Source organism: Gasterosteus aculeatus, chromosome 18 (genome assembly GCF_964276395.1).
Source record: "Gasterosteus aculeatus chromosome 18, fGasAcu3.hap1.1, whole genome shotgun sequence".
Lineage (NCBI taxonomy): Eukaryota > Metazoa > Chordata > Actinopteri > Perciformes > Gasterosteidae > Gasterosteus > Gasterosteus aculeatus.
This window is the reverse complement of record NC_135706.1, coordinates 6,864,965-7,147,538: the sequence shown is the minus strand read 5'-3', so window position 1 is coordinate 7,147,538 and position 282,574 is coordinate 6,864,965. Positions and strand designations below refer to the sequence as shown.

The 282,574-nt window shown below is 41.5% G+C and overlaps 18 protein-coding genes and 4 long non-coding RNA genes across 35 annotated transcripts; 12 read left to right on the top strand and 10 right to left on the bottom strand.

Annotated features, from left to right (window-relative positions):
- Nucleotides 1-7,739: 7,739 nt before the first annotated feature.
- On the top strand, nucleotides 7,740-9,443 carry LOC120807713 (uncharacterized). Its single transcript, XR_005709867.2, has 2 exons — nucleotides 7,740-8,000; nucleotides 9,179-9,443. It is a non-coding gene; the product is annotated as an uncharacterized LOC120807713 (long non-coding RNA).
- A 15,575-nt stretch (nucleotides 9,444-25,018) lies between these two features.
- LOC144389359 (uncharacterized) lies at nucleotides 25,019-27,732 on the top strand. Its single transcript, XR_013453350.1, has 2 exons — nucleotides 25,019-25,279; nucleotides 26,458-27,732. It is a non-coding gene; the product is annotated as an uncharacterized LOC144389359 (long non-coding RNA).
- An 8,602-nt stretch (nucleotides 27,733-36,334) lies between these two features.
- LOC144389358 (uncharacterized) lies at nucleotides 36,335-38,681 on the top strand. The gene is made up of 2 exons (XR_013453349.1): nucleotides 36,335-36,469; nucleotides 36,661-38,681. It is a non-coding gene; the product is annotated as an uncharacterized LOC144389358 (long non-coding RNA).
- Nucleotides 38,682-41,662: 2,981 nt separating this feature from the next.
- Nucleotides 41,663-55,358, top strand: fmn1 (formin 1). 2 transcript variants are annotated; one of them, XM_040160014.2, is made up of 17 exons: nucleotides 41,663-43,909; nucleotides 44,028-44,133; nucleotides 45,346-45,407; nucleotides 45,697-46,385; nucleotides 46,810-46,948; nucleotides 47,219-47,306; nucleotides 47,846-47,907; nucleotides 48,011-48,099; nucleotides 48,264-48,393; nucleotides 48,615-48,761; nucleotides 48,962-49,021; nucleotides 49,124-49,244; nucleotides 52,301-52,393; nucleotides 53,799-53,850; nucleotides 54,298-54,447; nucleotides 54,757-54,838; nucleotides 55,065-55,358. In XM_040160014.2, the coding sequence occupies exons 1-17, from the start codon at nucleotides 42,467-42,469 to the stop codon at nucleotides 55,107-55,109; spliced, it is 3,558 nt and encodes a 1,185-aa protein (XP_040015948.2). In that variant the 5' UTR covers nucleotides 41,663-42,466; the 3' UTR covers nucleotides 55,110-55,358. The 2 variants fall into 2 exon arrangements, 1 of the variants encoding a protein (XP_040015948.2); XR_013453348.1 differs by having other exon boundaries at nucleotides 41,753-43,909; nucleotides 54,746-54,838.
- On the bottom strand, nucleotides 54,677-56,717 carry grem1a (gremlin 1a, DAN family BMP antagonist). Of its 2 annotated transcripts, none has more exons than XM_040160018.2 (2): nucleotides 56,581-56,717; nucleotides 54,677-56,453 (listed from the first exon to the last, which is right to left on the bottom strand). In XM_040160018.2, exon 2 carries the CDS (start codon nucleotides 56,443-56,445, stop codon nucleotides 55,912-55,914), a length of 534 nt encoding a protein of 177 aa, XP_040015952.1. In that variant the 5' UTR covers nucleotides 56,446-56,453; nucleotides 56,581-56,717; the 3' UTR covers nucleotides 54,677-55,911. The 2 variants fall into 2 exon arrangements, with proteins under 2 accessions (XP_040015952.1, XP_077949183.1); XM_078093057.1 differs by having other exon boundaries at nucleotides 56,626-56,690.
- Nucleotides 56,718-56,769: 52 nt separating this feature from the next.
- scg5 (secretogranin V) lies at nucleotides 56,770-59,918 on the bottom strand. The gene is made up of 6 exons (XM_040160019.2): nucleotides 59,609-59,918; nucleotides 58,999-59,224; nucleotides 58,234-58,383; nucleotides 58,014-58,126; nucleotides 57,688-57,741; nucleotides 56,770-57,581 (listed from the first exon to the last, which is right to left on the bottom strand). The coding sequence occupies exons 2-6, from the start codon at nucleotides 59,222-59,224 to the stop codon at nucleotides 57,441-57,443; spliced, it is 684 nt and encodes a 227-aa protein (XP_040015953.1). The 5' UTR covers nucleotides 59,609-59,918; the 3' UTR covers nucleotides 56,770-57,440.
- Nucleotides 59,919-60,190: 272 nt separating this feature from the next.
- On the bottom strand, nucleotides 60,191-62,753 carry LOC120807705 (rho GTPase-activating protein 11A). 2 transcript variants are annotated; one of them, XM_040160016.2, is made up of 8 exons: nucleotides 62,418-62,753; nucleotides 62,236-62,332; nucleotides 61,828-62,084; nucleotides 61,329-61,480; nucleotides 61,143-61,244; nucleotides 60,889-61,059; nucleotides 60,679-60,766; nucleotides 60,191-60,522 (listed from the first exon to the last, which is right to left on the bottom strand). In XM_040160016.2, the coding sequence occupies exons 1-8, from the start codon at nucleotides 62,591-62,593 to the stop codon at nucleotides 60,402-60,404; spliced, it is 1,164 nt and encodes a 387-aa protein (XP_040015950.1). In that variant the 5' UTR covers nucleotides 62,594-62,753; the 3' UTR covers nucleotides 60,191-60,401. The 2 variants fall into 2 exon arrangements, with proteins under 2 accessions (XP_040015950.1, XP_040015951.1); XM_040160017.2 differs by having other exon boundaries at nucleotides 60,679-60,745; nucleotides 62,418-62,698.
- A 796-nt stretch (nucleotides 62,754-63,549) lies between these two features.
- On the bottom strand, nucleotides 63,550-67,719 carry actc1a (actin alpha cardiac muscle 1a). Its single transcript, XM_040160937.2, has 8 exons — nucleotides 67,479-67,719; nucleotides 65,882-66,035; nucleotides 65,642-65,770; nucleotides 65,344-65,539; nucleotides 65,080-65,241; nucleotides 64,492-64,683; nucleotides 63,915-64,096; nucleotides 63,550-63,826 (listed from the first exon to the last, which is right to left on the bottom strand). Exons 2-8 carry the CDS (start codon nucleotides 66,008-66,010, stop codon nucleotides 63,683-63,685), a joined length of 1,134 nt encoding a protein of 377 aa, XP_040016871.1. The 5' UTR covers nucleotides 66,011-66,035; nucleotides 67,479-67,719; the 3' UTR covers nucleotides 63,550-63,682.
- Nucleotides 67,720-72,075: 4,356 nt separating this feature from the next.
- On the top strand, nucleotides 72,076-78,464 carry LOC120808225 (adenylate kinase 7). Of its 5 annotated transcripts, none has more exons than XM_078093053.1 (19): nucleotides 72,076-72,314; nucleotides 72,415-72,573; nucleotides 73,038-73,152; nucleotides 73,241-73,335; nucleotides 73,414-73,524; nucleotides 73,660-73,743; nucleotides 73,854-73,942; nucleotides 74,034-74,124; nucleotides 74,262-74,339; nucleotides 74,423-74,572; nucleotides 74,747-74,875; nucleotides 75,032-75,137; nucleotides 75,408-75,536; nucleotides 75,634-75,699; nucleotides 75,788-75,985; nucleotides 76,586-76,803; nucleotides 76,938-77,093; nucleotides 77,190-77,255; nucleotides 78,356-78,464. In XM_078093053.1, the coding sequence occupies exons 1-18, from the start codon at nucleotides 72,231-72,233 to the stop codon at nucleotides 77,223-77,225; spliced, it is 2,094 nt and encodes a 697-aa protein (XP_077949179.1). In that variant the 5' UTR covers nucleotides 72,076-72,230; the 3' UTR covers nucleotides 77,226-77,255; nucleotides 78,356-78,464. The 5 variants fall into 5 exon arrangements, with proteins under 5 accessions (XP_077949179.1, XP_077949178.1, XP_040016868.2 ...); XM_078093052.1 differs by having other exon boundaries at nucleotides 76,935-77,093; XM_040160934.2 differs by lacking the exon at nucleotides 78,356-78,464 and having other exon boundaries at nucleotides 77,190-77,365.
- A 10,751-nt stretch (nucleotides 78,465-89,215) lies between these two features.
- scara3 (scavenger receptor class A, member 3) lies at nucleotides 89,216-103,806 on the bottom strand. The gene is made up of 12 exons (XM_040160911.2): nucleotides 103,372-103,806; nucleotides 97,983-98,018; nucleotides 97,505-97,546; nucleotides 96,211-96,330; nucleotides 94,430-94,510; nucleotides 93,845-93,963; nucleotides 93,454-93,698; nucleotides 92,934-93,153; nucleotides 92,550-92,638; nucleotides 92,253-92,445; nucleotides 91,211-91,388; nucleotides 89,216-91,136 (listed from the first exon to the last, which is right to left on the bottom strand). Exons 1-12 carry the CDS (start codon nucleotides 103,376-103,378, stop codon nucleotides 90,646-90,648), a joined length of 1,821 nt encoding a protein of 606 aa, XP_040016845.2. The 5' UTR covers nucleotides 103,379-103,806; the 3' UTR covers nucleotides 89,216-90,645.
- Nucleotides 103,807-107,010: 3,204 nt separating this feature from the next.
- clu (clusterin) lies at nucleotides 107,011-201,916 on the top strand. Its single transcript, XM_040160227.2, has 10 exons — nucleotides 107,011-107,142; nucleotides 196,207-196,368; nucleotides 196,701-196,849; nucleotides 197,062-197,232; nucleotides 198,789-198,959; nucleotides 199,213-199,414; nucleotides 199,641-199,781; nucleotides 200,195-200,415; nucleotides 200,899-201,074; nucleotides 201,398-201,916. The coding sequence occupies exons 2-10, from the start codon at nucleotides 196,254-196,256 to the stop codon at nucleotides 201,408-201,410; spliced, it is 1,359 nt and encodes a 452-aa protein (XP_040016161.1). The 5' UTR covers nucleotides 107,011-107,142; nucleotides 196,207-196,253; the 3' UTR covers nucleotides 201,411-201,916.
- LOC120812465 (uncharacterized) lies at nucleotides 168,025-170,100 on the bottom strand. Its single transcript, XR_013453347.1, has 4 exons — nucleotides 169,691-170,100; nucleotides 169,390-169,538; nucleotides 169,206-169,311; nucleotides 168,025-169,071 (listed from the first exon to the last, which is right to left on the bottom strand). It is a non-coding gene; the product is annotated as an uncharacterized LOC120812465 (long non-coding RNA).
- On the bottom strand, nucleotides 170,420-183,114 carry LOC120818062 (uncharacterized). The gene is made up of 4 exons (XM_078093050.1): nucleotides 182,031-183,114; nucleotides 181,282-181,337; nucleotides 181,082-181,116; nucleotides 170,420-180,363 (listed from the first exon to the last, which is right to left on the bottom strand). Exon 4 carries the CDS (start codon nucleotides 178,685-178,687, stop codon nucleotides 171,164-171,166), a length of 7,524 nt encoding a protein of 2,507 aa, XP_077949176.1. The 5' UTR covers nucleotides 178,688-180,363; nucleotides 181,082-181,116; nucleotides 181,282-181,337; nucleotides 182,031-183,114; the 3' UTR covers nucleotides 170,420-171,163.
- Nucleotides 183,942-185,910, top strand: LOC144389357 (uncharacterized). The gene is made up of 4 exons (XM_078093056.1): nucleotides 183,942-184,539; nucleotides 184,644-184,712; nucleotides 185,155-185,301; nucleotides 185,546-185,910. The coding sequence occupies exons 1-4, from the start codon at nucleotides 184,081-184,083 to the stop codon at nucleotides 185,759-185,761; spliced, it is 891 nt and encodes a 296-aa protein (XP_077949182.1). The 5' UTR covers nucleotides 183,942-184,080; the 3' UTR covers nucleotides 185,762-185,910.
- A 497-nt stretch (nucleotides 201,917-202,413) lies between the features above and the next one.
- On the bottom strand, nucleotides 202,414-218,062 carry reps1 (RALBP1 associated Eps domain containing 1). Of its 2 annotated transcripts, XM_040160225.2 has the most exons (19): nucleotides 216,896-218,062; nucleotides 215,278-215,401; nucleotides 213,868-214,097; nucleotides 213,068-213,230; nucleotides 212,343-212,467; nucleotides 211,366-211,528; nucleotides 211,223-211,286; nucleotides 210,731-210,885; nucleotides 210,130-210,251; nucleotides 209,651-209,731; nucleotides 208,502-208,589; nucleotides 208,069-208,170; nucleotides 207,450-207,510; nucleotides 207,026-207,224; nucleotides 206,703-206,921; nucleotides 206,268-206,357; nucleotides 205,651-205,808; nucleotides 205,446-205,551; nucleotides 202,414-205,363 (listed from the first exon to the last, which is right to left on the bottom strand). In XM_040160225.2, exons 1-19 carry the CDS (start codon nucleotides 217,046-217,048, stop codon nucleotides 205,295-205,297), a joined length of 2,472 nt encoding a protein of 823 aa, XP_040016159.2. In that variant the 5' UTR covers nucleotides 217,049-218,062; the 3' UTR covers nucleotides 202,414-205,294. The 2 variants fall into 2 exon arrangements, with proteins under 2 accessions (XP_040016159.2, XP_040016160.2); XM_040160226.2 differs by lacking the exon at nucleotides 209,651-209,731 and having other exon boundaries at nucleotides 216,896-217,686.
- A 1,557-nt stretch (nucleotides 218,063-219,619) lies between these two features.
- On the top strand, nucleotides 219,620-223,814 carry abracl (ABRA C-terminal like). The gene is made up of 3 exons (XM_040160302.2): nucleotides 219,620-219,743; nucleotides 220,732-220,797; nucleotides 221,372-223,814. The coding sequence occupies exons 2-3, from the start codon at nucleotides 220,737-220,739 to the stop codon at nucleotides 221,554-221,556; spliced, it is 246 nt and encodes an 81-aa protein (XP_040016236.1). The 5' UTR covers nucleotides 219,620-219,743; nucleotides 220,732-220,736; the 3' UTR covers nucleotides 221,557-223,814.
- Nucleotides 223,815-223,951: 137 nt separating this feature from the next.
- Nucleotides 223,952-230,972, top strand: heca (hdc homolog, cell cycle regulator). Its single transcript, XM_040160299.2, has 5 exons — nucleotides 223,952-225,077; nucleotides 226,468-227,494; nucleotides 228,293-228,459; nucleotides 230,030-230,184; nucleotides 230,438-230,972. Exons 1-5 carry the CDS (start codon nucleotides 224,930-224,932, stop codon nucleotides 230,600-230,602), a joined length of 1,662 nt encoding a protein of 553 aa, XP_040016233.2. The 5' UTR covers nucleotides 223,952-224,929; the 3' UTR covers nucleotides 230,603-230,972.
- mtif3 (mitochondrial translational initiation factor 3) lies at nucleotides 230,892-233,778 on the bottom strand. 3 transcript variants are annotated; one of them, XM_040160301.2, is made up of 5 exons: nucleotides 233,524-233,720; nucleotides 233,338-233,368; nucleotides 232,755-233,230; nucleotides 232,213-232,364; nucleotides 230,892-232,013 (listed from the first exon to the last, which is right to left on the bottom strand). In XM_040160301.2, the coding sequence occupies exons 3-5, from the start codon at nucleotides 233,212-233,214 to the stop codon at nucleotides 231,732-231,734; spliced, it is 894 nt and encodes a 297-aa protein (XP_040016235.2). In that variant the 5' UTR covers nucleotides 233,215-233,230; nucleotides 233,338-233,368; nucleotides 233,524-233,720; the 3' UTR covers nucleotides 230,892-231,731. The 3 variants fall into 3 exon arrangements, with proteins under 3 accessions (XP_040016235.2, XP_040016234.2, XP_077949181.1); XM_040160300.2 differs by lacking the exon at nucleotides 233,338-233,368 and having other exon boundaries at nucleotides 233,693-233,778; XM_078093055.1 differs by having other exon boundaries at nucleotides 233,338-233,721.
- A 2,300-nt stretch (nucleotides 233,779-236,078) lies between these two features.
- On the top strand, nucleotides 236,079-243,937 carry LOC120808066 (adhesion G protein-coupled receptor G3-like). 3 transcript variants are annotated; one of them, XM_040160664.2, is made up of 18 exons: nucleotides 236,079-236,235; nucleotides 236,323-236,423; nucleotides 236,572-236,676; nucleotides 236,901-236,972; nucleotides 237,071-237,208; nucleotides 237,335-237,382; nucleotides 237,607-237,687; nucleotides 237,868-238,012; nucleotides 238,530-238,692; nucleotides 238,952-239,086; nucleotides 239,176-239,286; nucleotides 239,427-239,463; nucleotides 239,732-239,832; nucleotides 240,042-240,163; nucleotides 241,327-241,595; nucleotides 241,683-241,776; nucleotides 241,868-242,157; nucleotides 242,790-243,937. In XM_040160664.2, exons 2-18 carry the CDS (start codon nucleotides 236,354-236,356, stop codon nucleotides 243,005-243,007), a joined length of 2,199 nt encoding a protein of 732 aa, XP_040016598.2. In that variant the 5' UTR covers nucleotides 236,079-236,235; nucleotides 236,323-236,353; the 3' UTR covers nucleotides 243,008-243,937. The 3 variants fall into 3 exon arrangements, with proteins under 3 accessions (XP_040016598.2, XP_040016597.2, XP_040016599.2); XM_040160663.2 differs by having other exon boundaries at nucleotides 236,569-236,676; XM_040160665.2 differs by lacking the exon at nucleotides 237,607-237,687 and having other exon boundaries at nucleotides 236,569-236,676.
- On the bottom strand, nucleotides 243,274-246,018 carry knstrn (kinetochore localized astrin (SPAG5) binding protein). Its single transcript, XM_040160666.2, has 9 exons — nucleotides 245,268-246,018; nucleotides 244,885-244,958; nucleotides 244,657-244,786; nucleotides 244,533-244,562; nucleotides 244,342-244,441; nucleotides 244,088-244,202; nucleotides 243,933-243,994; nucleotides 243,588-243,662; nucleotides 243,274-243,502 (listed from the first exon to the last, which is right to left on the bottom strand). The coding sequence occupies exons 2-9, from the start codon at nucleotides 244,904-244,906 to the stop codon at nucleotides 243,374-243,376; spliced, it is 663 nt and encodes a 220-aa protein (XP_040016600.2). The 5' UTR covers nucleotides 244,907-244,958; nucleotides 245,268-246,018; the 3' UTR covers nucleotides 243,274-243,373.
- On the top strand, nucleotides 245,420-257,722 carry knl1 (kinetochore scaffold 1). Of its 2 annotated transcripts, none has more exons than XM_040160659.2 (31): nucleotides 245,420-245,753; nucleotides 246,377-246,411; nucleotides 246,574-246,610; nucleotides 246,710-246,769; nucleotides 246,947-247,029; nucleotides 247,114-247,169; nucleotides 247,256-247,277; nucleotides 247,424-247,467; nucleotides 247,563-247,615; nucleotides 247,790-248,531; nucleotides 248,701-248,753; nucleotides 248,993-249,296; nucleotides 249,399-249,448; nucleotides 249,923-250,798; nucleotides 251,206-252,747; nucleotides 252,866-252,977; nucleotides 253,068-253,126; nucleotides 253,217-253,315; nucleotides 253,405-253,520; nucleotides 253,772-253,862; nucleotides 253,977-254,093; nucleotides 254,184-254,271; nucleotides 254,396-254,458; nucleotides 254,543-254,582; nucleotides 254,663-254,767; nucleotides 254,913-255,013; nucleotides 255,337-255,402; nucleotides 255,691-255,800; nucleotides 256,092-256,213; nucleotides 256,312-256,437; nucleotides 256,886-257,722. In XM_040160659.2, exons 2-31 carry the CDS (start codon nucleotides 246,383-246,385, stop codon nucleotides 256,980-256,982), a joined length of 5,463 nt encoding a protein of 1,820 aa, XP_040016593.2. In that variant the 5' UTR covers nucleotides 245,420-245,753; nucleotides 246,377-246,382; the 3' UTR covers nucleotides 256,983-257,722. The 2 variants fall into 2 exon arrangements, with proteins under 2 accessions (XP_040016593.2, XP_040016594.2); XM_040160660.2 differs by having other exon boundaries at nucleotides 245,421-245,753; nucleotides 248,996-249,296.
- An 8,812-nt stretch (nucleotides 257,723-266,534) lies between these two features.
- Nucleotides 266,535-280,905, top strand: nudt14 (nudix (nucleoside diphosphate linked moiety X)-type motif 14). Its single transcript, XM_040160596.2, has 5 exons — nucleotides 266,535-266,725; nucleotides 273,909-273,952; nucleotides 276,723-276,787; nucleotides 277,420-277,729; nucleotides 278,622-280,905. Exons 1-5 carry the CDS (start codon nucleotides 266,645-266,647, stop codon nucleotides 278,869-278,871), a joined length of 750 nt encoding a protein of 249 aa, XP_040016530.1. The 5' UTR covers nucleotides 266,535-266,644; the 3' UTR covers nucleotides 278,872-280,905.
- Nucleotides 280,906-282,574: the final 1,669 nt, after the last annotated feature.

Below are 282,574 nucleotides of genomic sequence, written 5' to 3'. Positions count from 1 at the left end.
AAAACATGTGTTTTATTACTCACGTAATAACCTTACAATAATCAATAAAATGACTGTTCTCCATCCTCTTGTCATATTCGATGTAAAAGCGAATTGTAAAATCAGGCATCGATGAGAATTACATTCGTGAACATGTGACATTTGAAAATAACAGAACAATCTATTGGCTCGTATTTCCCCTTCAACGACACAAAACACGTCAGTGACATAGACGAGGTCAGGTCAGGTCAGGTGAACTCTGAATGACCTTATTCTCCTGACGCCACGTCACAGTGACGTTTGGTGAGGTCAGTAAGTGATATCTCGCCGCTAGTTATAGGGAACACGTCATTACCCGTCATTACCCACAATGCAATGGGGGCAGCGTTTGGCCCCTTTCAGACCCAATAACGTGAAAAATAAAGTATTTAATGCCATTAAAACGTTGGAAAATAATGTATTGGACGTTACCGAGCCATGGACATCAAAAAAAAAAGAAAAGAAAACGAGCCAGAAAAAGGGCAAACCGTGCAAACCGTGAGTGAAATCACTAGTACCGGTATAGTACCCCCTGGACAATTTCCAGGAATAGTGAAGCTGCTTGCAGTTTGGCTTAACCGGCTGGGTGGCCGGGGCAGGCTGTGACTCCTAGATGACTTGATCGCAAGGTGGTGGGCGGGAAGTTGACTTGTCAAATAGGGGTCCTAGACAGCGGCTTGCTCTGGCCGCCCGGACGGGTCATTGGCGGTCGGGTGGGACCAAACATTTTAAAAAAAACTGTTAAAAAAAAAGAAAGAATCCCACATATACGCTAACACGTATATGTTGGGGCTCTAATAGTTGAGTCTGAGAGGTTAACATAAACTCACAGACGCATTGACTCCGAAAGGTTAGTATAAACTTTCTCCATAAATTAATTCTGCGAGACTAACATAAGCTCGCGGACACAGACATTTTCTCTGAAAGGTCAGCATAAACTTTCAGAACATTGCTGTCTGTCTGCTCCGGTAAAATACATTCCAACCGGTTGACTGCTGTTAAATGGAAGGTGCATTGGATGTGGAGGACGGCGGCTGGGAGACAGCGCCGGGGTATCGATGGAAAATAATAAATGACCAACTGAGGCTGTTGTGATTTGCTAGATTAGGACACCTAATCATAATGATGATCATAAACTTTTATTTCCAGGGGTAAGGCGAATAAATCAGACAATATCAAAATCCTACGAAAATAAAATGGAATTAAATATACTGTGTCAGTGGACCTTGTTCTTTATGATATGATTTCATCATTATTTTATTATAAACTAAACTTAACCCCTTTCGGCCGCTCAGTCGACTGGCCTCTCTTCACTTGCAACGTAAACAAATACAAAAGGTGCAAAGCAAGAACTTGAAGATGGAGAAATGACGGCTGCACAAATTCGCGGAGAGACAGGAAATAATGATCAAATGTGTGTGTTTGTGTGATCTGTGTGTGTCTTCTGAGTAAAAACGCACATATGATTTCGATTCGATTTGTTTTGGTCTGTTTGTTTAAGTGCCTCACACTATAAGAGAACACTTTATGTGTTTATAGCGCCAACTCACAGACGCATTGACTCCGAAAGGTTAGTATAAACTTTCTCCATAAATTAATTCTGCGAGACTAACATAAGCTCGCGGACACAGACATTTTCTCTGAAAGGTCAGCATAAACTTTCAGAACATTGCTGTCTGTCTGCTCCGGTAAAATACATTCCAACCGGTTGACTGCTGTTAAATGGAAGGTGCATTGGATGTGGAGGACGGCGGCTGGGAGACAGCGCCGGGGTATCGATGGAAAATAATAAATGACCAACTGAGGCTGTTGTGATTTGCTAGATTAGGACACCTAATCATAATGATGATCATAAACTTTTATTTCCAGGGGTAAGGCGAATAAATCAGACAATATCAAAATCCTACGAAAATAAAATGGAATTAAATATACTGTGTCAGTGGACCTTGTTCTTTATGATATGATTTCATCATTATTTTATTATAAACTAAACTTAACCCCTTTCGGCCGCTCAGTCGACTGGCCTCTCTTCACTTGCAACGTAAACAAATACAAAAGGTGCAAAGCAAGAACTTGAAGATGGAGAAATGACGGCTGCACAAATTCGCGGAGAGACAGGAAATAATGATCAAATGTGTGTGTTTGTGTGATCTGTGTGTGTCTTCTGAGTAAAAACGCACATATGATTTCGATTCGATTTGTTTTGGTCTGTTTGTTTAAGTGCCTCACACTATAAGAGAACACTTTATGTGTTTATAGCGCCAATGATCAGTCACTCACAGGGTTACGGCGAAAATCACATCTCGGCTGTGCCTTTGCAAGTTACACAAGTAATCATCTGCGTTACGTTTCACATGGACCAATTAAAATCGAGATATCGCTGGACATTTGCGCGGTGACGTCACTACGCCAGCCACGTTGTAAGGCTAAACCCCGCGAAATTCAAAGTCAATATGACGGCGGTGTTCAACGATATCACCGATCTGAGACGAGTTTACACCGCTGCGATCGACGTCTTCACGAGGAAACAGCGGCGGGTGGATTTTACGTACAAATAATCGACTGATCGGTGAGTCAGAAACTAAACTTCGGGGTTAATATTGAAGTGTGGTGCTGACGGTCCGACCGGCGACCGGTACCCGGCGAGGGGGCGGCGCTGACGGTCTGGCTGGATGCATGTCACAGCCGCCTGGTGGTGCTGGACAGCGAGGTGCAGGATCATCCGGATCAAGCCCACCTACTGATGGACCAACTCAACCGACCGCTGCAGCTGTATCAAAACGCAGCGTAAATGGTGGTCCTACTACAAGCTGTAAGAATCTTGAGATCTAGTTCTAAACATCACCGCCCCCACCCCATTGCATTGTGGGTAATGACGTGTCCACTATAATTAGCGGCGATATGACACTTACTGACCTCACCAAACGTCACTGGGACGTTTAGTTATAGGCCCCGAGTCCAAACATAAGGCATGTGGAAGTCGGCTGACCAGCTCGCGGCCAGCCTCCTGGCCCTGCAGCCAGGAGGCTGTCGCGAGCTGGTCTGGCCGCAAAGATTTGGTCCCAAATTGAAGATTCGGTGTGTGAGTGCCAAAATTCAAAATTGGGTTGCCAAATTTCTGAGATTTGGGTGAGAGCCAAATTTCGGTGGGTGGTGGGAGGGCAAATATGTTTAATGAAATAATCAATCCCAAATTCCACTAGTGAACACGTTCATTTCTTATTCTCATATGAATAGGATTACACTTTTGTTCATTTTCGTCATTACCCACAATGCAATGGGGGCAAACCGTGACTGAAACCAAAAATCTTCAAATCAAAAGAAAACCTTTTGTACTATATCAATTACTTAAAACCTTGTACATGTAGTTATGACAATTCTCAAAAATGTCATGGCAGTGTTCCCTGGCAATGGCATGAATAGTGAACAGGTGATTCACTCTAAGGGTCACGTGAAATATTACATGGAGGCAATGGAGAAAAGAGAATCAATTAATTTCTTAATTGTTCTTGCCTAGTGAGAAACATGTCAAATATTCTACAGTCAAAATGTCTGAATGCCATGAAGCCATACAAGTCATTTTCCTTATACCGCAGCATTTGACCAACATTATTTCTTATCATCAGGGCCCTTTGACCTCTTGGGCCTAACCGTTCCATTTTGGATGGAAGTGTGACAAATAAACCACAATTAATGAAAACAAACGTCTGTATTCATAAACTCTCATTACGTACTGCTTAATAAACACGTGTTCCCTCTTCCCTAAAATAAATATAACAAGATTATGCAACAATGGTTGCAAATGAACCATAAAAATCACATAAAATGAACTGCATTAAATACATCTGTACTAACCTGGCTAAATAAAATAAACAGTTTAATATAATTAAATAAATGGTTAAAATACACGTATTCTGCCACCAAATGTTGGAGACTTTTGAGAAAAATCAAATTGGATTTACAATTTGGTACAACTCGTAATGTTGTGTTTAACTCAGCTCTGGACTGATCTCTCTAAGTTCACATGACCGTATAGTACCTGTTTATTCAACTTAGCAATGTAAGTTTGCTGGCTTGGCCGCCTAGCTGACCGACTGGCAAGGTGGTGGGTCGGGCGCCGGCCGGTCAGCTAGGTGGCTGGGTGAAGCCAAATATGTTCAATGAAATGACCAATCCCCAAACCTTGTACGTTGTACACGCATTTAGGAGATCGTCAACGCGTGACCATTGAAAAATAACACAGCAATCTAGTGGCTCGTATTTCCCGTCAATAACACAAAACACATAAACAGTGAACAGGTAATTTTACTACATCCACAATATATACAAAAAGTGCAATATTAAATGAAATTACATTGATGCAATAGAAATAGAAATATATGCAGACAAAAGCATTCTGCGTCTTTCTTTGAACCGACACAACGAATCGATAATGAAATTCGTTGCCAACGCTTTCAATAATCAAATTTTAGCAATTTCAGCGATTCTTGTTCTCTTTAAGGATTGTGTGTTGTCAGATATTAAAACAACCGTTGTAATTGTCCAGTTATTAAAATGTCTGCTTTTTCAAGTACACGTTGTGGAATTACTCAACAGGTATTTATTATTACTATTACCTTAAATTGGCCGGATAAAAGTATTTGTAGATGTGACTTGAAATGAATAAAATTTTAGACAATTATACAAGTCTCTTTTACTGAAATATTCAGTGTAGGAAATATTCCATCATATACGTGCTCACTAATGTAATCTGGGATTGATTATTTCATTGAACATATTTGGGCCCCCCCACCATTGTGCCACCATCCTGAGCGCGTAATTTTAAATTTTGAGCACGGAGAACTATATTTTAGCAAAGAAAAACATATTCCGTGCGCGCAGTTTACTCAGGTGCCCTCTCCACAAACTGGTTTTCTGCGCGCAGGCAGCCGTTGCTGCGCTCTCTCCACCTCTTCGCTCTGCGCTCGCTCGACTTGCAGCAGCGTTACATTTGTGCCACAAAACCAACCAATCAGAGAACTAAAGAAGGTCCATTGTGATTGGCTGTTGGTCTTCAATCACAACGCTAGTAGGACTACCTACAGCATCGCGGAAGCTCAGCGAGTTGTTGAAGTTTGCAGCATTTGTGCTAAATGCTAATGGCCTGGATTAAAACACTTGCTGTTCTCATCATTTGCTTGGGTCATGTCTGATGGTGGCTAGCCGGACTTCTAATATCACTTTTTTCCGTCTTCTTTAGGAAGCGTTGTGAACTGCGCGCACGGAATATGTTTTTCTTTGCTAAAATATAGTTCTCTGTGCTCAAAACTTAAAGTTACACGCTCAGGATGGTGGCACAAATATAACGGCATAAGGGCAGAGCAGAACACGTGGGTGCCCTGAAAGTGTGTCGATGGCATTGTGCGTAATCACCTGTTAATGTGTTTTGTGTTGTTGAAGGGAAATATTATACGAGCCAATAGATTGTTCTGTTCTTTTTCAAATGTCACGTGTTCATGAATGTAATTCAAGAAAAACTCCCCAAACAATGAACAAGTATTCGATGGGGAGAATAAAGGAAAGGAAGGAAGAAACCTTTAGAGAGACACAGGACGATCCTCCCTGGGACGGACAGACTGTGATGGACGTACAGAATGAACAACGTAAAATATCTATAATACGTTCAAATCATCCGACAGAAATGATTCAAATTCACATATTATCTCCTCATATGCGTTCATGATCATGAAAGCATTCTAAATATATGCAGACAATATTATTTATCGGGTAAGTAAAGACATTTTGCAGCTTGCAATATCATCTACGTAAGAATATCGAGGAGTTTTTCTCGGCATGGCGGTGGAAGGTGTACGATCTCCGGCTCCAGGCTCAGGTACCCCTCATTCAGGCCATGGAGGACGCCTGTGACCAAATTGACGCTGTGGCAGTACAGGGATGGATTCGGCATTCCAGACGGTTCTTCCCACGCTGTCTGGCCAATGAGGATATTGCCTGTGATGTGGATGAGTTTCTCTGGCCGGATCCAGCTAGGCGGAGAGATGATGCATAGTACAGTATTTTCGGGGGGGGTTTAGATCTTTTTTTTGGTACTGGATATGATGTTATGTTTGTCCGATAGCTTACAGTGTTATGCAGTTATGAAAACTGGGACAAGTTTAGTTGTTTTTGTTGTGATTCTCCATGTTTGACTGGTTTGTGTATATGGAGAGAATTAAATAATATTTTCATCAGTCTGCAGCATTGGTCTTGTGTAGTGTTTGGCGAATTTATTGAATATTTGCACTTTCTCTGTGTACTTCACTTACACTACTCTAATCACTGAGAAATAGATTTGCTAAAAGTGTTTTAGGTTTATAACAGCAGTGTGTAAGTGGTACAAACAGAATTCCGTGTGTGGTTGCGCTAATTGTGTGAGTGAAATGAAAAACAAAACAAAGCAGTCAAAATTGTGTTTAAGCAATCGAGAAAAACTGTAAATAAGGCTCACATTTCTTATTTTTTGTTTTTGGTTCTAATTGCACGTGCAATTACTCCATTTAAGGGAATGAAAGGATTCTAAATATATGCAGACAATATTATTTCATTTTTTTTGTTCAATTATCGGGTAAGTAAATACATTTTGCAGCTTGCAATATCATCGACGTAAGACCGCACAAGATATTCAACTTCCCTGTTGCAAAATGATGAGCTTTTTCATGTTATCTGTGTCTATAAAAATATATAGCACAAAGAGTTTAAAAACTGCTCATTGCATTGTACATACCAGGTTTTTCAAAACGTTTTGGTAGAACTATGAAAAGTGCACAGTGATATTCTGGTCTGAAATGCCCTCCCCCTCCCCTCTTTGAAGATATTTACTTGGTGGTCCTTTTCTTGCCGTTTTGTCAGAGTCCACTAAGGTTCCCCATCCACGTCTTACTTAAAAGGGGACAATTGAGGGTTTTGCATGCAAGTTCACGCTTCTTTCCTTTGTTTTATTGCAGCTTCAATGAAGCGAATCGTTAACTGGCCATGCAAGAATAGCATTTGACCAGAGTTGTCTGTTTGAGACCCAAACAGAATCCCTATCACTAAAAAACATTTGGCTACAATTTTTTAAAATTATTTATTACTAAATGCTATTCAAATCAGTTGTGGTCTGTGCACAGTGTAGAATGATAATATGTTGTACTGAACGATGTGCTGGACTAAGCTCGAAGTTCACTATGACCTGTGTTTTCAGGAATTCGTATCCTTTCTTTTAGACTACTTCAACTTGTATTTGTGGAAATATATTACATGCAACATGTGAATCTTGGAGGAAAGATGTCTGATGTATCTGAGTAAATACTTGCACATATGATTTCGATTCAATTTTTTTTGGTCTGTTTGTTTAAGTGCCTCACACTATAAGAGAACACTTTATGTGTTTATAGCGCCAATTATTAGTCACTCACAGGGTTACGGCGAAAATTACAACTCTGCTGTGCCTTTGCAAGTTATACAAGTAATCATCTGCGTTACGTTTCACATGGACCAATTAAAATCGAGATATTGCTGGACATTTGCGCGGTGACGTCACTACGCCAGCCACGTTGTAAGGCTAATCCCCGCGAAATTCAATATGACGGCGGTGTTCAACGATATCACCGATCTGAGACGAGTTTACACCGCTGCGATCGACGTCTTCACGAGGAAACAGCGGCGGGTGGATTTTACGTACAAATAATCGACTGATCGGTGAGTCAGAAACTAAACTTCGGGGTTAATATTGAAGTGTGGTGCTGACGGTCCGACCGGCGACCGGTACCCGGCGAGGGGGCGGCGCTGACGGTCCGGCGGCGCTAGTCGGACACCTGCGGCGGGCAGGATGCGGCCGCGAGACTGAGACACCTGCCCTCACCAGCGCTGTTGTGGTTTTCATTCAACAGATTCTGTACAACCCGTCATCCAACTGTTCGTCTAACTAACATCTAACAAGGCATCTGGCCTGGATAGTACAGGTAAATACAAATGATTACACTATTACTAATACGGTAGAACGAATCATCATCAACACCAGCTGAAACTGTAACACTCGTTTGAATACCATTTTCGGAGCGGCCCGAGACGCAATAATGCGTCCGTGCGTCGGACATTTCATTGAACATGTTTAGTTGTGGGGTGGGGTGGGGCCCCCCACCTCCAGGCTGACCAATAGGCCTGCCGCCAGTGGCACAGTCAGACATCAGAACAGGCCGCTGTCTAGGACCCCTAGCTGACAAGAGGCGTCCCACCCACCACCTTGCCTACAGGCCAACTAGGAGCCACAGCCCGCGCCGACGTCCAATGTACCACACTGCCGTCATGGCAGGCGCCCTAGGTCCAAGGAACGCTTGGCTACTGCTGTTTGGAATTTCTCGAGCTAGACACCTATATCTCGACCAGGAGTTTCACTCATGGTTGGCACGGTTTGCCGATTTTTATGGCTCGGGTTCTTTTTTTTTTTTTGATGTCCATGGCTTGGTAACGTCCCATACATTGTTTTCCAACGTTTTTAGTCGTATTAAATTGTTTATTTTTCACGTTATTGGGTCTGAAATGGACCAAACGCTGCCCACATTGCATTGTGGGTAATGACGTGTTCCCTATAACTAGCGGCGATATGTCACTTACTGACCTCACCAAACGTCACTGGAACGCGGAACGTGGTGTCAGGAGAATAAGGTCATTCAGAGTTCACCTGACCTGACCTGACCTCCCCGAACGTTACTGACGTGTTTTGTGTTGTTGAAGGGGAAATACGAGCCAATAGATTGTTCTGTTAATTTTGAAATGTCACGTGTTCACGAATGTAATTCTCATCGATGCCTGATTGTACAATTCGCTTTTACATCGAATATGACAAGAGGATGGAGAACAGTCATTTTATTGATTATTGTAAGGTTATTACGTGAGTAATAAAACACATGTTTTATATTGGAGAATTGGAATCAGAAGTAATAACAATGTCAAATTTTTATTATTCAGACTCGATCTGTAAATTATGCAATTTTTTTTTTAATAAATGTTGTAATGCCCAGTCGGAATCGACCTCACAACCCTTGTGTCAGTGTTTCCAACCTGCGTTTTGAAGCATTACCTTGACTGAAGACTAAAAAAACAAGATGTCTTTCAACCTGTGTCTGTGTCTCCCTCGAAGACTTTCACGCGATTGGCTGAACAGGTGCTGGCAGCTAATAAAAAGGACCTGGATCTTCTCCGGATGTCTGTCAATGACGAGATTAATCTTGCCGCTCTGGAGGAAGAGGAAGGACTCTGTGACAGCGAGGCGGCCGACCGAGGAAAAGGCTGCTGGTGTTAGAGAGACAATTCAGATCTGATCGTCTGTTACCACTGGACACTTCGCACACTAGGCAAAACGTTTCTTTTTGTCGTTAGTTGAAATAAAGTGAAAACATTGAGCTGCAGCCACCGCCTTTTCTATTGGTCAATGCGTTAGATGTAGTGTGAGAACTCGGCCACAAGAGGGTGCTACGTGCATTGTGAAAAGAGCTCACACACTGGAGCGTCGTTCTGTTAAAAAATGCTCACGTTTCTTATTTTTGTTTTTTTTTGTTCTAATTGCACGTTCAATTACTCCATTTAAGGAAATGAAAGGATTCTAAATATATCCAGACAATATTATTTATCGGGTAAGTAAATACATTTTGCAGCTTGCAATATCATCTACGTAAGACCGCACAAGATATTCAACTTTCCTGTTGCAAGATGATGAGCTTTTTCATGTTATCTGTGTCTATGAAAATATATAGCACAACGAGTTTAAAAACTGCTCATTGCATTGTACATACCAGGTTTTTCAAAACATTATATGTTTGTAGAACTATGAAGGTATTGGGTATTCATTTAATGTACTATAGGGTGGTATCTAAAAAAAAGTGCACAGTGATATTCTGGTCTGAAATGCCCTCCTTTCCCTTTGAAGACATTTACTTGGTGGTCCTTTTCTTGCCGTTTTGTCAGAGTCCAGTAAGGTTCCCCATCCACCTCTTACTTAAAAGGGGACAATTGAGGGTTTTGCATGCAAGTTCACGCTTCTTTCCTTTGTTTTATTGCAGCTTCAATGAAGCGAATCGTTAACTGACCATACAAGAATAGCATTTGACCAGAGTTGTCTGTTTGAGACCTAAACAGAATCCCTATCACTAAAAAACATTTGGCTACAATTTTTTAAAATTATTTATTACTAAATGCTATTCAAATCAGTTGTGGTCTGTGCACAGTGTAGAATGATAATATGTTGTACTGAACGATGTGCTGGACTAAGCTCGAAGTTCACTATGACCTGTGTTTTCAGGAATTCGTATCCTTTCCTTTAGACTACTTCAACTTGTATTTGTGGAAATATATTACATGCAACATGTGAATCTTGGAGGAAAGATGTCTGATGTATCTGAGTAAATACTTGCACATATGACTCGTCGTCATGCTTATACAGAGACCCGGTATTCCCGGTACTTATTTCCTTGTGTAACACAAAGGCACTGAGTGTTTTAACATCGCGGTGAACTCAAACCCGATGGTGTTTCATCATATAGTTGAATATAATATGGTGGATAGATGCAGATTCTCAAAACTTGTATTACTTCCTCATTGGCCGACTGGATTCGATTTTTTTTTTTCTGTTTGTTTAAGTGCCTCACACTATAAGAGAACACTTTATGTGTTTATAGCGCCAATTATTAGTCACTCATAGGGTTACGGCGAAAATTACAACTCTGCTGTACCTTTGCAAGTTATACAAGTAAGCATCTGCGTTACGTTTCACATGGACCAATTAAAATCGAGATATTGCTGGACATTTGCGCGGTGACGTCACTACGCCAGCCGCGTTGTAAGGCTAATCCCCGCGAAATTCAAAGTCAATATGACGGCGGTGTTCAACGATATCACCGATCTGAGACGAGTTTACACCGCTGCGATCGACGTCTTCACGAGGAAACAGCGGCGGGTGGATTTTACGTACAAATAATCGACTGATCGGTGAGTCAGAAACTAAACTTCGGGGTTAATATTGAAGTGTGGTGCTGACGGTCCGACCGGCGACCGGTACCCGGCGAGGGGGCGGCGCTGACGGTCTGGCTGGATGCATGTCACAGCCGCCTGGTGGTGCTGGACAGCGAGGTGCAGGATCATCCGGATCAAGCCCACCTACTGATGGACCAACTCAACCGACCGCTGCAGCTGTATCAAAACGCAGCGTAAATGGTGGTCCTACTACAAGCTGTAAGAATCTTGAGATCTAGTTCTAAACATCACCGCCCCCACCCCATTGCATTGTGGGTAATGACGTGTCCACTATAATTAGCGGCGATATGACACTTACTGACCTCACCAAACGTCACTGGGACGTTTAGTTATAGGCCCCGAGTCCAAACATAAGGCATGTGGAAGTCGGCTCGCGACAGCCTCCTGGCCCTGCAGCCAGGAGGCTGTCGCGAGCTGGTCTGGCCGCAAAGATTCGGTCCCAAATTGAAGATTCGGTGTGTGAGTGCCAAAATTCAAAATTGGGTTGCCAAATTTCTGAGATTTGGGTGAGAGCCAAATTTCGGTGGGTGGTGGGAGGGCAAATATGTTTAATGAAATAATCAATCCCAAATTCCACTAGTGAACACGTTCATTTCTTATTCTCATATGAATAGGATTACACTTTTGTTCATTTTCGTCATTACCCACAATGCAATGGGGGCAAACCGTGACTGAAACCAAAAATCTTCAAATCAAAAGAAAACCTTTTGTACTATATCAATTACTTAAAACCTTGTACATGTAGTTATGACAATTCTCAAAAATGTCATGGCAGTGTTCCCTGGCAATCGCATGAATAGTGAACAGGTGATTCACTCTAAGGGTCACGTGAAATATTACATGGAGGCAATGGAGAAAAGAGAATCAATTAATTTCTTAATTGTTCTTGCCTAGTGAGAAACATGTCAAATATTCTACAGTCAAAATGTCTGAATGCCATGAAGCCATACAAGTCATTTTCCTTATACCGCAGCATTTGACCAACATTATTTCTTATCATCAGGGCCCTTTGACCTCTTGGGCCTAACCGTTCCATTTTGGATGGAAGTGTGACAAATAAACCACAATTAATGAAAACAAACGTCTGTATTCATAAACTCTCATTACGTACTGCTTAATAAACACGTGTTCCCTCTTCCCTAAAATAAATATAACAAGATTATGCAACAATGGTTGCAAATGAACCATAAAAATCACATAAAATGAACTGCATTAAATACATCTGTACTAACCTGGCTAAATAAAATAAACAGTTTAATATAATTAAATAAATGGTTAAAATACACGTATTCTGCCACCAAATGTTGGAGACTTTTGAGAAAAATCAAATTGGATTTACAATTTGGTACAACTCGTAATGTTGTGTTTAACTCAGCTCTGGACTGATCTCTCTAAGTTCACATGACCGTATAGTACCTGTTTATTCAACTTAGCAATGTAAGTTTGCTGGCTTGGCCGCCTAGCTGACCGACTGGCAAGGTGGTGGGTCGGGCGCCGGCCGGTCAGCTAGGTGGCTGGGTGAAGCCAAATATGTTCAATGAAATGACCAATCCCCAAACCTTGTACGTTGTACACGCATTTAGGAGATCGTCAACGCGTGACCATTGAAAAATAACACAGCAATCTAGTGGCTCGTATTTCCCGTCAATAACACAAAACACATAAACAGTGAACAGGTAATTTTACTACATCCACAATATATACAAAAAGTGCAATATTAAATGAAATTACATTGATGCAATAGAAATAGAAATATATGCAGACAAAAGCATTCTGCGTCTTTCTTTGAACCGACACAACGAATCGATAATGAAATTCGTTGCCAACGCTTTCAATAATCAAATTTTAGCAATTTCAGCGATTCTTGTTCTCTTTAAGGATTGTGTGTTGTCAGATATTAAAACAACCGTTGTAATTGTCCAGTTATTAAAATGTCTGCTTTTTCAAGTACACGTTGTGGAATTACTCAACAGGTATTTATTATTACTATTACCTTAAATTGGCCGGATAAAAGTATTTGTAGATGTGACTTGAAATGAATAAAATTTTAGACAATTATACAAGTCTCTTTTACTGAAATATTCAGTGTAGGAAATATTCCATCATATACGTGCTCACTAATGTAATCTGGGATTGATTATTTCATTGAACATATTTGGGCCCCCCCACCATTGTGCCACCATCCTGAGCGCGTAATTTTAAATTTTGAGCACGGAGAACTATATTTTAGCAAAGAAAAACATATTCCGTGCGCGCAGTTTACTCAGGTGCCCTCTCCACAAACTGGTTTTCTGCGCGCAGGCAGCCGTTGCTGCGCTCTCTCCACCTCTTCGCTCTGCGCTCGCTCGACTTGCAGCAGCGTTACATTTGTGCCAAAAAACCAACCAATCAGAGAACTAAAGAAGGTCCATTGTGATTGGCTGTTGGTCTTCAATCACAACGCTAGTAGGACTACCTACAGCATCGCGGAAGCTCAGCGAGTTGTTGAAGTTTGCAGCATTTGTGCTAAATGCTAATGGCCTGGATTAAAACACTTGCTGTTCTCATCATTTGCTTGGGTCATGTCTGATGGTGGCTAGCCGGACTTCTAATATCACTTTTTTCCGTCTTCTTTAGGAAGCGTTGTGAACTGCGCGCACGGAATATGTTTTTCTTTGCTAAAATATAGTTCTCTGTGCTCAAAACTTAAAGTTACACGCTCAGGATGGTGGCACAAATATAACGGCATAAGGGCAGAGCAGAACACGTGGGTGCCCTGAAAGTGTGTCGATGGCATTGTGCGTAATCACCTGTTAATGTGTTTTGTGTTGTTGAAGGGAAATATTATACGAGCCAATAGATTGTTCTGTTCTTTTTCAAATGTCACGTGTTCATGAATGTAATTCAAGAAAAACTCCCCAAACAATGAACAAGTATTCGATGGGGAGAATAAAGGAAAGGAAGGAAGAAACCTTTAGAGAGACACAGGACGATCCTCCCTGGGACGGACAGACTGTGATGGACGTACAGAATGAACAACGTAAAATATCTATAATACGTTCAAATCATCCGACAGAAATGATTCAAATTCACATATTATCTCCTCATATGCGTTCATGATCATGAAAGCATTCTAAATATATGCAGACAATATTATTTATCGGGTAAGTAAAGACATTTTGCAGCTTGCAATATCATCTACGTAAGAATATCGAGGAGTTTTTCTCGGCATGGCGGTGGAAGGTGTACGATCTCCGGCTCCAGGCTCAGGTACCCCTCATTCAGGCCATGGAGGACGCCTGTGACCAAATTGACGCTGTGGCAGTACAGGGATGGATTCGGCATTCCCGACGGTTCTTCCCACGCTGTCTGGCCAATGAGGATATTGCCTGTGATGTGGATGAGTTTCTCTGGCCGGATCCAGCTAGGCGGAGAGATGATGCATAGTACAGTATTTTCGGGGGGGGGGTTAGATCTTTTTTTTGGTACTGGATATGATGTTATGTTTGTCCGATAGCTTACAGTGTTATGCAGTTATGAAAACTGGGACAAGTTTAGTTGTTTTTGTTGTGATTCTCCATGTTTGACTGGTTTGTGTATATGGAGAGAATTAAATAATATTTTCATCAGTCTGCAGCATTGGTCTTGTGTAGTGTTTGGCGAATTTATTGAATATTTGCACTTTCTCTGTGTACTTCACTTACACTACTCTAATCACTGAGAAATAGATTTGCTAAAAGTGTTTTAGGTTTATAACAGCAGTGTGTAAGTGGTACAAACAGAATTCCGTCATATGCAACGTGTGTGTTTCATATGGTAACAAAAGATGGTTTTGTTAAATTAGTGTATAGTTTTTACAAGAGTGTTTCATTTTGCAATGGATCTGAGGTGTTTTGCTCATTGGGTGTGTGGTTGCGCTAATTGTGTGAGTGAAATGAAAAACAAAACAAAGCAGTCAAAATTGTGTTTAAGCAATCGAGAAAAACTGTAAATAAGGCTCACATTTCTTATTTTTTGTTTTTGGTTCTAATTGCACGTGCAATTACTCCATTTAAGGGAATGAAAGGATTCTAAATATATGCAGACAATATTATTTCATTTTTTTTGTTCAATTATCGGGTAAGTAAATACATTTTGCAGCTTGCAATATCATCGACGTAAGACCGCACAAGATATTCAACTTCCCTGTTGCAAAATGATGAGCTTTTTCATGTTATCTGTGTCTATAAAAATATATAGCACAAAGAGCATTGCATTGTACATACCAGGTTTTTCAAAACGTTTTGGTAGAACTATGAAAAGTGCACAGTGATATTCTGGTCTGAAATGCCCTCCCCCTCCCCTCTTTGAAGATATTTACTTGGTGGTCCTTTTCTTGCCGTTTTGTCAGAGTCCACTAAGGTTCCCCATCCACGTCTTACTTAAAAGGGGACAATTGAGGGTTTTGCATGCAAGTTCACGCTTCTTTCCTTTGTTTTATTGCAGCTTCAATGAAGCGAATCGTTAACTGGCCATGCAAGAATAGCATTTGACCAGAGTTGTCTGTTTGAGACCCAAACAGAATCCCTATCACTAAAAAACATTTGGCTACAATTTTTTAAAATTATTTATTACTAAATGCTATTCAAATCAGTTGTGGTCTGTGCACAGTGTAGAATGATAATATGTTGTACTGAACGATGTGCTGGACTAAGCTCGAAGTTCACTATGACCTGTGTTTTCAGGAATTCGTATCCTTTCTTTTAGACTACTTCAACTTGTATTTGTGGAAATATATTACATGCAACATGTGAATCTTGGAGGAAAGATGTCTGATGTATCTGAGTAAATACTTGCACATATGATTTCGATTCAATTTTTTTTGGTCTGTTTGTTTAAGTGCCTCACACTATAAGAGAACACTTTATGTGTTTATAGCGCCAATTATTAGTCACTCATAGGGTTACGGCAAAAATTACAACTCTGCTGTACCTTTGCAAGTTATACAAGTAAGCATCTGCGTTACGTTTCACATGGACCAATTAAAATCGAGATATTGCTGGACATTTGCGCGGTGACGTCACTACGCCAGCCGCGTTGTAAGGCTAATCCCCGCGAAATTCAAAGTCAATATGACGGCGGTGTTCAACGATATCACCGATCTGAGACGAGTTTACACCGCTGCGATCGACGTCTTCACGAGGAAACAGCGGCGGGTGGATTTTACGTACAAATAATCGACTGATCGGTGAGTCAGAAACTAAACTTCGGGGTTAATATTGAAGTGTGGTGCTGACGGTCCGACCGGCGACCGGTACCCGGCGAGGGGGCGGCGCTGACGGTCCGGCGGCGCTCGTCGGACACCTGCGGCGGGCAGGATGCGGCCGCGAGACTGAGACACCTGCCCTCACCAGCGCTGTTGTGGTTTTCATTCAACAGATTCTGTACAACCCGTCATCCAACTGTTCGTCTAACTAACGTACGGCTCCCAGCCTCGGACACTCCTGCACAAGTCGACAAAATAGTCTTTCCCAGGTGGGAGATGACCGTGCAGCTTGAGAATTCATCGTGCCAGCCTTGAAATTAAATACCTGCAATTAAATACTGTGACTTTGTCAGTGGACCTTGTTTTTTATGATATGATTTCATAATTATTCTATTGAATATATTTCCATTATTTGAATAATAATTCTTTGCATAGAATTCTTTGCATAGAAAGAAAATGACCAAATAAAGCAGTATCCCAGATCTGTTTGCTATCTGAACGTATTTGGTTGGTTTACTGTGACTGATTAACCTAAATGATATTAGATTGTAAATAAACAGATCCATCAAAGTGTATGCTAATTCTAGCAGGCTATACACTTTTCCAGCATATTGTTTGTCTGGCTTCTAAATGTGTGCATGCGTACAAAAATGATACGTTACTGCCTTTCTGTTTAGAAAGGTTTACTTTGTTAAGTGACTTGTATTGCTTTCTGAGGCAAAACTGGCTTATTGTAACATAATATACAGTCAATAAAAGACTGGCTCAGTGCCCCGTGCTCCTTCCCCCACAGCCAGGGGCCTCCAGAATCACGCAAACTCCCTGCAGGCCGGTGACACAAAGTGACTAGCAAAATAACGCAGGAAACCTTGGTGGGTTTTTTCTGCAAGCTCAAAATTATCTTTATCCAATGAAACAACATTAACAGATCGAGGCCGAATAATAAACATTTGACATTGTTATTACTTCTGATTCCAATTCTCCAATATAAAACATGTGTTTTATTACTCACGTAATAACCTTACAATAATCAATAAAATGACTGTTCTCCATCCTCTTGTCATATTCGATGTAAAAGCGAATTGTAAAATCAGGCATCGATGAGAATTACATTCGTGAACATGTGACATTTGAAAATAACAGAACAATCTATTGGCTCGTATTTCCCCTTCAACGACACAAAACACGTCAGTGACATAGACGAGGTCAGGTCAGGTCAGGTGAACTCTGAATGACCTTATTCTCCTGACGCCACGTCACAGTGACGTTTGGTGAGGTCAGTAAGTGATATCTCGCCGCTAGTTATAGGGAACACGTCATTACCCGTCATTACCCACAATGCAATGGGGGCAGCGTTTGGCCCCTTTCAGACCCAATAACGTGAAAAATAAAGTATTTAATGCCATTAAAACGTTGGAAAATAATGTATTGGACGTTACCGAGCCATGGACATCAAAAAAAAAAGAAAAGAAAACGAGCCAGAAAAAGGGCAAACCGTGCAAACCGTGAGTGAAATCACTAGTACCGGTATAGTACCCCCTGGACAATTTCCAGGAATAGTGAAGCTGCTTGCAGTTTGGCTTAACCGGCTGGGTGGCCGGGGCAGGCTGTGACTCCTAGATGACTTGATCGCAAGGTGGTGGGCGGGAAGTTGACTTGTCAAATAGGGGTCCTAGACAGCGGCTTGCTCTGGCCGCCCGGACGGGTCATTGGCGGTCGGGTGGGACCAAACATTTTTTAAAAAACTGTTAAAAAAAAAGAAAGAATCCCACATATACGCTAACACGTATATGTTGGGGCTCTAATAGTTGAGTCTGAGAGGTTAACATAAACTCACAGACGCATTGACTCCGAAAGGTTAGTATAAACTTTCTCCATAAATTAATTCTGCGAGACTAACATAAGCTCGCGGACACAGACATTTTCTCTGAAAGGTCAGCATAAACTTTCAGAACATTGCTGTCTGTCTGCTCCGGTAAAATACATTCCAACCGGTTGACTGCTGTTAAATGGAAGGTGCATTGGATGTGGAGGACGGCGGCTGGGAGACAGCGCCGGGGTATCGATGGAAAATAATAAATGACCAACTGAGGCTGTTGTGATTTGCTAGATTAGGACACCTAATCATAATGATGATCATAAACTTTTATTTCCAGGGGTAAGGCGAATAAATCAGACAATATCAAAATCCTACGAAAATAAAATGGAATTAAATATACTGTGTCAGTGGACCTTGTTCTTTATGATATGATTTCATCATTATTTTATTATAAACTAAACTTAACCCCTTTCGGCCGCTCAGTCGACTGGCCTCTCTTCACTTGCAACGTAAACAAATACAAAAGGTGCAAAGCAAGAACTTGAAGATGGAGAAATGACGGCTGCACAAATTCGCGGAGAGACAGGAAATAATGATCAAATGTGTGTGTTTGTGTGATCTGTGTGTGTCTTCTGAGTAAAAACGCACATATGATTTCGATTCGATTTGTTTTGGTCTGTTTGTTTAAGTGCCTCACACTATAAGAGAACACTTTATGTGTTTATAGCGCCAACTCACAGACGCATTGACTCCGAAAGGTTAGTATAAACTTTCTCCATAAATTAATTCTGCGAGACTAACATAAGCTCGCGGACACAGACATTTTCTCTGAAAGGTCAGCATAAACTTTCAGAACATTGCTGTCTGTCTGCTCCGGTAAAATACATTCCAACCGGTTGACTGCTGTTAAATGGAAGGTGCATTGGATGTGGAGGACGGCGGCTGGGAGACAGCGCCGGGGTATCGATGGAAAATAATAAATGACCAACTGAGGCTGTTGTGATTTGCTAGATTAGGACACCTAATCATAATGATGATCATAAACTTTTATTTCCAGGGGTAAGGCGAATAAATCAGACAATATCAAAATCCTACGAAAATAAAATGGAATTAAATATACTGTGTCAGTGGACCTTGTTCTTTATGATATGATTTCATCATTATTTTATTATAAACTAAACTTAACCCCTTTCGGCCGCTCAGTCGACTGGCCTCTCTTCACTTGCAACGTAAACAAATACAAAAGGTGCAAAGCAAGAACTTGAAGATGGAGAAATGACGGCTGCACAAATTCGCGGAGAGACAGGAAATAATGATCAAATGTGTGTGTTTGTGTGATCTGTGTGTGTCTTCTGAGTAAAAACGCACATATGATTTCGATTCGATTTGTTTTGGTCTGTTTGTTTAAGTGCCTCACACTATAAGAGAACACTTTATGTGTTTATAGCGCCAATGATCAGTCACTCACAGGGTTACGGCGAAAATCACATCTCGGCTGTGCCTTTGCAAGTTACACAAGTAATCATCTGCGTTACGTTTCACATGGACCAATTAAAATCGAGATATCGCTGGACATTTGCGCGGTGACGTCACTACGCCAGCCACGTTGTAAGGCTAAACCCCGCGAAATTCAAAGTCAATATGACGGCGGTGTTCAACGATATCACCGATCTGAGACGAGTTTACACCGCTGCGATCGACGTCTTCACGAGGAAACAGCGGCGGGTGGATTTTACGTACAAATACTCGACTGATCGGTGAGTCAGAAACTAAACTTCGGGGTTAATATTGAAGTGTGGTGCTGACGGTCCGACCGGCGACCGGTACCCGGCGAGGGGGCGGCGCTGACGGTCTGGCTGGATGCATGTCACAGCCGCCTGGTGGTGCTGGACAGCGAGGTGCAGGATCATCCGGATCAAGCCCACCTACTGATGGACCAACTCAACCGACCGCTGCAGCTGTATCAAAACGCAGCGTAAATGGTGGTCCTACTACAAGCTGTAAGAATCTTGAGATCTAGTTCTAAACATCACCGCCCCCACCCCATTGCATTGTGGGTAATGACGTGTCCACTATAATTAGCGGCGATATGACACTTACTGACCTCACCAAACGTCACTGGGACGTTTAGTTATAGGCCCCGAGTCCAAACATAAGGCATGTGGAAGTCGGCTGACCAGCTCGCGGCAGCCTCCTGGCCCTGCAGCCAGGAGGCTGTCGCGAGCTGGTCTGGCCGCAAAGATTTGGTCCCAAATTGAAGATTCGGTGTGTGAGTGCCAAAATTCAAAATTGGGTTGCCAAATTTCTGAGATTTGGGTGAGAGCCAAATTTCGGTGGGTGGTGGGAGGGCAAATATGTTTAATGAAATAATCAATCCCAAATTCCACTAGTGAACACGTTCATTTCTTATTCTCATATGAATAGGATTACACTTTTGTTCATTTTCGTCATTACCCACAATGCAATGGGGGCAAACCGTGACTGAAACCAAAAATCTTCAAATCAAAAGAAAACCTTTTGTACTATATCAATTACTTAAAACCTTGTACATGTAGTTATGACAATTCTCAAAAATGTCATGGCAGTGTTCCCTGGCAATGGCATGAATAGTGAACAGGTGATTCACTCTAAGGGTCACGTGAAATATTACATGGAGGCAATGGAGAAAAGAGAATCAATTAATTTCTTAATTGTTCTTGCCTAGTGAGAAACATGTCAAATATTCTACAGTCAAAATGTCTGAATGCCATGAAGCCATACAAGTCATTTTCCTTATACCGCAGCATTTGACCAACATTATTTCTTATCATCAGGGCCCTTTGACCTCTTGGGCCTAACCGTTCCATTTTGGATGGAAGTGTGACAAATAAACCACAATTAATGAAAACAAACGTCTGTATTCATAAACTCTCATTACGTACTGCTTAATAAACACGTGTTCCCTCTTCCCTAAAATAAATATAACAAGATTATGCAACAATGGTTGCAAATGAACCATAAAAATCACATAAAATGAACTGCATTAAATACATCTGTACTAACCTGGCTAAATAAAATAAACAGTTTAATATAATTAAATAAATGGTTAAAATACACGTATTCTGCCACCAAATGTTGGAGACTTTTGAGAAAAATCAAATTGGATTTACAATTTGGTACAACTCGTAATGTTGTGTTTAACTCAGCTCTGGACTGATCTCTCTAAGTTCACATGACCGTATAGTACCTGTTTATTCAACTTAGCAATGTAAGTTTGCTGGCTTGGCCGCCTAGCTGACCGACTGGCAAGGTGGTGGGTCGGGCGCCGGCCGGTCAGCTAGGTGGCTGGGTGAAGCCAAATATGTTCAATGAAATGACCAATCCCCAAACCTTGTACGTTGTACACGCATTTAGGAGATCGTCAACGCGTGACCATTGAAAAATAACACAGCAATCTAGTGGCTCGTATTTCCCGTCAATAACACAAAACACATAAACAGTGAACAGGTAATTTTACTACATCCACAATATATACAAAAAGTGCAATATTAAATGAAATTACATTGATGCAATAGAAATAGAAATATATGCAGACAAAAGCATTCTGCGTCTTTCTTTGAACCGACACAACGAATCGATAATGAAATTCGTTGCCAACGCTTTCAATAATCAAATTTTAGCAATTTCAGCGATTCTTGTTCTCTTTAAGGATTGTGTGTTGTCAGATATTAAAACAACCGTTGTAATTGTCCAGTTATTAAAATGTCTGCTTTTTCAAGTACACGTTGTGGAATTACTCAACAGGTATTTATTATTACTATTACCTTAAATTGGCCGGATAAAAGTATTTGTAGATGTGACTTGAAATGAATAAAATTTTAGACAATTATACAAGTCTCTTTTACTGAAATATTCAGTGTAGGAAATATTCCATCATATACGTGCTCACTAATGTAATCTGGGATTGATTATTTCATTGAACATATTTGGGCCCCCCCACCATTGTGCCACCATCCTGAGCGCGTAATTTTAAATTTTGAGCACGGAGAACTATATTTTAGCAAAGAAAAACATATTCCGTGCGCGCAGTTTACTCAGGTGCCCTCTCCACAAACTGGTTTTCTGCGCGCAGGCAGCCGTTGCTGCGCTCTCTCCACCTCTTCGCTCTGCGCTCGCTCGACTTGCAGCAGCGTTACATTTGTGCCACAAAACCAACCAATCAGAGAACTAAAGAAGGTCCATTGTGATTGGCTGTTGGTCTTCAATCACAACGCTAGTAGGACTACCTACAGCATCGCGGAAGCTCAGCGAGTTGTTGAAGTTTGCAGCATTTGTGCTAAATGCTAATGGCCTGGATTAAAACACTTGCTGTTCTCATCATTTGCTTGGGTCATGTCTGATGGTGGCTAGCCGGACTTCTAATATCACTTTTTTCCGTCTTCTTTAGGAAGCGTTGTGAACTGCGCGCACGGAATATGTTTTTCTTTGCTAAAATATAGTTCTCTGTGCTCAAAACTTAAAGTTACACGCTCAGGATGGTGGCACAAATATAACGGCATAAGGGCAGAGCAGAACACGTGGGTGCCCTGAAAGTGTGTCGATGGCATTGTGCGTAATCACCTGTTAATGTGTTTTGTGTTGTTGAAGGGAAATATTATACGAGCCAATAGATTGTTCTGTTCTTTTTCAAATGTCACGTGTTCATGAATGTAATTCAAGAAAAACTCCCCAAACAATGAACAAGTATTCGATGGGGAGAATAAAGGAAAGGAAGGAAGAAACCTTTAGAGAGACACAGGACGATCCTCCCTGGGACGGACAGACTGTGATGGACGTACAGAATGAACAACGTAAAATATCTATAATACGTTCAAATCATCCGACAGAAATGATTCAAATTCACATATTATCTCCTCATATGCGTTCATGATCATGAAAGCATTCTAAATATATGCAGACAATATTATTTATCGGGTAAGTAAAGACATTTTGCAGCTTGCAATATCATCTACGTAAGAATATCGAGGAGTTTTTCTCGGCATGGCGGTGGAAGGTGTACGATCTCCGGCTCCAGGCTCAGGTACCCCTCATTCAGGCCATGGAGGACGCCTGTGACCAAATTGACGCTGTGGCAGTACAGGGATGGATTCGGCATTCCAGACGGTTCTTCCCACGCTGTCTGGCCAATGAGGATATTGCCTGTGATGTGGATGAGTTTCTCTGGCCGGATCCAGCTAGGCGGAGAGATGATGCATAGTACAGTATTTTCGGGGGGGGTTTAGATCTTTTTTTTGGTACTGGATATGATGTTATGTTTGTCCGATAGCTTACAGTGTTATGCAGTTATGAAAACTGGGACAAGTTTAGTTGTTTTTGTTGTGATTCTCCATGTTTGACTGGTTTGTGTATATGGAGAGAATTAAATAATATTTTCATCAGTCTGCAGCATTGGTCTTGTGTAGTGTTTGGCGAATTTATTGAATATTTGCACTTTCTCTGTGTACTTCACTTACACTACTCTAATCACTGAGAAATAGATTTGCTAAAAGTGTTTTAGGTTTATAACAGCAGTGTGTAAGTGGTACAAACAGAATTCCGTGTGTGGTTGCGCTAATTGTGTGAGTGAAATGAAAAACAAAACAAAGCAGTCAAAATTGTGTTTAAGCAATCGAGAAAAACTGTAAATAAGGCTCACATTTCTTATTTTTTGTTTTTGGTTCTAATTGCACGTGCAATTACTCCATTTAAGGGAATGAAAGGATTCTAAATATATGCAGACAATATTATTTCATTTTTTTTGTTCAATTATCGGGTAAGTAAATACATTTTGCAGCTTGCAATATCATCGACGTAAGACCGCACAAGATATTCAACTTCCCTGTTGCAAAATGATGAGCTTTTTCATGTTATCTGTGTCTATAAAAATATATAGCACAAAGAGTTTAAAAACTGCTCATTGCATTGTACATACCAGGTTTTTCAAAACGTTTTGGTAGAACTATGAAAAGTGCACAGTGATATTCTGGTCTGAAATGCCCTCCCCCTCCCCTCTTTGAAGATATTTACTTGGTGGTCCTTTTCTTGCCGTTTTGTCAGAGTCCACTAAGGTTCCCCATCCACGTCTTACTTAAAAGGGGACAATTGAGGGTTTTGCATGCAAGTTCACGCTTCTTTCCTTTGTTTTATTGCAGCTTCAATGAAGCGAATCGTTAACTGGCCATGCAAGAATAGCATTTGACCAGAGTTGTCTGTTTGAGACCCAAACAGAATCCCTATCACTAAAAAACATTTGGCTACAATTTTTTAAAATTATTTATTACTAAATGCTATTCAAATCAGTTGTGGTCTGTGCACAGTGTAGAATGATAATATGTTGTACTGAACGATGTGCTGGACTAAGCTCGAAGTTCACTATGACCTGTGTTTTCAGGAATTCGTATCCTTTCTTTTAGACTACTTCAACTTGTATTTGTGGAAATATATTACATGCAACATGTGAATCTTGGAGGAAAGATGTCTGATGTATCTGAGTAAATACTTGCACATATGATTTCGATTCAATTTTTTTTGGTCTGTTTGTTTAAGTGCCTCACACTATAAGAGAACACTTTATGTGTTTATAGCGCCAATTATTAGTCACTCACAGGGTTACGGCGAAAATTACAACTCTGCTGTGCCTTTGCAAGTTATACAAGTAATCATCTGCGTTACGTTTCACATGGACCAATTAAAATCGAGATATTGCTGGACATTTGCGCGGTGACGTCACTACGCCAGCCACGTTGTAAGGCTAATCCCCGCGAAATTCAATATGACGGCGGTGTTCAACGATATCACCGATCTGAGACGAGTTTACACCGCTGCGATCGACGTCTTCACGAGGAAACAGCGGCGGGTGGATTTTACGTACAAATAATCGACTGATCGGTGAGTCAGAAACTAAACTTCGGGGTTAATATTGAAGTGTGGTGCTGACGGTCCGACCGGCGACCGGTACCCGGCGAGGGGGCGGCGCTGACGGTCCGGCGGCGCTAGTCGGACACCTGCGGCGGGCAGGATGCGGCCGCGAGACTGAGACACCTGCCCTCACCAGCGCTGTTGTGGTTTTCATTCAACAGATTCTGTACAACCCGTCATCCAACTGTTCGTCTAACTAACATCTAACAAGGCATCTGGCCTGGATAGTACAGGTAAATACAAATGATTACACTATTACTAATACGGTAGAACGAATCATCATCAACACCAGCTGAAACTGTAACACTCGTTTGAATACCATTTTCGGAGCGGCCCGAGACGCAATAATGCGTCCGTGCGTCGGACATTTCATTGAACATGTTTAGTTGTGGGGTGGGGTGGGGCCCCCCACCTCCAGGCTGACCAATAGGCCTGCCGCCAGTGGCACAGTCAGACATCAGAACAGGCCGCTGTCTAGGACCCCTAGCTGACAAGAGGCGTCCCACCCACCACCTTGCCTACAGGCCAACTAGGAGCCACAGCCCGCGCCGACGTCCAATGTACCACACTGCCGTCATGGCAGGCGCCCTAGGTCCAAGGAACGCTTGGCTACTGCTGTTTGGAATTTCTCGAGCTAGACACCTATATCTCGACCAGGAGTTTCACTCATGGTTGGCACGGTTTGCCGATTTTTATGGCTCGGGTTCTTTTTTTTTTTTTGATGTCCATGGCTTGGTAACGTCCCATACATTGTTTTCCAACGTTTTTAGTCGTATTAAATTGTTTATTTTTCACGTTATTGGGTCTGAAATGGACCAAACGCTGCCCACATTGCATTGTGGGTAATGACGTGTTCCCTATAACTAGCGGCGATATGTCACTTACTGACCTCACCAAACGTCACTGGAACGCGGAACGTGGTGTCAGGAGAATAAGGTCATTCAGAGTTCACCTGACCTGACCTGACCTCCCCGAACGTTACTGACGTGTTTTGTGTTGTTGAAGGGGAAATACGAGCCAATAGATTGTTCTGTTAATTTTGAAATGTCACGTGTTCACGAATGTAATTCTCATCGATGCCTGATTGTACAATTCGCTTTTACATCGAATATGACAAGAGGATGGAGAACAGTCATTTTATTGATTATTGTAAGGTTATTACGTGAGTAATAAAACACATGTTTTATATTGGAGAATTGGAATCAGTAGTAATAACAATGTCAAATTTTTATTATTCAGACTCGATCTGTAAATTATGCAATTTTTTTTTTAATAAATGTTGTAATGCCCAGTCGGAATCGACCTCACAACCCTTGTGTCAGTGTTTCCAACCTGCGTTTTGAAGCATTACCTTGACTGAAGACTAAAAAAACAAGATGTCTTTCAACCTGTGTCTGTGTCTCCCTCGAAGACTTTCACGCGATTGGCTGAACAGGTGCTGGCAGCTAATAAAAAGGACCTGGATCTTCTCCGGATGTCTGTCAATGACGAGATTAATCTTGCCGCTCTGGAGGAAGAGGAAGGACTCTGTGACAGCGAGGCGGCCGACCGAGGAAAAGGCTGCTGGTGTTAGAGAGACAATTCAGATCTGATCGTCTGTTACCACTGGACACTTCGCACACTAGGCAAAACGTTTCTTTTTGTCGTTAGTTGAAATAAAGTGAAAACATTGAGCTGCAGCCACCGCCTTTTCTATTGGTCAATGCGTTAGATGTAGTGTGAGAACTCGGCCACAAGAGGGTGCTACGTGCATTGTGAAAAGAGCTCACACACTGGAGCGTCGTTCTGTTAAAAAATGCTCACGTTTCTTATTTTTGTTTTTTTTTGTTCTAATTGCACGTTCAATTACTCCATTTAAGGAAATGAAAGGATTCTAAATATATCCAGACAATATTATTTATCGGGTAAGTAAATACATTTTGCAGCTTGCAATATCATCTACGTAAGACCGCACAAGATATTCAACTTTCCTGTTGCAAGATGATGAGCTTTTTCATGTTATCTGTGTCTATGAAAATATATAGCACAACGAGTTTAAAAACTGCTCATTGCATTGTACATACCAGGTTTTTCAAAACATTATATGTTTGTAGAACTATGAAGGTATTGGGTATTCATTTAATGTACTATAGGGTGGTATCTAAAAAAAAGTGCACAGTGATATTCTGGTCTGAAATGCCCTCCTTTCCCTTTGAAGACATTTACTTGGTGGTCCTTTTCTTGCCGTTTTGTCAGAGTCCAGTAAGGTTCCCCATCCACCTCTTACTTAAAAGGGGACAATTGAGGGTTTTGCATGCAAGTTCACGCTTCTTTCCTTTGTTTTATTGCAGCTTCAATGAAGCGAATCGTTAACTGACCATACAAGAATAGCATTTGACCAGAGTTGTCTGTTTGAGACCTAAACAGAATCCCTATCACTAAAAAACATTTGGCTACAATTTTTTAAAATTATTTATTACTAAATGCTATTCAAATCAGTTGTGGTCTGTGCACAGTGTAGAATGATAATATGTTGTACTGAACGATGTGCTGGACTAAGCTCGAAGTTCACTATGACCTGTGTTTTCAGGAATTCGTATCCTTTCCTTTAGACTACTTCAACTTGTATTTGTGGAAATATATTACATGCAACATGTGAATCTTGGAGGAAAGATGTCTGATGTATCTGAGTAAATACTTGCACATATGACTCGTCGTCATGCTTATACAGAGACCCGGTATTCCCGGTACTTATTTCCTTGTGTAACACAAAGGCACTGAGTGTTTTAACATCGCGGTGAACTCAAACCCGATGGTGTTTCATCATATAGTTGAATATAATATGGTGGATAGATGCAGATTCTCAAAACTTGTATTACTTCCTCATTGGCCGACTGGATTCGATTTTTTTTTTTCTGTTTGTTTAAGTGCCTCACACTATAAGAGAACACTTTATGTGTTTATAGCGCCAATTATTAGTCACTCATAGGGTTACGGCGAAAATTACAACTCTGCTGTACCTTTGCAAGTTATACAAGTAAGCATCTGCGTTACGTTTCACATGGACCAATTAAAATCGAGATATTGCTGGACATTTGCGCGGTGACGTCACTACGCCAGCCGCGTTGTAAGGCATTAGCCTTACAACGCGCGAAACGCGCGAAATTCAAAGTCAATATGACGGCGGTGTTCAACGATATCACCGATCTGAGACGAGTTTACACCTCTGCGATCGACGTCTTCACGAGGAAACAGCGGCGGGTGGATTTTACGTACAAATTATCGACTGATCGGTGAGTCAGAAACTAAACTTCGGGGTTAATATTGAAGTGTGGTGCTGACGGTCCGACCGGCGACCGGTACCCGGCGAGGGGGCGGCGCTGACGGTCTGGCTGGATGCATGTCACAGCCGCCTGGTGGTGCTGGACAGCGAGGTGCAGGATCATCCGGATCAAGCCCACCTACTGATGGACCAACTCAACCGACCGCTGCAGCTGTATCAAAACGCAGCGTAAATGGTGGTCCTACTACAAGCTGTAAGAATCTTGAGATCTAGTTCTAAACATCACCGCCCCCACCCCATTGCATTGTGGGTAATGACGTGTCCACTATAATTAGCGGCGATATGACACTTACTGACCTCACCAAACGTCACTGGGACGTTTAGTTATAGGCCCCGAGTCCAAACATAAGGCATGTGGAAGTCGGCTGACCAGCTCGCGGCCAGCCTCCTGGCCCTGCAGCCAGGAGGCTGTCGCGAGCTGGTCTGGCCGCAAAGATTTGGTCCCAAATTGAAGATTCGGTGTGTGAGTGCCAAAATTCAAAATTGGGTTGCCAAATTTCTGAGATTTGGGTGAGAGCCAAATTTCGGTGGGTGGTGGGAGGGCAAATATGTTTAATGAAATAATCAATCCCAAATTCCACTAGTGAACACGTTCATTTCTTATTCTCATATGAATAGGATTACACTTTTGTTCATTTTCGTCATTACCCACAATGCAATGGGGGCAAACCGTGACTGAAACCAAAAATCTTCAAATCAAAAGAAAACCTTTTGTACTATATCAATTACTTAAAACCTTGTACATGTAGTTATGACAATTCTCAAAAATGTCATGGCAGTGTTCCCTGGCAATCGCATGAATAGTGAACAGGTGATTCACTCTAAGGGTCACGTGAAATATTACATGGAGGCAATGGAGAAAAGAGAATCAATTAATTTCTTAATTGTTCTTGCCTAGTGAGAAACATGTCAAATATTCTACAGTCAAAATGTCTGAATGCCATGAAGCCATACAAGTCATTTTCCTTATACCGCAGCATTTGACCAACATTATTTCTTATCATCAGGGCCCTTTGACCTCTTGGGCCTAACCGTTCCATTTTGGATGGAAGTGTGACAAATAAACCACAATTAATGAAAACAAACGTCTGTATTCATAAACTCTCATTACGTACTGCTTAATAAACACGTGTTCCCTCTTCCCTAAAATAAATATAACAAGATTATGCAACAATGGTTGCAAATGAACCATAAAAATCACATGAAATGAACTGCATTAAATACATCTGTACTAACCTGGCTAAATAAAATAAACAGTTTAATATAATTAAATAAATGGTTAAAATACACGTATTCTGCCACCAAATGTTGGAGACTTTTGAGAAAAATCAAATTGGATTTACAATTTGGTACAACTCGTAATGTTGTGTTTAACTCAGCTCTGGACTGATCTCTCTAAGTTCACATGACCGTATAGTACCTGTTTATTCAACTTAGCAATGTAAGTTTGCTGGCTTGGCCGCCTAGCTGACCGACTGGCAAGGTGGTGGGTCGGGCGCCGGCCGGTCAGCTAGGTGGCTGGGTGAAGCCAAATATGTTCAATGAAATGACCAATCCCCAAACCTTGTACGTTGTACACGCATTTAGGAGATCGTCAACGCGTGACCATTGAAAAATAACACAGCAATCTAGTGGCTCGTATTTCCCGTCAATAACACAAAACACATAAACAGTGAACAGGTAATTTTACTACATCCACAATATATACAAAAAGTGCAATATTAAATGAAATTACATTGATGCAATAGAAATAGAAATATATGCAGACAAAAGCATTCTGCGTCTTTCTTTGAACCGACACAACGAATCGATAATGAAATTCGTTGCCAACGCTTTCAATAATCAAATTTTAGCAATTTCAGCGATTCTTGTTCTCTTTAAGGATTGTGTGTTGTCAGATATTAAAACAACCGTTGTAATTGTCCAGTTATTAAAATGTCTGCTTTTTCAAGTACACGTTGTGGAATTACTCAACAGGTATTTATTATTACTATTACCTTAAATTGGCCGGATAAAAGTATTTGTAGATGTGACTTGAAATGAATAAAATTTTAGACAATTATACAAGTCTCTTTTACTGAAATATTCAGTGTAGGAAATATTCCATCATATACGTGCTCACTAATGTAATCTGGGATTGATTATTTCATTGAACATATTTGGGCCCCCCCACCATTGTGCCACCATCCTGAGCGCGTAATTTTAAATTTTGAGCACGGAGAACTATATTTTAGCAAAGAAAAACATATTCCGTGCGCGCAGTTTACTCAGGTGCCCTCTCCACAAACTGGTTTTCTGCGCGCAGGCAGCCGTTGCTGCGCTCTCTCCACCTCTTCGCTCTGCGCTCGCTCGACTTGCAGCAGCGTTACATTTGTGCCACAAAACCAACCAATCAGAGAACTAAAGAAGGTCCATTGTGATTGGCTGTTGGTCTTCAATCACAACGCTAGTAGGACTACCTACAGCATCGCGGAAGCTCAGCGAGTTGTTGAAGTTTGCAGCATTTGTGCTAAATGCTAATGGCCTGGATTAAAACACTTGCTGTTCTCATCATTTGCTTGGGTCATGTCTGATGGTGGCTAGCCGGACTTCTAATATCACTTTTTTCCGTCTTCTTTAGGAAGCGTTGTGAACTGCGCGCACGGAATATGTTTTTCTTTGCTAAAATATAGTTCTCTGTGCTCAAAACTTAAAGTTACACGCTCAGGATGGTGGCACAAATATAACGGCATAAGGGCAGAGCAGAACACGTGGGTGCCCTGAAAGTGTGTCGATGGCATTGTGCGTAATCACCTGTTAATGTGTTTTGTGTTGTTGAAGGGAAATATTATACGAGCCAATAGATTGTTCTGTTCTTTTTCAAATGTCACGTGTTCATGAATGTAATTCAAGAAAAACTCCCCAAACAATGAACAAGTATTCGATGGGGAGAATAAAGGAAAGGAAGGAAGAAACCTTTAGAGAGACACAGGACGATCCTCCCTGGGACGGACAGACTGTGATGGACGTACAGAATGAACAACGTAAAATATCTATAATACGTTCAAATCATCCGACAGAAATGATTCAAATTCACATATTATCTCCTCATATGCGTTCATGATCATGAAAGCATTCTAAATATATGCAGACAATATTATTTATCGGGTAAGTAAAGACATTTTGCAGCTTGCAATATCATCTACGTAAGAATATCGAGGAGTTTTTCTCGGCATGGCGGTGGAAGGTGTACGATCTCCGGCTCCAGGCTCAGGTACCCCTCATTCAGGCCATGGAGGACGCCTGTGACCAAATTGACGCTGTGGCAGTACAGGGATGGATTCGGCATTCCCGACGGTTCTTCCCACGCTGTCTGGCCAATGAGGATATTGCCTGTGATGTGGATGAGTTTCTCTGGCCGGATCCAGCTAGGCGGAGAGATGATGCATAGTACAGTATTTTCGGGGGGGGTTTAGATCTTTTTTTTGGTACTGGATATGATGTTATGTTTGTCCGATAGCTTACAGTGTTATGCAGTTATGAAAACTGGGACAAGTTTAGTTGTTTTTGTTGTGATTCTCCATGTTTGACTGGTTTGTGTATATGGAGAGAATTAAATAATATTTTCATCAGTCTGCAGCATTGGTCTTGTGTAGTGTTTGGCGAATTTATTGAATATTTGCACTTTCTCTGTGTACTTCACTTACACTACTCTAATCACTGAGAAATAGATTTGCTAAAAGTGTTTTAGGTTTATAACAGCAGTGTGTAAGTGGTACAAACAGAATTCCGTCATATGCAACGTGTGTGTTTCATATGGTAACAAAAGATGGTTTTGTTAAATTAGTGTATAGTTTTTACAAGAGTGTTTCATTTTGCAATGGATCTGAGGTGTTTTGCTCATTGGGTGTGTGGTTGCGCTAATTGTGTGAGTGAAATGAAAAACAAAACAAAGCAGTCAAAATTGTGTTTAAGCAATCGAGAAAAACTGTAAATAAGGCTCACATTTCTTATTTTTTGTTTTTGGTTCTAATTGCACGTGCAATTACTCCATTTAAGGGAATGAAAGGATTCTAAATATATGCAGACAATATTATTTCATTTTTTTTGTTCAATTATCGGGTAAGTAAATACATTTTGCAGCTTGCAATATCATCGACGTAAGACCGCACAAGATATTCAACTTCCCTGTTGCAAAATGATGAGCTTTTTCATGTTATCTGTGTCTATAAAAATATATAGCACAAAGAGTTTAAAAACTGCTCATTGCATTGTACATACCAGGTTTTTCAAAACGTTTTGGTAGAACTATGAAAAGTGCACAGTGATATTCTGGTCTGAAATGCCCTCCCCCTCCCCTCTTTGAAGATATTTACTTGGTGGTCCTTTTCTTGCCGTTTTGTCAGAGTCCACTAAGGTTCCCCATCCACGTCTTACTTAAAAGGGGACAATTGAGGGTTTTGCATGCAAGTTCACGCTTCTTTCCTTTGTTTTATTGCAGCTTCAATGAAGCGAATCGTTAACTGGCCATGCAAGAATAGCATTTGACCAGAGTTGTCTGTTTGAGACCCAAACAGAATCCCTATCACTAAAAAACATTTGGCTACAATTTTTTAAAATTATTTATTACTAAATGCTATTCAAATCAGTTGTGGTCTGTGCACAGTGTAGAATGATAATATGTTGTACTGAACGATGTGCTGTTTTCAAGAATTCGTATCCTTTCCTTTAGACTACTTCAACTTGTATTTGTGGAAATATATTACATGCAACATGTGAATCTTGGAGGAAAGATGTCTGATGTATCTGAGTAAATACTTGCACATATGACTCGTCGTCATGCTTATACAGAGACCCGGTATTCCCGGTACTTATTTCCTTGTGTAACACAAAGGCACTGAGTGTTTTAACATCGCGGTGAACTCAAACCCGATGGTGTTTCATCATATAGTTGAATATAATATGGTGGATAGATGCAGATTCTCAAAACTTGTATTACTTCCTCATTGGCCGACTGGATTCGATTTTTTTTTCTGTTTGTTTAAGTGCCTCACACTATAAGAGAACACTTTATGTGTTTATAGCGCCAATTATTAGTCACTCATAGGGTTACGGCGAAAATTACAACTCTGCTGTACCTTTGCAAGTTATACAAGTAAGCATCTGCGTTACGTTTCACATGGACCAATTAAAATCGAGATATTGCTGGACATTTGCGCGGTGACGTCACTACGCCAGCCACGTTGTAAGGCATTAGCCTTACAACGCGCGAAACGCGCGAAATTCAAAGTCAATATGACGGCGGTGTTCAACGATATCACCGATCTGAGACGAGTTTACACCGCTGCGATCGACGTCTTCACGAGGAAACAGCGGCGGGTGGATTTTACGTACAAATAATCGACTGATCGGTGAGTCAGAAACTAAACTTCGGGGTTAATATTGAAGTGTGGTGCTGACGGTCCGACCGGCGACCGGTACCCGGCGAGGGGGCGGCGCTGACGGTCTGGCTGGATGCATGTCACAGCCGCCTGGTGGTGCTGGACAGCGAGGTGCAGGATCATCCGGATCAAGCCCACCTACTGATGGACCAACTCAACCGACCGCTGCAGCTGTATCAAAACGCAGCGTAAATGGTGGTCCTACTACAAGCTGTAAGAATCTTGAGATCTAGTTCTAAACATCACCGCCCCCACCCCATTGCATTGTGGGTAATGACGTGTCCACTATAATTAGCGGCGATATGACACTTACTGACCTCACCAAACGTCACTGGGACGTTTAGTTATAGGCCCCGAGTCCAAACATAAGGCATGTGGAAGTCGGCTGACCAGCTCGCGGCCAGCCTCCTGGCCCTGCAGCCAGGAGGCTGTCGCGAGCTGGTCTGGCCGCAAAGATTCGGTCCCAAATTGAAGATTCGGTGTGTGAGTGCCAAAATTCAAAATTGGGTTGCCAAATTTCTGAGATTTGGGTGAGAGCCAAATTTCGGTGGGTGGTGGGAGGGCAAATATGTTTAATGAAATAATCAATCCCAAATTCCACTAGTGAACACGTTCATTTCTTATTCTCATATGAATAGGATTACACTTTTGTTCATTTTCGTCATTACCCACAATGCAATGGGGGCAAACCGTGACTGAAACCAAAAATCTTCAAATCAAAAGAAAACCTTTTGTACCATATCAATTACTTAAAACCTTGTACATGTAGTTATGACAATTCGCAAAAATGTCATGGCAGTGTTCCCTGGCAATCGCATGAATAGTGAACAGGTGATTCACTCTGAGGGTCACGTGAAATATTACATGAAGGCAATGGAGAAAAGAGAATCAATTAATTTCTTAATTGTTCTTGCCTAGTGAGAAACATGTCAAATATTCTACAGTCAAAATGTCTGAATGCCATGAAGCCATACAAGTCATTTTCCTTATACCGCAGCATTTGACCAACATTATTTCTTATCATCAGGGCCCTTTGACCTCTTGGGCCTGACCGTTCCATTTTGGATGGAAGTGTGACAAATAAACCACAATTAATGAAAACAAACGTCTGTATTCATAAACTCTCATTACGTACTGCTTAATAAACACGTGTTCCCTCTTCCCTAAAATAAATATAACAAGATTATGCAACAATGGTTGCAAATGAACCATAAAAATCACATAAAATGAACTGCATTAAATACATCTGTACTAACCTGGCTAAATAAAATAAACAGTTTAATATAATTAAATAAATGGTTAAAATACACGTATTCTGCCACCAAATGTTGGAGACTTTTGAGAAAAATCAAATTGGATTTACAATTTGGTACAACTCGTAATGTTGTGTTTAACTCAGCTCTGGACTGATCTCTCTAAGTTCACATGACCGTATAGTACCTGTTTATTCAACTTAGCAATGTAAGTTTGCTGGCTTGGCCGCTTAGCTGACCGACTGGCAAGGTGGTGGGTCGGGCGCCGGCCGGTCAGCTAGGTGGCTGGGTGAAGCCAAATATGTTCAATGAAATGACCAATCCCCAAACCTTGTACGTTGTACACGCATTTAGGAGATCGTCAACGCGTGACCATTGAAAAATAACACAGCAATCTAGTGGCTCGTATTTCCCGTCAATAACACAAAACACATAAACAGTGAACAGGTAATTTTACTACATCCACAATATATACAAAAAGTGCAATATTAAATGAAATTACATTGATGCAATAGAAATAGAAATATATGCAGACAAAAGCATTCTGCGTCTTTCTTTGAACCGACACAACGAATCGATAATGAAATTCGTTGCCAACGCTTTCAATAATCAAATTTTAGCAATTTCAGCGATTCTTGTTCTCTTTAAGGATTGTGTGCATGTTCACGCTTCTTTCCTTTGTTTTATTGCAGCTTCAATGAAGCGAATCGTTAACTGACCATGCAAGAATAGCATTTGACCAGAGTTGTCTGTTTGAGACCCAAACAGAATCCCTATCACTAAAAAACATTTGGCTACAATTTTTAAAAATTATTTATTACTAAATGCTATTCAAATCAGTTGTGGTCTGTGCACAGTGTAGAATGATAATATGTTGTACTGAACGATGTGCTGGACTAAGCTCGAAGTTCACTATGACCTGTGTTTTCAGGAATTCGTATCCTTTCTTTTAGACTACTTCAACTTGTATTTGTGGAAATATATTACATGCAACATGTGAATCTTGGAGGAAAGATGTCTGATGTATCTGAGTAAATACTTGCACATATGATTTCGATTCAATTTTTTTTGGTCTGTTTGTTTAAGTGCCTCACACTATAAGAGAACACTTTATGTGTTTATAGCGCCAATTATTAGTCACTCACAGGGTTACGGCGAAAATTACAACTCTGCTGTGCCTTTGCAAGTTATACAAGTAATCATCTGCGTTACGTTTCACATGGACCAATTAAAATCGAGATATTGCTGGACATTTGCGCGGTGACGTCACTACGCCAGCCACGTTGTAAGGCTAATCCCCGCGAAATTCAATATGACGGCGGTGTTCAACGATATCACCGATCTGAGACGAGTTTACACCGCTGCGATCGACGTCTTCACGAGGAAACAGCGGCGGGTGGATTTTACGTACAAATAATCGACTGATCGGTGAGTCAGAAACTAAACTTCGGGGTTAATATTGAAGTGTGGTGCTGACGGTCCGACCGGCGACCGGTACCCGGCGAGGGGGCGGCGCTGACGGTCCGGCGGCGCTAGTCGGACACCTGCGGCGGGCAGGATGCGGCCGCGAGACTGAGACACCTGCCCTCACCAGCGCTGTTGTGGTTTTCATTCAACAGATTCTGTACAACCCGTCATCCAACTGTTCGTCTAACTAACGTACGGCTCCCAGCCTCGGACACTCCTGCACAAGTCGACAAAATAGTCTTTCCCAGGTGGGAGATGACCGTGCAGCTTGAGAATTCATCGTGCCAGCCTTGAAATTAAATACCTGCAATTAAATACTGTGACTTTGTCAGTGGACCTTGTTTTTTATGATATGATTTCATAATTATTTTATTGAATATATTTCCTATATTTGAAATCGATTCATGGCAATCTGCCTTTGTAAAAAGTCTGCTGTCGTATTTTACTACTGCTTTAGTAATGATACATCACTCACTCGGAGTAAAAACCCTTGGCTCCATGGGTGACTGCAACCTAAACTAAATAAAGCAGTGTCCCAGATCTGTTTGCTATCAGAGACTTTTATAGCCGCCGTTGGAAAACACGAGGGACAAATTGCAAATGACAGCCAGGTCAATGCTGAAAAAGTGACTAGCAAAATAACGGAGAAAACCTTGGTAGGTTTTTTCTGCAAGCTCATGTCTTTATCCAATGAAACGTCACTAATTGGGCCCTCTTGGTTATTCATTTTAACAGTAAATAGATTTTCATGAATTTAAGTTTTGAAAGGGCAACTTTTGAACCCGCCCCTATTTTCCATTTTTTTTGTTTCTATGTGAATGATGCGTACTCTAGAGAGAAGAATGGCTGCAGGTGTATTTATTCACTGCTGAGCTCGAACGGCCATCAAAATATTAACACCTTTCATAATATATTCATATGTGTGTGTTTGTGTGTGTTAATAATAATACCTTTGTTTAGCTGAAGTCCAAAATGTGAGGCAATTGGATGTTTTTACTTATGCTTATTATTTGCTGTGTTCACATAGTAAATGAGCTGTGGGGGAAGAGCTCGGGGCGGGGGTCTAGAAGTTTTATTGGCTTAACGTACTGTATGTAGGTATCAAAAGTATTTGTTTAGCCAGTTAGATGTGACTTGAAATGAATTGAATTTGAGATATTTATACCATTATACCACTCTTTTCTAATGAACTATTTCATGAAGGAAATGTTCCACCATTTACGTGTTCACTAATGTAATGTGGGATTGGTTATTTCATTAAACATATTTGAGGGGGTGAGGGGGTCCCCCCCCCCCAGTGGCCCGGCCAGGCGTCCAGAACAGGCTGCTGTCTCGGACCTCTAGCTGACAAGCCGGCGTCCCACCCGCCACCTTGCCGGCAGGCCAACTAGAAGTCACAGCCTGCGCCGGCCACCCAGCCGTACCACACTGCCATCAACAGCAGTACATACTTACCTTACCTAATGTTGCCTAATGCTTACTTTGGATTACCGCCGTATAGAATTTCTCGAAGTAGAGGCCTATACCGCGACTAAAGATATCAGTCACGGTTTGCACGGTTTGCACTTTTTCTGGCTCGGTGTTTCTTTTTTTTTTTTTTGATGTCCATGGCTTGGTAACGTCCAATAAGATATTTCCAACGTTTTTAGTCGCATTAAATACTTTATTTTTCACGTTATTGGGTCTGAAAGGGGCCAAACGATGCCCCCATTGCATTGTGGGTAATGACGTGTTCCCTATAACTAGCGGCGATATGTCCCTTACTGACCTCACCAAACGTCACTGGAACGCGGAACGTGGTGTCAGGAGAATAAGGTCATTCTGAGTTCACCTGACCTGACCTGACCTCCTCTATGTCACTGACGTGTTTTGTGTTGTTGAAGGGGAAATACGAGCCAATAGATTGTTCTGTTATTTTCAAATGTCACATGTTCACGAATGTAATTCTCATTGGTGCCTGATTTTACAATTCGCTTTTACATCGAATATGACAAGAGGATGAAGAACAGTCATTTTATTGATTATTGTAAGGTTATTACGTGAGTAATAAAACACATGTTTTATATTGGAGAATTGGAATCAGAAGTAATAACAATGTCAAATGTTTATTATTCAGACTCGATTTGTAAATTATGCATTTTTTTTTTTAAATAAATGTTGTAATGCAGCTGAATGAGTGTTCTTTTAAAGTATATTGTTGTGGTGTCTTTACCTTTATTAGGTAACAATAAAGTAATTAGTTTGTTTAATTTAAGTGAACTTAAAAAATGAGTGAGCAGTAAGTTGTAGGTATTTAGTAAAAGCAAAACGTTTCTTTTTGTCGTTAGTTGAAATAAAGTGAAAACATTGAGCTGCAGCCACCGCCTTTTCTATTGGTCAATGCGTTAGATGTAGTGTGAGAACTCGGCCACAAGAGGGTGCTACGTGCATTGTGAAAAGAGCTCACACACTGGAGCGTCGTTCTGTTAAAAAATGCTCACGTTTCTTATTTTTGTTTTTTTTTGTTCTAATTGCACGTTCAATTACTCCATTTAAGGAAATGAAAGGATTCTAAATATATCCAGACAATATTATTTATCGGGTAAGTAAATACATTTTGCAGCTTGTGATATCATCTACGTAAGACCGCACAAGATATTCAACTTTCCTGTTGCAAGATGATGAGCTTTTTCATGTTATCTGTGTCTATGAAAATATATAGCACAACGAGTTTAAAAACTGCTCATTGCATTGTACATACCAGGTTTTTCAAAACATTATATGTTTGTAGAACTATGAAGGTATTGGGTATTCATTTAATGTACTATAGGGTGGTATCTAAAAAAAAGTGCACAGTGATATTCTGGTCTGAAATGCCCTCCTTTCCCTTTGAAGACATTTACTTGGTGGTCCTTTTCTTGCCGTTTTGTCAGAGTCCAGTAAGGTTCCCCATCCACCTCTTACTTAAAAGGGGACAATTGAGGGTTTTGCATGCAAGTTCACGCTTCTTTCCTTTGTTTTATTGCAGCTTCAATGAAGCGAATCGTTAACTGACCATACAAGAATAGCATTTGACCAGAGTTGTCTGTTTGAGACCTAAACAGAATCCCTATCACTAAAAAACATTTGGCTACAATTTTTTTAAATTATTTATTACTAAATGCTATTCAAATCAGTTGTGGTCTGTGCACAGTGTAGAATGATAATATGTTGTACTGAACGATGTGCTGTTTTCAAGAATTCGTATCCTTTCCTTTAGACTACTTCAACTTGTATTTGTGGAAATATATTACATGCAACATGTGAATCTTGGAGGAAAGATGTCTGATGTATCTGAGTAAATACTTGCACATATGACTCGTCGTCATGCTTATACAGAGACCCGGTATTCCCGGTACTTATTTCCTTGTGTAACACAAAGGCACTGAGTGTTTTAACATCGCGGTGAACTCAAACCCGAAGGTGTTTCATCATATAGTTGAATATAATATGGTGGATAGATGCAGATTCTCAAAACTTATATTACTTCCTCATTGGCCGACTGGATTCGATTTTTTTTGAATATGAAAACATTTACATAAAAAAATATATTAAAGGAAAGATCGGCACAACCTGGATTTGAACCCGGTGGATCAAAACATAAAAATATCAACCTGGTGGCTGCTCTTAGCAGTGCTCCACGGAGACTGTTGGAGTATGAGACAATGTGTGACACATGAGATAGTATGTAAGACAGTATGAACCGAACCTCTGTTACACGTTGATATGGAAATCTTACAGATCCTTAAGACTTAAAAATACGTGAGGATAGCATTCAAAGAAATATACGATTGTGTGGTTGATTGTGGGCCCTTTCACTTGCAGTATGACAAACTAACGATTCTGCTCAGATGATGACAGGACCCCTTTCCCCCCAGACGAGGCTTTGCCGAGACAGGAAACAATCTGGCAGAAGAAGGTCGAAGAGTTTGAAACTCTTAAGCGCCACCTCTTTTCTCGGTAGGCACGATGTGTGTGTAGCGGACAGTTGAGACAAATTGTATATATTTTAACCACTGTGAACATTCTTCATGCTAAATTAACACAGCAGATAAGCAATATAAATAATATTAATAATAATAGTTACACTTGTGATAGTCATAATAATAATCATAGTAATAATATATTTAATATTATCCATGCAAATTTCTAATATTTATATACACATGCATAAAATGAATAAAACATTAAACACCAGTTCATTGAACAGAGAAAGAAGATAGGAGTCTGAAGCAACCAAGAACAAACACGCTTCACTTAAACTTGTCAAAATCAACAACATCAGCAACATATTATTTATTAAATTTATATTATTTACATCTGTAAAAGAGAAATTCATGACAATATGTGTGCTGCTTCATGCTGGATTCAGTGCAGTGTATTTGCTCAGGAGTGTTTCCTTGTTTGTTTTCTGATTCTAATGCTCTTTCATGGGATTAACTGTATGTATTCCTATTACATAAACACCGCTCCCATAATAAAGGCTGCAGTGTTCCTCCCAAGGGAATGCAAAAAACACTTTTAGTGTTCATAACAGCAGATTAAGACGCTGCTACAGAATTCCATGCATGTCGCTAAGTTGAGTAATTGTTATCGGAAACAAACATGTCACTTACCTGCTGCCGGGTGTGATAATGTAACGTAACAGCAAATAAGGGTGTAACCTCTGAACAAAGAAAAACTCAGGAATCCATAAAAAAAACTTAAGAAAAGGAGTTGGAAATGTGTGCCACACTCATCTCTTAGGTGCACGTAGTGTGCATGTTGGTAAAGTATTTTCACATCGTTAATGAGGCATTTTTAGTATTGATCGATATAAACCGCCTTGACTTTTGTCTATATTTTTAGCGTCAACTTTTTATTCTTTGCTTTCTTTATGGCCTCCTTTGTGTTGATCCGTGTCAGCAACTTGAAATAATTTGTAACCTCATTTTAAAAACCCCATTTTGTTTAGAAAACCAACATTTATTTACAACCAATGCTCTGGCAGCGCTTCTCTGTCTCTCCACAGTGAACGCTAGATTTAACGTGAGCTGATAAGAGTACAGTGCAGGTGGGGCCCAAGACGCCCCGAATAGCTGCTCAGCACCTGCAGGGGAGCTGAGAGACCTCCCTGTGAATGTGGATTAACAGGCCATAACGTTTAGCAAGTGATCCCTGGCAGTCATGTTTACCCTCCTTCAGCTCTGGGTGTGGTGGCCCTTCCATCTGTTCTGGGTGGCTTTCGTCGCCGGATGGCCTCGCGGACCTGTCAGGGTGTTGTTGCAAACAGTGGCTTAAGTCACCATCTGCTTCCATTTACACAGCGACGATATGCAGGATGGCGTCCAAAACGCTGCTCTGTATAGTAAAGAAGCTGTAGATGAGCCTGCGGGAAAAGGAAGGCACAACTTGGAAAACAGGACTTGGATCTAAATTTTAATTGTAGTTGAGTCACTCTACCCGGCAGAGCAATGGCGTTGTGGCTTGGAAAGCTTCCCTCTTCCATTACTGTGTGGATTTTTCCCCGGTCGTTGGAGGCTCCAAGTGACTAACTCCCGTTTTGAGCTTTGGAAAGTTAGTTCTCCTGTAAGACACGACGGTGCTGTTGCAGCGCTGAAAAGAGCTTTTGCTTTTCAACAAACTGGAGCGGAAACAAGATGGATTTTCACACGTGGTGATATGACTTTATTGACATTGCTTGTTCATTATATTTCATTATATTTCTGAAAATGGATTTTGCATGATCCTGGAATCAGCTAGAGAAAATAGTACATGCGTTAAACCTTCTGCGATTAGATTTTTCTAATGTAAGCTCAATGTTGCAGTTGTCAATCTAGACGTACATCTACATCTACATGACATGTACTGTAGACGTAGCATATTGACATTGTGAGAAAAGCTTTTCAAGAACTTCCTGCTCCCTCCACTCAGGATCACGTCACCACTTTCTTATGAGCAATGGAGGAGCAAAAAGCGAAGTTTTTCAGGACCCTCTCAGAAGAGGACAATGATGGTATAATGCAAAGAGGCAATGGGCTGAGTGTTAATGTGAGGAAATACGGGGATATGGTTTCTGAGGATGCCGATGAGAACAGTAAACACTATTTATCAGGCATCCCATTGCCTCCTGTAGGGGAGGAGATAACCTCTATATCAGAAGATAACATAAGTGGGAGAGAACCGGGAAATGACTCAAACATAACGAAAGAGGAGAGGAAAAATGGCAACCTAACAGAGCAGCGCAGCGTGGCTGCAAACAAGAACTCACCGGACGAACATTCCTCGGAGGAATCTCTGCAACCAAAATGCCGACCGGTTTCAGCTGACTGCACAAATACAGGTTGCGAATTTGTTGCAGCAGTCAGCGTGAAGCAGGATGATGCAGAAGAACCTAATCAGAGAGGAGGAGGAGGCCACAAAAATGATCACGGTGGGGAAGAATTTGTCACAAGTACATTCACTTCGGATGTGGGTTTTGACCCAGAGGGACTTGTGAAAAGTGAATCCTCTAAAACCAAACGTGTAGTCATAATGGTCACTCGGACAGGACCTGTAGTTGAGGAAGAGGTTGAACCCACTGTAGTACCGTCTTTGGAGCAAACCGGAGGCACGTCCTGCTTTAATAAGACTGCAGAAGAGGAGAGCGCAGGGGCAGAGGAGGACAGCCAAGAAGAACAGCAAGAGAAAAGAGATGCTTTTCCAGATTTTTCCTTCTTTTCTTTTCCAGAACTTCACCATCCTCCCAACATAGAAAATACCTCATCAAATATTTCCATAACATCTGCAGACAATAACCCTCCAACTGGATCCACCTGCACCACAGCCACCTTCTCCCCAGGTTCCCCCACTGACATGCAGGTCCAGATGCCGGCGCTCTTTAGCGGCCTGAGGGTCCTCAGGAAGGGGATAGTCGGGCTTGAGCGCGACACCGTGGCCCAGATCAAACCTCCCTCTCGTGGAACAAGAGGGGACACTTCCGCTGAGGAGGAGGGGGAAGCTAAAGTTCAGGGGAGCGTGCTGAACCAGATCTCCCAATTCCTGAACAGGGAAAAGAGAGGGGACGACAAAGAGGAAATGAAGGAAATGCAGGGTGAGGGAGATCAGGAGGAGAAGGAGGAGAACCATGTTCAAGAAAGTCAAGAGGGGGAGAAGAAGCTTAAAACAGGGGAGGGTGCCGGGGTTTCATTGGAGTCTACGAAACCCTCCGTTTACAGTGCAGAAGCTGCATTTGATGCCTTCAAAGCTTTCTTTACCCCAAAGCCTTTGAAGAAAGAACCAACTCAGAAGGTGGACCTGGATGCAGTGAGGAAGAAGATAAGAGCAGACAAAGATATGCTAAGAGCACTTTTTGAGAAAACCTCCAACAAGACTTCCGAAAAGAAAGAACCACCTGATGGCAAAGTAGGGGTTGTGTATAATTAAAGCATCATTGGCTTTACCTGGTCCTTGGCGTGAAGAAGCTCTATTTGTAATTGATTGTTGTAAAGCTGTTGTCAAACTCCTTTTCCCATCCTCCTAGTCAGAAGCATTTACGCCAGAGGGAGAGGAAAGAACTCCTGGTCGCCTACAAGCCGTCTGGCCGCCACTTAAAGAGGAGAAAGTTGGGCTGAAATACACAGAAGCAGGTACTCACAGATAATACAAATTGGCTTTTGAGCTTGTTTGGGAACACATACTTCCTCATGAAAATGTGGCTCCAAATACAATTGTTCTTTTCCTCTGTCCTCGTTTATTGTGTGCAAGGCCCCTAAGTAGGAGGTAATCTCAGATTTTTTGTGATATGTCATGAAGTACCAAGGTGATAAAACAGTGTTAAGTTTGTCTTTGTATCTGTTGAATAGGGTCTGGGATCATCACAATGGTTAACAAATAGCAGAAATCTGAATGCATAAAATGATCACATCACCAGCATGTAAAATTAAAATCCACAACGATTAGAATTATGTTAAACTGAATATTCATGTCACAGCTGAGGATACCGAGGACAGAGAACGAGCTGTGGAGGGAGTGGGAATGTTTGCTTTGTCGTGTCATGAGATGGATGTGATATCAAGCACCACTGCTTTAGTAAACACAACTCCACCCTGTGAGCCTCCAGTACGTGTGTGAAAGGGTTACATGGACTGCACACAAGGTGTCACACAGAGTTTTAAAGCAAATCAAATCAAGACTTTTTCCAAACAAATTAATTACTTCACAACTTTGTAAGAAAACCATGATGGAAACATGACTCCTTAATCTTTTCACAAGTCTCTTTGCATTTTTAAAAATGGTTGGATTTTCATCACACTAATCTGACGGTAAAATGAAGTCTGGCCTTACAATAGTCTGAAATATATGTAACTGTAATAAGAACCCTTTACTACAAATAAGTTGTCATTCATAAAACACTGCTAATAGACCTTTTTAAAACAATGTCACTCACAGTATTTAAGTAGCCCTGCTTCCTTTTCATGAGTTCTAAATTAGGATAATCTCACCTCACTGGATACATGTGCACCTAATTTATCAGAAAAATTATTAGTGGTTGTTTGAGCGCGGATAAAACTGTTTGCTTCATGCGTACACACCCGCCACCCTGCAAAGTGTGCTCAAGGTGTCAGTACGCCGTGTGTCTTATGGTCTCTTTACCTGCAAAGCTCTACTGCCATCATCGGGTCAAGTTCTGTACGGCTGTTTCATCCTCAAATACGGCCCTCAGCCTCCTGCAGTGTTAAAAATGACTTTGATTGGTCATCCAGAGTTTTTCACTGTTGTTGTCATTTGTTTGTCCTCAGCTTTCCCCCATCGACACATCACAAACCATTGTTAAATGTTCTCGTGTTGTTTCCTCTCAGAGCACCAGTCTTCTCTCCTGCACCTGAAGAGAGAATGCAAAGAGGAGCTGGAGAAGCTACAGGTCAGTAACGAGTTGAACCACGTTGTGCTGCTGAAATGTTTGACACGTTCACTTATTTGCTTCTTGTTGAAACTTGCACTTTAACTCAGCAATCGTTTTGTAAAATTGTTGAACAGTTCCTTAAAGAAAAACAGGATTGTTATCATCACCGCCAAATTATTTAGAGTCTAACCGGCCCCAGTTTGCAACTCTCATGCATTTATTATCATTACATTAGAGTGTTGCAGATAGAGTCTGTTAATATATTCACATTATTGTGTTATTTATGAAATTATTATATCGTTTGCAGGAGGACTTGGGTCTGCAACTCTCCAGACTGAGGGTGGAGAACGAGGACAATGTCGCCCGTCTGGCTGAGCTGCAGGCCCAACTCTCCCAGGTTGCCACACGTCGCCGTGGGGAACTCAAAGACGTCGCAGTGTCCACGGCAGACAACCTTATACACAAATCCTTCCGCACGGTGTGCATCCAGACCGACCGAGAGACATTTGTTAAGACTCACGGGGATGGAGACGACTCAGGGAGGGTCTCCATCGGCCCTCAGCAGCAGAAGCTGACCCCCAAAAAGCTGGACCTGGCTTCTATCAGCCTCAGCCTAGCAGGTCAGAGGGAAGAAACCTCCTCCTCAACACATGAAGCTCCATCCCAAACTCTTCCTCCACCTGCAGTCACGCCGCCGCCTTTAGAACAACTTCCTGCTCCTTCTCAGGCAACCAAAACAGACAATCTGCCTCCTCCCCCTCCTCCACCTCCTCTTCTGTCATGTTTGTCTCCACCCTTAAACCACATACAGCTGTCAAATGGCCCTCCACCACCACCACCACCGCCTCCTCCATCCATGCCAGGCTTTGCTCCCCCGCCACCTCCTCCTCTGGTTGGGGGTCTTATTGTTGAAAAACCTCCCAGGAAACCGACAGTGGAGCCTTCCCAACCCATGAAGCCTCTTTACTGGAACAGAATCCAGATCCAAGACACCAAGTAGGTTCACCGTGGATAAGAAAATACACAAGATGATCATGATCCAAACATTGAGTCATGTCAAATGATCTTACATTCCAGTAAAACATATTGCCTGTGACAGTAGTAATCAATCGTATGAACACTAAATGTCAACATTTCTTAAAGGGCCTAAAATGTCATATAGTCACACTTCTCCTGAATGGTTTTAAGTAAATAAATAAGACAAATGAAATCATTTTAAGTAAAACCACTGAGAATAAAGTAGAACACATGTATTTATATGCTCTATTCAATTAATATATAAATACATAAGGGATTATGAAATCAACTATTAAATTAAACAATACAGTAAAAATCTTTTGTGATCTATAAACACTCCTTTGAAAAAGGACACTTTGCCTTGAAACCGAGGATGATTCAACAACATGCCTCTCTCACTCAGGAACAAGACAATGTGGAATATGTTAGAGGAACCGAACATAAACACCAGCGAGTTTGAGAATCTCTTCGCCAAAACCAGCTCACAGACCAAGAAGAAGCCGCTGTCAGAGGCTTACCAGAAGAAGGCCAAAGACCGGAAGGTAACTTTTCAAATTAGCCGGAACATCAAAAGAAAGCACAGTTTAACTTGTTGTATTATTTGCTTTATGTTGCATGTCCACTAGAGGGTGCCATCCAGTCTTCAGATGCCGGCTCATTAAAAAAGTGCATTATAAATATAGATCAAGGAACAACTATTACACTTGTAGAGAACAAAGACACAAAAGAATCCACCAATGTTTGCCACCTTTTCTTACAATAAACTCACTAATGGTTTCCATAGTGGTCATGGTAACCGTGTGTGTACTCAGATCATCAAGCTGCTGGACAGTAAGCGCTCTCAGGCCGTGGCCATACTCATATCGAGCCTGCACCTGGAGATGAAAGACATTCAACAAGGTGAGTGATGGAGACATTGCGTTTGTCAGGAGCGTAACTAGGAAACAGTTTGGGTCAAAGTTGGTTTCTTGTCGACAGCTGATATAAAAAAAAAATGCATATGAAATAAATATGAACATAAAAAAATGTAAAGATTACTAGAATCCAATAAGAGTTGGATTTTAGATGAAGTTAAAAAAAGTGCTGCCACTTTTATTATAATTTCCTAAATTATATTCTATACTGTATATTCTATAGGATATAATAAACTCTATTCTATATCCGTTTGTGACATTTGCCACATTAGCCATATTAATTTATCAACAATACTAAAACTTTCTTCCGAAGTATCTCTAGTATTATACATAAATATATGTAAACAAGGCTTGTGTTCAAATAGTTTTCCTACCTCTACATTTCCTTGTACTTTTAACTCTTTTTTTTAGATAGTTTACTGTAAATTACTGCCTAACATAAACCTCACACTCTTCACAATGTCGGCATGATAAACCCCTGTAACAAACAACAGCCGTAATGCATAGTAACATTCCCCCTTGTAGCGGTATTGGCAGTGGACCACTCTGTGGTGGACCTGGAGACTGTTGAAGCGTTGTATGAAAATGTAAGTGTCACCACAGCACACTATAAAAACAACACTGCACAGTTTGCAAGTGCAATGTGCGATTTTGAACCCATTGATGGGTATTTTATGGTTGATCCGTCAGCGAGCGCAGCCAGAGGAACTGGAGAGAATCAAGAAACATTACGAGACATCAGAAGAAGAGGAAGTTAAACTGCTCGACAAACCTGAACAGTAAGTATTCCACCTGCTATCAGAAACGTTTAGGGGCTGCACAATTGTTTTGTCTTGGTGTCCGTGTAAGCTGACCAGACAAATATACCACATGGCCCCTCTGTACACAGTTCTGAGAGGGATGGACAATGTCATCTCATTCTGTTGGTGTGATCGTGCTGCAGGTTCCTGTATGAGCTGTCTCAGATCCCAGACTTTGAGGGCAGAGCTCACTGCATCATCTTCAGGTCAGCCTTCCTCGATGGGATTGCGCTGATCCAAACAAAGCTCAACACAGTCTCCTCTGTTTGCAAGGTAGGAAGAAAAGCACCTACTGCACGTGATCTATCTTCTTGTGAAAGGAAACAGCTGATTCCCCATGCAGATTAGTTTGGGTGATCGAGACCATGAGGATATACAGTTTGAAAGCATGCATGCAAATTACATCCACATAGCCTAACTCAAAAAGGTGTAGCACAAATTCAATGTGGTGATGCAGTTTGAAGTTGATCCTGTGATTGTTCTTCTGTGCTAAGGCTCTGCTGGAGAGCGACGGTGTGATGGATGTGATGGGGCTGGTGTTGGCTCTGGGGAACCACATGAACGGAGGCAACAGGACCAGAGGTCAGGCAGACGGCTTTGGTCTGGACATTCTGCCTAAACTGAAGGATGTCAAGAGCAGAGTAAGGCCTTGATAATGGCTGGAGAACTGTAGCAGCTTCTTGTGGAACACACTCATCTACTCAGAAAAACTACAGTTATTCTCTCTAACCTGTCTGAGTGATTAAAGAGTAAAACTGTTCATGCAGCCTGTAAATCATGCATTGACTCATCTTTCTAGAATACTTTTTTTTGTGACTCCTGTCCTGTTTTTCCTTCTCAGGACAATCGTATCAGCCTGGTGGACTATGTAGTGTCGTACTATCTGCACAACATGGACAAGGCATTAGCTCAAAAATAATGATTCCTATTTGTTTGTTGAGTCAGGAGAGAGGCTACATTTCTTAATTCTTATTGTTATTGCGCTTTTTTTGTCTTTAACCAGAACGCCGGCACAGACAACAGTATGTTCCCACTTCCTGAACCTCAGGATGTCTTCCTGGCTGCACAGGTCAAGTTTGATGACCTCAACAGAGACCTGAGACAGCTTGGACGCGATCTGACAAGTATGAGATTTCACTACTGCAACCTATGTTTATTCCAGCTCTATTTCTCTACAAAGGAGGACCGTGTTGGTTAAATAATATAAAGTCAATAATACTCCTTCAGCCTCCGCGTGACTGGGTGACCGGAATGATCTCACCCTGTGGTTATTTTGTTGTGTACTTCTTTTTGAAAACCGCAGTGAGGCTGTGTAACTTTATCACTCTGATTTTGAGAAGTTCCCACAGACTAAACCTCTTCCCTTGTCTGGCATCGCTTTTCTCAGAACCCCCCTCGACCCCCCCCCCAGCCCCCCACAACTCAACACCATGGTTTCAGATCACGGGCCCCAGCCATTGAGTAACTGTTTATAAATCAGGGCTGAAGGCCTGCTTCTTTTACCCAACTTGACGCCCAAGAACAAAAGATTTCCTCCCGTATTCCTTATCCTTCTCGCCTGTTCTCCTCTTTCTCTCTGCGTGTGCCCATATGACGCCACTCAGCAATGCCGGCCAGTCGCAGTCACATTGAGGACAATGCGCACGACTGCGAGCGAGTGCATTGTCGTATCCCCGTGTATGCATGTGTTTTTGCCTGCAGTTCACTGTGCGTGTATTCAGAGACTAGCAGGAGTCTTGCTGCTGATACAGGCCTGGCGCCTTTCAGATCCAGCTTCTAATCCTCCTGCCAATCAGATCTCCCATCGCTTTGCCTTTGTGCCACTGTCGCCAGAGCAGGGAGACCATAGCGTCCCCCTTATGTAATCTCCAGACCGCTAGTATCCGTAGCATCTACGCATGGGCCCCTGCCTGGGAGGCTAGCATCGGTTGCATCACCTGGGCTCTGGTGTGGCCCCCAGATGTCTTTCTTCAGCTCTCAACACAGCTTTGTCTTATCGGCCCGTCTGCCCAAACCACCGTGCAATCTGGATCGAAACCGTCGCGGGCTCCTTTTGTTCTGCCCGTTTGAAGCGTCTTCCTCCCTCGCTTCTGCCACTCTTCACTCTCTCTGTGTTTTCTGTTGTCTTGGTTTCAAATGTTTCCTAACAAAGTTACGGGAGAATTCGTTTCCATGAAGTCCCCCTCTGATCCTCGATGGAGAAAATGAAAACAAGCGTATTCACTGTAAACTGTTTAAAACGCACGCAAATTACTAGAGAAAGCACCTTTTCTCAGCGGCCTACAGGTGGACATGCAGATTTGGTTTCATTTGTAAAAAGGCACTGAGATATTGTCTTCCTACAGAAATTTAATGGTAGATTGTTGTTTGTGCTTTCCTAGTTTCAAAGTTTCAAATTGCATTCAAAGAATCTCCAGCATTGAAACTCTCCGGTGCTCGAGCTAAAAAACCTCGCCGTCAACAGGTTTTGGCAGACACAGAATTTAATCATGGGGATGTAAAGATCCTCTGCAAGATTCAGTTGTTACGGTCGCGGCATTACTGTGGACGGCAGCGTTGGCTTGTCCGTTGTTTTGGTACAACTTCTATCAGGAATTTTCATGAAATGTTGTGCAGACCTTCGTGGTCTCCATTGATCCTACAAACTTTGCTGATGCACTGACTTCTTCCTTTAGTGCTGACATGTGTTGTTGGTGCCACACGTACAAATTCCATCCGGGATGATTCGCTAACTTTTTGATCTCTTGAATTTTCCCAAAGCTTACAGCGTCAGGTCAACATTTTCATGTATTTTTGTTTTTAACTCAGCCTCAGTTGTTCTTCGTGATTAGAGCTGATTAGCAAATGTCACTATGAGTCTCTAAACCTTTCAGTTCTCCTCAATATGAATTAAAATGGCCGCTTCAGTCTCACGTGTGAAAGTACCACACAACTCGTCAGCAGACTCGGTTTACGTGGAGGTCTTTGACCCTCTTCGTTCTGAAATAAGCAAACTTCTGTTGAACACAAAAGGCAGACAAAAGAAAGAAAGGAGAGGGAGAGGGAAAGAGAGATACCCGCCTTCACAGTTTACATAAATTCCAAATGAAAACAGTATTCTTTTGTCATCTTATCTGGGAGATGTTGATCGAGCGTCAGGGAGCGGGGGAGAGGGGGAGAGGGGGGAGAGGGTGGGCAGAGGCTCGGCTCCCTTTGCAGCCTCTATTATGACTGGCTCTGCAGACTGGCTCCTCTGATCCACTGATTGGTCACAGATCAGCATGGAGAGGGAGGGAGAGGGAGAGAGAGAGGGAGAGAGAGAGTCGCCATCTCTGGGTGAATCTAAACAAGCGATATCTGCTGCAAAGAGGAAGCTGTGTTGATAACCTCATACCTCTTCACAGGTGGAGCCAGTTTACTGTTGCCGGGGTGACTGTGGGGGAGTGGGGAGCACGGTCGTCCTCCAATCAGAGAGTTGTCGGTTCGATCCCAGGCCCCGCTAACCTGCATGTCGATGTGTCCTTGGGCAAGACACTTAACCCAACGTTGCTCCTGTAGCTGCGACTACAGTGTGTGAATGTTAGTTACTGATGGCAGGTGTCACTGTGTATGGTTCTTCTGTCATCAGTGTGTGAATGCATGTGAATGGGTGAATGATGTCATGTAGTGTTAAAGCGCTTCGAGTGGTCAGGAGACTAAAAAAGCGCTATACAGTCCATTTACCATTTAAACCAGATCTCACTCTCTTTTCCCAAAAATAAAATGTGCAGTAGATAGTTTAAGTAGTCTTAGTAATAAACTTAAATTAGTCAAAATAAATGACTAAAGGTAATTTCACACCACGTCCATATACTTAAATCCTTTAGCTAAAAATGGCTACGCACAAAAACTTTGTTTACTGAGCTTGATGCATTTCATTAGATTAATTTGCAAAACAAGATAAAACAGAATTAATTACATGGATTCAATGGATAGCAGTCACAACAGGCTTGATGAATGAATCACAATAGCAAGGAACTTTACATCAAATTATATATATATATATATATATATATATATATATATATAGATATAGATACAGAATACTGCGTCGCTGTGTTCTTTACTTTGTTCACCGTGTGTTGTGAATCAGTTAATCAGATCAGTATCTATTTTAACCCTTTTTCTGATCTGTTCTCTTGTTTCTTTTTTTTACAATCAGGATGTGAGAAAGATGTGCGGAACGTTTGCTCTGTTTCCCTTGAAGAACACCTGCAGCCGTTTAAGGGGAAGATGGAGGCTTTCTGTCTCAGCGGTGAGGAATCACGTTCAGCTGTGATACTTTCAAAAATACAGACATGTCTATTACGTGCATATTTATAGACCGCCATACATTTTCTCTGTTCCTAGTAAAGAAGAATTCACATTTAATACTTCTGAAACCACTTTAATGCTCACATTTGATATTTTACAGTAGTGAAGAATCTTTCTATTATAATGTAAACTCCCCCCCAAAAATGAACATCTGGGAACCGGTCCCCTTCACTTTCTCTCCCTTGATGCATCATTTAAAGTATGCTATTGTCTTTAACAGTCGGTTGGATCATGTAAGTGCCTGTGTGCTTGTAAAGGGCAGATAGGATGGATGGAGGGTAAAGGCTAGACGCTCAGATAGGGATCAGACACATTTGGCAACAACTGAGAGACACACACCGGCACTGGGAAATATTTATCCAACCAACCGATGTCCTGCGTTAAAACGATTCCCAGTATTTGAAATGGCACAGATGTGTTGTAATGTTAAATGCATGTCTTCTTTTGACTATCACTACTTTTTCAGTCAAAGGACACAGAGACCGCTGGATTCATGCTGGATCTTTTGTTTCTAGAGTCGCGTGTGTTTCATTTGGTGTGCAGTGCTTTCAGAGAGCATTCAGGCCTTCACTCTTTTCAACGTTTTGTTATGTTGCAGACATAAAACTGTGTACTGTATTTCACCCCATATTAGTCTGACTGAACACTCAATATCCCATAATAACAAAGGGAAAACAGGACATGTGTTTTTTTCCGTGTTCTGGGCACTATGACTTTGTCTCTGAGCTCTGCAGGTAGTTGATTCCAACTCATGATTTGATCTTTTCTCTGCTTTGCCTCGTCAGCTTTCCAAATAATGTCCAATTAGTTTAATTTTCCATAGGTGGATTGCAATCAGGGTGTGGGCACCTGAGTTAAGTTTCGACTGAATGGATAATCATGTCAATTTGTCAACTTATGTCAGTGTTTTACTTTAATACATTTGTAAAATTCCTCATATAAACGTTATTATATTACTGGATTGTTTTAGCATACTGCTAAAAAATGTAAAAAGAGAAGGGTTACAAATATTTTCAGGGTACACTGTAAAACCATTTGAGTTCAATTGTGTGTGCATCTTTATGACATCATTTGTGCTATTTTCCCCGAGCCTTTAAAGCAGGTTTAAAACACATTTAGATGAAGATACATTGGTCTAAATTGCAGCAGAATAGTTGATGATCTCTTTTGCTTCCAAATCGAAGATGGTGGTCTGAACTCCACTTGACAGGTTCACCATGATGCTGGAGACTATTTATTGTATATCTAGTACCCATTATGAAGTATTTTTATCAATAAGGATTCAGATTTTTTAAAAGTAATTTTTGGGTCTGCCTATAACTATTTCCTCGTCTGTCTGTTTGCAGCACGAAAGGAACACGCAGAAGCTTTGCATCAGTTGATGACTGTTCAAAAAAGGTTGGCGGATTTGAATCGTATGGTGTTCAGTTGTGTGCATCATACGGGCCTTTATGAATTTGGTGATTTTCTTCAGTTTCAAACCAAGCAGCAGGAATTCACCAAAAGGTTCTGCAAATATTTGACATGACATTTAGGGAAGGTTTGGCTTTCGTGAATGTCAATTACAACCTCACGTCCTGGGAGCCTCCTTATCTGTTTGAGGTGTGTAATCCATGCCTGTAATATAATGATATAAGATACATTTAACAAATGTGTTTTTCAAATACGGCAAAGTGAAATTAAATTAAAGAAAGTTGTGTGACTGAATTTGAAAAAGGGGAAATATCTGTTTTCAAAAATAATTGTATTCGTGTAATTGGCCAACAAACTTCTGTAACACTCAAGTAACCACAATGAACACCTGCAATGTGGGTTTATTGTGCTTTTCATCCTTTCTCCTTCTAGTTTTCAGGACTTGGTTCTGTTCTTTGGACTGAAGCCCAAGACAGGGGAGCATGAGGTGACCACCGGCCATCTCTTCATGCTCTGGTTTGAGTTTTGTGCAGACTTCAAGACCAGGTGGAAGAGGGAGAACAAGAACATCTCAACAGAGAGGTATCAGATAGCTCTGGCTTTTTAAAATTGAATTCAGAAAAATGTTTTCACTTCTGAATTGAAAAAACAAGCAGTGTTGGGAAAAATCTGTGCTGATGGTTCTTCTAGGCTTTGTTTAATTAATGCTCTTGTGAAAACCAAAAGTCCTCTCGCGTTTTGAAAGAATTCTAGTCAGTAATGTAAAATATTGCACGTATCAGATTCAAAGACTACTTCATGTAACCATGACTGACTGATACATGATTTATTTATTTTCTGTAAACAACGTCAGTCTTAACAAACAATTAAACCAACGAAGTTGACTTGCAGATTAAAAGAGGCGCAGCTGTCAGTGAAGAGGATCACATCAGAGAAGAAGGTGGAGACCAGAAAGATCAACCCCAACAGCTTAGTAAGACGGATGCACCACAGAATCGACTGAGGACAGAAAAAAAATGTTACTCTTATAACACATATTTCCCAATTAAGACCTTCAAGGCAGATACATTTGCTTTATCACTTTACTCATATCATATGCTCTTATTTAATGAGACAGCACATATTACAATACACGTAATGCACTTCTGTCTTAATTGTGAATATGTTTTTGGACTGTAACTATGTTTTGCTCTCAACAGAAAGACCGACTGCGTCAGAAAGAAGCAAACATGTTCTCAACATAAGATACAAAATCATTGTTTCTTCTACCAGACAATAAAGAATTGTCATCATTTACAGATAGTTTTGTTTTATAATTTGCTCCCTAAAATGTGCTGAGATGTTAAAGACAAAAACAACAATAAATGTGTAATATTCAGAAATCACTATAAACACAAGTGATGTATTGTTTGGAAATCGTCTCGTATCGTCTTTTACGTAAATGATTAGCATTTATTTTTGTCAATCTTCTTAATAAAATCTGATCAGAAATGTGATTGCGTACTCATTTTATATACAAAAGATTAAACAATACATGACACATAATAAACACTCATAAAATGAAGTGACAGCAGTGCAGGTTGAAAAGAAAAAACATATTTGAATCAGCTTTACATCCCACACAGTGGAAATGATACAATCATTCAAGTCCTTTATATGTTCTTATATTGAGAGAAGACCTGCTTTAAGCTTAAACACTGTTTTGGGCCATCAATTCACTCCTTAAACCTTGAACTTTTACAAAGTCCCTGCACCTTTCTCAAAGACTTTTCAAATCCCCTTAATCTGCAAAAAGCTCACTGATGATAAGCAAGAATATTTGGTCTGTGTGTTGAATTATTAATTGAGGGAAACGACCTGAGCCAACTCACGCATTTTGTATTTTGGCATCATGATGATTAAAAAGAAGACTCCGGTAGCTCCTCGCCTACCCTTTGCACTTACTTCTCACGTGTCCTTTAAGAAAAATACACTTTCCATTTTTTATTATTGCAAAAAAAACATTTTTATTCCAGTAGGAAGCGAGAATGATCAACTAGTTTGTTTCTAATCCGTATCTATAGTTGTGCAGCGACACTGCTTGACCCGCTGGATCCGTTTCTTCCTCTTGCTGGGTGTCTGACCGGGGCAGAAGAGGGTGTACGTGACGGGGCTGAAGGTTTTGGGTTTGCAGGCAGAGCAGGACTGAAAGGCGTCCCCGTCCTGGTAATCGTGCCTCGGGATGTAGAAGGAGTTGCACTGTCCGTAGCAAAAGCGGTTGATGATGGTGCGGCTCAGGCAGCCCTCCTCCCGGATAGTCTGCTTGAGCGGCTGCGTCTTGCACCAGTCCAGCCGCAAGTACCGGCGCTCCGTGACGTGAAGCGCCTCCTGACTGGACTCGAGCACCTCGTCGGTAGAGGTTACAGGGCCCATCTCGCGGGAAACTGGTCCACTGATGGCGGGTTGATGGCATCGGTCCGATTCGTTTGGGTTGTATTTGGTCGGTTGTGGGAACGCGCTTTGATATATGGCAGCATCTGAGCTCCTTTGGAGCAGGAGCCCCAGAACTGCTGCGAACATCAGCACTGAGTGTGTCTTCATACCTGAAGCTGATGGAGAAAGAGTATTTTACGCACAACTTTTACGCGCGCATTACGCAGCGAATAAACGAGCAAATACACGTTCATTTAGGAGTTTAGTGAACAAACGAAGTCAGCAGATACTAAATTGAGTTACCTGATGACGAGTTAAGTCTCTCACAAGCAGAATTTGTCCACTCACAAAGTCTACAGCATGTGCTTCGTTGGCAAGTCCTTCCTCCTCGGTAGTGGATTTAGGAATGGCATGCTGTACTTTGGGAAACAGAGCTTTAGCAGAACACGTCCCCCCGCCCCGGAAAACAAACAAAAAAAACATTGAAAATCGTTTCCAATGCAGATAAATAGTTTATTTGACTTCACACAGCAAAACCAACACAAACATGTTTGGGTAAGATGAAACTCTAGGGTATTATAAGATAAGAGCTAATAATTGACATGCAACAGTGATATAGTTCACAAAGCTGCTACTGTTTAGAATTACCATAACCAAACAGGATTTGTATTAAACCGTTGATTCTGAAGACACAAATGTGATTATATCAAGACATACAAACACTTAACTTCCAAAACTTCAGTGAACAAATTTACTTCTGTATTGTCGGATAATGACGACTTTCTCTTTCAACATTCCTCCAAATCAAAATATCTTTATACGTGCTTTTATAATACAGTTGTAGATGTACTGACAGTCCTGACTTAAAGAGATTACACACACATTTTAGCATTTGGGGTTATAGATTTGAATCTCCTGCATGTGACCATTCCATAAAAAATGGGTAGGTATACGTGAACTGAGAAATGCTCTTCAGGCACATGCTGTCCCTAATTAATAAACAAGATATGGGCTAATTAATGAGACCATAATACCATAAAAAGTGCATATCTTTAATCTGCAATCTATTTCATATTTTATAGTACAAATCCATTGCCAAATTGCTTAAATATGTAACTTATCTGACAGTATGCTTTTAACATTAGAGTGAGTGGTGCAGGAGTTTAGGTTGTAGATTTGCTGACAGCAGAAGGTTGGTGGGCAGCAGTTGGTGGGTCTTCCTCTTGTTCCTCAGAGAAGTGAGGAACTGATTTTTTGGCGACCACATTTTCAAGCCTCTGGCCCATCAGATACGGGTTGACACTCTGCAGGGAGGCCAGAAAATACATTTCCAAGGATGAGATTTCAGTACCGGTGATGTTATCTTTTCAGACACAATCCTTTAAAGGAAGAAGACGACAAACACGGTACCCTTTTTCTTCTTCTCTGTCCTCCCTTCAGTTTTTGGTACAAAAGCTCTTTGTTCTGGAAGAAAACACAGATATTAAATTATGCATCCTTTGTTTTACAGCCAGTCATTTTGTTCCTAAATTACTGTCATCGAATTGTTGTTGAGATGTTCTCTTTATCTCTGCTTTATATATTTTATACAATTGCAGTTTGTGGCTGTTGTTTACACCAAACAAGCAATTATGGAAGTGGGCAGGAGTATTTTTCCCCCATTCAATTGATTTGTGATGAAAAAGGTAAATAAATAAAAGTTAGAAATAAGTGACACTCCACAGTAGAATTCTCACCCATTTCGCGAGTGCTGGGTAATCGTGCTCTGGGTCAAAAAGATGCTGATGTTTCTGAAACTCTCTGCTGAACTCGGCTGTGTCCGGAGCATTTTCCAAACACCCATCTGCTGCTGTGATGAGGTGCAAAAGAATACATTAAAAATCCAATAAAAAGCAGATGGCAACATTTATTCAATGTTATGTTGATACTCAAAGAGCTTTGCACAAGAGCGTCTACCTGTCATTCCCAGGGGACACGGGTTTGGAGGGTCGGGGTACCCGTGATCATCACTGACGTCTTTGGGGACGTTGTCGCCTGTCAGCTCGGCAACAATGTTGGGAATGTTGCCGAAAGGGCCGAGGTGCTGCAGCCCCTCGTGAGCACCGCCTTGTGGAGGAAGACGTGCATTACAACCAACACAAAAACAGCAGCAACCTCACCAGCACCTATATTTTTCAAATTCTATTTTGAGAATAGAATGATTGTCTCAGTCATTTTTAATCAGATTATGAATAAAAATTCTCTGGTTTGCCTTCATTAAATTTATAATTGTTGTTCATGAATAATCATGAGTAGAAAACTGAATATCTTTTGGCGGTGTATTCATAAAAACATAAATTTGACATTATATTTTGTTGTCTTTGTGATTACATAATACAACAGTATGTAACCAAAAAAGTAAATACAGAATGAAGGCAGATGATACATAGGGACAAATGCAGAGAATGGTTCCTTACAACCATCAAAACAGTTGGTGCTATTTTATTCATTTTAATCAGAATACGGAGGATTGCGTAACAGAAAAACACAATTTGTAAAGAATTAAGAAAAATTACATCTGACAACTAGAATATATAATAAAATGAAGTTACAGTTTATAAACTCACAAGTACTTGCACCCTCTCACCTGCCCACATTCAGCCTAACCTTGTCCCAGGTTTCACCTAGTTTGACTAAACATGCAAGATACTTTGGACTATTTACGATATGCAGCCAACATACCCTGGATGCTCTGAGGCCCGACTATGTTGGTGGCCTGATGTGCAGGATACTCCACCCTCGGCCGGGCAATGCCCAGCTGCTCCATGACCCCGTGCAGGAGTCGCTGGATGTCGGCCTCGGACACCTGGTCCGCCGTGCGGGGGCTGCGGGCTGGAGCCCGGCCCACCTGCAGGCACAGGAGGAAGCCGAGCAGCGATAACCGTGCCGCGGAGCCGAGAAGTGCCATCTGCCGAGGAAAAACACACAAGGCCAGCGCACAAAAGATGGACAGCAGCCGTGAGCAAACACGGCTGGATTTTGTCTGCAGGTCACATGACATCCCGTTCATATAACATTGCCTATTATATGGAAATGGTGCTTGTATTTTATTTATTCGTTGTGTCTGTTGTGGTTAATATAAACCATAAAAGGCTGTAACTTGCCAACAAATTGAATAAATACATGGTGCTACAGTGTAAACAGAACCAGGGCCGATGTAAATAGACTAATTAACATCCATAATATGTATATAATACAGGAAAATCTCTATTTAGATATAAGCTGCACCGGTTTATATACGTTATTGTTTATATAAAACATCAGAAAGGAATTCCGATCCATATGTTCTTACCGTGTCCTCGATGATGTCGGCACCTGCGTACTGCGCGAGACCGCTGTCAAGCTGGATAGAAAGACGTTTATTTCGGTTTCCAGAATAAGAGTTTGCGTCACAAAAAAGGATAGGTGGATTCCGGAATTGTCTTTGACATTTGTGAAGACGACCTTTTGAAATCAAGTTGATTCAGCATGAGTACAGAATGCGTTCTTGTTTGTCCAAGATACGGGGCCTAAACCTGTTACAGCGCACTATTTTTTGTGCTGCACTTTATTTTGAAGGAAAAGCACTCCTACCACACGGCCATCCTAAATGGCCATTATGCAACCTAGCAGGAGGATGCAATCCTCATTTCACGGTTCAGATGGAGTTGCTAAGAAACAAAAAAGCCTCTGTTCCCATTGGCTGAAACATTATGGCCATCATTTGCACGGGGTACACAAAGGCAATTGTTGCTTTAAACACTCCACTGATATGTACTTATATTGCATCTTCAATATAGATGTGACTTTTGGATATTTGGTTGGCATTAAAGACTAGTCACATCACCAATTAACAGCTGTAATAAAATGTATTGTATGCACACGTAAAAGAGAAAAGTTGTAAAAAACGTTTATTCCCTTGATATGAAATTGTAGCCAAAGGGCATCTGTGCAACAGTAAAAAAAACAAATGCATACATTTAATAAAATGTTAAAATAAATTAAAACACACTGAACAGTTCAGAGACACCAAATAAATAGAAACGGATCCAGCAGATGCAAGAAGCTAAAAAGCTGCAGTAATGTCAATTTCTTATTAAAAATAATTATAGTGAAATGCGTCTCCTCCAAGGTGTGAGCTGACGTTTTCCAACACCAGTGAACAGAGGAGAACCGCCTGCATTCTGTCCACTGGTGAACCTCAGGAAATTACCCAAACAGAGATCTCTGAAAACAATAAGGGAGACAAACGTAATAAAACATCAGATTCATGTTCATTGAAAATCATCAACGGTCTTATATTGTACAGTTACGCTCGATCTTACTAATTATGAGAAAGGACTTCCCTTGGTTTTTTATTTTATTTTATTTTTTTAAATGTACCTTGCTGGTCTTTGTGGGGTCTCGCATGCCTCTTCGCCAACCGGGTTGTGACTCTCCAACAAGGCTGCTGCAGGACGGAAACCTTCTTCTACAAACATTTTGGATATAAATCCCATTTGGTTCAAACGTTTAAAAAAAAAAAAAAAAAAAAAAAAAAAAAAAAAAAGGTACATGCATTGCAGCTGATTTCATTCTTCACACATGGTTTACCTGCACACGGCACGCAGGTTCTGAACAGCAGGACGTTGGGGAAAGTCTCCAGGCCGAGGCTTCTCCTGAGCGGTACTCTGTCTGCTGAGGTGGACTCTGGACTCCCCTCAGAGGCTGGAGGCCTGTCCTTTGTCCTTTGAACCCAGGGCATCGTCTTCGCAGACCACGCCACTGCGGGTATTTGAGCAAATGTGGTGTTCGGAAAAGGCTAATGACGTTCGCGTTCCATTTCTCATTAATGCCTAGCGTTATACCTTTCAAACCGTGTCTTTTTCTGTGACATCTTTTTGCATCTTTCAGAGGATGGAAGTTAATCAGAAAATCCATGCTGTCCATAACCGTTTTAGGAATGACACCTACAGAGTGAGAAGATCGGAAAAGTCTCTTCCAGCTCCCCCATTTAAAAGAATGCAGCAGGACTGAAAAATGATTTGATTTACCAAATAAATGAGGGCTTTCAATAAAGGTACGCAAGACGAGAACTCGGAGTTCAAGACGCATTTCAGACATCTCTGCCTTGTTGGGGGGCGGTAAAAGACACGGCGCGAACACTGTGGCTATATTGGAACTGGTCATTAAGTTTTCAGAGCATCTGAAACATACGTCAAGGGAATAAGAGGGAAAAACACATGTTATTCAAATCATCTGTAGATCACTTCCCCATTGTGGAATCCTGTCTGCGGAACAATATCAAGCAGTTTCAGATAATCCTGTCAACGGAACGAGGAGAAAAAGTATTAGGCCCATTATGTTAAGTGAATAAGTGTTTCATCACTACATAGCAGTGTGTGAGCGGTCCCAAAATCTATTTAACAGCTTCAACTAATTCCATTGGTGATAATGTAGCCCGGGTCCCTAATGTTGACTATAATTTACTTCACTGTGCCCCAAACACCGTCTATCCGGGCTCAACTTCCCAACAAGGGTTTTCTCTCAAACCTCTGGGAGACCTTGAAGAGGAAGTCCAACAGGTAATGCAGACAGGAGGCGTTTCTAGCAGGCAGCAAACATGACAGCAGCTGGAGGGCTGAGGTCCGGTCCTGTGGGCTGGGCAGCGCCTGGGCTTTGAGCAGAGCTGCGTGGAGCTCCGAGGGGAACAGGGGCTCCGGCAGCTCCCTGCAAAACTGTTTGATGAGCGTCGAGACGTCGGAGGGGAAGGGTGCGGTCAGACAACCCTCTCCTCTATTCAGCTTGGCCTGCAACACACAAGAGCAAAAACATTTAGTGAGACACAGTAAAGCCATAACCGATGGGAAACCGATCGGCGCCTGCTCAAACCACCGTTGGGGGACCATTTTCTGGAGCAGAATCTAACGTAAATACAAGTTCGAAAGGCTAAAATCTTACCCTAAGGGCCTTAATGCGAGGAAGGGAGCCTGGTTTTCTGAATAGGCCAACAGTCCCAGCACGCTCCAGTAGAAATGTACAAGCATTCACCAAAAAGCTGAGACAAAACAATAAAAACAAAATAATTAATCCAGGGAGCAGACTTCCCAGTTTTAGTTGCTTATTCTGCTACTTCTACTCACCAGGGCACCAGGCCAAACTCAGGAATGTATTGGCGATGTAAATTCTCCAGAGGAACACCAAAGACCTTTGTACCAGTGATTTGCAATCTCTCCTTTTTTTTCCCTAAGCCCTTTACATAAATCCCATATGTAACCTGGAGGTGAAACCGGATCACATTACTGTCTGTAACCTTCATGTTGAAATATCCAACAGCCTTTGGCTAAAACCTCTCAATCTCCTCTCACTTGGTAAAATCTCTGGTGAATGAAGGAGGTCGGCCTTATTATGCTCATCCATATCACCTGTGGGTCAGGTGACAAGGGAGGAAAGGCAAGGTGTTGTGTTCAGGACACATGGGGAAAGTGGTAGATGTGAGCTTTCATTTTCAGATTGACTTTCACTTCACCTTAAATTTGGCTGTGATTGTGATTTCATATATATTCTGATTATTCACATCACAATTTTTTTTGTGATCACGGTTTGGTCGAAATATATACAAATATAAACATTACGGCCCCCGCTGTCTTATGTGAACTCAAAAGTGAGATTATATCCATACCAAGATTAGGAAAAAAAGTATTAAAGGTTCTATTGAGACAACTTGATGTATGTGACAGGGTCGTCGTGGTGCAGGGGTTAGAGAAGGTGTGCTGGAAGCACAAGGTTGGTGGTTTGAGTCCAGGCTGCCCCATGTTCCATGACTAAGTGTACCTGAGCATGACACCTAACCCCTAATTGCTCCCCTGGCAAAAATGTAAAAAAGTCATGGATTTAAAGTGTAATGTAAGTCGCTTTGGATAAAAGCCTCTGCTAAATGACCTGTAATGTAATATGAAGGGGAAGATGTTTATTTATCATTTCAGCTGATTGAACTAAATCACCTGCGGCGATAATATTTTCCTTTATGCAGTATTTTAGATAGTAAAAGTAAGTTATTTAATTTAACCAAAAAAAAGAAAATACTATGGAAAGCAGATACAAATATAAGGCGTTTAAGAAGCAGTTATGCTCTGCCGATGAATCCATTTCGGAGTCGGGAAGAGTTAAAATGATCAAATAAAACCGGACATGCTTACTCGACAGACATATTGATCTTAATTGCTCATAGACCTGCTCGGTACCTGTATGTTAACATTACAACACACCACACTGTTACTGTTAAAAGCAACTATTTTTATTACAACAAAACATGTATATACAGCAAAAGGCAGAGTAGAAATACAAATATGGACGGAGAGCTGGAGTGGTCTGTGTGGGTTTTTTTCTTTCGGTGCTAGTTGGACATTTAGAAGCACTTCCTGTGCACAATGGAGGGGCCAGCCTCATCGTACTCCTGCTTGCTGATCCACATCTGCTGGAAGGTGGACAGGGAGGCCAAGATGGAGCCGCCAATCCAAACGGAGTATTTCCTCTCAGGGGGCGCGATGATCTGCGGGGAGGAGCAGAAGTAAAGGTTGGTACGATGCGCCATGTTAAACTTCCAGTCCTGAGGGTCATTACCGGTCGATGGGGCTCACCTTGATCTTCATGGTGCTGGGGGCCAGGGCGGTGATCTCCTTCTGCATACGGTCAGCGATACCAGGGTACATGGTGGTTCCACCAGACAGCACATTGTTGGCGTACAGGTCCTTACGGATGTCAATGTCACACTTCATGATGCTGTTGTATGCAGTCTCGTGGATACCAGCAGACTCCATGCCTGCACAGGGGAGAGCAGAGGGAAGAGGGTTCATATGGCAGACAGGATATGGGTGCCAAGACATAGACAGAAATAATATAAATTAATATTATTATTAAGAATGACAGTATACAGTACCTTTAAAAATATAGATATATATTCTATTACTTAGAAAAAAACTTTTTCACATAATTTAGAATTCATAAGCAATAGCATAATAAACATTTAGATTGAAAATGTTTACAGTGTGAAAATTCAGTTTCTTGTTTAAAAATATTCTGTTTTAACATCAAGCTGAAATAGTTGCCTATAATTATCGTGTCTTTCTGAGTCAGTAGACGCCCTTGACTGCACACACGTAATCACATACATGACGGTGTTCTCTGTGCGTGGGTGTTGGAGGGCAGCTGACTCACCGATGAAGGAGGGCTGGAACAGGGTCTCGGGGCAGCGGAAACGCTCGTTGCCGATGGTGATGACCTGACCGTCGGGCAGCTCGTAGCTCTTTTCCAGGGAGGAGGAGGAGGCGGCGGTGGCCATCTCGTTCTCAAAGTCCAGGGCAACGTAGCAGAGCTTCTCCTTGATGTCACGCACAATCTCACGCTCAGCTGGAGGGAGGATGTTCATCACAGTTTAGTCAGTTAACGTCACCTGTCAACATCATTAACCGACCGACTACGTGCACCAACACGGCGACATAAACCACAAACAGCTTTCAGTGTTTACTCCTCAAGCCAGGAGCTCAGTAAAATGGAAGAAGTCCGAAATCAGTGTTTTGCTTGGAAAATAAAAAGGCTGTTTTGCATCATTGTGTTCATGAGTTAGGTTTCCTTCTGATCATATCTCCAGTATCATGATCTCTTAGTTAGATTTGTGTAGGCTTATCTCATTTAATTGGATAGTGCAATTACTCACTACTATAATAACCGAATACACAAATCTAAATAAACCTCTAATAATTTCACACATATTTCGCTTCGAGTCGGTTGTTGTGTCCCTCTTACCAGTGGTGACGAAGGAGTAGCCACGTTCGGTCAGGATCTTCATCAGGTAGTCTGTCAGGTCGCGACCTGCCAGGTCTAGACGCATGATGGCGTGGGGCAGAGCATAACCTTCATAGATGGGCACGTTGTGGGTCACACCATCACCGGAGTCCAGCACAATACCTGTGTGACAGAAAAAGCAGCAGTTTGTCAAAAGAAAACACCTAAAGAGTGTGTTTGCAATGTTGCACAATCAAAGAGTGTCAGCCCGCGGCAGGGACTCACCGGTGGTACGTCCAGAGGCGTACAGCGACAGCACGGCCTGAATAGCCACATACATGGCCGGGACGTTGAAGGTCTCAAACATGATCTGGGTCATCTTCTCCCTGTTGGCCTTGGGGTTGAGGGGTGCCTCGGTCAGCAGGGTGGGATGCTCCTCAGGGGCCACACGGAGCTCGTTGTAGAAGGTGTGGTGCCAGATCTGTAAAAACAGGAACACGGGGGAATATGTCAGGGGTAGGATTGACTCCCGAGTAGGCTCCAATCAGCAATATACAGACACACGTTAAGGTATTTCCTTTACCTTCTCCATGTCGTCCCAGTTGGTGATGATGCCGTGCTCGATGGGATACTTCAAAGTCAGGATACCTCGCTTGCTCTGGGCCTCGTCTCCCACATAGCTGTCCTTCTGACCCATACCCACCATCACACCCTGGTAACGCAAGGCAAACATAACTCAGAAAAGCACACTTACAGACTCTCTGGAATTAACCTGTAGAAATGTTCATCCGTCACAATCCTGTTGGGCCTTGTGGATTCCTACCTGGTGACGCGGGCGTCCAACAATGGAAGGGAAGACGGCACGGGGAGCATCATCACCGGCAAACCCAGCCTTGACCAGGCCAGAGCCGTTGTCGCACACCAGGGCGGTGGTCTCGTCGTCGTCACACATGTTTGGTCTTTTTTGTTTTAGCCTTCTGCAAGAGACAGAGGATGGAAACACAGACTACAGCTTAGTTTGTGACATCGTCTCAATCAAGGTGCAAGGGCCCTAACGTAAATCAAGGGGGCTTCATTGAGGAAACAATACAATTTAAATGTGTAGCATGTCCATTCAAAAAAAAGAAAAGCAGGCAGTCCTGAGAAACAATGCAGCACTATGTCAAGTATCAAGACACGTCTGAGTGCTCTAATCTCCTGTCTGAGTCTCACAGCTGCCTGAATACCCATAACGGGACGTGGCCTCCTGCCCCCCCCAACACTCTCAGGTCTATTTTCAACCTCAGGACTCTTGTCACCCTCCTCTGCCCCCACAACCCGTCCCCTGTATCTCATCGTTAAGTAGGGGCCAGTTAACAGCTGAGGCAATGTGTCTTTTGACAAGAAGCAGGAGGAGGACAGAGTCTCAGCTGCCGCCACACAGGAGCCTTCTCTTTTGGAGCCGGACCATGTGCCCCGATCCCTCAAGGATCTCTGGACGCAGCCCGCATCCCCACTGCATCCCGCATCTGCCCTCCCCATACATGGCTTCCCTTATCCGAATCTACATCAGCACGCTCAATTTAAATAGCTGATATTACATTCTGTTGACAGTTTTGAAATCGGCGTCTGCACTGCGGATGATGCCTAGGAAAAAGTGAAAATACATGAAAAATCATACATTAACTGACTCTTAAATTCCTCCTCCAAAGGTGTTCAACAAAAAGTCAAATTAGTCATCCAATGTTGTTGAATGCTTTATAAACCGTTCCAAATCAAGGCCATTTATGGCAGATATGACTTTGGTTCTTCCTCCATGAGAGCTTAAGAAAAGCAATCTATCTCTGAATTTAAATCAACATCCTTTCACCATTATTACACAACTTGCAACTTGCAGGTCTTGTCATTCTAGTACAACATTCAAAAACGTGGATTTAATTGAGCAACATTATTTATAGAGCCATTGCTATTCTGTAATTTCCATAATGTGCCGTACTATGCATTTAAGTAGCTTTTATTAATGAGGGAAAAAAATACTTTGATATTATAGTATTATAGATTTTAACCTCAGAGGGTTTTTAAACCTGCAACAATTTATTTAGTAACAGAAAAGTGTTTCAAGATTGGTTGTATCTACGTTGAGTCAGAGCTCAATAGCCTCTGCACAGCAAGTATCCCATCACAGCCTCCTCAGAGACTTTCCTGGTTCCCTGTTCCATTACTCTGTAAACTGTTCACCACCAATTGTTTCTCTTTCTTTTCAATTATTTTTCAGTTCCTATGCTCCATCCCAACCTTTGACCACAGAATTCTTTTTTTTAAACAGTAAAAGAAAACGCTATGGTTTGGCAGTAAACAGATAAAGCTGCCGCAGCATCAACTCATCCTCTTTTGTTCTTATGGTGAAAAGAAAAATGCAACAAGACTGAAAAGGGACTCACCAAGTTATGACCACAAGGCTGGAGTTTCCACTGGGACAAAGAGCTGAGGGACTCAAAGTGGTCCTTAAATATGTCCCAGCGTCCTCAGGCTGGGGGGCCTGTGGGCGGGATCAGTAGTTCACACAAGCCCAAATTAAGTGATGCTTAGCAAAATGTGGGGAGATGTTGCCTTGGAGATGAAAGTCAGTGGACAGAAGGAAGAACTAGTACCAGTTACCAGACGATTTTTGCCTGGATGGACCTAGTAGACAAGCAAACGTATATGGTTTGCATGCTTAGTTTTAGTTTAGTTGTCAAATTATTTATGTTGATTCTCAGAATGAATTAATGCCCTTTAAATTGAATCTGCTGGGAGGTTTGGACACTGAATCCCCTGAATATGTGATATCAACAACGTGATCAGCGTATTACTCCCATTCATGCTTTGTCCAGCTTCCCCCCAGGTCTCCCAGGGAGTGTTTATATGACGCAGGCCAAGCGGGGCGCTGGGGATGTTAATCTGAGAGTTTGTCTGGGCACTCTGGTTGTGGAGCCGTTCAATGGGAACCTGCCAGGGACAGTTTGCCAGTGTCGGTTCATCGTGTTGGGTGGGGGGGCAGAAAAACATGCCAGACAGCTGAGAGGCAATATTGTAAGAGGGGGGGGGACTCCAGCGGGCGGCAGATCGCTAGGACGGCCTGTGCGCGGAGCGACGAGAGGTGATTCTGTCCTGTGATTGGCTCCAGTGTCTCCTTTTAGGGAAATGGAGTGTAACAGTTGGTGGTGGCTGCGTGTTGCCACAGACTGCGGCCAAAGCTCTAGCTCCTTATTAGTCACCTCGCACTGCCCCCACATTGCTCCCCCATGCTGGAGCCCTATCAGGCCACTGTGAGTGCATTAAGAATGTAAATACCCCCCCACTACCATCAGCAGGTTGAGCTATTCTGTCTGTCTCCATGTGCTGTAATGTAGCTCAGAGCGAAACGCTGATCACCTACTTGTCTATTTCTATTTCAAGCGTTTACCTACACGAAAGCTACTCTCACATTGTGTATCTTTGCCAACTGATAACTGCTCGTAAAGTTTTGGGTGGATTTCTTAATGAGTTTATTGTCAATTTATTGTCTTGTAAGGGTTCAAGGAAAAAAACGAACGGCCCAATGAATTGATGTTCAGATAATCAGTTTTTTTATAGATAAAGAAAAGCAGCACACTGTCCCAGTCGAGAAGTTGGAACTAGAGAACATTATCACAATACCTGCAAACTATAATAATATTCTGTTTATTGACTATCTATAAATCAACTAATCCTCTTAGCTCTACAATGGACTACGTCATTCGGAAATATAGAAGAGCAGAATTAAACAGTGAAACCAAAGAAATAAAGATATGATTGACCTGCTGTTAAAGTTAAGGCATTCCATGAATCAAGTGTTGTACCAGACTATAAAAGCACATTTAAAATTTGTTCCAAAACAAGAGTAAATCTGGAGTAGTAGCATCCTACCCATCACCTTCTGACGCCCGGCGTTGTTGCCCGGCGTTGAACTATGAAGCTCCTCTACGGTCGCAGTCAAACCGCAGCTTTCCTTGGATTCCCGAAGAATTATTAAAAAAACAAAGAAAACCATGAACAGAAAAGGGCAAGCTTAATTTGTTAGTGTGTGTTTATATGATTCTTAATATAGTTGATTGATTGAGTTTGTATTTACATACGCTACACAGAAAGTAAATTACACTTATTACTGGAATACATGGTTAAAGAAGTGTTTGTTTGGAGCCGACTCTCTTGTTCAGTGCACAAATGCTTCACATTGTTGGGCAAAATGTAGGAGTCAGAGACGTCCCGTTGGATGAAGCCAGTGCTGTGTTTTGTCAACAGCTCCCTTCAAGTCAAGGAAGCACTTTTTGGCAGAGTCCTGTCTGTGTCACCAGGTCTTTATCAGGATAAAGCAGATTGGTCCTAAATGGGTCGTGGTTTTGAGGGGCATTCGTCCTTATACGGGCATGTAGGAAGCACAGAGTTTGTCTGACAGCTGCCCCTTCTGCACTTCACCCCCCTGCCTCTTCCAACACACACATACACCTCAGCAGCTGTTAGCAACAACTGCTTTTTTAACAGTCAAGCCCTGCTGAACAGTTGTTGCTGTTAGTATTGAGGATGCACTGTTACGACGCACACTTTTATAGAAATGGATAAAGAAGATGAGCACAGTAAAACCACTCTGGTGATTTTTGTTTCACACATTCTGCAAAGATGACACCTGTTGCAATGGAAGTTTTTGAATGAAAAACAAATAATTTGACCACCAGGTCAGAATTGTAGAATCTGCTGAAAACAAGTTGATTACTTTCAGTTAACTTTCTGTTCTAATTTCAAGACTAGAAAAAAAAGGTCACTAAAAACGCATTTAAATTACCAATAATAGTAATCTTACTCTGTTTTGTACAGCTTTGTAACGCACAAGGAATCCTATTAACTTTGTCGCAGCAGGGTAATACGTTTCAGTAAACAGCCTCAGACAATAAACATGCACTCATCCTAATGTGTGACATGCCTGCAGTAAGCAGCTGCTGGCTCAGCGGTGTTTGACGAGCTGTTGACACGATAATCAGAGTGATCACATGAGCGGCTATTTTTTAACGGCAAATGACAGAACAGAATCATAAATATGAACTTTTTTAAAGTTAAAGAATATTGTGTGTGAGCCCTCAATTTATTTCAATGTTGCTCTATAAATCCGCAAATTGCAGCTGATCTGGAAAAACCCTGAAAATCTTGCAGTTAATGAAAAAGAAAAAATGACTCTTCAACCATAATGTGATGCATCTCTGATAGGGAAATGCTTATATATACCTTATATATACTTATGTGTATCTGTCCTTGTCTGCTCTGATGCAGGTTAAAGTAGGAAGGGTTTTTTAGAATTGACTCTAGCTAGGTTTTATATCATAAACACATATGCAGCAATACAGCAAACCAGTCTCAAAGGGCTTAAAGTTTCTGGCAGATAAATGAGGTGAAATGAGGTCTGCATCAAGCATGATCATAATGACCTATAGCAATTCCCCACCGCTCTTAAGATCTAAAGAAAGAGGGAAAATTCACAGGCCACAGGTGATCTGAACGAGCCTACAATCCACTCTTGGGAATTGTGACAATTAGTTCAAATGGTAGAGAAATTACAGCAAGTATCAAAAAAGGCTAAAACAAGCCTAAAAATATAGCATATAGTATAGCATAGTATAGTAAAGCCTTTAAATAACAAGGACCGACGTAATTTTCTATTCACTCAAAAACAACATCAAGTACTTCTAACAGTTTCTCCGTCAGTTCTATAAAAGTACGGTGTGCTTTTAAAGTTACCATATCAGCATGTCCTTGTCATGCTCAATGATATGATAAACATTCCCACAAGTGTGTGAGTATCTGGGCTTGAGTGGGCAGCTAAATGGGGAGATGCATGCGGTCTTTAAATAGTAAAATTAGAGGAATACCATCAGTCCAGAATGTAACTATGTATATTTACACAAGAGAAACTGTTGAGTATTTTCATGTTATGCTCTGTTAGGCTAATATGTTTCATTAGATTGCTTTAATTACTATACCTTGTAGAGTAGGCTATTCAACCAACCAATAGATTGTTGTGTATTGTATGTATTGGAAGTCTCAGCTATCTAGCAATATAAAAAGTAACTCTGTAACACAGCGTAAAAAGTGGTACAACACGGTTAATAACAGATATGTAATGTTTAGATCCACTGAGTCATATAGCTTCTCTTTAAAAACTGTGTTATCAACAGCTACACGGCGAGACAGTGATTCCTTCTGTGTCTTATCATTATATCAATGCAACAACGGCACGGTGAGACTAAAATTCACCATGGGGCATCAATGGACAACTATCTTACACATGTACAAAAATAAATGTTATGTTGTGAGAATTAGGTGAAAGTGGCACAGGGGTAGAGAGGGAGCGCTGGGAACCACAAGGTTGACGGTTTGAGCCCCGGCTGCTCCCTGTCCCATGACAAAGTCTCCTTGAGCAAGACACTTAATTGCTCCCCAGGCAAAAATGTAAATAGCTATGGGTTAAAAATGTAATGTAAGTCGCTGTAAAAGCGTCAGCTAAATGACCTGTAATGTAATGTAATCATTTGTAGTCATCATCATGATCAGAATTGAGATGATTTATCCGGTTTGTTTGGACCCACTATGTTATAATCAGTGACGTGCAGTCAGGGTAGGCAAGGCACTACCTACCCTTAAAACATAAAAATGTTCATTAAATAATTTTATTTAATAAACTTCTATATGCATTTTACTGTTTATTCTTATAATTATTTATGCAAATGTGTATGTTATTCCAATTGTCTGGACGTTACGCATAATTAAATACAAAGAAATGGTAGACTTAGCGGTGCTTTTACGTGAAAACCCCCATGCTGTTTTCATCAACACGTACGGCGAAAATCACAACTCTGTTGTGCGTTGCACGTAAATAGGTTACGCAAGAAATCGTCTACGACGTTTTCAGCTGGGCTGGAACGTGGAGTACGTGAGGTCACGTGTCAACATGTCAACATTACGCATTCTCAGCGCAGCATTTCATTGGACGACCCTTAGCAACGGAAGAGAGTCCATAGAAACGGAGCCCGGAGAGCAAAAGTCACAACTGATGTTAGCTGGTTAAACGATTTCGTTTATAGGAGCGTTAAGCCATTTTTGAGTAACAACGTCAAACCTCACCACACAAAGCATTACGCATTAAAATGGGGGATAAAAAGCGACATACTCTCCCCAAACGTATTTTTATCAACGACGTCGACAGATATTCTTCCATGCACATCGCTAAGGTAACGCTAGTGAAGCTAACGTTAGCTAGCGATAATCAAGTAGCTGCCCGCTTGTCATCCACTAGTTTTGTTACCGTGTGTATTCTGACCGTGTCAACAGTTTTTATCCACTTCACGCGCGGGTGGAGAAGACTCTGAAGAAGAGGAAGCCGACACCGTAGAAAGTTCGAGGCGAGGCGAAGCTGCTTTTCAAATAGTGGGAACTGTGTCTCCTTCCAGCAAAGAAGGCGATGGCGACTTTCTGCTTGAAAAGTACACGGTGAGTTATGATTGAAATGACAAGGAAGGTTAACAATCTTCACTGTGTCTCCAGCCATGTGGTGCACATTGCTGCCGGGCAGCAGGTTGCTCAAGAAGCATTATACATATTTGTAGGTACATGTAAATGATTTGGGATACTGTCATAATTGTTTGCCACAACAAAAGCACATGTTGTAGGCCACTTGTTAGCATCAACATCTACTCCACGGATGTCTTTAATGCAAAGCATATCATATTGTAGCCTGTAATGTGATCAATTGCTATAGATTAAACTACCACATAGTAAAAACTGGCTCCTTATATACTCTGAAGAAATGAACTGTCAACAAGGCTTTGATAATAATCATCTAATGTTATAAGATTATGTTTTGGAGTCCTATAATGACTATGTAAAGTATGTCTATTACTAGGCAATGTGAATGACAGACCATTTATAATTGGACATCTCATCTTTTTGGCTAGTCATCAACACGAGGCGAGCTTCTTGAGCGCCTGCTGGAGTGTGACGTGGTGGTGTACAACATCTCAGAGAGTGCAACACAACAACCGGTTGAAGAAGCAACATGGGCAATCACAGGTAATGGAAGAATTGGGCTTATTATCCAATGGGCTGACTTTGCTGTTTCCTTTTTCTTTCTTGTGCTCTTTTCTGTCTTTGACCACAGCCCTCAGTGCCGAGATGGAGAACTTCAAGTCTCGAAAAATGTTCATCTTAGTCTCAAGTGTGATGACCTGGGCCATGACCAAGGCACAGAATCCGGTGAGCTTGTAGGAAGACATTTCCAAACTTGCCCTATGAATACATCACAAACATTTAAACTATAATGTTTGTCTTCAGGAAGAATCGGGTGTTCTGCTTACAGAGGAACAGTTCAGAAGAAGAAGGCCACATCCCAATTTTAGAAAACACAATAACGTGGAGAAAGTTGTGCTGGAACTAGCTCGAGGTGTATGTACACGTTATAGATGAAAGGTTCAACAAAAATCATGTTAGCATTTTACTTTCTGAACCAGGAAATGTATTAAGCAATAGAAAAGAAAAATGAAAAAAAGAGTTGAATTCTGTGTGATGTTTATCTTTCAGAAAAAGTCCAAGCTTGTTGGATATGTTGTAGGTAGTGGACTTCAGTATGGAAAGGGAGAGAACCTCTTTAACTACTTTTTCAAGGTAGGTATGAATGTGTTATGTAATAACTCAGTATAGTGCATATCTTTGTATTTACTTATATCCAAATTTGCAATATGATCTTCTGGAAAAATGCTTTTGTGTTTTCGCAGGAGTCTTGGTTGATGCAGTTTCCAAAAGTTCCTCTCTTTGGAAAGGGCACAAATCATATCCCCACGATTCACGTCAATGATCTCGCAGGGTGATTTTTATTTCTCTACATCTACATATATACTGTGGCTATTCATCTTAATGTAGGAAAAACAAAAGGCTGAATTGTGTTTATTTTTCAGAGTGATCCAAAACATCGTTGAACTCAAGCCAAAGTCCAGGTACATCCTTGCTGTTGATGACTCCAAGAACACTTTAGAGGATATTGTAAAGGTAACCTTAATGATAACACCAATGCAGCAATACACCCCGGACCCAGTATTCATTAAATATTATGGTACCTAGTATAAGCTTAGTACTGCTTTGTCAACTGAAAATCGCAATAAATCTTATTCTCTTCAACCCATCAGGTCATAAGCGATACACTTGGGTCTGGAAAAATTAACAAATTACCTCAGCAGGATGCCATTGCCATGAAGGCTTTTACGGTAAAGTGTGAAATGTTTATTGTAATTTAAAAAGAATAAGAATCTAGTCTGGATTATGTCATCATGTTCAAATCCCATGTCAGCCAGGCGAATTGGAATACCTCAATATCAACCTCCGCCTGGATGCTTTCATTATCAAAGACTCCTTCAGTCTCCACTGGACGTCTGAAGCTGGGATGGTTGAAAACATGGCAAGCATTGTTGAGGAGTACAAAGACACCAGGCAGCTTCTTGTGAGTGTTATCTAGAGATAACATGATGACATACAGTGTGGCCAGATTCAATGTGTCAGTCTACTAATCCAAAATCTTACCATACTTACTTGATGGGGTATTTGGGTGTAAAAGCTATTTTAATCCTAGATAAAAGTTGCAATGATTTCCTCTTTTTCCATTTTATTGTCACAGCCAATCAGAATATGCCTGGCTGGACCTCCAGCGGTGGGTAAAAGCACTATTGCCGAGAAGCTGTGCAGTCATTACAAAATACACCACATCAAGATCAAAGAGGTCATTGAGGAAAATCTCACACAGCTGGTCAGTGGAATAAAAGCATTGCTTCTGTCTACCATGCAGATTACATGTTAATCTCACTGCTTTGAGGAAATATACTCCCTCTTCTGTGTCTCTTGTAGACTCTACTACCACAAATATATTTGTTCATTTTTTTGTGTTTCTTGTTCTATGCTGCAGAAGGAGATAGTGAATGGATCGGACCCTGATGTGTTCAGTGAAGAGGTAGCTACTGCTGCACAGAAACAACTGGAACAAATTAACAAAAGCATGGAAATAGATGAAGGTTAGTTGGAGAATCCCATCCCAAAATATGAGTGACATGGTTTGGTTTATGGATGTTAAAAGTTGAACAAAAGTTGTCTGGATGTCTGACAACTGCAGCTTTTGGATTAATTGAAACTTGTATGCTAAAACTGTTACTAAGCTTGAGATAGATACATGTAACGTAGAGGGTTGTGCTCATCTGGCTGAGACCTTTGCATTCGGGTTGTCGCCCGATAGAGAGTCTTTTAGTTGATCACTTTAGGTTTAAACAATTGTTTTGGTCCATTAGGTCGACTGTCTGACCATCTAGTTTTTGACATTTTGAAAGAAAAGCTGAATTCCCAGCCATGCAGGAACCAAGGATTTGTTCTTGATGGCTTTCCCAGGTCTTATGAGCAGGCAAGGCTGATTTTCTCCGGTATGTTTGATTCATTCATTCCTTTAATTACAATATTAATGTTTATAAATATTGATAACACTAATACAAATGCTGCTTTTTGTTATTTATTATGCAGATGAGGACACAGAGGACCAGGATTTGATTCCCAAAAAACCTGTGCACAACACGGAGATTACTCCAGGTTGTTGATGTACTCAATCAAACCCCAAACTTTCTTCACCAATATTACAAAGCATTCTTTTTCTAATTAAGTGTTTCCTGTTTTGCAGAGCATGTTTTTGTCCTCGATGCAACAGATGATTTTCTGACAAAGAGAGCTCTGGGACTTCCACAGAGTGTTGCAGATGAAATGCGTTACACCCAAGAGGAATTTGTCCCTCGCTTGACGAGATACAGGCAACTGAGTACAGCGGAGGAAACCCTGCCGGACTACTTTGATGAGCAGGAGATTCACCCACAACATATTGGTATACTCGCTTTAAAAGACACATACTTCCTATTATTCCATCAGGAGAATAATGACCTTAAATGTAAACAAATGTTGTTTTTTTCCCTTAAGATGCAACTGAAGGGGAACTTTTCAGTATTTTTATAGCTTGAGAATTTATTGAAATATAATGAATCACATCTCCTGTAAACACATTCGCTTAATTTCTCAAAGAACATTCTACTTCATGGTTAATGAAGAAACTGAGTTCATGCGTACAACATTTAGGGGAAATACATTTATTCTCGTTGTGGTACAGTTGGATTAGATGACTCTTATGTTTGTGCAGTTAAAAGATCTTTTGTAAACTCATTGTATATTTATTACTCATCTCATTCTCATCTCATCTCCCTCGTGTTAAGAAACAGAGTGACCAAACTGTGGATATTTCCTATAATCTTTCCCCCATTCCATCATCTGACATACTAAGAAAGAATTCTAATAAAATGTTGTGCGATGAATCAATCTAATTGTGTAACCTTGTGGTAAGAGACTTATTCTGCAGAGAGGCTTCTAGGTTACCAACTTACTTCCCAATGGTTCCGTTTCATTCCACTAAGTGTGTCTTGTCCCTCCCCAGAGGTCACCACAGACGATTCAGAATACACAGGTGTTATGCAGAAGATCATTGAGATTGTGGGGATTCCCAAAAACTATGGCCCGAGTGCAGAGGAGCTGGAAGAGGAGGACCGGAAGAGAGACGAGGAGAGGAAGCAGAAGGAGACCGAGGAGGCTGCCGACAGGAAACGTAGGAATGAAGCTGCAATGGCTGAGATGGCGGCTCAGTATAAGGAGTGGGTAAGTGTTGTATGAGGCATTCATAGATGGTAGGGATTGGTTACCAGGCCGCAATGGGCCCTGTGCAGTGTACCAGAACGTAATGACTTCTAAATAGCTTCAGCCGATTAAAGTATCTCATTCCTCATCAGCAGAGGAACTTGTCCGAGGTGGAGCGTCAGGAGCACGAGCTGCTGGAAGCTCACTCTCTTCCTCTGAGGAACTATCTGATGAAGTACGTGATGCCCCCGCTCTCTGAAGCCATGTTAGACTGCTCCAAGATCAAACCAGAGGAACCCGTCGAATTTCTGGTATTTACAGCGAAGTTGTCATATTGAGCGTCTTTTTCTTCTGTTAGATATTGAGTGGATTGATGCAGCAGCTGATAAGTCGTTTTGTTTTCGCAGGCTGAACATCTACTCAGAAACAACCAACAACCATAATTCATAAGGCATTGATCACAGCAGCAGTAGGTTGGTCTTTCCTTTTAAAATCATTAACAAATGCTTGTGTTTCTCACCTATCTATTCAATATCAATTCTGTGGTTTAAGAGTAGTGTTTTTCATTTTTCCTTTAAGCATTAAGCAGAAATTGTCATTTTAAATCAAATTAAAAGGTAGATAATTTAGTTGATGTTATTAGATAGATTTCTTGTAAAAGGTCAGAGGTCAAGTGCTCCATTGGAAGGCCCACGCCTATATATATATATATATATATATATATATATATATATATATATATATATATATATACAGTATATATACATACATATAGACATATTGATTTTTCTTAAATAAGATGTATATCAAGAAAGGATCTGGAAAGAAGCTGAAAAGTATTGTGTTCTTCACATTTGGGATATGAAAACTAAACAATGAATTACTTGACTATGAAATATGTGTGCATAACAGTCACTATTGCAGAACAAAATCCATTATAATCATCTGATAATACAAATTAGATTTAAAGTATGCTGATGTGTTGAACTAAAACTGTGATTCAACATTGTACACAAGCTCATAGAGTAATAAAATGCATTGCTCTCTGTTGATCTTTTGTGATATTGTATAAATATACGCATTCATAACACACTTCTAACACTAAAAAGGACAATTGCAATGTAAATTACACTAATGTTTCTCCTGGCTCAGTGCTTATTAAGAAGGTCTATTGCTAAGCCAGGTTTCCATCTGTCCTCCAGTCATTTTAAACAGCCTCCATCTGGTCTATGACTCAGCTCCCACTCCGACCAAGCGCTTACTGGAAGAAGCGTGCTGACTGGTTGTAATCCAGCAGACAAACCCAACACTTTTTGTGAAAAAATCTAAACATGTTAAACTAGTTCCTTAAAAATACATTAGATAAAAAGCATTGTCATTCTTGTAGTTCTTTCTCATTTACATTACTGCATGAAAACATGCTGACTCATGCTACGTATACTGTTAGCATTCTGCTTTTGCTCACGAAAAAGTCACAATTAACAAAACAACGCTCGCCTCCAATACGTTCTGTTCAGGCAATAATCAAAATGTATTTCTTGTTTGTTATGTAAATTATTAAACTTTCATTTAGGCTACAAGTCTGCGTTTTCAACACGAGGTGGCGCAGGAATGCTTTCTAAGGACTTCAGAGAGTCCCTCAAAGAGAGACAGTGCCTCTTTTCCAGTGTTTAAATCTCTGTGTAAGTCCTTCTGTTTCTCCCAATTTAACCTAAAGACGATGGAGTCTTAGGTTTTGGTGGTGGAAAGGGCCTTTGTTCTAAAATAAAAGGAGAACGTTTTGCTCTACTTGTTTTAGAGGTCAATCTGGAGTCTCTATTTGTGTTGTTGTTCCTTCACAGAGCCCATGGAATCCGGCAGCTAATTAGAAGACGTTTTTAAGCTCGATCATCTGGAAACTCAATCGTTAAAGAAGTCCTTTAACAAAAATGTAAATGGAAAGTATGGCATTTAAAGCTTTAAAAGCAAAACTATGTCATTGTTTTTGTACAGTAACTTTTCTGAACTTCAAAACTATAGTAGTAGCTAAAACTAAATTAAAACTAAATATGTAACCACTCATTTGCTGTGGCATAAGTGAGAGAAAACGTGTATGGTGTTTCATTTTGGTAATTGAAGTGTAAGAAAGGGTTATTTTGTCAATATCAAAACATGTATGGCCTTCTTCTTTTTACATTAACTTTTACAAAAACGATTTCATACTTAATTGAATGAGTTAATGGTTTTCCTCTGACAATATACACAACAACCACTGCACTTCTGAAATAGGCCATTTTTTGGAGGACTACTCTCTTTCTGATGCAAAGAAAATAAAAGACATACAAAAAGCTAAAAATGACTAGGGAGTAAAATACTAGAACAGAAGGTCGTTCAGCCAAAAAAAAGTGTTGCTGGTGACAGCAGCAGAGGCACACTGTCTCGCTTGATGAATTCAGGCCGACATCCCCTGCAGGAAGCAGGTCCAGCACTGTCACTAACATTTAATTTCCTATTTATGGGGAGAAATGACGATATGTTCTGCCAAACACCCACAGTTCCCATAATTCATGTCTTCAATGTGTCGTTCAGTTCACACATAGTCAGCCAGGCCGTTCCTTGTTTCAGTGCTTTACTGCTATGAAAAGTGCATATCATTCTCCCTAATTACTGTCATTTTTGATCTCGATGCACTCAAGCGAGTTAAGTCCCTTTGAAGTTTCATCCTCACGCTGTAAAATAGTTTGGAAGAAAATAAAAGAATTCATTGTAAATAGCTGAAGCTGTGTTTGCTCTCAGGTCCTTTTTGGAAAACATGAGTCATCATCCCAGATGGTCCAGCTGCCTCCTGTTGTAGTGAGACTTCTCACAGGCTGCAAAGCATGCTGGGAAAAGACACCGTGAAAAGGCTAAAAACTGAGTCGTGCTCCTTGTGTACCGGTTTCCTTATTGTTGCATTTACTAATAGGATAGTTAATAAAAAACACTCAAAGTTCAAACGCCCACAGTGGTCACTGTCCAATGGAAAACCTGCCGTAGTGAGTTAGTGAGGACGTTCACCTGAACCAGCAGAGATGAAAGGTCTCATTCTGTGGTGCAGGGCGTCGGCTCAATCAGCTCAAAAATGCATAAAATTCCTCATGGGTAGAGAGTCCTCCATCGTCTTTTGATGTTTTTCTGCAAAGATTCTGATGAATCTCAAGTACTGTCATCGGTGGGCGGGTGTATGCTTCTGTGTGTACCTGTGTGTACCTCATCCTCCACCTACAGCAGAGACGGTTTGAATGGGTTTGTTTAAATATGTTTTTAACATAAGCCCATGGTGCCAAAAGGTCTGTGTCTGTGTGTGTGTGTGTGTGTGTGTGTGTGTGTGTGTGTGTGTGTGTGTGTGTCCGTCTGGTAGGGTTTGTGCTTTTGTGTGAGATCATTACATGAGTGGTAGAGGTTATTGTGACCTAACCCTAAAACAACATGGCTTACTGAGACCACCTCAGACCTCCCTCTGACACACAAACACACACAGCAAAAAATGGAAATAGCATCTACCACCACCGTGGTGGTCAACCTAACATCTGCTAGTGCTTGAAAAGACTAGAAGAGGACCACACATACACCTACACACACAATATGCCATAGACGTATGTGGAAAGGGAAGTGTAGTGAACCATCTCACTGTTTCTATTGATGCACACACACACACACACACACACACACAGGATTGCAGAAGTGGTTCTGCATCTATTGTCATATAATAATTCATTCAGATCCCATGTGTTGGCCATATTGACCTGCTGTAATGTACCTCAAACCAGAGCACAGCCAAACGTTCATGCACACTTTTTACCAAGCTGCGTTTAACAGCAGTGTTTGCTTTTGCTGGTTAATAAAACAGCCTGAAGAAAGTCAGAGTGTGTGTGTGTGTGTGTGTGTGTGTGTGTGTGTGTGTATGTGTGTGTGTGTGTATATGGCTTTATATACATACATGTTTCACCATGTATGCAAGTCAGTCACCCACCTGCGTGCATACGGCCTGTCCGTAGTTGTTTCAAAGGACAACATGCTGTGTCCGAGCGTTGTTGTTAGGGAAGAGGCAGATTTTGCAGCATCAAGTGCATTAAAATGTGTCTTTGAACTTCATCTCATTCTCATCTCATCTACTTCAGTTCATTGAACTGCTCAGAGAAGGAAACTTTAAGATGCAAAACAAAAGCTGGGAATGAAAAGCTGGAGGTGTGGTTAGAAAAAGGGGAGCTTAGCTGACCTCTAGTTGTTGCTCGTCCCTGCTGCAGGTTAGCGGCTTGAAGCTACATTAGCTGCTACGCTCATGATACACTAGAATCTTTCAACGGTAACAATCTAGGATAAATACGTAGACTGAAATACACTGCTTTTTTTCATTCCCACAGCCAGAAAAGGACACAAGAACAAGACTAATAAGACTAATTCTTAATAAGAAGGCATACATACCACAGAATGTAGTTTGTATACCATCTACAGTATGTATCTCCTCTGATGATGATCTTATTGTTTGGATACAAATAAATTATAGATCATGGTTCCATTAAAATTTCATCAACAAAACGTCCTCTTAAACTTGTATTTTAAATTGTACTTCAGTGCATTAACTCTAGTGAGTCAGTGGTATCCTGCACATTTAGTTGAAATTATTTTTTCTCTCACGGTTATAATTAGACTTGTTGAGAACACACAACTAACACATACCAGGCTTTGTTCTGCAATGAAGTATTTTTCTACATTTGGCATATGTGCTCCAGCTGTTCAATCTGGCACTTTTGGGTCGGCGTGCGTCAGTATTGCGCTACATGCTAATGATTTTGTTATTATTTACCGTAAAAGTACCAGGGACCAAAGAGCTCTGACACCCTTTTACTTGACTCTGTTAAATAAAATGCAATGCATCAATGCGAGTATCATAAATGAATGACATCGAGGTGTTGTTGTTTATTTGCAAGCCAAGTTTTGTTGAAATAAACATGAATTTGATTTAATAAAGGCATAAAAATGTAATTCAGATGTTTCAGAAAACTATATTTAATGAACATTTTGTAAACAGAGCAGCACAAAACAACTGCATGCCCGTGCATATACATGACCTTTTTTTTGTGTGTTAGCCAGTTATGATTCTGCACTTCTAACATCAACATTTATTTGTATAGCACATCTAAAACACAAAATGATCCCAAAGATACACAACGGTCTAAAACGAGACTGGATCAGCACCAGTAACTAACACAGCGAGATGGAGCTTATGGCTGCGGCGGGTCAGACTGATTCTTCTCTAAGTAATCGGGAATTAAAAATAAAAGTCTCAAAAGTCAGCTTCACACGGAAAGCAATGGCAAGTTCTAGTTTCTGTTTTCAACAATTCAGAGTAACACACACATCTGCCAGTTACCGACCAGAGACCCTGTGGCACGCTCCTCCACGCAGCTGTGTTTGTCTCTGGTCTTTTAGGGAGAGAAAGAAGCTGACTTTGACTACGAACACAACTTGCAGGTCCAATAAAAAAGAAATGGAATTTACAGTGGGTTGCAACGGGGCCCGGACGCACTGAGGAATTGTCCGGTATGGCAACTGAAAGGCGAGAGGGATTAATTACCATGACCTCTGATCTACTCTATTCTCTATTCATTGAGGTATAGAACATTCAGCGGGAGCCAGCTTTTGACATCTACCGGGCAGCACATTAAAGAATTTATTGAGGTTGTTCTAGGTTCGAGGGGAATGTATATTTGAATGTGTTCAGCACGAAGGCGATAAGATCGTAGAAGCAGGTCGTATAGTGAGAACAGCAGTGGCCCCCAAATGGACCCCTGCAGTACACCACCGGTCAGGGGAGCCGATTGAGAGGAGCAGTTGTCCACGATCGGTCAGGTGGGGCTTAAAACGTTGTAGGGCAGCACCTCGGATGCCAACTTAGTGCTCAAGTGGGGAGTTTAAAATGTTGTCCTGTAGAGAGATCAAGAAAAAGCGAAATGGCGGCATCTCCAGCATAAGCATTGAGTTAAAGGTCAGATTCAGAGCTGTGAGACGTACTGAACCCTGTTGAAAAAAATCACAGACGCTTAAACATGTTGGGATCAGAGGGTTCATAAAGAGGTTAATGGTTTTAAGGAAAATAGTTGACCTGTGACAGTGATTGGCAATCAAGTCAGAGAAGTGACTATTTCTAGCTGAATAAACTGCAGAAACACTGAGAAATCAGTGGCATGTCGGAAAAGTGTTTCTAAACTGTTCTGCACTGCTGGAGCTGATAAAACCAGAGCAGCAACATCACTTAAATGACACTTAAAAAAAATGGCATTGGCCAATAATCCTCCTGGAACATCAGTTTGAGGAGCGGTTCGACTTCTCAGCAGGCTCCAGGGTAAACGGGCCCTCTTAATCAATCATTGATAGAAATATCTGAATGGTTTCCAAATGCTAATGGGACCCCGTTCCTCGGCGTAGAGGTTGCTGCGAGTCTGTGGGAGGAATGTTCTGACAGCGAGCAGATGCTTTTTGGACATATAAAGTGGGAAAACGTGATTTGTGATGCAAAACAGGCAGAATTATCAGCAGCAAAGGTCTTAAAATGTCAGTCTGAGCCTTTCTGTACGTGAAGCTTCTCACAGGAAATCCCCCTCGGTGCAGAATGAAGGGTGTTCTGGTTAGAAATACTTTGAGCCAGCTGACAAACAAACTGACCTGAGAACATTTAGGGGGACGTAATAAGAGGGATCCGTCTCAATCTTGGATCTGATTTTTTCTGTTTACATCAGTAAATTAGGGAAGAATGTGTCAAGTAGGTGGTTGGATGCGTGTGGGTACTTGTTTACACGTGTCTCAGGCAATGGCATTATAAGCATCCCATAATCATCTCTGATTGCCCCTGGTACCCTCTGACTCCTACAGCGGCCATCAAAATGTTAAAGGCACAGTTACATGTATTGCTTCGCTGGAATCCGCTTCCTGCGGAATTGATTATCGGTGCCGAAACGGACGTGTTTTCACAAAAAGACTTTTGTTTGTCATATTTGACTTTGTTTCACCCACTTCTACATTTACAATGTGCACTACATACTGTCCTGACACTGACACATAATAATGTTTCGCCCCATCTGGTTCCACTTTACACTATACAGTATATACTGTACTCTATATGCATGCTAGAGAAGCTACTTTGAAATGATGGCTTTGCAAGGTATCCATTACTTCACACTGGAAGAAACTGAAGTACAGTAAAGCGACCAAAGGAGGAAATCTGGTATGAAACTAAACCTACTGAGAAAACAGAGTTTAAACTACTTTGTAAAAGGTTTTTAATGTACATGTGATACATTATAAACAACAAGTGTACAACCAAACATAACACAAACAACGTTCCTTAATAAAAGTGTAGACTATAAATAAAGACCAGAAAAAGAATGTACTTTGTTGCACAATATGTGAGTCTGCTAGTGATTAGTGGGGGCAGTAAGGGCAGTGTTAAAGAGCCAGGGATGTATGGCAGGGTGAGAAGCCTGGTTACATAACACGGGGAGAAGGATATTTAAATTAGCAATGGCCAACATTCCTCCTCTGGCAGAGCTGCTGTGCTGAATGAATGAGGCTCGGCTTCACTGGAGATAAAACAGAGAGAGAAACAGCGCAGTCAAGTGAACTGAGCAGCTGCACGTCTGTTATTCCAAACACATGGGTGGAAATGAGGAGAGGATTTTGGTATTGCAGCTCCTTCCAAAAAAAAAAACAGGATGAGGGTTAACCGAGGGTCTGACTGTGTACAGGGTCGTGTGTTGGGTTCAGCGTTCAAAGAATCACGGCATGTTTTATTATTACCAACCTTCAAAAGACACAAAAATAGAACGTCGGTTTTAAAACCCAAACAATGAGCTGACAGATTCTAAAATGCTCCACAGAAAGGGGGTTGTCACTAAAGCAGACCTTTCGTTTCATACTGAGTGAAATATAAAATATTAGTTAATGCAGCCTGAAAGACAGAATCCATTTTTTTGGAAACTCACTACTCTTCTGCTAAATAAGTCTGTAGTGTTTGAAGCTTTGTTGAACTGATTACTACATGTAGTGTCCAATGGACTTGGAGACACAAGCTTGAAGACAAACATAATGAGCTATAGGAAAGAGTTGTATTGCTGAAATGTGGACTGGAATGTACAACTGTATAGTTTCTTTGACTCCGATGTGTGAAAAATGGCTTTTGGCCGTTAAGTGATGCACACCAGGCTTTGCAAACTGTCAGACGCATGTTGAGGCTGAAATGTGGAAGACTTATAGAGGATGGCAAACCAGATGTAAGATGTGTTTTTATTTCAACCTTTTTTTTTCCATGTTGAGAGAGTCACGGCTCGTCCACAGCTGTCTGCCATGTGGGCGCCGTGTGACTCGTACACACAGTTCCACTTAACGAGAAAAAACCCACAAACCCACAACAGGACCACCGTCATATTACTGCTCCATTTCACTCGCCATATTCAGGACCAGGAGGTTTTGGCCGTTACTTTCAGATTTATATTATGCAAAGACAAAGATTTTTTTAAAAAGGCATCGCAAATGGCTAACAACTAAAAGAAAAAAAACATCTTCAAAGTGTTTCGTGGAAATATTGATAACAGAACTGGACTGTTTTAGTGACAACTGGACTGGACTGAAAATCAAAAAAAAATGACAAAGTAAGTTCATTACCTTTCTGCATGTGATATTTCCATTGTTCAGACAGATATTTTGTATTTCGATAGGTTGGCCTCTTTGAACAGCTGTCGCGCTTTCTTTCTCCTCAGAGTTCTACAATATATTCCAGACGGTTTGGAAGAGAAAGTAAAGCAGACATTCAGCCCGTGAAATCTGGCCAAAGTAAACCGACCTGACCAAAGTTGTGCGGAGGGCGTCTGCAGGTCAGGAAGCACTGGTGCTTCTTACACTTGCTGTCGCACTTCCCAATCAAGTGAGACCGTTTTCCTTGGGTGGATCAAATAGCTGTCTTTTCAAAAAAAAGAACAGCTGAGTGTGAATATCTCAAAGAAGCATTTGAAAAGTGTAAAAGTCATAGATACATTTAAACCCACGATATTTAAATTGTATGAATGAATACATCTCACAAAGGATAAACCCATGGAGCCACTCGGGTGTCTGTCTGTATGGGAGTAAGCGTAAGTGATGGAACCAGTTACTTTTTGTCGGTGTCAAGGTCATTCTGAAAAACTCTCTTTAAGGGCCTCATTCGCCCATCGGATCGGTGGAGAGGAATCTTTATGGGCTTTCTGCAGGGTTTTGCTGGATATTTAGGGTCAAGGAGGGCCTCCGTTTTCTCAGAGTTTCACATTTTATCATTAGTGAGTCATGCAGTGTGGTACTCACACTGGTCTGGTCTTGTTCAGGCTAATTCCCCCCTTCCACTGATTTCATAAAGATCAGGCTCCTGCAGCTTTGAGGGAAAACCTGTGAAGTAAATCAGTGGGGGAAGAAGATGGTTGAGCCTGTTCGGTCTCATGAGTCCTGGACCTCCTCGTCTCCGCAAGCCCCTTTGGTTTCAAGCCGATATCGTGAAAGTGATGTATTCTATTTGCCGCCATTTGTTCATCCCACGAGGCACTAATAAATGATCCTCTTTTGGCCGTGTGGGATTTGACCTGGAGCGTGAACGTGACACATGAGCCCCAGCGCGGTAATTACAATATCTGCATTTTACAAATCACAAGCCCAGATGTTATTTATTTTCAGAACCACTTGCTGATTCACTGGACAAATTGCAGCAGGTGTGATCTCCCCCCCCCCACAACACACACACACACACACACACACACACACATACAGTATAGAATGGTGATTACCTGAGCAAGTGTGCTTTTACAGCTGTACATAATGAGCCCTTTGGGGGCCCGTCAAGTCACCGGTTAGCTAATGTCTCAATTTGAGTGTGTATGTGTGATTGTGTTTGTGTGTGTGTGTGTGTGTGTGTGTATGTGTGTGTGCTATTGCTGCTTAGGTAATGTCTCTCTGTGTGCCACCAACACACTGGCTGTGTTATGTCATCGTGACTGAAACTACACAACCTGATCAGGTAGTTAAAGTGAAAATATAAAGAAACACAAAGCGACTCTATTCTTTACTTTTCTCATGAGATCTCAATCATGAATATGTGAACCAAACTCAAACCCCGTACGCCTTGTGGAGGTGCTAGAGGAAGACGCAGAGGAACGAGTAGGATTCATCCTCTGGGGAACATGGATGAAATGTAATAATATTAGTTCAACTTTTTGCACACTCATCTTTTGGGGCATGACATCACATGAGTCAGCGGAAAGCGCTGGTCCTCTGCAGTTGCTCTGCATCACAGCTACTCCATCCACTTCTCAGCCAATCAGCTTCTAGGTGTTCATGTGGAAGGAGGGAGCGAGGTGTTACATCCCGATCATTAATGACTCGCAGAAAAATGAATTCCGAAGTTAGAGCTTTCAGCCTGTTGCTGAAGCCCCCGGGGGGAGAAAATCACCCCGTATACGAGGATGTGAAATATATTTACCTGGTTCCAAAAAGTACATCTGGCCTCGAGGTTTGCTGGCTCAGCCTGGCTGTTTGTCACGACAGCTAAAGCGCTTCTCACACACTTCCCTTCCTTTGACTCCCCTCCTCTCCGTTGTGTCAGTTCTCAGTTCTGAAGTTTCAATGTAATTATTGAACAACCCTCAAGTGGGTTCAAAAACTTTATTCTTTATAAAACCTGTGATTAAAACAGCGCTGCTTTTCTGCGTAACCCGAAAAAGACAAAACTACAGGGATTTGTATCGTTTTCTCCCCGTAGGAGTAGAGATGCTGAGCCATTATAAAAAGGAGGAAAACAATAATTAAACTCCTCCAAAAATCCCCCTTCAGCGACCACTGGTAATTTAAAAGTTCTTAAATATACCTTGTGAGTAAGCATGCGGCATACACAGCACACCTAAATTAACAAGTGATTCCTGCCAATCTAAACACTTGTTGGTTCCCAAGCCCCCTTTTCCCATATTATACAGGTCAACTCCAGTTTGATTGCGGCCCAACAATTTGAAACACAAGTCACTATTGCTGGATTTGAAAGGGTGTACAAATGCTACGTCTTATTTTATTCCTTCTCCCTGTTTAAGCTGCATTATATAATGTGTTGGTCACTTCTGCTAGCACTAGGAAAGCTGAAAATCCCCAAATCCCCTAGAAATGACTTCATGAGCAGTTAATGCATGTGTTTAACTGCCCTGTTTGCCTTTGACTGAGAAACTCTAATTACTAATCAGCTGCTCCTGCAGATGTTTTAGCCAATCCCTGTGGAGCACTTGTTCTGCTCAAGCTGTTATCTTCCCTGGTCGGCTCACTTCTATTAACACAAGTGAAGCTGGTGCAGGTTAATGAGTGTTTCTCACAGTCAGAGAGAGGCAGAGAGGATTAAAAATAAAAAGTACATGCCTGGTTAACAATGCACTCTACAACAAAACGTGCAATGAAAACACAGAAACGCTTTGAAATCCCTTTTGTACGTCCGGTTAACACATAACATTGTTATTGACAGTATAATAAGCAGGAGAGGCAACATGCCTCCATGGGGTTTGCATTACTTTAAAGTCCTCTCCTCCTCCTTCCATTGTGTCTTTGCTTTCTCAGTGTGTCTCTCTTGTGGCTGCATGTGGAAACCTTTGCAATAATGTGGCCTCCCCAATAATTCAGCAAACAGTCGTGATTCGTGGCGCCACATGTGGGAATCGTTTGTCTGCAGGAGGTCTCCCTCACCACATGCAAAACAACTGTGCTGGGCAGATGGCGAGATGTCACATCCATGAATAAAGCACTCAAATCAGGATCATTTAAATGTCAACCTGGACTTAATATCAATTACATTTTCATGCGTCATAGATCAGAAACAGCTGCAATTTTACGCCTTTGTATCACGTTTCTGAGGTGAAAATCGTGCAGGATTTCGAGAAAAGATTCCGTGCTCATAACTAACAGTTATGAGGACTGCACGAATATGGGATTTGGGAGGATTCTTGAAAGTTTTTGTTGGGGATCAAGTTTTTATAACATCACACAAGGCTTGTCATATTATAGCACCGAGTAAGAGAAAATATCCGTATGCACGAGATGAGTGACTGTTTGTTTTTCTCAAGCAACACGTGCACATGAGTCATATATAAAGTATTTGGACCAGGAGAAATGCTTCCTTTATCTTTTCTTTTTTGTTTGTAACCCACACCCTATTCAATTCTTATGCGAACTCCAACAAGAACAGATGTTAAAACGACAAAAGTGACTCTAGACAGTGGACAATCTTTTGACCTTGGTGGAAGAAAACCTGAAAAATGTTGGAGGGGTTTGACATGTGTTTTGAATTAATGGCTGCTTCGTTTCCCTTAAGGAGCAACAATAGCTCTCTGCTTTGGTACTAAAGTAGGAGCCTGACAAGAAGAAGTCTGTTAAAAAAAAAAAAGCTTTATTGAAGTTCGATGCAAACCAGTCGCATTTCATTACAACACACACAAATTGAACATTTCCCTTTTTGTAAAATGTTTTTTGTTTCTCTGCTATAGAAGGTTGTTTATGTTTGCATCATAAGACCCAAAACCCACTTATAAATCAATTAACAAAGTAGAAACTGAGGAAAAATTTTGTTTTTTTAAATTATATTACTTGTCATGTTTACAACCATTTTTAATAATGCATGTGTTGAATGAGTTTCATTAGCTTCTAACCTGCGTGCATCTTATAAGGTGAAAATATGCATATTTATTCATTTTCTTTCCATGAGTTAGATGAGAGGCGGGATATCACGTTTGAAAGGTATCTCTATATCTTTGGATTTTAACAGGTTTTATCCTTTTCACTTAAACGTGATTTTCCACAGTCATATGTTGTTTTTAGAGATTATCTCTTTCCCCCTGCTGCCATAATATATGCTTGTAGGCCAACCATCTCCTGGCTCCTTCTCCAAGCATTAAAGTAGTATCAATCCTCTCATCAAACTTTTAGAGAGAAAACAAATAAGTGAATTTTCCAAAATGTTTTCACATGTCAACAAGAGTTACAGTACTTTCTTCATTCATACAGCAACAATAAAAGCATCTTGCATCCAATGTAAAACAAAAGTCGTCAGCGCATAAATTCAGAAGCCATGAATTCTACAAATCTAAATGCTGCTCATGAAGGGGCAGCTTTACCCAGAAGATGAAAGATGTCTTTAGAGTACCTGCTCTGGCATGCTGAAGGAGAATCAAACTGCATACTATTTACACTTTGAGAACCAATAAAGTGACATTCATCAGAAAGGCATGTGAATAAGTGGACAACATCTGGAGTGCATAAGAAGATAGTTTGAGTTGTCTGAATGAGAAACACTACTACTTGTCTAAATTATGTGTTTATTTTGGATTGAGAACAATCTCAAATATGTCTTCTGCTTCCGATACATCCAACCGGACTAATGGATAACGGGTGCGTTTTTTGTTGACTCATTATCTAACACGTTTTTAACTCGTTTGTAATTTATAGGTGGATGAAGCTTGTTGTCTTTGAGGTGCAAGGCCATCCAACATTATACTGAGACACGTGTTGTATTAGCGTCAGCTAAATGACCTGTAATGTAATAATGTATGAAGGCAGTTTTCTCCAACATGCCACAATATGAACATTCTTCTTCTACAACGGCTCATTTCATGCGGCAGTGTCGTAAAAGCCCTTGAAATAGATTCGTCCCGTCTGTTCATGAAGTCCTCGATTTTCTTGCCTAATGGCGACAAAGTGGATTATTACTCATCTCCAGTCCCAATGGGTGATATTCCTTCAATTGTCAATAACTCTTCTTCTGCACTGTGCATACTCTCTTCCACGTCTTCGGCCATCTTTTTACTGTCTCTTGGACCCAGCAGCAGGTGTCACGGGCCGCTGCTGGATGCTGATTTGTGCATGGGGGAAAGCCACGCCCGGAGGCCCGGGAGTTCCTGCCGGTCCAGGTGGTCCTGCTGGTCCTGGTTTTCCCTTTGCTCCTGGGAGCCCAATCATACCCGGTAGTCCTGCCTGACCTTGGATTCCTGGAGGCCCCGCGGGTCCTGAGGTGCCCTCTCTACCGGAGATGCCAACGTCACCTTTCTGGCCCGTCTCACCGCGGGGTCCTGGCGGGCCAAGAGACCCTTTAGGACCCTTTATTCCCACGCCCCCTCTATGGCCAGTGGGTCCTGATTCACCTGTTGCTCCCTTTGGCCCAAGCGAACCCTTTTCCCCAGATGTCCCACGGACACCTATAGGGCCTCGGTCCCCTTTGCTCCCGCTCAGTCCCACAGGTCCCTTTGAGCCGGTCTCACCGCGGCTCCCTTTGGGCCCTGGTGGTCCAGGTAAACCTGTCGAGGGGAGAGAGTGAGGTTAAGTTAAAAATAAAAGTGTACAGTTCAATGTATGAAAACATCTACTTTACCTTTTAGAATAGTAAAGTTCTTTATGAGCTGGACATGGTGAACATCCACGAGCTTCATCTCCTCCATCACAATGGACAGGTTTCTGATGTCAAGATCCAATTTGGCATTTAACAGCAAGTTTTGATGTCTCTGTGTGTCAAACAAGTAGCGGAGTACCAAGACTGTGCTGTTAAGGTCCTGCGTAAAAGAGGAGGGACACAAGGATACATATATGAAGCCAAATCAGAACACAGAGAATAGAAATATGTCACGGTGGATGGATAACTCCGGTAAACTGTTGAACTGCTGAAAATAGTTGAGTTGAGCTATGTGATACATCATCGCTGTCAATAATATCAAGACTTTTTATCCAATAAACATTTCAAATATTTGTGCCTAACTTTTCATTATTTTGTCGTATAATGTAAGAACTCACGGGTCATCATACAAAATACATTTTAGGTAAATTTCATTCTGAAGGCTGGCGCATGCGTCTGCGTCTTTACGCACCGTTGTGTCGACGCACTCGGTTCTAAAAGTCTTGCGTGTGTTGCAGAGCAGTTCACCGCCAAATCAACAAGTGGAGTAACGTGTTTTTTCGAAGACGACCTACAGAGTCACGTCTTTGTGTGTGGAAGTCGTTGGTTTGTTTATTTATTCATCAGAGACTTTATCGCCCCGTGCAAAAGCTCTTCAATCTGATCCGTTGTCTCGTAAACATTCTTCATTTTAATAATGGCGGTATTGTGCTATGAATACGGAAATGTGAGACTCCGTAAAGGATGCAGTTAGCAGACCAATCGCAGCTTTGCGGGTTGCAGGAGGCTCGCGTAGCTTTTGACGCAAGCCTAGAAAAATGTGTCGACGCACGCAAGGAGGTGTGAAAAGGCACGCGAGGGACACGCAAGGGGCTCTTGCGTCTGCGTGTCCTTGCGTCTCTCTGAAAACGCAGAAGCATAAACTAGGCTTTAGAGGCGTGTTTAAAAGGGGATCTACTCAGACATTTGTTTGTGTGTGTTCGTTGACCTTTAGGCAAACACAAAGATATTCTGTGTTTACTACCTTTAGATCCTCAGTGTGTCTGCCCATGCGGCTCTGGCAGGAAGAGCTCTCGATATCAATGTACTTGTGCATGCTCTGGACGTGGATGACGGTGGCATTGATGCTGGAGGAGATTGTGTCAATCTCCATGGAGATGGAGTTCAGACGACCATCCAAAGCAGAGAAACGCTCACCTGTCCGGTTCTGATAGTACCTAAGAGTTGAGGATGGTTGCAGTGGATTTGTATTTTTCATGAATGAAAACTCAATTTTGTATCTGCATGTTAATTATATTGTGAAGTAGTGCATGTGTGTTACCTGGTATGGTAATGAAGGTCATGCATGTTCTCCTCGTGTTCGTCCATGAATGACGTCACATTGTCAAGCTGCATCTGAAGGTTCATCACCTGGAAGAAATACAGACACGTCGTATTTCTTAACCCGGGAGGACCTTCTTAAAAAGGTAGACTATGTTACATTTGTCGGTTTGTTAAAAACAGCATTCAAAGTTTGCCACTCAACAGGTCAGGATGGTGTAGTGAGCTATAAAGTGAATAGATTATATTATAAAGGATGGATAATGAAATAATTTGTTCTCTAACTTTAAGAAATGTTTTCTTTGAATCTGACTTGAAATGAAATTGCACAAGGGGCGTTTGCTCTGTGCTGCAGACACACACACACACACACACACACACACACCTGCTGGCTGAGGTCATAGTACACCTCATTGGACATGGCAATCCTCTGGTTGTCTGCTATGATGTTGTTTTGCAGAAAGCGAATAGTTTGCGTGCTGCTGCTGGTGTTGGATTTGATGGCGCTCAGGACTCGGCTGTAGTTCTGCCAGTCGTTAGTCAACTTCTGCAAAACCAAAGTCTCTTCATCCGCTTTTCTCCGCAGAGCATCTATCCACATTGTACTGGAGAGAAGAAAACACAGAGGACGTGTGAGGCGCAGTGTTCACATTCATGCAACTATTGAAGCACCCAAAAGTGTATGATAACTAGATATTTTGATTAAACCAGTTTATTAACAATTTATCAAAATAACTGAATGAAGAAAAAGTAACTTTTCCTTGTTAATAAATCACATGAAGGTTCAAAAAGACATCATCACGCTAAAAATATAATGTGACAACAAAAAATTAGGTGATGAAATCCAGTGTTAAAAGCTTACATCAGGTTTTAATGTGGTATATATCAAATATTCTTTCATTCACCTGAGAGCCACTGTGGTGTTAACCTGCTGTGCCGTCGCTTTTACGTCGTACTGATCATCTGCCAGCGTCTTCATCTTCTCTTCGGTTTCCTCAATCACGTCCTTCCAACCTTCAACGCGTTCCACGTACCTCACCAGCGACTGGTTTAGAAGTTTGATTGACATGAGGTGGTTTTGCATGTCACGTGTCAGCCGGCTGCTGGTGGTCTTGAGCGTGGCCTGGGTCTGGGAGGCCTGGTCCAGGACCTGGAAGTGGACAGGCATGAAAGAGGCCGAGTTTGCAAATCAAAACTGAATGAAGAGGTCAAGTTAGGGCATCTGTTTTATATCCCAGCACACGAATGATCTTGGTTGAATAAAACAAGCTAATTTTGTGATTCAGCATGCAGTACCTGCTCCTGTCCCAGTATCATTCTCTGGATGTCTTCAAACTCCTTCTTCAGCCTGCTTATCTCCTTGCTGTAGAGAGTCACATCCAGACAGCCTGAACAGTTAGACGCGGAACTCAGATCTGACAGATGGAGTCAAAGAACAAAAAAGGAGGTGAGATAAGAGACCATGAGGCAGGAAATATAATAGTTCTCGATGCCCGCTTATGACACGCTTCTGGTAACCGCGTGCAAAAGAGAGAATAAGATCTTTTGAGCTCCTATTTAGTGACTTTATCAGTTTGTAGCATCATCTTCAGCAGAGGAGAGTTCCCTAAATGTCACTAATTGTAATTGTTCCAAATAGTGACTAAATGCATTATATTTGTAATCTGTCACTTCTCAAGCCATAACCTTAGTGGGCCTTGTTTTGAGATCTGTTGAGGTCAAGAAAGAACTTCTAAACCATGAACAGTGACACTTAAATTTCTGTACATTAAACCATTTTGGGGTTTATTATAGAATGTTTCCCCATAATGAAGGGGCCCACAAGGCTACCCAGACTCAATAGAAAAAGTTATCATTTGTAAGAAATTTCAGCTACTTTACCATCCATTCCTTGTTGCACACTGCTGATCTTCTTGTGGTAGACGGACTCCTCCTCAGACAGGCTGTCGACCCTCCTGAACACTGGAGACACGCAGAAGGTTGAAAAAGTGAATCAATAACATTTTTTCAACAACATTACATATTGTTTTTCTTGAGTTGTGTATTTACACTTCAGTGAAGAAACACTGTTGTTTCTGTTGTTGTGAAAGTCAGTGTAGGTCAATAAGATTTAAAGCATTGGCTTGAGAATGCAAAAAAACATGATGGTTCTAAAGGAGCTACAGAAACACGTGTCATGATTAGTACATCAGTATTATAGGAAGTATTTAAAGGAGTAAAAACAGGACGTGGAAATTTACACAATTTTCATTATCTAACAAAGATAGAGAGAACCAAAACACAAATGCGTGATGGTGAGAGCAACGACAATTAAGTGAGTGTGAGTGAGTTTGAGAAGTGTGCAAGAGAGTGCATGTATAATGCAACCTAAACCCCCACTCGAGGGATTGATGTGTGATTGGTAATCTGCTGTAACTTGATGCTAAAAAAGGCTCATAGATTTAGCCCAAAAAAAAAGAATTCAGGTAGCAAAGAAGTTTAAAAAAAACAGCAGTTCAGGGGAGAACCGAGATTCAAAGGTTATTTTCTGTTTTAACATGTGCACATCCACAGTTGAGAATTGCAGCCAAGTAAAATATCTCTTCTGTTTACACGTTGGTTCCCAGAGTTGTACAGCTGTGCTGAAATTGAACACAAACATAAACTGGAGGTGGTGCTGCAATGGGGTCACACCAGCCCGGGGACAATTTGTGCCAGGGGCGTCAAGTCGGGGGCCAAGGGCCCTTCCTCTCTCATCCCTCCATCCGGTGCCATTGCTCGGAACACCTTCTAACTGGGACCAATGTGGGTATTGGTCCCAGTTGGCTGAATTGTCTCTTTTGATGATAAATAGACCATAAATAAATACTAACAAATACTTTTGTAGTGTTTATTATTAATGTTCGTACGAGTATCCGAAAGCTGTTCTCCGTTAAACTCTTCTAACTTCACTATGCATTCATTTCAATATCATTGCCAGTTTAACACACACATGATTGTATCTTTTATCCCGTAGATAATAATATCCCTTTCTGTTTAAACATGTTTATTAAAACATTAAAATAATTTAATGACGACAACAATTATCTTTAATAGAAACATAAAATAGTTAAATTAATTGCACAGCCACATCATCTTTAAATAAACACACAGGAAGGGCAACTTAGCAGTAAAACATATAGCCGAGGATTCTTCTCACAGGAGTTCATGTGAGAGACCTGCTCCACGGACCCTCACACACACAGTGTGTCCTGCACATTCTGTACATAAGTGAATGTATGTTCCTCGTGCTTCTGTACCTGAACTCGTTCATGTCTGGTGGGCTTTTACATTATTCTCAACATTCCTCTGTACTCCTGACCTCCCCGAGCAGTAGTTAAAGCAAAAGATTTACCACTTTCAAACCCAATACAATGTGATGTTAATGTGAAAAGCATCTGTTGGTGCAGAGCAGCTGTCAGGTGAAACACGGCACACAAGTCCCAGGACCACGTTCATTCGGACTTAACACACACACTTTTTTCTCATGAGAAGCGTATTCTTCTTGCTCCTCGTAGTTAACGTGTTAATCGGTAAGATGACGTAACTACTGTGAAAGGCGCTTTACTGCGTCTACACTTAGAGGTTGGTGTCTCTGTGCAAGAGTCGGACTACGTATGGTGTATTTCGAGACTTTTACCCACCAAGCGACGCCAGAACTGCCACAGTAATGATGAGGAATGCAACAAAGCCATAGAGGACTTTGACAGCCAGCTGGAGAGAGCGACTCTGCTGGCACCTCATACAGCCTCCTCTGCTTCGACCTGGAGGCACAAACACGTCACAATACAACGAGCAGTGTGCCCACATTGGATCTGATTAGCTGATGGAGATGGAGCGCATTGTAAATCAACTGAAATGGAATAATGACACTTTTCAAGCAGACCTACGTATGAGAAGTAAAAGTACTCATCGTGTAGATTAGACAATTGGAACAAGAACACACATATTGCAAATATAATTATAAGAATAAACAGTAAAAATACATATACAAGTTTATTAAATAAAATGATATGTTTTAATTTTGGCGGTGTACCTTAACTACCCTGACTGCACGTCGCTGTGTGCCCGAACGCTTTTGAGATGGAAAACATAAAGGAAGGCAAATTAAATGACTTGATAACACTTATGTGTATGTCGCGTCCGTCAGGTGTCACGGTGGGAGAATTGATTTAAGTATTGAATGGGTTTCTGATTCATTGGTTCTTTTTTGTCTCTTCTGGAGAGTGTCAGTCAGCATCACTGAAACTCATCTAAATTTAACTAACTGAAACGTGGCTTACAGTCGGCATCAATTCGACCACACTTATATTAATATTAAGCCCGAAATTGTTTCTGACTCACCGATCTTTAGAGTATTTGTACATAAAATCCATCCGCAGAGTTTGAGTTTCGCGGGGTTTACGTTTACAACGTAGCTGGCGTAGTAAAAGCACTGCTTATTCTACCATTTCTTTGTATTTGATTATGCGTAATGGCTCCATTTGTCATGGTAACATCTAAAGAATTGGAATAACACATATATTGCATTTATAACTATAAGAATAAACAGTAACAGGGTAGGCAGCGCCTACCTTGCCCACCCTGACTGCACGTCACTGGTTATACATGTGTTCTGATCTGTAGTGCAACAAGTACTGAATATTTTCATCAGACATTAATCTGCCCTTTTTCATTTTAAATGACCAAATTCTAGTATTGTTAATATCTTAAACATTGTGGAGTGTTTTACAATATGACTTTGTTAGAGAAATCTGAATCTGTAAAGTTGTCTCAAAAGTCTCAAATAACTGGAGTTAAATTTCCAAACATTGTCATTGTAGAGTCACTCTTGCCTTCAGCATAAGTCATAAACAACAACATAATTATTTGTCACCTTCTGCGTATGTTTCTGCGTGTGTGTGTGTGTGTGTGTGTGTGTGTGTGTGTGACCTTGACCTCTAAACGAAGGCATTTCCTCCTCTCCAGTGAAATCCTCCTCTGAAAAACAAGACCAGAAGAACGCAAACACATCAGATCAACACGAACTTGTAGGCCGTTGTCAGGCCAGTGGTGTTGCACCGTGTGTCAGCTAAATAATACTTGAATAAATGTCATGTGTATGTGGCATTTGGAGTTTTCTGTGTGGCTTTAACGTGGTGGGATACTTTGTTTCCCAAAACCACGGCTCCCTTACTTTATTGCTCAGTTTCATCTCTTTGCTTGTCACTCGTCAAGCTCTTCATCCCACAGTCAAACAGCTTGACTGTCCACGCAAATAAAAACGCCCCAGAGGAGGGGCAGCTGCTTCCGCTATTGACAGCACACTTAAATATCACTAATGCAGTAAATACCATATTCATCATATGGCTGATGATCACGGATCATGAGGTGATTGACATGTTTGGTTCTTAGACAATAGAAAAATAATCACTACCTTTGAAGAGCTGGTTTTCGTAGCCACCATAGTTGTCTGAAAAACAGAAGAAAATGTTATTTAACAAACTGAAACAGATTCTGTTGTAAGCCTTGCGTGGTTTTATTCCAGGTGTAATTCGACAAACGCCGCCTCACAATCCCCCCGCAGCCTTTGACTGAAGCTTTTTGCATTGTACTGAACACGTTAAAAGTACGACACCACTTTCTTGGCAGAATAAAAAGGTGCTCAGATGTTTTCTTTGCGCGGAGCAGCTTACTCAGGAGAGCACGGCCCCGTGGTGGTGAGAGAAGAGCTGCTAGATGTGAGTGCTGATTCTGGTGAGAGAATTGTGCGTCTGAGGAAGTTGTCGTCACAAACTCCTTGCTAGGAAAGACTAAAAAAGGGTGCAGGACGTCCCGAAAACTAAACCAGAGCACCTAATAAACCCGAAAAAGGCCTAAAGGGACATATTCCCCGTCCCGTTTTAATAAGTGTATGTAACAGCGATGAACTGCAACTGTGCTCCACCCCAACTGGTACCCAGACTCGGACCTACATGTTTAGGAAGCACTCAGTCCAGTGGCAGGGCAGGCCGGTTCGGACTGAAAAGAGCTGGAAATTCCTCTACACTCATAACAGGAAGAAAAGAGGGAGCGATTTGGCAGGTTGCTGAGCAGCTGAAGGAAAACAGTTGAACCCTCGTTGGGCCGCTTCGATGCTGCCAAAGGAGTTGGCCTTCAAGCAGCGTCAGCCAGCGTAAATGTTGCTGCACAATGTGATACTCTGTGCGTTACACATTCCAGTAAACGCTGACTTCAGGACAAAGACTTTGCAATGACGTTTCTGATTGTGGAAATGTGTGGACTGAGTCTAGACAGACGAGGTGTATTTTAAAGGAATATTCAACCTAAAATGTTGACGATGATTGTCTGGTGGAAGTCCTTCACTTCCACAGTCCCTGTACGATTGTATGTTACCTAAACTATTAGCGTGCATTTAGTAGTTTACAGGCCATTTTATGTGTTCTAATTTTTCGCTTTAATCGCTTTCTCCACAACTCCTAAATTAACTAAATTATTTCTGAAACCAAATGTTTGCTGTTGATCAATATCTGTGATTAAACCCATTACCTCATTAAGTCTCTGATGAAGACCTGATGTGTCAAGTACAGTCGACCTACAGCTGCTAATTTGTAATGAATTCTAAAAGAGATTGTGCATGTATATTATGGGACGGCATTATTTAAAATGGTCTCTAACCAAATAAAGAAAACCCATCATATAATTTCTAAAAACAATGGCGGTATACTTGGCCTGCAAACCCCACTATCAGGTGAATGTTTATTTCAATCAGCAGGGGACCAGCTTGGGTCAGGTCTGAACCACGAAACACTGACGCAGACATAATGATGGAGGGAAGAGAGGCAGGCGGGTAAGAGGAGCATAGGAATAAAAGATTTATCAAAGAATTGATTGTCATGACGATGAACGTCGTCATATTGACATTTCAGAGAAATTTCCCACCCTGATTGAAATACGTTTCCAGAGGGGCAACGGAGTTCCTCTCATATTTTGTAATTCTGTGGCAAATGAAGGGTCAAATTCAGTTGTTTAAATGTCAGCACGTTATTTCCTATGGAAGCTAAAATTCCCAAATATCCCCATCAACGTCCACCTTTAAATATCTGCCTGTGCCTTATTCTTCCTTCGTCTCCTCCTCCCTAACTTGTTCTCCTCCCTCATGTTTTCCATTCTCTATGTGGAAAAAGACGTGTGTGTCTCATTAGTGAGGAAGTCAACCTGTCCAGCTCATGGAGCAGAACTGAGCTGATCTGACAGCAGCAAAACACGGCCTCTACCACTCACACCTACACCGCCAGGCCACGGCAAAGCACTGTGGAACTACTTGTAACCTGTACAGTTTGGTCTTACTGTACACACTTTTTGACACCCAACAAAAATATGTTTCATATTTCAGAATTTCAGACAATATTTACGTTTTTTTGTGACAAAATGGAGAAATGGGACATTTTACGGGAAAACCTAGAAGGCAACCTATCTAGGTGTATGCAGAAAATACAAAACCAGACACGTTTCTTTTGGCACTTCATCCAGACAGTGAGGCAGACTGAGGATGGAAACTTTTGGTTGCTGTTTGTACACACAGTGTAGCAAGAGGGCACTTGTGCTGTGACGAGAAGTAAAGATGCTTTTAGAACCAAGGGCTTGACGTTTTCAATGTATTTAACAAATCTAACAAAAATTTCCAAAAGGAAGTGCCTTTCAGCTGTGTGGGAATGTAATCTTCTAGGGGACAGGGTTGCCTCCCCCCATCCTCTTTTACCAGCGGACCTTTTGTGAACACAGTGCCTGAGTCAGCCAACCCTCAGCACCACTTCATGTCTGTGGTTGTTTTGGACTTTAAAACCCCCTTTCCCATCCTGTCCCACCCTTCACAATCCCTCTGGACAAACCTTTGCCAGGGGATTCTGCAAAACCTTCTCCTCACATGCCCTGGATGTCCAGTAATCTCACATTGCTAAACTATACAATGTGTTAAACATGAATGTGTTCACTTCATTTAAGTTGTTTTGACCCTCAGTAGATTTTGGCCTTAAGTGAAAACAGAAGTCCCAAGATGGAGCCTCCTCCAGATCAGAGTCGAGGTCTTGACCACAACTCATGAAGCCAAGTGAGTCCCTCTCAAATCCTCCATTTAGGTGGGCTCTGACTGGAATGTCTCCTTGCAAAACTGTGGCCGCCTGTTATGTTTCTGCAGACAGCGAATCTGTTATACAAGTTATACAAGAAAAATGTTCTTTTATTGTGGTTAGGCAGTGAAATGGGAGATTCTCTGTCCCGATCTCATAAACACATCATATTTTCTTAGACTAAAAGCCATTTGCAAAGCCACACAGCGACCAGCCTGGATACCTTTACAGAGCCTCAAGGCCAAAGGTCATTTGCTATGTTCCCTCATACTTTTTTTGCAGGCCTCTCAGTAGTTTTACTTCACATATACACATGCTCATCTTCATGGAGAACATTCCACAGAGGAACAAATTAACAGTAAGAATAAGTAGAGCTTTCCAAACTGCTTTACAATCCACAGTTAAAAGTATGCAGACGCTTAATAGGCAATATTTACGGCGAAAAATGTTCATATTTTGTATTTACATTTCATGGTGTTATCTGAATAACCACAATAGTAGTTTGGGAGGAATATGCACAGACGGTACAGACTGACAGCCAAGTTAGAGCAAGAAAATTGCCTGGAAAATCCCTGTGTTCCAGTATTAACAAACCAAATCCAAATACACAGAAGTATGTGAGAAAAAATAAATGAGAACTAACCCCACTGCAAACAAAAAGAACAAGAAAATATGATATCCTCCATGTTCTCCTTTCAACCCAAACTCAAAACGCTTTGACTGTCTTAATGCTGACACAGCAAAAGTGGAATTAATAACAACCACATCTCTTGGTCTGTACCTCTCTTTTTCTTCTCCCCCTCACTCTTTGCTTCTCTTTGGCCAGCCATGCACCTGCCTCCCCCCACACACCTCCACCCGCACCTCCACCCAGCCCAGTTAGGAATGCATGAGGCAGCATGTTCAGATCCACGTTAACAGACGTCCTGTATTGTTCCCTGAGACATGTGTTCTTGGGAGTTGACTTTCTGGGTTGACTCGCAGTTTAATGCACCATCTCTCCATCTCACACAATGTGATGACTAAAAGTTTAGTTTGATCTGATTTGTCTTCTACTTACGAGCTTTCCTTCATTTACTGTCAAATATAAATTCAGATAAATAAAACCCCAAGAACCCAAATCATACAATGTTTGCCCGAACCCTTTTGAGATGGAAAACATAAAGGACGGCAAATTAAATAACCTAATAACAGTTATGTGTATGTCTATGTGTATATGTAACCATGGATTAAATTTGTTTCCAGGAAAAGATAAATAAACAAGTGAACAAATACGATAACAATAATCCTGTTCAATATCAGCATGATGGCTACTGTCATGTTCGCAAAAACCTAGTAAACATGACCAGATGGAGCGAGTTCTGTTGTATTGTAGGTGACGGGTCGGGGTAGATTTACTGTTGAGATATGATCCAAAATCATAGTGACGTAAAGGAGATGTCATAGTCAAAGGGTAGAAATAGCTTTCAAATTTGCGTGAAACAACGTAATTATTGACCACTAACAACTAAAAACAACGACCTGAACAGCCTAAATAAGTTTGTAGGTTTTGTTCTCAAAACCACGCTGCAGATCCTAGATAATAGAACACTATCCTTCTTATGATGCCACCAGGGGGCTGCAGAAAGATTTTTTGAGCAGCGATAACAATAATTGTTTGTTAAGCTTATTTTCAGAGGAGGAACCTGTAAAATAGATCCTAAATATTACCTTGTTGGCCACCAACATGATATCGTGCTAAAAGCCTGAAGCCTTGCGCCAAAAGTTAACATCTTCGAGTTGAAGATCTATGATGTAGAACACAAACCATCATCAAGTAAAGAAAACACATTCTTCTTGTACTGCATGTAAAGCCAATTTGTCATGTGTAAAATGATCACTGCTGGGAAATGTGTGACATTGTCGGACTATTTCGTTTTAACAGATTCATATTTACATTCGCGGATACAAGAGAATTCGCTGATTTGAAGGATGATTTAACTAAACAATCATAGCTGGGTCATTAGTGCAGAATTTCAGGGTTGTAGTTACAGTTGCTAAGCTATGATTGGATTGGATAATTGCTGTTTTTCATTGGATTCAAGTCAGCAATAATAATAATAAATGCATAAATTAAGCCATTCTTTATGCAAACTACACTTGCCAATAAATATGCCACACATCTAAACATCTCTTCCAGTTGTTACACCACGTGTAGGATGTATTCCTGCTCCCCCAACTCTTTCCCACTGAATCCTCTCATCTCCTTCAGCCTGTCACGTCTTATTCCACATGTGTGACAACCATGAACGAGCCGCGGCCCTCTTCAAAGCCGGTTGCAGCATGAGAGAAGAGCATAAATCCAGACATCATGTTTTCATTCAACGTCCTTTAAAGCGGGATGTTAATTGGCAGGGCTGGGACGGTTTTGTGCTCTATGAAACGTTGCTCTGGTTTGCACGCAGACACATTTAAGGCCGACTGATCAAAGTCTCGCATCCAAGAACAACAAACCGGCACTTTCTCAGAATCCACAGCAGATGAGAAGCATATGTGGGCGCTGGTGCTCTGTGCAGGTGCCTGCCTGAACGCCACAACGACACGGTTCCTGTCTATATTTTAACTGTTGCCTGACTCAAAAGTAAGATGATGTCATCTGAAGGTGCTCGGAAATAACACAATGAAATAAGCCAGGCAAACTGAGAGAAATGACTCTACCTTTCATGATTCTTCACTCAAGAATCCTTTACAAACAAGCCGTGGTCTAGTTTGCTGATGTTCGACTGGATGGGGGTAATGTGGCAGTCCGGCAAGCGTCCAGGAACAACAAAGGTAGTCGGGGATGTGGCTTTGGTGGCCAGCCGACTCATCGGTGAAACGTTTCCAAAGTCCAAAAATGTGTTACATCCAGATTTTAAAAACAGCAAAAAAGCAAAGACTTCAGTTTTGAGTTAGTGATAAGAAAAAATAAAAATGCACCTGTGCAACCCAACTCTTATTTCTAGACTATTTAAAATATTCGGAGGAGGAGTTTGAAAACACGTGTGTTATCCTGCAGCTGTCTGCCATCATCCCTCTTCCATCCAGACCCTGAAGAAACTGAACCGTCTCACACAGAAACCATGTGCAACCCTTGAGAGGGAGGGAGGAAACAGAGCGAGAGGGGATGAAGAAAGAAGGAACTTGGTAGGAGAGAGAGAAAGATGGGAGGGGAACAAAGAAACTGGGAAATGAGGGAGGGGCTGGAAAAGGGACAGGGTGGAAAAGAGAAAAGGGAAGGAGGGTCCATGTGTGTTGTTGGAGCTCAGTTTTGTGGCCCGAGGTTAATTGCTAACAAATGTGTGAAAATGGTGGCGTGAGCGCCTTGAATATCTCTGGTTTCAGTGATCACACACTTACTATCACACACGTCGAGGCTTCAGCTCGATCCCACTAACCTCAACTACCAGTGTGTATGACTCAAACAGCAGGTGTAATATTCTCAACAACGCGCACATCCTGACGAGGCACATACAGCTCCTTTATTTCCTCTCCTGCACTATGACACTTTAAAATATACTTGGGCACAGACATGTGAGGATCTGGGTGTATTCTAGTAGGTTTTTGTGCTAATCCTCATCCTCAAATGGTAAATAATGTACATTTTCAGTGACGTAAGCAGTTCTGGCAGCAGTACTCAGGTCATTTTCAATGTTGCCTTTGATTTCTGTTGAAGATCATCAGAAGATCTTATAACAACATTTCCAGTGCTTCCCAATCTTTCTGCGTTACAAGTCCACCGTAATCCCAGTGGATAATGTCCTTTTGATGATTACTTATACATCTGTAGATCAAATCACTTTGAAGCCAAATCCCTCTCTCTGCTATCTTATCCTTTACAATGTTTGCTTTTGATGCTACGGCTTGTAAAAATGTAGAATCCAGGAGGTGATTTAATGACCGACATCAGTCAGCTAGACTTCATCCCGAAGCCGGTGGCCTTTGATCAGAATGTGAAGTTTCTTAATCGTTCGTTTCATGCACATTCCAACAAACTCATACTCACGCATCCACAGAGAAACATGACTTTCCCCTCGATTGATGCCAGAAAAGTCAGAATGTTTGAAGTTTGTCTAAGCTCATGAGCCACAAGTTGTTCAGTACCACCGATGGGACTAATTAAACCTGGTGATAATTATGTTTTTAGTTTGAAGCCAGTAGAGCAGCTCGTTTAGAATCCCTGCATCGTGTCATTATTAAAATCCATGCCACTGGCTGAGGATTGGCTGCAGAGCCTCATGGTTTGAAGTCACTGGATGGCCAATTAAAAGTTTGGCACATTATGCACACACACACACACACACACACACACACAGACAAAGCGGAGCCAAACACGAGTTTGCAAAGGGTCACGGAACAGATCATTTGTTTAGTCACACTGGTTCTGCAGCTCGTAAACTGAACAAGCCTCGGGGGCCAGAAAGTCTGAACTCCACATGTGCAGTTAACATCCAGCTCACCTAAATTACCGCTAACTACGAGAACAACGGTAGTGATAGTCAGTGGTTAGTAAAGGTTTTTATTTGCTAAAAGAAACCTGCAGGGTAACTTTTGTCTCCCCCCTCTGGCAGTGAGAGTAATCTCACAAACATTGTTGTCACGTGTATACAGCAAATGCTGCAAGGTGAGCTCGTAGCAACCTTTTCTTTGACATTAATGGCTTGAGGTCGAGGAAAGATGTGACGATCTCACAGGGATTCTTCTCTCCCTGCACAAGGCTACATGAGCCTCTAATGATGTCTGAACACAGCGTCACAATCGAGGGTTGTGTAGTCACCAGGTTTTAAGCCTTCACATCTTCCGCCGCAAACTAAAGACACACCTCTTCAGACTCTACCTCGACTAAAGACTAACAAATTGTAGCACTTAAATTGTACTTGTAACGTCACTCATCTATAGCAAATTGTAAATTGGCTTATTTGAGGAAATTGCACTTTCTTGTTTCTTGTTCTCCTGAGTTTGTACCCTATGGTTGAATGCACTTATTGTACGTCGCTTTGGATAAAAGCGTCCGCTAAATGACATGTAATGTAATGTAATGTAATAAGGAAACAGAATGCACAGAATAAAAATAGCAATATATGCTGAATTATGTCCAAAACACCCACACAGATCCCCTTTAACTTTGTTATTTCTTGGAGCTGCATTCTAGTATTGGTAATGATATCGGAAACTATAGAATATATTGTTACACAATGCAATACATTATTGTTATTATTGTTTTGCATATGCAGCATGGGATGAGTGTGAGTGACTTCAATGTGGCTCTTTATCTTAACAGAGAATTTCTGGTCGCTGTCGTGGATTTATTTAGACCCAGTGGTCTAAAAGTGTTTTTGACAACCAGATATCAGACAACGGTAAATAACTTATACAGTGACGGTTCTCTTGGAAGAAGAATTTACTGAAAAGGGAAACGGAACTTCTGCCATCTAGTGTCACATTTGGAAAAGGACACACGTTTGTAAAAAAAAAACCTGTAACAGATTTAGAATTAAACATTTAAAACCTTGGATTTCAGTGAATCTGTGGCGGCCTACGTGGACTCGCTTCAGCTGGTATTTAACAATCCAAGGTTTTTAATTATTTTGTATGAGCAGCTGCTGACGTAGAACGTGAACAAGTGTATGATGGTGTGTGTGTGTGTGTGTGTGTGTGTGTGTGTGTGTGTGAGTGTGTGTGTGTGGGTGTGTGTGTGTGATGGTGTGTGTGTGTGAGGTTTACTGGAACATCCCTCCCCTTAAAGATACAAAGCTCACTTGTTCAGTTCTCCTCAAGTGCTACAAAACCTGTTGTGTGTTTTTGTGGGCATGAAACTCTTTTGTGTTCCTATTTTTGCTGTTTTTAATTGTCAATAGTTTTTACGTAACAACTCATGTTGACACAGGCGGATTTCAAGTCCCACATACTGCTGTTTATACGTTTTACAAAAAGAAACACATGTTAGAAGCAGAAATGATGGGTTGTTCAAGCAGGGAGTGTAGTTCATTCATTTAAGATTGCCGCACTGCACTGCAAGTCATAGTTGAGCATTTGTTCCTGAGCTTGGTTACACTTCACATGCTTTAAGCAGTATGTCTGTCTGGACCCTATTGAAAACCTTTGAAAATACACCTACTGAAACAAAACTACAATTATAATTAGTTTTTATTATGCGGTGGCTCTCACTATGTTTGCGCTGCTAAATCTTCTTTTACAATGTGCAATTGTTCATGAATGATGCAAATTAAAATAATGACTTACTTATAAACAGCTAAATATGAGCTTCACATCGACAAATTGCTGAAAGAAACGTTCACTAATAGCGATTTATTTTGAAGGGTTGAACAGGAAGGTTGTTTTTGTTGTGCTGCAGCTGAATGAGTCACAGGTCCGTTATCCGCTGGTATAAGAACGATCCGCACAGACTCTGGATCAGCTTCACACGGTCTGGAGTCAACAGACAGAGAGGTGAGTCACAGGGCTTTTAGAAGTCTGCAGCTTGGTGATGCTTACGGGAAAATAGCCCTTCACAATTCGTCATTATGTTATTTTGTTAAAAGAGAATAGAATACAGTGCAACGCATTTCTAGTTTCGGGCTGAGAAATGTCTAGATTACTGACTACACTGAAAATGTATGTGTGTGTGTTTGTTTTATTTATTTTCATCTTAAGTGTGTTCAGTGTTTGGTCTTTGTGCGGACTTTATGGCTGACAGCGTAGTTGTTGTCTTGTATTGCTTACTCACGGGTGTGACCTCAATCTTTGGATCAAAACAACTGGATTAAAACAGATGCCATCATACGGTTGGTTTGCACTTTAAGCGGGGCACACGCAGCAGCAGCAGAACAGACTTCATAAATAGAAATATTAACTAGCTATTTTATACAGAACGGTTGTTGAGTCCAGGAATATAACATTTAAAGAAGTTACTGTAAGTTATGAAATTATAATAGGCCTCCAAATGTATACTGAAGCCACTATTTGCAATGTTAACTGTTCTAAAAATGGAAAAGGTTTAGAGCTCAGCCTAATTTCTCTGCAACCACATGACAGGTGAATCCTTAGGGTTCGGAAATCTCCAAACACTTCAAATGAGGCCACGATCACATGTGACCGTGTCCCATTTGTAGCAAATGGAGCCGAAATGATCAAGATTAGTTCACTATTTTGTAAACTCCTTTTTTTTAGCTTCAAAAGAGAACGAGAAGGGAATGAATCAAAACACATGGCAGCTCAAAAGGATATCATAAAACTTTATTGAACTAATTTGAGAGGTAAGTAAACAGTGAAAATAGGAATTAAATAAATGATTAATGGAGTTTTACATAATCCTTGCTGATCAATTTTATGCAATTAATCCTCAAAACCTCTCAGTCCATGTGGAAGTTATGTTATATAATATACGTGCAGGATGTGCGATACACATCAACTATCCTGGAATATCAATAGTATGACATGTACCTAATTGTAGTGAGTGAGGGAATGTGTGATGGTTTGATGTTCAACTCCTGAAGTTTGACTACATTTTTCTTCATGAGCTGAGACTGAACTTTCTAGAAGGCCGGGGGGCCACATCTGCAGAGCTGGTCTGCTGGCATTCCTTCAGTTGTGTAACCAGGATCTGCAGCTGCCAGTCAGCAAACAATGTAGCTGGACATCTGCAATCTCTTGTTTGTCCTTCGTTTGTTAAATGTTCTCTCTCCGTCGACCTTTCGCTGTCTCTGTTTTTTACTGACCTTCCTCCGTCTGCACCTCAACTCTTACGCATTTGTTTTTCTCTCATGAAAAAGCGCCAGAGTGGATACAGCCTGCACCGTTTGGCGAAGCCTCCACTGGCTGGCATTCTGTTATTATAAAGTGGCCGACTTACTGTCACGTGAATAATGACCTCATTGTGTAAGCGACTGCAGTTTGCTGCAGTGTTTTTGTTGAACTCGTGAGCACGTGAGCTCATGCAGTCCAGTTAAAGGGGAGAAAGTGGGACAGATATTTCAGTTCTCAGGTGACCACTGGGCCCTTTCTTCTGTTTTTCTCTGCAGTTGAAGAGCTCAGATATTGAGAGAGGATCATCATCACCATCAGCACATGACTTAATCTACCTTATAATACTTACAATAGTTGACAGTAAACTCAGAGGTCACCTCTTTTATTGTTTACAAACAATTTTAAAGGAATTTTACCCAAAGGTGTTAGCCCCCCTCCTCCGGCCTTTACTTAGAAAGTGTAGCTCAAAAAGACACGTCAACAAAGAAACACAATGTCACCACAAAGAGACTCAAACCAGCTACAAAGAAGCACAAAGAGACTCAATTATTCACAACAGACTATAAGGAGACTCAAAATGATTATTACAAAAAAGGGCAAAACAAACAGAACTAGAAAAAGCATTTCCTGCTGAAAATGCGTTGGAATGCAAAAAGCTGAAAGCTGCACTGAATATTTAAAAATAGCTGAAAATACAGAAAGTTGAAGGGAATTTGAATACATTTGCTGAATATTTAAAAATAGCTGAAAATACAGAAAGTTGAAGGGAATTTGAGTACATTTGCTGAATATTTGAAAATAGCTGAAAATACAGAAAGTTGAAGGGAATTTGAATACATTTGCTGAAATAAAAGATATTAGAAAAGCTGAAATTAATTTGAAATAGTTGAAAATACAGAAATGGGAGAAGCTGAAATAGATTTGCTGAAAAAGCAGAAATGAAAACAGCTGAAATAAATGTGAAATATTGCAAAACAGAAGTTGCAGGAGCTTAAATGAATTTTAAAAAGTACAGAAATAACAAAAGCTGAGATGAATAAAAAGAGGTTTAAAATTGTTTGTAGTAATGTTAGTTGTAATTTGGGTATTAGTACTAGCAGTAGAAGTCGGTTTAGTATCAATAGCAGTAGAAACAGCTGGAATACTGATACTATTAGCCATAGTAGTATTTTTAATAACATTAGTAGTAGTTGTATTAATAGCAGTAGAAATACTAGTAGTATGGTAGTAGAAGTATCAGTTGTAGTTCTACTAGAAGTACTAGTAATATTCGTAGTGGTTATAGTATTTGAAAGAGCAATGCGTATTTCAACGAAACCGCTTCATGGTTAAGGTACAGATAATCATTGAGGCTTTTAGTTTGTAATGATGGAATTGGGTGAGGGGGGGTTGGGAGACAGAATGTTTGTTATTCAAACTAAGAAGTTTTTAATTAATAGGCCTCATCACAAACATTACAGTAAAAATTCCCTCCATGGGGCTTTTATTTTGAAATTATTGGATTGGGTGGGGTGGGGGGGTGTAGATAGAGGGAGGGAGGGTGAGAGGGTGAGGAAGGGAGGGGTGGTGAGGAAGAGATAGAGGGAGAGAGAGAGGAGGAGAAATAGACAGACATACTGACTGACTGAGTGATTAACAGTGAGAAGAGGTCAGGGTGGAGGGGGGAGGGGGGACGAGTGTCTTTATCATATTGGTCTGTTGACAGAAAGCATAGCTGCGTCATGTGACTCCACTAATCAGGTCATAGGAGCAGCTTTGAGCCACAGACAGAGATCCTGCAGCGTGTTTACGAGTAACCACGACAACGGCGCACCTAATGGATTGGGTGGGGGGGTGTAGATAGAGGGAGGGAGGGTGAGAGGGTGAGGAAGGGAATGGTGGTGAGGAAGAGATAGAGAGGGAGAGGGGAGGAGAATTAGACAGACTGACTGACTGAGTGATTAACAGTGAGAAGAGGTCAGGGTGGAGGGGGGAGGGGGGCGAGTGTCTTTATCATATTGGTCTGTTGACAGAAAGCATAGCTGCGTCATGTGACTCCACTAATCAGGTCACAAGGAGCAGCTGTGAGTCACAGACAGATCCTGCAGCGTGTGAGTGCTCGTAACCACGACAACGGCGCACCTGTGATCATTAACGGCTGCAAAATGCAGAGACATGGCAGCGAGTTACACAGAATCCACACCTCAAACAAATGAGAACCAGCGCAAAACTATAACAGCTATCTAAAAAATACGGCGTTTGTATGAGACCCAAGACTCTACCGAACGCGTGGATGTGCTTTTTATGTCTGTCCGGTAATAAATACGGCTCATATGGCCGTTTACAAAACGTGTACCTTGTGGATTTTTGTGAGAAATATGTCGGCAGATTTGTATTGGAGCCTATGGGGCTTTTGGCAGAGGTTGTGTCACTCAAACACTCCTTGCGCCAAAACTAAAAAACTCTGGGATTCCATGAACACATTAATCCAATCAGCACAACCATACCCTCATTAATCTGAAGAAATGAAGCCTCTAGAGTGTATACTTTGGCTGCAAGGACAGAAGTTCCATATTTTTTTAACCAGATTCCTGCGATGCCCCACACTCTAGCCCGCGAGCTCTCCACTCTAGCAGACGCAATACACACTCATGTAAAAGTCAGAAACGGAGCGAAGAACTAGTGAAACATAATCAGTGATTATGAAAAAAGTACAATAGATATCAAGAAGCAGTTTTTTTCATAAAATAGTTGAGACTTGTGTGAACATTTGAGAGTTGAAAGGGTGTCTGTAGCTGAAAGATTTGCAAAGCTGAAAAATCTGAAAGTTGAAGAAGTTTAGGAGGATTTGAAAGCAAACTCCATTTGAAAACCATGTTAAAATATTAATGATTATTGATTTATATAAATTCAAGCATAAGAGGTAGAAAGCTGAAAAGTCATAGCCCTCAAGCCAGAAAGGAGCTGAACATTTTAATATTTGAACGGTTTTAATAGCTGAAAGTGTGAAGGAGTTGAAAGGTGGCGCGGAAGAAATAGAAGAAGTTGAAGATGAAGAAACTAGAAAAGGCATTTCCTGCTGAAAATGCGTTGGAATGCAAAAAGCTGAAAGCTGCACTGAATATTTAAAAATAGCTGAAAATACAGAAAGTTGAAGGGAATTTGAATACATTTGCTGAATATTTAAAAATAGCTGAAAATACAGAAAGTTGAAGGGAATTTGAGTACATTTGCTGAATATTTGAAAATAGCTGAAAATACAGAAAGTTGAAGGGAATTTGAATACATTTGCTGAAAAGCTGAAATGAATTTGAAATTGCTGAAAATACAGAAATGGGAGAAGCTGAAAGGAATCAATAGATTTGCTGAAAAAGCAGAAATGAAAACAGCTGAAATAAATTTGAAATATTGCAAAAAAATACAGAAATGAATATTAAAAAATTGCTGTTGATAGAGGCATAAGAATAGCTGAAATTATTTTAAAGAACTGCTGAAAATACAGGAAGTGGGGAAGCTGAATTTCAATAGATTTTCTAAAAACAGAAGTTGCAGGAGCTTAAATTTGTTTAAAATTGTTTGTAGTAATATTAGTAGTAGTATTAGTTATAATTGTGGTATTAGTAGTACTAGCAGTATAAGCAGTAATAGTAGGTTTAGTATCAATAGCAGTAGAAACAGCTGGAATACTATTAGCCATAGTAGTATTTGTAATAACATTAGTAGTAGTTGTAGTATTAATAGCAGTAGAAATACTAGTAGTATGGTAGTAGAAGTATCAGTTGTAGTACTAGAAGTACGAGTAATATTCGTAGTGGGAGACAGAATGTTTGTTATTCACACTTAAAAGTTTTTAATTAATAGGCCTCATCACAGACATTACAGTAAAAATTCCCTCCATGGGGCTTTTATTTTGAAATAATTGGATTGGGTGGGGTGGGGGGGAGTAGATAGAGGGAGGGAGGGTGAGAGGGTGAGGAAGGGAGGGGTGGTGAGGAAGAGATAGAGGGAGAGAGAGAGAGAGGAGAAATAGACAGACATACTGACTGAGAGTGATTAACAGTGAGCAGAGGTCAGGGTGGAGGGGGGAGGGGGGGCGAGTGTCTTTATTATATTGGTCTGTTGACAGAAAGCATAGCTGCGTCATGTGACTCCACTAATCAGGTCACAAGGAGCAGCTGTGAGTCACAGACAGATCCTGCAGCGTGTGAGTGCTCGTAACCACGACAACGGCGCACCTGTGATCATTAACGATCTACTGCAAAAGACAGAGACATGGCAGCAAGTTACACAGAATCCACACCTCAAACAAATGGGAACCAGCGCAAAACTATAACAGCTATCTAAAAAATACGGCGTTTGTATGAGACCCAAGACTCTACCGAACGCGTGGATGTGTTTTTATGTCTGTCCGGTAATAAATACGGCTCCTATGGCCGTTTACAAAACGTGTACCTTGTGGATTTTTGTGAGAAATATGTCGGCAGATTTGTATTGGAGCCTATGGGGCTTTTGGCAGAGGTTGTGTCACTCAAACACACCTTGCGCCAAAACTAAAGAACTCTGGGATTCCATGAACACATTAATCCAATCAGCACAACCATACCCTCATTAATCTGAAGAAATGAAGCCTCTAGAGTGTATACTTTGGCTGCAAGGACAAAAGTTCCATATTTTTTTAACCAGATTCCTGCGATGCCCCACACTCTAGCCTCGAGCTCTCCACTCTAGCAGACGCAATACACACTCATGTAAAAGTCAGAAACGGAGCGAAGAACTAGTGAAACATAATCAGTGATTATGAAAAAAGTACAATAGATATCAAGAAGCAGTTTTTTTCATAAAATAGTTGAGACTTGTGTCAACATTTGAGAGTTGAAATGGTGTCTGTAGCTGAAAGATTGGCGAAGCTGAAAAATCTGAAAGTTGAAGAAGTTGAAGAGGATTTGAAAAGCAAACTCCATTTGAAAACCATGTTAAAATATTAACGATTATTGATTTATATAAATTCAAGCTTAAGAGGTAGAAAGCTGAAAAGTCATAGCCTGGAAGCCAGAAAGAAGCTGAACATTTTAATATTTGAAGGATTTTAATAGCTGAAAGTGTGAAGGAGTTGAAAGGTGCCACGGAAGAAATAGAAGAACTAGAAAAGGCATTTCCTGCTGAAAATGCGTTGGAATGCAAAAAGCTGAAAGCTGCACTGAATATTTAAAAATAGCTGAAAATACAGAAAGTTGAAGGGAATTTGAATACATTTGCTGAATATTTAAAAATAGCTGAAAATACAGAAAGTTGAAGGGAATTTGAGTACATTTGCTGAATATTTGAAAATAGCTGAAAATACAGAAAGTTGAAGGGAATTTGAATACATTTGCTGAAAAGCTGAAATGAATTTGAAATTGCTGAAAATACAGAAATGGGAGAAGCTGAAAGGAATCAATAGATTTGCTGAAAAAGCAGAAATGAAAACAGCTGAAATAAATTTGAAATATTGCAAAAAAATACAGAAATGAATATTAAAAAATTGCTGTTGATAGAGGCATAAGAATAGCTGAAATTATTTTAAAGAACTGCTGAAAATACAGGAAGTGGGGAAGCTGAATTTCAATAGATTTTCTAAAAACAGAAGTTGCAGGAGCTTAAATTTGTTTAAAATTGTTTGTAGTAATATTAGTAGTAGTATTAGTTATAATTGTGGTATTAGTAGTACTAGCAGTATAAGCAGTAATAGTAGGTTTAGTATCAATAGCAGTAGAAACAGCTGGAATACTATTAGCCATAGTAGTATTTGTAATAACATTAGTAGTAGTTGTAGTATTAATAGCAGTAGAAATACTAGTAGTATGGTAGTAGAAGTATCAGTTGTAGTACTAGAAGTACGAGTAATATTCGTAGTGGGAGACAGAATGTTTGTTATTCACACTTAAAAGTTTTTAATTAATAGGCCTCATCACAGACATTACAGTAAAAATTCCCTCCATGGGGCTTTTATTTTGAAATAATTGGATTGGGTGGGGTGGGGGGGAGTAGATAGAGGGAGGGAGGGTGAGAGGGTGAGGAAGGGAGGGGTGGTGAGGAAGAGATAGAGGGAGAGAGAGAGAGAGGAGAAATAGACAGACATACTGACTGAGAGTGATTAACAGTGAGCAGAGGTCAGGGTGGAGGGGGGAGGGGGGGCGAGTGTCTTTATTATATTGGTCTGTTGACAGAAAGCATAGCTGCGTCATGTGACTCCACTAATCAGGTCACAAGGAGCAGCTGTGAGTCACAGACAGATCCTGCAGCGTGTGAGTGCTCGTAACCACGACAACGGCGCACCTGTGATCATTAACGATCTACTGCAAAAGACAGAGACATGGCAGCAAGTTACACAGAATCCACACCTCAAACAAATGGGAACCAGCGCAAAACTATAACAGCTATCTAAAAAATACGGCGTTTGTATGAGACCCAAGACTCTACCGAACGCGTGGATGTGTTTTTATGTCTGTCCGGTAATAAATACGGCTCCTATGGCCGTTTACAAAACGTGTACCTTGTGGATTTTTGTGAGAAATATGTCGGCAGATTTGTATTGGAGCCTATGGGGCTTTTGGCAGAGGTTGTGTCACTCAAACACACCTTGCGCCAAAACTAAAGAACTCTGGGATTCCATGAACACATTAATCCAATCAGCACAACCATACCCTCATTAATCTGAAGAAATGAAGCCTCTAGAGTGTATACTTTGGCTGCAAGGACAAAAGTTCCATATTTTTTTAACCAGATTCCTGCGATGCCCCACACTCTAGCCTCGAGCTCTCCACTCTAGCAGACGCAATACACACTCATGTAAAAGTCAGAAACGGAGCGAAGAACTAGTGAAACATAATCAGTGATTATGAAAAAAGTACAATAGATATCAAGAAGCAGTTTTTTTCATAAAATAGTTGAGACTTGTGTCAACATTTGAGAGTTGAAATGGTGTCTGTAGCTGAAAGATTGGCGAAGCTGAAAAATCTGAAAGTTGAAGAAGTTGAAGAGGATTTGAAAAGCAAACTCCATTTGAAAACCATGTTAAAATATTAACGATTATTGATTTATATAAATTCAAGCTTAAGAGGTAGAAAGCTGAAAAGTCATAGCCTGGAAGCCAGAAAGAAGCTGAACATTTTAATATTTGAAGGATTTTAATAGCTGAAAGTGTGAAGGAGTTGAAAGGTGCCACGGAAGAAATAGAAGAACTAGAAAAGGCATTTCCTGCTGAAAATGCGTTGGAATGCAAAAAGCTGAAAGCTGCACTGAATATTTAAAAATAGCTGAAAATACAGAAAGTTGAAGGGAATTTGAATACATTTGCTGAATATTTAAAAATAGCTGAAAATACAGAAAGTTGAAGGGAATTTGAATACATTTGCTGAAATAAAAGATATTAGAAAAGCTGAAATTAATTTGAAATAGCTGAAAATACAGAAATGGGAGAAGCTGAAAGGAATTTGAATAGATTTGCTGAAAAAGCAGAAATGAAAACAGCTGAAATAAATGTGAAATATTGCAAAACAGAAGTTGCAGGAGCTTAAATGAATTTTAAAAAGTACAGAAATAACAAAAGCTGAGATTAATAAAAAGAGGTTTAAAATTGTTTGTAGTAATGTTAGTTGTAATTTGGGTATCAGTACTAGCAGTAGAAGTCGGTTTAGTATCAATAGCAGTAGAAACAGCTGGAATACTGATACTATTAGCCATAGTAGTATTTTTAATAACATTAGTAGTAGTTGTATTAATAGCAGTAGAAATACTAGTAGTATGGTAGTAGAAGTATCAGTTGTAGTTCTACTGAGGTACTAGTAATATTCGTAGTGGTTATAGTAGTATTTGAAAGAGCAATGCGTATTTCAACGAAACCGCTTCATGGTTAAGGTACAGATAATCATTGAGGCTTTTAGTTTGTAATGATGGAATTGGGTGAGGGGGGGTTGGGAGACAGAATGTTTGTTATTCAAACTAAGAAGTTTTTAATTAATAGGCCTCATCACTAACATTACAGTAAAAATTCCCTCCATGGGGCTTTTATTTTGAAATTATTGGATTGGGTGGGGTGGGGGGGTGTAGATAGAGGGAGGGAGGGTGAGAGGGTGAGGAAGGGAGGGGTGGTGAGGAAGAGATAGAGGGAGAGAGAGAGGAGGAGAAATAGACAGACATACTGACTGACTGAGTGATTAACAGTGAGAAGAGGTCAGGGTGGAGGGGGGAGGGGGGGCCAGTGTCTTTATCATATTGGTCTGTTGACAGAAAGCATAGCTGTGTCATGTGACTCCACTAATCAGGTCATAGGAGCAGCTTTGAGCCACAGACAGAGATCCTGCAGCGTGTGAGCGAGTAACCACGGCAACGGCGCACCTAATGGATTGGGTGGGGGGGTGTAGATAGAGGGAGGGAGGGTGAGAGGGTGAGGAAGGGAATGGTGGTGAGGAAGAGATAGAGAGGGAGAGGGGAGGAGAATTAGACAGACTGACTGACTGAGTGATTAACAGTGAGAAGAGGTCAGGGTGGAGGGGGGAGGGGGGCGAGTGTCTTTATCATATTGGTCTGTTGACAGAAAGCATAGCTGCGTCATGTGACTCCACTAATCAGGTCACAAGGAGCAGCTGTGAGTCACAGACAGATCCTGCAGCGTGTGAGTGCTCGTAACCACGACAACGGCGCACCTGTGATCATTAACGGCTGCAAAATGCAGAGACATGGCAGCGAGTTACACAGAATCCACACCTCAAGCAAATGAGAACCAGCGCAAAACTATAACAGCTATCTAAAAAATACGGCGTTTGTATGAGACCCAAGACTCTACCGAACGCGTGGATGTGTTTTTATGTCTGTCCGGTAATAAATACGGCTCATATGGCCGTTTACAAAACGTGTACCTTGTGGATTTTTGTGAGAAATATGTCGGCAGATTTGTATTGGAGCCTATGGGGCTTTTGGCAGAGGTTGTGTCACTCAAACACTCCTTGCGCCAAAACTAAAAAACTCTGGGATTCCATGAACACATTAATCCAATCAGCACAACCATACCCTCATTAATCTGAAGAAATGAAGCCTCTAGAGTGTATACTTTGGCTGCAAGGACAGAAGTTCCATATTTTTTTAACCAGATTCCTGCGATGCCCCACACTCTAGCCCGCGAGCTCTCCACTCTAGCAGACGCAATACACACTCATGTAAAAGTCAGAAACGGAGCGAAGAACTAGTGAAACATAATCAGTGATTATGAAAAAAGTACAATAGATATCAAGAAGCAGTTTTTTTCATAAAATAGTTGAGACTTGTGTGAACATTTGAGAGTTGAAAGGGTGTCTGTAGCTGAAAGATTTGCAAAGCTGAAAAATCTGAAAGTTGAAGAAGTTTAGGAGGATTTGAAAGCAAACTCCATTTGAAAACCATGTTAAAATATTAATGATTATTGATTTATATAAATTCAAGCATAAGAGGTAGAAAGCTGAAAAGTCATAGCCCTCAAGCCAGAAAGGAGCTGAACATTTTAATATTTGAACGGTTTTAATAGCTGAAAGTGTGAAGGAGTTGAAAGGTGGCGCGGAAGAAATAGAAGAAGTTGAAGATGAAGAAACTAGAAAAGGCATTTCCTGCTGAAAATGCGTTGGAATGCAAAAAGCTGAAAGCTGCACTGAATATTTAAAAATAGCTGAAAATACAGAAAGTTGAAGGGAATTTGAATACATTTGCTGAATATTTAAAAATAGCTGAAAATACAGAAAGTTGAAGGGAATTTGAATACATTTGCTGAAATAAAAGATATTAGAAAAGCTGAAATTAATTTGAAATAGCTGAAAATACAGAAATGGGAGAAGCTGAAAGGAATTTGAATAGATTTGCTGAAAAAGCAGAAATGAAAACAGCTGAAATAAATGTGAAATATTGCAAAACAGAAGTTGCAGGAGCTTAAATGAATTTTAAAAAGTACAGAAATAACAAAAGCTGAGATGAATAAAAAGAGGTTTAAAATTGTTTGTAGTAATGTTAGTTGTAATTTGGGTATCAGTACTAGCAGTAGAAGTCGGTTTAGTATCAATAGCAGTAGAAACAGCTGGAATACTGATACTATTAGCCATAGTAGTATTTTTAATAACATTAGTAGTAGTTGTATTAATAGCAGTAGAAATACTAGTAGTATGGTAGTAGAAGTATCAGTTGTAGTTCTACTGAGGTACTAGTAATATTCGTAGTGGTTATAGTAGTATTTGAAAGAGCAATGCGTATTTCAACGAAACCGCTTCATGGTTAAGGTACAGATAATCATTGAGGCTTTTAGTTTGTAATGATGGAATTGGGTGAGGGGGGGTTGGGAGACAGAATGTTTGTTATTCAAACTAAGAAGTTTTTAATTAATAGGCCTCATCACTAACATTACAGTAAAAATTCCCTCCATGGGGCTTTTATTTTGAAATTATTGGATTGGGTGGGGTGGGGGGGTGTAGATAGAGGGAGGGAGGGTGAGAGGGTGAGGAAGGGAGGGGTGGTGAGGAAGAGATAGAGGGAGAGAGAGAGAGAGGAGAAATAGACAGACATACTGACTGACTGAGTGATTAACAGTGAGCAGAGGTCAGGGTGGAGGGGGGAGGGGGGGCCAGTGTCTTTATTATATTGGTCTGTTGACAGAAAGCATAGCTGCGTCATGTGACTCCACTAATCAGGTCACAAGGAGCAGCTGTGAGTCACAGACAGATCCTGCAGCATGTGAGTGCTCGTAACCACGACAACGGCGCACCTGTGATCATTAACGATCTACTGCAAAAGACAGAGACATGGCAGCAAGTTACACAGAATCCACACCTCAAACAAATGGGAACCAGCGCAAAACTATAACAGCTATCTAAAAAATACGGCGTTTGTATGAGACCCAAGACTCTACCGAACGCGTGGATGTGTTTTTATGTCTGTCCGGTAATAAATACGGCTCCTATGGCCGTTTACAAAACGTGTACCTTGTGGATTTTTGTGAGAAATATGTCGGCAGATTTGTATTGGAGCCTATGGGGCTTTTGCCAGAGGTTGTGTCACTCAAACACTCCTTGCGCCAAAACTAAAAAACTCTGGGATTCCATTAACGCATTAATCCAATCAGCACAACCATACCCTCATTAATCTGAAGAAATGAAGCCTCTAGAGTGTATACTTTGGCTGCAAGGACAGAAGTTCCATACTTTTTTAACCAGATTTCTGCGCTGCCCCACACTCTAGCCTCGAGCTCTCCACTCTAGCAGACGCAATACACACTCATGTAAAAGTCAGAAACGGAGCGAAAAACTAGTGAAACATAATCAGTGATTATGAAAAAAGTACAATAGATATCAAGAAGCAGTTTTTTTCATAAAATAGTTGAGACTTGTGTGAACATTTGAGAGTTGAAATGGTGTCTGTAGCTGAAAGATTGGCGAAGCTGAAAAATCTGAAAGTTGAAGAAGTTGAAGAGGATTTGAAAAGCAAACTCCATTTGAAAACCATGTTAAAATATTAATGATTATTGATTTATATAAATTCAAGCATAAGAGGTAGAAAGCTGAAAAGTCATAGCCCTCAAGCCAGAAAGGAGCTGAACATTTTAATATTTGAACGGTTTAAATAGCTGAAAGTGTGAAGGAGTTGAAAGGTGCCGCGGAAGAAATAGAAGAAGAAGCTGAAGAATAAAGATTCGAAGAACAATACTTGGAATGCATCGTTAATGCATTCCAACAATAAAGATTCGAAGAACAATACTTGGAATGCATCGTTAATGCATTCCAACAATAACTAGAAAAAGCATTTCCTGCTGAAAATGCGTTGGAATGCAAAAAGCTGAAAGCTGCACTGAATATTTAAAAATAGCTGAAAATACAGAAAGTTGAAGGGAATTTGAATACATTTGCTGAAATGACAGATATTTGAAAAGCTGAAATTAATTTGAAATAGCTGAAAATACAGAAATGGGAGAAGCTGAAAGGAATTTCAATAGATTTGCTGAAAAAGCAGAAATGAAATCAGCTGAAATAAATGTGAAATATTCCAAAAAAGAAGTTGCAGGAGCTTAAATGAATTTTGAAAAGTACAGAAATGACAAAAGCTGAGATGAATAAATAGAGGTTTAAAATTGTTTGTAGTAATGTTAGTCGTAATTTGGGTATTAGTACTAGCAGTAGAAGTCGGTTTAGTATCAATAGCAGTAGAAACAGCTGGAATACTGATACTATTAGCCATAGTAGTATTTTTAATAACATTAGTAGTAGTTGTATTAATAGCAGTAGAAATACTAGTAGTATGGTAGTAGAAGTATCAGTTGTAGTTCTACTAGAAGTACTAGTAATATTCCTAGTGGTTATAGTAGTATTTGAAAGAGCAATGCGTATTTCAACAAAACCGCTTCATGGTTAAGGTACAGATAATCATTGAGGCTTTTAGTTTGTAATGATGGAATTGGGTGAGGGGGGGTGGGAGACAGAATGTTTGTTATTCAAACTAAGAAGTTTTTAATTAATAGGCCTCATCACAAACATTACAGTAAAAATTCCCTCCATGTGGCTTTTATTTTGAAATTATTGGATTGGGTGGGTTGGGGGGGTGTAGATAGAGGGAGGGAGGGTGAGAGGGTGAGGAAGGGAGGGGTGGTGAGGAAGAGATAGAGGGAGAGAGAGAGGAGGAGAAATAGACAGACATACTGACTGACTGAGTGATTAACAGTAAGAAGAGGTCAGGGTGGAGGGGGGAGGGGGGGCCAGTGTCTTTATCATATTGGTCTGTTGACAGAAAGCATAGCTGCGTCATGTGACTCCACTAATCAGGTCATTGGAGCAGCTGTGAGTCACACACAGAGATACTGCAGCGTGTTTACGAGTAACCACGGCAACGGCGCACGTATTGCATTGGGTGGGGTGGGGGGGTGTAGATAGAGGGAGGGAGGGTGAGAGGGTGAGGAAGGGAATGGTGGTGAGGAAGAGAGGGAGAGGGGAGGAGAATTAGACTGACTGAGAGTGATTAACAGTAAGTAGAGGTCAGGGGGGAGGGGGGAGGGGGGGCTAGTGTCTTTATCATATTGGTCTGTTGACAGAAAGCATAGCTGCGTCATGTGACTCCACTAATCACGTCATTGGAGCAGCTGTGAGTCACACACAGAGATACTGCAGCGTGTTTACGAGTAACCACGGCAACGGCGCACCTATTGGATTGGGTGGGGTGGGGGGGTGTAGATAGAGGGAGGGAGGGTGAGAGGGTGAGGAAGGGAATGGTGGTGAGGAAGAGAGGGAGAGGGGAGGAGAATTAGACTGACTGACTGACTGAGAGTGATTAACAGTAAGTAGAGGTCAGGGTGGAGGGGGGAGGGGGGAGGGGGGGCTAGTGTCTTTATCATATTGGTCTGTTGACAGAAAGCATAGCTGCGTCATGTGACTCCACTAATCAGGTCACAAGGAGCAGCTGTGAGTCACAGACAGATCCTGCAGCATGTGAGCGAGTAACCACGACAACGGCGCACCTGTGCGGCTGCAAAAGTGCAGACACAGGACAGCGAGTTACACAGAATCCACACCTCAAACAAATGAGAACCAGCGCAAAACTATAACAGCTATCTAAAAAATACGGCGTTTGTATGAGACCCAAGACTCTACCGAACGCGTGGATGTGCTTTTTATGTCTGTCCGGTAATAAATACGGCTCATATGGCCGTTTACAAAACGTGTACCTTGTGGATTTTTGTGAGAAATATGTCGGCAGATTTGTATTGGAGCCTATGGGGCTTTTGGCAGAGGTTGTGTCACTCAAACACTCCTTGCGCCAAAACTAAAAAACTCTGGGATTCCATGAACACATTAATCCAATCAGCACAACCATACCCTCATTAATCTGAAGAAATGAAGCCTCTAGAGTGTATACTTTGGCTGCAAGGACAGAAGTTCCATATTTTTTTAACCAGATTCCTGCGATGCCCCACACTCTAGCCCGCGAGCTCTCCACTCTAGCAGACGCAATACACACTCATGTAAAAGTCAGAAACGGAGCGAAAAACTAGTGAAACATAATCAGTGATTATGAAAAAAGTACAATAGATATCAAGAAGCAGTTTTTTTCATAAAATAGTTGAGACCTGTGTCAACATTTGAAAGTTGAAATGGTGTCTGTAGCTGAAAGATTGGCGGAGCTGAAATATCTGAAAGTTGAAGAAGTTTAAGGAGGATTTGAAAACAATCTCCATTTGAAAACCATGTTTAAATATTAGTGATTATTGATTTATATAAATTCAAGCTTAAGAGGTAGAAAGCTGAAAAGTCATAGCCCTCAAGCCAGAAAGGAGCTGAACATTTTAATATTTGAAGGATTTTAATAGCTGAAAGTGTGAAGGAGTTGAAAGGTGCCGCGGAAGAAATAGAAGAAGATGAAGTTGAAGAATAAAGATTCGAAGAACAATACTTGGAATGCATCGTTAATGCATTCCAACAATAATAAGTTGAACTAGAAAAGGCATTTCCTGCTGAAAATGCGTTGGAATGCAAAAAGCTGAAAGCTGCACTGAATATTTAAAAATAGCTGAAAATACAGAAAGTTGAAGGGAATTTGAATACATTTGCTGAATATTTAAAAATAGCTGAAAATACAGAAAGTTGAAGGGAATTTGAGTACATTTGCTGAATATTTGAAAATAGCTGAAAATACAGAAAGTTGAAGGGAATTTGAATACATTTGCTGAAAAGCTGAAATGAATTTGAAATTGCTGAAAATACAGAAATGGGAGAAGCTGAAAGGAATCAATAGATTTGCTGAAAAAGCAGAAATGAAAACAGCTGAAATAAATTTGAAATATTGCAAAAAAATACAGAAATGAATATTAAAAAATTGCTGTTGATAGAGGCATAAGAATAGCTGAAATTATTTTAAAGAACTGCTGAAAATACAGGAAGTGGGGAAGCTGAATTTCAATAGATTTTCTAAAAACAGAAGTTGCAGGAGCTTAAATTTGTTTAAAATTGTTTGTAGTAATATTAGTAGTAGTATTAGTTATAATTGTGGTATTAGTAGTACTAGCAGTATAAGCAGTAATAGTAGGTTTAGTATCAATAGCAGTAGAAACAGCTGGAATACTATTAGCCATAGTAGTATTTGTAATAACATTAGTAGTAGTTGTAGTATTAATAGCAGTAGAAATACTAGTAGTATGGTAGTAGAAGTATCAGTTGTAGTACTAGAAGTACGAGTAATATTCGTAGTGGGAGACAGAATGTTTGTTATTCACACTTAAAAGTTTTTAATTAATAGGCCTCATCACAGACATTACAGTAAAAATTCCCTCCATGGGGCTTTTATTTTGAAATAATTGGATTGGGTGGGGTGGGGGGGAGTAGATAGAGGGAGGGAGGGTGAGAGGGTGAGGAAGGGAGGGGTGGTGAGGAAGAGATAGAGGGAGAGAGAGAGAGAGGAGAAATAGACAGACATACTGACTGAGAGTGATTAACAGTGAGCAGAGGTCAGGGTGGAGGGGGGAGGGGGGGCGAGTGTCTTTATTATATTGGTCTGTTGACAGAAAGCATAGCTGCGTCATGTGACTCCACTAATCAGGTCACAAGGAGCAGCTGTGAGTCACAGACAGATCCTGCAGCGTGTGAGTGCTCGTAACCACGACAACGGCGCACCTGTGATCATTAACGATCTACTGCAAAAGACAGAGACATGGCAGCAAGTTACACAGAATCCACACCTCAAACAAATGGGAACCAGCGCAAAACTATAACAGCTATCTAAAAAATACGGCGTTTGTATGAGACCCAAGACTCTACCGAACGCGTGGATGTGTTTTTATGTCTGTCCGGTAATAAATACGGCTCCTATGGCCGTTTACAAAACGTGTACCTTGTGGATTTTTGTGAGAAATATGTCGGCAGATTTGTATTGGAGCCTATGGGGCTTTTGGCAGAGGTTGTGTCACTCAAACACACCTTGCGCCAAAACTAAAGAACTCTGGGATTCCATGAACACATTAATCCAATCAGCACAACCATACCCTCATTAATCTGAAGAAATGAAGCCTCTAGAGTGTATACTTTGGCTGCAAGGACAAAAGTTCCATATTTTTTTAACCAGATTCCTGCGATGCCCCACACTCTAGCCTCGAGCTCTCCACTCTAGCAGACGCAATACACACTCATGTAAAAGTCAGAAACGGAGCGAAGAACTAGTGAAACATAATCAGTGATTATGAAAAAAGTACAATAGATATCCACAAGCAGTTTTTTTCATAAAATAGTTGAGACTTGTGTCAACATTTGAGAGTTGAAATGGTGTCTGTAGCTGAAAGATTGGCGAAGCTGAAAAATCTGAAAGTTGAAGAAGTTGAAGAGGATTTGAAAAGCAAACTCCATTTGAAAACCATGTTAAAATATTAACGATTATTGATTTATATAAATTCAAGCTTAAGAGGTAGAAAGCTGAAAAGTCATAGCCTGGAAGCCAGAAAGAAGCTGAACATTTTAATATTTGAAGGATTTTAATAGCTGAAAGTGTGAAGGAGTTGAAAGGTGCCACGGAAGAAATAGAAGAACTAGAAAATGCATTTCCTGCTGAAAATGCGTTGGAATGCAAAAAGCTGAAAGCTGAAATGAACTTTTTAAAATAGCTGAAAATACAGAAAGTTGAAGGGAATTTGAATACATTTGCTGAAATTATAGATATTAGAAAAGCTGAAATGAATTTGAAATTGCTCAAAATACAGAAATGGGAGAAGCTGAAAGGAATTTCAATAGATTTGCTGAAAAAGCAGAAATGAAAACAGCTGAAATAAATTTGAAATATTGCAAAAAAATACAGAAATGAATATTGAAAAATTGCTGTTGATAGAGGCATAAGAATAGCTGAAATTATTTTAAAGAACTGCTGAAAATACAGGAAGTGGGGAAGCTGAATTTCAATAGATTTTCTAAAAACAGAAGTTGCAGGAGCTTAAATTTGTTTAAAATTGTTTGTAGTAATATTAGTAGTAGTATTAGTTATAATTGTGGTATTAGTAGTACTAGCAGTAATAGTAGGTTTAGTATCAATAGCAGTAGAAACAGCTGTAATACTATTAGCCATAGTCGTATTTGTAATAACATTAGTAGTAGTTGTAGTATTAATAGCAGTAGAAATACTAGTAGTATGGTAGTAGAAGTATCAGTTGTAGTACTAGAAGTACGAGTAATATTCGTAGTGGGAGACAGAATGTTTGTTATTCAAACTAAGAAGTTTTTAATTAATAGGCCTCATCACAAACATTACAGTAAAAATTCCCTCCATGTGGCTTTTATTTTGAAATTATTGGATTGGGTGGGTTGGGGGGGTGTAGATAGAGGGAGGGAGGGTGAGAGGGTGAGGAAGGGAGGGGTGGTGAGGAAGAGATAGAGGGAGAGAGAGAGGAGGAGAAATAGACAGACATACTGACTGACTGAGTGATTAACAGTGAGAAGAGGTCAGGGTGGAGGGGGGAGGGGGGGCGAGTGTCTTTATCATATTGGTCTGTTGACAGAAAGCATAGCTGCGTCATGTGACTCCACTAATCACGTCATTGGAGCAGCTGTGAGTCACACACAGAGATACTGCAGCGTGTTTACGAGTAACCACGGCAACGGCGCACCTATTGCATTGGGTGGGGTGGGGGGGTGTAGATAGAGGGAGGGAGGGTGAGAGGGTGAGGAAGGGAATGGTGGTGAGGAAGAGAGGGAGAGGGGAGGAGAATTAGACTGACTGACTGACTGAGAGTGATTAACAGTAAGTAGAGGTCAGGGGGGAGGGGGGAGGGGGGGCTAGTGTCTTTATCATATTGGTCTGTTGACAGAAAGCATAGCTGCGTCATGTGACTCCACTAATCACGTCATTGGAGCAGCTGTGAGTCACACACAGAGATACTGCAGCGTGTTTACGAGTAACCACGGCAACGGCGCACCTATTGGATTGGGTGGGGTGGGGGGGTGTAGATAGAGGGAGGGAGGGTGAGAGGGTGAGGAAGGGAATGGTGGTGAGGAAGAGAGGGAGAGGGGAGGAGAATTAGACTGACTGACTGACTGAGAGTGATTAACAGTAAGTAGAGGTCAGGGTGGAGGGGGGAGGGGGGCTAGTGTCTTTATCATATTGGTCTGTTGACAGAAAGCATAGCTGCGTCATGTGACTCCACTAATCAGGTCACAAGGAGCAGCTGTGAGCCACAGACAGATCCTGCAGCGTGTGAGTGCTCGTAACCACGACAACGACGCACCTGTGCGGCTGCAAAAGTGCAGACACAGGACAGCGAGTTACACAGAATCCACACCTCAAACAAATGAGAACCAGCGCAAAACTATAACAGCTATCTAAAAAATACGGCGTTTGTATGAGACCCAAGACTCTACCGAACGCGTGGATGTGCTTTTTATGTCTGTCCGGTAATAAATACGGCTCCTATGGCCGTTGACAGAACGTGTACCTTGTGGATTTTTGTGAGAAATATGTCGGCAGATTTGTATTGGAGCCTATGGGGCTTTTGGCAGAGGTTGTGTCACTCAAACACTCCTTGCGCCAAAACTAAAAAACTCTGGGATTCCATGAACACATTAATCCAATCAGCACAACCATACCCTCATTAATCTGAAGAAATGAAGCCTCTAGAGTGTATACTTTGGCTGCAAGGACAGAAGTTCCATACTTTTTAAACCAGATTTCTGCGCTGCCCCACACTCTAGCCTGCGAGGCCCCGCCTCTAGCAGACGCAATACACACTCATGTAAAAGTCAGAAACGGAGCGAAAAACTAGTGAAACATAATCAGTGATTATGAAAAAAGTACAATAGATATCAAGAAGCTGTTTTTTTCATAAAATAGTTAAGACTTGTGTCAACATTTAAAAGTTTAAATGGTGTCTGTAGCTGAAAGATTTGCGAAGCTGAAAAATCTGAAAGTTGAAGAAGTTTAGGAGGATTTGAAAGCAAACTCCATTTGAAAACCATGTTAAAATATTAATGATTATTGATTTATATAAATTCAAGCTTAAGAGGTAGAAAGCTGAAAAGTCATAGCCCTCAAGCCAGAAAGGAGCTGAACATTTTAATATTTGAAGGATTTTAATAGCTGAAAGTGTGAAGGAGTTGAAAGGGGGCGCGGAAGAAATAGAATAATAAGTCGGAACTAGAAAATGCATTTCCTGCTGAAAATGCGTTGGAATGCAAAAAGCTGAAAGCTGAAATGAACTTTTTAAAATAGCTGAAAATACAGAAAGTTGAAGGGAATTTGAATACATTTGCTGAAATTATAGATATTAGAAAAGCTGAAATGAATTTGAAATTGCTGAAAATACAGAAATGGGAGAAGCTGAAAGGAATTTCAATAGATTTGCTGAAAAAGCAGAAATGAAAACAGCTGAAATAAATTTGAAATATTGCAAAAAAATACAGAAATGAATATTGAAAAATTGCTGTTGATAGAGGCATAATAGCTGAAATTATTTTAAAGAACTGCTGAAAATACAGGAAGTGGGGAAGCTGAATTTCAATAGATTTTCTAAAAACAGAAGTTGCAGGAGCTTAAATTTGTTTAAAATTGTTTGTAGTAATATTAGTAGTAGTATTAGTTATAATTGTGGTATTAGTAGTACTAGCAGTAATAGTAGGTTTAGTATCAATAGCAGTAGAAACAGCTGTAATACTATTAGCCATAGTCGTATTTGTAATAACATTAGTAGTAGTTGTAGTATTAATAGCAGTAGAAATACTAGTAGTATGGTAGTAGAAGTATCAGTTGTAGTACTAGAAGTACGAGTAATATTCGTAGTGGGAGACAGAATGTTTGTTATTCAAACTAAGAAGTTTTTAATTAATAGGCCTCATCACAAACATTACAGTAAAAATTCCCTCCATGTGGCTTTTATTTTGAAATTATTGGATTGGGTGGGTTGGGGGGGTGTAGATAGAGGGAGGGAGGGTGAGAGGGTGAGGAAGGGAGGGGTGGTGAGGAAGAGATAGAGGGAGAGGAGGAGAAATAGACATACTGACTGACTGAGTGATTAACAGTGAGAAGAGGTCAGGGTGGAGGGGGGAGGGGGGAGGGGGGGCGAGTGTCTTTATCATATTGGTCTGTTGACAGAAAGCATAGCTGCGTCATGTGACTCCACTAATCACGTCATAGAAGCAGCTGTGAGTCACACACAGAGATACTGCAGCGTGTTTACGAGTAACCACGGCAACGGCGCACCTATTGCATTGGGTGGGGTGGGGGGGTGTAGATAGAGGGAGGGAGGGTGAGAGGGTGAGGAAGGGAATGGTGGTGAGGAAGAGAGGGAGAGGGGAGGAGAATTAGACTGACTGACTGACTGAGAGTGATTAACAGTAAGTAGAGGTCAGGGTGGAGGGGGGAGGGGGGCGAGTGTCTTTATCATATTGGTCTGTTGACAGAAAGCATAGCTGCGTCATGTGACTCCACTAATCAGGTCACAAGGAGCAGCTGTGAGCCACAGACAGATCCTGCAGCATGTGAGTGCTCGTAACCACGACAACGGCGCACCTGTGCGGCTGCAAAGGGGCAGACACAGGACAGCGAGTTACACAGAATCCACACCTCAAACAAATGAGAACCAGCGCAAAACTATAACAGCTATCTAAAAAATACGGCGTTTGTATGAGACCCAAGACTCTACCGAACGCGTGGATGTGCGTTTTATGTCTGTCCGGTAATAAATACGGCTCCTATGGCCGTTGACAGAACGTGTACCTTGTGGATTTTTGTGAGAAATATGTCGGCAGATTTGTATTGGAGCCTATGGGGCTTTTGGCAGAGGTTGTGTCACTCAAACACACCTTGCGCCAAAACTAAAGAACTCTGGGATTCCATGAACACATTAATCCAATCAGCACAACCATACCCTCATTAATCTGAAGAAATGAAGCCTCTAGAGTGTATACTTTGGCTGCAAGGACAGAAGTTCCATACTTTTTAAACCAGATTCCTGCGATGCCCCACACTCTAGCCTGCGAGGCCCCGCCTCTAGCAGACGCAATACACACTCATGTAAAAGTCAGAAACGGAGCGAAAAACTAGTGAAACTTAATCAGTGATTATGAAAAAAGTACAATAGATATCAAGAAGCAGTTTTTTCATAAAATAGTTGAGACTTGTGTGAACATTTGAGAGTTGAAATGGTGTCTGTAGCTGAAAGATTTGCAAAGCTGAAAAATCTGAAAGTTGAAGAAGTTTAGGAGGATTTGAAAGCAAACTCCATTTGAAAACCATGTTAAAATATTAATGATTATTGATTTATATAAATTCAAGCATAAGAGGTAGAAAGCTGAAAAGTCATAGCCCTCAAGCCAGAAAGGAGCTGAACATTTTAATATTTGAAGGATTTTAATAGCTGAAAATGTGAAGGAGTTGAAAGGGGGCGCGGAAGAAATAGAATAATAAGTCGGAACTAGAAAAAGCATTTCCTGCTGAAAATGCGTTGGAATGCAAAAAGCTGAAAGCTGCACTGAATATTTAAAAATAGCTGAAAATACAGAAAGTTGAAGGGAATTTGAATACATTTGCTGAATATTTAAAAATAGCTGAAAATACAGAAAGTTGAAGGGAATTTGAGTACATTTGCTGAATATTTAAAAATAGCTGAAAATACAGAAAGTTGAAGGGAATTTGAATACATTTGCTGAAATAAAAGATATTAGAAAAGCTGAAATTAATTTGAAATAGCTGAAAATACAGAAATGGGAGAAGCTGAAAGGAATTTCAATAGATTTGCTGAAAAAGCAGAAATGAAAACAGCTGAAATAAATGTGAAATATTGCAAAACAGAAGTTGCAGGAGCTTAAATGAATTTTAAAAAGTACAGAAATAACAAAAGCTGAGATGAATAAAAAGAGGTTTAAAATTGTTTGTAGTAATGTTAGTTGTAATTTGGGTATTAGTACTAGCAGTAGAAGTCGGTTTAGTATCAATAGCAGTAGAAACAGCTGGAATACTGATACTATTAGCCATAGTAGTATTTTTAATAACATTAGTAGTAGTTGTATTAATAGCAGTAGAAATACTAGTAGTATGGTAGTAGAAGTATCAGTTGTAGTTCTACTAGAAGTACTAGTAATATTCGTAGTGGTTATAGTAGTATTTGAAAGAGCAATGCGTATTTCAACGAAACCGCTTCATGGTTAAGGTACAGATAATCATTGAAGCTTTTAGTTTGTAATGATGGAATTGGGTGAGGGGGGTTGGGAAACAGAATGTTTGTTATTCAAACTAAGAAGTTTTTAATTAATAGGCCTCATCACAAACATTACAGTAAAAATTCCCTCCATGGGGCTTTTATTTTGAAATTATTGGATTGGGTGGGGTGGGGGGGTGTAGATAGAGGGAGGGAGGGTGAGAGGGTGAGGAAGGGAGGGGTGGTGAGGAAGAGATAGAGGGAGAGAGAGAGAGAGAGAGGAGAAATAGACAGACATACTGACTGACTGAGTGATAAACAGTGAGAAGAGGTCAGGGTGGAGGGGGGAGGGGGGGCGAGTGTCTTTATCATATTGGTCTGTTGACAGAAAGCATAGCTGCGTCATGTGACTCCACTAATCAGGTCATATAAGCAGCTGTGAGCCACAGACAGATCTTGCAGCCGTGTGAGTGCTCGTAACCACGACAACGGCGCACCTGTGATCATTAACGATCTGCTGCAAAAGACAGAGACATGGCAGCAAGTTACACAGAATCCACACCTCACACAAATGGGAACCAGCGCAAAACTATAACAGCTATCTAAAAAATACGGCGTTTGTATGAGACCCAAGACTCTACCGAACGCGTGGATGTGCGTTTTATGTCTGTCCGGTAATAAATACGGCTCCTATGGCCGTTGACAGAACGTGTACCTTGTGGATTTTTGTGAGAAATATGTCGGCAGATTTGTATTGGAGCCTATGGGGCTTTTGGCAGAGGTTGTGTCACTCAAACACACCTTGCGCCAAAACTAAAAAACTCTGGGATTCCATGAACACATTAATCCAATCAGCACAACCATACCCTCATTAATCTGAAGAAATGAAGCCTCTAGGGTGTATACTTTGGCTGCAAGGACAGAAGTTCCATATTTTTTTAACCAGATTCCTGCGATGCCCCACACTCTAGCCTGCGAGGTCCCGCCTCTAGCAGACGCAATACACACTCATGTAAAAGTCAGAAACGGAGCGAAGAACTAGTGAAACATAATCATTCATTATAAAAAAAGTACAATAGATATGAAGAAGCAGTTTTTTTCATAAAATAGTTGAGACTTGTGTGAACATTTGAGAGTTGAAATGGTGTCTGTAGCTGAAAGATTTGCGAAGCTGAAAAATCTGAAAGTTGAAGAAGTTGAAGAGGATTTAAACACGATCTCCATAGGAAAACCATTAGACGAAATATTCATGATTACTGATTTATATAAATTCAAGCTTAAGAGGTAGAAAGCTGAACATACATAGCCCTCAAGCCAGAAATAAGCTGAATATTTTAAAATTTGAACGGTTTAAATAGCTGAAAATGGGAAGCAGTTGAAAGGTGGCACGGAAGAAATAGAATAAGAATAAGTTGAAATAAAGATTAGAAGAACAATACTTGGAATGCTTAAAGCATTCCAACTAACTAGAAAATGCATTTCCTGCTGAAAATGCGTTGGAATGCAAAAAGCTGAAAGCTGAAATGAACTTTTTAAAATAGCTGAAAATACAGAAAGTTGAAGGGAATTTGAATACATTTGCTGAAATTATAGATATTAGAAAAGCTGAAATGAATTTGAAATTGCTGAAAATACAGAAATGGGAGAAGCTGAAAGGAATTTCAATAGATTTGCTGAAAAAGCAGAAATGAAAACAGCTGAAATAAATTTGAAATATTGCAAAAAAATACAGAAATGAATATTGAAAAATTGCTGTTGATAGAGGCATAATAGCTGAAATTATTTTAAAGAACTGCTGAAAATACAGGAAGTGGGGAAGCTGAATTTCAATAGATTTTCTAAAAACAGAAGTTGCAGGAGCTTAAATTTGTTTAAAATTGTTTGTAGTAATATTAGTAGTAGTATTAGTTATAATTGTGGTATTAGTAGTACTAGCAGTAATAGTAGGTTTAGTATCAATAGCAGTAGAAACAGCTGTAATACTATTAGCCATAGTCGTATTTGTAATAACATTAGTAGTAGTTGTAGTATTAATAGCAGTAGAAATACTAGTAGTATGGTAGTAGAAGTATCAGTTGTAGTACTAGAAGTACGAGTAATATTCGTAGTGGGAGACAGAATGTTTGTTATCAAACTAAGAAGTTTTTAATTAATAGGCCTCATCACAAACATTACAGTAAAAATTCCCTCCATGTGGCTTTTATTTTGAAATTATTGGATTGGGTGGGTTGGGGGGGTGTAGATAGAGGGAGGGAGGGTGAGAGGGTGAGGAAGGGAGGGGTGGTGAGGAAGAGATAGAGGGAGAGAGAGAGGAGGAGAAATAGACAGACATACTGACTGACTGAGTGATTAACAGTAAGAAGAGGTCAGGGTGGAGGGGGGAGGGGGGGCGAGTGTCTTTATCATATTGGTCTGTTGACAGAAAGCATAGCTGCGTCATGTGACTCCACTAATCAGGTCATTGGAGCAGCTGTGAGTCACACACAGAGATACTGCAGCGTGTTTACGAGTAACCACGGCATCGGCGCACCTATTGCATTGGGTGGGGTGGGGGGGTGTAGATAGACGGAGGGAGGGTGAGAGGGTGAGGAAGGGAATGGTGGTGAGGAAGAGAGGGAGAGGGGAGGAGAATTAGACTGACTGACTGACTGAGAGTGATTAACAGTAAGTAGAGGTCAGGGTGGAGGGGGGAGGGGGGGCGAGTGTCTTTATCATATTGGTCTGTTGACAGAAAGCATAGCTGCGTCATGTGACTCCACTAATCAGGTCACAAGGAGCAGCTGTGAGCCACAGACAGATCCTGCAGCATGTGAGTGCTCGTAACCACGACAACGCCGCACCTGTGCGGCTGCAAAGGGGCAGACACAGGACAGCGAGTTACACAGAATCCACACCTCAAACAAATGAGAACCAGCGCAAAACTATAACAGCTATCTAAAAAATACGGCGTTTGTATGAGACCCAAGACTCTACCGAACGCGTGGATGTGCGTTTTATGTCTGTCCGGTAATAAATACGGCTCCTATGGCCGTTGACAGAACGTGTACCTTGTGGATTTTTGTGAGAAATATGTCGGCAGATTTGTATTGGAGCCTATGGGGCTTTTGGCAGAGGTTGTGTCACTCAAACACACCTTGCGCCAAAACTAAAGAACTCTGGGATTCCATGAACACATTAATCCAATCAGCACAACCATACCCTCATTAATCTGAAGAAATGAAGCCTCTAGAGTGTATACTTTGGCTGCAAGGACAGAAGTTCCATACTTTTTAAACCAGATTTCTGCGATGCCCCACACTCTAGCCTGCGAGGCCCCGCCTCTAGCAGACGCAATACACACTCATGTAAAAGTCAGAAACGGAGCGAAAAACTAGTGAAACTTAATCAGTGATTATGAAAAAAGTACAATAGATATCAAGAAGCAGTTTTTTCATAAAATAGTTGAGACTTGTGTGAACATTTGAGAGTTGAAATGGTGTCTGTAGCTGAAAGATTTGCAAAGCTGAAAAATCTGAAAGTTGAAGAAGTTTAGGAGGATTTGAAAGCAAACTCCATTTGAAAACCATGTTAAAATATTAATGATTATTGATTTATATAAATTCAAGCATAAGAGGTAGAAAGCTGAAAAGTCATAGCCCTCAAGCCAGAAAGGAGCTGAACATTTTAATATTTGAAGGATTTTAATAGCTGAAAATGTGAAGGAGTTGAAAGGGGGCGCGGAAGAAATAGAATAATAAGTCGGAATAAAGATTCGAAGAACAATACTTGGAATGCATCTCAATGCATTCCAACAACTAGAAAATGCATTTCCTGCTGAAAATGCGTTGGAATGCAAAAAGCTGAAAGCTGAAATGAACTTTTTAAAATAGCTGAAAATACAGAAAGTTGAAGGGAATTTGAATACATTTGCTGAAATTATAGATATTAGAAAAGCTGAAATGAATTTGAAATTGCTGAAAATACAGAAATGGGAGAAGCTGAAAGGAATTTCAATAGATTTGCTGAAAAAGCAGAAATGAAAACAGCTGAAATAAATTTGAAATATTGCAAAAAAATACAGAAATGAATAGTGAAAAATTGCTGTTGATAGAGGCATAAGAATAGCTGAAATTATTTTAAAGAACTGCTGAAAATACAGGAAGTGGGGAAGCTGAATTTCAATAGATTTTCTAAAAACAGAAGTTGCAGGAGCTTAAATTTGTTTTAAATTGTTTGTAGTAATATTAGTAGTAGTATTAGTTGAAATTGTGGTGTTAGTAGTACTAGCAGTATAAGCAGTAATAGTAGGTTTAGTATCAATAGCAGTAGAAACAGCTGTAATACTATTAGCCATAGTAGTATTTGTAATAACATTAGTAGTAGTTGTAGTATTAATAGCAGTAGAAATACTAGTAGTATGGTAGTAGAAGTATCAGTTGTAGTACTAGAAGTACGAGTAATATTCGTAGAGGGAGACAGAATGTTTGTTATTCACACTTAAAAGTTTTTAATTAATAGGCCTCATCACAAACATTACAGTAAAAATTCCCTCCATGGGGCTTTTATTTTGAAATTATCGGATTGGGTGGGGTGGGGGGGTGTAGATAGAGGGAGGGAGGGTGAGAGGGTGAGGAAGGGAGGGGTGGTGAGGAAGAGATAGAGGGAGAGAGAGAGGAGGAGAAATAGACAGACAGACTGGCTGATTAACAGTGAGAATAGGTCAGGGTGGAGGGGGGAGGGGGGGCGAGTGTCTTTATCATATTGGTCTGTTGACAGAAAGCATAGTTGCGTCATGTGACTCCACTAATCAGGTCACAAGGAGCAGCTGTGAGCCACAGACAGATCCTGCAGCGTGTGAGTGCTCGTAACCACGACAACGGCGCACCTGTGATCATTAACGGCTGCAAAATGCAGAGACATGGCAGCGAGTTACACAGAATCCACACCTCAAACAAATGAGAACCAGCGCAAAACTATAACAGCTATCTAAAAAATACGGCGTTTGTTTGAGACCCAAGACTCTACCGAAGGCGTGGATGTGCTTTTTATGTCTGTCCGGTAATAAATACGGCTCATATGGCCGTTTACAAAACGTGTACCTTGTGGATTTTTGTGAGAAATATGTCGGCAGATTTGTATTGGAGCCTATGGGGCTTTTGGCAGAGGTTGTGTCACTCAAACACTCCTTGCGCCAAAACTAAAAAACTCTGGGATTCCATGAACACATTAATCCAATCAGCACAACCATACCCTCATTAATCTGAAGAAATGAAGCCTCTAGAGTGTATACTTTGGCTGCAAGGACAGAAGTTCCATACTTTTTTAACCAGATTCCTGCGATGCCCCACACTCTAGCCTCGAGCTCTCCACTCTAGCAGACGCAATACACACTCATGTAAAAGTCAGAAACGGAGCGAAAAACTAGTGAAACATAATCAGTGATTATGAAAAAAGTACAATAGATATCAAGAAGCAGTTTTTTTCATAAAATAGTTGAGACCTGTGTCAACATTTGAAAGTTGAAATGGTGTCTGTAGCTGAAAGATTGGCGGAGCTGAAATATCTGAAAGTTGAAGAAGTTTAAGGAGGATTTGAAAACAATCTCCATTTGAAAACCATGTTTAAATATTAGTGATTATTGATTTATATAAATTCAAGCTTAAGAGGTAGAAAGCTGAAAAGTCATAGCCCTCAAGCCAGAAAGGAGCTGAACATTTTAATATTTGAAGGATTTTAATAGCTGAAAGTGTGAAGGAGTTGAAAGGTGCCGCGGAAGAAATAGAAGAAGATGAAGTTGAAGAACTAGAAAAAGCATTTCCTGCTGAAAATGCGTTGGAATGCAAAAAGCTGAAAGCTGCACTGAATATTTAAAAATAGCTGAAAATACAGAAAGTTGAAGGGAATTTGAGTACATTTGCTGAATATTTAAAAATAGCTGAAAATACAGAAAGTTGAAGGGAATTTGAGTACATTTGCTGAATATTTAAAAATAGCTGAAAATACAGAAAGTTGAAGGGAATTTGAGTACATTTGCTGAATATTTAAAAATAGCTGAAAATACAGAAAGTTGTAGGGAATTTGAATACATTTGCTGAAATAAAAGATATTAGAAAAGCTGAAATTAATTTGAAATAGCTGAAAATACAGAAATGGGAGAAGCTGAAAGGAATTTCAATAGATTTGCTGAAAAAGCAGAAATGAAAACAGCTGAAATAAATGTGAAATATTGCAAAACAGAAGTTGCAGGAGCTTAAATGAATTTTAAAAAGTACAGAAATAACAAAAGCTGAGATGAATAAAAAGAGGTTTAAAATTGTTTGTAGTAATGTTAGTTGTAATTTGGGTATTAGTACTAGCAGTAGAAGTCGGTTTTGTATCAATAGCAGTAGAAACAGCTGGAATACTGATACTATTATCCATAGTAGTATTTTTAATAACATTAGTAGTAGTTGTATTAATAGCAGTAGAAATACTAGTAGTATGGTAGTAGAAGTATCAGTTGTAGTTCTACTAGAAGTACTAGTAATATTCGTAGTGGTTATAGTAGTATTTGAAAGAGCAATGCGTATTTCAACGAAACCGCTTCATGGTTAAGGTACAGATAATCATTGAAGCTTTTAGTTTGTAATGATGGAATTGGGTGAGGGGGGTTGGGAAACAGAATGTTTGTTATTCAAACTAAGAAGTTTTTAATTAATAGGCCTCATCACAAACATTACAGTAAAAATTCCCTCCATGGGGCTTTTATTTTGAAATTATTGGATTGGGTGGGGTGGGGGGGTGTAGATAGAGGGAGGGAGGGTGAGAGGGTGAGGAAGGGAGGGGTGGTGAGGAAGAGATAGAGGGAGAGAGAGAGAGAGAGGAGAAATAGACAGACATACTGACTGACTGAGTGATTAACAGTGAGAAGAGGTCAGGGTGGAGGGGGGAGGGGGGGCGAGTGTCTTTATCATATTGGTCTGTTGACAGAAAGCATAGCTGCGTCATGTGACTCCACTAATCAGGTCATAGGAGCAGCTGTGAGCCACAGACAGATCCTGCAGCGTGTGAGCGAGTAACCACGACAACGGCGCACCTATTGGATTGGGTGGGGTGGGGGGGTGTAGATAGAGGGAGGGAGGGTGAGAGGGTGAGGAATGGAGGGGTGGTGAGGAAGAGATAGAGAGGGAGAGGGGAGGAGAATTAGACAGACTGACTGACTGAGAGTGATTAACAGTAAGTAGAGGTCAGGGTGGAGGGGGGAGGGGGGCAAGTGTCTTTATCATATTGGTCTGTTGACAGAAAGCATAGCTGCGTCATGTGACTCCACTAATCAGGTCATATAAGCAGCTGTGAGCCACAGACAGATCCTGCGGCGTGTGAGTGCTCGTAACCACGACAACGCCGCACCTGTGCGGCTGCAAAAGGGGAGACATGGCAGCAAGTTACACAGAATCCACACCTCAGACAAATGGGAACCAGCGAAAAACTATAACAGCTATCTAAAAAATACGGCGTTTGTATGAGACCCAAGACTCTACCGAACGCGTGGATGTGTTTTTATGTCTGTCCGGTAATAAATACGGCTCCTATGGCCGTTTACAAAACGTGTACCTTGTGGATTTTTGTGAGAAATATGTCGACAGATTTGTATTGGAGCCTATGGGGCTTTTGGCAGAGGTTGTGTCACTCAAACACTCCTTGCGCCAAAACTAAAAAACTCTGGGATTCCATGAACACATTAATCCAATCAGCACAACCATACCCTCATTAATCTGAAGAAATGAAGCCTCTAGAGTGTATACTTTGGCTGCAAGGACAGAAGTTCCATACTTTTTAAACCAGATTTCTGCGATGCCCCACACTCTAGCCTGCGAGGCCCCGCCTCTAGCAGACGCAATACACACTCATGTAAAAGTCAGAAACGGAGCGAAAAACTAGTGAAACATAATCAGTGATTATGAAAAAAGTACAATAGATATCAAGAAGCAGTTTTTTTCATAAAATAGTTGAGACTTGTGTGAACATTTGAGAGTTGAAATGGTGTCTGTAGCTGAAAGATTCGCGAAGCTGAAAAATCTGAAAGTTGAAGAAGTTTAGGAGGATTTGAAAGCAAACTCCATTTGAAAACCATGTTAAAATATTAATGATTATTGATTTATATAAATTCAAGCATAAGAGGTAGAAAGCTGAAAAGTCATAGCCCTCAAGCCAGAAAGGAGCTGAACATTTTAATATTTGAACGGTTTAAATAGCTGAAAGTGTGAAGGAGTTGAAAGGTGCCGCGGAAGAAATAGAAGAAGAAGCTGAAGAATAAAGATTCGAAGAACAATACTTGGAATGCATCGTTAATGCATTCCAACAATAAAGATTCGAAGAACAATACTTGGAATGCATCTCAATGCATTCCAACAAATAAAGATTAGAAGAACAATACTTGGAATGCATCTCAATGCATTCCAACAATAATAATAAGTTGAATAAAGATTCGAAGAACAATACTTGGAATGCATCTAATGCATTCCAACAATAAAGATTCGAAGAACAATACTTGGAATGCATCTAATGCATTCCAACAATAACTAGAAAAGGCATTTCCTGCTGAAAATGCGTTGGAATGCAAAAAGCTGAAAGCTGCACTGAATATTTGAAAATAGCTGAAAATACAGAAAGTTGAAGGGAATTTGAATACATTTGCTGAAATGACAGATATTTGAAAAGCTGAAATGAATTTGAAATTGCTGAAAATACAGAAATGGGAGAAGCTGAAAGGAATTTCAATAGATTTGCTGAAAAAGCAGAAATGAAAACAGCTGAAATAAATTTGAAATATTGCAAAAAAATACAGAAATGAATATTAAAAAATTGCTGTTGATAGAGGCATAAGAATAGCTGAAATTATTTTAAAGAACTGCTGAAAATACAGGAAGTGGGGAAGCTGAATTTCAATAGATTTTCTAAAAACAGAAGTTGCAGGAGCTTAAATTTGTTTAAAATTGTTTGTAGTAATATTAGTAGTAGTATTAGTTGTAATTGTGGTATTAGTAGTACTAGCAGTAGAGCAGTAATAGTAGGTTTAGTATCAATAGCAGTAGAAACAGCTGTAATACTATTAGCCATAGTAGTATTTGTAATAACATTAGTAGTAGTTGTAGTATTAATAGCAGTAGAAATACTAGTAGTATGGTAGTAGAAGTATCAGTTGTAGTACTAGAAGTACGAGTAATATTCGTAGTGGGAGACAGAATGTTTGTTATTCAAACTAAGAAGTTTTTAATTAATAGGCCTCATCACAAACATTACAGTAAAAATTCCCTCCATGGGGCTTTTATTTTGAAATTATTGGATTGGGTGGGGTGGGGGGTGTAGATAGAGGGAGGGAGGGTGAGAGGGTGAGGAATGGAGGGGTGGTGAGGAAGAGATAGAGGGAGAGAGAGAGGAGGAGAAATAGACAGACAGACTGGCTGATTAACAGTGAGAAGAGGTCAGGGTGGAGGGGGGAGGGGGGGCGAGTGTCTTTATCATATTGGTCTGTTGACAGAAAGCATAGCTGCGTCATGTGACTCCACTAATCAGGTCATAGGAGCAGCTGTGAGTCACACACAGATCCTGCAGCATGTGAGTGCTCGTAACCACGACAACGACGCACCTGTGCGGCTGCAAAGGGGCAGACACAGGACAGCGAGTTACACAGAATCCACACCTCAAACAAATGAGAACCAGCGCAAAACTATAACAGCTATCTAAAAAATACGGCGTTTGTATGAGACCCAAGACTCTACCGAACGCGTGGATGTGTTTTTATGTCTGTCCGGTAATAAATACGGCTCCTATGGCCGTTGACAAAACGTGTACCTTGTGGATTTTTGTGAGAAATATGTCGGCAGATTTGTATTGGAGCCTATGGGGCTTTTGGCAGAGGTTGTGTCACTCAAACACTCCTTGCGCCAAAACTAAAAAACTCTGGGATTCCATGAACACATTAATCCAATCAGCACAACCATACCCTCATTAATCTGAAGAAATGAAGCCTCTAGAGTGTATACTTTGGCTGCAAGGACAGAAGTTCCATACTTTTTTAACCAGATTTCTGCGCTGCTTCACACTCTAGCCCGCGAGCTCTCCACTCTAGCAGACGCAATACACACTCATGTAAAAGTCAGAAACGGAGCGAAGAACTAGTGAAACATAATCAGTGATTATGAAAAAAGTACAATAGATATCAAGAAGCAGTTTTTTTCATAAAATAGTTGAGACCTATGTCAACATTTGAAAGTTTAAATGGTGTCTGTAGCTGAAAGATTGGCGAAGCTGAAGAATCTGAAAGTTGAAGAAGTTGAAGAGGATTTGAAAAACGATCTCCATTGGAAAACCATGTTAAAATATTAATGATTATAGATTTATATAAATTCAAGCTTAAGAGCTAAAAAGCTGAAAAGTCATAGCACCCCTCTCCTGAAGGAGCTGAATAATTTAATATTTGAATGGTTTTAATAGCTGAAAGTGTGAAGGAGTTGAAAGGCGGCGCGGAAGAAATAGAAGAAACATAATAAGTCGGAATAAAGATTCGAAGAACAATACTTGGAATGCATCTCAATGCATTCCAACAATAATAAGTTGAATAAAGATTCGAAGAACAATACTTGGAATGCATCTAATGCATTCCAACAACTAGAAAAGGCATTTCCTGCTGAAAATGCGTTGGAATGCAAAAAGCTGAAAGCTGCACTGAATATTTAAAAATAGCTGAAAATACAGAAAGTTGAAGGGAATTTGAATACATTTGCTGAATATTTAAAAATAGCTGAAAATACAGAAAGTTGAAGGGAATTTGAGTACATTTGCTGAATATTTGAAAATAGCTGAAAATACAGAAAGTTGAAGGGAATTTGAATACATTTGCTGAAATAAAAGATATTAGAAAAGCTGAAATTAATTTGAAATAGTTGAAAATACAGAAATGGGAGAAGCTGAAAGGAATTTCAATAGATTTGCTGAAAAAGCAGAAATGAAAACAGCTGAAATAAATGTGAAATATTGCAAAACAGAAGTTGCAGGAGCTTAAATGAATTTTAAAAAGTACAGAAATAACAAAAGCTGAGATGAATAAAAAGAGGTTTAAAATTGTTTGTAGTAATGTTAGTTGTAATTTGGGTATTAGTACTAGCAGTAGAAGTCGGTTTAGTATCAATAGCAGTAGAAACAGCTGGAATACTGATACTATTAGCCATAGTAGTATTTTTAATAACATTAGTAGTAGTTGTATTAATAGCAGTAGAAATACTAGTAATATGGTAGTAGAAGTATCAGTTGTAGTTCTACTAGAAGTACTAGTAATATTCGTAGTGGTTATAGTAGTATTTGAAAGAGCAATGCGTATTTCAACGAAACCACTTCATGGTTAAGGTACAGATAATCATTGAGGCTTTTAGTTTGTAATGATGGAATTGGGTGAGGGGGGGTTGGGAGACAGAATGTTTGTTATTCAAACTAAGAAGTTTTTAATTAATAGGCCTCATCACAAACATTACAGTAAAAATTCCCTCCATGGGGCTTTTATTTTGAAATTATTGGATTGGGTGGGGTGGGGGGGTGTAGATAGAGGGAGGGAGGGTGAGAGGGTGAGGAAGGGAGGGGTGGTGAGGAAGAGATAGAGGGAGAGAGAGAGGAGGAGAAATAGACAGACATACTGACTGACTGAGTGATTAACAGTAAGTAGAGGTCAGGGTGGAGGGGGGAGGGGGGCGAGTGTCTTTATCATATTGGTCTGTTGACAGAAAGCATAGCTGCGTCATGTGACTCCACTAATCAGGTCACAAGGAGCAGCTGTGAGCCACAGACAGATCCTGCAGCATGTGAGTGCTCGTAACCACGACAACGCCGCACCTGTGCGGCTGCAAGAGGGCAGACACAGAACAGCAAGTTACACAGAATCCACACCTCACACAAATGAGAACCAGCGCAAAACTATAACAGCTATCTAAAAAATACGGCGTTTGTATGAGACCCAAGACTCTACCGAACGCGTGGATGTGCTTTTTATGTCTGTCCGGTAATAAATACGGCTCCTATGGCCGTTTACAAAACGTGTACCTTGTGGATTTTTGTGAGAAATATGTCGGCAGATTTGTATTGGAGCCTATGGGGCTTTTGGCAGAGGTTGTGTCACTCAAACACTCCTTGCGCCAAAACTAAAAAACTCTGGGATTCCATGAACACATTAATCCAATCAGCACAACCATACCCTCATTAATCTGAAGAAATGAAGCCTCTAGAGTGTATACTTTGGCTGCAAGGACAGAAGTTCCATATTTTTTTAACCAGATTCCTGCGATGCCCCACACTCTAGCCCGCGAGCTCTCCACTCTAGCAGACGCAATACACACTCATGTAAAAGTCAGAAACGGAGCGAAGAACTAGTGAAACATAATCAGTGATAATGAAAAAAGTACAATAGATATCAAGAAGCAGTTTTTTTCATAAAATAGTTGAGACTTGTGTGAACATTTGAGAGTTGAAATGGTGTCTGTAGCTGAAAGATTTGCGAAGCTGAAAAATCTGAAAGTTGAAGAAGTTGAAGAGGATTTGAAAAGCAAACTCCATTTGAAAACCATGTTAAAATATTAACGATTATTGATTTATATAAATTCAAGCTTAAGAGGTAGAAAGCTGAAAAGTCATAGCCCTCAAGCCAGAAAGAAGCTGAACATTTTAATATTTGAAGGATTTTAATAGCTGAAAGTGTGAAGGAGTTGAAAGGTGGCGCGGAAGAAATAGAAGTTGAAGATGAAGAAACTAGAAAAGGCATTTCCTGCTGAAAATGCGTTGGAATGCAAAAAGCTGAAAGCTGCACTGAATATTTGAAAATAGCTGAAAATACAGAAAGTTGAAGGGAATTTGAATACATTTGCTGAAAAGCTGAAATGAATTTGAAATTGCTGAAAATACAGAAATGGGAGAAGCTGAAAGGAATCAATAGATTTGCTGAAAAAGCAGAAATGAAAACAGCTGAAATAAATTTGAAATATTGCAAAAAAATACAGAAATGAATATTAAAAAATTGCTGTTGATAGAGGCATAAGAATAGCTGAAATTATTTTAAAGAACTGCTGAAAATACAGGAAGTGGGGAAGCTGAATTTCAATAGATTTTCTAAAAACAGAAGTTGCAGGAGCTTAAATTTGTTTAAAATTGTTTGTAGTAATATTAGTAGTAGTATTAGTTATAATTGTGGTATTAGTAGTACTAGCAGTATAAGCAGTAATAGTAGGTTTAGTATCAATAGCAGTAGAAACAGCTGGAATACTATTAGCCATAGTAGTATTTGTAATAACATTAGTAGTAGTTGTAGTATTAATAGCAGTAGAAATACTAGTAGTATGGTAGTAGAAGTATCAGTTGTAGTACTAGAAGTACGAGTAATATTCGTAGTGGGAGACAGAATGTTTGTTATTCACACTTAAAAGTTTTTAATTAATAGGCCTCATCACAGACATTACAGTAAAAATTCCCTCCATGGGGCTTTTATTTTGAAATTATTGGATTGGGTGGGGTGGGGGGGAGTAGATAGAGGGAGGGAGGGTGAGAGGGTGAGGAAGGGAGGGGTGGTGAGGAAGAGATAGAGGGAGAGAGAGAGAGAGGAGAAATAGACAGACATACTGACTGAGAGTGATTAACAGTGAGCAGAGGTCAGGGTGGAGGGGGGAGGGGGGGCGAGTGTCTTTATCATATTGGTCTGTTGACAGAAAGCATAGCTGCGTCATGTGACTCCACTAATCAGGTCATAGGAGCAGCTGTGAGCCACAGACAGATCCTGCAGCGTGTGAGTGCTCGTAACCACGACAACGACGCACCTGTGATCATTAACGATCTACTGCAAAAGACAGAGACATGGCAGCAAGTTACACAGAATCCATACCTCAAACAAATGGGAACCAGCGCAAAACTATAACAGCTATCTAAAAAATACGGCGTTTGTATGAGACCCAAGACTCTACCGAACGCGTGGATGTGTTTTTATGTCTGTCCGGTAATAAATACGGCTCCTATGGCCGTTTACAAAACGTGTACCTTGTGGATTTTTGTGAGAAATATGTCGGCAGATTTGTATTGGAGCCTATGGGGCTTTTGGCAGAGGTTGTGTCACTCAAACACACCTTGCGCCAAAACTAAAGAACTCTGGGATTCCATGAACACATTAATCCAATCAGCACAACCATACCCTCATTAATCTGAAGAAATGAAGCCTCTAGAGTGTATACTTTGGCTGCAAGGACAAAAGTTCCATACTTTTTTAACCAGATTTCTGCGCTGCTTCACACTCTAGCCCGCGAGGTCCCCCTCTAGCAGACGCAATACACACTCATGTAAAAGTCAGAAACGGAGCGAAAAACTAGTGAAACATAATCAGTGATTATGAAAAAAGTACAATAGATATCAAGAAGCAGTTTTTTTCATAAAATAGTTGAGACTTGTGTGAACATTTGAGAGTTGAAATGGTGTCTGTAGCTGAAAGATTGGCGGAGCTGAAATATCTGAAAGTTGAAGAAGTTGAAGAGGATTTGGAAAGCAAACTCCATTTGAAAACCATGTTAAAATATTAACGATTATTGATTTATATAAATTCAAGCATAAGAGGTAGAAAGCTGAAAAGTCATAGCCCTCAAGCCAGAAAGGAGCTGAACATTTTAATATTTGAACGGTTTTAATAGCTGAAAGTGTGAAGGAGTTGAAAGGTGGCGCGGAAGAAATAGAAGTTGAAGATGAAGAAACTAGAAAAAGCATTTCCTGCTGAAAATGCGTTGGAATGCAAAAAGCTGAAAGCTGCACTGAATATTTAAAAATAGCTGAAAATACAGAAAGTTGAAGGGAATTTGAATACATTTGCTGAATATTTAAAAATAGCTGAAAATACAGAAAGTTGAAGGGAATTTGAGTACATTTGCTGAATATTTGAAAATAGCTGAAAATACAGAAAGTTGAAGGGAATTTGAATACATTTGCTGAAATAAAAGATATTAGAAAAGCTGAAATTAATTTGAAATAGTTGAAAATACAGAAATGGGAGAAGCTGAAAGGAATTTCAATAGATTTGCTGAAAAAGCAGAAATGAAAACAGCTGAAATAAATGTGAAATATTGCAAAACAGAAGTTGCAGGAGCTTAAATGAATTTTAAAAAGTACAGAAATAACAAAAGCTGAGATGAATAAAAAGAGGTTTAAAATTGTTTGTAGTAATGTTAGTTGTAATTTGGGTATTAGTACTAGCAGTAGAAGTCGGTTTAGTATCAATAGCAGTAGAAACAGCTGGAATACTGATACTATTAGCCATAGTAGTATTTTTAATAACATTAGTAGTAGTTGTATTAATAGCAGTAGAAATACTAGTAGTATGGTAGTAGAAGTATCAGTTGTAGTTCTACTAGAAGTACTAGTAATATTCATAGTGGTTATAGTATTTGAAAGAGCAATGCGTATTTCAACGAAACCGCTTCATGGTTAAGGTACAGATAATCATTGAGGCTTTTAGTTTGTAATGATGGAATTGGGTGAGGGGGGGTTGGGAGACAGAATGTTTGTTATTCAAACTAAGAAGTTTTTAATTAATAGGCCTCATCACAAACATTACAGTAAAAATTCCCTCCATGGGGCTTTTATTTTGAAATTATTGGATTGGGTGGGGTGGGGGGGTGTAGATAGAGGGAGGGAGGGTGAGAGGGTGAGGAATGGAGGGGTGGTGAGGAAGAGATAGAGGGAGAGAGAGAGGAGGAGAAATAGACAGACATACTGACTGACTGAGTGATTAACAGTGAGAAGAGGTCAGGGTGGAGGGGGGAGGGGGGGCCAGTGTCTTTATCATATTGGTCTGTTGACAGAAAGCATAGCTGCGTCATGTGACTCCACTAATCAGGTCACAAGGAGCAGCTGTGAGCCACAGACAGAGATCCTGCAGCGTGTTTACGAGTAACCACGGCAACGGCGCACCTATTGCATTGGGTGGGGTGGGGGGGTGTAGATAGAGGGAGGGAGGGTGAGAGGGTGAGGAAGGGAATGGTGGTGAGGAAGAGAGGGAGAGGGGAGGAGAATTAGACTGACTGACTGACTGAGGTGATTAACAGTAAGTAGAGGTCAGGGGGGAGGGGGGAGGGGGGGCTAGTGTCTTTATCATATTGGTCTGTTGACAGAAAGCATAGCTGCGTCATGTGACTCGACTAATCACGTCATTGGAGCAGCTGTGAGTCACACACAGAGATACTGCAGCGTGTTTACGAGTAACCACGGCAACGGCGCACCTATTGGATTGGGTGGGGTGGGGGGGTGTAGATAGAGGGAGGGAGGGTGAGAGGGTGAGGAAGGGAATGGTGGTGAGGAAGAGAGGGAGAGGGGAGGAGAATTAGACTGACTGACTGACTGAGAGTGATTAACAGTAAGTAGAGGTCAGGGTGGAGGGGGGAGGGGGGCTAGTGTCTTTATCATATTGGTCTGTTGACAGAAAGCATAGCTGCGTCATGTGACTCCACTAATCAGGTCATAGGAGCGAGCAGCTGTGAGCCACAGACAGATCCTGCAGCGTGTGAGTGCTCGTAACCACGACAACGCCGCACCTGTGCGGCTGCAAAAGTGCAGACACAGGACAGCGAGTTACACAGAATCCACACCTCAAACAAATGAGAACCAGCGCAAAACTATAACAGCTATCTAAAAAATACGGCGTTTGTATGAGACCCAAGACTCTACCGAACGCGTGGATGTGTTTTTATGTCTGTCCGGTAATAAATACGGCTCCTATGGCCGTTTACAAAACGTGTACCTTGTGGATTTTTGTGAGAAATATGTCGGCAGATTTGTATTGGAGCCTATGGGGCTTTTGGCAGAGGTTGTGTCACTCAAACACTCCTTGCGCCAAAACTAAAAAACTCTGGGATTCCATGAACACATTAATCCAATCAGCACAACCATACCCTCATTAATCTGAAGAAATGAAGCCTCTAGAGTGTATACTTTGGCTGCAAGGACAGAAGTTCCATACTTTTTTAACCAGATTTCTGCGCTGCTTCAGCCTCTAGCCCGCGAGCTCTCCACTCTAGCAGACGCAATACACACTCATGTAAAAGTCAGAAACGGAGCGAAAAACTAGTGAAACATAATCAGTGATTATGAAAAAAGTACAATAGATATCAAGAAGCAGTTTTTTTCATAAAATAGTTGAGACTTGTGTGAACATTTGAGAGTTGAAATGGTGTCTGTAGCTGAAAGATTCGCGAAGCTGAAAAATCTGAAAGTTGAAGAAGTTTAGGAGGATTTGAAAGCAAACTCCATTTGAAAACCATGTTAAAATATTAATGATTATTGATTTATATAAATTCAAGCATAAGAGGTAGAAAGCTGAAAAGTCATAGCCCTCAAGCCAGAAAGGAGCTGAACATTTTAATATTTGAACGGTTTAAATAGCTGAAAGTGTGAAGGAGTTGAAAGGTGCCGCGGAAGAAATAGAAGAAGAAGCTGAAGAACTAGAAAATGCATTTCCTGCTGAAAATGCGTTGGAATGCAAAAAGCTGAAAGCTGAAATGAACTTTTTAAAATAGCTGAAAATACAGAAAGTTGAAGGGAATTTGAATACATTTGCTGAAATTATAGATATTAGAAAAGCTGAAATGAATTTGAAATTGCTGAAAATACAGAAATGGGAGAAGCTGAAAGGAATTTCAATAGATTTGCTGAAAAAGCAGAAATGAAAACAGCTGAAATAAATTTGAAATATTGCAAAAAAATACAGAAATGAATATTGAAAAATTGCTGTTGATAGAGGCATAATAGCTGAAATTATTTTAAAGAACTGCTGAAAATACAGGAAGTGGGGAAGCTGAATTTCAATAGATTTTCTAAAAACAGAAGTTGCAGGAGCTTAAATTTGTTTAAAATTGTTTGTAGTAATATTAGTAGTAGTATTAGTTATAATTGTGGTATTAGTAGTACTAGCAGTAATAGTAGGTTTAGTATCAATAGCAGTAGAAACAGCTGTAATACTATTAGCCATAGTCGTATTTGTAATAACATTAGTAGTAGTTGTAGTATTAATAGCAGTAGAAATACTAGTAGTATGGTAGTAGAAGTATCAGTTGTAGTACTAGAAGTACGAGTAATATTCGTAGTGGGAGACAGAATGTTTGTTATTCAAACTAAGAAGTTTTTAATTAATAGGCCTCATCACAAACATTACAGTAAAAATTCCCTCCATGTGGCTTTTATTTTGAAATTATTGGATTGGGTGGGTTGGGGGGGTGTAGATAGAGGGAGGGAGGGTGAGAGGGTGAGGAAGGGAGGGGTGGTGAGGAAGAGATAGAGGGAGAGGAGGAGAAATAGACATACTGACTGACTGAGTGATTAACAGTGAGAAGAGGTCAGGGTGGAGGGGGGAGGGGGGAGGGGGGGCGAGTGTCTTTATCATATTGGTCTGTTGACAGAAAGCATAGCTGCGTCATGTGACTCCACTAATCACGTCATAGAAGCAGCTGTGAGTCACACACAGAGATACTGCAGCGTGTTTACGAGTAACCACGGCAACGGCGCACCTATTGCATTGGGTGGGGTGGGGGGGTGTAGATAGAGGGAGGGAGGGTGAGAGGGTGAGGAAGGGAATGGTGGTGAGGAAGAGAGGGAGAGGGGAGGAGAATTAGACTGACTGACTGACTGAGAGTGATTAACAGTAAGTAGAGGTCAGGGTGGAGGGGGGAGGGGGGGCGAGTGTCTTTATCATATTGGTCTGTTGACAGAAAGCATAGCTGCGTCATGTGACTCCACTAATCAGGTCACAAGGAGCAGCTGTGAGCCACAGACAGATCCTGCAGCATGTGAGTGCTCGTAACCACGACAACGCCGCACCTGTGCGGCTGCAAAGGGGCAGACACAGGACAGCGAGTTACACAGAATCCACACCTCAAACAAATGAGAACCAGCGCAAAACTATAACAGCTATCTAAAAAATACGGCGTTTGTATGAGACCCAAGACTCTACCGAACGCGTGGATGTGCGTTTTATGTCTGTCCGGTAATAAATACGGCTCCTATGGCCGTTGACAGAACGTGTACCTTGTGGATTTTTGTGAGAAATATGTCGGCAGATTTGTATTGGAGCCTATGGGGCTTTTGGCAGAGGTTGTGTCACTCAAACACACCTTGCGCCAAAACTAAAGAACTCTGGGATTCCATGAACACATTAATCCAATCAGCACAACCATACCCTCATTAATCTGAAGAAATGAAGCCTCTAGAGTGTATACTTTGGCTGCAAGGACAGAAGTTCCATACTTTTTAAACCAGATTTCTGCGATGCCCCACACTCTAGCCTGCGAGGCCCCGCCTCTAGCAGACGCAATACACACTCATGTAAAAGTCAGAAACGGAGCGAAAAACTAGTGAAACTTAATCAGTGATTATGAAAAAAGTACAATAGATATCAAGAAGCAGTTTTTTCATAAAATAGTTGAGACTTGTGTGAACATTTGAGAGTTGAAATGGTGTCTGTAGCTGAAAGATTTGCAAAGCTGAAAAATCTGAAAGTTGAAGAAGTTTAGGAGGATTTGAAAGCAAACTCCATTTGAAAACCATGTTAAAATATTAATGATTATTGATTTATATAAATTCAAGCATAAGAGGTAGAAAGCTGAAAAGTCATAGCCCTCAAGCCAGAAAGGAGCTGAACATTTTAATATTTGAAGGATTTTAATAGCTGAAAATGTGAAGGAGTTGAAAGGGGGCGCGGAAGAAATAGAATAATAAGTCGGAACTAGAAAAGGCATTTCCTGCTGAAAATGCGTTGGAATGCAAAAAGCTGAAAGCTGAAATGAACTTTTTAAAATAGCTGAAAATACAGAAAGTTGAAGGGAATTTGAATACATTTGCTGAAATTATAGATATTAGAAAAGCTGAAATGAATTTGAAATTGCTGAAAATACAGAAATGGGAGAAGCTGAAAGGAATTTCAATAGATTTGCTGAAAAAGCAGAAATGAAAACAGCTGAAATAAATTTGAAATATTGCAAAAAAATACAGAAATGAATAGTGAAACATTGCTGTTGATAGAGGCATAAGAATAGCTGAAATTATTTTAAAGAACTGCTGAAAATACAGGAAGTGGGGAAGCTGAATTTCAATAGATTTTCTAAAAACAGAAGTTGCAGGAGCTTAAATTTGTTTAAAATTGTTTGTAGTAATATTAGTAGTAGTATTAGTTATAATTGTGGTATTAGTAGTACTAGCAGTAATAGTAGGTTTAGTATCAATAGCAGTAGAAACAGCTGTAATACTATTAGCCATAGTCGTATTTGTAATAACATTAGTAGTAGTTGTAGTATTAATAGCAGTAGAAATACTAGTAGTATGGTAGTAGAAGTATCAGTTGTAGTACTAGAAGTACGAGTAATATTCGTAGTGGGAGACAGAATGTTTGTTATTCAAACTAAGAAGTTTTTAATTAATAGGCCTCATCACAAACATTACAGTAAAAATTCCCTCCATGTGGCTTTTATTTTGAAATTATTGGATTGGGTGGGTTGGGGGGGTGTAGATAGAGGGAGGGAGGGTGAGAGGGTGAGGAAGGGAGGGGTGGTGAGGAAGAGATAGAGGGAGAGAGAGAGGAGGAGAAATAGACAGACATACTGACTGACTGAGTGATTAACAGTGAGAAGAGGTCAGGGTGGAGGGGGGAGGGGGGGCGAGTGTCTTTATCATATTGGTCTGTTGACAGAAAGCATAGCTGCGTCATGTGACTCCACTAATCAGGTCATTGGAGCAGCTGTGAGTCACACACAGAGATACTGCAGCGTGTTTACGAGTAACCACGGCAACGGCGCACGTATTGCATTGGGTGGGGTGGGGGGGTGTAGATAGAGGGAGGGAGGGTGAGAGGGTGAGGAAGGGAATGGTGGTGAGGAAGAGAGGGAGAGGGGAGGAGAATTAGACTGACTGAGAGTGATTAACAGTAAGTAGAGGTCAGGGGGGAGGGGGGAGGGGGGGCTAGTGTCTTTATCATATTGGTCTGTTGACAGAAAGCATAGCTGCGTCATGTGACTCCACTAATCACGTCATTGGAGCAGCTGTGAGTCACACACAGAGATACTGCAGCGTGTTTACGAGTAACCACGGCAACGGCGCACCTATTGGATTGGGTGGGGTGGGGGGGTGTAGATAGAGGGAGGGAGGGTGAGAGGGTGAGGAAGGGAATGGTGGTGAGGAAGAGAGGGAGAGGGGAGGAGAATTAGACTGACTGACTGACTGAGAGTGATTAACAGTAAGTAGAGGTCAGGGTGGAGGGGGGAGGGGGGAGGGGGGGCTAGTGTCTTTATCATATTGGTCTGTTGACAGAAAGCATAGCTGCGTCATGTGACTCCACTAATCAGGTCATAGGAGCGAGCAGCTGTGAGCCACAGACAGATCCTGCAGCGTGTGAGTGCTCGTAACCACGACAACGCCGCACCTGTGCGGCTGCAAAAGTGCAGACACAGGACAGCGAGTTACACAGAATCCACACCTCAAACAAATGAGAACCAGCGCAAAACTATAACAGCTATCTAAAAAATACGGCGTTTGTATGAGACCCAAGACTCTACCGAACGCGTGGATGTGTTTTTATGTCTGTCCGGTAATAAATACGGCTCCTATGGCCGTTTACAAAACGTGTACCTTGTGGATTTTTGTGAGAAATATGTCGGCAGATTTGTATTGGAGCCTATGGGGCTTTTGGCAGAGGTTGTGTCACTCAAACACTCCTTGCGCCAAAACTAAAAAACTCTGGGATTCCATGAACACATTAATCCAATCAGCACAACCATACCCTCATTAATCTGAAGAAATGAAGCCTCTAGAGTGTATACTTTGGCTGCAAGGACAGAAGTTCCATACTTTTTTAACCAGATTTCTGCGCTGCTTCAGCCTCTAGCCCGCGAGCTCTCCACTCTAGCAGACGCAATACACACTCATGTAAAAGTCAGAAACGGAGCGAAAAACTAGTGAAACATAATCAGTGATTATGAAAAAAGTACAATAGATATCAAGAAGCAGTTTTTTTCATAAAATAGTTGAGACTTGTGTGAACATTTGAGAGTTGAAATGGTGTCTGTAGCTGAAAGATTCGCGAAGCTGAAAAATCTGAAAGTTGAAGAAGTTTAGGAGGATTTGAAAGCAAACTCCATTTGAAAACCATGTTAAAATATTAATGATTATTGATTTATATAAATTCAAGCATAAGAGGTAGAAAGCTGAAAAGTCATAGCCCTCAAGCCAGAAAGGAGCTGAACATTTTAATATTTGAACGGTTTAAATAGCTGAAAGTGTGAAGGAGTTGAAAGGTGCCGCGGAAGAAATAGAAGAAGAAGCTGAAGAACTAGAAAATGCATTTCCTGCTGAAAATGCGTTGGAATGCAAAAAGCTGAAAGCTGAAATGAACTTTTTAAAATAGCTGAAAATACAGAAAGTTGAAGGGAATTTGAATACATTTGCTGAAATTATAGATATTAGAAAAGCTGAAATGAATTTGAAATTGCTGAAAATACAGAAATGGGAGAAGCTGAAAGGAATTTCAATAGATTTGCTGAAAAAGCAGAAATGAAAACAGCTGAAATAAATTTGAAATATTGCAAAAAAATACAGAAATGAATATTGAAAAATTGCTGTTGATAGAGGCATAATAGCTGAAATTATTTTAAAGAACTGCTGAAAATACAGGAAGTGGGGAAGCTGAATTTCAATAGATTTTCTAAAAACAGAAGTTGCAGGAGCTTAAATTTGTTTAAAATTGTTTGTAGTAATATTAGTAGTAGTATTAGTTATAATTGTGGTATTAGTAGTACTAGCAGTAATAGTAGGTTTAGTATCAATAGCAGTAGAAACAGCTGTAATACTATTAGCCATAGTCGTATTTGTAATAACATTAGTAGTAGTTGTAGTATTAATAGCAGTAGAAATACTAGTAGTATGGTAGTAGAAGTATCAGTTGTAGTACTAGAAGTACGAGTAATATTCGTAGTGGGAGACAGAATGTTTGTTATTCAAACTAAGAAGTTTTTAATTAATAGGCCTCATCACAAACATTACAGTAAAAATTCCCTCCATGTGGCTTTTATTTTGAAATTATTGGATTGGGTGGGTTGGGGGGGTGTAGATAGAGGGAGGGAGGGTGAGAGGGTGAGGAAGGGAGGGGTGGTGAGGAAGAGATAGAGGGAGAGGAGGAGAAATAGACATACTGACTGACTGAGTGATTAACAGTGAGAAGAGGTCAGGGTGGAGGGGGGAGGGGGGAGGGGGGGCGAGTGTCTTTATCATATTGGTCTGTTGACAGAAAGCATAGCTGCGTCATGTGACTCCACTAATCACGTCATAGAAGCAGCTGTGAGTCACACACAGAGATACTGCAGCGTGTTTACGAGTAACCACGGCAACGGCGCACCTATTGCATTGGGTGGGGTGGGGGGGTGTAGATAGAGGGAGGGAGGGTGAGAGGGTGAGGAAGGGAATGGTGGTGAGGAAGAGAGGGAGAGGGGAGGAGAATTAGACTGACTGACTGACTGAGAGTGATTAACAGTAAGTAGAGGTCAGGGTGGAGGGGGGAGGGGGGGCGAGTGTCTTTATCATATTGGTCTGTTGACAGAAAGCATAGCTGCGTCATGTGACTCCACTAATCAGGTCACAAGGAGCAGCTGTGAGCCACAGACAGATCCTGCAGCATGTGAGTGCTCGTAACCACGACAACGCCGCACCTGTGCGGCTGCAAAGGGGCAGACACAGGACAGCGAGTTACACAGAATCCACACCTCAAACAAATGAGAACCAGCGCAAAACTATAACAGCTATCTAAAAAATACGGCGTTTGTATGAGACCCAAGACTCTACCGAACGCGTGGATGTGCGTTTTATGTCTGTCCGGTAATAAATACGGCTCCTATGGCCGTTGACAGAACGTGTACCTTGTGGATTTTTGTGAGAAATATGTCGGCAGATTTGTATTGGAGCCTATGGGGCTTTTGGCAGAGGTTGTGTCACTCAAACACACCTTGCGCCAAAACTAAAGAACTCTGGGATTCCATGAACACATTAATCCAATCAGCACAACCATACCCTCATTAATCTGAAGAAATGAAGCCTCTAGAGTGTATACTTTGGCTGCAAGGACAGAAGTTCCATACTTTTTAAACCAGATTTCTGCGATGCCCCACACTCTAGCCTGCGAGGCCCCGCCTCTAGCAGACGCAATACACACTCATGTAAAAGTCAGAAACGGAGCGAAAAACTAGTGAAACTTAATCAGTGATTATGAAAAAAGTACAATAGATATCAAGAAGCAGTTTTTTCATAAAATAGTTGAGACTTGTGTGAACATTTGAGAGTTGAAATGGTGTCTGTAGCTGAAAGATTTGCAAAGCTGAAAAATCTGAAAGTTGAAGAAGTTTAGGAGGATTTGAAAGCAAACTCCATTTGAAAACCATGTTAAAATATTAATGATTATTGATTTATATAAATTCAAGCATAAGAGGTAGAAAGCTGAAAAGTCATAGCCCTCAAGCCAGAAAGGAGCTGAACATTTTAATATTTGAAGGATTTTAATAGCTGAAAATGTGAAGGAGTTGAAAGGGGGCGCGGAAGAAATAGAATAATAAGTCGGAACTAGAAAAGGCATTTCCTGCTGAAAATGCGTTGGAATGCAAAAAGCTGAAAGCTGAAATGAACTTTTTAAAATAGCTGAAAATACAGAAAGTTGAAGGGAATTTGAATACATTTGCTGAAATTATAGATATTAGAAAAGCTGAAATGAATTTGAAATTGCTGAAAATACAGAAATGGGAGAAGCTGAAAGGAATTTCAATAGATTTGCTGAAAAAGCAGAAATGAAAACAGCTGAAATAAATTTGAAATATTGCAAAAAAATACAGAAATGAATAGTGAAACATTGCTGTTGATAGAGGCATAAGAATAGCTGAAATTATTTTAAAGAACTGCTGAAAATACAGGAAGTGGGGAAGCTGAATTTCAATAGATTTTCTAAAAACAGAAGTTGCAGGAGCTTAAATTTGTTTAAAATTGTTTGTAGTAATATTAGTAGTAGTATTAGTTATAATTGTGGTATTAGTAGTACTAGCAGTAATAGTAGGTTTAGTATCAATAGCAGTAGAAACAGCTGTAATACTATTAGCCATAGTCGTATTTGTAATAACATTAGTAGTAGTTGTAGTATTAATAGCAGTAGAAATACTAGTAGTATGGTAGTAGAAGTATCAGTTGTAGTACTAGAAGTACGAGTAATATTCGTAGTGGGAGACAGAATGTTTGTTATTCAAACTAAGAAGTTTTTAATTAATAGGCCTCATCACAAACATTACAGTAAAAATTCCCTCCATGTGGCTTTTATTTTGAAATTATTGGATTGGGTGGGTTGGGGGGGTGTAGATAGAGGGAGGGAGGGTGAGAGGGTGAGGAAGGGAGGGGTGGTGAGGAAGAGATAGAGGGAGAGAGAGAGGAGGAGAAATAGACAGACATACTGACTGACTGAGTGATTAACAGTGAGAAGAGGTCAGGGTGGAGGGGGGAGGGGGGGCGAGTGTCTTTATCATATTGGTCTGTTGACAGAAAGCATAGCTGCGTCATGTGACTCCACTAATCAGGTCATTGGAGCAGCTGTGAGTCACACACAGAGATACTGCAGCGTGTTTACGAGTAACCACGGCAACGGCGCACGTATTGCATTGGGTGGGGTGGGGGGGTGTAGATAGAGGGAGGGAGGGTGAGAGGGTGAGGAAGGGAATGGTGGTGAGGAAGAGAGGGAGAGGGGAGGAGAATTAGACTGACTGAGAGTGATTAACAGTAAGTAGAGGTCAGGGGGGAGGGGGGAGGGGGGGCTAGTGTCTTTATCATATTGGTCTGTTGACAGAAAGCATAGCTGCGTCATGTGACTCCACTAATCACGTCATTGGAGCAGCTGTGAGTCACACACAGAGATACTGCAGCGTGTTTACGAGTAACCACGGCAACGGCGCACCTATTGCATTGGGTGGGGTGGGGGGGTGTAGATAGAGGGAGGGAGGGTGAGAGGGTGAGGAAGGGAATGGTGGTGAGGAAGAGAGGGAGAGGGGAGGAGAATTAGACTGACTGACTGACTGAGAGTGATTAACAGTAAGTAGAGGTCAGGGTGGAGGGGGGAGGGGGGGCGAGTGTCTTTATCATATTGGTCTGTTGACAGAAAGCATAGCTGCGTCATGTGACTCCACTAATCAGGTCACAAGGAGCAGCTGTGAGCCACAGACAGATCCTGCAGCATGTGAGTGCTCGTAACCACGACAACGCCGCACCTGTGCGGCTGCAAAGGGGCAGACACAGGACAGCGAGTTACACAGAATCCACACCTCAAACAAATGAGAACCAGCGCAAAACTATAACAGCTATCTAAAAAATACGGCGTTTGTATGAGACCCAAGACTCTACCGAACGCGTGGATGTGCGTTTTATGTCTGTCCGGTAATAAATACGGCTCCTATGGCCGTTGACAGAACGTGTACCTTGTGGATTTTTGTGAGAAATATGTCGGCAGATTTGTATTGGAGCCTATGGGGCTTTTGGCAGAGGTTGTGTCACTCAAACACACCTTGCGCCAAAACTAAAGAACTCTGGGATTCCATGAACACATTAATCCAATCAGCACAACCATACCCTCATTAATCTGAAGAAATGAAGCCTCTAGAGTGTATACTTTGGCTGCAAGGACAGAAGTTCCATACTTTTTAAACCAGATTTCTGCGATGCCCCACACTCTAGCCTGCGAGGCCCCGCCTCTAGCAGACGCAATACACACTCATGTAAAAGTCAGAAACGGAGCGAAAAACTAGTGAAACTTAATCAGTGATTATGAAAAAAGTACAATAGATATCAAGAAGCAGTTTTTTCATAAAATAGTTGAGACTTGTGTGAACATTTGAGAGTTGAAATGGTGTCTGTAGCTGAAAGATTTGCAAAGCTGAAAAATCTGAAAGTTGAAGAAGTTTAGGAGGATTTGAAAGCAAACTCCATTTGAAAACCATGTTAAAATATTAATGATTATTGATTTATATAAATTCAAGCATAAGAGGTAGAAAGCTGAAAAGTCATAGCCCTCAAGCCAGAAAGGAGCTGAACATTTTAATATTTGAAGGATTTTAATAGCTGAAAATGTGAAGGAGTTGAAAGGGGGCGCGGAAGAAATAGAATAATAAGTCGGAACTAGAAAATGCATTTCCTGCTGAAAATGCGTTGGAATGCAAAAAGCTGAAAGCTGAAATGAACTTTTTAAAATAGCTGAAAATACAGAAAGTTGAAGGGAATTTGAATACATTTGCTGAAATTATAGATATTAGAAAAGCTGAAATGAATTTGAAATTGCTGAAAATACAGAAATGGGAGAAGCTGAAAGGAATTTCAATAGATTTGCTGAAAAAGCAGAAATGAAAACAGCTGAAATAAATTTGAAATATTGCAAAAAAATACAGAAATGAATAGTGAAAAATTGCTGTTGATAGAGGCATAAGAATAGCTGAAATTATTTTAAAGAACTGCTGAAAATACAGGAAGTGGGGAAGCTGAATTTCAATAGATTTTCTAAAAACAGAAGTTGCAGGAGCTTAAATTTGTTTAAAATTTTTTGTAGTAATATTAGTAGTAGTATTAGTTATACTTGTGGTATTAGTAGTACTAGCAGTAATAGTAGGTTTAGTATCAATAGCAGTAGAAACAGCTGTAATACTATTAGCCATAGTCGTATTTGTAATAACATTAGTAGTAGTTGTAGTATTAATAGCAGTAGAAATACTAGTAGTATGGTAGTAGAAGTATCAGTTGTAGTACTAGAATTACGAGTAATATTCGTAGTGGGAGACAGAATGTTTGTTATTCAAACTAAGAAGTTTTTAATTAATAGGCCTCATCACAAACATTACAGTAAAAATTCCCTCCATGTGGCTTTTATTTTGAAATTATTGGATTGGGTGGGTTGGGGGGGTGTAGATAGAGGGAGGGAGGGTGAGAGGGTGAGGAAGGGAGGGGTGGTGAGGAAGAGATAGAGGGAGAGAGAGAGGAGGAGAAATAGACAGACATACTGACTGACTGAGTGATTAACAGTAAGAAGAGGTCAGGGTGGAGGGGGGAGGGGGGGCGAGTGTCTTTATCATATTGGTCTGTTGACAGAAAGCATAGCTGCGTCATGTGACTCCACTAATCAGGTCATTGGAGCAGCTGTGAGTCACACACAGAGATACTGCAGCGTGTTTACGAGTAACCACGGCAACGGCGCACCTATTGCATTGGGTGGGGTGGGGGGGTGTAGATAGAGGGAGGGAGGGTGAGAGGGTGAGGAAGGGAATGGTGGTGAGGAAGAGAGGGAGAGGGGAGGAGAATTAGACTGACTGAGAGTGATTAACAGTAAGTAGAGGTCAGGGGGGAGGGGGGAGGGGGGGCTAGTGTCTTTATCATATTGGTCTGTTGACAGAAAGCATAGCTGCATCATGTGACTCCAGTAATCACGTCATTGGAGCAGCTGTGAGACACACAGAGATACTGCAGCGTGTTTACGAGTAACCACGGCAACAGCGCACCTATTGGATTGGGTGGGGTGGGGGGGTGTAGATAGAGGGAGGGAGGGTGAGAGGGTGAGGAAGGGAATGGTGGTGAGGAAGAGAGGGAGAGGGGAGGAGAATTAGACTGACTGACTGACTGAGAGTGATTAACAGTAAGTAGAGGTCAGGGTGGAGGGGGGAGGGGGGCTAGTGTCTTTATCATATTGGTCTGTTGACAGAAAGCATAGCTGCGTCATGTGACTCCACTAATCACGTCATTGGAGCAGCTGTGAGTCACAGACAGATCTTGCAGCCGTGTGAGTGCTCGTAACCACGACAACGGCGCACCTGTGATCATTAACGATCTGCTGCAAAAGACAGAGACATGGCAGCAAGTTACACAGAATCCACACCTCACACAAATGAGAACCAGCGCAAAACTATAACAGCTATCTAAAAAATACGGCGTTTGTATGAGACCCAAGACTCTACCGAACGCGTGGATGTGCTTTTTATGTCTGTCCGGTAATAAATACGGCTCCTATGGCCGTTGACAGAACGTGTACCTTGTGGATTTTTGTGAGAAATATGTCGGCAGATTTGTATTGGAGCCTATGGGGCTTTTGCCAGAGGTTGTGTCACTCAAACACTCCTTGCGCCAAAACTAAAAAACTCTGGGATTCCATGAACACATTAATCCAATCAGCACAACCATACCCTCATTAATCTGAAGAAATGAAGCCTCTAGAGTGTATACTTTGGCTGCAAGGACAGAAGTTCCATATTTTTTTAACCAGATTCCTGCGATGCCCCACACTCTAGCCTCGAGCTCTCCACTGTAGCAGACGCAATACACACTCATGTAAAAGTCAGAAACGGAGCGAAGAACTAGTGAAACATAATCAGTGATTATGAAAAAAGTACAATAGATATCCACAAGCAGTTTTTTTCATAAAATAGTTTAGACCTGTGTCAACATTTGAAAGTTTAAATGGTGTCTGTAGCTGAAAGATTTGCGAAGCTGAAAAATCTGAAAGTTGAAGAAGTTTAGGAGGATTTGAAAGCAAACTCCATTTGAAAACCATGTTAAAATATTAATGATTATTGATTTATATAAATTCAAGCATAAGAGGTAGAAAGCTGAAAAGTCATAGCCCTCAAGCCAGAAAGGAGCTGAACATTTTAATATTTGAACGGTTTTAATAGCTGAAAGTGTGAAGGAGTTGAAAGGTGCCGCGGAAGAAATAGAAGAAGCTGAAGAATAAAGATTCGAAGAACAATACTTGGAATGCATCTCAATGCATTCCAACTAACTAGAAAAGGCATTTCCTGCTGAAAATGCGTTGGAATGCAAAAAGCTGAAAGCTGAAATGAACTTTTTAAAATAGCTGAAAATACAGAAAGTTGAAGGGAATTTGAATACATTTGCTGAAATTATAGATATTAGAAAAGCTGAAATGAATTTGAAATTGCTGAAAATACAGAAATGGGAGAAGCTGAAAGGAATTTCAATAGATTTGCTGAAAAAGCAGAAATGAAAACAGCTGAAATAAATTTGAAATATTGCAAAAAAATACAGAAATGAATAGTGAAACATTGCTGTTGATAGAGGCATAAGAATAGCTGAAATTATTTTAAAGAACTGCTGAAAATACAGGAAGTGGGGAAGCTGAATTTCAATAGATTTTCTAAAAACAGAAGTTGCAGGAGCTTAAATTTGTTTAAAATTGTTTGTAGTAATATTAGTAGTAGTATTAGTTATAATTGTGGTATTAGTAGTACTAGCAGTAATAGTAGGTTTAGTATCAATAGCAGTAGAAACAGCTGTAATACTATTAGCCATAGTCGTATTTGTAATAACATTAGTAGTAGTTGTAGTATTAATAGCAGTAGAAATACTAGTAGTATGGTAGTAGAAGTATCAGTTGTAGTACTAGAAGTACGAGTAATATTCGTAGTGGGAGACAGAATGTTTGTTATTCAAACTAAGAAGTTTTTAATTAATAGGCCTCATCACAAACATTACAGTAAAAATTCCCTCCATGTGGCTTTTATTTTGAAATTATTGGATTGGGTGGGTTGGGGGGGTGTAGATAGAGGGAGGGAGGGTGAGAGGGTGAGGAAGGGAGGGGTGGTGAGGAAGAGATAGAGGGAGAGAGAGAGGAGGAGAAATAGACAGACATACTGACTGACTGAGTGATTAACAGTGAGAAGAGGTCAGGGTGGAGGGGGGAGGGGGGGCGAGTGTCTTTATCATATTGGTCTGTTGACAGAAAGCATAGCTGCGTCATGTGACTCCACTAATCAGGTCATTGGAGCAGCTGTGAGTCACACACAGAGATACTGCAGCGTGTTTACGAGTAACCACGGCAACGGCGCACGTATTGCATTGGGTGGGGTGGGGGGGTGTAGATAGAGGGAGGGAGGGTGAGAGGGTGAGGAAGGGAATGGTGGTGAGGAAGAGAGGGAGAGGGGAGGAGAATTAGACTGACTGAGAGTGATTAACAGTAAGTAGAGGTCAGGGGGGAGGGGGGAGGGGGGGCTAGTGTCTTTATCATATTGGTCTGTTGACAGAAAGCATAGCTGCGTCATGTGACTCCACTAATCACGTCATTGGAGCAGCTGTGAGTCACACACAGAGATACTGCAGCGTGTTTACGAGTAACCACGGCAACGGCGCACCTATTGGATTGGGTGGGGTGGGGGGGTGTAGATAGAGGGAGGGAGGGTGAGAGGGTGAGGAAGGGAATGGTGGTGAGGAAGAGAGGGAGAGGGGAGGAGAATTAGACTGACTGACTGACTGAGAGTGATTAACAGTAAGTAGAGGTCAGGGTGGAGGGGGGAGGGGGGAGGGGGGGCTAGTGTCTTTATCATATTGGTCTGTTGACAGAAAGCATAGCTGCGTCATGTGACTCCACTAATCAGGTCATAGGAGCAGCTGTGAGTCACAGACAGATCCTGCAGCATGTGAGTGCTCGTAACCACGACAACGGCGCACCTGTGCTCATTAACGGCTGCAAAATGCAGAGACATGGCAGCAAGTTACACAGAATCCACACCTCACACAAATGAGAACCAGCGCAAAACTATAACAGCTATCTAAAAAATACGGCGTTTGTATGAGACCCAAGACTCTACCGAACGCGTGGATGTGCTTTTTATGTCTGTCCGGTAATAAATACGGCTCCTATGGCCGTTTACAAAACGTGTACCTTGTGGATTTTTGTGAGAAATATGTCGGCAGATTTGTATTGGAGCCTATGGGGCTTTTGGCAGAGGTTGTGTCACTCAAACACTCCTTGCGCCAAAACTAAAAAACTCTGGGATTCCATGAACACATTAATCCAATCAGCACAACCATACCCTCATTAATCTGAAGAAATGAAGCCTCTAGAGTGTATACTTTGGCTGCAAGGACAGAAGTTCCATACTTTTTTAACCAGATTTCTGCGCTGCTTCAGCCTCTAGCCCGCGAGCTCTCCACTCTAGCAGACGCAATACACACTCATGTAAAAGTCAGAAACGGAGCGAAAAACTAGTGAAACATAATCAGTGATTATGAAAAAAGTACAATAGATATCAAGAAGCAGTTTTTTTCATAAAATAGTTGAGACTTGTGTGAACATTTGAGAGTTGAAATGGTGTCTGTAGCTGAAAGATTCGCGAAGCTGAAAAATCTGAAAGTTGAAGAAGTTTAGGAGGATTTGAAAGCAAACTCCATTTGAAAACCATGTTAAAATATTAATGATTATTGATTTATATAAATTCAAGCATAAGAGGTAGAAAGCTGAAAAGTCATAGCCCTCAAGCCAGAAAGGAGCTGAACATTTTAATATTTGAACGGTTTAAATAGCTGAAAGTGTGAAGGAGTTGAAAGGTGCCGCGGAAGAAATAGAAGAAGCTGAAGAATAAAGATTCGAAGAACAATACTTGGAATGCATCGTTAATGCATTCCAACAACTAGAAAATGCATTTCCTGCTGAAAATGCGTTGGAATGCAAAAAGCTGAAAGCTGAAATGAACTTTTTAAAATAGCTGAAAATACAGAAAGTTGAAGGGAATTTGAATACATTTGCTGAAATTATAGATATTAGAAAAGCTGAAATGAATTTGAAATTGCTGAAAATACAGAAATGGGAGAAGCTGAAAGGAATTTCAATAGATTTGCTGAAAAAGCAGAAATGAAAACAGCTGAAATAAATTTGAAATATTGCAAAAAAATACAGAAATGAATAGTGAAAAATTGCTGTTGATAGAGGCATAAGAATAGCTGAAATTATTTTAAAGAACTGCTGAAAATACAGGAAGTGGGGAAGCTGAATTTCAATAGATTTTCTAAAAACAGAAGTTGCAGGAGCTTAAATTTGTTTAAAATTGTTTGTAGTAATATTAGTAGTAGTATTAGTTATAATTGTGGTATTAGTAGTACTAGCAGTAATAGTAGGTTTAGTATCAATAGCAGTAGAAACAGCTGTAATACTATTAGCCATAGTCGTATTTGTAATAACATTAGTAGTAGTTGTAGTATTAATAGCAGTAGAAATACTAGTAGTATGGTAGTAGAAGTATCAGTTGTAGTACTAGAAGTACGAGTAATATTCGTAGTGGGAGACAGAATGTTTGTTATTCAAACTAAGAAGTTTTTAATTAATAGGCCTCATCACAAACATTACAGTAAAAATTCCCTCCATGGGGCTTTTATTTTGAAATTATTGGATTGGGTGGGGTGGGGGGGTGTAGATAGAGGGAGGGAGGGTGAGAGGGTGAGGAAGGGAGGGGTGGTGAGGAAGAGATAGAGGGAGAGAGAGAGGAGGAGAAATAGACAAACAGACTGACTGACTGAGTGATTAACATTGAGAAGAGGTCAGGGTGGAGGGGGGAGGGGGGCGAGTGTCTTTATCATATTGGTCTGTTGACAGAAAGCATAGCTGCGTCATGTGACTCCACTAATCAGGTCACAAGGAGCAGCTGTGAGTCACAGACAGATCCTGCAGCGTGTGAGTGCTCGTAACCACGACAACGGCGCACCTGTGATCATTAACGGCTGCAAAATGCAGAGACATGGCAGCAAGTTACACAGAATCCACACCTCAGACAAATGGGAACCAGCGAAAAACTATAACAGCTATCTAAAAAATACGGCGTTTGTATGAGACCCAAGACTCTACCGAACGCGTGGATGTGCTTTTTTTGTCTGTCCGGTAATAAATACGGCTCCTATGGCCGTTTACAAAACGTGTACCTTGTGGATTTTTGTGAGAAATATGTCGGCAGATTTGTATTGGAGCCTATGGGGCTTTTGGCAGAGGTTGTGTCACTCAAACACTCCTTGCGCCAAAACTAAAAAACTCTGGGATTCCATGAACACATTAATCCAATCAGCACAACCATACCCTCATTAATCTGAAGAAATGAAGCCTCTAGAGTGTATACTTTGGCTGCAAGGACAGAAGTTCCATACTTTTTTAACCAGATTTCTGCGATGCCCCACACTCTAGCCTGCGAGGTCCCCCTCTAGCAGACGCAATACACACTCATGTAAAAGTCAGAAACGGAGCGAAGAACTAGTGAAACATAATCAGTGATTATGAAAAAAGTACAATAGATATCAAGAAGCAGTTTTTTTCATAAAATTGTTGAGACTTGTGTGAACATTTGAGAGTTGAAATGGTGTCTGTAGCTGAAAGATTGGCGAAGCTGAAAAATCTGAAAGTTGAAGAAGTTTAGGAGGATTTGAAAGCAAACTCCATTTGAAAACCATGTTAAAATATTAATGATTATTGATTTATATAAATTCAAGCATAAGAGGTAGAAAGCTGAAAAGTCATAGCCCTCAAGCCAGAAAGGAGCTGAACATTTTAATATTTGAAGGATTTTAATAGCTGAAAATGTGAAGGAGTTGAAAGGGGGCGCGGAAGAAATAGAATAATAAGTCGGAATAAAGATTCGAAGAACAATACTTGGAATGCATCTCAATGCATTCCAACAACTAGAAAAGGCATTTCCTGCTGAAAATGCGTTGGAATGCAAAAAGCTGAAAGCTGCACTGAATATTTAAAAATAGCTGAAAATACAGAAAGTTGAAGGGAAGTTGAATACATTTGCTGAATATTTAAAAATAGCTGAAAATACAGAAAGTTGAAGGGAATTTGAGTACATTTGCTGAATATTTAAAAATAGCTGAAAATACAGAAACTCGAAGGGAATTTGAATACATTTGCTGAAATAAAAGATATTAGAAAAGCTGAAATTAATTTTAAATAGCTGAAAATACAGAAATGGGAGAAGCTGAAAGGAATTTCAATAGATTTGCTGAAAAAGCAGAAATGAAAACAGCTGAAATAAATGTGAAATATTGCAAAACAGAAGTTGCAGGAGCTTAAATGAATTTTAAAAAGTACAGAAATAACAAAAGCTGAGATGAATAAAAAGAGGTTTAAAATTGTTTGTAGTAATGTTAGTCGTAATTTGGGTATTAGTACTAGCAGTAGAAGTCGGTTTAGTATCAATAGCAGTAGAAACAGCTGGAATACTGATACTATTAGCCATAGTAGTATTTGTAATAACATTAGTAGTAGTTGTAGTATTAATAGCAGTAGAAATACTAGCAGTATGGTAGTAGAAGTATCAGTTGTAGTACTAGAAGTACGAGTAATATTCGTAGTGGGAGACAGAATGTTTGTTATTCACACTTAAAAGTTTTTAATTAATAGGCCTCATCACAGACATTACAGTAAAAATTCCCTCCATGGGGCTTTTATTTTGAAATTATTGGATTGGGTGGGGTGGGGGGGTGTAGATAGAGGGAGGGAGGGTGAGAGGGTGAGGAAGGGAATGGTGGTGACGAAGAGATAGAGAGGGAGAGGGGAGGAAAATTAGACATACTGACTGACTGAGTGATTAACAGTGAGAAGAGGTCAGGGTGGAGGGGGGAGGGGGGCGAGTGTCTTTATCATATTGGTCTGTTGACAGAAAGCATAGCTGCGTCATGTGACTCCACTAATCAGGTCACAAGGAGCAGCTTTGAGCCACAGACAGAGATCCTGCAGCGTGTGAGCGAGTAACCACGACAACGGCGCACCTATTGGATTGGGTGGGGTGGGGGGGTGTAGATAGAGGGAGGGAGGGTGAGGGGGTGAGGAAGGGAATGGTGGTGAGGAAGAGAGAGAGGGAGAGGGGAGGAGAATTAGACAGACTGACTGACTGAGAGTGATTAACAGTGAGAAGACGTCAGGGTGGAGGGGGGAGGGGGGGCGAGTGTCTTTATCATATTGGTCTGTTGACAGAAAGCATAGCTGCGTCATGTGACTCCACTAATCAGGTCACAAGGAGCGAGCAGCTGTGAGCCACAGACAGATCCTGCAGCGTGTGAGTGCTCGTAACCACGACAACGCCGCACCTGTGCGGCTGCAAAATGCAGAGACATGGCTGCAAGTTACACAGAATCCACACCTCAGACAAATGGGAACCAGCGCAAAACTATAACAGCTATCTAAAAAATACGGCGTTTGTATGAGACCCAAGACTCTACCGAACGCGTGGATGTGTTTTTATGTCTGTCCGGTAATAAATACGGCTCCTATGGCCGTTGACAAAACGTGTACCTTGTGGATTTTTGTGAGAAATATGTCGGCAGATTTGTATTGGAGCCTATGGGGCTTTTGCCAGAGGTTGTGTCACTCAAACACTCCTTGCGCCAAAACTAAAAAACTCTGGGATTCCATGAACACATTAATCCAATCAGCACAACCATACCCTCATTAATCTGAAGAAATGAAGCCTCTAGAGTGTATACTTTGGCTGTAAGGACAGAAGTTCCATATTTTTTTAACCAGATTTTCGCGCTGCCCCACACTCTAGCCTGCGAGGTCCCCCTCTAGCAGACGCAATACACACTCATGTAAAAGTCAGAAACGGAGCGAAGAACTAGTGAAACATAATCAGTGATTATGAAAAAAGTACAATAGATATCAAGAAGCAGTTTTTTTCATAAAATAGTTGAGACTTGTGTGAACATTTGAGAGTTGAAATGGTGTCTGTAGCTGAAAGATTGGCGAAGCTGAAAAATCTGAAAGTTGAAGAAGTTGAAGAGGATTTGAATACAAACTCCATTTGAAAACCATGTTAAAATATTAATGATTATTGATTTATATAAATTCAAGCTTAAGAGGTAGAAAGCTGAAAAGTCATAGCCCCCAAGCCAGAAAGAAGCTGAACATTTTAATATTTGAATGGTTTTAATAGCTGAAACTATGAAGGAGTTGAAAGGTGCGGCGGAAGAAATAGAGGAATAAGTCGGAATAAAGATTAGAAGAACAATACTTGGAATGCTTAAAGCATTCCAACTAACTAGAAAAGGCATTTCCTGCTGAAAATGCGTTGGAATGCAAAAAGCTGAAAGCTGCACTGAATATTTGAAAATAGCTGAAAATACAGAAAGTTGAAGGGAATTTGAATACATTTGCTGAAATGACAGATATTTGAAAAGCTGAAATGAATTTGAAATTGCTGAAAATACAGAAATGGGAGAAGCTGAAAGGAATTTCAATAGATTTGCTGAAAAAGCAGAAATGAAAACAGCTGAAATAAATGTGAAATCTTGCAAAAAATAGCTAAAATGAATTTCAAAAACGGCTGAAAATACAGAAATCCGAAAATGTACCAACAAGCCGAAAAACTGAAATGAATTTTTTTTTAAATGCTCATGATATAGAAATGACAATGTACCAGCAAGGTCAAAGATTAAATTAAGTTCTATTTCTGAAAATATTGAAATTTCCAATGGCTTTGCTGAATAAGTGTTAATGCCAAAAAGTGAAGACCAGCACAGCAGGAAAACATAATATTTTAATTTCAAAATTGGCAGTGTGGAAGATGAAGTGCAGCATTTAACAAAGCTAAGAGTTGAAATACAACACAAAAGAAGATCCCGTCTTTACATTCTTTTTTGACTCATTATCTTCTATCGAAATATAAAGAAATAATATAGATGAGTACAGTGCACAAGTACTGTTGTATTGGTCATAATTATTTTGTGAGTGAGTATTTCGTGAAAGATAACATCTTAGAGTGAGAAATGTATCAACACAGTTTTGTAAACATTGGTCTCTGTGTTATTCATGAATACATTTACTATAGTTTCAATAGTTAACAATATGGTTCATTTCCTACAATCAAAGGTTTTTCACATCGTTTCCAGACTTAGGTTAATACTCAGTTCAAGACTTCAAGGTCCAGGAGCCCTGGACAGATAAGTCTTGTCAACATTGTCGTTTAGACTATCCCAGCGTTAAGCTCAGTTTACTGAGGCTCACAGACACACTGGGTTCTCCTTACTTTGATGGAACATTAGAGGTTAGAGTCACTTGTTGACTCAAGGTTAGGACCCAAGCTTTGTAGGATTTGTTTTCCTATTAAATCTTTTGACAAGGCTCTTTGCGCCAAGTCATGTTTTAGCCATCTGAAGATGACACACTTGATGGATTTCACAGTCTTACAATTTAACACTGGGCAGCCTCAGTAGAGTTTAGGTTATCCTAAGGATCGGTGTACACATGTGAAAAACCTTGAATATACCTACCAGCTGAAACCCCATACTAATGACTCATTGTGATACAAATATGTCATTTCTTCAAGGTTAATTTGTTCATATGCACGAGGCAATCAAACAAACATTTTCATCCTTAATTTTCTCATAAATCTGACTGAAAAGGGACGGATGACAAATAAAAAAATAATAAATAAATAAATACAATCAACAAAAAAAATGCGATGAAACATAAGGAAAACGTATATTGTTAGATCAAATATGGTAGAGATGAAACAAACAAAATAGACAGGTGTCCTGTAGTAATACTGTTCATGAGTTAGTAGTGTATGCTTTGAAGACCTGTAACATTATGACCTTTGACCTGTGCAGCGGCTGTAGATCCACTGCTCCAGTCATCACGTCAGGATAGTGTTACTATAGCTACATGGAGGAGGAGAGGCCTTAAAGACAGAAACAGGAGAAAATGTATTCATGTTGTTAAAAATGTAAACAGCACATGCAAGTAGTAAGACTAGGGGATTGTTTTGTTGTGGTCAGAGATATATTTTTAAAAAGATCTAATCCCAGTTGTTACCTTTACAGCTGGTTTAGGGAGGAGCTTGAAGCTGCATAAAGGTGGGGCTGTCACTGGGACAGTGATGACTGACTGATGACTCTTCCTTGCAGTCACACACCTGATCCTGACAAAAATAAAACAGGAAGTTATTGTTAGAAACTCAACTTTCTAAAAAGGTTTATAATTCACAGTAATGAAATACCTTGAACTCTGAGAGCAGTGCAGAGCAGATCAACATGTAGTCCAGTGAAACTGAATACGCTGCATGTTCAGCTTCTTTTATGTGTTCAGCCCTCTCTGCAGTCCTGAGTGTCTTCACTGTGAAGTGGAGGAATCACAGAGGAGGAAGACCTGAAGGAAGAAGTGGATATAAAATTAGAAAGTTATATTGAATGTACAATTAGTGTTATTAAGAATATTGCATTCATATAAAATGAATACGTGAATGATAACAAAATTAAAACAAAACATTAGAAATCACATATGAAATAAGAACACAACACCTTATTATCTTTTGTGAAGAAACCTCAACACTGGCAGGGAGAACACGTCTCTCTGTGGTCCAGCAAGTGTCCACTGATGATGAACAGTTAACACGGTGCTTCAACATCTGCTCTGCTGCTGCAGTGGTGGCAGGATGTCCTGGTCGTTATGAGCTGATCCAGAATCTCAGAGCCAGACAGGAAGTGAGGCGAAGACAGGCAGGTGTTTTCTCGTCCTTTGCTTTGAAGAATGACGGGGACAGGCAGGAAGTCAAATGTGTCCCTATGGGGTCTAACTGTGATGGGTCCTCGGTTGATTGACAGTTCAGTTGGTGCTGCAGTCTTTGTCATGTCTTAGATGCTGTGAGCTGATCCTCACAGTGCAGAAGGAGGTGAGGCCAAGACTGGAAGGTGTCTTTACAGAGGAAAAGGGAGGACTGTGTCTCCTGTCCATCAGAAAGGAAACTTAACACTACAAAGACACATGAGAACTTTGTCTCTTGTCCATCGGAAAGGAAACGTAACACTATAGAGGACACAGGAGGACTGTGTCTTCTGTCCATTACAAAGGAAACTTAACACTACATAGGAAACATGACAATTGTGTCTGCTTTCAATACAAAGGAAACTTAACACTACATAGGGAACATTACAATTGTGTCTGATTTCAATACAAAGGAAACTTAACACTACATAGGAAACATGACAATTGTGACTGCTTTCAATACAAAGGAAACTTAACACTACATAGGAAACATGACAATTGTGACTGCTTTCAATACAAAGGAAACGTAACACTACAGAAAACACAGGGTAATTAAAATAAAATTAATGGGGATGGAAGTGTGGGGTTTCAGCTGGTAGGTGCATCAGAAAGTATGTGTTACATCTAGAACACATACTTTCTGATGTGCGTCTGCTAAACTAAATGTCAGCAGCTGTGTACAATGAATTTTACATTGTACACAGCTGCTGAAAGAGTTTTGGCCTGTGCATTTATCAACCCTGACCCAAACCCACCCTGATAAATGCACAGGCCAGAATGTGTTAGAAATATTGCTAAAATTAACATGGTTACCTGGAAAATGATATGACCCATAATATTATCCAATATTGTGAACACTTAAAATTAGCCCATTCTACAATCTTATTACAGTGCAACAACTAGTTTGACCAGATGATTCAGTTTTCTTTACATTGAAGATTACATAATCCCAGACTAATTACAATGTGGTATTGTTTAAAAAAATTATATGATTCTCAGTAGATTTTGATCTTAGCTGACAATTTTAAGACCTGTTGGAGGAATGTAGACAGAAAACATGATTGTGACAAGTGACATGTTTTTTACTGTACCAGAGTGGAGGCCCTGCTGTGGTGGAAAGATGGAAACGGCTGTATGGTGGATCCCCCTCCTCTGTATAATCATGCATTGTATTAAATCAATGTATATACAAGTACATTGTATATTTCTTTAAAACTCACCTGATACCTTTATGGACTGTTAGATGACATGACACAGTAAACAGGGTTGTGATAACTGTAATAAGTTCTCATCACACCAGAGTGGAGACAGCGTTGTGGTTGAGAGATGAAAATGAGGTCCAGCAGTGTGTTCTTGTCAGTGGTTGCATTAGTGATGACTTGTGTAAATCCTCTGGACTGGAAGAGCTCAAGGATTGGCTTACCAGTGTTGGAGAAGAGATTCTCGTTGAAATCACCACAGACAATGATGGGCTGACAGTCCATGATCTCCAATGAGTCCAGCAGGCTCCCCAGGTTGGACAGGAATGATCTCACACTGTAGTCTGGAGGTCTGTACACAGCTGCAATCAGGGCTCTCACTGGGGCTTCTACCTTCAGAGCCACAAACTCAAGATCGGTCACATTATGTACGTACTGTTTCTCACGCACCTGAATGTGGCTTTTCACATAAACAGCAACTCCACCACCACCTCTGTTGGCTATTTGTGGAACATTTGTGTAGGACAGGTGTCTGTTGCGTTTGAACATGTTGTAGCCCTCTAAATGGAGACTCTCTGCAACAAAGAAGCCTTGAAGGTGAGTTTCTGTGAGACACAAAACATCTGCAAGACACAGTTCATGATGGCTCCTGATGTCAATGATGTGCGATGGCAAACCTTCCGTGTTATGGTGAACAATGGTCAGAGTGTCGTGTCTGCTCGAGGTCTCTTTGATACAAAGAAGAGGCATCATGTCGTCCAAGTTAACTTGTCTCATGGTCTCGAGGGCTCCAGTGATTTCTGGGTTGGCATAGATTTTACTCTCATCCAGATCCAGCATGTGCAGTCCACTGAGAGAGGTCACTCTACTGATCGCTACGTAAGCCATGCCAGGTTCAAAAATGTGTTTCAGTGACACTACAGCTGATGTCCTCGTCATACCCTGAACCTTGTGTATCGTGCAGGCAAAGGCAAGTCTAACAGGAAACTGTCTGCGTACAACTCCTTTCTGTTTCAGATTGTCCTCTGCTCTCTCTATGTACACCACATCATCAGGGCCGCCTGGTGCTCTATTACGGTAATTCCTTCCAGCAGTTTGATCATCCATCTTGAGCCCGAGCATAGTGACATGTGCAACACCACTCTGTTCTGCGGTTATTACCCTGACTAGTGTAGCAAACGATCCATTCACCAATCCCTCAGACACGTCTATGTTTCTGGTGAGCATGACTCGAGCACCTTCAGCTACGTTTAGTGTGTCTGGTAACTCATTTCTGTTTCCTTTGTATGGTTGGGCTTGTCGAGCCATTCTTCCAGTTCGTGGGTCCTTCTTGTAGTCATCTGCATCGATGTTGGTGATATTAGAATGGAGCAGAGCTAATGTCACTGAGTTGTGTGAATCAACCTGTTTATTAGTTGCAAAGATGTGCAGGACATCAGGTGGACAAAGTGATGGTTCAGTGATGGTCTGTGACAACAAGGCTCTGTCTGCTTGAGACAACTCATATGACTTTCCTTTCACACGGATCCGGTTCAACATCTCTGCAAAGGCAACATCATCCTTCTGCCGCATAATCTCAGTCAGGGTGATTGTCTGAAAGTGTTCCTGCCATAGGTCAATCTCACATGGCTCGTACACACAGAGGGTCTTGGACTGTCGCACTGGTGGTAGCTGATAAAAGTCTCCCACAGCTATTACTGACATTCCTCCAAAGGGTTTGGGACTACCTTTGATCTGTTTCAGTCTTGCATCCACATAAGCAAACAGGGGCTTTGACACCATAGACACTTCATCAATGATGAGGATTTCAGCATTTAAAAGTTCTGATCGGACTTCATCCAGTTGGTTACCAAGTCCTTGAAATGGAGGTTTCAGACTTCGTGGAAGCTTGAGCAGAGAGTGCAGTGTTGATCCTGATATATTGAAGGCTGCAGTTCCAGTGAAAGCTGTCAACAGGACCGTGGGGTTTGATATGTCGACCTCCTCAGAATTGCTGGGCAGTTTGCACAGTATCTTAGATGCTTCTGAGTAGATGCATTTAATGAGATGTGACTTTCCTGTTCCAGCACCACCATTGACATAAAAGAAAAACTGCTCAGGATTTAGGCCACAAACACGCTTTACGCACCAGTCTCTAACTGCATAGAACACACATGCTTGTTTCTGGTTCAGGCTCTGATACATTTGTCGTAGCAGTGTGGGGTCAAAGGCCGGAGGCTCTCTGATGGCTCTGGCTTCTGTTGCAGCATTACCTTGATTAGTGTATTCTGGAACATTTTCTTGAACATTTTCATGATCTGGCTCTCTTGCCTCGAGTTCTTCTATACATTCCAACCTTTCCACTTCAGATTCTGGAGCCAGATTGCACCATTCATCAATCACTCCTCTGTTCTGTTCAAATTCTTCCACTGCATTCTCAATGTCCTCGCTGTTTTTCTCATATTTGTCTTTGTTTCGTTTCACAATGTGACGGACATACTCAGGATGGTCAGAACCTGGTAGTTGGACACAACCACTCTTGTAGAAGGACTCGTACGTGGGGAAATGCCGTCTTTTCAGTTCCAGGTCTGATCGGTGAGGAATGTACAGTTTCAGTAATGTGCCATAGAACTTCTCTGGATATTTTTCCTGTGAGCAGCGGTAAAATCTGATGATGGCAGGCTTATCGTTTTTACGCTTTTGCACAAATCCCATGTCATTGAGGAGAGGCAACACATCTTTTCCTTTTTTCTGCTGGCCGTAGACAATTCTGCAAGTAGCTGCGAAATCAGCCAAACACATCTGCTCAAACTCTGGCGTTTCTGGTCTGGATTTGTATTTGTCAGTCAAAGACGTCATCCACACATTTACACTTTCTAATGTTGTGTTCTCCAGGTATGACATGGGGCGACTCATTTTCAGTGCGTTGTCATCTGTCGGTACGAATATGACACCACGTGAACACTTCTTCATGTTAATTCCACATGCACGAGTCACACACTCCTGAGCACTGACCTCTCTCTTTTTAGAGTACGCCTGCATGATTTCCCTCATTTCATCACATTCATTGACGTGGTCTCTGGTGGAGTTTTCAATGACTGTTTTAAGGTACTCAGAAAGTCCAGATTCCTTTTTGGTGATGTAGCTGGTGAGATACATGATGCACGAATATGCATTGAGAATATAACTGACATCAATATTGGCATCCCAGGCCTCCAGTAGATGTGCATTATATCCATTTACCCAGCAGTCCTTTGGCTCACGTTTCAGGATCACCGCACTGGATTTGTTGATGATATTGAGGCATCCTTCATACTCTTGGAGTGTTAAGTTGCATTTAACGAGGAGCTGCTGCAAACTGAGTGAGGCAGTTTCAGGTTCATTCAGCAACAAGTTCAGTGGTTGGAGCTTGGACTTTGCTATTTGCAGTTGCAGTGGAGCAACGCCCTCACCAGGTCTTGATATCATTGTCTTTCTGGATGGTGGTTTAGGAAAACCAAATCTGCAACCCGAGCTGGGACTTCTGAAACACGTCCGTGAGTGTTTTTTGCTGTGTATTTGCACCTCTGTGACCTTCTTGTACAGTTCAGGTTGTGTGAGTTGGTCAGGTAGCTGAGCTGTGATGTATTTAGACACAAAATCCGAAACAGTCTTATCATCATCCTCCTCAAACACAGGCGCACCTTCTACCCATATGAGACAGTGAATGTGTGGACTTCCTCTGTGCTGAAACTCAACTCGGTAAAAGTAGTCAACGACTTTGCCAAGAGGCTGTGCAGGAGATAAGAGCACATCTCTGAATAAGGCCTCAACACGCTTATCAAACATGCGCATTGTTGTCACGGGATTGCTTCTCAGAATGTCACACTTTGCTGACCAGTCGAGCCCTTCAAAGTTCACCTCCTCACCTTGCTGTCTTTTTATTGCCTCAATCACTTCAGGCCAACGCATCTCAGCTGCAGAAAATGTACAAAAGAATGTGGGAGTTCCCAACTGTCTGATCATGGCAAAAAGGTCTCGTGTGGTTTTCTCCCAGTAGGCTGGTGTTCCTCTCAGCGGCTGCATGAATCTGACTGCATCTTTGTTCCTCACCAGTTTCTCTACCTCTCGTTTGTTTTGCAGCATACCAGACGTTATTTTTCGTCCATCTCGAGTCATTGGCTTTCCTTTCCTCAACTGTATCGTCATGCTGGATGTGGCCAAGTGTATTTCAGTCACAAACTGAGCAAAGAACAAGTAGTTTGTATCTCTGGCGAAACGATCATCAACACAGAAGAGCCTCGCTTTGAAATAACTGCTGGGTGTTACTTTCATACGTCTCCCTTCATCCAGTGTGTTTTGGCCTGTAGGGAACTGCACAGGGAAAGCCATCGCCTCAAGTTTAGGAGTTTTGAAGAAACCAACTGGACTGTTACTTTCTGCAGGGGCAACAGAGTAGATTCCTTCACTGAAACATAAGATCTCCTCTGAAACATCACACGGCTGAAGACATGATTCTAGAGCAAAACCACCGTTAGGCATGTCACCTTCCTGTTCTTTATCATCTCTTTGCTGCTCTGGTTGTTCACCATCACAAGACAACATGTCAACATCCTGCTCTCCATCAAGCTCAGTTTCTGTCTCACACAGTGCACTTTTCTCACACATGTCAATTTCCTTTAAATCAGCATCATCATAGTCGTTGTCATCCATAGTGGCATCCTCATCATCATCCTCATCTTCATCAGGAAGTGTTGGGTCACAAAGCTCGGCCTCATCTCTGATAGTGATGTCCTGATATTGTGGATGAATGCGTTTGAGTTTATGCAGCGCCTGCACTAGTTTAGACCAGGTGACAGTCTGGAACAGCTGATGTCCTCTGTAACACAATCGTCTCTTCAGCTTTACTCTCATCACTTGAGACTCACTTCTCAGTCTGGGTAACGCTTCCACTGTTTCCTGCACCTCAGACGGGACACAAACCACGTTGCCATGTATCGCTCTCTGGCGTCCTTTGGGAAGAGGAACGATCTTTGCAAACGCTATGCACTTGGCTATGAGATGTCTCTCCAATATGTTGAGGTCACACAGTTCAGGTGGAATGTCAGCGAGCTCCAAGTTGTTGGCTACAGCGAGTGTCGGCATGACTCCATCTTTAAGATGATTGTGGCAGGTGTGACAGATCCACTCTTCCTTTCTCTCATCAGGCACATTACACTGCTGTTCATCTCTGCACTGGTCATCACACACATGGACGTACTTTCCTGTCAGGCATGCTGCAACCACGTCTGGATTTCGTACATAGTTTAACCTTTTACAGGGTTTCACTTGGTTTGGAAATGATGCTTTGTGACAGACGGTGCAAACATAAGTGGGACCGGACTTTATTTGTGACCTGAAAACAGATATGGCCTCTTTGATCAAACTGTTGTCTTTTTCTTCTATTGGTTTATTTATCTGTCTGTATTTCCTTTTTATTTTCATGGCACATCTCATGTTCTGCATACTCTTATATGTAGGATTGTTTTTATATCTGTCTTTCATTCGTTGTTTCATTAGTTGTTTGTGTCTGAGCCTGAACGCCTGGTCATGAGCGTATCGCTGAATAATGTGAGATCTCTTCTTTTGTCTAAAATCAATGCTGTTTTTATAAAAAGCAGTGAAGTACAGTTTTTTTCCCTTTCTAAACTCAGCACTGTCTCGGTAGCGGTCCGTATAGTGCTGTTTTTGTTTCTTTCTAAATTCTGGATTGTTTCTGTAACGAGAGACCAAGATTTGTTTTTGTTTCTCTCTAAATTCAGGATTATTTCTGTAACGAGAGACCAAGATCTGTTTTTTTTTCTGTCTAAAATCAGCATCTTTTCTGTACCGGGAGGAAATGTACTCTTTCCGTTTTTGCTTGAAGTCAACGTTGTCTCTTGTATTATTGATTTTCTTTTGTCTAAATTCAGGGTTGTTCTGATATTTGCTTTTTGCACGAGATTTTTTTTCTGTTTTAAATGCTTTATTTGAAGCATACTTTTCCCTTTCTTTCCTTTTTTTACTCTCTTGTCTTTGTTGAGTTTTCTCTGAGATCATCAGTCTTCTCTTAATTTTTCTCCTTTTGTTTTTATCGCACTTTGTCAGTTTGCATGAGATTCCCTGTAATAGAACATCAGATAGATCACTGGCAACAGTATTTTCTACTGAGGAAGAAATACTTGGTTCATTGAGAGAAGCATCATGTGATGGAAGGAAAGTGGATTGACTTGACAGTTCTGGTTCATTGGAGTTTATGACATCTTGTTGTCTCACCGATGATGTGAAGATGATGTCACTGGACTCTGCTGTCAATATGTCGTCAGATGGATCACTGAGAACAGGGTTTATCACTTGAGCAGTTGATTCTGATTCAGTGTGAGGAGCATCATGTGATGATGTTGTGATGAAGACCTCTGGTTGATTTACAGCTGGAGTGTGAGGAGTCATTTCAGGTGAACTGGTCTGATCAGTGGCTGTAGGTGAGTTTGATTCACCCACAGGGACAGCTGTAGGTCTGCAGTCTGTGTTTGGGAGACCACCGTTCAGGTTGACTGTGTTCACATTGTAGAACTCCACAGGCTTTAACTCATAGTTACAGGAGGACTGTGTGTCCATCATTCTGTGGGACTTCTTGAGCCTGTCAATCATGTCACTGAGACGTGAGAATGTCACCATGACAGCAGTACCTGGTGTGCGTGAACCGGCTGGTAGGGGCAAACCTCTGGCTGTTCTGGAGTGTGGGTCAAAGAAACCGTATCTGCCCGACTTGGTTCTGAACACTGCGATACACAAGAGTCTCATCAACAGCAGAGCGTACTTCACATCTGACAACAAGCAGCTGAGTCCTGACTCCAGGTCCAGAAAGCTGTCCACAGCTCCAGGTAAAGGTTCTCCTAATGTGCCGTACCTTGAAAGCTGAGTCATGTCTGCATGGTGTGTAGCGCTGCGTGCAGGAACTTCATCAGTGAGCTCGTCGGTGGTCAGATAGATTTGATTAGTGACTTGTTTCCTGGTCTCTCTATACATCGTGTTACCTTTATCCAAAACATGGTCCAGGTCTGCTCTGGTGATGCTTTCATTCTCATGGAGGAACGCAAGAAAAGTCAGTGAGTTACAGGTGCACTGCCGATTTCTGGATCTGCCGTATCTGATAGAAGCCTGGCTGTGGGATGCACGGACATGTTGTTCCGAAGGCTGATCTCCAGGGTCTACACGGTCTGCATTAGAAGGTCCTGCTGCACATGGTTCTTTACTGGCTTGTCCTCTCTTTATAGTATCTGAAACCCGTGGTATGCACGAAGCATCAGGCTGACATCTCTGGTTCACCTGGTGCACATTAGAAGGTCCTGCTACACATGGATCATCACTGTGCTGTCGTCTCTTTACAGCATCTGCATAAGATGCATCGGGCTGAACTTCCTGCTCCACACGTTTACACTCTGCAGACATCTTTACCTCTTCACTGCTCTCAGGACCAACACATTCTGTTCCTTCAGTCGTTGTTGCACAGGGATTCTCATTGGGCCGCTGCCAGCGGAGGCTCTGAGCTTGTGACCTCTTACTCTTCCTTGGCATTGTTGATGTTTCAAAACCACAAATGTACAAAACCAAGATATTAAATGCAATAAGTAAAATATTACTTTTAACGAACAAGGATTTGAAGATGGATTAAACCTGCTTGCTGCTATAAATCAAAAACAATTATGAATGAAAAATTAACTCGGTTTGGGCTTACGCTTTTCAAAACATGAATAAATAACACTTTTCAATATAGATAAATATATTATATTTGAACGTCAAATTCAGTGACAGCAACCTGAAAGATTATTTTATAGTTTTAATATAAAAAACACAATGAAATTATCCAGCTGACGTATTCTAATATATGAGGGTCTAGACAAAGCACTTCTAGATTTGAATACTGCAATCAGGTCTTAGTATGTCTGCCTGCGTAAATAAAGTACCATGTACTAAAGTGGCCGATGGTATTTAATATGTAATAGATATTGCTTACTGAGACCTTGACTTATCTGTGGAAATATATAATCAATGTAAAAACTGAAGTCTACCACAAACACACAACTTGGAAGCAGTTGAGTGAAAGCAGCTGACTGAAAGGGCCCTTCAGATTTCAAATGGCTAAATTTACTGGTAGAAATTATCTTAATACTTCATTAGGCTATTGTTTATATTCAGGAGCAGTTGTTGTGGGAGTGTAATGACAGATGGATGCTTCTGAAGAACGTTGGATCAGCAGGAAACAGCCACTCCTGATGAATCCACTTCCTCCTGGTTGACGTCTGTGTTTTATTTCAGTATAAACAACAAAACACTGATATGCACAATGTAAGTTTATAAGAAAAAATTATGTATTCATTAATTAGGTATAATTGATACAATGCATGTAGCGGGATTATTTCTCCTTGTACGTAGACTAATCAAGTTAACAACAGTGTTTGCTCACAAAACAAACCTTTGAGTACAAACCAACAGGTGCACAGCAACAGCGATCAGGAGCAAATACACTTCTCTAATATGGATTTGTAAGTTATGTATTTTATTATATATCAGAGTGCAGTTGTCTTTAATTATGTTAATTCAATGCACTTTTGCAAATAGTGTATCAGGAAATCTACCTGATTCAATTATAAAGAGTACTTTTTTACAATACAATTCTTTGGATCAAGGTGTAGTTTTTTCAATTATAACAAAAAGATTTGTACTTTATGTTTTTTTCAGCTTCTGAATTAACTTTTCAATTCTTTGTTCAGGCAAATTTTGTTAATCTCATTAATAGTAAATTTCAAATGTTTTGTCAAATTAGTAAAAACAGTAATAGTATTGTATAAATATAGGAGTTGATAGGAGAGAGGTGAGAGTGAGAGAAGAGAATCTCTCAGATCATTCAAAAAGGTAGATCAGGTACCAATAACCCGGGTGAGTGAGTGTTCAGAGGAGAGACAGAGAGCGGGAGAGTGGAGATACTCTCAGAGTTCTGTTCAGACAGGTTGCAATAACCTTAGGTTCAGGTTTCAGGGTTCAGGTTTCAGAATATCAGGGTTTTTAGGCTTATGTATACAGATAGAGTGGGATAGAAGAGGGATACAAAGATAGAGTTTCCAAAATCAGACAGAGCGGTAGATTTGACAGGAAAGCTAGAGTTATCAAATTGTAGACAGAGTGGATACAAGGTATAGGAGAGACAGAGAGCCAATGGGATAGAGGAGGAGAGATGCTGGACACCAGGACACCTGCAAGACACAAGAAAAACATCCGTTAGACAATCTTCTACCACCACTGGATCATTGAAGGTGTCATCTAACCGTAACATATATATATGCTGGCAGACACTTATTGAGTGTTGATTTAATTAATTATAGACTATTCTCTTGGAAAACGTTGACAGAGGGACATCAAAACTGTAGAAGGCTAAAGCTGTTGGTTGTACATCAAGAACTGTCAACAATGATTCCTGAGCCGATGTGGGGCCCCCGTGATGCTGTAAGTGCACGCATTGTAAAGCCCTGAGAATATTTTTTTTACGCTCTGTGAACCAAGCAGAACCCGTAACACAATACAGTGTTTCCCCTACCATTATAAGAGGGGGGCGCGCCTCCCCCCTGAAATAACTCCACCCTCCCCTGAAAAAGTGTGCCATTTAAAAATGTATATATATTATTATTTATTTATTTTTCTACGCACAGCAGTCCCACACTGACATTACTATGTTGCGAATATGTCCGTGTGGCGCTCGCAGCAGCGGGGCAGAGAGCACCAGAGTAACAACAGCCCTCAAAGAAGACACAGCTGACACAAAGCTGCTAACATACGTGCCGAAAATAAAACCAAGAGGTTGAGCAACACACGCATGCTGCTCACACAGGCAATGCAGCTCAGCCATCAGTGATTCATTACAACTAAATGTTTTAAGAAAGTGCATCCAGTTGGCAATCATATGTGAGAACTTACTGTCAAATATCCAAGGAGTCACCAATACTGGCAGGCTGCAGTTAGACAGGGAAGAGGAGGCAGAAAGAAAGAGAACTCAATGAGGGTTTCGAGACAGATTATTATGATGAGAAGGCATACTAAACTCTGAACCATCCATACATTCATTGTCAAACCGCTTATCCTGCACACAGGGTCACGGGGGGCTGGCGTTTACTTACAGCAATATCTGAATTGATGTGTGAACTTGCACTTTAGAGTCACCAGCCGTTATGGTCTGCCGTTCAAGATAGAAAAGGCGAGTCGGCAGGAGGACGAGGAGGGTGACGGATGAAGAGAGGGAGAGAAAAGGAGAAATTTTCAGTTCAGTTTATTTAAAATGTACTTTCAATGTATTTCCTTATTGATCATTTTTGTCTCATTGAAAAATCACAATTTTCACAAAAGTAATATAAAGAATATAAATATTCATTGCAGTGTGGCAGATTTGTGGCAATACTGACTGATGTCAACAAGACAACAAATAATGAACATACATATTGAATATATTATTTCAATATGTGTTAATGCCTCTCGGGGACTTTAATAATTAAAATGGCTCTATAGTATGGTACATATAATCAGAGCTGGGGCAATTAGTTTGATAGCTGCAATAGCTGTATGAAATTAAAGAAAGAAATGTAAAACTCTCTGATTCCACCTTCTCAAACGTACTATCTTTTAATCACTTAATTCCTCAATAAAAATAAACAATATAGACTATTAAAAACGTTTCCCATTTCAAGTATTAACTATTCAACTGATAAAGAAACACAAACAAAAAATACATCAACAATTTCAATAATGATATGTGGCAACCATCCACAAAATACAATGTAAATGTTCTTTTTAATAAATTGAAAAGATCTACGTATGTCATATACGTATGCAGTATAGTTGTGTCGTAGTGTTAGCTATTTCTGTAACTTACCAAACACAATGCAGATAAGGAGGATGCTCTGTTGTCTAAGAGAGGAAACAATATGACAAACTGACATTAAGAAGGTTCAAACTTTCAGCCTTTAAACAAAACACCATAGGAAATTATTACATAGAGAGAGAAGTAGATTACCGCTGTTCCATATTACCAACATAGTTAATTATGTTTCTCAAAAGACAAACTACTTTAAATGCTATTGACATCGGATTTGTAACTTATCCATAATTCAGACATGAATGGAGGAGTGAAATATTCCCGTGGTTACCACATGCTAACTTCTACGTAGGCCTAATGCTAAAAATAGGCCGTGGCAATTTCATCAGCTGGCTGACTAATTTGGCAGCGAGCAAAGTAACGCTAACCAGCTAACTAGTAGCTAATGCCAACAAACTAGTCAACACACCTACAAAACCCTTGCAATTTTAACCAATTTGTCAATGAACATACTTTAAGTCAGCATTATCTCGTGTTATAATACTGTAGATGAAATGCAGCGCTCTGATTGGTTGACCGTGAGTCACGTGGTGCACATCATTGAGTGACGTACAGTTCTTGTTCCATATCACTGCGCACTAAGAGTAACGGTTTGACCGACCGTTAGTATCAGCAATGAGGTACTCGAGGCAGTACTTTATGTACAGCCTCGAGTACCTTATTGCTTAATAAACGTTACGAATGAATTTAAATCGCTTCCTTCCTTATAATGAACTATGACACTAATAGACGAAATATTTCCCTCATACGGCACACAAATGAACCCGTGACTTAACGTTAAACCACGATAACATAAAGGCTAACGCAGACTGTATCCATATTAACTGAAAAGTTAGTTAGCTAACCGAGTTAGCTTAGCGGCTATGCTATTGTTAGCCACGTTTTGGCGTTGTCATACACAGGGAATATTTCACTCTTTCATTAGTGTACACATACTGCACGGGTTACAAACGGACGACAACGCCGTTTCACAACTATATAACTGTCATTACACCATCCAAACTATGAGCCCTTAGACCCGCGGCTCAGCGGTACTTACCGGTCAAGACTTCAGAGGAATTTGACGGAGATGCGTTGATGTGACGTTAGATTTGATTGATGCATTCAGGAACATTTGGACATTACGCTCTACAAATTCCCGGTTCGATAGAAACTGTACCAAACAAACCTCAAAGCCTAATTCCTCAGCTGTCATAATGCATTTTATTAAATCTATAGTTGTCCTTTAAGAGCACTCGTATCATCAGCGAGATACTATAGTATAAGGTGATAAATTGACAACAAGATATGGTCAATACATGTGGTTAATTCTTGAAATGTGAAAAGTTGATTAAGTAATGTTTTCCTAAGGCATAATATGAATTCACTAATGATTTTTTAGTACATAATACGAGACTAATTCGTGACACTATTACCTTGTTAAATCTAGTTTTGGAAATAGCAACATTAAGCTCCTACGCGGTGTATCAGGCAAACACTTACGTCATCAGCCATTATATCCGACATCATCGGAGCGCTTTTGAACTCATCACTGTCAAAATCACTGTCAAAAATCCATATAAAAATTTCGCGGGCAAAAGTCCATCTCGTGCAAGCAAAAGTCGGTGATTTGCCTCAGTCCTGTGAAAGCTGACAGAGAAGTAAGTTTGTTCCTCTCTAAATGGGATAAGAAAATGAAGAATATGAAGAATAACTGACATTAATTGAGTATTTATATTGTATAACCCAATAAGTATAACCCTTTTTAACAAAAGAAACAATTAAGTGACTAGAGTTGTTTAAAATGTTTAAGGTAGCGGTTGGATAGATTATCTTGGTTAGCAAAAGCGATTTCCAAATAGTGGTCATCAATTTTTTAATGCAGTTTAGCGTTTTAGGCAAACGTAATGCTCTCTTTAATACAATATATTAACCTTATACGTTTGTGATAACCATATACTAATGAAGCAACACAATATGAAATAAAAGAAACGTTTTAGAGAATAATGTGTACTAACCTACTACATAGCTTTTTCTTAATGCTTTGTGTTTATTTTAATATTTCAGAATGGCATTAAAGACGCTTTTGACAACAAAGCCTCCAACACCCTATTTTCGCCCCCCGCCAATCCACCTATGTGTGGTGTTGGTGGTGGAGCAGCCCAGGGTGGTGGCCTGGGAGTTTGACGCAAATGGTGCGAGACCAGCACAGACTAAAATGAATATTCTGGCCGCACTAACAGATGGGGATTCAGTGGCCAAGGTCACTGTATTCGAGGAGTTTGGAAAAAGATTTAAGGAGGGTGGCAGTTATAATGTGAAGGGGCTGTCCCTGAGAGGGCAGTCCCCCCCATATCAATTAAATATAACTAAGGACACGCTGTTCTTTAGGAGCGCTCCTATAGCGCTCAGTGCAGCGCTCAAACGGGAAGCAGAGCTTCTAATACACCCCCCCTCTCCACTGACTCCGCTGAGCACCTGCCGGGAAGCCAGGGGCCTGATAACCGTGGAGGGCGAGGTGGTCGAGGTAAATTAAGTTTCAGCCCAAGGTGGTTTAAAAAGGAAACAGGTTTAATATTAGCTGCAAATTGGTATAAAATGTCAATTAACTGAAACATCCATTTTGTTCAGCTGTCAGCTTTAAAAGAAGTCACGACAGGGAGAGACGTCGTTCCATTGCGCAACGTCACGATGCAGCAGGTAGGCAGTCCACTTCATTCATACATACATATATATAATAAAATGCATTTATTAATTTAGATAGCTGAGTAATTACGCTACATATATCGTATGAAGGCAAATAACTGTCAAAAATCCAAATCCATATCAAACATTTGCGGGCAAAAATCCATGCTCGCGCACACATGAAACATTCGCCAACTTTTGCTGCGCGAGATGGACTTTTGCCCGCGAATGTTTGATATGGATTTATTTTGACAGTGATTTGCCTTCATAAGAGTCCTCAGACACATATATATATATATAATCTATATATATATAATCTCTCTCTCTCTCTCTCTATATATATATATATATATATATATATATATATATATAGAGAGAGAGAGAGAGAGAGAGAGAGAGAGAGAGAAAGAAAGAGAATTAAAGTAATTAAAATATTATTTCACATTACCTTCTACAGGGGGAATCACAGATGTCTCTGTGTTTCTGGAGGGAGGCGGCCGTATGGCAGCTGCAGGTGGGGGCCCACATTAAAGTTTCCCATCTTAAAGCTGGAAGGTCTAACTATGGGCTCAGACTCCAGTCCACAAACTTTTCCACCATCGAGGTAGGCCTACTTGTTTTTTTATGAAATTGAAACAAACTTTTTAGACAATCTTTACACTATCTGGCTTCAACAGCAAAGTTTGATTGGGTGATGTTAAATTTGAAGTGGCTATTTAAAAAAAAGTTGAATAAATTATAATGCAATGCCTCCGTGCTGGGGTTATTTTATTTGCCTGCTTAAAAACGATAATGATTGCTCTGGATTGTGGCTGACAGCAGGATAATGTCTACTTTTCTCTCAAAAGGAGGTACGCTCAGAGGACATCGTGGGGGCACTCGGGGTGATGGAGATTGAGGGAGATCCGGGGAACCTCAACCTTCTCCTAGAAGACGGCCGTACCGTCTTAATTGAGGAGAGATTGTGGGAGCCAATCGAACTTGTCATGATTGAACCCGTCATAAAAGTTCAAATTAAAATGACAGGAAACAAGGTGCAGGCGATTGAAGTGGCGAAAAATTAAAATTTCTACTGTTATAAAATGTATATGTTTATAAGATTGTGTTCATAATGTATTAGTTATGTGTTCATTTTGTTTTGACTTGTTACTTATGTTCAATTGTTTTTTTACGCTTGTTTATAATTGTTATTTGTTGCAATAAATATTCAACCGTAGCAATGTTGTCCGTTACTGTTCATTTTGAATGCTGTATGTGACTTATTTTCAGTAGAGGTTTCTTATCCCTTTAGCAATGATGGCTGGTGGAACACTTCCTATAGGGCCATCCAATCAATTTCAGCAAACATTCAAGTATTAGTTAATAAAAAGGGGAATCAAAAGCATTAGTACCTTGCAGTTGGGTATAATTTATTCCAGCACTAAAAAAGCAGTAAATAACACTGACATCTTATTTCTGTCACCCTCACAGGTAATTCAGTATAATATTTATACATTTTATATTATGTGTCGTTCAAACTATGACGTTATCAATCGATAGGCCTCATCAAAAACATTACAGTAAGAATTCCCTCCATGGGGGTTATATTTTGAAATGTTGGCATTGGGGAAGGTAGAAGGACACTAGAGAGAGCAAAGGTGAAAGAGAGGGAGGGAGGAAGAGCGAGAAAGGGAGAGAAAGTGAGGAAGGGAGAGAGGGAGGAATGGAACGAGAGGAGGAGGAAGGGAGAAAGAGTGGGGGGGGGGAAGAAAGAGGGGGAGGAAGGGAGAGGGAGAAAGGGAGAAAGGGAGAGGGGGAGAATGAGAGGGAGAGAGAGAGAGGAGGAGAAATAGACAGACTGACTGACTGAGTGATTAACAGTGAGAAGAGGTCAGGGTGGAGGGGGGAGGGGGGGCGAGTGTCTTTATCATATTGGTCTGTTGACAGAAAGCATAGCTGCGTCATGTGACTCCACTAATCAGGTCATAGGAGCAGCTGTGAGTCACAGACAGATCCTGCAGCGTGTGAGTGCTCGTAACCACGACAACGGCGCACCTGTGATCATTAACGATCTGCTGCAAAAGACAGAGACATGGCAGCAAGTTACACAGAATCCACACCTCAAACAAATGAGAACCAGCGCAAAACTATAACAGCTATCTAAAAAATACGGCGTTTTTATGAGACCCAAGACTCTACCGAACGCGTGGATGTGCTTTTTATGTCTGTCCGGTAATAAATACGGCTCCTATGGCCGTTGACAAAACGTGTACCTTGTGGATTTTTGTGAGAAATATGTCGGCAGATTTGTATTGGAGCCTATGGGGCTTTTGGCAGAGGTTGTGTCACTCTAACACTCCTTGCGCCAAAACTAAAGAACTCTGGGATTCCATGAACGCATTAATCCAATCAGCACAACCATACCCTCATTAATCTGAAGAAATGAAGCCTCTAGAGTGTATACTTTGGCTGCAAGGACAGAAGTTCCATATTTTTTTAACCAGATTCCTGCGATGCCCCACACTCTAGCCTCGAGCTCTCCCCTCTAGCAGACGCAATACACACTCATGTAAAAGTCAGAAACGGAGCGAAGAACTAGTGAAACATAATCAGTGATTATGAAAAAAGTACAATAGATATCAAGAAGCAGTTTTTTTCATAAAATAGTTAAGACTTGTGTCAACATTTAAAAGTTTAAATGGTGTCTGTAGCTGAAATATTTGCAAAGCTGAAAAATCTGAAAGTTGAAGAAGTTTAGGAGGATTTGAAAGCAAACTCCATTTGAAAACCATGTTAAAATATTAATGATTATTGATTTATATAAATTCAAGCATAAGAGGTAGAAAGCTGAAAAGTCATAGCCCTCAAGCCAGAAAGGAGCTGAACATTTTAATATTTGAAGGATTTTAATAGCTGAAAATGTGAAGGAGTTGAAAGGGGGCGCGGAAGAAATAGAATAATAAGTCGGAACTAGAAAAGGCATTTCCTGCTGAAAATGCGTTGGAATGCAAAAAGCTGAACGCTGCACTGAATATTTAAAAATAGCTGAAAATACAGAAAGTTGAAGGGAATTTGAATACATTTGCTGAAAAGCTGAAATGAATTTGAAATTGCTAAAAATACAGAAATGGGAGAAGCTGAAAGGAATTTCAATAGATTTGCTGAAAAAGCAGAAATGAAAACAGCTGAAATACATTTGAAATATTGCAAAAAAATACAGAAATGAGTATTAAAAAATTGCTGTTGATAGAGGCATAAGAATAGCTGAAATTATTTTAAAGAACTGCTGAAAATACAGGAAGTGGGGAAGCTGAATTTCAATAGATTTTCTAAAAACAGAAGTTGCAGGAGCTTAAATTTGTTTAAAATTGTTTGTAGTAATATTAGTAGTAGTATTAGTTATAATTGTGGTGTTAGTAGTACTAGCAGTATAAGCAGTAATAGTAGGTTTAGTATCAATAGCAGTAGAAACAGCTGGAATACTATTAGCCATAGTAGTATTTGTAATAACATTAGTAGTAGTTGTAGTATTAATAGCAGTAGAAATACTAGTAGTATGGTAGTAGAAGTATCAGTTGTAGTACTAGAAGTACGAGTAATATTCGTAGTGGGAGACAGAATGTTTGTTATTCACACTTAAAAGTTTTTAATTAATAGGCCTCATCACAGACATTACAGTAAAAATTCCCTCCATGGGGCTTTTATTTTGAAATTATTGGATTGGGTGGGGTGGGGGGGTGTAGATAGAGGGTGAGAGGGTGAGGAAGGGAATGGTGGTGACGAAGAGATAGAGAGGGAGAGGGGAGGAGAATTAGACATACTGACTGACTGAGTGATTAACAGTGAGAAGAGGTCAGGGTGGAGGGGGGAGGGGGGGCGAGTGTCTTTATCATATTGGTCTGTTGACAGAAAGCATAGCTGCGTCATGTGACTCCACTAATCAGGTCATAGGAGCAGCTTTGAGCCACAGACAGAGATCCTGCAGCGTGTGAGCGAGTAACCACGAAAACGGCGCACCTATTGGATTGGGTGGGGTGGGGGGGTGTAGATAGAGGGAGGGAGGGTGAGAGGGTGAGGAAGGGAATGGTGGTGAGGAAGAGAGAGAGGGAGAGGGGAGGAGAATTAGACAGACTGACTGACTGAGAGTGATTAACAGTGAGAAGAGGTCAGGGTGGAGGGGGGAGGGGGGGCGAGTGTCTTTATCATATTGGTCTGTTGACAGAAAGCATAGCTGCGTCATGTGACTCCACTAATCAGGTCACAAGGAGCAGCTGTGAGTCACAGACAGATCCTACAGCATGTGAGTGCTCGTAACCACGACAACGGCGCACCTGGGCTCATTAACGATCTGCTGCAAAAGACAGAGACATGGCAGCAAGTTACACAGAATCCACACCTCACACAAATGAGAACCAGCGCAAAACTATAACAGCTATCTAAAAAATACGGCGTTTGTATGAGACCCAAGACTCTACCGAACGCGTGGATGTGTTTTTATGTCTGTCCGGTAATGAATACGGCTCCTATGGCCGTTGACAGAACGTGTACCTTGTGGATTTTTGTGAGAAATATGTCGGCAGATTTGTATTGGAGCCTATGGGGCTTTTGGCAGAGGTTGTGTCACTCAAACACTCCTTGCGCCAAAACTAAAAAACTCTGGGATTCCATGAACACATTAATCCAATCAGCACAACCATGCCCTCATTAATCTGAAGAAATGAAGCCTCTAGGGTGTATACTTTGGCTGCAAGGACAGAAGTTCCATATTTTTTTAACCAGATTTCTGCGCTGCCCCACACTCTAGCCTCGAGCTCTCCACTCTAGCAGACGCAATACACACTCATGTAAAAGTCAGAAACGGAGCGAAGAACTAGTGAAACATAATCAGTGATTATGAAAAAAGTACAATAGATATCAAGAAGCAGTTTTTTTCATAAAATAGTTGAGACTTGTGTGAACATTTGAGAATTGAAATGGTGTCTGTAGCTGAAAGATTTGCGAAGCTGAAAAATCTGAAAGTTGAAGAAGTTTAAGGAGGATTTGAAAACAAACTCCATTTGAAAACTATGTTAAAATATTAATGATTATTGATTTATATAAATTCAAGCTTAAGAGGTAGAAAGCTGAAAAGTCATAGCCCTCAAGCCAGAAAGGAGCTGAACATTTTAATATTTGAAGGATTTTAATAGCTGAAAGTGTGAAGGAGTTGAAAGGTGGCGCGGAAGAAATAGAAGTTGAAGATGAAGAAACTAGAAAAAGCATTTCCTGCTGAAAATGCGTTGGAATACAAAAAGCTGAAAGCTGCACTGAATATTTAAAAATAGCTGAAAATACAGAAAGTTGAAGGGAATTTGAATACATTTGCTGAATATTTAAAAATAGCTGAAAATACAGAAAGTTGAAGGGAATTTGAGTACATTTGCTGAATATTTGAAAATAGCTGAAAATACAGAAAGTTGAAGGGAATTTGAATACATTTGCTGAATATTTAAAAATAGCTGAAAATACAGAAAGTTGAAGGGAATTTGAGTACATTTGCTGAATATTTGAAAATAGCTGAAAATACAGAAAGTTGAAGAGAATTTGAATACATTTGCTGAATATTTAAAAATAGCTGAAAATACAGAAAGTTGAATGGAATTTGAGTACATTTGCTGAATATTTGAAAATAGCTGAAAATACAGAAAGTTGAAGGGAATTTGAATACATTTGCTGAAATAAAAGATATTAGAAAAGCTGAAATTAATTTGAAATAGTTGAAAATACAGAAATGGGAGAAGCTGAAAGGAATTTCAATAGATTTGCTGAAAAAGCAGAAATGAAAACAGCTGAAATAAATGTGAAATATTGCAAAACAGAAGTTGCAGGAGCTTAAATGAATTTTAAAAAGTACAGAAATAACAAAAGCTGAGATGAATAAAAAGAGGTTTAAAATTGTTTGTAGTAATGTTAGTTGTAATTTGGGTATTAGTACTAGCAGTAGAAGTCGGTTTAGTATCAATAGCAGTAGAAACAGCTGGAATACTGATACTATTAGCCATAGTAGTATTTTTAATAACATTAGTAGTAGTTGTAGTATTAATAGCAGTAGAAATACTAGTAGTATGGTAGTAGAAGTATCAGTTGTAGTTCTACTAGAAGTACTAGTAATATTCGTAGTGGTTATAGTAGTATTTGAAAGAGCAATGCGTATTTCAACGAAACCGCTTCATGGTTAAGGTACAGTTAATCATTCAGGCTTTTAGTTTGTAATGATGGAATTGGGTGAGGGGGGGTTGGGAGACAGAATGTTTGTTATTCAAACTAAGAAGTTTTTAATTAATAGGCCTCATCACAAACATTACAGTAAAAATTCCCTCCATGTGGCTTTTATTTTGAAATTATTGGATTGGGTGGGTTGGGGGGGTGTAGATAGAGGGAGGGAGGGTGAGAGGGTGAGGAAGGGAGGGGTGGTGAGGAAGAGATAGAGGGAGAGAGAGAGGAGGAGAAATAGACAGACATACTGACTGACTGAGTGATTAACAGTGAGAAGAGGTCAGGGTGGAGGGGGGAGGGGGGGCGAGTGTCTTTATCATATTGGTCTGTTGACAGAAAGCATAGCTGCGTCATGTGACTCCACTAATCACGTCATTGGAGCAGCTGTGAGTCACACACAGAGATACTGCAGCGTGTTTACGAGTAACCACGGCAACGGCGCACCTATTGGATTGGGTGGGGTGGGGGGGTGTAGATAGAGGGAGGGAGGGTGAGAGGGTGAGGAAGGGAATGGTGGTGAGGAAGAGAGGGAGAGGGGAGGAGAATTAGACTGACTGAGAGTGATTAACAGTAAGTAGAGGTCAGGGGGGAGGGGGGAGGGGGGGCTAGTGTCTTTATCATATTGGTCTGGTGACAGAAAGCATAGCTGCGTCATGTGACTCCACTAATCACGTCATTGGAGCAGCTGTGAGTCACACACAGAGATACTGCAGCGTGTTTACGAGTAACCACGGCAACGGCGCACCTATTGGATTGGGTGGGGTGGGGGGGTGTAGATAGAGGGAGGGAGGGTGAGAGGGTGAGGAAGGGAATGGTGGTGAGGAAGAGAGGGAGAGGGGAGGAGAATTAGACTGACTGACTGACTGAGAGTGATTAACAGTAAGTAGAGGTCAGGGTGGAGGGGGGAGGGGGGCTAGTGTCTTTATCATATTGGTCTGTTGACAGAAAGCATAGCTGCGTCATGTGACTCCACTAATCAGGTCATAGGAGCGAGCAGCTGTGAGCCACAGACAGATCTTGCAGCCGTGTGAGTGCTCGTAACCACGACAACGCCGCACCTGTGCGGCTGCAAAAGAGCAGACACAGGACCACAGGACAGCGAGTTACACAGAATCCACACCTCAAACAAATGAGAACCAGCGCAAAACTATAACAGCTATCTAAAAAATACGGCGTTTGTATGAGACCCAAGACTCTACCGAACGCGTGGATGTGTTTTTATGTCTGTCCGGTAATAAATACGGCTCCTATGGCCGTTTACAAAACGTGTACCTTGTGGATTTTTGTGAGAAATATGTCGGCAGATTTGTATTGGAGCCTATGGGGCTTTTGGCAGAGGTTGTGTCACTCAAACACTCCTTGCGCCAAAACTAAAAAACTCTGGGATTCCATGAACACATTAATCCAATCAGCACAACCATACCCTCATTAATCTGAAGAAATGAAGCCTCTAGAGTGTATACTTTGGCTGCAAGGACAGAAGTTCCATACTTTTTTAACCAGATTTCTGCGCTGCTTCAGCCTCTAGCCCGCGAGCTCTCCACTCTAGCAGACGCAATACACACTCATGTAAAAGTCAGAAACGGAGCGAAAAACTAGTGAAACATAATCAGTGATTATGAAAAAAGTACAATAGATATCAAGAAGCAGTTTTTTTCATAAAATAGTTGAGACTTGTGTGAACATTTGAGAGTTGAAATGGTGTCTGTAGCTGAAAGATTCGCGAAGCTGAAAAATCTGAAAGTTGAAGAAGTTTAGGAGGATTTGAAAGCAAACTCCATTTGAAAACCATGTTAAAATATTAATGATTATTGATTTATATAAATTCAAGCATAAGAGGTAGAAAGCTGAAAAGTCATAGCCCTCAAGCCAGAAAGGAGCTGAACATTTTAATATTTGAACGGTTTAAATAGCTGAAAGTGTGAAGGAGTTGAAAGGTGCCGCGGAAGAAATAGAAGAAGAAGCTGAAGAATAAAGATTCGAAGAACAATACTTGGAATGCATCGTTAATGCATTCCAACAATAAAGATTAGAAGAACAATACTTGGAATGCATCTAATGCATTCCAACAATAAAGATTCGAAGAACAATACTTGGAATGCATCTCAATGCATTCCAACAATAAAGATTCGAAGAACAATACTTGGAATGCATCGTTAATGCATTCCAACAACTAGAAAAGGCATTTCCTGCTGAAAATGCGTTGGAATGCAAAAAGCTGAAAGCTGCACTGAATATTTGAAAATAGCTGAAAATACAGAAAGTTGAAGGGAATTTGAATACATTTGCTGAAAAGCTGAAATGAATTTGAAATTGCTGAAAATACAGAAATGGGAGAAGCTGAAAGGAATTTCAATAGATTTGCTGAAAAAGCAGAAATGAAAACAGCTGAAATACATTTGAAATATTGCAAAAAAATACAGAAATGAATATTAAAAAATTGCTGTTGATAGAGGCATAAGAATAGCTGAAATTATTTTAAAGAACTGCTGAAAATACAGGAAGTGGGGAAGCTGAATTTCAATAGATTTTCTAAAAACAGAAGTTGCAGGAGCTTAAATTTGTTTAAAATTGTTTGTAGTAATATTAGTAGTAGTATTAGTTATAATTGTGGTGTTAGTAGTACTAGCAGTATAAGCAGTAATGGTAGGTTTAGTATCAATAGCAGTAGAAACAGCTGGAATACTATTAGCCATAGTAGTATTTGTAATAACATTAGTAGTAGTTGTAGTATTAATAGCAGTAGAAATACTAGTAGTATGGTAGTAGAAGTATCAGTTGTAGTACTTAGAAGTACGAGTAATATTCGTAGTGGGAGACAGAATGTTTGTTATTCACAGTTAAAAGTTTTTAATTAATAGGCCTCATCACAGACATTACAGTAAAAATTCCCTCCATGGGGCTTTTATTTTGAAATTATTGGATTGGGTGGGGTGGGGGGTGTAGATAGAGGGAGGGAGGGTGAGAGGGTGAGGAAGGGAATGGTGGTGAGGAAGAGATAGAGAGGGAGAGGGGAGGAGAATTAGACTGACTGACTGACTGAGAGTGATTAACAGTAAGTAGAGGTCAGGGTGGAGGGGGGAGGGGGGGCCAGTGTCTTTATCATATTGGTCTGTTGACAGAAAGCATAGCTGCGTCATGTGACTCCACTAATCAGGTCACAAGGAGCAGCTGAGAGTCACAGACAGATCCTGCAGCGTGTGAGTGCTCGTAACCACGACAACGGCGCACCTGTGCTCATTAACGATCTACTGCAAAAGACAGAGACATGGCAGCAAGTTACACAGAATCCACACCTCAAACAAATGGGAACCAGCGCAAAACTATAACAGCTATCTAAAAAATACGGCGTTTGTATGAGACCCAAGACTCTACCGAACGCGTGGATGTGTTTTTATGTCTGTCCGGTAATAAATACGGCTCCTATGGCCGTTTACAAAACGTGTACCTTGTGGATTTTTGTGAGAAATATGTCGGCAGATTTGTATTGGAGCCTATGGGGCTTTTGGCAGAGGTTGTGTCACTCAAACACACCTTGCGCCAAAACTAAAGAACTCTGGGATTCCATGAACACATTAATCCAATCAGCACAACCATACCCTCATTAATCTGAAGAAATGAAGCCTCTAGAGTGTATACTTTGGCTGCAAGGACAGAAGTTCCATACTTTTTTAACCAGATTTCTGCGCTGCCCCACACTCTAGCCTCGAGCTCTCCACTCTAGCAGACGCAACACACACTCATGTAAAAGTCAGAAACGGAGCGAAAAACTAGTGAAACATAATCAGTGATTATGAAAAAAGTAGAATAGATATCAAGAAGCAGTTTTTTTCATAAAATAGTTGAGACTTGTGTGAACATTTGAGAGTTGAAATGGTGTCTGTAGCTGAAAGATTGGCGAAGCTGAAAAATCTGAAAGTTGAAGAAGTTGAAGAGGATTTGAAAAGCAAACTCCATTTGAAAACCATGTTAAAATATTAACGATTATTGATTTATATAAATTCAAGCATAAGAGGTAGAAAGCTGAAAAGTCATAGCCCTCAAGCCAGAAAGGAGCTGAACATTTTAATATTTGAACGGTTTTAATAGCTGAAAGTGTGAAGGAGTTGAAAGGTGGCGCGGAAGAAATAGAAGAAGAAGATGAAGATGAAGAAATAAAGATTCGAAGAACAATACTTGGAATGCATCGTTAATGCATTCCAACAATAAAGATTCGAAGAACAATACTTGGAATGCATCGTTAATGCATTCCAACAATAAAGCATGTGCAAAAATACCAATCAACCAGAGAGAAATGTGTGACAAAGGTATAGAAAACACTACACAAAGAGGCAAAAGAAGAGTAAATATCAGACCTACATTCACACTTTGGCGAGAGACATAACTCCAAATGAATAAATGTGGATATTTAAATAACTCTGTTTCCTCTCACGGTCAACTTAATCAGTCCTGATACAGTGACAGTGTTGCATCTTGGGTTTGTTTCTGCTGCGTCTTAAGTGGCTAAAAGGATCGTTTAGGAGCCCTTAATCTGCCCTCGGACGACGCTCGGTCAGTACATGGATGTTACTTGAGAAGACCCTGACTGACCTTGACCGACCTCAACACCGACCATCACCTTTGAGAGGAACTGGGACTCAGCTGACATCAGTGCTGGAGGACTCTATTGCTCTTGTGGCTGAACGGAAACACAACCCCTGCAAATAGTCTTTGAATTATTGTGGAAAAGTTGTACCCACAACCATGGAGGCTGTTGCAATAGTGTCCGCAATGCACGCTAATCATTGTTAATTCTCTTTCCCCATTCTCTCTTTCTTTCAATATGATGTCATTAGATTGGTGCATTTATATCACTGTGGGTTTTGATGAGATGGGTTTTTTTGGGCTGCAGAAATCACCAATAGGGAGTAGACTCAGGAACAGGTGAATACTGTGTGGTAACCGCTGCACGCGGAGGAAACAACGCCATTTAAACCGTCTGATGACTCGGCCTCTCTTTGTGTGTGTGTCTGTGTGTGTTTGCGTTGAAAGAAGCTACACTCAATTCCCTGTCTAATAAAGCACACGTCACAGAGGAGAGTGATTGTTCAGTATCGAGCAGGGCGGCTATATTTATGTTGTGCTGAGTGTGGGGCTTCTTTTCTGCTGCGTAGGTCTCTGGTTTCTTTGCAGCGTGTGTCTCCCTCTGGAGGAGAAAGAGGGACATTACAACAACATCAACGCAGACACTGGAGTTAAACGCAACCTGGACGCTCATGTTTCTTCTTCCTCTCAGGTTATTTTTCTCACCATCGCCTGCTGGCCCCGTGAGAGTCAGAGAGGATGTTAATGATGATGATGATGATGAAGAAGAAGGGTTCCAAGTCCCTGGCTGTGATGGCTCTCCTTCTGGCCTCTGCCAATTGTATCCTTCCTCTATCAAAAGAAGATCTTAACCGTATGTACACACTAAAGTGACACTATATGACAAACTGATAAAATACTTGATAATCTAAACGCAAATACACTTTTGAAAACTACACAATTTTTCATGAAATAAAGGAAAATTCCCCTAATATACTCTTAAAATGATTGATAATTCATATGGCTCTAAATATGACTAAAAAGGAAGGATCAGTGGACGGCAGTATCAGGGGGTGCAGAAAGAAGTTAAATAATATTAAAAAATAAATAGTTTATTTAACAAATAAATAATAAAAAACAAAATAAAATCTTAAAAAGTCTGTGAACCCACAGCTGCAGTAAATATGCCATGTTTGCTTTTTGCAGAGATCTCACTCCAGGGAGAAAAGTATCTGGATAAACAGATTGTAGCCGCCGTTAACGGGGTGAAGGAGATGAAGAGCGTGATGCAGAAATCTTCAGAGGACCACCAGAAGTTTGTGGACACTCTGGAGAAAACCAAGGAGCAGAAAGAGGTAGAAACATGCCTAACGACACTTATTGTGTCCAACGTCAACTGATTAAATATTGTCGGATTTAATAATGCTAAATGGATTAACTGTGTTTTTTTTAAGTCCATAGATACAGGAGGTTATAAGATATGATCCACTCTTTTTTTAAATTGTATACATCCTAAAAAGTTAATACAAAAGCCCAAATGTCACGTTTGTTTTCTGTCTCCCAACAGGAAGCGATACGTGTAGCTCAGGAGATGGAGGCCAAGCTGGAGCAGCAGCAGGAGGTCTGTAACGAGACCATGAGGGCTCTGTGGGAGGAGTGTAAGCCCTGCCTGAAGAACACCTGCGTCAAATACTACTCGCGGACATGCAGCAGTGGATCGGGACTGGTGGGACGTCAGGTCAGATCATCGCGTACACGTGTGCTCATCCCACATTATACACACAGGGCTTTCATTAGAATGCCTCGCATTGATTAAATATTAATTTGAGAACTATACATATCGTACGTTGTTCATTCTGTACGTCCATCGCAATCTGTCTGTCCCAGGGAGGATCGTCCTGTGTCTCTCTAAAGGTTTCTTCCCTTTGTTCTCCCCATCGAATACTTGTTCATTGTTGTGGGAGTTTTTCTTGTGCCGATGTGAGGGTTTCTGGACAGAGGGTGTCACATGTGTACAGACTGTAAAGCCATCTGAGGCAAATGTGCGATACAAAATAACATTAAATGAAACATATTATCATGGCAAAGACTGACACCGCTAGATAGATCATATGTTGATATTTGTTTGTGTTGCAATACATTTTGAATATCAAACTTCAAATTAGTATTGTGTTATTTTGTGTTTGGGACCTCTATGGTTTTAAATTGAATCATTCTAGGATTAATTGGATAGGACATGTCAGTCAGTTAAAAGTTTTAAATTCATTTTTGAAATAGTTCTGATCTTGAAAAACCTTGTATTTATCAGCTGCAAGGACTTAATTTATGAAAAGCAACTAATTGTTTGTCCTCCGTGTTGATGGATTATGGTGAAAGTGAGACTCTGCAGAAGAGGACAAAACAGAGCCGATGCATCAGAAACACATTCAATACTTAAATCAATTCTCCCAATTCCAAACACCTGACGGACCTTTCCGGAGGTCAACTCCATCTGTACTCCATCAATCCAATCACAACGCCTGGATAAAAGGATAATTGAAAGTTACTGGGGGAGTAAAGATAATTGATTGAAGTCTCCGAGGCGTTTAATCCCTTTCATCCTTCAAAACACTTTTGGATCAAAGATCCCAGTTAGATTTGGTTGTAACTATTGTCCGGCATTCATGAAGAAGAAACCCACCAGAGAAGCATGGAAACTTAATGAAAATTTAACCCACGGTTACACATACACGTAGACATATACATAAGTGTTCTCAAGTAATTTAATTTGCCTTCCTTTATGTTTTCCATCTCAAAAGGGTTCGGCCACACATGCACACAGTGACGTGCAGTCACGGTAGTTAAGGTACCCTGACAAAATTAAAACGTAAAGATCTTTTTATTTAATAAGTTTGTATATGTATTCAGTTTATTCTTATAGTTATATATCGAATATGTGTGTTAGTCCAATTGTCTAGACCACATATGTCAAACTCGCGGTCCGCGAGCCAAATCCGGCCCGCCGTGGCGTCCAGTGTGGCCCATCGCCGGAGTCTGGACGGCCCACTGCTATTGTGAGAATTACAGAACGGTCCTCCCTTTGTCCGCTGCCGTGCAATCCCCCCCCCCCCCTGCCAGCCCCCGTGATGTCCGCGCCTAGCATCCAACCCCCCCGCCCCTGTCAGCGCCACCCCTCCATATGATTTTAATGGTTACATGAAAGATTAGGATCCCCCGGGTCCTCGCTTATTCACTATCGTGATGAAAAGAAAAGGTTTTAGCCTTTAAAATCAGAAGTTGTCCGTTTACCTGCAGCTGGAGGAGGTGCTGAACCGAACGTCTCCCATGTCCATCTGGATCACCGGGGAGAACGTAGACGTCCTGGAGCAAGAGGGGCAGCGTCAAAGCAAAGAGTTCAAGAACCTGGAAGACAAATACACGGAGATGGCCGACGGTGTGGACAGCATATTCTCAGACAGCATGAAGGTACCGTTTACTTGTTAGAATACTGTAGAGAACTATATGTGGGATTTAGGGTCATCTGTTGGCAGAAATGGAAATAAATGACTCATCTAAATATTTCTATTAGTGTATAGCTGTGTGAAATTAAGAATTGAAGCAAGCTTGAATAAATTCGGACAGCCGTCATTCAAGGTTTAAAGTCTTTGATACCCCAGTTTGAAGCTGCACTAATCAACATTTTGTGTTGTTGTTGTTGTTGTTCTTGGTGGTGTTTCAGGTGGCTGATCATCTGCACCACGATCCTCCAGGGTTCTTTTTTCCCAATTTCCTGGGCCCGACCAGAAGCATCCGCTCTCTCTTCCAAGACCCGTTCCACGGCTTTCAGAATCTGTTCTCTCCCATGATGGGCATGGGCAAGAACTTCTTAAGCTCCGTGGGCTCCATGATGGACATCGACTCAGACACGGCTCCTAACGAAGGTACATCTTCTGACTTATTCGGATTTGGACTAAACTTTGGATTTAATTGTCTTTTTAAAGTGTGATAACAAAGGACCATTTAGTCTCAAAATTCAAACACGGAATGAAAACATCATAATCGTTGTGTTCCTCAGAAAACAGGCCGTGCTCCTCTGTCTTCTCCTCTGGGGTTTTGAGTTAGTTACATTTAAGCTCTAACTGTTTTGTTACACACATCTGGGGGTAGATGGCAGCGTGAACGAGGACGTGGTCATCACCAAACCTTTTGGCGACGGCAGGATGACCTGCAGGGAGATCCGCCGCAACTCAGCCGGCTGCTTCAGATTCCGCGAAGAGTGTCAGAAGTGCAAAGACATCCAGCACATCGGTAACGTAGCGCCGGATTAAACGTTTTCTTCTTTCTTTTGTGTTCTGTGATCGATATCCGTCCAACACGTTAACACAGAGGCAATATATATATCACATGAGCTGCAAAACAACACAAATAAACGCACAATACGGAGGGAAATATGTTAAACCAGCATAGTTTAAGATGTATTTAAGTAGCTAGTGGGCGCAGTGAGGTCATCTGTGTCGTTTCATGCAGACTCCTCCTGTGTGGAGACCTGACTAATGATACAGTGATGCTTTTATTAGAGCAACACAATTAGGATTTATGATCATTTTGGAAAAAAGGGAAAGGCTCGAAATGTCTTTGGTCAGACAAGATATAATCAGGGATCTTATGAACCACGTGCTTTCTCTTCTAATGAATATAATCGCAGTGCGTTTCCTCCACAGATTGCTCTGGGAACAGACCTCTGGAGGGCCCCCTGAAGGAGGAGCTGGAGGAGGCGTTGGCCATAGCCGAGCGCTTCTCTCAACAGTACAACAGCCTCCTGGAGACGTTCAAGCAGCAGATGTTTGACACCTCCTCCATCCTGGACCAGCTCAACAGAGAGTTCGGCTGGGTGTCGTCTCTCAACAACAAAACCACGGACGACGTCTTCCGGGTCCAGATGGTACGGAGCCCCCCCCCCCAGGCCTTCAGCAGCCAGAGATGATTTGTTGTTATAACGTCTTCGCTGAAGGAGCTTTGCTCAATCAGAAAAGAATATTAATTCCTAACAAGCCAGTAGAGAAAATGGATTAAAAAATATCCTTTTTGGTGAGCGAGGAATAAGAGAAAATAGAACATAAAATCCATCCATTAAAAAAAAAAAAAGCTTCCAGAGTGAACTGAGGACAAACTTATATTTTTTTGTTGTTGCAGTTAACATGTTTTAATGAATTATTCAAATTGTTTCTAATTGCTTAGCTTGGGCTTGACGGCCACCTTGCAAGTTGGATTCAAGGCTATAATGTACTAATCCATTTTTGTCCGCATTAAGGCGGTGATGCAACTGAAGTACAAAGTACCACGCCAACATTTCAACATATGAAGCTTTTGCAGTCCATCAGTAGTGCAACTGTACGTCTCACCTGAAACCGTCCCTCTCCTGCAGGTCAACAGCACAAACACTGATGAGAAAAATCATCCCGGAGAAACAAATGTGTCCGTGCAGCTCTTCGATTCTCCACCCTTGAAGTTCAGCGTGCCGGGCGAGATCCCGTGGAACGACCCCAAGTTCTCCGAGGTGGTGGCCCAGGAGGCTCTGGACCGCTACAAGGAATCCAGCGTGTGAGTGTATTTACCCAGAGCCCGAGCTACTTCTCAGAGCACTCAAATGTGTTTTCTTGTTGCTTAGTTAAGTTTGGCCATATTGAACAACTAAGCTTCCAAGAAGAGTAGCTCTTCAATCACTTTTTGAGTAAATCTTTTTTTAAACCACTAACGGACTTTCTTCCTTCTTCCTCAGTGATCATCATGAACTTTTGAGTTATTTCACTTTTAGCTATTGCTTAGAAGGTCTAGGTCGAACTTTAACGTAGGGGCTGAAAATACCCGTCTAACGGTAGAAGGATGTAAAAGAAAGAAATCTCTGAACTCCTTTGTCTTTCCAGTCTGGTCAAATGAAGTTACAACAAGTGGTGTCTGCTGAAGTTTTGACGCTCGTCAAAAAACACAAGAGGCTACGAAGATAAACGCACCGGAGAAGAAATCAAACCTGAAGACAACCTGCTGGTTCAGAGGCAAATCCTCAAGTCCTGCTTTTGCAAACAACTTTATATTGTTCCGTTAGAGCTCTTCGTCCTGCTGTAAGAGAAGATATTCAGTAGATGTAGATCTATAGAACCTTCAACATAAAGGCCATTAAACACATGTGAGCTGGGCTTTGCCGTAGTACTTAACAGATTATTGCTTCTGTTCACAGATGGAATATTCAAAACCTGTAATAGTCTGAAAGGGTTTTTTCTCTGAATTTAGCCCTTTTTAAAGCATGAGGAGTAAACTGATATTTCCTCTGCCGCAGTTAAATAAAACTAAAATGTGGTTTGTTGCAAAGATTTGTAGAGGAGTAAAGTTTTAGAGTACAGGAATTTAAATCAGATAATTTAGTCAAATAAAAACTGCTCAACCTACTCAATGTCTGTGTTTTGAGAGTATTTCGGTGTTTGTTGCTTTTCATGCGTTTCAGAATCAATACGACCAAAGTTCTTAGGAATGGAAATAAAACAAGTAAATGAAGAGAAATTTGACCACGGAAAAAATGTCATGATCAAGAGAACCGAGGAGGCCTCTCAGGCTGACTGCAGAGCAACAGCGGTTCCGTTTCCTCTGGGCTCTCATGGTAAACGGTGAGAACATGGTTAACCTCCACTTTACATAAATGCTCCAAATTGGCCGACACAGCTTCAGTACAGAAAGGTGACCGCAAATATAGCATGTGTGATACAATGGATTTCTGCGTTCACCGGCTCCACTTTCCAAAAAAATCTAATAGCACAGAAAGAAATATCATGGATATGACTGACCTCAGCAGAAAGTTGTGACGTCATGCGATACTTTACTGCTCATAAAAATAAGTGAAAAGCGTCTTTTTAACAAACTATACAAAAGAGACGATGAAGAGAGCAGCTTTTAAAATATTGTGCCATTTTTATTTTTGTGTAAAAATCACACAGCTGCTAGTTGACTCTGCAGAGATACAGTACATCCATGCAGTTAAACATCTAGGATCCCACAGCCAAGAGAGAAGATTAGAGAAATTAAATAGAATATTCTTTCGCTGTTAGTCAGCAATTAATGCAAATGTACATATGGGTTCAAAAGTGTGTATCATTTACAATATACAGCGCAGATGTGGGAGCAAAAGCCCGCCAAAGACTTTGTGATTGCGCCTGCCTGGATTGCCTTTTGGGTTTAAGATCAACGGGGAGGTCTTGTGCTAGCAAACATAGCGGTTTTTAAATGGTAGTTGTTCCATGTCTGGAGACTACACAATACACACACACACACCATCATACTCAACAGCAGAAAAAAAAAAAAGGCAACCCTTGATACAACGAGGAAGGGAGGTCAGTCAGCCGCCATGGAAACCTGAACGCCAGTCGGGAGGTAAGGCTTTAGTAGAAGACTGGTTCTTCAAACACACAGGAAGCTCTGGAGACTAAACGTTGACATAATAATTAACCAAACAAGACTTTTAGGGTATGGCGCACGAAAACTCCAGGTGGTGAATTATCATGTGCTCAGGGGTTTTTAAAACTTCATGCCAACATTGAAAGAAAGCAGGATGCAACGTAAATACATAGGAATAAGTGGGAGGGGGCAAAGGGGTGGTGGGGGTCAAAGTGCAGTTGGGTCATTCAGATCTCCATTTCAGCTGACTGGTCTCGGACTACAATCCTGTTAAACTTCATCTACAACCAGCAGGAGTTGCATCTTTCTTTGAGACACACATGTCCTGATAAGACACTGATCTGAGGTTCCCTCTTTGGGACGGGGGAGAAGGCAAGAATGAAATCACACAGAAACAACATACAGAAAATGGTGTTCTGGAAGATCTAAAGATACAGAGTACACGCTTAGCACAGTTGCTACTATCGTAGCACAAACAAACAGAAGTATAGTTGGTCTGAGCGGATGTATCGCCCGTGCTTGCATAGTGCCGACTGCCCGATTGGGGGGGGAATAGGAATCTTCAACCTTTCTCAACGCTTATTTAACCCAATTAGTTTGGATCTGTGAGTGTGTGTGTGTGTGTGTGTGTGCTGATGGGAAAAGGATTTCTCTTCGATGAGCAGCACAATCCTTCATGGATGCTGGAGTCCAGCACCCGGAGTAACTTCAAACCCTTTAAGTGAACCTCTGTTTAAATGAATGGTTCCGCAGCCAAGTGGAGTAAGAGGTTGTTTAAAAGAAAGCAGAGATGTCGGTGCACTGTTGTGTTTGTAAATGACTCAAGAGAACCCTTGAGGAAAGGTAAAGAGGTTGCTTCTCTTTACTTTTTAAAAACAGAGCCAGCGTAGAGGTGACAGAACAGTGATAGTTCAGTCATTTGGCATAAAAAACAACAACAAACAAAACGTTCAGTCACATCAAACCCCGGACACGTTATACATACTGAGAAGAACAAAAAAGATTTTTTCACCACATAATGTCATTAAAATACACACACACACACACACACACACACACACACACACACACACCTCTCAAGGGGCAGTAACAAGAGTGGGCTGAATTCAAATTCAAAAGTAAAAAAACAAAAACACAAAAAACAAAGCCTTCACCATGATTTGGCCACTTAAGGCTTCACAAAAACGCAAATAAACCTGTTCAGCAGAAGCCCGGTATGTTTAATGTAAAGACCGACTCCACCAAACCCCAGTCAAAAAAAAAGGTACATTTTAAATTCCTTGCTCAGGAGCAGATGTTTATTCCTTACGTAGAATTTATCACGTTTTCTAAACCTCTAAGTGTGTAGTAGCATGTAACAGTGATCGATTGGTTGGCAGATTATTTGACATTAACAAGGCAAATGTTAGTAAATAAATAGAAAATCTTTGATTTAAATCAGAAATGATTTCTACAATTGTTGTCAAGCTTTGAAGGTAGTAGAAAAGAAAGTATACCAATAAATGAGTCGACATTTAAAGGAATAGTTCTACTTTTTGAGGAAAACACGTATGATTTCCCCGTTAAAGTTAATCGATTAAGCAATAAACTCAATGAGGATTTGTTTAAACAAAGACAAACAAGTTGATGAGTGAACTTCAGAGGTGCGGTTTTAGTTTTAAGCTTTGGATAGAGTCCGGTTAGCATTTTCCCCCTGCTGCAGTCTCTATGCTAAGCTAAACTGAGCAAATCGCATGTGAGACCACATACGAGATTGATATGGAACTTCTCATCAAACTCTATGAAAGAAAGCAAAGAAGTGTATTTCATTTAAGTTCAACTGCTTCTTTAAATCTGCCTGATTTTAACAGGAGTTTGGTGCTGCAGTCTTTACCCCAAGAGGGAATAAACACATCGGTGCTTGATTCAAGCCAACAAGTCAACAAACAGGAACACAAATAGACGCGGACACACTCCTGCTTTCCTCTTCAGTAAAGTAATCAGACATCAGCAGTTTGTCTTGAGACAGCGGTCACAGTCGGAGCGTCTTGTCCGACGTTCCAAACCGCCTTTTCAGACCGCTGTCGTCCTCACGTTTACTTCTCTTTAGCCAAAATCCAAAAAAGTGCCAGTGTGTATAGTCTCCTCCCCCAACGCTCCTGTCCCCTCCTCCACCTCGCGGGGAGACGCTGCTCTCGGGTCCTTCTAGGTTCTTCCATGAATCAAGTGTGTGATTGAGCGCAAGAGTTTTAACGGAGCACCTTGCAGCAGGTCGGAGCCTCCAGGCAAAGCCGTGATGGTGGGAGGAGGAAGGAGGGCTGGAGGGGGAGGGAGGGCTGGAGAGGAGTCCTGCCGAGGGCCACAGCGTTGCTTCACTACAGCAGAGTTTTTGCTCCCGGTTAAAGGTGAGAGAACGGTCTGAGCTGCTCCAGCTGGACCTCCAGGGATATTCTCTCTTCAAGCAGGTCCTGGAAAATGACAAACTTAAAATCATTTTTCTTCCACCAGGAGGGAAAAGGGTCAGAAAGAAACTAATTGAATCGTGCGCACCTTCAGCTGTTGCTGCAGTTCACTGTTCAGTCGTGCCAACACAGTGTTCGTCTCCTTGTTTCTTCTGATCGACGCTTGAATGGCCTTTTTGTCCTTTCCTACAGACCTGAAAACACGCACACGTTTCTTTACTAAAATGCACCCAAAGACAAAATTGAACAAGAACCTCCAAATACTTGTCTGTCCAACCAACCAAGTTCTTTACCTGGGGATGGACGGCTGAGTGGCCAGGACCGCAGCTATGACGTTTGATTTCTGCGGACCATGTTGCTCGTCCTCTGGTCGCAGCTCGTCTTCAGATTTCAACCTCCGCCTCACGGGCTTTGGAGGAGGCGCAAGTGGACCAGACCCAGAAGCTTTGACCTGATGGGGTTCAACAAATCCATTAAATGACTGTCAACAATGGCATGCTTAATTTTCAATGACAACTATAATGGTTTCCTGCAAACTTTACTTATTGTGACCTGTGCCACATTAATAAAAAGTAGGTGACAATAGATTGAACTAAATTAACGAATTGATCTCTAATTTTATAATTGTAATATTACAATACACTTTGTATTGTCTGTCTTTTAGGGCAACAGTGGTGGTCCTCTGCTGTGTGATGTTGTCTTCACATACCGTTCAGGGATCAACCCACACCGCAAGTAAACAAACTTGCGTTACCTGCATTTTAATATTTTATTCGGCCACAATAATGTCAGATTACGGCGTTAATTTTGACATCCATAATAAAAATGTTATTATTCACAATAATTACCTAAGACAAGGTAAGACTTCATTGCACTATAAATATTATTCAGATGTATTGTGTTGGCTTACAGAGTTGACAGTAGATGATGCTCTCTCGTCTGCTTGGCCGTCGCTCTTGACTGTTCGTAAAGGACCGGCTCCCTCCGACGACTTCTCCGCCTGACGACAAAAAACAAACAAACATGCTTATCTTAAACAACAACAATCTTTTTTACACGGATCCATTAAACTTACTGTATTATGATCAGAGCTTTATTGTCATTAAGACCGTTTTGAGTCTGTTATAATGGAAAAGAGTGATGGCCATTTGTCTCATTAGAAATAAGGAAGATCTTTGATTCGCGGATAAATGGCAGCACGCTCGCAATTTGATCTGAATAAAACAATGGCAATAGACAATATTGTTTGGTAAATATAAGGTCATGTCAGTTAACAACTGATTACATCATGACTCATTGATGGGGAGGCTCCCTCACAGGACGCTCAGGTAACAAGACAACACACCTGCCCGGGCTCACTGTGCACATCGACCTCCGGCAGGCTGGAAGGCTGTTCGGACGCAGCGAAGGCCTGAAACTGACTGAAGTCCGCGAAGTTGGGCTGCTGGGGAATCAGATGGGGGGAGGTGGTGGTGGTGGCGGCGGCGGCGGCTGTGGTGAGCGCCGCGCCGCCCACTGGTGTGCCTTCGGCCTCCCCACGATGCCCGGTATGTGGTGCTGATGTCTGGATTGAGGAGAGTACGGTGAAGGCCGTCGCATTGTCAAGTCAACGCTTGAAGAGAGGGTGAGTTTTATGGCGGCGTTCTTTGACCTTTCTGCCCGTCTTACCTGTGTGGGCAGCGGCCTGGGAGGGACGGCGGGCGGGTAGGCTATCGTGGAGGATTGTGGTTGTCCTGCAACAGCTGTTGCAGCAAAGGTGCGGTTCATGTCCAGAGACGAGGAGCGAGAGTGCGAGGGGTGGGGGCGCGGTGGCGGTGGAGGCGGGGCAACCACCTTCAGAGCCTCTGGAGACGTGCCCGACTGAGACCTGGAGATGAACATTTGTGTTTCTGGAGTTAAGAGGATTTACATTTGTACTTTATTTCCAATATTGTTTATCAGAGCAAGTGGCCCGATGCCCTAAAAAATAGATAAATGTTAGACAGATTCAAAAAGTAAAGACATGTCCACAATGATGTCCCACAAAAGTAAGAATAACAAAGCTCGTAAATAAAGAACATAAGCAAAGTGAAATGGCGTGCCAGCCACTGACCTTTGTCTTGTAGTGGGCTCCTGGTCAGAGGTGAAGGAGTCTGAACTGCTGTAACCATCACCTTCATCGCAGAGACACACAAGAAAAATCCCAGATCAACCTCGTGGTTATTATTATTATTATGTATTTACAGAATATACAACAGATGTTAGGGCGTGTTAGTTCGAATTAGATTAGATTCAACTTTATTGTCATTGCACAGAGTACTGAGGCAACGAAATGCAGTATCCCACAGGGAGACGAAAATGTTGCAGTAACAAGGAGTCAATGAACTAAAAAAAATGTTCTTATTGATTATAAAATAAAATCCCACTTTACAAGTACTTCTGCATTTCTTCACAAAGTTATCCGAAGCCTTTTGGGAGTTATTAGACATTGCTTCAGAATATGTCACTTGAGTCAGCATCACAGGTGGATAATAACTCCAGAAAATCCAAAAAACAAAAACTCAGAATGTGGGTGGCATCAGAACGAAGCGAGCTGATCAAACCTCTGTAGCTCATCATCATCATTGCTTAAAGTTACATTACCTGCCGAGCGGCCTGTGATTGAGCTGCATTATGGTTAATGTAGGCGCCACATAGCCCTTCCGAGGAGTTCTTGCAAACCCTCTACTCACCTACGGGGTTGGCAGCTACGAACTTCATGGAGGCGGGGATATTTGTTTCTTCGGACAGTTCCGGAGGTTTAGTCAGCAGAGGACTGGTCGGGTGGTTGTGGTCTAAAGGATTGAGCAGTAACAGGGCAACAAGTGCTGAGTGAATTGTTCATTGGTGTAGAATAACTAAAACAGACGTTTAATGTCGTTAGTTTCCCGTTACCCAGAAAACCTTATCGACCAAATCCTATGCAAGCCATTCAAATAGTTGGATTATTTCAACTCTAACATGCTGGTATGACTTCTGATGGCATATTAGCTCTAACTCACAGTCACGAGTCCCTCTCAACACTTGTGCTTGTGCTACAACAAGCCGGCTGCTGCACTCACATAATAGAAAATTGCTAATAATGATTTGAGGGAATTGTAATGATGCGGTGGATGGTTGTCTTACCACTGCCAGTCCTCTTCAGCTCCATCTCCTGCATGTGGATCTTACTGGGTGTCATCCGGATGGGGACCGGGTGGACGATAGCCGTGTCCTAAAGGAAAGATATGTAGGTTCAGGAGTTGAGGAAAGAAGATTCAGAGTTTCTCTGGAGATGTTTGTGGTCCACAGCACTATTATCCCTCACTTTCTATTAACTAACTTGGTTTGACACACAGCAGACTATGAAATGACACAAAGCAAAAACGTAACCTCATAATTGATTCAATCACATGATATCCAACTGCCCATGTGTCTACATTAGGACATTCAACCTTTTCTGAATAGTATAATTGGAACATCATTGAGGTTCAAGAGTTACTGTCTAACTAAATAGCTTTAACACCGTGCAAGTACCGACTGTGCAGGTTTACATGTTACAGGTTCTGCATAGGGATATTTTTGCTGGGACGACCCACGACGATTTAAAGAAAGATGCACACTGAGGCCAATTGTGGTTGTCAATCCTACACTTTTCCCCAGATTATTATCTACTGTATAGAGCAACTTTATGCTGTAAGAAAGAAATTCTGCCTCAGGAGAAAACAAAAAGGACATGGACACTGCAAGTCTAAAATACAAAGCATCAATTTGAGTACTTAGAATATTTGACAATATATAGCAAGAGTTATTTGTCACATTACGCAAACGTGGATGTCACTGAAGAAAGAAAAGGTGATGTCCAACAGAGGCTAAGCCACCCAAAGTCCCCACACACACCGGCCAGATTGCACTTTGAAAGAATGTCATGCACCGAGAAAGAGAAAGCTAAATGGCTAGAATGTTATAAATAAATGTGGATCTATAATATTTCAATTGTATATTAAGGATAAGACTTAAATAGTTTAATCACTTGCTTCTGATACTCGTTCGCTTATTACACACACACGCTATCCAGAGGCTGAACCCGGATTTCTTGATCTTACAAATTGTACATTTTTTGCTTTTAATCTCATTGTTTGACGCTTTATCGATATCGTCTTTGTTACAATCATGCCAATGAAGCATAGTGAATTGAAGTGAAAGGGCAGGAAGAGAGAGCGCTTGTGGAGATCCAGAGAGGGTTAATGTCTGTGCATTAATGGCGAAACCATGCATACTAAGTGATTGACTTACAGGGTCAGCTGGTGCAATGTTAGAGTCAAATTGGGTCAGAGTTTGTGAGCTGGAGGAGCGCTCGCTAAACGTCTCCCACTGCTGCAGGAGACAGACAGACAGTGAGAAAAAACACGTCAGTCAGCCAGTGCAGTGACATCACACATTTACATTATCAGCCTGAGCCGCTGGGGTCACGTGGCAACATCAGCCAGACGACGAGGCGATGAAACGCTGCCGGCAGGCATGGAAACAACAACAGACGCTCATACGGAACCGCAGGTTAACGCCACAGTCCAGGAAGTGAGAGAAAAGGTGCTGAATTATCAGTAATTGAATTTGATGATAAAGAGGATGATGAGGCAGTAAAATCAAGATGGAAAAAAAGCCCCCTATTAAACCAGCCCAATTAATCATGATGAATCAAATGCAAACACAGCAAAAGCAAACAGAGCGATCATGTGTGAGGATACAACGAGGAAACTGTGTGTGTTGGGAACCTCGTTGCTCTGGTTCATCTCTGGCCAGGCCTGGTTGAGTGAAGGCATAGATGGGGACTTGCTGGGCGTGACCTCCACCGGGGAGCCCGAGTATCCAACGTCAGCAGTCTGCTCCGAGCCCTCTGAATTTACCCATAATACACAAAAGGTTAGTAGATAAATAAAACACTAAAACTCTAAATATAAACAGATTTGACTGGAAATTACTTTATTCTGCTTCGGGGACAATCAAAAATCCTCTGTATTTACATGCAAAGAGCATACAATTATTTACATATTCTTTCAACGGGCCACTAATTCAATGTGAATCTGGAAAATCTAGATGAACACTAGCTAGAGGGTTCTGTGCAGGCCTGGACACGGCATACGTTTGACAATATGGCAAACATGGCGAAAAACATTTACATGGAACTTGACACCCAGAAAAGAGATACATAACTGTGCTCCCTGAAAGGAAAGAACAGCCCAAGTCAGTCTACTGTGATTTAGGTGGAGCACAGTGCAGTACCGTAAACCTTAGGATGGGGAATTAGCGAAGGGATCCAAATAGAAACATGGAGAGACGGGGTGTGTGAGGGAGCGAGAGAGAGAGACCGTGCACCTGCTGAGTCATCCAGGTCAATCAGCTTTGGCATCAGGCTCTCTGGCAGCTTCTCGGGGAGGTCGTAGCCATTCTTCCTGGCTACAACCAGGTGGAAGGCAGCGCAGAACTCGTCTAGAGTCAGTGCTCCGTCTTTATCAAAGTCTGACAGCTCCCTTCAACACAAACACACACATATACATTAAACGGTAGTCTGGCTACAGAAGAGCTTTTCTCCAAACAGATTAGTTTAAGGCATTTTTGATTTAATGGATTATTTAAGTAATCGTACAGAGACAAAATGTAGCTTTCTACAGATTCTTCTTTATCAGAATAATGAAATTTTTTTCTTCTTCCTATTATATTATTCAACACACTACACTTCATACTGTATATTAAATAGTGTTAGTTGTCCAGTACGAGCAGCACTGAGGGTTTAGACATCTGCATGGAACCACAAATACCCTCAGCATAGACAAACACAGCAGAGATGGCAGAACAGTGAAGACTCACCAAATATGTGACAACTCTAAAATTGGTAGTTTGGATTTGGTGAAGAATTCTTTTGCGGCGGAACCTAAAAACACCACGACACAGACGGTTAAAACAATCCACTCCTCTCGTTTTATACGCGTGTGTTTGTGCATCTTTCCTACCAGGTATGAAGCCGCTGAGGTCTGGCTGAATGGTTTTGAACTGGTTAATGTAATACTGCCTCTGCTCGTCTGTGATCTTCCACGGATCATCGTAGCCGCTGGACTGCCGCTGGATCTCGTTGGTCATCGAGGCCGAGGCCACCGTTCGTATCGTTGTGCTTTCCTACGGGAGACCAGGCGGGACGTTTACATTTAAGAGAGTCACGGCAGCTACGGAGACACGTGGCAGGCCAGGTGGCTTGTCCTTGTCCACAGTGGCGGCTAGTGAGGAGGATTGGTAAGACGCAGCGCTGCTCGGCTCATTTTCTGTAAGCTGCGTGTGGCATTAAAGGACGCCCAGTGAGTCTGCTACTCGCCTACCGTAGCAACTGGCAATAAACCTTTGTCAGATTTGTATTCTGATTAAGCACAATTAAATAGTGGAGTCCAATAAGACCTGTATGTAACCACAGGCAGTTTTTCCAGTGGCCCGCTGTGCTGTAATCCACTTTCTGATCAAAGGTTTTGACTGTGTAAACTCAGATTCTCATTAATGTAGCAGGAATGTGGAATGGCAAAGGGAGCTTGGGACAGAGAGGCCCGTTATCATCCCAGCCATTAATGCCAAGTTGAAAAATGTAATTACATGATCTAAGAAACAGCATGGCCCTAATATAAAACAGTTTGGCTTGTTCGAGGCACCAAATTGCAAACATCCCATATTTTCCATCTGATTAAAAGCGGTTGACCATGTTTGCCCTCCTGATGAACGTAGCCTGAAACAACATTGAGTCATTCTCAGAATATACAGACGACTTGAGGCATTAGCTCATGCCATGACAATATGTAAGCTTATTTTTCCCAGTTAGATTATTCCCAAACAGGGAATCACTGAGGGACTTGCTTGTCAATGGAATAATGGAAAACTAAATTGCTTTAGGGGCATTTATGTCTGACCAGCCCAAGGACTGAGGGACAGACACGTAACTCTGCCCTACCTGGACTGACGAGGGATGCATTCCTGGGATGGATGGCGGGGTGTCTGCTGTAAAACTGACCCAACTTTCCTGACCTGGAGGCGGGGGCGAGTGGGACGGCCACATTCCCTCACCGGGCGCTGGGCCTGGAAGGACAAAGAGAGGAAAGCATACATTTACATCTCATGACAGACCAATAAATATACACGGAACGTTATTAAGAAAAGATGAGGAACGCAACCATTGACAAATCGATAAATCATTTCAGCTCTTGGGAGGATTATTGTCAAACCTTCATTCTTTATGAGATCACCATCACATTTAGTAAGTATGAAAGTTTGGCACAGGTTGTTCCTATAATGACTAACTGACACACTCTGCAAACATCATTTATGAACACGCTGAAAACACCAGGAAGTAACACAAGTACAACCAGTGTGTTTTCAACACGTAAGAAAATATCAAACTCTCAAATAATATATATATTTATCATCATTATTCACCTTGTGGCATCTGATTGTTTTTCATTTAGAATGGGCAACAAACTATTATTTTCAGAAAAAGATCAGTTTTCAGTCAAAAGGTTACAACTTAAAATGTCATAATTTGCCTGACCAACAGTCCAACGCCCAAGAGCTATTTAGTTTAACATGACATTAATAGATTGTGAGACACTGACAATAATGTAAGCAATGAATTCGCTTCTAAATCATCATCACCAACTTTCCCTCAGCAGCAGATGTTACCTGCTTGTGGTTCCCTGAAGTGCGTCCACACGGCTCCGGCTGGAGCCACCACCACCTGTCTGTCTGTGGCTCCTCCGCTGGGCTGCCGCTGGTGCTTCCTCCACGAGGGAGGGGAGGTGGGAGGAGACTGGTGAGGGGAGACCACGGGGGACGTCGGTTCGGGCTGGTAACACACGTAGATACAGTCAACCGTAGAAAACGACCCATGTAGTTAAAAGACGCCGTTCTGTAAAAACACTGAACAGCTGCAGATGGAATGAGAATAAAAACACCTCCAGACAAAGTCTTCTAAAAATCGGAATGTGACACACAAGGAGGAAACAGAAGCTCTGCATGCAGAAGTGCAGCTATAACCGTCATATTGTGGTTTCACATGTTTATCAGTATTAACTTTCAGATCCCATCTCACAATAACACGTCCCGAACATGCGACATCCGAGCTAATAAATGCTGCTTCAGGGCGTTTATCTTCTGTTTATCACAGATATTTGGGTGTTTCTCAAATCGATGCAAGAGTTCTACGGATTAGAAAAACTTTTGAGCGTAATTTGAATTTCTCAAACGCGTACAGGAAACAGTACAGGAAACAACAGTTGTCCAGTTGCATATCTCTAATAACTGCTGAGTTCCTCTGTAAGAGGGGGGTTTATAATTTTCTCCAAAATATAGATAAGACAAGGCCATTTTCTAATACCGGAAAACAAATGCAAGTTCACATCATAACTTCAACCCTAAGCCTGACCGAATACCTTCATGCATATACAAGACATGAATAAGCAAGGATACAATAAATGACCAACCTGCGGGTCTATGCTGGGCGCAAGGGGCTGGATGACCTCGTGGGCAGGAAGTGAAGTGGATGATGGGGGTCCTTTCTTGCTCTGGAAACCCCTGCCCGGTGGGCGGGGCATCGCGGCAGCGGCAGAGGCCGGGTACAGCCCCTGAGCGTCCGAGTCCTGGTACAGAGCCGCGTGCCTCGCCTCTGCCTCGTTCTTCCCCACCACGAACCTGGGCAGCGGCAGGTCTTTGACTGGCGGGACAGAAATCCAGTCACAGGATCAGAGGAAGGAGTGGCTTCAGACCGATTACGGGACGACGCCGTCAGTTTGGTGGACTTTTGCTGAATTCTTTAGTGGCGCCACTTTCCTTCACCTGTCTCACGTGCTTTTACTTCAGTGATTGAGTAGGGACATTACCCAGAATGCCTAGAAAAGAAGCGTTTACTTCTTGCAGAAGGCTGTGGCTTACATCTGTTTTTAAAGAGTGCAACAGTATAAGAACAACAGATGGGGGGGAAAAGAGGAAACAGAGCCACTGCTTCTCCACAATAAAACACAGACCGGGTTGTGGTCTATTGATGCTACGGTCGCTGCAGTAAACGGACTTGCTGCTAGGCTACTTCCAGCTCAACATCTACCCTGCGCGGCTCCAAAGAGGACCCCCACTGTGTCCCTAAAAGACAGCGGTTTGGAAAATGTCCTGGCTAAATGCCGGGAGATTGTTGGCACATGATTTAAATTCCCTGTATTTACTTCTGAGACATCTTTAAGAGTCCAAAAACATCCTCAAATCCAATGACATCAGGTTGTACATTCTGGCCATTTAGCTTTGAGGAAGTGAGCACCCTGTGTTTCCTTATATTCATTCAAATTAAGAAATAATTTAAGCAACTTTATGTGGCAATATTTCCGGTCAAACAAGTGACTTTACTCGACAGGTGACTATGACGTCGACCCTTTGGTATTCATTTTTAGAGCAGTTACGCCAAAGACAAACCAAAATATTTTTGAAGTTAAACCCTCGATGGCATCGGCTACAGACTCTAATTAGTAAGAAAATAAAAAAGAAAGCTCTTATGGTCAAGCAGCTGATAACACAAATATGGCTACTACCAACTTCCATGCAGAATTGACTGTTTCAAAGCATTAATTTTAATTTCAACAAACAAACTGTTTTTTTTTAATTGTTACATATTATTACGTCCATCATTTAAAGTTAATTACCACGGGCTACATTGCCTAAGACTTATACTGTGCGTCCTGTCCCACGACCTCCGCAACATCATTAAGCTAGAATTTATGAAACTAGATTTTGACTGCATTGTGATTCCAGCGTGCCTGCAATGTTTTATTTGATGGTACTTGGTGGACATCTGCTCTGGCTTGTGAGAGCAGGTCTTGAAGGAAGGTTGGATTCATTGGCGGACTCACCCGAGTTGAGGCTTTCCACCCTCAGGGGCAGACCGGACTGTGCAATGGCAATAAGCTTCAGAGCGATGTAGAACTGACTCCGCCCGAAGTGACCCAGCCGAGTGGCTCCACAAAGCTCTGTGATCTAAACAAACACACACAAAAGGAAATGGGGAGGAACGCTTAACAACGAGGAAGAGTTGTATGGGTAAATTAAAAAATAATCATTCAGTTTGCCTTAACAAGATGTTACATTTTTTCTTCTTCTCAGTGGTCAGAAGCCACACGATCACTAGTTGATGTATTGAAGTTCTTTAAAAACGTACTGGGTTGATGGGGCGTAGTTTCTGCTCCAAGTAACAAAGAACCAACACAAGCACCAGGCTCACATCTCATTATCACGTATCATGCTAGCAGGCTTTGCTCCGGTACACTGACCATTCAGACAGACCCCACAAAAAGTGTGAGAGTATAACATAGGAGATCATGTGATGTGTGTGTGAGGGGGGGGGGGGTCACATGATATGTGGGCACCAGGAATCTGTGCATGATAACACAAAGGGAGTTAAAACATTAAGGTGAGTCCTTCAGTGCCGAGCGGCACAACATCAACGCCCGCCACAGCTGACTGATCCCCTTCATGCTGACAAAGGGATTTATTCTCAGCGCGTCTGGATACAAAAGCACCAGTCACTTTTCTCCGCCTGTTACAGCGTGACACTGTAGCTGTGTGTGTGTGTGTCTGATTGGCCCCTACAGTGCACATTTGGAAAGTGGATGATTACAACACTGCCCAATTCTTCCAGCACACAGCTCCCCTTGTTGACCTTGAAAAGGGATTCTGACTCGATCTACAAATATTGGCTCCACTGCAAAACCTGAAGTTACAGACACACAAACAAAAAAAAAAAAAATGGACAATGGACAAACACAATAGAGTTGCTGGATTTGAGACGGCTGCTCATAACTTAACAGACGAAGCAGTAGCCCTGTGGAACGGCATAAAGGTTGATGCGACTGACATGAATTGACTATGACATGCAGCAAAAACATCAGTGGATAGGCAGTTTTGAAGGACACCCCCTTTCAAAATAAAGGTATTTTGTTTGGGGGAGTTTGGGGTATTTTAAGTAATAGCCATTATACATCCTATTGACATGTAGACACTGACATGTGGGGGTCTGTTTTTCCGTCATGTCGGCCCAAGTGAGACATTTCAATAAGAGTGAGAAGACGGGGAGGAGTGGGCAGCAATCCGAGGACACCGTTATGTCCACTCGGCGCAACACATGCCCATAGAAAAGATACTCGGGAGAGCGGACACGAATAAGATGTCCGTTCGAGACCGACTGTCCAGCTGGAGGAAACGATGCGACTCGGCAGCCCACTTTCTCGGGGCTACAGGCTAACATTAGCCAGAAGAAGGAGAAGAAGGTGTGTCTCTGCGCAGTCTTGCTAGCCGCCGCGGACAAACCGTAGCTTAACCGGAAGACGGGTCATCTCTGACCGTCCGAGCAAGTGTGTAAAAAAAATAATTAGAAAGAAGAAGAAGAAACGAGGTTAACGGCTCCACGTACCCCCCTGGTCTGGTGATGACACTTAAATAAATAAAAACTGGCACTCGCCAACGCTAGCTTACCTGCAGGACAACTTCGCTGGGTAGCTGGGCCGCCCGGAAAAGGTCAAGAACTCTCCCGTTGGAAGCCACTTTTTTGGTGTTGTCCGTGTCGCAGTAGATGAACAGGTCCGAGTAATATTTCTGCTCGACGTCAGTAAGCGTTAGACTTTCCATCGTGGTGCCAATTGTCCCCCTGAAATACAGACTACTGTGCCCGATGATTAGCCCCTTAGCCAATGGCTAGGGCAGGATCCACAAATGGGCGAGACTTGGGAGATCCCAACTTAGCTAGCGTCACTGCACGAGCTAGGATAGCGGCAATAATGTTCTCAACGCGCCGCGTCGACTCGTTGTCGCCTGGTCCTACTCTCTGTAACAAACGCTCCAAGGATATATATCGATAAAGGCCGCCGGTCAACGCTCAGATATTCAAACAAGGAACGTTTTCATACAGTTAATTACTTCGTTAACTTGTTGGGCCAGCCGAGCCAAATAGCCAACAGCTGGCTAGTAGTGCGGCGAGCTAACGGCTAACGTGAATCAAAATCAGTGGCACTAACGTCAAGCTAACTAGCGAGTCGCAAAGTGCGTCCACTCCAGTCAGCCGGGACTTCTACCGCGTGTATCTCACGTTGTAGAAGTTCTTCACCCTTCAATCCGATGTGCGACGGCTCGTCCGCGTCTCGCTGGAAACAGATTCCTCAGCGGGGCCGTTAGAAGTAAAGTTTCATGGTCTTTGGGGTCCTTCCTGTAGTGATCTTAGCCGCCATTCCTACCACCGGTGTCAAGCCTGCTTAAGCAACACACTTCCGGTAGGGGTTTTCAAATTAAAACACCGGTCTACGCTCATTAAACGTAGAAGACATTTAATCCCTACTTTCCCAGGTATGAACATGTATTTATATTGTGTCATTAGTACATTGTTTAAAATAAACAATCAATTTCAACAAACAACATAGAATGATTTAATGTATAACCGTTCGCTGCTGAAGTGTACTCGTCATCCAGCTGATCAAGCTAGCGTTAGCTCGCTAGTAACAATACAATAACAATAAAGCAGTTAGCAAGACTAAGACACGTTTTTATTTACTCGCCTCTTTGGACCATTCATTTTTCAATATGTTATATTTTATTTTGTGCTTTGTCCCATATCGGTTATTGTTGACAAATATATTTGTGTGTGTTTAATGCTGTCATATACGGTAGTCTAGTGCACTTGCGCACATACTGTGGGTTAGACGGTAGTTGATGTTATGCCTGTAAAGGGAGACACTGTGATCCATTAAACCGGCTAACTAAGAAGCCTCTAATGCATTTATTTACAAATGCCATTTTAAATTCATCTCATAGCACTTGGTTGTTTTTTAGCTGTACTTAGATGGGGTGTATACATTTACTTAACTTGCACTACAATGATGGTAATAATTTAATGAATAAGCTTATAGTGAACATGGGGGTGTATTTGTGAGGGAGACTTTGTGAGTGTAGTATAGAGAACAAGTTCTGACGTTAAAACAAATCCTGTTACATTTTCTGATTTGTATTTTTTTTTCTTTTTTTAACGATTATGTTCAAGGAGCAACCTGTACTAACTTTCTGAAGTATTTTGCAATGTGAATTTGCAGTTCTGTTTCAGAATAAAGGGTTGGAAATTAAAGCTTTTTAATGCTGTTTTTTTTTCCCGATTCATCGATTAATCGAAGAAATAATTACCCAAATAATTGATTATTAAAATAGTCGTTAGTTGCAGCCCTAGCGGTAGTGCCCACGGGTGCCAGGAAATATGACCCACACGTTAGAGCAAACCGAGCAGCAGCATTAACTGTTGATACAATGCAGATGGATCCATGTTCCATTTTGTCAAGATACAAATTCTTATACCACCATCTGAATGTTGCAGCAGAAATTTATACTAAACTAAACAGAGCAGCTAACATTATTCCATCCATCAATCAACTTTCCTTCTCCCGGGGCGGGTTCACAACATGCTCAGCAGGCTCAGCCAGGTATACCAGCCCTTCAAGGGGCCAGACGAGGCCCTTGTACCCTCTAATTGTGAATACCCATTCTTAAGAATGACTGAACATCACTACATCTGAATGAATTACAGTAAGGATTTGTGCTATGGGATAGCTAGCTGGGATTGCTAATCTATTCATTTCCTCACTTAGATCATCTGCAAGTCATAATATTTTAATATCTTTGTTTATGATATACATGGAAATTGTGCATTAAAAACAAATATATAAAACATGTAGATACATATATATATATATATATACAAATGTGTTAAATTCAATGAGGTGTACAAATGTATTTTAACGAGGAGCTAATAAAAAACATTATGTTTACATTTAATTAGGGTTTGGATGAGAATAAAGGGAAATTAGGTTGCAGATACATTTGCCGAAAGGTGATCAAACAAAAAGCTATTGATATTTACAATATTTTAGAAATTAGTTTTAGAATGTCAGAAGAAAACTCTGCTATCGCCGCAAGAAATTTTAAGTACTTACATGAGCCTGAGAGATGAGTGACAGAGGTGAATGCGGAAAGGATGTTAGTTTTCGTAGTGTAAAATCAGGACATACAGCAATTAAATATGTTGTTTAAATAACCAAACTAACCTTTTTTACGGAGTTAGGATTTTATTTGGTCATAATGCCATGATGTTGAAAAGCCCAGTACAGTCGTTTGTGACATGCAGTTTAAAGTTTGGTTTGTAGTCCACAATTAATCCAAAGGATTTTGTGCACCAAGAGTGTAGGTGAAGTTTCCCAGCAGACCCTGAACGCAGCAGCAGTCACCACCGGAGCAGATTCCCCAGACAGCCGCCCGTCACCTCATCAGAAACAAGACGAATTAAAAGGTAAACACGTACACTTGGTGCAACATTTCAGCTGGTTCCGTGTTCACTTTAACAGCAGCGTTTCGTACACCCTGCCCGCCTAAAACTCCTCTCCTCCTCCAGCCGGTCATTTGTTAGAAGCTAACGTTACCGGCGAGCTCGTTTCTGCGGGTCATTTCAATACTTTCCATCGCACCTGAAGTTCCGTAAGACGTCTTTTGAATTGTGAATATCAACCCGCACCCAACAACGACCGCGAACCCTTAAAGACGAACGAATGACAACGGGGATTCGTGGTGCGGGGGAAGCTAGCTGAGTGCTAATCCATTCATTTCCGCATTCACGCTCGTCCGCCCTGTTGAAGCTTGTTCCGTTCAGTCCGCGTGCCGATCTTCCTTCTCTTCCTGAAGGTTTGGCACGCGCCAAGTAAAAGTAAAGTCGCATTTTCACTCATTTTAAAGGTCATAACGACCGTTTTCCCGTGTGAGGAGTCGCTTACTTCCAAACTCTGTTGAAATATGAATTGCTTTTGATCAAATAGTACATGGGGGTAGTAAAAAAATCACAATTTTTTGGATCCCCTCAATAATTTATTGCCTCTAATTGATATTTCGGCGTATAATTAGTCGCCAGGCGATCCAATTAAATACGAAATAAAATAACTTTCCATCATCTTAGTTAGTCAAGTGGGCCCGTGTCCGTGAAGAAAGTTTTTTTTGTCAATTTTTTTTACACAACCGATTGGGTATATTAAGCATAAGCCAATACAGTTATTTAAAAGCTTGAATATCAAAGCAGGCACTGTTTCCATGAAGCAATAGTTCACTAAAATGCGACTCTTTATATTGGACTTTGTCTCTTCCTACAATAGAGGGGCATGTATCGGGCCTAATGGCTCACACCCTACAGTGTTTGATTATTTCAGAAAAAAACGCAGATGAATTTTAAGCTAAAAAGTTAAACTGCGTTGATATATTGGTCACCTGGTGTTTTTTTCACCCTTTTTCAGCAACAATGGATGTGTCTCATGAAATCACACTGCTGGTGCAGGAGATTCAGCGACTCGGCAGTAAAAGTGAGTCCGTGCTGTGATTCTGTGATGGAGGACGATGTGTTTGATCTTCAAGTACTTGGGCGAAGCGGAAACCGTTTTGAAGCAGTTCATGCCGTGAATCTCAATAAACCGCAGACGTACAATCGTGAGATGTTGAAAGTTCCAGCTCACTGCTCTTGTGCAAAGACAAACGGACCAGCCTTCAGCTACTTGTATTCAGTCTTAAAATAACTCTCCACCAATGTTTTCAATGCGCTTTCTTTGGTGCCAGTGCTGCATTCTTTCAGTTGTTTGATTTTTTTTTTTTTTAAGTGAAATACTGAAATCTGAGATTCCGGCTTCTCGAAGGTCAATATTTGCAGCTTTTCTCAATGTGTGCTTTTATATTGTAAATTAAATATATTTGGGTTCTGGACAGTCTGTCATAGTCCAAACCAATCAAAATAAAATCCAATATTGACTTTAATTCTGTTTATGAACTACTTCAAAAAAGGTGACTGTGACGCTTACATGGGGAAACATAGATTGATACATGAACGCGCGGGTTGTCGACACTTTTTTTTGAATCGATCTATCAATGCGTCTCTTAATCCAGGTGCCGATGGTCAGACCAAAGTGAAGTTCGGCATCTTATTTAATGACGAACACTGTGCCAACATCTTCGAGGCGCTGGTGGGCACCCTGAGGGCAGCCAAGAGAAGAAAGCTGATCAACTTCGAGGGGGAATTGCTCCTGCAGGGCGTCCACGACAACGTCGACATCGTGCTGCTCCAGGAATGAGGCCAAAGTTTGTACCGGACGGTCTTCTAGCGACTCACCGCCTCCTCTGTGATACCGATCTGCTGCCGTTTGCCGGCTCGTCACCGAGCTTCTGTTTTCAGTTATCTTCCTTAATGTGCAGGGCTTAGTGTTTGAATTTAAACATATTGACTAAACAAATTCGTTCAGACAGTACGTAGGACCCGGCTGGCTTGTCTACATATGATTTCATTTGATTGCCCTTTGCCAAACGGTCTCACCAATTTTTTTTTAGTTTTTTTTTTTTTTTTTTTAGAGTATTTGGGGTTTTCAAGGACTAAAAAACTGCCACATTCCTGGTTTCAGATGACAAGGAATGTTGTGTTTCTCCTTTTTCGGGCACTGCTGTTATCGACCTCGGGTCTGAAATGTAACTTTGACTTTTAAGACCATAAACGCACAAATCAGTAATGTAATCTCTGTCAAATATTTATATCTTTTTCTGGGGGGTTTAATGCCTCCTGATTGTGTCAGGGTGAAGGACAAACAGAACAAGATACTTTGACAGATTTCAAAGTATCTCATCGCTTTTTTTAATTTGCGCACTCTGATCTTAACATATTGTTTGTACAAATGTTTCCTACGAAAGATTTTTTTTTTTGTGTCTTAACAGCCTCAAGTGGCCATTTGAGTTGAGATAAAATTAACTACAAATCATCATATCATTTGGGTTTCAGTTAATTTAGTGCTTTAGTTCTATCGGCTTTAAGACCACGCCAAGTAAGTTTCCACCCTCAGTGTCACCAAAAGTCATTTCCATTTATTGTTTACACGAGACATTTCAACTACCTCTTGTGGACATTCTAAAAAATACCTTATTAGACCAGTGCTTTTGGAAATACAATTTCTTCATAGAAATGACAAAGAAAAGTGCGTTTCAAGAAAGACTTTTCCACCTTTATGTATTTGATGCAATCTACTTGAGTAGTTTTTATTCCATCTTTTTACATGTGGTCCAAAGTGAATTTTCTCTGATAGACATACACTGATACACTAAAACTTGCCTTTTGTAAGAAACGTGATTGATGAGCAAACGGCGAATGTATTTCTTGTGCAATTTGTATTGAGGTATAATAATTACAGGCGGATTGGTGCCAGATGCAGAAGAAGAATTTGTGATGATTGACAGAAACAAAAATATGTTTAAAAGTGTCCTGTAGCTTAAATTATGTGTCTGTCTTGTGACACAAGATGTGCATTTTATTGTTGTATTAGTTTTCTTTCAATTTTAATTTACTGTCTGTACTGCAGGTTGGTTTACATTAAGCTTGTAAGGAGGCCCAAAGTAGTTAAAATGAACTAAATACATCATCTGAACAAATAGAGACTATATTAAAACAGGATTTTGTCAAAGAGTTTCAGCAATCTCTTTATTACCAATATAATTTCAGGTAGATTTTACAGTTTCACAGCGGTTGTCTGCTTTAGTGGATACAGCTGCGTGTTTGGTCACTTACCCGGCGCCACTCTTCCCATCTGGGGTTATCACCTAAAACACCAGCAATGTCCAAATATATTTGCCTGAAATGTACCATTTTTATGCTTTGCAGTCGTTCTGCTCACCTGCATAATGTCAAGATTTTATTGAAACAGCTTTCGGTCTCCTGCGCCTCATCTGCAAGTTCTCTGAGAACCATTTCACACTCCCTGCTGCTGCGTCAACCAAGCTCACTCTTTCTGCTCAGGTGTCTGCTGTTTTTTTTCATCTTTTACTTGAATTGCGTTTATTTTTTTCTTAACCCAATAGGAAGTTGTGCTCTGAACAACATCGTGGAACAACAATTTGTCTAAATGAGGAAAACTGAATGAGCTCAATTTGATGCTTATTATGAATGAAGCTGAAATGTAGCCTTGAAAACTAAAATGTAATCCTCAAGAGTACAGACTAATACAGCCGGAGTCTGAAAGGTTATGGAAATATGGGAGAACAGCAGGAGTGAGGAAGAAACACGCTGCTTGCATCACTGTTGAATTATCCTGCTGTGTGTGTGTGTGTGGATCATGAATGCAAATCACATCACAAGTTGACTCTTAGCGAGTAGGAAGAGTTATGATCAGACCAGTGCGAATACCTCAAGCCATTTCTGTGAACTTGTAGGCTGCCTGCAGGATGCGTTCATGTGCGTCATTACTGTCTTTTTGTATTGGCAATAACACATTCCTAAAAAAAAAAAAAAAAAATGTTTCTGTTACGGCGGAATAAACACAGGAATAAAATCTTTACAATTTGAAACCTTGAACCTGCTTTGTGGTGATTCTTATTGTCATTTTGTGTTTGTTTAATCCATTCTCACAGCCACGAGTCTTGTGATATCTATCAATGGTGATGCTCTGGAGGCGATTTGGTTCAACTGAAATGCCATTGACTGCTACACGGGCTCTTTGGTACAAATACTGCAGTGCTGTTCTGCTGTTTTTTTTGGGATCACTCCCAGGCTGATGAAGTATGTGCTGTCATAACAGCTAAATACAGTTATGTGATACTTATCAACTCCCAGTCTCAAGGCTCAGCCTGCTGCAATCATGTACAGTTGGAATATCTTACCCAAATATTATGGTAGATTCTTTGCGTTGTTGTAAGTGATGGAAAAGAACATTGGTTCAATACAATTACGAGGGCTGGAGTATTTCTACATAATACCACATACACATTATACATGTGTTTACTATCAAACTAACAGCTGTAGTTCCTTGTGCTGATTCATATTTAACCTTAATAGAATATTAAGCATTGCTAAAGACTAGAGTATAATGCAGCCATAATCATTTCCATTCCACTGGTACAATGTTTCATAATATAATACTCATGTAGATAGGTTGTGCTGTAATGAAGTAATGAGTACTGGTTAGGGACTAGTAAGAACAGTATATAGACAGGTAATAAAACACATATGTATACCGCTATGCAGGTTTGAATAGCAAAGGGTGAGTCATATTTTCTTGTGTCAATAAGTCTCATCTGTGTGTAAAAAAAAAGGGGGTGTTGAAACCATCAATTCCAACATTTCCCACATGCCTTGAATCCATCATCAGTCGTAGTCGGCCGACGCGGGGGGCGGGGTCCCGTGACGTCAGACGTTGAAGAAAACAGCAGAACAGGAATCAAAACAAGGGACGGACACGCCTTCGCTCTTAAAGGTTATAGCAGCTTATATTCTATAACCACTGCAGTAACTGCTGCATACAAACCTGCCTCACCCACGAGGACACCAATAACAACAACAACAACCCAAAGAAAAGCACTGCAAAAAAAAGAAGAAGCACTGCAGAAATGGAGTCCACAGAAATGTCCAACAGCGTTGACAGCAGCCGTCGATAGAGGTCGAAAACAACACTGACAGCCAAATCCTGTGCCATGCCCAACCAGAAGAACAACAAGGGAAAGAAAAGCAAACGCACGAACAGCAGCGGAGATGAGCAGGAAAATGGAGTCTGCGCGGCGGCAACAGGAGGCGCGGCGGCGGCGGCGTCGGCCGCTGCACCCAGAGCCGAGCGCCCGGGTGGTAAGAGAGGAAACCGACACAGACGTAGAAGTTTAGTGATGCTGCCTTCCTGCCGTGGAGGGGGAGGTAAAAGCTCTGTGCGACTGTGACATGCAAGCACTGCGACGCCGCATGAGGGAGGAGAAGGCTGCTGCCTCCTTCCCAGCGCGGAGAGAAGCGCGCCGCCAAAGTTCTTTTGCAAAATGGTTTGTTGGTCTCGTGTCGTCAGCGCGTATAAGCTGGTCCATCACGACCCGAGGCCTCGTATGGATTCACTGGGCTTTTGGTTGCTTGTGGTTGCACAGCAAGTAGACAGTTGGTATTTTAATCGACTGCATTGACATCTTGGTAAGATGTGGCTTGTTTTGGCGCAAGGAGACTAAAACGGGTGTAGCTGGTTGTGTCGGTTTTTAGAAAAAGAAGTATGAAAATACTCCTTGGTGACAAATACAGCCTCAATGAGGTTTAATGGCACAATGCAGCGCTCTTTTGAGGGACTCTTAAGTGGTTATTAATGTCGTTACATTTGGGTTTACTCGCAGGCCGCAGCTCCCTCTGTCTCTCTCTCCCTCTCCCTCTGTCTCTCTCTCCCTCTGTCTCTGTCTGTCTGTCTCTTGCTGTCTCTCTGTGCACTTTGTCCACAGCGTTTTGCGTCGTGTCCTTCCTTCTTTAAGGGAAATACTGACAACTCACTGCTTGTCTGCACTCAACTTCCCAAAGGGACTAACAACAGATCCTACATCTCATCTGTCCCATTATTAAGCTTTTAATATGTACTTAGGTATTCTTACATTTCTATAGGAAAACTTAAATGGACCACAGTTGTATGACTATTTTTATTTTCCACAAGAATTGGGTGTAGTGTACAGAATTATCATTGAGTGTGGAGTTATGGAACCATCCATTTTTTGTGAGAAAGCACAGCTGTGATAAAAGATAGAGGAAACTATTTCCCCCTTCATGCGCACACACACACACATTTCTTGGTTGCTCACATTTACTTGATTCCCATCCAGTTGGCAGTTGGATGGCCTTGTTAAATTCCATAAATCGATGGCTCACCGCATGTTGCGTTGTTGATGTGTAACTCTAGGATTTGTCTTGAGTCGCCTCTCTGACAAATAAAAACATTTGAAAGCATTATCATTTGAAAACGTCACCAGAGACATTTTTGAAAATCTATATTTTGATGTTTACTAAACCAAGCAGATTCATATACAAGAAAATGTATTATTAGCTGCAGCCCTAAATTAAAAGATAGAAGATAAAAAAATATTAAGATGCTGCCTTTTCCTTTCACAACGGACTAATCCTAAAAGTAACCGACTGATTAATAGACACGCGATGTCGGCTCAGTAAGACATTGTTGGGGGAAATGGCGATTAACACACAACAACCTCTTCCCACCCAGAGGGCCAGTGTGCGACCCCCCTCTGCTGCACCTTGGCCCGCCCCATCGACCTGGAGAAGGACGACTACCAGCGGGTGGTCTGCAACAACGAGCTCTGCCCCTACGGCAACTGGATGCACCTGCAGTGTTTCTACGAGTGGGAGAGCTCCATCCTGGTCCAGTTCAACTGCATCGGGCGCGCGCGCTCCTGGAACGAGAAGCAGTGCAGGCAGAACATGTGGACCAAGAAGGGCTACGACCTGGCCTTCAGGTTCTGCTCGTGCCGCTGCGGCCAGGGGCACCTGAAGAAAGACACCGACTGGTATCAGGTGAGGCGCATCCACGACGAGCGCAAGAAGAAGCCGACGGAGAGGAGCAGGAACGGGTCGAGCGGGGGGGCCGCGGGGCCCGGGGACGGGCTCTTTGACGAGCCCAAGAGAAGCAAGCCGCCGGGGGCAGCGGGTGTCGGAGGAGGTAGGCTGCTCCACAGGGCCTCGAGTCAGGACCTGCCTCGGAGACAGTCGATGGACCGTCAGAACTCTTCGGAGAGGGGAGCGGCGGGAGGATTCCCAGCGGGGGGGCCCTATTCTCTGGGGCCCCCTCAGAGGTCACCGTGTGACTCCCCGGGACAGTCCCCACCCACCGGTTTCCCCTTCTCCCCCACCGCCGTCTTTGGGGCGGCAGCAGGACTGCGAGGTTCCCGTCAGCTGGGGGAGTTCTTCAAACCCGCCGTCCACATGGAGCCGCAGAGGAAGCACCCGCTGGCCGGAGGGGCTCCGGGCCGGGGGGGCTGCTGCCCGATGGGGGCCTCCGGCGGCGGAGCTCACCTGGACCCGGGGTCCGTGATCCCCCTGCCGCTGCCCTTCGCCCTCCCGCTCCACCACCGGCTGGGCTCCGGGGGCGACGGCACGCACCCCCACCCGGTGCAGTTCCTGCGGAGGCTGGACCTCTCGGAGCTGCTCACCCACGTCCCTCGACACAAACTCAACACTTACCACGTCCGCATGGAGGACGATGCCCAGGCGGGCCAGGGAGAGGAGCTGCGCAGGTAAACGCCCTTTTCCCCTGGTGAGCCAACTGAGCTCACGTTAATACAAAAGTTCACTGTGTATGAAAAGAGACGTTCGACCAGTGCAGAGAGTCAATTACTCTTGACCGACAACGCGCAGCACGTTTCTCAGTAGTTTTAAGTCAATTTTGACGTGAGATATCGACTGTTGTGGCCGCAGCTTCTGGAGATACTGAAGTTCAGTCGAATTAACTCGAAGAGTAAAATGCCAACAAAAAGACGAATGACGATGACACTCAGTTCCTGTATGATGTGTACAGTGTAATAAGACTGGGTTGAAGTGGCTTAACTGCACTTTAAAGTTTGTGCGTTATTATAAAAAACAGATTTACTCACATTGATTGATAAATGTCTGATGAACATGTAACATGCATTTTATTTCTAGTGATTAAATATATTGACTTATGTGGGAAAACTCTTTCTGTCTTGGTACCATACTTGCCTAAAAAGGCGAGTCAATGAAAGCACTTTAAATTACACAAAGCAGTATAAAAAGAATATAAAAGCTAAAAGACATTGCCAATGATTGATTGTAGCTGTCTGATTTACTTTTGAATAAGATCGCCGTTCTTTAATTAGTACAAATTGAAATAACTGCTTTCTAAAGAATACTTTTTGATTTTATTCTGCGGTCTTTTTGGCTGTTACAGAACCGTAATCATCTTAATCCCTTTACGACGGCACAAGTTTCAGCCTGAACAGTTGGCACACAAACAACACTCCTCATGCGATGCATTGCTTCTAAAGACTCTTTTAAACTCTTGATTAAACCCGTAGGTTCATCCTGTCGGCCCTCAGCGCCAGCCAGAGGAACGTGGTCAACTGCGCGCTGTGCCACAGAGCGCTGCCCGTGTTTGAGCAGTTTCCTTTGGTGGACGGGACTCTGTTTCTCAGCCCTTCGCGCCACGACGAGATCGAGTACGATGTCCCCTGCCACCTTCAAGGTCAGACCTGCTTTCAGGAGCGTGGAGTGAGATACAAGTGCTTGAAGCTCCACTCTCCATATATCCTGACAGTAACCATTAGGAGTCCTGTTGTAAGCAGAAGTATGTTTTATTGCAGCGTTAAGCTGTCAGATGACGGATGTCTGATGAACACGTCTGATGGATTTTTGCTCTGTGGTTTGGATCGTAACACCCTTCAATCACGAGGTTGTCAGTTTGATCCCCGGCTGCTACCGTCTGAATGTCGTGGTGCCTTTGAGCAAGACAGCAGGCCGGAGAGCTTTACAGCAGCCAACAGCGGCTGAATGCTTTGGATGAGTTAAACGCTGAGGGGGAATACATGTACGAATATGACGAGTGTGAATACAGAGCAAACAGAGAAATAACAAAGCTTGTCAAAAGACAAACTTCTTTGCTCGACTACTTTAGTCTTTAGTGGACTACTTCATGGTGCCCTGAGGATGAATCCTATCGACTCTCATGGACCTCTGACCTCTTCCTCTAGGTTAGGCTGAAATTTCACAAATGCTGTTTGTCTGGATTGCCTTAAAATTAGATTGACATTTTTGGTTTTCGGAGAATGAATTGTAATAATTTGGATGAGGGTTTTTATTTAGCACCACCCAATGTTTAACATTTAAATGAGTCCTTTACTAACTAACAAATAACTGCAGAGTTGTACCTTTTTGTTTAGTGCAAATCAGCTAATATGACATGCCCAACTAAGAAGAGGAACACGGTAAACATTAACCTTTTAGCATCGTCATTGTGAACAAAACCCATATTACCATTTGTGAATTATATCAAATGTATTTGAGCAATGTTGTTTTTGTATTGCAGGTAACGTGTTTCATCTGAAAACTAACATGAATCAAGTAGTTTTATTTAGCTCTGAATTGGCTGAAAATCTGCTGTCAGGATTGTTCTGAAAAAACAGATAGCAACCATTAGTGTTATTCTGCTCAATCATATACTTACGTTCCATCTAAAACAATAAGGCTTTTTGCTGCCACAGTCCAGCATGAATGTGAATTAGCACATGACGCTTTTTGATGCACTCTTTGATATTTAAGCTGCTGATGAAATAATGATTCATTCAGCTTTTCATGCTTTTGTGTCAGGCGAAATATAAACGTTGGAAAAAGAGAAATGAAACATGCTGTGCAGTTGAGTGAGGTGGGATTAAAATCAGCTAGTTTATTCAACGGTTATTAACATCTAAGACCTTCTTGAGGAAATGCAATTGCATGTTTATTTTTGTTATTTAACAGCCATACTGGTGGCTCTCTATATGTGGCTCTGAATGCATTCCTGTTTACCGTGGGATGGACTTGGATGGAAAGCTGCATTGCTCTATATCTTCAGGTTGATGACGTTCAAAGCTCTTTAGGGAGCATAGCCTCAATACAAAGGGGGGGTATTTATCTTGGTCGCACTGAAGAAGGACGAATAGTGAGCCACGGGAGCAATTCAAAGTTTGTTTTTAAAATGTGCTCGCCTGATCAGCCCATTAGGTTCCTTTTTATTCCTTTAACGGCATAGCCTAACTTCACTTCTTTATTTCTAACAGGCCGGTTAATGCACCTCTACGCCGTCTGCGTGGACTGTCTCGAAGGCGTCCACAAGATCGTCTGCATCAAGTGCAAGTCTCGCTGGGACGGGAGCTGGCACCAACTGGGCACAATGTACACCTACGATATACTGGCTGCTTCCCCGTGTTGTCAGGTACGAAGGGAACTTCCTCACTACTATCGCTGACTAATGGAACATTTTAGCGTCTTTCAGCTCCTTGTTTCTACACCGTCATAGCAGCAGATCGACACTGTGCTGTTGGGCGACCATAGAGGGATGTAGTGGTGTGTATATACCCGCATACTCCAGGGCGTCCCCGCGTGCCGAACGTCCTCGGCCAAATGTCTCGCACAGCATTAATTTGACGTCCTCCTGAGTGACCTGCGTCCTCCCTGTGTGTCCTCAGGCTCGTCTCAACTGTAAGCACTGCGGGAAGCCGGTGGTGGACGTCCGAGTCGGGATGCAGTATTTCTCCGAGTACAGCAACGTCCAGCAGTGCCCTCACTGCGGCAACCTGGACTATCACTTCGTGAAGCCTTTCTCCTCCTACAAAGTACTCGAGGCTTATTGACAAATGCTGCGCGTGCAGGATAGTTAAGCTGCTTCTCTTCTCAATTTTTTTTAACACAATCTAGGAAAGATTTTATTTTTGTGGGGGGGCCTTAAGGTGATTTTATGTTTTATTTTTTCTCTCTTGTTTTCTTTTTTATGTATAGGGGGAAAAAAAGTCTAGTTTTCAATAAAGGAAGAAAAAAGAAAAAAACAGTATATCTCTGCAGTTAAAGAAAGGTGTTAATAAAGTGTGGAACTGACACACCAGTCAGGCAAACCCAGTTATCTGTGAGAAATGAATGTATCTGTATGCCAAAATTTGCTTTTATTTAACTTTTGTTTTTTACCAAAAATAAAAAGAGGAATCTCAAATAAAGCAGAGAAAAATATGCATTTGTGTTGGTTTGATATGTTCATCCCGAATAAACTTAAAACAGTGACAAAGTCCTCCATGCATTTTTAACTTGGAACATACAAATGACTGATTACTGATATATTTTTATTATCATCAACCACTCTTTGGTCGAAGACAGTCACAAGAAGGTGAACGTAGGTGCTGTCAACCTGTTCATTATTACATATTTGTGGCTAAAAAGTAAAAAATATATTCATTACATTTTGGGTTCAAACATCCGTTCTCAATGTCACATGTGAAGACTCAAACCCAACCCCGTCCCAAACAACTGGTCCATTCAGGTTACATTCACAGGACACGTCAAAGGGACATGGTGGTGAGAATATATTAAGTATATTTCCTTTAGTTTTTACCAACCTGGAATAAACAATCGTTGTGTTTTCAGCGGCCATGTTTCTACAGCAGCCAAACACCGGCTTCCGCATGTTTTGTTTTCGTCCTGTACTTCTCCTTCTCTTCAAATGAACCACTTTGGTTGCAACGTGCAACCTCCCCGCTAGATGCCGCCACATGCTACACGCTGCCCCCCCCCCTCAGGTAAAACGAGTGGATGGGATGTTTTCAAGTGCAGATGCATTAGAAGTGAGTCGGGCACAATACTGTAAAAACTGCCTTCTTCTCAAGCACAAGCAGTTTGGTACCAGCGCGGCTCTGCCACCTGTGACCCTTTGGTCCATGTTAAACACCAGCAACCTTCCACACATGAAGAATGGAGCCCGACTTCAATTAGTCGTTATGTCAGTGTTTTATTTGCATCGGAGTCCCGCTGTGTGGACCCTTCTGTAGTGTCTGTTTCGCTAACAGGAGGGACGGCCGCTCGGCTCTCAGGCGCTCTGGAGGTTGAGTCGTCAGACTGTGAAGGATCATCTTTATTCTTTTGTTTTTGTGACAGTTCCTTTGCTGAAGGCGGTCGGAGGACGCACATGGCCGCTTGACCGTCACGTATGGCTTTTGGTTTGGAAACAAATCCGACCATCGCCTCCATTTGCTGCACTATCTGCTCCAGATTTGTATCCTGTGGAAAAATGTAAAACGATGCTTTTTTGTTACCATGAAATCCCTCACGCTCTCAACCATTAAGGTTAGAATCAACAACCCCGTTTGGGGAAAAACAAGTATTTTCTCTTCGGTTGGATTTTTAAGAGCAGTGAAAAACTATTTAGCCTGAGCCTGTTTTGGCAACGTCTCGGTGGACGGAGACGTTTGATCCTCACCAGGTTGACGGCAGATCCCCCGCGGCCCGATCGCAGAGTGATTCTAACGTGGTTCTTCTTCTCCAGCCAGCCCTCCACCTTTTTCAACTTGGTGGACAGGTCGTGAGGTGCGATGCCCGATGAAAAGGTGAGCTCCTTCACCTGCACGGGGGCTGTGGACACAACACATGCTGCACGTCTCCTCATGTTTCATATGTTTTTCCGAGATCTGTTGAATGACGATGAAACTGCCAGGATGCTGGTTTACAGTGAAGAAACATTTTGACCAGATCTTAGTTGGAAACGATTTAACGAATAACTAATAGATAAATAATCTGTACATCCAAGCTGAGGTGAAGCCGCAGCTGTGAAGGTTTTAACAAATGTAAATCAAAAAGTGTAAAATCAGCTCCCAATGTGTAAACAACAACGTGTTTTTAAGTAAAAAGCAAAGATATAACAACTATCATCCTTCCATCTTCCTAACTTGTTAATCATCTAATGACCCCCCAAGGAGACATCGTGACATCATGAATTTGGGTCCCTGACGCGACGCCACACACCTGCTTTTGCTTTCTGTTTCTCCCGCAGCCTCAGCTGCTCCTCGTGGATCTGTTTGCCGCTCATCAGCCGGTAGACGGGGGGGTCTTTGCGTTCACTGAGCAGCACCAGTTTGAGCCCCCGCTCGTCCAGGACTCTGATCACGTCTGCACGGTGCATGGTGCCCAGGTTCTCGCCCGTCTCGCTTATCACCTGTACCTCGCGGTGGGGGATCCTACGGCCGACGGCGCCGATCGTGCCGTGAGCTTTGGGGTCGTGCTTTGTTTTCCTCTTCGGCGCGGCAGCCTGCTCCGTGTCGTCCACAGCCGTGCAGAACGGAGACCACCTCCAGGAGGAGGCAGGGACGTCCGGCCGGTCCCTGGGTAGCGCCAGTCGTGCCGCCGGCGCCCAGTGGCCCTGGCGGCCGCCGCACGCGGCCCTCAGCGTGCGGCTCAGCATCCACCTCGCACAAGCTGCAGACATGTGTGCTGGATGTTTCCTGGCGGGAAAGAAGACAAATACAGAGGCCAGATCGTTATGTTGATTATGTGAAACAACATAACGTTACATCACCAAAAAGGCCACGACTAGGGGTAAAAACAATACCTTTTATCATGAGGTAGGCTTTAAACTATCCCTGAAAATGACGTGACAGGTGAATGTAAATAACTTATTCACGTATTCACACGCAAGCACAGTTTAATATCTCATTAAAAAAAATATTTTCCTTTCTATTTCAGTTTGTGAAATAATACGTTTAATACTGAACTTGCTGTCAGTGTCCTCTCTTACATTTACTTTATTCATCGGCACAATGCGCCTGGTGAGGAATCAAACACGTCAACATTCAGTTCCGCTTTAGCTCGCGCCTATCTGTACAGGGACATCCGTGTCTTCCGCGATGTCCGAGTGTCCCCTTGTTGTCCGGTCGACCTTAAGCGCCGTGGCGCAGTTGACTCACCGTGGATCGCCGTCGCGGGTTCACGCTGCAGCCTGCGGGGGGGAGACGCGTCCTCTTCCGGCATGCACTTCTTCGCTGGAGGCCGCGCAGCGGAAAACCCGGCGACGCCGCCCCCTCGTGGACAGAGCGAGACGGGCGGCCGCGTCATTAAAGGGGACCAAAGGGCCTCCCACGCAAAGGCTGTTTGACCTGTGTGATCTCACTCTACAGGGAGTATTACTTCGCCATGTTTTATTGAGACGTCTGTCTATGGGGGGGAGAAAGGATGTGACTAATTGTTTGATGAGGGGTTGGGCTGCGTGTTGCTACCGCGATGTGTGCCGGACCATATTTCTTGGTATGATGCCAAAGACATCCTCTGGGGATCAGGTTAATTGGGGACTTTAAATTGCCCGTGAATGTGAGTGTGAATGATTGTATGTCTCAAAGATTAAAATATTTGTATTGTCATTTACACACTGTTTACACCCTGTGTATTGAAATTCTTGTACTTGCCTTTCCGGAAAGCCGACCAATTTTAAAATTAAAATAAGAATAAGAATACAATATTAACATTATATATAGCTGTTGATGGCTCTAATGGCAGTGGGGGAAAAAGAGTTTTTCAGTCTGGTGGTCCTGCATTTGGCACTTCTGTACCTCCTGCCTGAGGGTAGAAGCTTGAACAGACCATGTTGGGGGTGGGTGGGATCTTTGAGAATGGAGGCAGCTCTCCTGTGAACCCTGCGGTGATAGATGCTCTGCAGAGAGGGCAGTGCATGGGGTCTGATCTTTTCTGCTGTCCTCACCACTCTCTGCAGGCGTTTGCGGTCCATTGTGGATGTGCTGCCGTACCACACGGTGATGCAGCTGGTCAATATGCTCTCCGTGATGCAGCTGTAGAAGTTGCTGAGGATCTTAGGAGACATCCCAAACTTCCTCAGCCTCCTCAGGAAGTACAGCCGCTGTTGAGCCTTCTTGACCAGCTGTGTTGTGTTAAGTCTCCAGGTGAGGTCCTCACTGAAGTGGACCCCGAGGTATTTGAAGCTGCTCACCCTCTTAACTTCAAGGTCCTGGATGAAAAGTAGTTGATGAGGTCTCCTCTCCTTCCTCATGTCCACTATCAGCTCCTTGGTCTTGTCAGTGTTGAGGGTGAGGTTGTTATCCTCGCACCAAGACACCAAACAGGCCACCTCCCTCCTGTATGCCTCTTCGTTCCTCCCAGTAATGCGTCCTATCACTGCGGCGTCATCAGCAAACTTCAGGACGATGTCATCCTCGTGGGAGGCGACACAGTCGTGGGTGAACAGGGTGTAGAGGACGGGGCTGAGGACACAACCCTGTGGGCTGCCGATGTTGGTGAAGATGCTGGCTGAAGTCCTGTTTCCAATCCTGACAGACTGAGGCCTGCCAGTCAGAAAGTCAAACAGCCAGTCACAGAGGGTGGGGTGCAGAGTGTGGAGAGTTTATGGATGAGTTTGTGGGGGACGAGCGTGTTGAAAGCGGAGCTGTAGTCGACAAAGAGCATCCTAATGTAGGAGTCCTTGTTTTCTAGGTGAGAGAGGGAGTAGTGGAGGGCAGCAGCTGTGGCGTCTGAGGCAGACCTGTTGCGCCTGTAGACGTACTGCGGGGGATCCAGGGTGTCCGGTATGCTGCTCTGAATGTGGCACTGTGTGTCTCTGTGTTGCCCTGCGATTGGCTGGCGACCAATCCAGGATGTACCCTGTCTATCGCCCAAAGTTGGCTGGGATGGACTCCAGCCCCCCCGCGACCCTGTGTGCAGGATAAGCGGTTTGACAATGGATGGATGGATGGATGTTTGTAAAGGGAAATGTGTTGTTTTTAGCACCTTTCACTGTTATTTTGGTGATTTGAACTCTCAGCCGTTTGTTGTTTTCTGTTGGTATTTATAAGCACATTTCATTCCAAACCATTTTATTACTATAAACTTTTTAATCAGTTGGTACAGTTTTGTCATGAATATCTTGTTTCAAAGCAATGAAATTATGTGGATGGATTTAACTTTAACTTAAATGCTTGTTATTGATAACATAGACTAACATAATTTAATATCAGTAAGGTACTTTTTTCTGCTGGATTAATATTTCATACTTTTTATGTCTAAGAAGTTTCACTTCTATTAACAAAGAGTTTCATTTTATTTGGTCACTTTTTAACTCTCTTGTTTATATATTTAGCTCATTAAAAACATTACTGCAGAAGTAGGGTATGAAACCAGATGGACTCTTAAGGATGTTTTCCTAAAGATTTTTTTGATAATCTTATTAAATTTTAACAGACAATAACGATTTGCACATGAGCTACTGTGTGTCACAGACACCATTCATTCCTTGAATTTGGTTAGATCCTAACCATATGCCTCCAAATGTGATCTTGTTTTGGTTATTTTGCAAAAGAGAGGGGCACAGAACAGCTTCCTGGAACGATATATTTGTAAAACAAAATGCTTTATGCAAAGTAAGTAAGCCATGGTGTGCAGTTGGAACGGTACAGTCGTCACTCTTTTGCTGCTCAGTGCTTTATGCTACTTCAACAACAGACAGGTAAGAATTAAATAAAATGCTGCTTGCTAATAATCTGTATGGAAAAGGTACTTTGGACATGCACTTCTTATTCATCTTCTGTATCAGGGAAGAGATCACACGTCCTGACAGAGAGCTAATGCCATCAAACAACATGAGCCGGATGACTTGGGTTTTGTTCGTGGGCCTTTTGTGGATTTATCCAGTTTGTGAGTAATCTGCAAATAATAAGGTCTAGTTGTCTCCACAAATCCTACTGCATTACTCTCCCCAGGAATGCCTTCCTATCTTTCTAACATCTAATATGGTTATTAACGTGTGTGAAGGATGGCTCATTTTTCATTTGATATACAGTAGGTGCCTGTAACAAACTCAAAGACTGTTTGACCCAGAAGACGGCACATGTTGTTGTGGCTGATAACTTCAGTGCCTTCATCTCTGCAGATAAATATTGGAATCACAGTGAGTACTATTAATCAAAACTTTTAACTATGGTAGCAGTTGAGTGTGTTTGAGGAACAGAATTTGGAGGAAAGGTGCACCTGGACAGGTAGTAGTTGTATAGTATGTATATTGTATGGATAAAATAGTCGATACCGGACTGATGACCTGGCTGTTGTTAAAGTGCATAGACAGACTGGGCCTTTTTGCTCTGCTTTGTTTCTCTTACTACATGATGTTCAAAGGCAGCGTTCCTAAACTCTTCTCTGCGAATATGAGTTGCATACTGTTTGTGCAAAAAAAAAAATCAAGACCACGTGAGTACCACAAACGTTTTGCACTAATAATTTTTGCATTTACATTTGCACTTTACACAAAATATACATTCAACTGTTGTTGTGTCTTTAATTGATAGAAACATTTGGGGAGGAATTTCCTGAAATGGAGGACTGTAACAGTTCTTCTGTAATACACTTTCCAAAATTTTACATCAGGCGGAAATTGCTGCTGTATGTCATGGAAGAGATGCCGTGCAACACATCTGGCTTCCCAGGTGACATTGCATTGTCTTATGTCAGCATTGGATGTTGTGTGCAACATTCTGTTCACCATTCATCATTCAGTGCAGAGGGCTGACGAGAAGACATTCTAATTCCATGATTTGTTTTTGTCAATACAGATGTTTCTTATTTAGGTTTAGAGTCTTGCAGTAATGACACTGCCAGAGGTAAACAGCTTTCTTTTACATTTCAGTTGTAGTGTTTATAAAGGTATTACAAACGATCAGGTCTTTTGTTTTTGACCTTTCCTTACAGTGTCACCTACTCTAACTGAAAACAGTCATTTCAAAGAGTTTGTTAGATACATCCGATCTGCCTACCTTCTGTAGCTTTGTCCCGCTTTTTTTTTTGACTGCATACGTGAAGATACTGAAAGTGTTTTTCTTCGTAGTTCCTTGCCAGATTACATGTTTGGATCCAAAGACCCAGTGCAAAAAAAGTAGTTATGATGCAAGCCAATGCACCCGAATGAGTGAGTTCCTCTCACAGAAGCAACAATTGTGTGTTTTTTAATTTCTTGCCTTTTTGTGCAGTAAAGTAAAGCACGTTACGCTTGTCGAGCTGCAGATGCCGGCTTTAAATGGCACCAACTGTCTATCTTACTTTACGGCATTGAGCACTTGAGAAATGAACAGATGTCCTTTCCTTTCAGATCTAACGAACATCTACAGGATGAATATAACAAGCCGTGACTGTCTGAATTGTGATAATCCAGTAAAGAAGCCTGACAGTGAAGTTACGGTGGTTTCAAATTTCACACATACAGAAGGAGGAAAAGTCAACGCTGCCCAAGCTGCGTAAGATATTTTGGGAAACATGCTTTGATTTGCTGTCTTGGACGAGAGAGATGAGAAGAGATCAGACTAGTTCTTTTCAAAGCAGACAGACTTTTCACCCACAACAATATCAGGAGGCATCAGCTTGTGCTTTGACAATAGATGACAATTCACAGAAATAAACAATGTGCTGTTTTATATGAAAGAGAATTTGGGCTTTACGGGGAAGTATTGTGAGTTAACAATTTTTACCCACCAAATAACAAATACAACAGTGACGTCAACTTGATGACGTGTTTGTGAAATTAGTTATTCTTCAGGCTCTGCCTCTCCCCTTCAGCTAATGCTAAGCTAAGCTAACCTGCCGGCTCCAGCTCTGTACAAGTCCTAATAAAATATTCCTGATACAATTTCAAATTGATGGAGGGAAAATACGTTTAGACTATTTACACGTGTTTACCACAGCGGGACGCATGTATTAAGAAATGTTTAATAGTGAAATCGTCGACATATTGAACGTTCTTCCTTCCGTCAACAGTGGAGTCATGAAAGGAATGAGCGACCTCGCTAACTCCATCAACGGCCCTTCGGCGGCCCTGAACGTGGGCGAAGGAGTTACGGGCATCTTGGCGAAACAAACAGACCCCGTGGTTTTTGAGGAGATGCTCTTTGGTTATGCGTCCCCAAGTGACGCCATGAATGTGGGTGTATTATTTGTTATTTTGTGTCAATGTGGTCACGTTCTCAGACCTCGAAGTCTTTCGTTCTCTCCTCTTGTCCACGTCTGCGTGGTTGCTTTTGTTCAACATCGTCCCGTACTTCAGTTTCCTAAACACAAAGTCATTCCCCGGATTATCAATCGATTCACTTTGAGTAAATCATTTCCTTCTCTTGAATCTCTCAATCGACACTGTGTTTTTTACTTTTATTTTGATCACACACTTGTCTTCTTCCCTGCAGATTTTGGGAGATAAAAACGTTCTTGCTCAATACTCGAGATCTGTCCGACTGTCAAAAGAGGCGTTTGAAAAGGCCGGAGGTTTGAATGCCAACGTGCCATTTGGAGCCATTTTACGATTCTCCAATCTGGATACGGTAACGAACGATATGAAAACGTCACCTTCAATGGTGCCGGATATTTAAACATGTTACCATTTTGTAGTCGATTCCCCCCTTTTTTTCAGGACGAGATGAACAGCACAATTTTAGGTAATGAGGTTGTAGCGGTTGAAATGGGAGCCATTATCAACAATCTCACAGACAAAATAAGCATTGATTTCAAGAACATTAAATATGTAAGTTGAAATATATACACATTTATATACTCTGTATATATATACATTGTGCATTATTGAATATGTATTCTTTGTTTGAGTTTATTTGCCATCCAAGAGCACGTTTTACTGCCGTTCTGTTGTCTTGTTGTTTTTCGCAGGAAGGAATTCCATCTTGTCGTTCTTGGAGCGGTGATGGTAAATGCGAGGTTTTCTGTCCTACACTACCTATGAGAGGCTTACTTAGTGGCTGCTGGGACACGTGGATAGAATGGACATTGCGTGCTCGTCACGTTTAACGTGTGTCTCACACATTTAGATTTTGATTAACATGAAATTTACATCTGGGCCAAATATTACCGTGTTTTCCATGTTTCTGAAGTAGGATTTGCGTGGAGCGCTTCTCACCCACGAAGCCTTCAGCTTCGGTTCAGCCTTGACTGCTCGCTCTGTTCCTGTCGTTTAGGAAGCCGACCAAACTGGACCGAGGACGGATGTCTGACCATACAAAGCGGGAACAACGTTACATGCCAGTGCTCGCACTTGACTTTTTTTGCTATCTTATTGGTACGTTTTTACGTATTTCGTGACATTTGCCGTTACATTAAGCTTCGTCCTGTCATTGGGCATTCCCAGTGGAACACACAAACACATACATATGGACATATGGACACATGGACTCCTCCTCCCCCACCTCTCTGTGTTGAAATGCATCATAAACCGTCCTCATTCATGCCAGTCCAAGTGATAAAGTGTTTAATTTTCGCTGTTTGCAGGTTCCTCTCAATGAAAGCATATCTAGTTCAGACCTGAACAAGCTCACCATCATCACTCAGGTCGGCTGTGGCGTGTCCATGTTCTTCCTCGCCATAGTCCTCTTCATGCACTTCCTTTTCAGGTAATAATAACATGCCTCCCTTATTAGTTTCAGGAGGAATAGTTTATTTCCCAAAAGAGGAAATTATCAGAAAAAATAAACATGTGTGAAAAAATGTTTGCTCAATCAGATTACGGAATAATTGATCTATTATAATATATATATATATATAATATATCATTTAGGTGATAACTGCTTTTTTTAACTGCGGAATGAAAACCATCTTTCGACCAGTTAGTTGAGCCGTGGAGAGATTGGAGTATTCCGCTGATTAATCAAATCATACTAAAAGATACAGGACTGATTTAAAATAGTTCAGATCATTAAAAAAAAGGCAATAATCAGAAAAACGTTATGAGCCGACCAATTGATCGCTTTTGTCTTTCATTCAAATATCATTGACTCAAATGTGCTGAAGTCTTTAACAAACTCCACAAAACCAATCTCGTGTGGATGCCGCGTTGATCCGCTGCCAGCTGATTTGGTTAAATTTATGCAAACACAAGTGCTCCTCCGAAACAGCCAAACATGATGTCCAATATTTGCTGTGTAGGGAAATAAGACTGCTGAATAGCATCATTGTTGCAGGAGTGCTATGGAAACATCTGCTTTACGTAACAAATGGATACGGACCCGTCTGTCCGTCACCTCAATTTGAATGATCACATGAAGATTTTCATGCCAATACGGGTTTATATATTACTTACAGAACTCCGTTTTTGTTTATCACTTATTAAATACTAATCAATGATAAAAGGGGGCGGAAGAATTCAGTTTCTATATTAATACCATGCTGTAAAAAAAGATGTGCCCCAAATAAAACCCTGTGTTGGAAAGGTAATATTTAATATTTTTATATTTAAGTGTCATTGAGTTACAGCTCTCAGTGGGAATAAACTTTGAAACAATAGTGAGAAATACTAATAATATAATTATCAAGAACTCAAAGAGGCTCCTTCAAGTGTCTTGTTTTATCCAAACAAGACTGAGGAGGCCGACGTTCGGACACATTGCTGCGGTAAAATTAGAACATCATCAAAGGGACTCTGGTCCTCGCAGACACAAACAGCTGTAATCCGCAGGTGTTCTCAGGCAAAATCAATGTTGATGCAAAGTTCTTCACCAGACAGGGTAATCATGAAAAGCCGCACTTTGCCTTTTAGCATCACGTGTGTCTCTTACAGGAAGACCAACGCCAGTGTATCCACATTGATTCTCATCCACCTGGTGTCGGCCGTGTTCCTGCTGAACTTGACTTTTCTCATCAACGACGTTGTGGCCTCCCTGAAGAATCCTGTGGCTTGTACGATCTTGGCGGCTCTCATGCACTACTTCATGTTGGCCACTTTCACCTGGTTCGCTGCGCAGGCCTTCCACCTGTGCATGCTGCTGTATGTGCGCAGCACAATTGGAAACCGTCACTATTTACTCAAAGTATCCATCGTCAGTTGGGGTGAGGACGCGTCTTTATTTCCTGTTGTGCGATCTGAACGTCGTACACGACGTTTGGGAGTCAGTTGCTTCTTTTGTCCGTTTCCAGTGCAACCGAGCGTGATCACGATCATCATGCTCAGCTTGGGAAAATATGGCAAACAGGTCATCTCTACCAGTGACCCCAAGGACGATGTGGCCATGTGAGTGTGTTGTTTGTATTTTGAATGCGCAGAATCGTGCAATTTCTTTATACGCTCAGTTTCCTTTAACGACGTTGCTTTGTGTTTTCAGCTGCTGGATAACGGACAACACCGCGCACTACATTGTCAACATAGGTTACTACGCGTTGATCTTCGTCTTCACCTTCACCACCTTCATCATCATACTGTCCTACCTCATTTGTCTCAAGAGAACAACAAACCAAAAAGTCGCCACAGAAATGAGCACGAATAAAAAGAGCATCACTGTCATCCTGGGACTGTGTTGCACGATGGGGATCACCTGGGGTTTCGCCTTCTCCGCCTACGGTCCCCTCCGGATCCCTGCCTACTACATTTTCACTGTCTTGAATTCTTTCCAAGGTCCTCAACTCTTCTGATGATTTAACTGAATCCTATTTTATATTCACCACTCATACGGGTTGGTTTTTATGACTGAACTCGCATAAATCAGGCTGCCCGCATCTGCAGTTCACTGCAAATCTCAAAGCACTTCTTCGTACCGTGCGAAGCAGCCTGGTGTTTTTTTTTTTTTTCCAGAGAGATGCTTTGAATTGAATTGGGTTGTGCAACTTGCTCAGTGCCAAACCGAGCCTTGGAAGTTGCAGCTTGAGAGACAGACGGTGGATTCTGAGCTACATTTCAACACCAAGAGAAAACCAAATTTATGGGTGTAGCGTGTACCGTGACGGCTTGATGCGTCAATATGGAATTGTTGCTTCACCAACTTTAAAAACAAATCGTCTCACTTCCTCTAAATGGTCAAAAATATATATATGTATTTTGGTTTAACTATTTGACAGCCAAATGCCCAAATATAAGACCCAACGTGGTTATTACAATATAATTGTATTATAAAAGGAAGCTGTAAAAGGATGGATGACCTGGTTAAATAAGAACCCACCTGCATGAGTATTGAGTGTAAAGTAGAAATGAACTAACAATACATTTTGAAGGCTTGTCCGTATGAGTGACCATCTTTCTTTGCCTGGCAGGTTTCTTCCTGTTCATCTACTATCATTACACCAGCGACCCAAGAAATTCAATCAAGGCACAGGGATCCACCGTCAGCCAGAGCACTCTTCAAACCTGCACGTACAGCAACGAGAACCCCTACAGCAACCCCACATTGGAAAACCCTGGAGGCCAGACGGGGACTGAAGGGGGGGAAGATAGTCAGCTCAAAGTAAAAGAGTACAAGCAGGTAGAATGAACTACAAAGTGTACTAGTTTAAAAATTACTGTGTGGGAAAATACTAAATTGTTTACTTTTCTTAGGACAATCATTTGCTTTGTAAAAAAAGGACTATTTTATTTATCAGAAGAACTGCAAACTAGGAATACAGAATGCAGTCATTTAAATTACATTTTCAAGACTATAATCTTCAACTCAACAATATCTTCAGTTGTTGATATAAAAAAGTTTTTAAAAAAAGTTTCCTAAAGCATGTTTGAATGGTTGGGATATGAGATAAAGAGTACAGCGATAAGGAATCTTTTATTTATTTTTCCGTCACACTAAAATGAAAACATACATACATTTTTTTAAAACTTCTTTTTAGTTAGGAAAATATTTATTTTACAGCAGCAGAGCCTCTGCTTCCTCGAGGGCTCTTTCCATTTCAGACGCCTCCTGGGAGAAGTTCTCTCTTTCCTGCATCATTTGTTCCCGTGCTTTCGCGAGTTCTATCATCGTTGTTTGGATTCCCTGGAAATGTGTATGAGGGTCACTTCAAATTACAGTGCAATCATCACTTAAATCGTAACAAATAGCCAAGTTTAGTTTAACTCACCTCTAAGCGGGCACGCTGCTGTAATGCAGTGTCTCCAAACACCTTTAATTCATTCAGCAGGTCTGTGGAGACACTCTGAAATGCAGACAATGAAAGTTGTGTTCATTGCACGGCGCTGCCTATGCTACCCTTCATATGCAGGATACAATATAGTGTAGATGTGAACTGTTTAAAAAAAAAAAAAAAAAAAAAAAGGGTAACATTTTTTTCCCGCACATTTTAAATTAAGTGGTTATATGTTATGCAGCAAGTGAATGTTTTTGTAGTTATTTGTGCAAGTGAATAGAATAAAAAAATATGACTGGACTTCTAACATTAAGTCAAATTAAAATAAAATCTACATACCGTAACTTCTTTTCTTTTGTCGTTCTTTTGTTGAGCATCTTCACCAACCCTTTCTCCTAAAACTGTGAATGAAAGTGATAATAGGTTCATCTTTAGCAAGAAAAAACTGAAAGTTTGCAACAAAAAACAAGTAAAAAAAGTCTGTAAATATGAACCTGGGTCTATATTGGCAGCGACTAGGAGTACATGACAGTCCTTCAGGTTTTTCCGAACCTCTGCATTCTCCTTTTCAAGACCACTGAACTGCAGCTCCAACTCAGCAACTTTTTGCTGCAAAGTAACAAGGGAAAAGATACCGGTCAGATGCACTGGACAACCGAAATGTTCAAAACAAAAGCAGTTGTTGTCAGCAGTTAACATTGTAAATGTTACAATCATCAAAGTGCTTCATTGAAACGGCGTTCGGCACCTGTGTCTCTGTGAGGTTTTTCTGCAGCTCGTCGTTGGTTGCCATCAGGTGCTGATTTTGCCCCCTATGCTCTGTCTGTTGCCCGTACCTGGTGGAGACACTAACAACAGGTGCAATGTCAAGCTGTGTAAAAAAAGAAGAGGGCGATGCTCATCGCATGTTAAGGATAAGCAACTTAATGTAACACTTACCCTTTGTTGGCTTTAGGGGCAACCGTTTTCCTGCCAGACAGAAGTGAATAAGATTAATTGAATTAATGAAGTTAATTGCTGTGATGCAACAACAGAGCGTAGTGATGATTAGCAAATGTCTTACCGTGACATGTTTTCTTTGTGAGGTTTGAGTATACCATCTGACTTTTGGCCAGCATTGGCTGTTGCAGTTACAGTGTCTTTGGATTCTAATTTACAACCAGTTTTCTTAATTTCGGCAGGAAATTTGACACCTTAAAAAAAACACAACATTGTTAAACAGACATCAGCTTTGTTTGACTTAAATTACAATTGAAATATACACAATGCAAAAACAGCAAATGCTGCTCACCTCTTGGAATTTTGGATGACATTTGCTTTATCTGTTGTGCAACGATGAATGCAACGGCAGCAAGGAAAAATCCCCTGTATGATGAAACAAGCTGGTTGAGTAAAATGGTAGTGAAATAACGTGATCGTTTAACTGCTATGTTCAAACACGTTCTGCTTTTGCGCCCTCTAAAGTCTTAACTTACTTATGTATTCAATGATCAAGTTACGCATGTAAACGTGAAGCATTTTGAATGGCGTTTGGTGCGAGTTTCTAAATACTTCGGTAAAGTAACGTATCAAGGGGTCTAGTTAGCTTAGCCTGGGTGCTAGATAAACGTTCGAGATCACTGAAAGCACACTAATATGTGAGGCAAGGTTGGATAAAACAGCATCAAAACCTACCTTTATGGATGTTGTAGGTATATAACGTAAAGGCATCAACAGTCTATTCCCCAAAACAAACCGCACGAATTTTAAAATCGTCCCGCCCTCTTTGGTCATATCCGGTTTGATTACGTTACTTCCGGTAAGTCAAAAACTACTTTTCTCTATTTCCTTTTTCTCTTCGGGTTTTTATTCCTTAATACATTCAAGCCAACCCGTATTCGTATTAGTCTGTTATTGTTGTTGAGTCAACACTGCTGCACTAACCGAAAGAAGCAGCAAAAGACGAGACAGAAACCCAGTGAAATGGTTCACTGCGCATGCGTGGAGGCGGCTAAATTCAAAAGTGAAGACGTTAGCATCGAGGCTCGTTGACGTTAGCTGTTCACATCGACCCAGCTAGAAATAAGCGATATGAGTCATTACGTGTTAGTTAAGGAGTAATATAACAACTTCAACCGTTGTTAAAGACAAACCAGGGAATTAGCTGGTCGCAACTACAAGGTATGCACTCCTTTTTTGGGGGGTGGGTTCAGTTAACGTTATTTTTCTCGTTCATTTTCTAAATGGAAGACCAACACAAACGTTAGCTAATAGCTCTACCGAGGGCTTTAATTATGTTTCGTACCCAATAGCGAGAAATAATAACTCGTGGGATAAATATTCGGCGTAAAGAAGTTGTATTGATGTAACGTCAGCTAAATTAAGTCGAGTAAAGCGTAAAAACATGTCCACCTGACGTCGTGCATTTACTATTGCGCGTCACTTCGATGAGGTTGGTGCGATTTTCACATTAAACGTCTTTTTAAATTAAAAGGGGAAATGCGTATGCAGCCAACGTCGACCATCACCATTAGAATAACGTTAGTCCTTCAGGTCGACAGCATCGATTTATTTCCAAACAAAGATGAAACTCTTTAACAGGTTTTTTAAAAGTATTTTATCCCACATCACCCAGCCTATCATCACTTCTTCAACCTGTTATTTGGTTGTTCATTTAATGCTTTGGCTGAAGACGAAGAACGGTCTGTTACATGCTACGTTATTTCACTGACATCTCTTTTCAACTTGCATTTAATCATATACGAGTCTTTGATGTATCAAGCTGTATTTCCCTTTGTTTACAGTTGAAAATGGAGCCTCTGGATCCTGCCAAGAATGAGTGAGTAAAACTGCTGTACTTGTAAGAAGAAAGTACTCGCGTGCTTTTCTTGGTTGACTAATCATCACCTTAAAACGTGTTTGTGATCATGGCTGCATTCACATTTGACATAAAACCAAACACCCATCAGAGCTGAATGCTGCGTTTCATGTGCCCTCACAGGGAAGAACGTAGATTCTCCAGGCGGCGCATTTCTTCGGTCAGTACTACAAATCATGGATGGTCATATAGACGGTTTACGTTTCTTGTGAACAAATCATGAGCCTGAATAATAACCTCTGCAATTTTTCATTTCTAGATTTTAAAAGCGCCACGAAGATCAGTGAGATTTCCTGAACCGCCAGAACAGGAATATGTGGTAACTAAATTTCATATAAGTTCATATGTAGAATTGGGGATTTTTTCTTGAAATAGAAGACAAGCTCTAATTGCAATATATTTATTAGTATTTATTCTCACACAATTTGAATTTGGGGGGGGGGGGGGGGGGGGGGGGCGTCTTTGTTTTTTTTATTTTACTTAATGTTTCACTCAGGTGGAGTGTGCCAACCCAGTGGAGAAGAGGAACTCAAGAAGAGTCAGTTTTGCCCCCGCAAACGATGTTCTTTTGTTCTCAAAGTAAGACGCAAGGCAATAAAGTCAGGCTCAAATTTACTGCAAGGGCACTGACATTTCAACCTAATTTTTATTTTATTCTCACAGGGATGTGAAAAATGGCTCTCCTGTCCGAAGTCCTTTACAAGACTTAATGACTTCAAGTATGTAATGTTAGTATGTCAAAGTATTTGAGTTATTATTAGTTTTCAGAGCCGGCTTATAATATTTGTCTTATGTTATTCCACAGCATCAGCAGCAACTCAAAATAGGTACAGTGACTTGATGTTTTTAAGATGTTGACAGCATTAGCTAGAACCAAAAACGTTTATATCTAATCTTTGACTCTAATCAGTCTCACCAAACCAGTCAAAACGTTCTGTAGTAACAACATTAATACTGTGAGTTTGCTTTACAGGCTCCAGGTGGAAGTCACTGAAGATGGGATTCAACCAATTATAGGTAGGGATATACGATAATTTCCTGTCAAACAGTTTGTCACAGTATTTGTTACAGTGTAAGATGACTCCTGCTAAATTCAAGTCTCACTAATTTAGGAATGGATACTCTGCTGAACGCTCCTCTACATGCCTCTCAGCAAAGTGAAACGGTGAGCTGATTGTGTGTCTTGACGCTGTCTCAGGCACCGGTAGTTGATTTGCTTTGTTATAATAATATGTGTTGTATTAATACAATGCTTCGTTACAGTGTTTATGAGAATTCTTCACTTAAACCTTGATATTTAGTCACAGTTCACTGATAAAAGGCCACTTGTCTTCACCAGGCCGTCTTTGACACCGGTTATGGCTTGGGGGAGAAAACGGTGATGTTTTCTACGGATGACGCATTTTTGGACATGACCCAAAGTCACACTATAAACATTGACGCAGGATTAGACATTTCCTTCCAAAACTACGACTCTTTACCCGCCAGAGGACAGAAGAGGGTGATGCTCACTGCCGGTGATGGTGCCATGGCTTTGACCCCGGCGCACAATGTGAACGTTAGGTCTGTATCTGTACTCACAAGCAGAAATTTGGATGCAGGAGCTGAGAACATCTCATCAGCACCTATTCTAGACGCTGGATTTGAAAACTTTCTCGCAAGTTTCTCCAAACCAAGTGAGCCCAGCGCGAATCCTGCGATCACCCCGATGACGCCGGCTGCGTCGTCTGACCGTGCGAACCGCTCCGTGGCCCAGGTGACCGCACAAAAGGCCGGCCTGGACAAAGAAAATCAGGCTCCAACTTCTGTGTCGTTTGTGATGGAGAAGTCCCAAAGTACATCCAGGAAGAGCGGTGGGTCATGTCATGGAAGGGCACTCTGTCCTGAAGATGATGTAAGCACAGATATGAATGAGACTCCGGCTGGCGGCATTGTGGGATTCACTGAAGAAGATGACGTCTTTCAGTGTCTGTTCCCCACACAAGAAATGTACTCTCAACTCGACAACAGAGTGTCACAGGCAGAAGAGGAGACCCAGCAGCAGCAGATCAATAAACCACAGGCCCCATACAACCCTAAAGGTATTTAATGTGTACATCAACCAACTGGCCCAAAAGCTCCAACGTCAACACATTTATTGCTTTAACTTAATACTTGTGTGTTTTGGGCATGCTGATATCATTTGATAACCTATGATACAATGAATCATTTACAGTTTAATTAGCATCTTATTTCAATTTCCAATTTCAGATATGACATCGTTGAGGAATCCATCTCTACATGATTTGAGTCAAAGACACACGGTGAGTTAATAGTTAAAGATAATTTCCGTATTACGTTTTCAGCCCGAAGAGAATCCGTGGTGCCGCTCTGACACAAACTAATGCTCAAACTGAATGCGCTTTTATTGTTGCTGCTGTTAGCAGGCTTTGGAATAGCCTCCCATCTCTCATTAAACCCTTTTAACCCTAATCTTGACACAGCAGACACATGCAGAGAGAAAACCGGTAAAGAAAATTTGTTTCTCCCTTTAAACAAACAGCAGGCCGAGACACGCGTTCTGCCTCGAAACAGTTCAGCACACAGCCGTCGCGCCGTCACAAGAACGACACCTACAGCTGCAGAACCTCCTCCCACCGGTGACTCAGTGAACGGGGGAACGATCTGCGCAGAAGAGGATGTGTTCATCAACATGGCTGAAGCTCAAACAGGCCGGAAACTAAGAGGCACATTTACAGATGATTCTGTTCCCTTTCACGTGTGGGGAACAGGGGACACGTGCAGCCCAAGTGGTAGTTTGAAGAAAGCAGGGCTGAGTTCACGGCAGGAATCATCTAACCGCGAAGGTATGAAAGGAACAAAAGAGATGGTAACGATTGAAATAACAAACTCCTTTTCTCTGTTTTAAATTCTTCTTCTTCTTCCTTATTTCCCATGTCTATATTCAGGTATGGATAACTTGCCATGGGCTCCTTTGCAGGCGAAGGCGCAACATCAGGTGAGCCTAAACATTTCCTCGCTTTTACACAGATGTGTTTGCTAAATGAATCACTGCACCGCACGTTTTGCCTCATACGTCTTCAGACCTACATCAAAGCTGCACCAATACATTTTGAACTAATTGATAAATGAACTGTGTAATGTCACAGGGATGGCTCATATTAACCAACCCAAATATTTCTCCTCATCTGATGGATGCTTAAATAGAGTAATTGTATAAAATCTGTATAGCTCTGAACATTTCTGTAACTTTTCTAAACACCACATTCTGCAAACAATTAATTTTCATAAGCATAAGCTATCACTGATATTCATTTACATCCGACTGGAAAACATTTTCTATAATAATGAGCCACAGCGATGCACTAGTTTAGGGGGTCACAGACTTTTTCTTGTTTTTGGCTTGTGGCACTGAAATGTTAAAAGAAAAATGTCCGAAAAAAGGATGATGTTAACTGTCTTTCTCCTTCAGATTACATTTGATGCTGAAGACGAGACCAGAATTCCTGCTGACGTTGCAACTGAGGTGGACTTCCCACCCGCTTGTGGGGAGAAGACGGTGAGGTTCACTGCATCCGACGCCGCTATGGATGTGACGAGCTGTCACACCGTAAACATCGCCAAATGCTTTGAACCACAGTCCGACCCAAACACGGGCTCCTTACCGGCTGGCTGGGAGCAAACAGTAAGGTTCTCCTCGGCTGACGCTGCGATGGATATGACCCAGTTCCTCAGTGTGCATTTTGACCACATTCCAGCGTCCGATTCACTTCCACACCGAGATGCTGACATTTTACCCACCCATGAAAACATGAATTATCCTTTAACGGCAGAAAAGACGGCCGATGCTGTGGATCTGGCTTTTAGAAAGTCTCTATGTAAGACAAGTGTCCCCTGGGCTCATCCTGTGGTCACCAGATCAGTCGCTCCTCCTCCACCGTCCCCCATAAAAACTGTTAAAACACAGAGTCCCGATGTGGATACCGTAAAGGAGGCTCCATCTTTGCTTCCTGCTGCCGCAGAGATCAGTGTAAATAAAACCATGATGGACGACGACGTAAACATGGACATGACCGAAGCTCAGACCGGCTGCATTTTGGGGGAAACGGACGTGCCACCAGAGTTGAGCAGCGACGCGCTGGGAGCATCCAAACCCGACGGCGAGGAAATCACAAAACCCCACGATTCTCTTCAATCACATGAAAGCGGCGCCGGGTGCGAACCGAGACCTCAAACTGGTCCTCTGTTGCACGAGACGGAGAATCTGTGCACTGCCGTTGACAGTGATGCCGGCTCAGCACCTTCGCAGAGGTCCGGGCGAATGAGTTTGGCCGATCTTCAGTCCAAAGTAAGACGCCTGAGCATCATAATGTACTATGCTGCACTAATGAACCAATACATTTTGAACTTATTGATAAATTAACTGTAATGTCATGGGGATGGCTTATATTATACAACTCAAATATTTCTTCACATCTGCTAGATGATTAAATAAAGAAATTGGTTAAAATAAAATCTGTATATCTCTGAACATTTCTGTAACTTTGCTAAGCACCACATTCTGACTGAAAAACAGTTGTTTAGGAATAATGAGCCACAGTGATGTACTAGTTTCTTTGCTTTATAAAGGGGTCACTTTTTTCTTTTTTGTAATGTGTGGCACTGAAATGTTGAAAGAAACATGAAATAAGGAAATGATAATGTTTGCTTGTCTTACTAATAAATTGACACATTTTCCATTTCTTTCTCCATCAGATTACGTTTGATGCTGAAGACGAGACCAGAACTCCTGCTCACGTTGCAACTGATGTCCAACTGCAGTCTCAGGCGAAGGTGGACTTCCCACCCGCTTGTGGGGAGAAGACGGTGAGGTTCACTGCATCCGACGCCGCTATGGATGTGACGAGCTGTCACACCGTAAACATCGCCAAAAGCTTTGAACCACAGTCCGACCCAAACACGGGCTCCTTACCGGCTGGCTGGGAGCAAACAGTAAGGTTCTCCTCTGCTGACGCTGCGATGGATATGACCCAGTTCCTCAGTGTGCATTTTGACCACATTCCAGCGTCCGATTCACTTCCACACCGAGATGCTGACATTTTACCCACCCATGAAAACATGAATTATCCTTTAACGGCAGAAAAGACGGCCGATGCTGTGGATCCGGCTTTTAGAAAGTCTCTATGTAAGACAAGTGTCCTCTGGGCTCATCCTGTGGTCACCAGATCAGTCGCTCCTCCTCCACCGTCCTCCATAAAAACTGTTAAAACACAGAGTCCCGATGTGGATACCATAAAGGAGGCTCCATCTTTGCTTCCTGCTGCCGCAGAGATCAGTGTAAATAAAACCATGATGGACGACGATGTAAACATGCACATGACCGAAGCTCAGACCGGCTGCATTTTGGGGGAAACGGACGAGCCACTGCCGTGTCCTTCTTCCCCACCAGAGTTGAGCAGTGACGCGCTGGGAGCATCCAAACCCGACGGCGAGGAAATCACAAACCCCCACGATTCTCTTCAATCGCATGAAAGCGGCGCCAGGTGCGAACCGAGACCTCAAACTGGTCCTCTGTTGCACGAGACGGAGAATCTGCGCACTGCCTCGCCGACTTCGCAGAGGTCCAGGCGAATGAGTTTGGCCGATCTTCAGTCCAAAGTAAGACGCCTGAGCCACATAATACACACAGTGCCTGTTGATTTTGCCGCGGACGCCTACACGGCACCTGTGCCTCGACTAGAACATGATGAAAAAACAAACGACGACAAGCACCCGCCTGTAGAGGAGCCTCCACCTGAAATTGGCTCGGCAAACACAGGAGAAAGTACACAAGCTCCAACTCTGACGCAAGGAGAACAGCCCTTCATCAGTACTCCTTTCAACCTGAAGACCAAACAACTGATGTCGAGACTGTCGGTGGGAAATTTCAAGGCCAAACTCCCTCAAAGAGGCAAACCGGAAGATCTGAAGAAGCAGAGTCCCGTGGGAGAACGTACAAGGACCCTCGCGGTCAATGTCACTGATGAACTGAGCGCCTATGACCACGACAACATCTACGACGAAGAGCTCGTGACCTACGGGGATATGTCGGAAACGCTGGACTTGAGTCTTCAGGCAGCCATTGAGAAAGCTTCCCACGGGTTCGTCATGGACGAGCTTTTAGAGGATGATGCATTTGAACTGGACTTCCTTGGTTCCGCCCCTGGGAAGAAGAGACCTTTGGCAGTAGATGAAACCAACGAGGAGGATAAAAAGAGAACGAAAACGTCCACCGAGGCGGCCGCCGATGCTGAAACGGTGGGTCGTGTTGTGAATTCTCAAATAATGGATCATGTCTTAGTTTACTGATTTAACCTGGGAATGCCATAGCACCATAAAGTTCTTGTATATGTAAAGGAAATGCTCCTTTTTTCAGTCTCCTGTTGTTGTGGAGTGTGACGGTTACATTGCTAATGCTCCGAGCGTGACGGGACCGAGCCCAGATTACTCCATCAGCAGCACCAGATGTGAAGCTACCTTTGAATCAAGTAAGTGCTTATGGATTCACATCAGCATCATCAACCATAATTGGGTTTCTTTAGTTTAAAAAAGTCAATCATTGTTTTTCCTTTTTCCAGCTCTCAAACGAAGCATGTTTGAATCTCAGCTTGACGACTACACCAATGATGTACAGAGGGTATATTGTTGACCTGTGTTGTGAAGAGATCTTTGAAATATTCCTTCTTTTTAATTCAGTCATTTATTGCCCTTAATGCTCTGATTACAGAAACTCAATGATGGCACCATTACAGTGTTGGAGTTCTTCAAACTCTTCAACATAGACTTCATCATCAATAATCCTCGGCAAAGCAATTTTCCTGGCCGTGTACGTTCCCCTTCATTCATATTAAAACATGTGTATCATATATACATAAACAGCCCAATGTAGTAACACAACTTTTTTTATTTTTCCAGCCTTTGTCGGACACGGATCGCACACTGATGGATTTATTGAAAGACAGACACATCTTCCATCCTCAACAGAGGGTTTATGAGGCGGATGTCCTCAGCCTCACAGAAAAGGTGGAGGGGTGCGTACGCCTACGTTCCTGCCACTCATTCGCCACTGTGCTTACAGTATGCCGTTCAACCTCGCAGTTTGGTCTTCCCCCGACCGGCAGAGCGTGTAAATAACACGCGCCGTCGTATCGTCCCACCAGTCGCTGCCCTTTTCCTCAGAGCTAAAGGCAGCTGCGGGGGGGGCGGACGCCGGGTCAACCATCGCATCAGAGAGATCCTGTTATAAGAAGTTAAAATCTAACTTATTTCTTCCTCTTCTCAGGCTGAAAGAGCGAATGTGGGACCTGGAAAAGCCCCTGAAGATTGTTAACAGACCTTTGTGGGAAGAAATGAGAAATTCTTCAGAGAAAGAGGTATGAAAGGACAACCCGGTGTATTTTGTGTCAGACTGCACTTAGTTACTAGGAGGACACTCACGGGACACATTTACAGTCTCCTGAGCCTCTTTGTTTGTTTTGAATTCACAGTTCAAATCCTTTGGTGCAAAACTAAAAGAGAGAAATAACGTCTTCAGAAGGATGAGCAAAGTTCAGTCCCATGAGATGAAGGAAGTGTTGTACTCAAAGCTTCTGCAGGCTAACCGGGTAAGAGCCTCCACACACAGGAGCACTGAATTACAACATCCTGGATCTTATGAGAACACGTAAGGTTAAAGATAATTCTCATCTTCTCAGGAGGAGCAGCAGAGGTCAAGAAGAACAATCGAGGAAGCAGATGAGATGCTTAAAAGTTTGGATGACTGTATTCAGGAGTTAGAAACCGGTATGCTGTTGTGAGAAAATTATGCCACCTTCTCTGTATGACTGGTCCATGATTCAGACCATTTGGGTCATTATTGGTGTGGATGTGATGATGGAGCACTCGCTCTGTTTTTCCCGTCTTCTAGAACTTACTGCAATTGAAGAAAAGGGCTTTGAAGACAAGCCAAGTCTGAAATCACGTCAAGAAGGTAACTCGTAATACCTTTTCATTATTATAAATATTCATTTTATGTGGCTGAATTGAATACTTGATCATGCTTTTTTTATTACAGAAATGCAAAAGGTTTCTGAGGCTTTGGCCGATAATGACCAGTGAGTCGAGAATATGAATTTGCATCTTCTTTTTTAATGTTTTGGCACTTTAAATATTAATTATTTTGCTTTTGCCACAGACAAATATCTCAACTGGAGCTGCAGAAGACGCAGAACTCCAAAGAACTGAAGAGGCTGAAAGCTGAAACGATGAAGCTCGAGAGCCACGTCAGCGTGCTGCATATGTCAGTTCCTCATTTGAATGAGTTTTCATACCTTAAGTATCCAGTCAGGACGAGTAGGACCTAATTTACAAAAGGCTGTAGCCACGGACCACTATCGTATCAGTGATGTTAAAGTAAAAAGCTTTTTGTGCATGTCTTCCCTCAGGGTGAATGAATGGAAGTTGGCTGAAAAGACCGACAACGGCACCACCTACACTTTCCTCCACAAGACCGTGCATCTGGAGCTGCTGTATGAAGACTCCAGTGGTAATTGGACCTCCACAGGCTAAAGACTGAGCAGGAAATAGTTTTTAAACTTTGGATAAGCTTGTACGACTTACGCATGGCGGACAGCATTCATACGGTTTCTATTAGAATTAGTGTGCTGTCCACAAGGATGTCGCTTCTAGCCAAACTAATCCACATTCATTTCAGGAACTGCCTCACAGTGAGGGAGACATGGCGGCTGTGCACTTGTCAGACATTGAGTGAAAAGTGATTTTGAAAATAGAGACAGCAAAGTTTCCTTTTTTGATGTAGTTTTCCAAAAAGTAAATTTGTTTTTTTCATTATTGTTTTTTCTCTCTAAGGAAAAGATTCCAGTAATCAGTCTGAGAGGAAAATCTCACACCTCACATTTAAACTTCAACTTGATGGTAAGAAAAGACGATACAGAAAGCAGTGTGACATGTCAGAACATGTGTGATGAATATTGTGTCTGGATATACGTGAGCTTAAACCTGGATTCATGTCTCCTTCTCATCTACACACCTGCACCTGGCTGTAAGCTTGTGGGAGCACTTCAGTTTGCAGAGACTAAAAACCACTGTGGCCTCATTACTGGCTGCGTGGTGTTTGTAATGAAGCCGCATGCTGAGCATTGGAGACGTTCCTGTTTACAGAACAGGATAAAAGCGCTATTGTGCATTTTGTTTCCTCGTTAGATGAGAAGTCCCAGGGCCACGCCCGCCTCGTCCACAAACTGCTCTCCGACTTCATCGAGGGAGAAGGCGACTGGGCGGAGAAGTATCCAACGAGCAGACACGTTCCAAAGGTAGCCGTGAACGCAGATTTGCTCCATTTATCGCAGGAGGGGCACGTCTGCAGATGCAACTACTCATCGTGTTTATTGTCAACGTGTTTACTCTCATATTTGTGCTCTACTTTTGGTGGAAATAACGATTTACACGGTAAATGTGACCCATTGATCTGAGCTGCTATGTGTGTGTGTGTGTGTGTGTGTGTGTGTGTGTGTGTGTGTGTGTGTGTGTGTGTGTGTGTGTGTGTGTGTGTGTGTGTGTGTGTGTGTGTGTGTGTGTGTGTGTGTGTGTGTGTGTGTGTGTAGCTGCTCCACGACGTCGGCCTGGTGGTGAGTCGCTGTCGTCTGCTCGGGGAGGAGTTGCGTCTGCTGGAACTGTGGGGAGGTCTGAGGCTCGATATTCTCCACATCAGCTGTTTGGACACTCGGTGAGAAGACGGCCAGTACGGCGGTCTGTAAGGCGAAATGAGCAGAATAAAGGCTCCCATCACAGCGTATGACATCCGTCCTTTGTCTCTCCTTCTAGAGTGCACATTGTCTTCAGCCGTCTCAAGGCCTTTTCTAAGTTTGAAGTGATCTTCTCCGTCAGTTTGGTCAACCACCTCTATGTGCTTCAAGTACAGAGCTTCAAAAACGTCATCGGAAACACAACGTAAGTTTCACTGAAATATACGTTGGGTATCAACATGTAAGTTGTACTTTCCTGGCTCTTGGGCGTTGGGAAATGTGCTTTTCAACATTATGTAAGTGCTTCTTTGATTGCGTTTCTTGGTCAAAAGTGGTGACACATAAAGTTTCCTTCAGCCTAAAGCTCCCAACAAACTTTATCAGACAAACTCATTTGTAAGCAGCAACATTCTCCGTCAAGTTATTAGGAATAAATCCCACTTCATTGGTGTCGATGGAAAATGAGGTCCGAGAACCTGCACACAGCGAAGCAGAGGTCACTGCTCAGAAGTTTGTGCTGCTCGGACATTTGCATTCGAGAAAGGAACCGGTGTGGTTGGTCCCTTCAGGGTTGTGTCACTGCTGCTGTTACGTAAGCGCAGCGCTAACTGGACGCTGTTTAGGTTGATATATATATTTGTTTTAATTTGCAGAATCCAGCAGATCGAGGAAATTGTGTCCTCGTTCAGTCCAGCCAAGAACGTCCTGACGAAGATCATCAAAAGGATTCATGACGATCTGCTCTGTTGAGACCAGGAATTTGTATTGCAATCGTTTTATTTTCAAACTTTTGTACAGTATGGATGTTTGACAAAGTCTTGTTAAAAATGTGTTAATCTTTTTAAAGCCATTTAATAAACAAATAAATAAAAAGTGCAGTAAAAAATACAGGCAATCCGTTTTAGCAACAGCTCCTGTCTTGTGTGTAGCATGTGTTGCTGGATGTCATTAATTGCAATCTTTAAGGTGAAGATATCTAAATAAAATACATACAATTTGGATCTTGGATAAGAATTTAAATGTGATACAGCTACAGTGTCTACTTTAGGTTGTTCATGTGAGTTGCATTAGTTCTGTCATCTGGCTGGAAAGAATGCGCATTAGTCCTTTTGTCTCTTCCATAGGTTTTGCCTACAGTTTATAAATAAAAGTCCCATTTTGCTGTAACTTTGTACAGTACTGAACATATGTGTATATATATTCCCTTAATGTTGTCTTTATCAATGCTCTAAAAACTTCTTGGTTTTTGAGAAAAGAATTTGTTGTACATTGTCATTCAAGACCAAACCTGGTTAAACATGTGTTATTGTTTGCTTAACTGATTTTCTTTTCCCCGAATGCATTAGCTGAATGAAGATTAATCTGCAGGTTTCATGCTATAGTCGCTCCTTCATCTGCGTGTCTGCAACATGAATGTTGAACTGTTTCAGCAATTAATCAATTTCTAATAATAAAAAATCCCTTTGCCGAATGGGACATTTTCTAAGTCAGATATTGTGTGATTATTGAAACTAACCGGGAGATGACTTCTACTGATTTAAAAGGAAAGAAGCGTGACAACGGTTGAGATGACAGATGTTGACATCTGTCATTATACAGTGCCTTGCAAAAGTATTTGAACTTGAACTTTGCCCCCTTGAACTTTGACCTTTTGCCACATTTCAGGCTTCAAACATAAAGACATAAAACTAATTTTTTGTGAAGAATCAACAAGTGGGACATAATCATGAAGTGGAACGACATTTATTGGATATTTCAAACTTTTTTAACAAATAAAAAAACTGAAAAATTGGGCGTGCAAAATTATTCAGCCCCCTTAAGTTAATACTTTGTAGCGCCACCTTTTGCTGCGATTACAGCTGTAAGTCGCTTGGGGTATGTCTCTATCAGTTTTGCACATCGAGAGACTGACATTTTTTCCCATTCCTCCTTGCAAAACAGCTTGAGCTCAGTGCGGTTGGATGGAGAGCGTTTGTGAACAGCAGTTTTCAGTTCTTTCCACAGATTCTCGATTGGATTCAGGTCTGCGCTTTGACTTGGCCATTCTAACACCTGGATATGTTTATTTGTGAACCATTCCATTGTAGATTTTGCTTTATGTTTTGGATCATTGTCTTGTTGAAAGACAAATCTCCGTCCCAGTCTCAGGTCTCTTGCAGATTCCATCAGGTTTTCTTCCAGAATGGTCCTGTATTTGGCTCCATCCATCTTCCCATCAATTTTAACCATCTTCCCTGTCCCTGCTGAAGAAAAGCAGGCCCAAACCATGATGCTGCCACCACCATGTTTGACAGTGGGGATGGTGTGTTCAGGGTGATGAGCTGTGTTGCTTTTACGCCAAACATAACGTTTTGCATTGTTGCCAAAAAGTTCGATTTTGGTTTCATCTGACCAGAGCGCCTTCTTCCACATGTTTGGTGTGTCTCCCAGGTGGCTTGTGGCAAACTTTAAACAACACTTTTTATGGATATCTTTAAGAAATGGCTTTCTTCTTGCCACTCTTCCATAAAGGCCAGATTTGTGCAGTATACGACTGATTGTTGTCCTATGGACAGACTTTCCCACCTCAGCTGTAGATCTCTGCAGTTCATCCAGAGTGATCATGGGCCTCTAGGCTGCATCTCTGATCAGTCTTCTCCTTGTTTGAGCTGAAAGTTTAGACGGACGGCCGGGTCTTTGTAGATTTGCAGTGGTCTGATTCTCCTTCCATTTCAATATTATTGCTTGCACAGTGCTCCTTGGGATGTTTAAAGCTTGGGAAATCTTTTTGTATCCAAATCCGGCTTTAAACTTCTCCACAACAGTATCTCGGACCTGCCTGGTGTGTTCCTTGTTCTTCATGATGCTCTCTGCGCTTTAAACAGACCTCTGAGACCATCACAGAGCAGGTGCATTCATACGGAGACTTGATTACACAGGTGGATTCTATTTATCACCATTAGTCATTTAGGTCAACATTGGATCATTCAGATCATTCATCTGGAGAGAGTTTGCTGCACTGAAAGTAAAGGGATAATTATTTTGCACGCCCAATTTTTCAGTTCTTTATTTGTTAAAAAAGTTTGAAATATCCAATAAATTTCGTTCCACTTCATGATTGTGTCCCAATTGTTGTTGATTGTTCACAAAAAATTACAGTTTTATATCTTTATGTTTGAAGCCTGAAATGTGGCAAAAGGTTGAAAAGTTCAAGGGGGCCGAATACTTTCGCAAAGCACTGTAACTCTTCTGTGTGGCATTCGTGTGCTACTCGCTGAAAAACGTCATGCTGCGGCTGTGCTTTAGAGGGCGCCGTGGGTCTGTGACACATGCAGAGTATCCAACACACACCTCGAGTTGTGACCTCTTAAAGCAATGTCTACTTACGGCCTCTCGCCACTTGTGTGGACGTCGTTGAGCAGCTGAGCCACTGTTTCTTCACTAGAACCAAATGACAAAACTCTGACTAAAATAGCTGTTCTTTCCTAATAAGTTTAATAATCTTGTGACTCTTGGGATTTATCTAAGTGTCCTTTTGGGATTTTGAGTTTGTGAAGCGCTGAATAACCCTGGAAGATATGTATTTTTATAGTTGTCTGACAATAAACTGCTCATGACAAATACTTTTGTGCAGCACAGTTTAGCAACATAAAATCACACTTGGTCTCAGGTGGATTTTCTTTTATTTCCTTGTGTTTTATAGATGGAGGGCTAATGGACGGCGTGTAATCCTTCAGCAGCGAGCAGCTGCACCTCGCCATCAAACAAAGGAGCCTCATCTGTGTAGACTCTCTGCCTTTTATTGATCTCACATAAACACGGTGGAATCTACCCGCCGGTCTCACAGGTCACAGGCAACAGCCAAAACATGACTGACGTGGACAGTGTCCAGAGGTCACTTGAAAGGTCAAACAACCAGAAACAAGCCTGTGAGAGGGTGCTGGGAGAGGGAAGGGGGGACTGTCCATTCCTCGAGCCTCGACGTCAAAGGTCAAAGAGGACTTTCCAAACCGTCACCCTCTAGTGAGCCGTCAAGGGACACGAGTTCCTCCGTCCCTCCCCCAGAACACAACGGCTGCTGTCAAACCCGATAGAGGACACGCGGAGCGTCCGGGTGGGGGGGGTTACGTTTGGCCGAAGTAGCGTTCGGGTGTCCTGACCTCAGCCCGGGGGTCGACTCAAATTCAGTTTCAATCGAAGAATTCATCCTAATTTCCAATGTGAATCTGAATCATTCATTAGATGAGGACACAATACAAACGTTGGTTTTAATTCCAGTTGCCTATAAACCAAGTGATGGCAGGGTTGTAAATAAAAGCAGACATAGCAGTGTGTGTGTGTGCGTGTGTGTGTAAATGTGTTATTTGGGGGGATTTTTATAGCGGTTCGTAATATACTAAATTAGTATAAGTTGCATAACCATGTGAGGTGAGATAGTTCAGTTTTAGCAGACACAAGTTTTATGGCAATGTGCAGTAGTTGAGAAGAAATTTCACCTAAAACTAGTCGGCGGCCCAACAGGAAAAAGTCACAGGATCAGTCTTAAGGATTCATCCCTTGGGAACCCCGAATATCTGTACATTAATAAACACGTTGGCATCATTACAGCAATGCTGCTACTATGGATAACAATGTAATGTATCATCTTACATAAAAGTGGAACCTGTAAAACAGCAAAGTCACCATCGCATCTGGATCAGAGACAGAGACGGACTGTACGGGCGGATACACTATAGTCTGGATTCAAACAACTAAATGGAATGAAACAATAAGTAAAATCCATCTATTTTGATAAAACATACATTGCAGTTATTGCCAAATAATGTAAACATCATTTCCACATGACATGAAATGAATCGATGGAACACTTTTCTGAGTGACAAATTTCACTCGTGTTTATTGGGATTTAGATGAAAATATATGGCAGCAGTTCAAATGTCTAATTCTGCAAAGTGGAACATTTGGCCTGAAGCAAGCTGGTCCCAATCCGTTTATCAACAGACCCAGGAGCAGTATTTCACCTGAGTAACCTCATCAGTGTCTTCCAGTGACATCAGCAGGGAGGGTTTTTTATTTTCATCTCTAGAAATAAGATTAGAAGCAAAAGCACCTGCCGTGGCAGCATTCACCTGCTTAGATAATGATTTAATACTCTAGGACATAAATACCGGTTTTGACATTCTACTTATAATCATATGAATATAACTTCGCCCACAGCTACATTCTGGGAGCGGCGCAGTTTGGCTTTACTGTGTATGCGATGCTTAGCCAGACTTTTAGAAGTATACATCAATGTATAAATAAATTACAATTTATATTGTAAAAAGTGACCCATTAGTAGAATTAGCCTCCGGCTAAAGAAAGAGACAAAAGACTTTGATTCACTTCGTCAAGAATACGATAGGTTTTTTTAGTTCAGCGTGTGGATGTGCAGAAGCCCATTAGCACTTGTTAATTCATGTGTATTTTTAAAAAAGGTCAGAGTTCAAGTCTACCGACAACCATCGCTTTAACTGTAACGACAAGCTGCCAACACCTCTAGTCTGAGGCAACCCAGCCCCATTGTTCCTCCCTTCCTGTGGCCTCGGTGACCACGCTTGTTCACAGAGCGAATCCATGTCTCAGAGGGATCTCACAGTGCTGCTGTGGTGCAGCTGTGACAGCTTCACTCATAGTTTGGGTTTTCTCAGCAGCACCCGAGGAAAGAGCCGTACGGCATCCAAAACACGATGGATTTGTTCTTTCACTTCTCGTAAAAACTTCACTACGAGCTCAGAGAACAGCAACTAGCCTGCCAGGTCCCACTGATTCAGTGGATTCCTATTGTTTATTCAAATCAGCCACTGCACAACATAGAGAATATACTTGTTTACAACATGATTTAAAAAAAAAAATTTGATCAGATTTATTGGCGTTATTACGCAGAAAATGTTGCGATCCCAACAAAGTACTTTGTACTGGATGTTATAATATGGGAAGCTGTTGTGCTTTTACGAACCCCAAATGAGTTTAAATGTTTGTGTTTGTTCGCCCGTGTATTTGCATCTTGAAGCAGCGACACACAGAGCCGTCTCTCCACACGGTCGACTTCAAATGTCACTTTTCGCCCCCCCGTCCTATTCATGTTGTGGAGGCATTAGAGGGTGTCTTAATTGGTCCTTCCAGGAAGGTAATTAGCTCTGATGGCATGAGCTCCCATGGTGATGCGAATGAAAGCAACCACAGCCGCGTCCCACCGCTCACCCCGATGACCAGCGCACACACACACACACACTCACACACACACACACGCGCGCGCTGGTAAACACTGTGTGACCCAGGGAGTTGCCACATTCTATGGTCATTCTTGGCAAAAGACAATAGGCCTGCCTTGTTAAAATGGGCTCCTTCTCAGCAGGGGGACACAGCAGCTGGCCCATAGTATCAAGCTTCAATGGCCCCAAAAGCCTCACAAACCACCCAGTCCAGAGGTTCTTTTTAAACTTCTGCGAGGACATATTGCATCTCATTAGGAGGGAAAATACAAAGGAGTATATAAATATTCTCAACGTGTGGAGATAATGGTGTGTGTGTGTGTGCAGGTATGCCAGAGTGCAGCTCGCTAAGTAGTACTGATGGCTCAGAGTTAATTGTTCTTTCTTCTCTCAGAAATGTGCCCAAGATGTCCAAGTTGTCACTTGTCCTGCAGGAAAAACTGCTGTCTGAACCCTACAGGCATCTGAATTATCATTAATTATAATATTAGTTATGATGCGTCATTGGGATTTGGAGAAAGAAAGGAATTCCTTTTAAAGGACTTTCTTTTTGTCCACTGGTCCATCCATAGGAAAGGACTTCAGGGTAACTTCAATATGAGTTCAATTGATTCCAAGCTATTCTCTGCCCCAATAGCTTCCCTTAACTTCAGCCAAATTCCATTTCAGGTCTATTTGTATCCATGGAAGACAAACAAGTGCCATGAACCCCGGCGAAAGAAGACAGCATTGTGGGCGAGTGCACTATTCTCCGGTACAATAATGATGACAAAACAGGAATCCTGACCTCGTTCAGGGAAACGCATCCTGGGGCACGAAATACAAGGGACCAGAACAATAACAGCTCATCCTAAAAATATAAGGGCCTGACGGAGGAGCGTTTCCACCAAAACGGCCTTGAGGGTTGAATCATGCTGGTTGAAGGAAGAGAAAATACGACTGAAGCAGACTGGTCAGACAATGTGCCTCAAAGCCGACCTCGTTGTCTAACTTTATATGTTATATGTTATGAAGCAGCCTTATTCTAACTTTTGGAACATTCATTGCTTATATACGTTTTCATCTATTATACGTTTTTTACGCTAAAAAAGCGCCGACATAAAAGATGTCGGCGCAAGTCTTCACAAGCAATCTAAACGTCTTTTAGGGTTCCTACTTGCTGACCTACAGATGACCTGACATTGACTAAGCAGTAATATTGTTTTCACACAGGTGCATTCAGCAGTTCCCACAGCACCAAGGACACGCACGATAGGGTGATAGGATGAGTGTAATATTGTCCGTAGGTGTGAATGTGAATGGCGGCTTGTCTCTATGTGTCAGCCCCGTGATTGACCGGTGGCCTGTGAACCCGCCTCCCAGCCCGGCAGCTGGGATCGGCTCCCGTCGTGCCTTCTGTCACATGTCAAGTCCAATATTAACCCAAAACCAAAATGACTCATTGGACCCAAACAATGAGCTTAGAGGAGCCAAAACACTGCTCATGTATGTAATGTAGAAATATTCATCAACTTCAAGTATGACTCGATTCCAGACTAAATATCTGTATAAAATGTTTGTTTTCCATTCTTTTAAAAGTTGTTTTATAATATTAATATATTTTAAAGTGAGACATTGTCACCTTCATGTTTTACACCAAACACCAAACAGCGGGGGGCTGCGTTATCGAGAGCCCCTCAGACACACGCCACTATTTTGAAATCCGAGCTCGCACGAGAGGATGTAGGAGCGTCTCCCGGAGAAGCCGAGCGGCGGGCCGGGGCCAGAGGATGCTGGCTATCGCGACCCACACGCTGAGGCCGCTAACAGAGGTACAGCAGCCACCTTGGTTAAGTGCATTCCCTGAGCCCCTGGCCCAAATCCATGCTTGACCCCGGCTGATAAACTATGCTATGGATAGACCAAAGGAGAGTTAAGAGTTAGTCCAAATATTCCCAAACAACAAAACCACCACCAAAGTCAAACAAAATTAGAATACCCATCATTAAGAGTTTATCACATATAAATAAGGTAACTATTGATCATTTGATTTGCGTCAAGTGCTTATTATTAACTGTGGTACAATCCCAGCAGACTTTATGATTTAAAGAAACAAACTAGTAGAAAAATGAAAGTGAGATGGACACAATTTCCAAACAGTACATAAAGACATAAAAAGACAGAGAAGACAGACAGGAAGTGAGGATTTGCTGGCTCCAGGAGGCTCCAGGAGGCTCCAGGTTTGCCGATGAGCTGAGCCGGGAGAAGTCTGGCATGCATCAGGCGCATGCGGGCGGTAATTGGTCACGACTGCAATGAGCCTTCACCTGCGTGTTTTTGGAAGGGTGGGATTAACACGTCACGGGTGCCTAAAGAGCTGATAAGATTTTTTGTGGGTGGGTTAGAATGAGGCCCAAGAGAGGGATGGGTGTCAGGACGGTCCTCTATATGGATGAAGTTTAATGTTTCTGCTGCAGAATGCGCTGAAAGAGCTTTACATGTACTTCCAAATTCATGCCACGGTGTTTTTTTCAAAGCATGGATATTTTTAATAAAAACCCCAAATAGAAGTGACTCAAGTGTTGTACTTAACTATATGATTTTAAAATCCTTGCATGCCTCTTTATCCAGTCACTGAGATTATTAAATACAGTGTATTGTAGAAGTTCAAAGCAGTGTCTCTAAACCTATTTTTCTAGCAAAAACTATCCCATAAATATCACCTAATATATCACAAAGAAAAAAGCTGTTTACAAAAGCTTTGTTTAACTTCTTTCCGTTTCTATTATTCATCTCGAGACTCTTCAGATTTATGTTGAAACCCTTTGAAGATGGTTTAAACAATTTACTAGTGATTGCTTTGTCAAGGTGATAAGGAAAAAGTTGGTATTTGGTAGTCGTTGTCCAGAAATAACCTTTACGAAACCGTAATTTGTGACAAATGCTTGTTTTGACAACAGGAAAAATTCTTTCATCTTTTTTTCTTTATGGCTTAAAATAATTAAAAACCCTTGTTCCTCTTTTAGTTTTTTTGTGTTCTGTAAACCAGAGCTGGTTGACTCCAGCACAATACCTCAACTCTGCAGAACCCCCCCCCACACACACACACACTCCTCCGTCTTATCGTGTCCTGCAGCTTGGCCTGATCGGGCAGTTTGAATTGGACTGGCCCAGTGGAGAGACGCCGGACACATTGTTTCGTCTGGGCCTGTATTTATTTAGATGTAAATCGGCTCTCAATAAGTGTTACGTCCTGTCCTTGTGTAGTGGGTGGTGGACGGGGTTCATTTGTTGGAGGAAGTCCGCCCCGTGGAGATTGGAGCTCTGCAGATCCTTTTCCATTATAAGGCTGTTATTGATGTGAGGGCATGACATCATGCAGCCTCACCCTTCAAGGCAAGGTTGGTGAGAAAGAGCTGCCCACACCCATCTCTTATGTGTGCTCAGCACAGTGAGCGTGCGTCAGGATTTATATGTATTATATATTGGGCATTAAAAGGTCCTTTACAAATACAACACATTGGAATAAGCTCCCAAAATCAATTAATAATCAATAACAACAAGCACAACCATAAGAATCAACGTTAAATGATGATGTCTGAGTTGCTAAAGAAATTGAGCACTACTGTACATTTGTGTATTAATTTAGTATTTCAGCTAATGAAGGTAGAATGATTAATTAGTTTATGTACTCCTTGATTGCTTAACCTATACGTCCTCTAAATTAAATTATTTATTTGATATCAATAATCTATATTTACAGCTGTCAAATACATCCAATGGAGTAAACGGTTCAGTATTCACCTCACAAAATATACATATTTATCTATAAAGAGGCACAAAAGGACTTATGTAAAGTACATTATGTATGTTAGTAAAGGCAGCCCACTTGGTTACAAGGTGCTTTTAATTTGAAGTTGATTGAATACATTCCAGCACCACAAGTAAAGGTTTCTACAAGAATTCATATTTATAACCCTAATTATTGTAAAATCATACTTCTAAGTTGTTATCCGACCTACTGTATGCTAAGAAAGTTACTAAAAATCAAATGAACTGCCTTCCATTCGTAACATCCTTTCCACCTCAGCCTCAGCCTCATGTCCTCTTCCGGCTCCCGTAGACATTCCTTCACTGTCAGTTAGCGTGTGGTGACAGATTCCCATCGGTGAGCCGACCATCCAGCTGCAATTGTAAACTATGGAAGAGATTAATAACATTGAAGTCACTCCGTGCACAGAGTCCGATTACCTGAAACCGTTCCGGGTGCATTATAACCAGGTGAGTCATTTCTGTGTGATAACGGTAGATACAGGCGGCTGGATGCTGTAGGCTAGCAGCCCAACCCCCCCTCCACCCCCCATTCATTATGCTGCTAGCATCCTAGCATAACATGAAAGCTAAACTGACCTTAAACACACACGAGTACCACCACAATTGTTGTTGCTTTAATCGCAGTCACTAAACCAATCGCATTCGCTTTGTTTTTTCCCCGTGCGGCGTGTTTCCGCGTTTGACTCGAACCGGAGCAGCTAATGGAGGCAGCTACAAGCTAGCAAGCTAACGGTAGCTAGCTTGCTGAGGAGGAGGGGGAGGGGGAGGTGGAGGAGGAGGAGGAGGGATGGAGCATCACGTTAACGTTAGCGCATGCTTCACATTAGCACAGGACGTGCATTTAGTTAACTGTGCTGAGCCGTGTTACGGGACACGGGGACTTGGTGGGACTTGTGTGTGAATGCGGGCTTGTTGTCTGTAGGTCAGAAGGTTCGACGGTCCACGTTTTGCATTGAGATGAATTCCCCATTTGTGTGCGGAACACTGTTTGAAGTCCTGCGCGTTATTTATAGAGGTGCAACTTGTCTTAATGAATGTTAATGGGAAAGTGCAGGTCAGAGATGCTAAACGCCACACTGGAACACGGGCTGATATGTGGTTCATTTTGACATGATCTGTTGATCTCTTGAAGGTGGTATTATTTTGTGATGCAGATGTCAAGAAGATTGTGATCCACTGTACAAACAATTTCGATCATAAAATTAACTATTTTTTAATTCACAGTTTCAAATGCCACAAAAATTCTAATTTTTGTGTATTACAAATCAATCTTATTTGCTTTTGTAGTGTTTCTGTATACCTTCAAAAGTCCTTCCTTGTTAGATTCAAATGGGCAAATAATGCATCCTGAAGGACGTTTGGGTGGACGTAAAGCTATATCCATCTATCTTTTCATCTTCCCAACTATTCATTTTTAGCTGCCTATCCAGGTCATGGTGGCAATCAGGCCGGGTAGAGTGAATAATCTGTGACCGAAATCTCATTAACTGTACATCTTTTTTATCCCAGGAGATCAAAAGCTGTCAACGTTTCATATAAGCTGCCTCAGTGGTTTCCTGTAAGTTCTCAATATTGTTCACTGCAGAATGGAAATTGAAAAGCATGATCTTGTGATCTTGGAACATGACTGAAGTGTTGTAATGCTTTATTCATCCATGTTTTATAGGTTTATGATGACGTAAAGACATATGTATATTTTAAATGATATGCTTAAAGAAAAGTGTGACTGTGTGTCCTGATGGTCTGCAGCAAAGTGAGAAATGCCTCCTCACCCAAACATAGCCTGCAGTCCAGGATGAATTTATTTTGGGTTTCAAAACATTTGTGCAGAATCTCTTTCCTGCGTTAAAGACTTGGCTCCTGTTTGTAAAATCAGCATATGACAGTGGTGCAGAAGATGTGTCATAGTAATACTCGCTCTAACGACACCTAACTCACGCTGTAGATGACAGAAAGATGTTATTCAACATGATTTCACTGATTATGTCACATGCGAGTTAAATGCTATTTGCACTGTTCAGAGTGGAGTGTTTTTACTGATAAACAAAGGGCTCTTTTGTAGCGTTGCTCTCAATTCAATCCGATAACTCAAGTTAGCAAGGCACTCATGTGGCGGCCAGCTCATTGAGGAGTTTCTTTTTTCTTCATAGGGGGGCTACACCTGTGACAGCAATGGGGTGGGAGGGTCGGGGGGGGTTAAGCTTGTCAAGAGAACGGCGGAACGGCTAAGACAGCAGATGGACAACAAAGGACATGACTCCCTCTCCGTCCTGTCCTCCCTTTCATCCTCGTCATCTCTCCATGCAGCTCGGGGAAGCCCCCCCCCCCCCCCCCCCCCACAAAGGCCTTTCAGCCGCACCAAGGGAGCATCTCTTCCCCGAAAACCTCTCGTGTTAGTGGCTGCATCTGCAGCTCAGCCATTGGTCACCATCAGAAACGTATTCGCGTACTCTTAGAGTGGATGATGTCCTCTTCATCTTTAGTGTTTGCTGGGAATTTGTCTTCTCTCTCCACAAGGCAGGTGATTGTCCCCCGTTGACTCTGGGACACCCCTCTTATTGGCGTCGCCTCGTCACGGGTTCCTACTTGGAGCAGGATAATTACCTCCATTTATTCATTATAATGAGTTGAATTATTCATCTGGAATGATTTAACTTGCATGGGCCCCGACCATCAATGACCATGAGATCTATGGTGATCTAAGAAACACACACTACCTTTATAGGCTCAGGCTGGATTCACGGCAGTAAGATGAGCTCAATAGAGGGAGGGACAATGTTTTAACACTTTGATTTAGGGTCGGGTATTTCAGTATCATTTATCACATGTGAGAAACTCTAACCAAAAAGTTTTATTGGAATTCACACTTTAAAAACAGGCTGGTTCAACCTAAAAATGCACATTTTCCCTTCTGTCTCAAAAGCATCATCCATTCATCATCATGTTTCTTTCAAACGTAATTTGATGAGGTAATTTATTAACTTATCATTTGGCGTCGAAGGACTTTCCGTCTGAAGAACTCAAGGGAAGTGGTCGGAAAAAAACAAATATCGTAAAATTCTTTACAGTGATTTAATTTCAACCAATGATGCAGCACACAGAAGATCAGGATCAGGAAACTTATATCTGTATCTTCTTTTATCATGAATCCACACATCCACTATTACCTAAAATGTTGTTGATGAACTGCAAGTCTGAAATAATAATCATCGATGCCGTTCAGTGCAAACCGCGAGTAAACTGTGGATGAGGCAGAAACACCCTGCGGGTACTCACTTTGCATCGGAGGGACTCCAACATGTGAGCTGACTTGATGTGATCTGAGGTCTACATGCTTCTCTGTGGATTTCACCCCAGGGACGCGGTCACATGGGTGTGCGTCCTCCACTAGATCTGGCGCTCGTGCACAGGAGACGTTCACCGGCTCGCTCCAACGTGGCGGATCGGCAACCGGTAGATCACTTCTGCGCAGGTGCTTTCTGTCATTGTCCTTTCCCAACCCGGTCGGCCATTAGTTCACTGGTCTGTCTGTGTGTGTGTGTCTGTGTGTGTGTGTGTGTGTGTGTGTGTGTGTGTGTGATGGCCTTTCTGCCGTTGTTCGTGCTGGTGGGGAGGACCGAGACTACAGCGAGAACCAGAATAATACAACAACAAAAGACTGCAGAGCACATGAGATTCAAAGTGCTGTTGTATTTGAGGACGGTAGTTGATTTTTTTTCTTCTTTTCTTATTTCTGCTGCAGCTGCCGGCTTTATTGTGTGTGTGTGTGTGCGCGTGTGTGTGTGTGTGTGTGTGAGTGAGAGAGATGGTCATTAGACCTTAAGCACCTAAAAGACCATACATCCCACTCTACAATAGCCATTCACACAGGAGTCTGTCCTCTCTGATGCCCAAAGCCAAAGGGAGCACATTCATTCCAAGGTCCCGTGTAGCAGCGTTCCTGCTTCCTCGCTCCCTCGCTGCCTCCCTCCCTTCCTCCCTCGCTGTCTTTCTGTCTCCCTCCCCACGGGCTAATCTCTCTGTAGTAATCCATGTCGGCCATGATTCTCTGTCTCCCCTGGGCCATTCAGGCCTTCCCCGCCCCCCTTCTCTCAGCAAGTGGCCCCGGTAATGAGGGGAACCCCACCATCTGTGAGCTGGGACGGGACACAACAGAGGCAGCGTGCGTGCGTGTGTGCACGCACGTTAGTGGGTCGTACAGTAGGTCGAAAATAAATCCCCCATTTTGATGTTTGATGAGCGAAATGAATCATTGCTTAGTTATTTGCAATATATTTATGAATTACCTACCCAGGTATTGTTGGTACCTGCTTTTTTTCAAGTTTATTTTCATTTATTTTAGTTCTAACCGGTTTCTACTCACTTGATGGCTTACTTTCCTCTTATATTTTTCCTAATTTACTTTTTTCTTCTTTTTTTATCAGCTTTTCTCACCACCCATCATCCGCTGGTACTAAACATACATATATATAGATATACATATATATCTATATATATGTATATATATATACATATATATATATATATGTATATGTGCAAGCAAGAGGGTCCAATTTCAAGGGGCGAGGTTAACATGAAGGGCGACGTCCTGTCTGTACGCATGCTGCTCGACTGGGACAGCTAGAGGGACTTAATCAAAACTCGTGTATCAAATAAAAGGCGCAGACGAGCAGTGGGTGAATCAACATCCTGCTCTAGGAATGCTGACGGACCTGCTCCGCTCATTCACTGAGCGTCGCTGTAGGACTGATACCACAGCAATAACACAACTGAGCCTACACAACATTTGCGTCACACGCTCATTTCACGCCACAACATCCGAGTTAATGACGCATGAGGGGCATGATAATAGCTTGGCTTCATCTTGGGGCGCTGTCGTTTGAAGGTATATGTGACACAGTTTGTGCGTCCGATGCGTCGGAGGTTAACAGGAGTGGCCCTGAAGTAAACACCTGGTGGACCTGTATTATTTTTGTCGTTTTAAAGAGAGCAGTTCATTCAACTTTAAAGATTTGAGTTGATATTGTGCTGTATTGTTGTATTTCAGTCGCACACTATTCACATACTTTCATGTTTTACGGCGTGATTCCCTCTCATGCATTGCAATATTTAGAAGTGTCCTTTGAAAGCTGTGTGTGTGTGTGTGGGGGGGGGTTATGTCCTTTCAGATACAGATCTGGAAGTGGCTCTTTGGCGCGGTGGCGCATGCAGCTCAAACCTGTGCTGCAACCTTTTGTGTAATTAGCGGCCCATTCGGCCTCCTCCCATTTTGTCACTGGCACACATGAAGGCCCGTCCGTCGTAGCCGAGCATAAGCCCGTCCCAGTGAAGATGTCACTGCTGCGTCTGAAAGAGCTCGTGGATGGAGAGGAGGTGTATCCCAAATTTGAATTAAGGCCATATTTCCTCGGGCATTGAAAATGTAGGCCAACTTTACCATATTCATACAGTTGAATATGCAGTTATCTATGGTTAAAGGAATATTTTCTATGTTTTTACTTTGATTCACATGCTGTGAATGATACAAATTCCCTGTATGTCTAATATACTCAGGCAATAAATGTTCCTGATTCCTGAATTAAAGTTAAAAAGGCTTTGAGGTCTCACGTACCTCGATGACTTTGCCGGTCGACTTCATCCGACCCGTTAACTGTGACTTTTGCCTGATTTACCGATTCCGGTTTCCACCTCAACAATACGGGAAACAACATCGCAGTATAGGGCTGCAACTAACGATTATTTTGATAATCGATTAATCGGCCGATTATTTCTTCGATTAATCGATGAATCAGATAAAAAAAAAAAACAGCATTAAAAAACTTTATTTTCCAACCCTTTATTCTAAAACAGACTTGCAAATTCACATTGCAAAAATGCTCCTTGAACATAATAATATAAGGGATTCAATCGCTCATATAAGGGATTGGAGCTCCAGTCAGACCTCATTCATGCAAACAGCAGGATTCGGGATATGGGCTCAATTATTTTCAGCTCTACAACAAGGAGCTGGTCCAGACAGAGTATCCAATTAGATAGATTACATCCTAGAATCATTCAATGCAAAACCATAGATGTATCAAACACGCAGTATTTAATGCAACTAAAAAAAGGAAAAGACATATTTTATGTTATATCAGTGACGTACTGGGATGCCAGGCTGGCAATGCGGGTGGGTGGGACGCCGGCCGGACAGCAAGGTGGGGGGGGGGTGAAGCCAAATATGTTGAATTGAAATAATCAAGAGCGCCATCAAAACGCTATTGCAGCTGGTTCACGTTGTACACGCATTGATGACAATTCCATCCGTGAACACGTGACATTTGAAAAATAATACAACAGTGGCATTTATTATGCAGTCAATATCGTCGTCTTTTACACAGCGGTGTCTGTGATTACCCACAATGCCATTAGCACACTTTCAGGTCTCTCACGTGTCACGCACGTGTCGTCTTTTACACAGTGGTGTCTCATTGGGTGACGTAATAATCGTGCGACACAACGAATCGATAATAAAATCCGTTGCCAACGCTTTTAATAATCAAATTTTATCGATTTCATTGACTCGTTGTTGCAGCCCTGACAACGACGCAATAATATCTTTCATCGTTTGGATTTTCCCTCGATACGGTTTTGCACCCTGAAGCGTGAACACCTTTCCGATGAACTGGGCCGTCGGGGCTGTCACCCCAGTTTCCCTTAATGCTTCAGAGCGATGAGCCGACAATCTCACTGTGTGTGTGTGTGTGTGTGTGTGTGTGTGTGTGTGTGTGTGTGTGTGTGTGTGTGTGTGTGTGTGTGTGTGTGTGTGTGTGTGTGACATTTCCCACATACTTCATGTACTGATTGTGATTGTGTGCCTTTTTGACCTGGTCACGCCTGCCTCTGCGGTTTGATTGGAAATGTACGGGAGGAGGGTTCGGCTGATGTCACCTCAGGGCATTCAAAGGCTTTGCAACTTCTCTTGCGTGTGTTTTGTAAACTACAGGACATGTTTTAGTGATTCGCTATCAGGAATCTCTTCCTGCCACTAAGCAGCAGCGTGAGCTTTGGATCCTTTCCGTGACCGAGGATGCAGAAACAATTACCGAGTTCGATAGTTTTCGGAGTTGTAATTCCGAGGATGCTCCTGACATGTAAGCCAGGGCTGCTCAAAGTTAAAACTGCGTCAAAATTGCATATGCACTACTTCAATTTTAAAATATCGGGATTCGCAAAATACCATTTGAGACTTTTTGGTGCACAGCGCCACAAAAACCAACTAATTACAAACACTAAAGTTAAATTAAAGTTTCCTTTCCATTTGCTTTGCTGACCTTCAGTCGATAACACTCAACAGTACAGTGTTTGTCGCAGCTGCCGATGTTTTTGTTGGGTGTGGTTTGTGATATTTCTTCAACATGTCATCAGTGGCGGGGCAGTTGATTGCTTTTACAGTAATTGTATGAAATAAATCTGTGCTGTTTGACATCCTGCCATACCAGTCTCACACAACAATGGCAGCGAGAAGTTGCGCTACACTGCATACACACGGGACTCACACTTTCTGGTCCAACCACCGTGTTTGAGGATTCAAATATTGTTCTGTTTGTGTAGTAACATATGCTGTTTATTTTGTCTTATTCCTTCACAGAATGGCACAAAGAAATCCTGGGACTTCATGCGAACCCATGATAGGTAAAAAGACATTTTCTTCTCAACTGTTGGCTGCAAGCAGCCTTATTCTGTTTGTGCTCAAATAAACACACACACACACATGCACAGAGAGATGGTGCAGATGGACGGTGAGCTGTCAGCACTGTTTAGTTTGAACAGCATAGACGTGACCTCTAAAGAACAGCTGCCACGGAAATGGCTTTAAAATGTAAAGAAGACGCTTCATGTCCGTGTCAGGAGAGCTTGTCACTAACGTCTCTGAGGCTGGTCGAGCCCCCGGGGGGGCAGACGAGGAGGACCCGAGTGTACAGTCTTGACCTTCACCATCTCTGTACCTCTAAATATTACATGGACTCTGTATTTTTTCAGTTCAGCTGTTCAAATATCAAGATAAAAATGACTCGCAGATGATCGCGCTACATGGTTTAATTAACTATTTTCTGGTAAATGGTAAATATTCAGCTATAGGCTTATTGGATGTGTGCACAGTGATATGAATAAACTCTGGGTTTTTTGCTTGTGTCCTTTCACGGTAATCCATCATTTCCGCCCCTCACCTACTCCCACTATGCGTGTACCTCCAGCATCAATGAAATATGGCCAACACTGGAATGGCGGTCAAAACCTACCTTGTTTTTCAGGAACTGGTTCCCTGTCGTTCTACTCGGCAGTGGCTATAAATGTCTTGAGCTTCACAGGGGGCACTGTAAGAGAAATATCACACTCTTGTGTCAAAACGCCCGGGCCCCTGCTCAGCCCAGGGTACCATAATGCCCTGCAGTGAGTCTCAGGTCATTTAAGCCCTATTTCCTCCTCCTGCTGACCCCACAGAGCGAGGTTCCCGTTCCACCGAGGCAACGGCAATAAAGCTCAAATGTGTGCTTCCTGAAGAAAACCGCCCATGGGAACATCCAGTTTTCTGCAGAGGCTTATTCCCCCTTTAGCCCGGATTGAAAGGATCCAGGGTGTTTTTTTCATTTCAGTGAGTTGGAGGAGAGAATTGGGGGCACGGCACTGATTTGTATTTTAGCGAATGAAGCTTCATTTTCACCATGACATCTGGTAAAAACCACTGGCTTGACCAGCCCGTTCCATCCCATACCACATCTTACCCTGAGGTATTATGAACCCAAGGGAAGACAGGAAATGGCTAAACCCATTGATTTCCATCTCATGTTCCATGGTCTCCAACTGTGAGTCTCTCCCAGATGAAATGCATCTCTGTCCACAAGCAGATCTACAATGTTTGGAGTCCCATCATAAGCCGTCTCTAAATGGCCAATCTCCTGTAGCTTTTGTATTTCGACACCTACATGCTATGGGAGTATTAGCATCCGGGTGCTTGTTTATTACTGGACTTGAAGATTTAATGACAGCCAGTATTTTTAGCCAGTGCAGGAAATGTAAATGTTGAGCTCCGTCCGTATTCCCGCTCGTCTGTCTTTAGTCGCCTCTATGTTTTTAACTCTCAGCAGCCTGTGTCCACTGGCAGGCTGTAATAACGTGTTCAGTGAATCGCAAGGGAATAACATGCACATCTACACTCAAATAAGTGGTGTTTAGCAAGCGGTGCTCTATAAAACAGCAGGTCAAACCCCTCCATGTGGCGCATACGACACATCGATGAAGTTTGGGGACCTGATCCGAGGGTCTTGATTGCACGGTCTGTCGTAACCTTGTTTTCCCGCCGTCCCGCCAGAAGCCCCGCCGGGCGGGGGGGGACTTAACGGTGCATGAAAAGTCCCGATCGTCCGTTAAGCGCGCCTCTTGGTTTAACCATTTGAGCGTTTCCCTTCGGTTGGAGGCTGTAGAAACAGCTGTAATGGTGTGGAACAGCAGTACGGGACGCCGGCCTCAGTGGACTGCCTCCATGCCTCCGGCCTGTTTCCCCCCCACTCGTAGCCCGTAGCCCTGAGGTCGGAAATGAAGCAGACATCAAGAAACCAGTCAGTATTGCGTCTGTTTTGTCCAAATAAATGAATTCATCTAGAACATTGTTTTGTCCTTTGGAGTTCTAGACATTAGTAATCCGTAGTAATATTGCAACCACTCAGGTAATTGTGGAGATCTTTAAACTGGACCACATTGTTAAAAATAAGTTCAACCCATTAGTCATCTTCCTCCAATCAAGGTGGAAGCTAATCCACTTCAGGTCGGCCGGCGGATATTTATACATTTTATTGAAACCTTTTATATCTGTTTTGCAAACCGATATTGAGTCACTAACGGCCACAGACACAGTAAGTAAAAACAAGTTTTAACAGCAATGTGCAATAACGTCGTCTCACCCTGGGAAAGACAGGGCAGGGCTTCCTGCCGCCTCAGACACATCCGCTTTCCCCACGCCGACCCCGGGCCTCACGTCTCCGCTGGCAGCGACGGTCCCGCTCACACACGCTGCGCGCGTCCCGCTCCCTGGGCGCGCCGCACACTGGTCCACCGTGTCCAGGCTTTGATTGGAGTTAGTTTACTCAAACTTAAACGGCATTTTGAGAACGTATCGTCCGTCCTTGAGGGCCTGCGCGGGCTTCCACACGCGGCCCACGATGTATAACCCGGCAGTCAGTTTGCTTTTATGAGAAATACTTTTTTTTCTGATGCAAAAGCCAAGAACACTTGTTGTGTGTCCGTCGTACCTAAAGGCCAGCTGTTCCTCACACGCTGGTTTCAATCCACCGACCCGGTCGAGCATTCATCGGCACTCTGCCAAATATATTGTGCATGCAAAGAGGTTTACTATGAAGTTGTGCGTTGCTATCTAAACTGGACCTGTGTGTCTGTCTTTCTTCAGTGTGTCAGTGCTGATCTTCAACACCAGCTCACACTGTTTTGTCCTCGTCAAGCAGTTCCGCCCAGGTAAGTTTTGATCACACAAAACCTCCATCATTCCTTCTTGTCACCCAGCTAGATCTCGATTGTTGTGCATCCTGTGGGTACTTTGACTAAAAAAAGCAGGACATTACAATCCCTGTTTATTCTGCTGGATCTTAGTAACAATGCAGACTCATAAATAGAATGCAAGAGGCCCCGTTACGAAGCAGCCGGGCCTCCTTTGTTTGATGCCGCCAGGGATTGGACCACAGCGCAGTCTGCTAAATGCAAGGAAGTCTGGGCATTGATAAACTGTTTCCCGCTTGTCCCGGTTTTCTGTTGAGGGGAAAAAATACAGTCCTTCATCTGCAGGAAATTATTTTGGCTACAACCACGGATGGTATTTGTTCTTTTTAAAGGGTAGTGTTCAATAAGTTGGTCTCTTATTGGTATTTGACAATAGATGCTTAGAAAGATGTTTGTGGTACTGGGCCAAATAATTCAATTTGGCATCCACATGTCATTTCTCCTTTATTTCAGGCGATGCTTCACACATAAAAACATTATTTCTGAACGTTCTGTTGCATGTGCACCGTAATACATCACCGTTACATACAACAGACTGGTACGCAAACTACTAACAAGAATAACGTGCCACTGTTTTTCCCACCAACCAGCTGTATTCATGTCTGAGTGGGAAAGGGCCAAGACGCAGCCGCCTCAGCTGGCTGAAAAAACCGAGGAGGGCGAACCCGAGGCCGCCGCCGCCGCCGCCCCTGCCCCCGAGCCTCAGGAGGGCCAGTCGGCCTCAGAGGGGGAGAGCTCTTCTCAATGGCCCCCGGCCTCAGCGGGGGTCACCTACGAGCTGTGCGCCGGGCTGGTGGACAAACCCGACCTGTCCCTGGAAGAGATCGCTCGGCAGGAGGTGCTGGAGGAGTGCGGCTACGATGTGCCGGCCTCTAAGCTGAAGAGGATTACTTCTTACAGGTGCTATTTTGTATCAAGTTCTGAACCTCATTGAGCTGCGTTCACTCAGAAATAACCCCACCTTTGTTCCCTTAGTTGGACTGATAATTTAATTGTAGGTACCATTTAAAGGGGAACTTGAGAATGTTTTAACCAGAGCCTTGTTGCTATTCAGTAACGATTCAGTTATATTCAAAACATTTAAAAAAATAGTGTTCAAGTGTAAAAATACTAAAGTTACCCTTTAAAACGGCTGTGAAAGAGCACTCGCTTGTTGAAAAGCTTTTACGGATCAAACACTCGACCCTGAACTCTTTAGACAAAGTGGTAAATCGCTTCACGGATGAGTACTGAGCGCCAACAGTTTTCATTTTTTACGTCTACAGAAGCCTATTTAGCCCCTGCAGCATAATCCACTTCTGCACTGTCTAGAGTTCATTTAAATTCATTGTTTAGTATGAATCCACTCCAAATGTGGCCCCCAAAAGGAAAGCATGCATGAATACATTTGACCTTAGATAGAAATATGCAACCGTAGGTTGGTAGCAGACAGTTTTAGAGGAAGGGCCATGATGGTAAGACAGTTTAAAGCTCCGGGAGATGAACAGCTGCACCTGGACAGCTTTGAGTGACATCTCTCATTACGACGCTTTTGAATTTACTGGCACACCGCCTCAAGCAGTTGTTGGTGGTGTTATGTGTGGGCTTCTTCCACTAAATAGTCTGGTATCGTCTTAACCCTCAGGCCCCCTATGAGGGTGCTTTTGACAGAACTGACGGTGTGGTGAAGCCCCGAGCTAATAGTTGGCAGCAAGAGGTCACTTCGGGTGAAATGGCAATATGAAGACCTCAAAATACGGGTGTGTCGCTCTACAGATTTCGTATGTAACCTGTCCCTCCTCCTCCCCTGCAGGTCAGGCGTCGGCGTAACAGGGGCCAAGCAGACTATGTTTTACGCCGAGGTGTCTGATGACAACTGCGTGAGTGCAGGTGGAGGTGAGCCACGGGAGGGGGAGCTTATCGAGGTGGTCAAAGTCCCGCTGCACGAGGCCATGACGTTCGCCTACGACGAGCGTATACCCAAAACCATGGGCGTCATTTTTAGTTTCATCTGGTTCCATAATAACATGTCTCCCAAGTACAAGATCTCCACCAATGTGTAACTAGTATTAAGCAACCATCTTTATACCGTTTATTCCAAATGAAGTCAAACACTGGCCCAGCACATCCACTCTTCCCCTCATGGCTCTTCATCCAGTATTGCCTTTTTGCTTATTGGTACTTGATGAAAGGTGGGCCCCTCGTCTTGTTGCCAACAGGTATCTTTCATTTTCGTCCTGTTAACGTTTTTAAGTTTCATGGGGTCTTAATATTTTCCCTTAAAAACAAATTTGCCATAGCTGGTTGTCACTGGCACGTTGATGTCTTGATGAGTTTTTTGTGGTCTGTCGATCGTTTCATTTACTGTGCCATCTGTTTATAAATGGCTGCATATCACTGATTTAATTTGCCTGCCCTTGATTAAAGGAACGCTCCACTGCTTTTAGTGTAGGTTCTTGAAAGTTCTCTGCATTTATAGAAGCAAGCAAGCATTTAAGTACATCTGATATTGGCGCAACAAAAGGAAAATAAACAAACTCGTCGAACATGTCTTAAGCATTCCTACAACTCCCAGCATTCATTGCAAACTCAGTGATGCCGACCAGCCATGTCAGCCATGCTTTGCTTACATTTAGCATGCAAATATTCTTATTGGAGTTCATGCAAACAGTTCCACTTGCCTGACAGTGTGCAGGAGGACCTTTAATATGAAAATACACATCATGGGAACAACAGCTCCTTTTTATACTGGTCATTACATAAACCATTAAAGATACTGAGAAGGTAACGATGCAAAAACCGAACAGTGGAGTATTCCTTTAATCCATCATCCAGTAATGCAAAAACTATACTAGTCAGTGGTGGGGCCTTGTAACGATTGAGGTGTTAGGTGTGTTTTAACCACCACTTGTTCATGCATGCCTCAATAGTTTTCTCTGATCCACAGCCTTTAAGCAATACTTCTGATAGTACCCTGGGCTAAACAATCACTCAGTGTCAATCGTCGTTAAGTCAAACCAGTGGACATATTGGCAGACATTTTATTCTACAAGCCACGTGGGAAATGGGATTTAGGTATTGTTTCACTTCACCTACCTGCCCCTGCACCGAAGGTCTCGCCTCACTTTCAAGTGTTATTGTTGTCAAGCAAAAACCTGCAATGGGTTACCGATATTTGGGCTGTAACATGTCAGTGAATAGCTTTCATTTAGTTCTTGAGTTTTGGTTTAGAAGTGAGTCCTTTTTGCATCATTTTTATCATCATTACAAGTGAGTTCCTTTTACACACGCCATGTCAAGGTTACATTTTCAACTCATTAATGCAGGTGTAGGAGCATTCATAACAGGACTTAAACCCATAGAGACATTTTTAGAGGCTCTGCATTGTAAATCCGGGAGGGTCATTGACACACAAATCTCACACAGTCAATCTCAACAGCAGTTTGCCAAAATCTCAGGTCCAAATAGTCAAACGTTTGGTCATATTCAGGGTGGGTCTCTGGATGTGATGATGACCAGCATGTGGTTATGTTGACATAACACAATTCTCACTATATGTTATTATTATTCTTCATTCTAAAAGGGCTGGTACTTCATTTCTCAATCAATATGTGAAAAGAAAGCAATTCCCCCACCTTGTAGTTTTCTTAAAAATATGCAAAGTTCAAAGACCATTTTTAGAAAATTTCCGCTCGGACATAACACATTCATTCATAACACATCTCATTATTTACACGTTATTACTGTTTGCCATAAGAGAGCGACTCTTCTTGGTGCACCTCCAGAGTTTGAAATAAGGAAATTTGTTTGACAAAATTAATGCTTAATTGTAGTTTGTTTTTAATATCACCTTGAATATATATATATAGAAGGTTAAATCCTAAACCTACTATTTCAAACAAAAACAACCATAATATTACAGATGATGTATTTGTCTCTTCTTTGGTGAATGAAACAATATTTCGGGTAAAGATGAGCATCATCCAGGATTTTTTTTTTTGTTCCTGTGTTTTTCAGTTGAGGAACAACTGACAATCAAATGTGAGCATTTGTCTTCTGTAACCCATAAAACCTTGTGTTTTGGTATTTTTTTTAAATGTGTTTCTGGTGTACGTTTCTATTGAGTCTCACTGTGCATCAGCATTGGGCATCTCAACGCTTGAATCTGCTGTGGCTTGAGCTCTTAATTGATTGATTTAATCTGCACAAACGGTGAAGAGAACTTGTATCAACCAACCACTAAATATGTTTTTCATAATTCAATCAAATCTGTCCACCCAGACTGTATAGGAATATATGCAGAACCCTTAAGCCATATTTAGCTCCCCCTGAACCCTGATCATTAAGCTCCGTAACCTTTGTGTCCATCAAAGTTCATTTCTTGATGTACGATTGTACAGTTTGCTGGAACTGCTTGAAATGATTTAATTTTGTTGATTTTCTTTGGACAAACAAAGATGACTAATATGTTGATTCATATTCTCTCAAATTAACAACCAAACCTGATGTCTTTCACTAAATCAAATTTTCTCTTTTGATATCAGACGTGAATTTGGATGCAACATTTCTAATGCATACAAACTCAAACTACAGGACGTATCTACTTTAAGAAGTTTGCAAACATGTGTATTGCACCTTTAGATACCCATGAAGTGACCAATTAATAACTTGTGGGTAATTTTTTTTAAAAGGACGTAGACACTAGCCATGTTTCCATTCTCACATCTTTGCGCATTTTGAACGATTACAGTAGAAAAGCCATACGTAAAACCTTTTCTGCTGTCCCATTCCCACAACCTGCAACTCTTTGGCTTCGTCTTCAGACAACATGAAACTTGACCAATTGCAGTTGGCATGAAAGCATAAATCCAACTTTGCTAATTGAAACAAACTCTTGAAGGGCTCTCTCTCGTCTTTTTCTCTCGTATATGGCTGTACGTCCAAGCCGTCTTTTTTTGGTTTCCGGTCTGCGACCTCAACTCTAATTGTCTTTGCTGGCCGATTTAAAGCCACGTGCAGTTTGTAGTACCAACTTCTGACAGAACCACTGTGTAGCCAACATAATCCGCTACAAGCCAATTGTTGGAAACATGCATCATTCCCATTTTTTGTATTGTGTCATTTCAAAAGTTTAAAATCAACTTGACAATCAACTTGTCACTTGAATGGAAACATGGCTACTGTAACACAAACAGGGTTTTTAAACAATATTTTCTTAACCACAGTTTGACGTCTTGATAACCAGCCACCATACCATCATTAAATTGTTCTTTTTTATCTTTCTATAGTCTTCAGTTAAATAAGGTCTTCGTAGATCTCAACACTTGTTGAGTTTAATGGAGAACCTTATTGAAAAATTCCCAATGGTGCTCACAGTTTTCCATCGTTTTGTTCTGATAAAACCCAGTGTGGAAAAGAATGAAGATCTTTGCTTCCCACTTTTTAAATGGGTTTGCCATAATCACCCCAAACTGAGTTTTTCTCGGTGTATTTAGAAAATGTCTGTCTGCTGTAATTAGGCCAACCGCTTCTGATTTGGCTTGATGTGAAAGAAAAAAGAAGAAAAAAAAAAGGAGCCATTTTAACTTTTAAGGCCAGTCTGTAACTTTATGTGCCTGTCAAATGTGGAGAACCGCTGTGTGACTTCCAGCTATTATCTGAAAGTCGAGCGAATTTAGTGAACGTCATAGAGGAAGGACTGCAGCCTTGATTGATTGCCGAAACAAAAGTGGCATCCATGAAAATAGAGAGCTGTTGCAAGTGGCA

What these genes read in the sequence shown, in the direction of transcription:
- fmn1 (XM_040160014.2), top strand. Translation starts at nt 42,467, where the DNA reads ATGGAGGAGCAAAAAGCGAAGTTTTTCAGGACCCTCTCAGAAGAGGAC. An exon ending in GCTTGGACGCGATCTGACAA is followed by an intron (nt 49,245 to 52,300) that starts GTATGAGATTTC and finishes TTTTACAATCAG; the next exon opens with GATGTGAGAAAGATGTGCGG. An exon ending in AAGAACATCTCAACAGAGAG is followed by an intron (nt 54,448 to 54,756) that starts GTATCAGATAGC and finishes GTTGACTTGCAG; the next exon opens with ATTAAAAGAGGCGCAGCTGT.
- grem1a (XM_040160018.2), bottom strand. Translation starts at nt 56,445, where the DNA reads ATGAAGACACACTCAGTGCTGATGTTCGCAGCAGTTCTGGGGCTCCTG.
- scg5 (XM_040160019.2), bottom strand. Translation starts at nt 59,224, where the DNA reads ATGGCACTTCTCGGCTCCGCGGCACGGTTATCGCTGCTCGGCTTCCTC. An exon ending in GTGTCCCCTGGGAATGACAG is followed by an intron (nt 58,127 to 58,233) that starts GTAGACGCTCTT and finishes ACCTCATCACAG; the next exon opens with CAGCAGATGGGTGTTTGGAA. An exon ending in GACAGAGAAGAAGAAAAAGG is followed by an intron (nt 57,582 to 57,687) that starts GTACCGTGTTTG and finishes GCCTCCCTGCAG; the next exon opens with AGTGTCAACCCGTATCTGAT.
- LOC120807705 (XM_040160016.2), bottom strand. Translation starts at nt 62,593, where the DNA reads ATGAAGGTTACAGACAGTAATGTGATCCGGTTTCACCTCCAGGTTACA. An exon ending in CTCGCATTAAGGCCCTTAGG is followed by an intron (nt 62,085 to 62,235) that starts GTAAGATTTTAG and finishes TGTGTGTTGCAG; the next exon opens with GCCAAGCTGAATAGAGGAGA. An exon ending in ACCCCACAAAGACCAGCAAG is followed by an intron (nt 60,523 to 60,678) that starts GTACATTTAAAA and finishes TATTGTTTTCAG; the next exon opens with AGATCTCTGTTTGGGTAATT.
- actc1a (XM_040160937.2), bottom strand. Translation starts at nt 66,010, where the DNA reads ATGTGTGACGACGACGAGACCACCGCCCTGGTGTGCGACAACGGCTCT. An exon ending in ACTGGGACGACATGGAGAAG is followed by an intron (nt 65,540 to 65,641) that starts GTAAAGGAAATA and finishes CTGTTTTTACAG; the next exon opens with ATCTGGCACCACACCTTCTA. An exon ending in CGCCTCTGGACGTACCACCG is followed by an intron (nt 65,242 to 65,343) that starts GTGAGTCCCTGC and finishes TCTGTCACACAG; the next exon opens with GTATTGTGCTGGACTCCGGT.
- LOC120808225 (XM_078093052.1), top strand. Translation starts at nt 72,231, where the DNA reads ATGGGGGATAAAAAGCGACATACTCTCCCCAAACGTATTTTTATCAAC. An exon ending in CTTCCATGCACATCGCTAAG is followed by an intron (nt 72,315 to 72,414) that starts GTAACGCTAGTG and finishes CCGTGTCAACAG; the next exon opens with TTTTTATCCACTTCACGCGC. An exon ending in AGGAAAATCTCACACAGCTG is followed by an intron (nt 74,876 to 75,031) that starts GTCAGTGGAATA and finishes TCTATGCTGCAG; the next exon opens with AAGGAGATAGTGAATGGATC.
- scara3 (XM_040160911.2), bottom strand. An exon ending in GGAAATGCCTTCGTTTAGAG is followed by an intron (nt 96,331 to 97,504) that starts GTCAAGGTCACA and finishes TTGTGCCTCCAG; the next exon opens with GTCGAAGCAGAGGAGGCTGT. An exon ending in TGATACTGGGACAGGAGCAG is followed by an intron (nt 93,699 to 93,844) that starts GTACTGCATGCT and finishes GTCCACTTCCAG; the next exon opens with GTCCTGGACCAGGCCTCCCA.
- LOC120818062 (XM_078093050.1), bottom strand. Translation starts at nt 178,687, where the DNA reads ATGCCAAGGAAGAGTAAGAGGTCACAAGCTCAGAGCCTCCGCTGGCAG.
- LOC144389357 (XM_078093056.1), top strand. Translation starts at nt 184,081, where the DNA reads ATGGCATTAAAGACGCTTTTGACAACAAAGCCTCCAACACCCTATTTT. An exon ending in TGGAGGGCGAGGTGGTCGAG is followed by an intron (nt 184,540 to 184,643) that starts GTAAATTAAGTT and finishes CATTTTGTTCAG; the next exon opens with CTGTCAGCTTTAAAAGAAGT. An exon ending in GCAACGTCACGATGCAGCAG is followed by an intron (nt 184,713 to 185,154) that starts GTAGGCAGTCCA and finishes TACCTTCTACAG; the next exon opens with GGGGAATCACAGATGTCTCT.
- clu (XM_040160227.2), top strand. Translation starts at nt 196,254, where the DNA reads ATGTTAATGATGATGATGATGATGAAGAAGAAGGGTTCCAAGTCCCTG. An exon ending in CGGGACTGGTGGGACGTCAG is followed by an intron (nt 197,233 to 198,788) that starts GTCAGATCATCG and finishes GTTTACCTGCAG; the next exon opens with CTGGAGGAGGTGCTGAACCG. An exon ending in ACGTCTTCCGGGTCCAGATG is followed by an intron (nt 200,416 to 200,898) that starts GTACGGAGCCCC and finishes CCTCTCCTGCAG; the next exon opens with GTCAACAGCACAAACACTGA.
- reps1 (XM_040160225.2), bottom strand. Translation starts at nt 217,048, where the DNA reads ATGGAAAGTCTAACGCTTACTGACGTCGAGCAGAAATATTACTCGGAC. An exon ending in CCTCAGCGGCTTCATACCTG is followed by an intron (nt 211,287 to 211,365) that starts GTAGGAAAGATG and finishes TGGTGTTTTTAG; the next exon opens with GTTCCGCCGCAAAAGAATTC. An exon ending in TTAGAGTTGTCACATATTTG is followed by an intron (nt 210,886 to 211,222) that starts GTGAGTCTTCAC and finishes TTTGTGTTGAAG; the next exon opens with GGAGCTGTCAGACTTTGATA.
- abracl (XM_040160302.2), top strand. Translation starts at nt 220,737, where the DNA reads ATGGATGTGTCTCATGAAATCACACTGCTGGTGCAGGAGATTCAGCGA. An exon ending in TCAGCGACTCGGCAGTAAAA is followed by an intron (nt 220,798 to 221,371) that starts GTGAGTCCGTGC and finishes CTCTTAATCCAG; the next exon opens with GTGCCGATGGTCAGACCAAA.
- heca (XM_040160299.2), top strand. Translation starts at nt 224,930, where the DNA reads ATGCCCAACCAGAAGAACAACAAGGGAAAGAAAAGCAAACGCACGAAC. An exon ending in CAGAGCCGAGCGCCCGGGTG is followed by an intron (nt 225,078 to 226,467) that starts GTAAGAGAGGAA and finishes CTTCCCACCCAG; the next exon opens with AGGGCCAGTGTGCGACCCCC. An exon ending in CAGGGAGAGGAGCTGCGCAG is followed by an intron (nt 227,495 to 228,292) that starts GTAAACGCCCTT and finishes TTAAACCCGTAG; the next exon opens with GTTCATCCTGTCGGCCCTCA.
- mtif3 (XM_040160300.2), bottom strand. Translation starts at nt 233,214, where the DNA reads ATGTCTGCAGCTTGTGCGAGGTGGATGCTGAGCCGCACGCTGAGGGCC. An exon ending in GAAACAGAAAGCAAAAGCAG is followed by an intron (nt 232,365 to 232,754) that starts GTGTGTGGCGTC and finishes TTGTGTCCACAG; the next exon opens with CCCCCGTGCAGGTGAAGGAG. An exon ending in GGGGATCTGCCGTCAACCTG is followed by an intron (nt 232,014 to 232,212) that starts GTGAGGATCAAA and finishes ATTTTTCCACAG; the next exon opens with GATACAAATCTGGAGCAGAT.
- LOC120808066 (XM_040160663.2), top strand. Translation starts at nt 236,354, where the DNA reads ATGCCATCAAACAACATGAGCCGGATGACTTGGGTTTTGTTCGTGGGC. An exon ending in GTCAACGCTGCCCAAGCTGC is followed by an intron (nt 238,013 to 238,529) that starts GTAAGATATTTT and finishes TTCCGTCAACAG; the next exon opens with TGGAGTCATGAAAGGAATGA. An exon ending in AGTATCCATCGTCAGTTGGG is followed by an intron (nt 241,596 to 241,682) that starts GTGAGGACGCGT and finishes GTCCGTTTCCAG; the next exon opens with TGCAACCGAGCGTGATCACG.
- knstrn (XM_040160666.2), bottom strand. Translation starts at nt 244,906, where the DNA reads ATGTCATCCAAAATTCCAAGAG. An exon ending in AAAACCTCACAGAGACACAG is followed by an intron (nt 244,203 to 244,341) that starts GTGCCGAACGCC and finishes GTTACTTTGCAG; the next exon opens with CAAAAAGTTGCTGAGTTGGA. An exon ending in ACAAAAGAAAAGAAGTTACG is followed by an intron (nt 243,663 to 243,932) that starts GTATGTAGATTT and finishes TCTGCATTTCAG; the next exon opens with AGTGTCTCCACAGACCTGCT.
- knl1 (XM_040160659.2), top strand. Translation starts at nt 246,383, where the DNA reads ATGGAGCCTCTGGATCCTGCCAAGAATGA. An exon ending in CGCCAGAACAGGAATATGTG is followed by an intron (nt 246,770 to 246,946) that starts GTAACTAAATTT and finishes TGTTTCACTCAG; the next exon opens with GTGGAGTGTGCCAACCCAGT. An exon ending in ATCAGCTGTTTGGACACTCG is followed by an intron (nt 256,214 to 256,311) that starts GTGAGAAGACGG and finishes CTCTCCTTCTAG; the next exon opens with AGTGCACATTGTCTTCAGCC.
- nudt14 (XM_040160596.2), top strand. Translation starts at nt 266,645, where the DNA reads ATGGAAGAGATTAATAACATTGAAGTCACTCCGTGCACAGAGTCCGAT. An exon ending in TTCATGCGAACCCATGATAG is followed by an intron (nt 273,953 to 276,722) that starts GTAAAAAGACAT and finishes GTCTTTCTTCAG; the next exon opens with TGTGTCAGTGCTGATCTTCA. An exon ending in CGTCAAGCAGTTCCGCCCAG is followed by an intron (nt 276,788 to 277,419) that starts GTAAGTTTTGAT and finishes CCCACCAACCAG; the next exon opens with CTGTATTCATGTCTGAGTGG.